This window comes from Pseudonaja textilis, chromosome 4 (assembly GCF_049901715.1).
Source record: "Pseudonaja textilis isolate UNSWEBS1 chromosome 4, rPseTex1.2, whole genome shotgun sequence".
NCBI lineage: Eukaryota > Metazoa > Chordata > Lepidosauria > Squamata > Elapidae > Pseudonaja > Pseudonaja textilis.
In genome coordinates this window covers 48186754-48445619 of record NC_141993.1, presented here as the reverse complement: position 1 = coordinate 48445619, position 258866 = coordinate 48186754, and the positions used below count along the sequence as shown (strand labels likewise).

Sequence of the window (258866 nt, the reverse complement as noted above, 5' to 3'; positions counted from 1 at the left end):
AGATAAGTTACATCCAAATTAAAACAGACACACCTGTGGACTTGACCAGCAAGTGGCATCCTTTATTGTGAGACAATTGGCTTATGCCCACAACTACACGGTCAGCACTACCTGGGTCCCAGCACAAATAGTACAAATTACAGGTCCCCGATCTTACCAGGTAGAGTTAAAGAACAGGAAGATCTGGAGTAGGCACATAGACCAACTCTGAGGACATTTGAGCCACCCCCAACCTGGGCAGGCCAACACAGAATCAGGAACCCGACACAAAAACAGAACCATCCCTGACAATAATAAACAATGAAAACCAGCACAAAGACCATCCAGTAGTAGTCTCAAATCTGAACGATTGTCACAATAACTTATCTGTAGACACTGGAGTCCTGCAAAGAACTTCTGGGGCTTCCAACCCTGCAGAGCCAGCCACGCCTGGGAAAGCCTTTGAGGCATTTCCAAGGGTGGGCTCTGGAGCAGCAGCAGACCTTACTGGCCAGGCCGCCGCTGTGGAAACAAGTGAGTTGCACAGGTCAGGTCGCAACCACTGTAGTCCCCCTTATTTGCATGACTACACACTGAACACTCAATCTGATTGATTAGCGTCTGTCCAGGAAGGGAGGGGTGTTGAATTCAGGAAGGGAGTACATTCTGATGTCAGAATCCACTCATTGGAGCAATTTCTCCCGTGGGAAATTTAAGCTTTATCAGTGGCTGAAAGATCCAACAGCTCCTGGCTTAAAAGCAAGGAGCTGATGGCAACTCAGCTGCGCCTATTGGGATCTTCTATAAAGATTACTTTTACTGTTTCTGAATACTGTTCCTCTTCAGTCGACCCTGACTTAACAGCTTCTGTATGTTTTAATTGTTTTTATTATAGTTTGCCACCCAGAGTTTCTAGTTTGTGATGGGCAACTATAGAGAATGAATGAATGCAAAATCCATATCAAATGAGGATTCCTTTGACATTTTTCTTTCTCACAGAAATCAAGAGTCTTCCCATCATAGCTGAGATGATTCAGAGCAAAATTAGAAACTACACTGTCTCAAATCTCCATACATGTACACACCAGCAGAAATGCAAGCAAAATGGAGTTTTATCAATATTTTGTTAAGTGTACAATAAAAGTAGCCACCCACACAGTAGTTCTATTGAGAAAATTCTTTTCAAGAACAGATGACTCAGAAAAATTAGTGACAATAGACTACAACTTTTAGCTAAAGCAATTTTCTTTTTTTAAAAAAAGTTTTTTTTATTGGTTTTTAAGACAAACATAGACAAACAAAACATAAAAACATCAAGCCATCTTCCATATATATACATACAGTGTGTCAGTTGGTTTACAAATTGTTTTGTGCTTCCATTTCGTAGTCTTCAATTACAATTACATTGTATATATTCTCATATTTTCAATCAAATATTAAATACATTAATATCATTGTTAATCATTTGACTATACTTTTATTCATTTATGTTTTATGAAATAATCCATATTTTACTTAAAGCCTATGTCCAGGAATTAAATCAACACAATGTCAACTCGCAAAGCATCCCTGGCCTGCTCTCGAGTTGCCATAGGCAAGGGAACACTGACACACAACTGATGGGTGCTAGTTTGGGAAAGGGTGTATCAGACTTTAGTGTAAGGTGTATTATCGGCAGATAAAGATTTTCATGGACTGGCCAAAACATATCTTCCACTAGGTTTGCATCCCAGTTGATGTCAGGGTAGTTAAAGTATTATAAAATATAATACATTTTTCTAAAAACTTGCAAAAGTTTTAGAACATCATGCAGAGACCATTTTCACATAATCTTGATCTGACCAAGAGAAAAGTCCACTGGGAAAAAGTTCAATTTCTCTCTTCCTAGTGTCAATGGTTCTTGTTCCCTTGTGATTAACTGTTAAAAGAAATTTTGTGACATGGTTGAAGCCCCAACTTCCTTTGTCAGGATCTTCTCAAGCTGTTTTATCACTCCCTGAGGCCAGACTGGCCACGGCACCAGGCAGTCTGAGCCCCAACATGTATCTCAGAGGTCTGGAACATGTTTGTTTTGGTGTGAGACTTGGCTTAATTGGGGCTCAAAGGGAAACAACTCCTGAGGGTGGAGGGGAGGAGGGAGAAGAAGAAATTCAGCAGTGATGGACATATCCCTGAAGGCAAACATGCAGGCTGTCCTTGTCCAGAAGTATATGGCTACAAAGCAACTTTGGGTTGATGGGTCTTAGAAATGCAAAAACTCTTTGACCTAAAATTGGCAATCATCTGGTGTCTTTGTTAAACTGGTGCTTCTGATATGGAGTTCATGACCAAGGCTTCTTCAGCAACAGTAGACAAAGGTCCCACATTCTAGATAGTTAGACATTATTATGAAATATGGGTTAACATTCTGTATAGTATATGGAGGATAACAGTGGATTCCCCAGGAGTTGTCTTAGTAGGAGAAAAATAAATAGGTACTTTTAATGATTTGGTTTTGAGAGGCTGGGCAAATGAGCAAAGACAGATTTTGAAGCAATATGGTGCATATTTTGGGTGAATTGTTCTATTTATAATAATTTCCAAGCCCGCTTCTTCTTTTTTCTTATTGCTCTGCTTTTGTGGCTGGGTTGTGTCTTTAATACCGTGGCATGCACTTGTAATTTTTTGCAATTAGTTAAAATAAAGATGATAAACTAGAAAAAAAGAATAGAAAGACATCTGGAACATAACAGAATAGAGCAGGATAGGCATAATGGAAGTGCTTTTTCACCCCGCTCAACTCCTTTTCTCCATAGCTCTGTGAATTATTTATGTACAAGGCAAAGGAGACAATAAATCAGCGACTGTGCTTAACATGAGTTACTTCGTAAGCAAGAATGCCACAAGATTGCAGTTTGGTCTCCCAGAACACAAAAAATTCAGTTATACATTTACACACTCTGATGCAGTCTTGTACAAAAAAAATGTTTCAAGCAACTGGAAAGACCAATAACTAGGGAGCTCTTCTGTCATCAGATTAACAGATTTACAGTAAATTATCTTCACTGAGAGTAAAAGATGCAAAGCAAGTGAAAGAAATGGCACAGTGGAGTTAGATGATACACGTTTTCACTTGTGGGCTGCAGGGAAGAATATAGGTAGCCACTACATTAGACAGCCTAGTTTGCATAAAATGGGATGAATATGCTTGCTCTAAAATGCTTTCTTGCCTACAGCACAATCCTCAAAATATACCCCAAAATGAATGGTAGTGTCCTCACTATTAGCAGAAAATGTTGCCACACTCCTCTACTCTCCCCTCCGCTCCTCTCCCCTTTGTGACAAAAACATAATGGAGGTGCTCAGTATCAATATCCGTGGATCTACAAAGTGAAAGGGCTAAATCATTCGTTGGATCATGTGAATTGGTACCAGATAATTTGTGGTGAAAAGTAAGGAAGGTTTTACAGCAGGTTTTCCCAATCCTTGAGGTTCTTGAGAGACGCAGACAGCCCAGGAGAAACTTATAGTTGTACATTGTTACAGCAAATCCATATTTCCCAAATGTCATTGTATTGTTTTTTATTCATTAGTGTTCTTTTTGGTGTTTGGATTTTAAGGGAAATTACGATTACACTGAAGTTGGAATGTGATGTCAAAAAAATTATGAACCCTTGGTATAAAAGGAATATAAATGAATAGTGTTGGTACAATCTAGCTTTATTTCCTTATGTCATGCCTTTAATTTCTTTATCAAATATTGTATTTTTAACTTCCTTTCTGTGCCTTGTAAATTGTTCTTTACCCCAAAAGAAAATAAGTAAGTAAGTATGCTTGCATGTATATTTCCAAAAGAAGCAATAAACAATAATTTGCTTGTTTTACTTTTAGAAAGTTTTAGGACAATTCAAGGTAGATATCTGCATTGTGCCTAGTACTGTTTCTCCCCAAAGGGGAGAATCTTGATATTATCTTCTAAGAGGTTTATTATTGTGTTGTCTGCAGGTTTGGTAATATTTTTAACTTGGCACCTATAGTATGGTATTTTCAATTTTGTGTAGAACTGTTCATGTACACTAATTGGGTGTGACTGTTCAACCAGTTCTGCATCCATCATTTGGTACGTTTGGTACATTTTCTGCCAACCTCTCTACTAAAATCTCATGGGAAAGGGTGGTGAATACTTTGCTAAAAAGCACTGTTATGTCTGCTGCATTCCTGTGGTCAGTAAGCCACTCAGTCTATTGAAAATGAAGTTTAGACTGGTTTTATACAATGTTATTGATAAACCCATGCTTGACTCCTACAAGCAATGTATTCTTTTCTAAATGCTTGCATGAAAGTTTATTCATCAAGTAATAAAGGCCTACCGCTGACCTATTATGTATTTGCTGTGAATTGCATTGCATCATTCACCACAGGAAGACAGAATAACTTGCTAAATAATTGGAGATTGAACATAATGAAATGCATGATAATACAAAGCTTGCACAATATTCCAATATGGGCAGACCTGAGGGGGCAGAGAAGCAAATGTCCAGGATCTGTTTCCAAGATACCCAAGGACTGGCTGTGCAACCTATCTGGATCAATCCTAAAGGAGTTAACTGATTGTAGCTGAGCATCATTCAGAAGTTCTCCAACTTGGAACTCAAGAAAAGTGTGAGACTTGTGCAGTAGTGGGATCCTACCTTAGTCGCTACAGGTTCGGTGGGTGATCGTGCATGCGTGCATGCGCACCCCTAATACACTACAAACCAATCAGCTGAGAGGATGAAGAAACGAAAAGCGAGGAGTGACGCCCCCTCCCATGTGCTTTTCAGTCTTTTATCCTCTCAGCTGATTGCCAGAAGCTTTTTTCCTCCTCTCAGCTGATCGGAGGCTTTTTTTTACTACCAGTTCCAGTAGTGATTTTTACTACTGGTTCATGTGAACCGGGCCAAACCGGTAGCATACCATAATTGGACTTGTGGTCCTCTACATCAAGATGTTCTTTTTTATTTTTTTTAATGCATTTTGTTCAAACATAGGGCATGCTTAAAAAAGGAATATCACATTAATATTTCCAAATGGGCACCACCTTAGTTCACTGTAGCAAAAGCACCACCAACAAAAAAAAAATGTTCTAAGATACTGTAAAGTTTTTAATTGTTAGTCTAGGAATGATAATAAAAGTAGCATGAAAAAAATGTAATAAAGCATTACTAGAGGCCTAAGATATATTGCTTGTAAAATCTAGAGCAAGATACTTTTTGTGTTAGTTCCCTTCCTGCCAGAAACAATAGAACAAAGAGTGATTTATTTCCTTAACATCATTTGCACACCGAAACATTTATTTAATGTGCAGTTGAAGTAAACATCTTTTGGCAGCAACAAAATATTTGGCCTGTGGACTATGAGATTGTCTGAAGTAAAAAAGTGAGATTGAGCTGCCTATTGCTGTGATTCCTAGGGAGAATCCTGCATGGCATAAGAATATATGGAGAATATATATTTTCCCCAGGAATAACTTGTAAAGGAGAAACATTGGTTAAAAAAGGACAAGCAGCAACACTTATTGGAAAAAAAAATTAAGAAACAGGAAATAGGAGGGGAATTCAGTGTAAACTTTCTTCCCTTATTTCAAATGATTCAGAGCCCGGTGTCACCTCAAGGTTGTTGAAGTGCGCAAGTTCCCATGAGACCTAGAAATCCATCTCCATTCAGAGCTATCTAAAAGCTTCCTACTGCTGAAAGGGCCACTGAACTGTTCAAGCTACTCCTCCACCCTTACCCACGCATATTTTGTGCAAGGGAAACAGCTGTTTTATGTTTTGGGTCTTGTGGTGCAGCATCAGGTTAATGTTTGGGTGAAAATGTGATTGCTACCTATGTTTAAAATAATTTTACTATTACTCACAGTCACGGATAAATAAAACCTCCTAAGTGTACATTCATTTCACCAAGATTCGAAATCCTCTTTCTTTTTGTTTCGTGAGCTATTTTGCAAGAAGTGAATTGGATTAACAGCAGCTGCAGACAAATTGTGTTATGCCTCTCTTATTACTATTCTTGTACAGCTCTTTGGAGGGTTGGGACCATGTAGAATGAATATTTTTAATGGTAACATTTGTTCTCATTTCGACTTTATAAAGGTTAGGGAGCATGAATTATACTTGATATTTTTAAAATTAAGATCATGGGTCTATATTGGAAGTTATTTGAATGTAATGGGTGGTTTTGCTAGAGCTGGCACCAAGAAATAACACACAAATATTCTACACCTTTTTAACTCACATCCACACTTAATACAGGAATTTCTCCCAAGGATCATTTTACTCATATTTCCACGTAGGATAAATTGCAATCACACAGTCAACTGCAGCACAGCAATCATTATTGCTATTATCCTATTATTCTAAATGGCATTAGGGAAGAAGGATCAATCTCATACTTGAGCAGAAGCAGATGGCTTTGGACCAATTAATCATATTGGGCCAATTAAACTATTTAGAGGGCTACTCCTATTTAATTTCTTTCATATACAGGTGGCCCTGGTTATCCACAATTCCATCACAGCTGTTTTTTTTTTTTTTTGCATATTCCCACCAAAAAGATATTAGATGTTGGTAGTCATGTGAAAAAGTTTATCCCAGAAAATGCAGAAGCAAGGTGCCGAACACGTAGAGGAAATAAGCAGCCATTTATCCAATGATCCTTGGGTCCCAAAGTTACAGGAAAAAAGAATAGAGAACAATAAAAAAAGTACTGTGAGATCTTTAACAAGAATTAAAGGGAAATTCTAGGGCTGCAATTACCTGTTGGGCTTATGAAACCATATTGGGAAGACTGGTTATGTTTGATGGTGTAAGGAGAGCTTATTTATGGTTAAGGAAAACTGTTTTTAGGAGGTAATACGGGTAGTTCTCGACTTATGGCCGCAACTGAGCCCAGAATTTATGTTGCTAAGTGAGAAATATGGTGTGAATTTCATCTCATTTTAGGACTTTTCTTGCCACATTTGTTAAGTGAATCACTGCAGTTGTTAAATTAGTAGCACAGTTGTTAAGTGAATCTGGATTCATTCCCCCTTGTCAGGTTGCAAAAGATGGTCACATGACCCCAGGACAGTGCGACCAGCTTAAATATGAACCAGTTGTCAAGCATCCAAATGTAAATTATGTGACCATGGGGATGCTGCAACGGTCATGAGTGTGAAAAATGGTCAATGCTGTTGTTACTGAATGACTACTTTAACGAACTGTTGTAAGTCAAAGACTACCTGTAGCAGTGCTTGTCTTTAATTGGCCAGAGGAGAAACATTGATGAGATTAAGCCCCATCACCTAGTGACTTTGAACCATAGACCGGTAATATCAGGTCTGCATTACTCAATGGCAGGGGCTAGCTCTCTGCTGCCTCAAGTCATTTCATTCTGCCTTTGTCAATAGTATGTGTGTGTACGTGTGTACATATGTATTTATGTATCCTAAATCATTTTTGCTATTTTTAAAAAAAAAGATTCCATCAAATAACAGAATAGATTAACAAGTCTCCAACTCAAAATCTATGAAATGTATTCTTTGAATAAAACTCTCTGTACCTTTCTCTATGAAACTGATCAGGTTTGCTTCTATAGAAGAAATCATTGCATCTGTCATGCCCTGGTGGAGACTGACTCTGAGGGAGAGGAGGAACAGCCGACAGGGAGTGGAAGGGTGGCTCCAGAGGTGGTGGAGGAGGCTGGGGAAGGGCAGAGGCCAGCTGAGCAGTCAGAGGAGGACCCAGGCCTGTTCCCTATCCATCCTAGGACATGCAGGGAGACGGCCTTGATCCTCTTCATGGGCTGCAGGTATGACAACTGAATAAGAGTTTGGACCTGCGTACTGGCAAATGCTGGAAACAAATCGTGTAAATATCTCTAGTTTGTAGTTCTCTCTGAGTTTGGTGTCCTTCCCAGTGTGTGTTATCTGTGGACATCCTCTAGCCCTTGCCTGGTTTGTGTTGCTTTCTTTGTGTAACTGTATGGGAGGTTTTTTTTGTCTTCCGTCAAAGATATTTGGATCTTGGAAGCAAACTGAAGGAATAAAATGGGCTTCACCTGTTTTCTGTGACTGTGTTTGCTTTGCATCCCACCCTGGGTCATCACAGCATCTAGTAGTTTAGTCTTATTCTGGCTAATGCCAAAATAATATATAGACAATGTTGAACAAAAGTAAGGGAATACCAGCTCCCCTGTACCTGTTTCTCAGAAACTGTTTAGACTTCATCTCTCTGGAAAGGCCACTTTTGATTTCAATTTTAATTTCTCACTGTTCATAAATTTAAAGCCTTGCACATAATTTTTTTGGTTATTTCCTGTGCCTTTCCATTAAGAACATTCATTCATTTCCAAATGTTACTTTAAATTTAGAGATAAAATTAAATAGAATTTTTTTTTTAAGTTTACATGGTCTTCTTAATTGGAAAACTAAAACCACAGGGAGATCAGGAGTAAAAATCTAATATGATTAGTTATATATAAAATAAAAACTGTTGCTTTCCTGTCCTAAAATTTCTTCAGATCACAACTACTCAAAATTTTGAGAAGTAATACAAATACAAATATATTAGATTAATATATTCTTATAGATAAACAATCCAAAAAATGAATGGGAAAGGAAAAGGGCAATAAACCACACTCTGAACAAACTTGGGACAAGTTAAATTAGGGTTGATTTTATGGCCTTTGACTCAAGAGCTATATTTCAGTTATATTCTTATTTTTGTAGTAGATCCCATGATACATGATTTTATAATATATTTCCCTCCTCTTTTTCTAATCTTCACATGCTATTTTGGCACTTAAAAAAGTCCACTTAAACCCTGTGTTTTTTTTAAAGAAAGATAAACCAAAAAATATTATATTATATAATGTACCTGATAGTTTAGTCTACCAGTTTCCATCCACAAGACAAGTAACACATGTATGAAATCCATCAACTAAAGGCCCAAGATTGACTGCAAATGTAATGGGCTAGGATTTAAAATTTTAGTACATTCTAAGTTGCAGCCGGTTCTCCTAGAGCACAGATACAAAGAGATAATTTTCCATTTTTTGGAACCAGTTTCCAGGAGCTCTCGTGGAATGGTTACAATACATAAGAATGTGTTGTTAGACATCAACGTGGAAATGCTGTAGTGCAGGGATATCAAACTTGCGATGACACGTCATCACGTAATGTATCACAACTTTTTTCTGTTCGCCCAAACAGATGGGCGTGGCCAGCATATGAAACATCTGGTCTGAAGTTTAACACCCCTGCTGTAGTGCAATAGGTAAAAAAATCAAACAATGACCTGAATGTTCCTATTTCGAATAGATGCAAGTTGATACTGAATGCCTACTAAGAGAGCACTCCATGCCCTTTACATTTGGATTTAAATATCCAAAAATCCTAGCTTCTGGAACTGAACTGAAGTCTAGAATATCTGACAGGTATATGATGGCCTAAAGATACAAACTCTTCTAAATGCTCTTATTTGTAATATTGAGATAATATTGAAATATATTTAATTATGCCTGGAAGAATGAAAGAGAAGGGTGTGAAACTTTAGATAAAGCACTATTTAGCATACATAAAAAGCAAATGCATCAGGTATAATAATGCTTTCAGAGTTATAACTTAAAATATAATTCTTCAATTCTTTTCTTCCCAACCATTCCAAATTGCTTCTAGTGTTCTGTTTTGTTTCTCTTGCTCTGCAAGAATGCACGGGAATATAGCTAGATGATGAAAATGGACACTTCATTTGATAATTCTAGGTATTACTGTCAAGTTATATAGTTTTTCTGGAAAAAATTGGAGCCTAAATATTCTTCTTTTATAAAGCAGCCAGTACAGTTTGCTATGCATTTATAGTGAATGCCATAAAACACAGTTCATAAATGTATTGCATGTCTCTATTTTGTTCTGATAGTATAACCTCAGGCTCACATGACAAACCAAGAAAGGATTAAGAGTTGTAGACAGTAAGGCAGTTACTCATCCCCTTAATTCTTTGGTTGCTTTGTTTATTTAAGACATCTCCTTCAAAACCCCATTAAGAAACCCTATTATCCTGCCAATATCAAAACACATTAACCCTTTCCCTGCAAGCTTTTCCTTGTAGAGTACACAGTTTTAGTTAGTCTGAGATGAGTTGCCCAAACATTGGGGCTTTCTATGCTAATGCAAACTAGACACAGATTATATGGGTGAGTGGGATGAAGGATTGGTACAAGTTTGGTTAGCTAATGCCTTGGAATGTATTAAGTGGTGCCTGTCCGGGCACTGATTCCTCTATTCGGAAATCACTTTTAATTCCATAGCAAAGCCTTTAAGATCCTTGCAGAATTGTACCCTGTTCTCATATTTTGCCAGGTACATGGTCCAAATGACTGCCAGCTTGTTACTTGTTGAGCCTTCGGTTCAGCTTTTCCCAGGCAGAAGACTTTAATTTTAGCAACCATGGCTGTTGGTTAGCTTGATGTTTTCCTTTCTCTTCATTTTATTTTTACGTCTTCCCATTTTGGTATTGACATGCTATAACGCGTCATACGTTGCATTTGTGTGTTTCATTGAGTAAATTAAATTCCTTCTCAACGTACTAAGCAAGAAAAGCATGTAATGGGTTATGAATTTGAGAATGGTAAAAAGTAATACATTTACATGGAACCAACTTAAGGAAAGAGTGTCAACTCAAAATGTGATGGATTCATCTGCCAGCAGGTATTTGGATGTTTAGAATGTGTTGCTATAGTTAAAAAAATAAAGTCTGTTGAATGAGGTATCATCTGATTTCATTGTTTATGCATATTTCCAATTCTTTCTTACCCAAGAAATTAAATCTAGACAATGCTTCCCCACACCCAACTTTATCACCATAACAGTAACATGAAATAAGAAATACATAATGCTATGGCCTTTAAAAAGATCATACAAAGGACACAAAGGGGGATGTCTCCTTACATGCTCCTCCTTCTACCTGAAATTGCAAGACTCCCAATATGTGGTGATCTCATAGGATTTTGGAACTTCATTATACAAGATTCTAAAGGCCTGTGTAATTCCCTCACCCACCCACCCCCAGTTAGGAAGATATAGGTATGCACAAAAGACCCCCCATAAGTCCTACTGGTCTATCAGGAGGCTGCAGAGATGTGAAATGGGTTACAGGTATATTGAACTGAACTTTCTTACAGTGTTCCTGATCAGCAAGAGTTCTTGATTTTGCAGCTCTGCAAGTGAGTGGAATTGATTGGGGTTAACAGATCTTGGAGCTTTAGCAGCCTCCAAGGAGTCACAGTTTTAACTTCTTTAAATGTATGAACAGAAGCCAACAATTCAATTCTGTAAGGTATTATGTGATATAAATATCAGTATTAGTAACATAGTTGAACTGAGGAAAGGAACATTGGAATATGCAATTTTAGAAAATCAGTGGGTTCAAATGGTTAAAAATGTGAAATATTATTTAAAATGACATTAATTCATCAGAAAATATTATTTAGTCCTCAGTTGGTTCTCTTGAATAATGTTTAAAAATGGGATAGATATGTTACGTTAGTAATGTACAAAATTTCAATATATTTTTAACTTTCATGATTTGGTTCCATTCTATTATAGATTCGCTTTGGCTTCAAATTTCCATGTATGACAATATAATTTTGGGAAGAAATAGAATTAAAAATCTATATATATTTAATTATAAATCAGAAACATGGGCTATATTTCACAAGGAGCTTTATCACCATCTCTACAGAGCCTGAGATATAGCAACAAGGATCATTTTACATAATTCAAAATAACATTATTTTCCTGATTTTAAGGATCCAGGATATGAGCTTATTATTTTTTTCTTTTAGTCACTTTTAAAGATGATGATACAGAGAAGATGGGGAAAGAATCTGCTAAATAATCTAAATTTTATTGACAAGTTTAATGGTTGGATTGATTAATATGCATATTTTATGGACCTTTTTTCTATTGGTTTTTGTTGTTGTCTTTAGTTTGTTTTAATCACATTTACTTTTTTTCATATTGTATAATCCCAATTTAGCGTCTCTTTTTTGGTAAAGTGGACTTTTAAAATTTCATAATTTTAAAAAAGCTTTAAGTTACAGAATCATTTTCAGATCTCTGCACTGAATAGATGAAGCTGAAAGCCAAATGCAAAGGGATCTTGGAGACAATTTCACTATGTTTTCTAGCTCTGTTGTATCAAAGTGCAAAGAAACCCAGATGGTAGATCCTAAAGCTACACCAGGAAGTTGCCCTGTATTTCAGAAGTCTGCCTTTGAGTTGAAAATATGGTCAAAGAAGGAAAGGCAATGAGCCAAACTCAGATAAGGATGGGGGTTTCCCAGCACTTCAGCCACTGATGGGAAATCAGAATAATTTTCTAAAAACATCTTCAGATATTGGCTCCTCAAGCAGGAGGCATGATGCATATTATAATAATCTGATAAATCCTTAAGTTTACAAATATATGCACATAAATTCCCAAACTATGCATTTAAAAAATTATTTGCATGGTTTTGGTAAGTTATTCTTCATACTGCTTTTTATTTTCAATATTTGATTAGTAGAGTTTTTCCTTTTTTTAATGAATGAATCTGATAACTTACTATATTAATTTGAAAGGGGATGATATCTTTTCCCCAAACAATCCACCTTTAAAATGGGATGGCTTTCATAGACTTGTTGTGAGTAAAGTTTAGGAGGAAGATAAACATCTCTTCTAAAGGTGCACACAAGGAATAACAACTTTAAAATAAGTATTAGCTAAACTCCAAAATCAGTATTAAAACATGCCAGTTTTACAACAGCTTTAACAGTTTTAAAACAAAAACTGGAATAATTATTTAAATATATATAGACACAGTAGCTTATAAGCCAAAAAGCCTATCGACATAAAAATACCTTTGCTTTTACCTTTAATACATCAGCAGCAATAGAATTTTTTTACCAATAATTCCCTTGACAGCAAGTGCTCAATCTTTGCCTATACAGTAGGGTAGGTAGAGAATCAGGTGTTTAGATAATGTTTAGAACATGTAGGATAACGATTGTAGCTGTTGAAATCTTGCATGTTATCCAGCTTTTTAAAAGGCCGAGAACTTTTGCCTGATTTATTGGTAAACACGCTGCCGCTCACAACTTTGATCTGGCCCAGCTTTCATTCACACGTCTAATGACTGGCCCAAGCTGGACAGATCATTGTGTTTGCTCTCTGCCTTTCTTCTGCCTTGCTGCAATCAGCTCCCCAGTGGTTTCATTTATCAGAAGCTGAAATCCTTGTTTTCTTAGTTGCTTGTACTAGTAGTTCTATCAGCATTAACCCCTGACCTAGGAATGTAGCTCTTCCCTAGTCTTCCCACAATTATGTTTACTGAGCATTTTTTTTCTTTAGCAGAGAGATTACTTGTAAGTCGTATATACCAAAGGTCCATTCGCTCTGCAACTGAGCTGACACCTATAGGGACCATTAGAACCTTCTGGGGAAATGTTAAACTTATTTAATAAAGGCTAAATAAGTCAAGTTCGTATCTGCAATTGGCATGATTGAAATTCAGATAAATCATAAGGAGTCACTTAGGAGTCATATCTGCATGGATAAGCAGAGAAAAGACTAACAGATTGTTTGGTATGCACTAGAAACAAATGGCTGATTTTATATTCTTCAAAAACAAATGTCTAAATAGAAAGGAATTGGAAAAATGTTATTGAAAGCACACATTGAATGGACTGATGATATTGGAGGGGGCAGTTTTCCATTTTTTATAAATGCAAAAATCCTACGCTATTTTTAGAAACTAGGAGAAATAGAAAGATATGCCCATTAAAATATTAGGGTTCATACATAATTATCACACCAGGTATTATTCTAGATCAGTGGTTCCCAAAGTGGGCGGTACCGCCCCCTGGGGGGGTTGGGATGCCTTAAGGGGGAGGTAAGAGGCAAGGGGGTCAGCAGGGGGCGCTAAGATGTGTCAGGGGGGTGTTCGAGGTGCCGGCCCCGCAGGCTCACTGACTGCCAGCCATGCAGCCCATTGACTGTTTCATCGCTTTGTAGCCGGCACCTCGAATGCGGAACCCACGCAATGAGCCTTGCCAAGCCTGGGGAGGAAGAGGTGGGAGGTGGTGGAAAGAGGGCGCCTTAAGCTTGGAGGCTGCCCTCTCCGGTGGAAGTGGCAGAGGCATGCCAGAAGGCCCGAAAGCAAAACCCTCCCAAGGCACACAGTGAAAGGGGTGGGTGGTCCAGCATTAGGGCCCCCTTCCCCGGCCTCCGCCTCTCCAGCCAACTGAGCTTGCACGCAGGATGCGGATGGGTGCAGCTGTGGCTCTCCAAGGCACATGGTTCGTTTCGGTTTAGCTCTACGTAGCCGTCCGGACCTAGAACCTAGCCTCCCTCTGCAGCCCGGCTCTTCTGACTGAGCCCTGCGCTTGCTTGCTTGCTTGCATGCTTGGTTTCCAAGCGATCGTTCCCTCCACCTCTGCTGGTCTGGGCTGCTTCTGCATGCCTTCCTCCTCCTGGGCGGAGCATAAAGATGGGCGGAATGCTTCTCTGAAGTTGGAAGTCTCTGAGCGTGTGCAGAGTACCTCCCCTTGCTTGGCCCGATGGAAGTGGACCTTGGGTTGAAGCAAAGAGGGTGTGGTCGGCTGCATCCCTGCCCCGGGGAGGTTGGAATTGCAAAAGTGGATGCCAAATGGGGCTAGAGAAGGGGGAGAGGGGCAGCTTCAGGGGGCTGCAGAAGGGGCAGAGGGGCAGCTGCATTAAGGAGCAGGAAGATCTTAGCCATGGTTTATTCATTGACTAAGCCGGAATCAAACAGCATGCTAAACCCTAACCAGAATGGCTGGGTTGATATATTCAGCCCATGTTTCTCAACCTTGGCAACTTGTGTGGACTTCAATTCCCACTCTGGCTTTGCTCGACTTTCTCAAAGTGCCACTGCTTTCACATTCTTTCTTTCTGTCCATCCGTCCATCCATACATCCAAAAGGTCTGCCTGTCTGTCTGCCTGCCTTTCTGTCTGTGTATCTATCTATCTATCTATCTATCTATCTATCTATCTATCTATCTATCTATCTATCTATCTATCATCGTCTGTCTGTCTATCTATCTATCTACCAATATAGATCTAGCTGTCTGTCTATCTATCCATACATCCATCCAAAATGTCTGTCTATCTGCCTGCCCTCCTGCCTGCCTACCTACCTGCTTGCCTACCTGTCTTTCTGTCTACCTACCTACCTACCAACATAGATCTACCTACCTACTTATCTACCATCTACTTAGCTACCTACCTACCCATACATTCACCCAAAAGGTCTGGCTGCCTGCCTGCCTATCTACCTATCTATCTACCAATCTACCTGCCTACCTATCTCTCTCTGTCTGTCTGTCTGTCTGTCTATCCATCCATCCATCCATCTGTCCATGTTCAAAGCGCCAGCCCCGCAGGCACATTGGGAAGTAGAGCAAAGCCAGTCTGGGAGAGAGAGAGAGAGAGAGAGAGAGAGAGAGAGAGACCTGATGAATTTGATTGAAATGAGGCCTAGTTTAGACTGAGGCCCTTTTCCACATTGAAACCTCTTTGTCAGCATATTGAAACCTCTTTGGCTTCTATTAAAGGTTTTTATCAGGAAAGTCTCACATTTTGTTGAGGCTTTAAACAGGATCCATTGGACCAGATCTCCACCCTAAAAATTACTTTTCCCCATTGTATTACAGTGCCAATTCTGAAGAAGGCAAAACCAAAATGTACTGGTAAATTACAAGGTGATTGGACTAGAATAGATATCTCATTATCTTTCTTCTCCCTCCCTCCCTCCTTCTTTATTTCTTTTTCTTTCTGTCCCTTCCTTCTATCCCCCCTCTTTTTTGTCCCCTTTTCTTTCTTTACCTTTTCTCTTTCTTTTCTTCCTTCTCTCTCTCTCTCTCTCTCTCTTCTTTCTCTCTCTTTCCCTCTCTCAGGCTCACCCCATTGACTTGACTTGCTTGGGCAGGTCCCTCCAATGCAGTGGGCTCAATGGGGTGGACCTGTGGGGCCGGCACCTAGAACGCGGCAATGTTGGCATGTTTGAAAAGTAGAGCAAAGCCAGAGGTCAGTAATTTTTGCTGCAAAGAATCACAAAAGCTCCTGGGTTGTGCACAAGAAGGGACACACATGTCAATGCAATTCAGCAACATAAAATAAAGAGATTCAAATAAGACAAATCAACAAGAATCGGCAAAGCATCTCTGATTAGATTTTATTCACTGCTAGAATCTAATCAGAGATGCTTTGCAGATTCTAGTGCAATGACCTGCTCCAGCAGGGTTAGAAGGGAGTGTGTCATGTGTATGTGTGTGCATGGCTGTCAAAACTCCAAAAACGGCTCAAGTATCTCTGGGGAGGCCAGTCATAAATTAGAACACCTGCTAAACAACCAGCCATTAAGTGAGGACCACTTGTATTTGGTTTGCCAATCACCTGGCCACACCCACCCAGTCACATGACCACCAAATCACACCTACCTCATCATGTGACCAGCAAACCACACCCACCCAGTCATGTGACCAGTAAGCCACACCCTCAAATTAGGCCACACCCACTGAAATTTGAATCCCACCCATGGGTGGGGGGCACCGAGGATGAGTTTGTAGCACCAAGGGGGCGGTGGACTAAAAAATTTTGGGAACCACTGTTCTAGATTGTAAGTATTTCTCACAGGAAAACATAACAGAAGGTACCTCAATAAAGGCAGAAAAATAATTTAAGATGGGTATTTTAAATGTATAGAATAGATTAATATGTATAAATCAACAAGATCCACAAAAATAGAACACATTCCACAATGAATTTTAGACAGAGTTTCTTATTTGCCTAAAGTTTCCATTTTGAAATTGGACCTCTTGTAAAAAAACATAAAATGAGGTTACTTATTTGGTGTAGCATTCTCTCCTTTGACCAGCAACTGATGTCTAAAAGGAAAGGCTGGGAGAAGCTTTCCAGTCATTTGAATGGCTCCATTCAATAGAAGATGCCAGGGAAGGTAAGTGCCCCTGACCTAGAAGGTCCATCCTAAGGAAGGCGCAGGTATTGACAAGAGGACATGTAACTGCCACATACAATATGCACAAAGATGGAAAATTACATTATAACTTTACAGTATAAAAGATTGAAAAATTTATGGACATTTTCCAGAAAATGGATGAAAATGAACAGATGATTTGTGGGTTTGCTAATTAATAGAGATTGAATATAGGAAGAAGGAAGCTATATAATGTAGTTCTAAAGAGGGAGAAATAATAAAAAATATTTGTAACTGTTGGAAAGAAGATTGGAAGCTGCTTCTTCAAAGTTTTTTTTCTTTCTTTTCCTCCTAGCACTTTTATCTTTTCCACTTTTATAGATTTGTTTTTGTTTATCTTTTAATTATGCAAAAACTTTCAATAATATCGTAAGGTCTATAGGACCTGTGTGTTACTACTATAAACATGACATTAAAGGATGTCAGGTTTATAGTAGTAACACACAGGTCCTTGGGAGAAAGACCACGGCAAATCTAAACATTAAAGTGCAAGAGGGAGCCCACTAATCACAAATGTATGTCTTGCCAAGGGCATGGTTTTCCCAGTTGTAACCTATGGCTATGAAAGCTGAATCATCAGAAAGGCTGAATGAATACAAATTGATGCCTTTGAATTGAGAGAATTCTAGAGAACTTGACAATACCTCAGACCATAAAAAGAGGAGACACTCAATTCCAGATGAAATATAACCAAATTAGTCACTGGAAGATCTACAGTAATCATGAAGCTAAGCTAGGAAAAATGTAAGACTATTCCAAAAGAGATTGACAAAAGAAAAGGTCCTTTCATACTATCACTGATGACCAAGTCCACTGATGTTTGGTGGCCAATAAATTGAAATAAATAATTCAGTGAGCTCACAAGAATTTAAAGAAGCAATTCCTGATAAACAGCCCAGGCAAAAAAGAGGTTCATGGGTCACAAAGAGCTAAAAGCAACATCAAAAGTTAAGACAATTTATGCTCACAAGTAACTGTGATGAAAACAATAGCAAAATACTTTAATGCCATTGTGGAAAATTGTTTAGGATAATGATAATCCAATTCAACCATTAGTATCCAGAAGTTTGATATGTCTTTATATCAACTATATATAAAACATAATGAGCTTTGACAGAAGCCTACTTTGTGAGATGTGTGAAGTAATTTGGAAACAATTATATCTCTTAACATTCATATCTTTCACTCTTCTTAACAGTCCACATCATAAGAATTTTCATCATTGCTTCATGTTCCTCTGAAATAATCTTACTGTAGCTAACACAAGAAAAATAGACATTCTCTGATACTAAAAAGTGTGAAGATTCATAGAAAATGGTGTTGTAGATACTCATTTGATAGTATCTTGAAGATAATGATAACTATCTATAGTGGAGAAAAGGGCTAGAAATTAATCAGAAAATGTGCTGGCAGCTCCAAAATATACTGGAGTATAATCAAGCACTATACAATTGGCACTTCTTTCCTAAAAATTTTACATCAGCAGTTCTTGGCTTTGGAAAACAGAATAACTACAATATAATGCAGTTTGGAAAAACAGGTGTTTGATGAGTTATAGAATAGTTACAACGAATTCAATCATTAATCAAAAATGGCATTTAATGATAAATGGGAAAAGCAGAGAACTTTTCTTTTATTAATTGGCTGGAACTTACCTCTGTGGAGTCATTAAAATATTTTATAATATGACCAGGACAAAGATGCAAAATATATAAATTCATTTACATTAGACAGGTAAATTTCCTTATTTTTTAAAACATATATTCACAATCATTTGTTGACATTTAACTACCTTCTCATTTTTACCATCAGGATGATCAAAGAATAGCAAAACTCTGTTCTTTTGTCTAAGGACTCAAATATCTGATCACAAATTAATATGGTCATTCCAGATTAATATCTGGTGTGATTGTGTGTGTTTACATGCAGTCTTCTTTTGCCCTTAAGAAAAGAGAATACCTGAATAGTTAAAGCTCTCAAGCTCCCTCTAGTGATAGTTAATAGGTTAGACAGAGATATGCAGGAACTTGACCTCTCTTTAGAGGTTGATCATGTACACTGAAACACAAAACCATAGAGCTGGAAGCAACCTTGGAGGCCTTCTAGTCCAACCCCTGTCCAAGCCAGGAAACCTTATTCCTCCTGGGCAAATGGATGTCCATTTTTTCTTGAAAACCTCCCGTGATGGAGCACCCACAACCATGGGAGGCTAGCTTTGCGCTGATTAATTGTTCCCACTCTCAGAAAATTTCTCCTTAGTTCCAGGTTGGATTTCTCTTTAGAAGAGAGCTTCCACCCATCACTTATTCTCCTATCCTCGGGTGTTTTTGGAGAATAAGTAAATCTCTTCTTCTCTTCCCTTGTCTCTCAAGTACTGGAAGACAGCATTCATATCACCCCAATCCTTCTCTTTGTTGGGTTAGACATACCTAGTTCCCTTCACCATTCAGTGTTCATTTTTAGCAACTATTATTAAATCAAACATAGAATGCTTCCCAGATGAAGTGCTAGGTATTATACAGTTTGTAGTTGATGAATTGTAAACTGTAAAAATGAGTATATACTAAATGTAGTTAGATTTTCTTTCCTTTTTCCTGTCTTCAATTTATTTTGCTTACTACTTATTCTTTTCCTGTGCTTGAATAACATTAACCCAAGAATGCATAGCGTGATAGCTGTATATACAATATGGATACACCGGGGGGTTTGACTTCTAGGCAACTAATTAATTCTAAAGAAGGATATAAGATATCTAAAGTAGGTACATTTTCATGATTATGAATATCAAGGGATATCATCATCAGACCCACCTGCCTGTGCAGACTGCATTGCCTTGCGCAATAAAGTGCCAAAGATATCATTGTTGTGCCTATACCCATTCCGTACTGTAAGTATTGCTATTGATTTTTGGCAATGGTGCTACTGCAGATGCCAATAACCGCAAGTGGATGTGATCCAAAGCATCGGTATTTGCATGGACAGAAAGAGCAGACAGATTAGATTTCACATAATAGAGTGTCTGGAGCATCCAAAGTAGCTACATTGTATGATCTAAAGCAATGTTTCTCAACCTTAGCAACTTTAAAAAGTCTGGACTTCAACTCCCAGAATTCCCCAGCCAACATGCTCTACTATGAGAATGTTGCAGAGTTCTAGTCACTTACATATTGTATATACACCTATCACTCTGTGCCTTTTTAGGGTAATGAATGCTGTTCAAGCACTGAAAAAGAATAAGTATTAAGCAAAGTAAATTGAAGGCAGGAAAAAGAAAAGAAAAATCTAACTAAATTAAGTGTATACTCATGCATCTATTTTATTCTTTCAAACCATTCTTGCTTCCATTATGACCATATGCTTGTTTATATACTGACTTGCTTTTTAAACATCTCAGTGTTGTTTTTGCCAAGAATCCCACCAATTTCATTCAACCAAATTTTCTCAATCATTTATCTTCATCCTTTCATTCTAGCTTTGTATTTTGTTTTTGACACACATACACACACAAACATTCACTTTTTCTCTTTATACGATTGAACACTACCTATATTGTACTACTTCTTTAGTGCTGATTACTCACTTCTGCATTAAATATGCATTCATTTATCACCTATCCATTTTTATTTTGCTTCTTCTTATTTTACCAGACTTAAGTAACTCATTCTCACTGAATTCACTTACTTTTATGTTTTTCCCTATAGAATCAACTCTTTCATATAGCAAAGTGCTCAGCAATAATCTCTTATATATAGCCATTTTTGCAAGCATTCTTTGCCAATTGAATACATAGTACCACTACACTTCTATGAGTATTTTTATATCTTAATTTCCTTCACCCATTTTTCATCTTTACAAAATACTATAGCAAATTCATCCACTTTCTCTAACTATTTGCCATTTATGTAAATTTGGCATTTGTTCACTCTGTTTTCCCCATCATACACAACCGTGACAAATTAATGTTCAAATCCATACTCTTTATTGCATCCTACACTCTTGTAACACTCGTTGCAGATAATCTAGGACTAGGTTCTAAGCCAACAACATGGCATCGTTTGCTGTAAATGGTAAGGGAGGACAGAAAAATCCAAAATCCATTACCATAACAATGAGGGTTGAAACATTATTTAACATAAAACATTATTTAACATATAACATAAATCCTGGGAAACAAGGAAATACTTGGAATGGCTCAGGAAAACACCTTCCTGATTCACTGGTGTATAAGAAGGAGGGAAGATGCAGTGGATTCAATTAGAGCCAATATCAGTAATGGGGATTTCTTCTTTTCCTAAACTGTTGATTACAGAATCAACCGGTCTGGTCTGATCTACTAATGGGACTGATATACACCCACAAGAGTACACATGCATTCATGTACCAAAACAACAAATATCAAACATCACTGCAAGTGTTCCTATGGCATCTATCCATATATTATTAAACAATCAAAGGAACATCACACATCCTTGTCATACTTTTTGCTCATTATTCACTGAACATCTATTACTGAACATCCATTAATTGTCAGACAGCTTTTACTTGCATACATACATTTTTAATCACATGTAACAACTCACCTTAAGTTCTATATTTGCACAAAGGTTCCACAGTTCAAGTCTACTGTGTGCTTTCTCGGAATCAACAAACGTACAGTAAACATTCTTTGTCATATTCCTACAGAGCTGCTAAAGAACAAAGATCTGTTTTCCATGCTCTCTATTATAAACCACAATGTACTTCCTAAAAGTTGCCAGCATACAAATAATACTGTCAAGTAGAAACAAACTAAAAAGCAATCAAATTATCAAGAGGAATCTATATATATCCCCAATGAGGAAACATTACAACACTTTTGAGTTCTAGCTTTCAAAAATGTGAATTAGGAATGGTGGCGGCAGGATATTACCCAGCTCTATGTAACTATAGATACGTATGTATAAAAAAATTGATAGGGGGCTCCTAGAATAAAAAGTCATTCAAAAAATACTGAATCATGCAAAATTCAAGACAGATAAAATGAATTTCCTTTTTATGTAGCATTAATTAAACTTTGCTATTATAAATGAATTGATAGCCATCGAGTTAATAATATTTAAAATGGAATGAGAAATACTGATGGAGGATAAGGTTATGACATTTATATATGAATTCCAACATTTGATGCAGAATCAATGTGAATTGTGGGGTATCCTGAATGTGAAGCTTGCTATTATCTGTATGTAGATTTCCTAGAGCACTTAATCGCTACCATGGGAACAGAATGCTGGAATTATCTTTGGATCTCACACCCAGAATTCTCTTAGAAGTTTGGAATGACTTTTTCTGAAGCTTTTGATTGATAAGGTATTCCAAAAACTGTGAATCCATTTTCTCTGTAGAAAGAAGACAGATAATCTGTAGACTATAGCCTCCTTTTTTTATCCTTGGATGATTTCCAGATCATACTGTACGTTTAGCAGAAACATAACCAATGTTTAGGAGTGCTTACACTTCACTATCCTTTTTTATGGATTTGGGGAAAAAAGGTACATGGTGGAAGGGAGTGAAGCTATGTTTTAAAAACAAGACACTTTTAAGGGGGAATAAAACAAAAATACTACTGACCTTTACCCTGCTATTTTATGCCCTAATAAAAAATATCAACTGGACAAATGTTTCAGTAATAGAATGCTGGATTGGCACATTTATTATCCACACCTCATTTACAATTTTGCTGCTTTAGAGCTGTGAAAGTTTCTGGAAACTGCCTACTCTACAAAGCTCCTCTGTTCTCAATAACCACACATTGCAATTCACTTGTCTATCCTCCCTGTAACTATTGTAACTAGGGCAAAAATGCAAAGGACACTCAGAAATGGTCTTATAACTGCATTAACCTTTTTTTCTTAGTTGATCGTTGTATGTTTGGAAAGGAAAAAAAGAAGCAGTGATCTTTTTTTTCTTTCTTTGCTAATTGTTTTGTAATTCTGTTCTTTTACAACATGACTTTTTATTTAGCTTTTCCACTCTTAAATCACCACTCTATACAGCTTGAAAGTTATAGCTAGTTGAAAATAAGTGACCCAAGCAGGAATGGGTGCATCCAAATATACTCAGGCAACCCCAATGATTTGAGAGCTGGATTGGTTGCCAGTTGAGTTCTGGGAATGATTCAAAATGATAGTTATATCCTTTAAGACTCCACATAATTCTGGACTGGGTTATCAGATAAATCATCTTCTCACACATTCATTTTCCTGTTCACATTGAACAGAATCAACTCCCTCCACATCCTATCTACATTGTCATCTGATGGGGCCTCAAGTGGGCATTTTTAGTCACCATTCCCATACTTTGGAATTCTCTTCCCATGGACAGCCAGTCTGCATCTTCCCTCCTAGGCTTTAGGAGAGCTGTAACAACCTGATTGTTCCATCTAATGCAAGAAAAAAGCATTTGTGGAGTAAAGATTAGAATTTGGCAGGCTCATGAAATTGAACAGTTTCTATTTATTATTTTGGTGTCAGTTTTGTTTGTTTTGTTAACAGTGGATTTATTTATTATTTTTGAGAGGCTTGCTTTTTATGTTATGCTGATCTTCACTGCTGGCTGCCTAGAGCTTTTGGGAAAGGGTGGCTTACAAATGCAGTAATAAAGTAATAAATAATAATAATAATAGGGATGGGGAAGATCATGTGACCAACGGGCCACAGGTTGTCACTGTATTAAAGGGTAACCTGCAGCAAGAAATGCAAATTGGGTCAATATTTGAAATAGAAATTGGCCGAAGGTGAACAGGCTGGGAATCTTACTCCATCTCCATCTCCAATACTTCTAATTATATTTTTAAAAGAAGTCAGAAGAAAATTATATAACATTAAGTGCTTTGCCCTAATAAAACCCCAATATGAAATCTGAATGCCAAGCAAATGGTGTGGAGAAGAATAGGAACAGAAGAGAAGGATGCACGATAGTGAATGGTACAGAGTATCTACAATCTATACAATCTATATTTATAATTTAGCTATAAATAGATGTATGGACAGCAGTTCCTAGTGATGCTGAGTCCCATAGCTCCTGCCAATTCAATACCTTTGCCTGAGTCAGCATTGTACAATTCATTAATTATTAATTCCTCATTAACCTTTGTGTCACAAGAACAATCCATTCCCAGGCCTTGGCAATAAACCCCTGTCTCTGGATCCATCTTACATTTGTACCAGATTAATCAACCTGGGTTTCCCTGTTCGGTATTTATAAATCAAATCAGGTGCCATGTTCCACCTATAAGCATAAGTTAGATCAGCAGAAAAGAGTCCTTCAATGGCTATTATTTCACCATCTAGAATTTGAGAATTAAATGGTGACATGGCCCATCCACTTGAAATGACTACGGATAGGCAATCTGCTGGGCAAGAGGCCAGAGAATAAATAGTAAGATGCATCCCCCCTGTCTCCACGGACTCACATGCATCTGGTCTCCAGGGCAAAAATTGCCCCTGAGGAAAAGAGTAGTCAGATAACACTGAACTGGACAGAGTATATAAAAAGCAGCTCATCAAAGCCTCCCCACCTTGACACCACCAACACAACTTGATAAGAGAAGGGGGGGGAGCAGGATTTGTCAGTGAGAAGAGAATTAAAGAGGCCTGCGTTTCAGCAAGTCCTGCCAGGTTAATACCACTGCCTATCTCCCTGACAGCTCCAAGATTGATTACCAGCCTCAGCACTCTTTATAACTTGATCAGGCGAATTAATCTCTGGCTGTGGGCCCATCTGATGCTTGGCATCGCAAATTTAATTTGGAAATGTAGCAGCTCTTTTACTATTCTCCCCTTCTTTTTGCTGCCCTCCTCCCCATATGCATGTAGCAAGGATGGTGTTGCCGTAACAACAAGGCCTAGAAATGGCTTCTAACTTGAGGCCTGAGCTGTCAGGGCTTCAATTGTCTCAAGGGAGGTGTTTCATCAGGTATGGAGAAAAAAAAGAGTCTTAACAGACACTAAGTAAGACATATTAATGTACTAAAGACTTAATGAAGTTTGGAGGGTGGGGGTGTAGAGGGGAAAGTGCTTACTTTATTAGTTTATGGCCGATTAATGGGGATGGTCATTACAATGATGGTGATGGATTACTCCCATCAAAGTGTTTCTGCCATCCCTACTCAAATCATAGGGCTGCCTGATAGGAAGCTTCATCTTGGTCAGCCTCTGAGATCTCTAGTTTTTGAGTATTCCTGAAAGCGAGTGTTTATACGAAGAGATAAGCGCCAGTGAAGGATCTATATATCTCTATAAGTTATATTTCAATAACATTGATATGTGTGTGGGTGTTTGTGAGTTGATGCACACACCTGTGTGAAAGTGCATGCGCAATGATGAATAGGAGAATTGTAACTAGTGGTTAGAGCACATGCACATTGATAAGCCACACCTGCAAATCAACAGCAATTCTACCTTCTCCATGCCCATCCACACTCATGACCAGCCCATGAAACACCTCTTTAGGGAATTTTCCAATTTCATAAAGGGTCACACAGGCTCTTGGAAAATAGAGGACACATTTGTGTTCCCTTCCTGTCACTTTTGCCAAGAGGCTGGAAGACTTTGGCTGACTATAGACATAAGTGTGCTTATGTGTGGCCTTTCTTATCATAATATGTGTGATGAATTCTCTATTTGTAGGAGTACAACCTTTTTCATACTGGCTGGGAAATTCTGGGAGTTGAGGTGCACACATCTTACAGTTACCAAGGTTGAGAAAAATTTTCATAGAGGGAATAATAAGTAGTGGATGACAGTTGGAATGTGTATTGTCTTGATCATGAGGCACAACAGATGTTTCTGAGGAGATGAAAGAAAAAATAGTAGTACAATCATAATCTTCAGTTAGTGCTCATGCCTCTCTTATAAAAAAAGGCCTCACTAGGAAGGCTTAAATCAAAGTAATTATTGCATAAGAGCCACAAACTCTTAATGTCCTATAGTGCTTGTCCAGATTTTTGGAAACTCAAGTTTACCAGCCACTAAGTATTTATTTATTTTGATTTTTATTGAAACATTGTGAATGGAATGCTCATTGCCCTGTCCTGTGTATCTTAGCTATGATCCTACAAGGTAAATATTTGACCAGACCTGAAAATAGTTTGAGTGGCATCTTGCACCTTGACAAAGAGTCCCTACCTGCATGTGATTCCTTTTGAGAATAGATGATAGGCAGGAGACTGTATTAAGTGTAAAAAGTGTGAGGAGAGTCCAAGTTTTGTTTGAAAAATTTTCCTTGCTTTTTGTTTGTTTCTTTTTCCTTGCTCCTTGTAAGGAAGTAGTCTGCCCTTGGATTATGAATTATATTATGGCCGGGCATATGACTGGATCTCTACAGCAACCATCAGGATTTTAGACTATATATAGTCTATAAGATTTTAGACTATCAATAGCTCTAGCAATCTTCTTGCATTCCAAACTCTAATATGAAATTACATTATGCTGTGCAATATTTTCTTTGTATGGATAAAATGTTCTTTCTCCATAATTTTCCACCAGAGTTGTAAAATATGAATTTTTTAAAATATAACATGATGGGTGAGTTGTGTGCTAGGGACTGAAGGAACTGGAGACTTGGAAAATTGGTAGTCTGCTGGCTTAGTTGAAAATGCTGAAAAGTGGACAGAACTCCTGGTGGTTCCTGGATGACCGCTTGTTGCACACCTTGTGAGTCACCGAGTTTGGACAAGTTATATCAGTGGTTGCCAACCAGTGGGCTGGGGACCATTGGTGGTCTGCGAGAAAATTTTGGTGGTCCTCAGAGAAATGTTCCCCTCCCCAAAGCAATTAATCCAGGCTGCATGGGAACACAAGGCTGCACCAGCCACATGTCCCACCCACCCACTGGCCCCCACCCTTCAGCCGGGTGCAAACCTTGCGCTGAGTAGAGCCACGCGTGCTGAAACTGGAAAGTAAGACTAATGGCAGGGGAGGGAAATCTGCCCCGGGGTGGCTTGCTGATGTTGGTGGGAAAGTCAGTCCCATATTCCAGAGCTGCAGCAGTCACAGGACTGGCTCTTTGGTCATCCCGGAGCAGCTCCTCCAGTCCATGGCAGGCCGGTGCACCCAGGTGAAGAAGCAGATACTCCAGGATGACCAAAGGTCTAGTCCTGTGACTACTGCAGCTCTGGAATATGGGACTGACTTTCCCACCAACGTCAGCAAGCCACCATCAGTCAAAATTCATATATGTGGTCTGTGGGATTTAAAATTATGAGTTTGGTGGTCCCTGAGGTCCAAAAGGTTGGCAACCCCTGAGTTATATCTTAGAGAATATCAATCTGATATTCAAGAAAATATCTATTTATCAGATTTCTAAGGAAATATTTCTTACTAATGAGAACATCTGATTAATGAATCAGAGGGCTACATTTTATCAGCTAAATAAAATGACAAATATTACTGTAACTGATCACTGGGTTTCTATAGAAATCCAACTGAAATGTATTTGTGCTTCACTTGATAAAGTTCCCATTGCTGGGTTAGACGTTACGTTAATCTACAACCTTTTGTCAATCACTGAGTAAATTAGATCCTTCGTAGTGAAGTGACTAAAATTAGATTAGCCAGCAGCACCCATGTGCTCAGAATGGGCTTGATTAAACTCCCATCTGTGCATTCTTGACATTTGAAGAGTTGATTTTAACTAGTGTTATGAAACTGGGTCTGGAAGAATAAAGAAGGAAAGATCATAATGGAGTCCCTTTATTAATACATTCAACTTATTAATGTCTCCTAAAGGCAATATGTTATTTATAATTGTCAAAGCAAATCTGGTGCTAACTACTTTTCAGTATTATTTTAAAAACTAAGATTACAATCTCAGAACTTTTGACCATGTGGACAGTTTATAATTTTATTGACTTTTTTCTTGTTTATTGAATCTTTATTGGGAATTAGGATGGTAGATTTGCTCAGTGAATTATGGCATTAATAGAGTCTAAATAAATATCAATTATATTCATTGCTGATTGGTGATTTATTAAAGCTGATATTAAACTTTGTTAAATTGTGGAAATACTAATACTTTTTAAAAAGAAGCAGGATAGTTATACTAAACTTTAGAAACAAATAAAAACAAAAACATTTTATTGTTCAAATTATCAAATTATTAATCAGATACATATGTTTGGGGAGAAAAGAGATAATTTGATAATGACTGTAAACATCTGTGATGTAAAGGAGAAGCTATCTTTATATTCTATGTCTTGTTTATTTGGAGAATGAGCTGTTCATAAACAATTAAAGCTTCAGCAATAAACTTGCATGAAGAATTTGTATGAAGCAAGTATATTTCTGTTTAAAGGCACAACATACAGAAGCCTCTATTTTATTTAAGAAATAATAGTTATTATAGAGAGCCACCAATGTTTTTATTTCATGTGTTTTTTTAAATTTGCAAATTGTTTATCCTCTTTCTTCTAAGTCCTCTCTAAGTTTCCTTTATCTTTTCCTTACAAGGAAGGTCAATCAAGTCTTTATTTATCTTGGTAGATTTCAAATAAATAATCATTTCATCTTTCTTTTTTGTCTACAATTGCTTGAAAGAATCTGTCTATTACTGAACTACCTTGCAAGTATCAATGAGAGTTGTCCATGGACAGTCTAGGGTACCTGTGGCAGAGTTGGGTGTGTGTGTGTGTGCTGAAGGAAACAGCTGGATTCATGTTTTAGCACCACGGAGAGCTACTGCATTTGCTTTGCTTCTAGTAGGACAGTAAGTGTAGGTAAATAATTTTCCTTGACTAATACTTTTAAAATTGTACTAAGTGTTATGCAAAGGTTGATTGGGTTCTCAGCTTTTACAAAGCTGTAACAAAGACATATTTTGAAACTGCTTCAGTCTGAGGTGTTTGTATATATTCTGCGCATATGCAGAAGACTCCTCCCAAGCATATTCGCAAGAATTCAGAAGGATATAAAGTGCTCCAATAAAACAAAATACATCATTGTTTCATCTCATTGAAGAGAATTGTGTCATTAACATGACACAAAGCATTTCAAGTTAAAGCCCAGCAGTCTTGTACAAGCCTCATATCCATTTTCAGATTTCACAGAATTATTCGTGGACAGAATTCTTGAAGTAGAAATGCTAATTGGATAATAGATCCAAGAAAAGAGGTAATATTTATTAGGCCGGTGTGAAGTGCTTATAATTTGTCTCAGCCATATGTTTTGTGCCACAAGGGTATTGCTATTCACCTTGTCAAATCACAACAGTGAAAGTATGTGCCTTGTCAAGGTGTTTTGAATTGCTTCAGCAACTTCCTCTGGCTCATCCGTTCAATGCAAGAAAAGACTGTTGGAGTGATGCAAAGTAACCCAATGCAGCAACCCAATCACATTAATCTTAAAAATGATGGTGGTGAGGTTGTATTCCATTGAAAAAGCAGCTTTAAAGGTGCTTTGTTTAAAGGTTAATCATTCTTCAAAGTTTGTACAGTCCTAATATCTATGCTATTTATTAAAGATTATTAAGTATAACATTATTTTACATAAAAGTTATTCCCATTTCTGATGTTTTTCATCCAATATCAAAAGGCAGTTTATGTGACAATCTCCATTTTTAACAAGAAGTAGATTAAGTAGAAAGAGAGTAATTAATCCAAAATGATCTAGTGGGTTTCTGTGACTGAGAATTTGTATGAATTTGACTTCCACAATCCCCATTCAATAACTTAATCACTGTTCCATTGGTTTTTCCTTATCTTAGATGCAAATAATTCATGTAAAACAAAGAATAATTCCAAACTATCACTGAAGTTTCATCTCATTCCTTCCACCTGCTTTGAATCTGATTTTTATTCCATGAAACACAGTGCAAATTCTCCCTCTCCTCCTCTTCCATTTTCAATAGAATCAATATTTCAAAACTGGTGTTGCACCAATCATACTGCAATTTCTATAACCCCTACCCCAAATTAAAATATAGTAATGTTTTCTGTGATCCTTGTCTTGATGTGTAAACTGAAAAGATTAAAGTTCCATAAAATTACTCATAAACTCAAGGTCTTTCTTTACTTGGCCCTATGTATGGCAGATAATTATTTTGGTATCTTTTTTCTGCAATCTCCCCGTGATCTTGCCCCCATCTCATCCCCAGTTTATGACTGAGTCAGTGAATTCCCTCAGTGAATTCAGTGGAACTTATTCCCATTTAAGAACCTGAACAGGAAGACATCCTTATTTTCTGTGGCCTTTCCAATAGTTAGAAATAGAAAAATCATTTGGTCTATGCTTCTTTGCTTTTTTAGTTCATCTGTACTTTTTTCTACATTCTAGTCCCTGTAAAACGATTTACAAGCTCCCCTTCCCTTCCTGCTCTTTTTTTGCAAATGAAATACTTTATGCAGAAATATATATATATATATATATTTGTTTTCTGAGGTTCTCGCGGGTATTTATATGTGGATCTTTGGTTGTTCGGGTTTTCTCCGCGTAAGATTCGAAGTATCTAGGCAACGTTTCGATGAAGTCTCATTCATCATCTTCAGGCTTCTGTCTCCGGCTCTGTGCTTCTCAGAGTAATGGAGATTGCAGCTGCTTCCTTCTTTTAACTGCCAGTGGGGTGGGACTTGATTGGGTGGGGGCTTGGCTGTGTTCTGATTGGGTGGGGTTGTGTTCTCATTGGTAGGGGTTTGGCTATGTTCTGATTGGTTGGGGGTTGGTCGCTCCAACCAATCAGAACACGACCAACCCCCAACCAATCAGAACATAGCCAAACCCCTACCAATGAGAACACAACCCCACCCAATCAGAACACAGCCAAGCCCCCACCCAATCAAGTCCCACCCCCACTGGCAGTTAAAAGAAGGAAGCAGCTGCAATCTCCATTACTCTGAGATGCACAGAGCCGGAGACAGAAGCCTGAAGATGATGAATGAGACTTCATCGAAACGCTGCCTAGATACTTCGAATCTTACGCGGAGAAAACCCAACAACCAAAGATCCACATATATATATATATATATATATATATATATATATATATATATATACATACATACATATACATATACGTATACATACACACACACACACACACACACACACACACACACATATATATATATATATATATAAAAGTGAAATACCACTCATGCATCATCACAAAATCTCCAGAACCGTAAAGCCTACAAACTTGAAATTTGGCACATACATTCCTCTTGGCTTCTAGGTGCTCACTAAGAAAGGATTTTTCAAAATGACCATCAGAGCATTAGTATTAACACGCTCTGATGCTAAGGAGTTCTGCTCCCCCTCCCCACCTGAAAAGAAATCTGCTCCAAAATGCAAAACACAAGCAGAGGAGAGGAGTTTCAGTTTCAGTTTCACAGTACAGAACAGTTGAGCTAAGCCATGCCCAGGCTCCTTGCTGTCTCCTTCTTGCTCACACAACAAATACTGTTTTCAGTTTCCATGTTTCAGTTTTCGAACAGTTTTCATCTCTCTCACACACTGACAGGGCGCTAGCCAGATGAATACCGATGGATGCTGGTAGGCAGAGGTACAATTTCTTCCCTTATTTTCCTCCCCCAAAACTAAGCCCTATCACATAGTTTTCGTAGTGAGATATATGACTTCTCCTGGATGGGCTTGGCCAGTAGGGGCGGGAACCTATTAACCTAATCATTCTTATAAGAGCATGTTCAATTGCACTATCATAGAATTTTGGAATGTTTGGAATTCTGAATCATTCCAGTCAATGGCAAGGCATTTTTTTAACCCTGTTAAAAATCTTTCACAGCTCAGGTAGCATCACCATTCCCACAGAATCCTCTCCTACATACAGGATGAATAGGGACAGCCAGGCAGCAATAAAAGTGTTATGGTTGTCTCCTCGGCATCATTGGGTTACATACAGTATTTCAGGAGAGCAAACAGCAGAGAGGCTAATTATTGCTTCTCTCCACCCTGACTCGCTCCCAATTTAAGATGGATCTGACTGTCACTAGAGGTGACAGATGAAGACAAAGCACAGGTACAGCTCCCATGAACTCTAGGCCTGGCTGCAGCATTTCAGGGGAGCTCAGAGCACTGGAGAATGGAGGAGGTTCTATAGAAACTTTAACTCTTCTGATTCTGGAATGCATGCAGACGAGGGAATTAATAAGCATGAAACTTCTATCTTCTTGTTAAGCAACTCTTTTCTATATATGTATATGAATATCTGCTTATCCGATAAATCTTTTACATTGTGGAAGCAGCAGTCCCACATAATCACCATCAAATGTGCTCAGAAGTACTTGGCTGCCATGCAGCATATGGGCTACAATGGCATAATAAAAACCTCTCCCAGTCTGACACCCACCAGGTGTTTGGGACTTCATTTGTTTTCAGTAGCTGTGATGGATGGAGCTGATGCAGTCCAAAACACCTGGAAAGCACCGTAGCGATAACCCTATAACTTCCTCTACAATTAAGATTTCCAGCACTAAAGTTTTATATTCTGGAGATTTATCAAATCTGGTCATTTTTGAACAGAATTGGATGTAGAAAAATTTATATAGAAATAGAAATACGGATACAGATCTTAAGTAAAGAAGCCAGGATCACATTTGTAAATTATTAAAGTATTTCTTGTAGATTTCTTTGGATATTTCTAAGAAAAGCACTACATTTAAATTCAGCCAGTGTGAAATTCAGCCAGTTTATTGTGTCCTCTTTCTGAAAACCACACAAGCTGTCATCTTATATAAAGCTCTTCAGAATTGCCACCGTGTATAAAGCTCTTTAGAATTTAATTAAACAAAAACATTTTCTATTTGCAAGCCGTAGGATGCAGTCATGGGGGAGTTGGCATTGTGAAATGATTTTTCTCTTTCTCTTGCCTTGAAGGACTCCTCTCTCTTTCCCACCAACGAATTCCCATAAGGCTCCGGTTCGAGACACGAGTCTTTTCTACAGCAGCGCTCAAGGCTATTTCATTTTTATCCCCCCAAAGCCTTGGTGTGAAGGATAAACTATATCCGACTACCTTTACTTTTATATTTTGCCACAAAAGTAAAAGGAATGAAGCCAGATGCTTTTTTCAGCAGATTAGTGCTCCAATCATAATATGACAGAATAAATAAAAATACTAATTAACAGATCAGTTTGATTTATTGGAATGGTTAATAAATGTGTTATACCAGAATTATTTATAAATTGATTGGTGTTATTGTTTTATATTGACTATCTGAAAATATCATATCTTTATTGAATTGACTTTAAGCACCTCGACTGAGATTTTAGGGTATCAGAAATCCTTCTTGATTATTCCATATTATGAATAAAACATATTGCTTTCTTAGCCTGATTATATTTTAGGTAGGAGGCTAGCATATTGTAGCATGCATTGTAATTGTTTGTTTCTAAGGAGCCATAAAATTGCTGATGTAGTTTTTCAGGGTTTTTTTAAAATCAGTTTTTAAGGTTTGGATACCTACATGCACGTTGTTGGAGTGCTGTAATGAATTGACTGTATCTCTCTCTGAAGTTTCCAAAGGCTACAAAGGCAGACACAATATGGTATTTCTGCAGCTCCTATTAGACTAAGAAGCAGGATCCCAAAAGTGTAAGTTACTTGGATTTATTTGCCTGACTTGGCCACTGCTCATCCCCATCAGAAGAATATAGTCATGACTAATTTCCGCCCAGTGTTGGCTCTGTTTTTCGTCAACTGCTAACAAAAGGAAGCGGCTGAATTTTCCTTCTTTTCACAGTTTGCAGATTTAAAAAAAGCTTAATTAATGGTAGCAGGGACCAGATTATGAAGAACTGTCTCGGGAGTTTTATTGGCTGTAACTGCTATCTGGTATACCAAGACCTTCTCCAACCACGCTGATAAAACTCATCTCCTTCTGATTTTGATTCAGTAATAACAACCTAAATATTATTCAGAAATAAAAACTTGCACAAAAAAACAGAAAGAAAGCTCTTATGCTCAAACTGAGCCTTCCGCAACCAATTAATCGGAGCTGCTGTAGGAAGGCCTAGGCTGAGGCAGCTGCTTCGGTTGTAAAACTATTTCAGATGCAAATTACCAGATTAGGTCATCATCATCTTCATCATCGTCATCTTTTAAGTTCTAAAATGTAATTTGACAATGACTAGAATAGTTATTAGGTGTTATTTCAAATTGATATGATAACAACAATATTTTTTAAAATCTGTATTTTTCAATAGGCAAGAATTGTAAGTGTATTCATAATGGAGTAATGAATTTTTTTGTAATACATGAAGATTTGGAGGATTCAAAACTGCCCTAGTCCAAATCCCGCAGAAAGAAAAGTTAAATATTTATTAATTCCAAACAGTACCTAAATAGATGTATTTTTTTACTTAAAATACTACTGGTATTAAATATATCAATTCTATTCTTTCTTTTCTGGTTTCTCAATTTTTGCTCAGATGCAACAATTTCATATGGAATGGAAATTAAATTGTTTCTCACTATATTCCATTCACATATCACCTGCTTTGAATTTAATTATGCTTTATTACATAGTTCAAAGCAGAGGAGAAACAAAAAATAATGGCTAATCTCACCAAAGTGACAGACTGGCTAGTGGTAACTTCGGTCCAGAGCAGTGCCAGATAGTAATGGCAAGTATGGAAATGAATGTGTAGAAAGACAACAAGCAGCTAAGCAGATTCCCGATAAGGGCTTTCTCCACAAAACAGCACATTACTCAAGTAGATAACCTAGGGCTGAGTGTCAAAAAGTGACTAAAACCAGAACTAAAATTGGTTTTATGAATGGAAGCACTCTTAACTGATTCTTAGGCTAAACCATGTGCTTCTTTAATTTCTACATTGACATTTTATTGCCCTACATCATATTGTCACTTTTAGTTTTTTCACAACCACTTCCATCCTTGAGTTAAAATAAAAATTCTCTCTGCAGCATTGATTCCAGTAGAACTGAAGAGAAGATAACACAGAAGCTAGCAAATATTTCTGTATGCGTGGCTAAGCTAGCTGGGGATGGTAATTAACAGAATGGACAAAACTGTTCTATATGATACTATATATAATTTACAGCATATCACCTCTATCAGTGAAAAATAAGATATTTTCACAAGTGACATGAAAGCATACTTGATGGCTGCTCCTTGTTTAAGACTATTTCCATCCCCATGTAGCTATGATTTCACAAGGATTTCATCACAAGATATATGTTTAGACCAGCTTTCTCTAGCTTGATGTCAGTCCTTTGAGGTAAACTAGACTAGGAAACCAAGTTATATACTCTAATGCTAATTTTATTATCAAGTTACAGTAACCGTATTTTACAGGTTTGAATGTACTTCCCTCCCGCTCTCTATCTTACCTGAAGGCTAGACAAGAAATAATGGGTGGAAACTGATCAAGGAAAGATTCAATCTAGAAATAAGGAGAACTTTTCTGATAATGAGAACAATCAAGCAATGGAACAGCTTGCCTTCAGAAGTTGTGGGAGCTTCATCACTGGAAGCTTTTAAGACAGCCATCTGTCAGAAATGGTTTCCTGCTTGAGCAGGGGCGTGGACTAGATGACCATCAAGTTCCAACTCTTGGGTTATTCTAAATCTAAAATCTTCATGAGAACGAGGGAGGATCAAGCTTAAAGCATTTCCTCAAATTACTTTTATGCCTTGCACTCAAATTTCTTTTATCTGACCATTGTCTTGGTTGTAACTCTTTCTTCTGCTCCTCAAATTATCCTTTTGGTACATTACATCTGGATAATTCAATTCCCATAATTCTAAGTAATAGCTATTTTGCTTGAGAAATTCTGGGACTGGCAATCCACATATCCAGAGGGAACCAACATTAGGAACGACTGGCTTAAAATGGAAAACAACTCATTATATATTAAACATATTACTTTTAAATGCAGAATTCAGATATGTGGAGCATAGCCCTCATTAAGTGCATAGTTCTCTGCTTTTTTTCTTATTCACTTATTTGTGAATGATTCATTCACAAACAATTTTGTGAAAGAATCCCTTCCTCATTTTCGATACTCTTAAGTAATCAGCCATACAGGGCCCCAGATTCTTCCTGAGAGATAATGGAGGAAAATGTACAAAGTCCCTGCTGTAATCCAAAACCTTGCATTTTTTGGCTCTGGCCCTATCTCACAACTTGTTTTTCGGGATTACCTAAATACTGAATAGGATGTCTTAAGCAATTGGTGGGCTGGTAGCAGTCCCACTAATTGCTTTGAGTCTTAATTCCTTGTTGATGTGTTTACTTAGTAAAGGCCATATCTAATGTCAGTGGAGCAGTTGTTTTGAACTGACATCCTCTCTGTTGCTGGAGCTGACAGTAAGTATGGTTTGAAACACACACTTCAAACGAGCAGGACAGAAGTAGTAGTCCTCTCATCCCTGCCACCACCGAACTCTTGCCTTTCCCCTGCATGTATCAGGGGACCAACTTAGATATTATTCATTAAAAACCTCAGCCAAATCTGCAGCCTTCATCCATTTGCCATGACTAATATCAGGCATTTGAACATTTTTATTAAACTCTGCCGTTTCCTCTCCTTTTTAAAATTTAATAATAAATTGGATGTCACATTATAGCTGCATTTATTAAAACCCACCAGAGCTTGCTCACTCAGTATGCTGCAGTCGTGTGAATTATTAAAGTCACCCTCAAACTCCCCTCTCACCGGGCCTTTGCTGAAACTGCACAAGGTGTACCTCCCTTCCCCATTTTATTTGCCAGACAGAATAAGTGCCAGCAGGAGACAGAGGTAAAACAGGCTACACTTTTAACTGAAATTAGAAAATAAACATTCAAGTAAAAGACGAACATGGCACCACAGCTATAGAACAGAGGCTGCTCTTAAAGGAAATAGGCAATGTTAAGAAAAGTATTTCAGAAAAAATGCAAGTAGAAAATCCCAATTTCTATTATATGTTGTGGCAATGAAGCTAATTGTCAGGTATAATGGTTGTAAGGAGGTATCTGAACAGGAAAAGGAGGAGAAAGAGGATGAAATGTATAGACTGGGTAACTTGCACGATGATGTTCTTGTAACCGAGCAATAACGATAATGTTAGTACTCAGGGTTGCCTGGACTGCTTTGAAGAGCTAGCAAGTCTGAAAGTACACATATCCCCCTCCCATGTTTACAGTCCAAGAAATCAGGGACGGTCCCTGCTGAAACATCTGCTAAACCAACATTCCTTCTGTGGGATAAGCTGCCTTTACCTCAGTGTTTCCTAGTCTGCAGCTCCTCCTCTTGTTTCTCAAGGAGTCTCACAGACAACTAAAGTGGGGCATCTTCCACAGGCTAAGTAGCACTGGATACATTAAAAAATGTATCTGAACAATTCTTCATTAAGCCAGCTAAATGTCATAAACTTTTGAGTTCCCCATAACTTTTTATTATATGAGATATTGAAAAAGCAGAGAAATGGATAAGGAAAAATGCTGGTTGATTAATGCTGTTTGATTAAGTCATGGGTTCTGCATTTAATCATGTAAAAGATGTTTACATAATACACAACACATTGCTCTATGTCTGAAAAGATGACACATCAGCCTAAGCAACAGGAATGGAAGATATCAGTATGAAGGAAACATTTGCCAGCAGGTGGCACTATTTAGTGGTCAAAGATCGAACAACAGGTAGGAAGAGGAAAAATCTAGTTTATAAACAATAAAAAGGAAAAGGAAAGGGGCAGGCAATCACATAGTCAAACTTTATTTTTGAATGTTAAAAATATTGGTGGGGTGTTTTTTTTTGTTATTTTGGCAAAATAAAAAAAAAAGCTTAGATTGCTAAAGACTTTTAATTTACCAGGTTGGATAATTCTTCTCTCTTGATTTTCCTGCTTGATGTTTTATCACACCTGTTGTCATATACATTCTAGGACAAGAAGCAAATTTCTCCAGAGTACTGTACTTGTTCTGAGGACAATAAGGAAGCTCCGGGTTCAGTCAGCAGGATTCAGACTCAAGAGAATACCTTTCTGATAATTCCGTGAATGGCATTCTGTACTATACTTAGCAAACAAAACTGTTTTTTCTTATGTATAGCTATTCATATGATATTTTAAACAGGCAGGAATGTGCCTGTATATGTTAATCTTTTTCCCTGCTTATATACACATTTTGCTTATACAGATGGTCATATGCAAACCCAAAGTGATATTTTTCTTAAATGTCAAAGTCTGTACAACATCCTGGTTTTAAGGACCCAGTTTTTTCTTTTTTTCTTTTTCTTGAGCATGGGCATGACCTGTGCTTGGATCCAGTTAGCTGAAGCCTTTTCAGTATGAGTCTGGGGCTATGCACATCCCATTTTGGACTATTTAAAAGGTGTTTCTTCTGTCCACACTCTAAACGCCATAAGAGAGGACTACTCCTAAAGACCTGATAGAGGCACTGAAACCCACACTGTTTCTTGTAACCAACAACAGAACCACATTTTGATCTTCCTAGCTAGCATTTTTTAATTTATGGAGTAAGAGACAACAATGACAAATGATGATATGAATATATCTAATCTGGGTTAATTGTCCATTTTGATAGTTTGACCTTCGCCAGAAAGACTCTTGTAATGTGAAGAAAACCAGGAACTATTCTTTGGGTTCTGTTTATAGAGCAAGGGCACCAATTGCTTTGTTTCCTTCTTCTTTCTTTGACTTGACACTGAGACGATGAATCCTTTCTCCCTGATCTATATTTCTTTCTTTTTTGACAAATGGATTGTGTAGTGGATACATGATGAAACCCAGACCAAAGAACCATGATATTTCAGAGCAAGGCAAGAGCCTCAGAAAGTTCTCCGCTGCACAAACACTAAATTATGTGGTTTTTCTTTTTTAATGAAATGGTTTGCCAATGCCTGTATCATAGGCTTGGAATTCTTTTTCTTCTTCTTTTTCTCCTCTCCCTTCTCTCCTGCTGCAGTTACTATTGTTAAATATTAGTAATGAACAAAATATACTAAAGCCTTGGTTTAGTTTGAGCAACACTTTTTCTTAAAACATTATTAGGATAGTGAGCCTCTCTTGGGTATTATTAAAACTTTGCAGGCTTCTCTAAGAGTAACTAAGACAAAACAGTTATTATGGCAATGCTTGCTTTGGTCCATCGCCCAGAGGAAAGCTAATTTAAATGAAGATGAAGGAACAAAGTTTTCCCTGGTTCATCCTGGCCTGTGCGGTGGCCAGCATAGCAGAGGGATAATGATAAAGTTGAATGCAAGAAGTAGAGGCATTTTCCAGTTGGTGCCCAGGGCTGACTGGCTATCCCAAGTAACCCACAGCTATCATATCTTGGTAGGAGAACAGCCAGAGAAAGGAAACACTCAGTAGCCACTCTTTTTTCTGGCAGGACTTCTGTGTCTTTCAAACCAAAATAAATTCAACAGATGACGCTTTCTTCCAGACAGAATTGCAATGACACAAAGTGTTCATTCTATTTTATTTTTTCTTATCACTTAAAGTCTTTTTGCCAAAAACAAAACAAAACAAAAGTGTGATGAACTTTTTGGAAACAGTGGGGACATGGGTCGATACAGGAAGTTCAGGCTCAGCAGGGTTAATTGAAGATACTGAGGAATCTCTTGGAGATCCGCAATGCCCCAGCAGGAACGCCGAACCAGCATATTTTAAGGTAACAACAAATAACTTTAATTAACTTCTGTGGCAGTGACAGATTCCAAACAATTAACCTTAGGTCTGGAGCTGAGGAGGAGGTGATTTTCTTCTTTTAATTTTTAAGTGGTGTTGAAACAAGAAAGAGTTGGTCCCCTTGAGACTCCTGCTGCAGCAGAAGAACAGGCAGCCCAGTGTAACTGCAGTCTGAATTAAGTCCGCAGTTGACAGATTGGATGATGGGAAGGAATCAAAGTCGACTTTCTGTACCTGAGCTACTACTCCAACTGGTACAACAGGAAACAAAGCATAGGATTATTATTTTTGTTATCTGGACAGCTTGTCAGTGGCAAATATTAGTTGCCAACATGGATATCACATGGTTAAATAAACTGTGATGATATCCAGTGCAGGAAAAATCTAAAACAGTCACATGTCACTGAAAGATGAATCAAGTGTAATAACACAACAGGGGTATAGACTAGTTTCTCAACAATGGCAATTTTAGGATAAGCGTGGGTTTCAATTCTCAGATTTCACCAGCCAGTATGGGGAATGGCTGTGGAATTCTGGGAATTAATGTCTACACATTTTCAAAAAACACTAGTCTAGATACTTCATGAAGCTTATGATCTTATTAGAAACCCTTTAAATCATGAATGACTGACAAGGTCCACATGTGGCCCTTGGCCACAAAAAAAAATGTGGCCTATTATGTTGCTGGATTACTTATTCCCGGGGTGAAGGAGAAACAGAGTGCTGGTTCTTTGCTGTTAATGTCAGAAAATCAAATAATTTGAAAGAGCATTTCTGAGACAGAGTGTAAAATGTGTGGCTCCCATCTACGCTCCAGCGTTTCAAATTGCTGGGTCACTGGATAAAAACAACAAAACTGATGAACTTAAGTGGTGAAAAGTTGTATATATAGCATTTGCACATGTGCTGTCCATACAGGCATATTCATGATTGCAGGGCTGAAATAAATAGCATCCATTCACACCCTTCAATGTATTATCATGTAGCTTCTATCTCATACAAACAGTCAGATATATGGTATGTACATAAAATGTTGTGTATAACTGTAATCCCCATCAGATGGCTGTTTAAGTCTTTTGCATTTATGTTCTGCTCACTGGGCATAAATGGTTTTTATGTGTCAGAAACCCCATTTATAACATGATTAATTTCTCCCAGACTTGTAAACAACCAATTTCCAAGAATCAAAGGAATCCATATGGATCCTATCAAGAGACAATGTTGTTCTTCTATTGTTTGGTTCCCCAACAGACTAGCCACCAGATTTTCTTAACTAAGTAAGATGTTCAATTTAAGGAACCCAGAAACTGTAGCTTTTTCTAAAGATTTCTAAGTTGTGACAATCAGAAAAGAAGTGCACTTAGCCTTTGGAATGCTTTCATAATTTTTTTCTTTTCTTTTTTGTAGACCTGAGAAAAACTTTGAAAGTTAAAAGCAGTCTAGGAAAGTTTTAAAATGCTATCTTTTGATTAACCAGGATTGTTTACCAATGTTTCAGAAAATACAATTTGTTCTATTTTGTAACAACACTAATATTTTCAATTCGGCTGGACAATTAAAAAAAGAAATGCAAGTTAGGTCAGAGAAGTGCTAGCTAAAACTCTGCAATGGTAAGGACTAAAGATAGAAGATGGGTGTAGTCTGCAAAAAGGCACGGAGAAACTAGTGTGTATCAACACACATTTCCTGTTATGCTGTGAGTTTAAAAAATCTCTAGACCAAAATTATAATGTGAGTATCAAGCTAATTCTTGAACCTACATCTCATCGCTGAGCTATATTCTAGAGGAGATACAGAATAGATTTGGATACTATCAACAAAGCTGGTATGGAATTATTTAAACCTCTTGACTGATACCTAAACAACACAGTGTAGATGATTTCTGGTGGCCATATTGTGCCTGCTTTGAAAATTATTCCAAAGAATAACAGAATAATAAAATAACAGAGTTGGAAAGGATTGGGAGGTCTTCTAGTCCAGGGGTCGCCAACCTTTTGGACCTCAGGGACCCCCAAACTCATAATTTTAAATCCCACAGACCACTAATATGAATCCAGAATGCTGCTCGCTGAAGCACTGGACTCCCACTGACAGGATAGAGTCCTTCGGGCACTTAGCTTGGCTGCCTGTTTCTGCAAACTTAAATACTCAAAGAGTCATTTGGACCCATTTCCCACAGAAAACAAAACACCAGGATCTCTCATCTCTCTTTCTCTTTCCCTCCCCCCTCTCTTTCTCCCTTTCTTTTTCTCTCTCTCTCTTTTTCCCTTTCTCCTTCCCCCCCCCCTCTCTTTCTGCCTTTCTCCCTCTTTCTGATGTCCGGAGGCCAACAAGCCATGTGCTGAAGACCAGATGGCGGGAAGGTGGGGCAACAGGGGTGATACGGGCAGTGGATGGACTCATACATGTGGCAGATTGTGGCCTGTGAGAAGGTGGGGACAGGGGGAAAGGAACCTCAGAACTGGTGTCACCTCCTGCCTCCACGTATCGAGGAGGTTGAGCGGCTGCCAGCAATCCCCTCAAGTGAAGATGTTGCGAGGGGGAGGCTCAAACCCCTCCCCTTAGGAGCTTTGCTTCCTCCTTGCCAGAAGCGCTCACACGCAAAGCGCTCACCGCCCCTCTGGCACCTGACAAGCCTCCTCCTTCCCGCTGGGTGTGTGAGCTTCTGGCGAGGAGGAAGAGGGTGTCGAGCCTCCCCCTCATCTTCACCTGAGGGCACTGCTGGCAGCTGCTTCCTGAGTCTCAGGAGGTCCACACTCTTCCTGCTGCTGCTTGGCCTCCTCGATGGGCTGAGCCAGGAGGCAGCAGCCACGACATGGATTTGCTAGGGAGACTGCAGGATCGCCCCACCTCCCCGCCAGCCATCTGGTCTTCAGCACACTGTGGCCCATCAAAATTTTCTCACGGACCACCAGTGGGCCACAGCCCACTGGTTGGTGATCACTGTTCTAGTTCAACCGCCTGCTCAAGCAGGAGACCCCTTAATCACTTTTGTTGCTGTTCTCTGCACTCTTTCTAGAGCCTCAACATCTTTTTTTATATCATGGTGACCAAAAGTAGACGCAATATTCTAAATGTGGTCTTATGAAGGCATAATAAAGTAATATTAGCACATCACGTGATTTTTATTCCATCCCTCTGTTAATGCAGCCTAGGATTGCATTGGCCTTTTTGGGAGCTGCAGCACACTGGTGGCTCATATTTAAGCAGTTGTCCACTAGAACTACTAGATCCCTGTTGCAGTTACTGCAATTGAGCCAAGTACCACCTATTCTGTACCTGTTTCATCATGTTTCATCATGTGCAGCAGCATGAATGAAGTTCTTTATTAAGTCTTCTTGCATGAAGAATGAGAACATAGCTTCCAGGATTAAAAAGAAGGTACAGTGTTCTGACCTCAGAAGGTCTTAGACAAATACCTCATATTCTTTTTTGGTGACTGTACTTTTAAACATGAGTACTGTTATCCAGTCCCATATGGAATGTGAAGTGCAATGGTATTGTATTGTTGTACAGCTATTATACTTCACTGTCTACTCATGATGTCTACTTAATTTCAAATTTATTGAAAAGTCCACAACTGACTGGGTTTGTATTGTATGCTAAATCATAAATCATGATTCACAAATAACAATTACTGAATTTATACAACACAGAAGTGGTACTTTCATTTTAAAATGGTCAGAATTGCTCAGGATGGATGGATGGATCTTATGTCAGGAGTCAAGCAGAGTCCAGGGACCATAGAACAAAAATAATGGAATAAAAAACAAAGCTGGCAGGCCAACCCATTATCCTTTATATGCACATAGAACAGATAAATGTATCCAAACACTTATTCTAAACATAGTGCACACTAACCAGTTCTTCTATACAGACAGCCATTTTCATGCATAGCACATGTTTTCTCACCGACACAGGCAGTATAACAAAAGATGTATAAGTCAAGAACAGGCCAGAGTTTCTCACTCCTGATTTTGGGCAAGTGCAGGATCATTGGTGCTGAGGTGGAGGCTAAGAGTAGAATCACATTGAGAAAATAGTTTAAGAAACCATATATTGTACCTAAGAAAATTAAAAAGGAGAAATAGATGTTCAAACCCTGCTGCTCCACAGGTATGAAGTTAAGAGGATATACTATGATAACAAGAATGGCAAAGCATGCTTATTTTTCCATATTTATTATGTCTGCACATTTATCAACTCATGCCCAACTTTCTTCTGGAAAAGGAGGCAGGGAACATCTTCCAATAGGACACAGATTTATGAGCTTTTTTACAGATAAAATTTCTTGGATTTGGATATCTCTTGGGCAGAATTTAGTGAGATGACTCAGATGACAATTTGGAAGACTATCTGGGGATTATTTTGAGTTTATGGAGAAGGAGGATGTAACCTAGGTTCTCTGTGGCATACAGTATATCTTCGTGCCTGTAGATAGGATCCGTGCTTACCAGATTGATAATTATCTATCACAGTTTGCCAGATTGGGGATTGGAAGCACTGTTTCACAGTATTTCTGTTCCTTCCTTAGTGGACGATCTCCATTTCTGTGCATAGGGATATAACTACCATACCTGTACTTGTTCCAATGTGAGGTGTCTGGATTCTGTTCTCCTCATGTACTATTTAACATCTATATTAATCAATGGGGGCTTTGAATCCGTTTATGTGAAATATAATGTTTGTGCTAATGATACTGAACAATAATTGCATGTCCAGGCTATTTCGGTTGCAATCAAAATCCTGGTCTGATGCCTGGAGGCTATAATAATGTGAATGAGCCAAAATTCAAAATAAATCCTAGAAAGACAGAGTTGCTGTTTTCAATAATTAACCTACGTAGCTCAATTCTTGTTTTACCATTGGCTGTCAATAAGATTGCACCTCTCTTGAAGAAGCAGGTTCCTAGATATAGAGGCAGGTGTTCTGGAATTCAAGGCTCTTGCTAGAGGAACAGATAGACGCTATGGCCAAGGATGCTTTTGCCCAATTTCAGCTGGTATAACAATTGCAGTTCTTTCTAGTCTGAGCGCCTGTCATCACTGCAGAGCTAGATCACTGCAATGCACTCTATATGAAACCACTGTGCAGAAAATTCAAAAGCTACTATTGGTCCAGAACGTTATGGTACATCTGCTAAAAAGTATTAAGGGATTTAGCAGGGATACACCAATTCTAGCATTACTTTATGTATTTTAGCCATTCTAAAAGTAATATATAATCTTAAGGCAAGGTAATTGGTTGTCCACACACCATGCTTGTTTTAATTCTGCCAGCAACACAATAAATAAGGTAGGTCAGACAGAATAACTAGCTCAATGGTACCTACTTATTTTTATAGCTGAACAGATCAATGCAGCTCTCATAGCTTAAATCCCATGGCTCAAATGCTACGTTCACTGCTTCACCATTTCTAGCTTTGTGTGGGTCATCATGATCAGATATATTTAGCTCCTGATCGAAATCAAGCCATTCATGCTGATTTCAGTTTAGGTTTTTCTGAATGTCTTTCCAGGTTTCCGATCTGAAAGAAACTGCCTTGAGACAGGGTTTGGGTTTTTTTTTTCCATACATGGTATTTAAATATAGACTTTCAGGCTTTGAAAGAAAATAAAAATTTGAAAAACAAAGGTGGCATATACTATAAATTCCAGTTAGCAGTGAAGCTGAAGAATAGTTAAATTCACAATAGAGACACTGACCAGTATTGCTATTTTTGGAGGAGTTCAATTGTGGTCTCTTTGATCATCACTTTTTAATTGATATTCATTCTTCTTTCTGCAACGAGGAAACCCAAAGCTGTGACAACATAGGCCTCGCCAAATAATATCCTGCACGCCTCATCCAGTTTATATACAGTATATGTTTTGGCACACTTTGAAATCTGGTTTCCATTTTAAAAGCTGTTCCAAAACTTGTTTAGCAGTTTCCTTCCCTGCTGATCTAATCTTTCCTCCTTTAAAATCTTTAAAGATTTTACTGAAAGTTAAACTGAATGTTGCTAGATATTTTAGTTCTTAGGCTGGACTCTTAGGCTTCCCATTAAAAGAAAAAAGGCTTCTTTTTTCTTCAAGGTTTCTGTTACTTGAATTATATGCATCAATGTAGTCTAATCTCTGAACACTTAGAAAAGATAATTGTGAGCGTGATACATCAAATCAATGAAATTATACTCCCCCAGAAGCTAATCAAAGTCCTTTTTAATGTCCATTTGATTTGTATCAGTTAAATACAATAACTTCTTCTCTTCTACCTACTTTGATGTACTTGTCATCCAGGGATTGGTCATACAATTAAGTATATTGATTTTGTTTACCCAGAATTAACTTATACTAAAGTTCTTCATAGAAAAATTTCCTTTGGCTTCTTTAAATTCACCCTAGAGTTTCCATATTCATTATTATTCTAGGGAACTGGGGCACCAATTGATGATGAAATAAATGTTCAAATGGGAAAGAATACAAATGACCCTGCATTATGAATCCTATATATGTCCTTCTCAGTAATAATCATACAATTCATCACTCTCCCAGTCATCATTTGATCCCAGGTTGGGTCCCTTGGGCAGAGCCAGTGAGGTTAAATTCAATTGATCTGCAAATATAGGACACAAAGCATATGGTTACTATCTGAAATGAGTTACTGTCCACCTTTATCTACTGCTAAGAATTGTTGGCTAAAATAATTACATTTCCAAATAATAATGTATAATAAGTCATGTAAACTGGATAATGAGTCCTGCCTATGAGTTTTACAATCTATCAGCATAGTTGTAACTGTCAAACAATTTGTCAGGCAATTAGCATATTGTAGATGTTTCAGACAATTTGTAGTGACCAAGCTAGTGGATTTGATAGTAGCTGAACTCCAAAACATCTGGAGGAAGTCATCTATCCTTTTGCTAACAATGGGACAAAGGCTGCTATTTTGATGGCAATGCCATGCATTTATAAAGTGCTGTTTGAAATGCAAGGAAGAAACACAGCTCCCTTTCTTTACAAAACAATATTTATATTTTTATAGCAACAGCATTTTATGGAGCTTGGAACATAAATAATTTACTTGATGAAACTGGAGAGGGATTTCCATATTTCCATATTTCTAAATTCTATCTCTATGCTTTCACAAGATATATAAAATAGGAACTAATGGCTAGGTAGACATTATCAGCTTAGGGAATATAGAAGATATGTATGGGTACTGGTGGACATAAGAGAAAACCAACTATTGAGACAAACAGGTTGGCTAAAGGAATGACTTAAGGATAGTTTTTACTTACCAGGAGTGAGGACCATAAGGCTGGCAGGAGCTGCCACTTGCCCAACACTGTTTCTTGCGTAGCAATGATACGTTCCTTCATCAGTCAGTCGCACAGCTTGGATCTGAAGCCAGCTGCTTACCTCATACTTCTGAGGACCTCCCCTAAACTACAGCCAATTACATAAGACATATTTCAAATCTCTCTATATATATCTATATCTATATATATTTCCATTGGGGAAAATCCTTGTTAAAAACTTTACTCTGGGGTTTATTGATAACTCACCTGCCATTTTTATCAATGACTATAACAAAATTTTGACAGATAGGTTAGGCTGAGAGAAACTAGGCTTAAGTCACCCACTGAGCTTCCATGGGTAAAATGGCTACAACTACTCTGCATTACTCTGGTATAAAAGATATTTACCTTAATAAATACATTACAATAATTACAATAAATATCATACAGTTTCAATGTTCAAACAACACATTAAAGCTTCACTATGCAGAATCATATTTATTCATTTTCCCATAGTCAGTATAAAATGTAGAAATATCTTCCATCTTGGATTTGAAGTTGGATGCACAAGAATCCTTCACCACTCTTAAACTCTGCCCATGCATGAAAAATCCAAACTCCCCATTTTGTTTCAGAATGTACAGTAATTCATATTCAACATCTTTTACTCATTTCTTTTCTGAGCACTCTATTTAACAAATAACAGATAACAGATAATCAGAATTGGAAGGGACCTTGTAGGTCATCTAGTCCAACCCCCTGCCCAAGCGGGAGACCCTACACCATTTCTGACAAATGGCAGTCCATTTTATAAACCTTAAAGCAACACAGTGATACTGTAGAGCAGGCCCAAAACATAATTCTAACATACAGACATTAAAAACCATCCTTACTATACATCTTCTGAGGGATCCAGTATATTTAAGAAGTATTTTGTTGAATTAACTCCATTTGGCTTAGGATATGGATATTTGTGAAACCCTCTGCTCTGGGTTGAATTTGCTCAACTGATGAGATTACAAAGCAAAGGCTTGCTGAAAATCCTTCCTCCAGTGCCGCCTCCCTTTGTCAAAAATTTTCAATGATAGCCTTTCTCTTCTAGAACAGCCTACACCAGATATTAGACCACTCCCTCTTGATTACCTATGAAGAGTTATAAAAAGACACCCCTTCTGGGGCGGTTTGATGAAAGATTATCCAATTTGCAGATCCACTGGGCTGGGTGTTATTAGCTGTATTGAGTTTCTTTCTATTGCTTTTATCCTATTTTGTATTTGGAGATTATAAACCAAAGTTTCAAAGTTGGTGAATTGGAGTGACACATACATGCCAAAAAACAAAGTAATAAATACAAATTGCTTGCCACTTGTCCAGATATAAATTCATATAACTTCAATTTGGAGTTTAAACATAATTTAACTTTAAGATAAGTTAAATGTTTTCCTTTATTTTTTTCCATACTTTAATTTTTGGTTCATCTTCTTTTGTTTCTTTGTAACATTATTGTGCTTTATGTTATTCTTTTGCTACACATGAAAAAGGAATTTTGTATATGTAAATTTTCATGAAAGCTATATAGTCCACATGTAAAGTTTATTGCTTAATATTCCAAAATATAATATAATGTATAATTAAGTGCTGGCTTCAGCACAGCTCCCTGAATCATATTGTTTGACACAATCACATCTACACATTCATGCAAATACATGCTTTTAATCAATATATCTAAAAAAATACATTTGGCATTTTTCTCAGTTCAAAAAGTTGCAAACCTATATTGAACATGTTATGTGTCTTTTGGCAGGACTATTATGCTGAGCATTTTATCTGAGAAAGTCTCCATCATACTACACATCATTTAAGAAGATTTATATAGTCATAACTTTGTATAACTGCAACTTTGTTTAGTGTACATCAAATAAAAATCTCCAAATATTATTAATTTTTTAAAAAATCTTATATCAACAAAAGAATTTGATTACCAACACATCAGATAACATATTGCACCTATCATATATACTGGTACTCCACCTTCCAGAAGATGGATTCATCTATCATTTTAGACTAAACCTGGAGTAAAAGCCAAGATTTAAAGTTTTCCTCCAAACTAAGTGAATTGGGACCATCTGAATCTCAGGGGCAGATTGGTGCAAAGGCAGGCATCACATTAGAAAAATATGTTTAACTATTAAATTCATGGATATATATATTTAGCATTGCACTTTGAAATTTGTCTTTTTACAGTTTTCAGCTCTGCTCCCTTTTCGTATTCCCACTGGTTAGGGAAAACAGTTCATCCCATCATCTCCATATATATTTGGAAAGTGTTGGATTCCATCCTATTTTTGACTTTCTTTAGCCTGATTCCAAAGTACATTGTGGGTGTGTGATTACATATACATAATGCATATGGTTTTTCAAAAAACTCATGCATTTAATCCTATATGCACAAAATATGCATATGCATTTTGTACTTGGGCATGTGCTAGACATTTCAGACTGATGTAAAATACCAATGAATGTTGCTGTTCTTTCCATAATGGAAAATAATCTAAATTATTTACAGATGGAAGTAGCAGCCGTATATGTTCTCTTTCTTCTTTTAAAGCCTAAATGAGGAAGTTTAGAAGTTGCCCACATACTGTCTTCATTTCTTAGTCTTCTCTGTAAACAGGATACATGGAATTCATGTCTCTATGTGAATGCCTACATCCAGATTTTTTCCTTCACTGTCAGAACAGTGAACTTCACAAAAAAAAAAGGATGTTGCATAATCAATGGACAGATTTTTTAAAAAAAACTCCCTTGGAATAACCATTTAGTTATCTAACCGTATTGCAAAATTGAGACAATTCTAAAATGTGTCATGTATTGGCAGGGGCTGAACCAGAAGGGAAAGTGGAGAGGGATTATAGAGTCAGGAGGAAAAAGAGCACATAAATAGCTATGTATACCCAAAGTTTGATAATTGCACTCCAAATCGATAGAAATCTCATGTATCTCTTAATATTTTGGAGATATATTATATTGCAGTGTAATAGACTGCACCAGACAGTTCAAAATTTATATTTTATTTGATGGACTTATTTCCCACATTTTCTGAAGGGATTCAGTCTATCACTGTATAATCTCTATAGCAACATTCCTGTAAAACAAACCTCTTTAAAATGGTGTGACTGGACCAAATTCAGCCATTGGAAGTAGACTCAAAAGCATGGATTTGGAAAAGGGCAACTAGGCCTTTATCTCATCCAGTGCTTAGGGCAAAAATCCAAATTAAAGCAGCCTTGATGAATGGCTAGTAAATTTTGGTTTGACCACTAAGAATGATGGGGAGCCAACTTCACTGGGTAATTAATTTGACTGTGTATGTATGTATGTATGTATGTATGTATGTATGTATGTATGTATGGTATTCAGCTCTGTTTGGGTATTTTCCCACGTCAATATAGTTGTGCTTTTAAAGTTGTAGCGACATTTCGGCAGAATCTCATCTGCCATCATCAGGCTTGTGTATTGTGTTCGTCTGTGAGTCAGGCTTTCACAGCCGTTTCTGTTTTAAATTTGGTGCTAGCCTACTGTTGTGTTAGAATGGTTAGAATGGAAACCTAGCTTCCTAATAAATGATAGCTGTCCGTTTACTCGAAGCCATGCCGCACTAAAAGCCTTCAATACAGGAAACACAATGTTACCAACCAATCAAGACAAAAAAAATGCTACAAAACAGACAGAAGATATTAGAAACACCAATCAAGCAGAACACAGCAAACTTCAAGACCAATAAACGCAGACCAAGACTTCCAACCAATCAGAATGAAGAAAAAACCATTCTAACATAGCAGTAGGCTAGCACCAAATTTAAAACAGAAACGGCTGCAAAAGCCTGACTCACAGACGAACACAATACACAAGCCTGATGATGGCAGATGAGATTCTGCTGAAACATTGCTGCAAATTTAAAAGCACAACTATATTGATGTGGGAAAATACCCAAACAAAGCTGAATACCATACATATAAATACCTGCGAAAACTTAAGAAAACATATTTTTAAGAATTCAGTTGGAATCTATTTTTCTCTAAAATAAATTCATTATTCTGGGTATTGAAGCAATAAAGAAAAGGCATTTCCCTTTTCAGTGTGATTTCCTATCAGATATTTAAAGAGTGTATCCCCCAATTCATTTTATCTTCTAATACTTAGCACCTTCAATCTCATTTCGTAGGCTTTAGTTTATAATATCCTAATCGTCCTCATTACCTTTCTAAGTTAATTCCTGTTTCTCCGAATCCTCCTTAAAGTGTGATGCCCACATCTGGACACAGTACAAAATGAAATATGATCAAAACACAATAAAATGGAACCAAACTGCATTTTTCTTGTTGATTCATATTCAGTTTTCCACAATATTTTCCTACCATGAAATACTAATATGTTGGATTCCAGTCTTGGTTTCCCTTAAAATCAAGAACTCCAGCAATGCACGATCACTTTCTAAAAATGCCATTTCATGCTATAATCCATATTCATGTAATTAACACAGACCATGGTTCCAGAAACCAACTCCTGTCAACACATTTTGGGTAGCCAGTGACTGATCTGTAAGAAACTATGTTTGGTCCATTTGCATGGATGATGGATGAGAATACTGTCTGAGGACCCAAAGTTTTGACCTTTTTCTAAGATTGTTAAAGCCTATGGTGTTTTGTCCTACACCATAGGGGGACCAGTAATTGTGAGGTCTGATATGCTTAGGATGTTTTGCTGTATCCTTAAGGATTGCTCCTAGCAATCAGTAACCTCACAAGCTAATGTGTCTGGTAAAGATACACACGTTTCGTTTCATCATAATGGAGAATAACCAATTACCATGGCTCTTCTTTGTCACAGTGGCATCTCCCTCTGCCTTTTAGGGATTTATTGTTTTCCATCCTGCAGCATCTCTTCTTCTGAATTATCTCAGCCCATTTCAGCCACAAAAGCCTAACACTTATTTCTGAGTACATGGTGCACAATAGCTTTATGTACCTTTGTCTCTTGATTCTGGTTATTTTCATTCCCTAGACTTATTCCTATAGAGGCCTCACAAATGGCTATGTCTATCTGCTTCAATAGCAATAAATATGTCAGGCTTATCTCAAGGTAGTTAATCCAGTCCAAAACTATACATGTGAAGGCTATCTTACAGGCAAACTATGCACTAGGGGAAAAACAACAGGAAAGTTATGAATCCAAACTAAACGAAGTCAAATTTCCAGGGAAAAAACCCTGATAGTGAGGAGACTGCAGTAGGAATTTCATGGAGCCTTCACAGAATGGTGTTATTCTGTGATACAAGTCTATGATGATCCTTAGATAACAGCTGCTTCTGATCCTGCTTGAGCACAGCTGGCTCTCAGCAAATTTGGTTTCCCCTAGCAGATTTCTCCTGAGTAATCTTGCAAAGTCTTGCTGTCTCTTTGTGAAGTTGAGCACTCCTATTCTCTCTGCCCATTGTTTACTTTTCAACTGTTGGCCTACTTGAGGCTAGATGGAGGAAGTTTCAGGTTTGGGTCAAAATTGTAGTGTTCGTTTTAAGAAAGTCAGGGTCAGTGCAGTGGTGGGATTCAAATTTCTTTACTACCGGTTCTGTGGGTGTGGCTTGGTGGGAGTGGCAGGGGAAGGATACTGTAAAATCTCCAGTCAGAGGTGGTATTTGCCGATTCTCCAAACTACTCAAAATTTCTGCTATGGGTTTTCCAGAACTGGTCAGAACCTGCTGAATACCACCACTGGGTCAGTGGTAACTCTGGTTCTATGGTACCTGGCAACATAGATTTCTGGAAATGATTCATCAAACAATTCATGAGGAGGAATCTTGAAACCATGCTATATGACAGCTTCTTCGTTTGAGTTTCTTTCTTATAGAGTGTTGATTCTATTATCAGTTTACATTGTAGTGCCTCTTTACTATGATCTGATAAATTCTTTCTCATCAGCTGAAGTACCTCCTTATTGCTCCCATCTTCACTTTTTCTTCAAGAAGTACACAAACTTGGACCTGCTGTGAATATAGGTCAAGATTCTCTCAGGTAGGTACACAAACATGCCACAAGAGCTCCAAGTCATAACTACAGATTTCTATCCATTTATCTTTGGGAGGGTAGGGGTTGTAGGGGGAGCAGCACTAGGAGAAAGGCTTGTATTTCCACCTGTTTCTGGTTCTCAGATTAGCTGAAGTACAGACTTTCAATCTCCAGAGAAAATTTGTTAGAAACTCTTCTGTCAAATTCGACCAAATTCCTGTTAGCAAAAGTCAACGTCTTTGACTTGCTGAAGAGTCAGATTTAACATTAAAATATGAATCAATAAAATGGCATGATCAGTCTTTTTTCATGGCAGCTATACAAAATCTGGCTCTTATGTGGATAATAAGACATTTCGTCTCATAAAGTAACAGCCTGACATAAAACCCATCCATTCTGCCTGGGTATTGGCATGGCATACTATTCCATGGCATATTTTTATGGAGATCCCTATAAAAAGGGATGCAGGTATGTTGTACTGTTTTAGTGTCCAGTTCAAATGGGCACACACACTCAACTAAAGGAATTTTAGAATATCTGCCCTACAAAAATACAAGACAGAGGACAGTGTGCCCCACGTGATCCATACCCAACATTTTAATTACTTCATCACATTAGTAAAACAATCTTTATCCTCACATAACAGCAGCTCCAAGTCACTCTGTCCCTTGACATTGCTCATACATCTTTAGCTTCTCCCACTCTCTGTTGGATTAACATCTCTAGGTGAGGAAATTTATGTGTACAATTGCAGGTGTGAAGATTTATATACATGCACAAAAAGTATGCAAGTATGCAAAAAAATTGCACGAGGACAATGATAAATACATAATGATAGTATAGAATTGTTTGTATATGAAAGTCAAATCTTTTGTAAAAGCTGGAGGGTCCATATGCCTGTACAACTGTTCTTTTCCTTACACTTCACTTAAGATAAATGTACGCAGGATTATATTTTTAGAATTCCACTCTCTAAATAGGTGTCCAAATATCCATGCTGCATCCAGAATTAGCAGTGCATTAGGACCTTGGTACTCTTGCTCAGTATCTATTCTTCTACTAAACATTTCTGATGCAACATATTCTATGGCATTACACCCAGACTATTTTTAATTAACTCATAGCAGCAAACATTCTCTCTGGAGATTTTCCCATTGTTTTAGTTTTTTCCTTGCAATTCCTGGTTCCAGTTTAATTTGTTTAGTTGTATTTTCCTCATCTGTTTTTCTTGGACTAGTATGATTGTGCTTATGTCAAAGGGGTAGTTGAAGTTTGATACAACAATGCCAGGAACAAAAATGTCTCTAAATGATAGATACTATCACAAACATTATCCCACCATTTCTCTTGACTTAACATGGAACTATCCCAGCAGCCCCCTAACCAGATTGTGACTTGACATATGCTTTTACCCCACCCAAACATTCCACATAATAGTAGAAATTTTAGTTTCCATAAATGATTCCTAGGATTTCCTCACATACCTTCTAAATGGAAGGGTGTAGCACTAAGTACTTTGCAGCCTTTTAAGTTCTATTTTAGGCTGGCTTCCCAAGCTTGTTAACCTCTGTGAAGATCCATGTTAGAAACATTCACAGATCACAACAATATTTCCAATTGCTAATGTAAATGTGTGTAATTGTGCCCAGCAAGAGAACACACAGTAAAAATGGAATGGTAATTAAAGCTTGCAGTAAGAAAAACAAAAGAAAAATGAGGAACAGGTTCATGGGTTAACTGTACTTTTAGCAGTGCCAAAAAACAAAGCAAAGCAAAGCAACCCCACAGAAGGTTATTTGAAGAAATCTGCGCATGTCCAAAGCTGGCTGTCATATGTTAAGTAAGTCCATCTTTTTGTTAAGCAAGCAGAAGTTGTAAATCAGCAATGTATAGGATGGAAGACCTGAAGAATTTTCAGAGCCAATTAGATGTTATTATTAAAGTTCTCACCTAGGAGATTCAGGTTCCTCAACAAAAAGAAGAAGTCAATATTACATATGCCATATTGAGCTTCTAGGGGGGAAGTGGGAATAAATCCAGGGGTGGGATTCTACCAATTCACACCTATTCGCTAGAACCGGTTGTTAACATTCTAAGCAGTTCGGAGAACTGGTTGTTAGAAGAAATTACTGGCCTAATCCTGTAAGGAAGGCAGGAAGGAAACACTCTGGGGTTGCTTACAGAAATTGCCTCTCCATTAACCCTAATTACATTCTTGGCAGGACTAGACTTCCTGTCTCAGAAACTTCTCTGGAGTTTTTTCCCCCTCCTTTGCTGGTACTTTGCTTGTGTAGAGTGACCATTCAAAGTTACAATGGCACTGAAAAAAGTGACTTATGACCATTTTTCACACTTACGACTGTTGCAGCATCCCCACAGTCATGAGAGGCCAGGTGAGGAGATGTGTGCCTCGATGTGAGTGATATTGAGTTGGCTACGCCCAGCCAATAACATGACCACCAAGCCATGTCCACCCAGTCCCATGACCCCCAAGCCACACCCACCACCTAACCCATGCCCACAGAACCGGTTGTTAAAAAATTTGAATCCCACCCCTGAATAAATCTAATAAAATAATTAACTATGAATAGTGACACTTTAGGACAGAGGTCTTCAAACTTAGCAACTTTAAGACTTGTGGGCTTCAACTCCCAGAATTCTAGGAGTTGAAGTCCACAAGTCTTAAAGTTGCCAGGTTTGAGGGCCCCTGCTTTAGGACCATATACAAAGAGCTAAAGGGAGGACCATATTGCCCATATACACAAATAACCACTGTCTGAGGGCAGACCAGATTTTCGGGGTTACCTGAACTGAAATGTGGGGGTCATCTCCAGGAAGCAGCATATCCAGACCCGCTTTCCTCCATTCAATAGATGCCATGGGAAATGCAAAGACCTCACAGCCAAAGATCACATCTTGCCCAGTGATGTTCCAGATATCATAAGGAGGAGATACAATACGGGGCTCTAAGAAAGGCCAAAAAAAGATCTTAGAAGCCAAGAATCTCTAGATTATTTGTCCGTTATAATATTATCATTTCTGTTCCATTTTAGAGATGATGATTCCTACAAGTTACCATTTAGTACATATTTCAAGAGGTCCTTTAATACTTATCTTTTGATAGTAAGCATGTAGTCAAGGCCTGTCTTATTTTATTTTATTTCAATTGTGTTGTGGTTCAGCGGCAGCCTTGCAGACGGGCAGCGGAATCAGACAGTGGGGAAGAACAGGGACCAGTCCAGGAGTCTGGAGAGGACTCGGACGAGGGTCTTGCATCCAATGCAGAGATGAGGCCAGGATCATCTGGGAGTGGGGTGCTGATTCCGGAGCCTCCGGAGCCTGGCAGTAGTGAGGCTGAGGAACAAGGGGAGCCTGTTCCCAGTGCGTGCGTGTGCAGAGCTGCTAGAAGGCAAAAGCAGCTAAGACAAAAGGGGTGACTCCAAGCCTTACTTGGAGGTGATTGCCCCTCCGATAATGTATAAAGGACAGGCAAAGGTGATGAAACTTTTGTAGGAAGCAAAGTTGTTTATTCTGTTCGGATTAATCCTTGAAGCTCTGTGTGGATTTTGTACTTCGGTTGTTTTTTTATAATTATTTGGCACTCTAGTTGTTGGCAGCAATTCAAAGGAAAGAAAGCTAGGTGCTTATCTCGAAGGGACTGTTTGGGACTCATTACCCAGCTGGGAATGAAAATAATTCCCAGCGTTGAAATAAAACAAGAGTTGTTTTAACTAAGCATGTGTTTAATTACAGTCTTGGGAAGAACAATTTGTAACATCTAAACTTTTCATAATGGCATGGGCATGGGACCAGGTTACTTTCAGAACTGCCTCTCCTCATCTGTCCAACAGGAAAGGCATGTTCTAGGTCCCATCAACTAGGGAAAGTCACCGGGTGGGTCCATAGATGAAAGCCTTTTCTATTGTAATACATCATTCTTCTGCAGATTAGGCTTTGCCCCAACCCTAGAGGCAGGGGTGGGCTGCTGAGGATTTGCAGGGATTCAGGAGATTCTGTGCAGTTTGAAGAATCCCCAAATCCCACTCCTGGCTGGGGAGGGTGAAAAATGAGCCTCCCGGAAGTTTGGGAAGGCTGGAAATGGGCCTGTTTCCAGCTTCCAGAGAGCCTCCGGAGCCCGGGGAGGCCATTTTTGCCCTCCTGGGGACCCAAGGAAAGCCTCCGGAGCCCAGGGAGGGCAAAAATGCCCAGCCTGCCATGGTGCAGGAGGCCGACTAGGCCACACCCACCCAGCAACCCGGCAGAGGACCCCTTGCTAAAATTTTTGAAGCCCACCCCGGCCTAGAGGCTTTCAAGAAGGCCTTAAAAACCTAGCTTGGAACAAGCTGGGGCTCAAGCTGTGTGGGTTAAGCCTATTATATTGATGATGTATGTTGTGGTTTTATTTAATCTCAGTGCCTATATTTGTTTTTTATTGTCTTTATGGTATTTTATCTTTTACTTTTTGATCGCCTCCTAGAGTCATATGTTTGAGATGGATGGTCATATAAATAGAATAAATAAATGAACCTTTGCACTGGACTCTCAGTTTCCTTTCAGCGGAAAACCTTTTATGATTGAGCTAAATAGTGCTGCTTTGCCAGGCCATCAGCAGCTGTTATAAAGAATGTATTTGCATCATCATGGCACATCTGTGAACAAGGGCCCTTGGCCCCTAAACGGTGGTCCGGTGCTTTGTCGCAGTCGTTTAAATGAAATGCTTTCTAGGGATGTTGCAGCTGCCTCCTGTTGCTGGGGAAACATGACAGCTTTGTGGCAGCTGCTAATCAGCTTGCTTTATTGTCAAATGCTTGGATTTGACTTAAGCTTTCCAGCTAACTCACTTTTCCTCTTGTTTTAAGGTTTGATGCCTGGGGAGAGACGGTAGCTGGCTGGTAGGTAGAGTACAAGTTCTGCATACAGAATGACTTTTATTCAAGCTCTGGAACCTCCAGAGTCTAGTTCTGGTTTTTACAAAGATCAATAGCAATGAGATAGATTTTTACCTCAGCTTGCCCTGCCAGTTAAATATTAGATGCCAGGCTAGATGAATAATGGATGCTTTATTAGAAAGCAGCTTCTAATCTTTCAGAGTTTTTTTTAATAACATGTATCTTTATGAGTCTAAATATTAGAAACATTCACTTCTTCCAGTATCACAATCCTATATCTCCACATTCTTTTCTGTTTCTCCACAACCAACCTAAATTTGCTTTTTGTTACTGTATCACCAACAACATGGAATCTTAGTTTATTCTTCTGTTTCAGGCTATCTCCTTTCCTTGTGATAAGGAGATCAAATTAGAGATAGTTCCTTCAGCATTTGCAGTTGTTTATTACCTGTTTATTACCAGTTTGTAATAGTGTCATCTCAATATCTCATGAAATTTTGTACATACTTTGTATCATTGGCAACCTTATATTTGGTAGGAAGAAATGGGATACTAAGTCACAAACTTAGCTTGTAGCAGTCATTGCAGTTATTACAGAAGAGACATGTAATATGTAAAAGCTGTTTTAGTAGCAGATATATTCTATCTAGAACAATATCCAGTCTGGTTTGATTTACCAAATTCTGCTATAATATGAATTTCTGGAATAGTATATTAGTGCAGACCAACGTGTACACCAGATGACACTTGATATCCTGAATATATAATGTTTGTTACACATGGAATATTTCTAGCAATTACCTTAACTCTAGAGATTATTTTTATATATCATTGCTTGGGGTGGTCTAGCTCTAGAAAGTAACAGTCTGTCATTGTGGAATTCCAGATATTCAGATTCATCTTAATGCTGAGGACTGTTATACCTTGGTGAATTCATCAATAGGCATTGATTCCTTATCCTCAATTATTTAATTCTTTTAAAAATTGCAACACTCCATGGAAACAATAGATACACACTGACTGTGTACTATTAAGAAATATGTCCAGTCCTTATAGAGAAAGATGGTAGATAAATGGCAGTGCATGCAGAAAAACCCTGATTCAATCTTTGGTATCTTTGGACTAGATAGCAGATTTGGGGGGGCGGGGTGTATTCTGAGAACCGCAAAATTATTGAAACCAGGTTGTTTTTGACAATCTCTCTTATCCAATTTAAAACCATCAGATTATTTACTTCACTAGACATTTTTTTTATTTGAAAATGTAAGAGCGTAGAATCGTTGCTTCCCATTTATTTTATTTTCAAAACATTTAAGACCAGTCCTTTCTGGACTCACCCAGGCCATGGGGAAGAGGGACTTACAGTGGACCTTACCTGATTCACAAGGTCCTTCATGAGCTACAGTGAGATTAGCCTCAGGGTTGGAATTAAACACCTCTTGGAATTTGCAAATCTGAGCATATGTTTTGCCATCAGAGCCACAAAGAGCTTGGCTAGATAAACAAGTGCACTGGGGCTCAGGCACCTCGCCATGTTGTAGGTCTTCCGAATCAAGATGGCACTCTAAATGATCCCCACATTTGCCATAGAAGTGATTGGTATGGTCCAGGTCACAGATCTGTCCCTCTAGATTTGCACATTCCCAACAACAGTCACAGGCGTCCAGGACTACTCCAGCCAGGCAACCACGAGGGGTGGGGCATTCTTCCAACCTACATTCCACGCAACTCTCCCCTTCCTCAAGAAGCCTCTGCCAGCCACGTTGCAAATAATCAGGACCAAGGGGCACTGCCAAAACGAGTGCATCCCAGCAGAGAAATAGCATAAGAAAGGTGGCGTGTAAAGAAGCTAGGGTAGCAGGTTGAGACATTCTCACAAGTTCACTGCAAGTCGGCACCCATTTGTCACCCTTGCTTGTCCCCATCCCTGGGGCGATGGAAGAGCATTCACTACCAGCTCCTTTTCAAAACCACGAAGGCATCACTGCCTGCAAAAAAAAAAAAAGGGGGGGGAGGAATTCAGATGCAGCAATTATTTCGCCTTTCAGTTACTGTACATGAATACTTGAATTGGAACATTTTGAGAACAATCTTTCCATGCCTCTCATTGATGATCTAAACCAGTGGTGTTATGCTACCGGTTCGGCTAAACGGGTCAGAACCGGTAGCATGTTCTGACCTGTTTAGCCAAACCAGTAGTAAAAAAAAAGCCTCCTAGGATCAGCTGAGAGGAGGGGAAAAAAAGCCTCCACAATCAGCTGAGCAGAGAAAGAAGAGAAAAGCGCAGGATCAGCCCTCCCAGCCGCCCCTGCGCTTTTCTGTTTTTTATCCTCTCAGCTGATTGGCGCTGCAGGCCTCAGCTGGTGTGGGGAAAGCTGCACATACGTGTGTGAGGTGTACACCATACGTTAGGTGCACATGCACATGTGCACGATTACCAAACCGGTAGTGGAACAGGTAGGATCCCACTGCTGATCTAAACCCCGTATTGTGGTTTTTCTGGAGCAGGATAAAGAGCTGACTCTTCTCAATGTAAATAGCTCTCGGGCAAATTATACTATCAAGAGAGCATTCTAGTCTTTAGGTCAGCCAGTGAGGGAGGCAGGTTCATCTCCTATCCAGGTTGTTGAAAAATGATTGGGGCACAACAGCAAAAGACATTTTATTCACTTATGTCTGAGAGGCATAACAGGTTCTTGAGCAGGGTCACAGGGGCTCCAGTTTCATATCAATATCAGCACATGAATGACAAGAACTGTCTGTGATCATTTTGGTTCTACTTATTTCATCATTTTTATTCTACTTTATTTTGTATGGCTGGTACCATATTAAATTCAAGTTGACAGTCAGTAACAGGTCCATAGGTAGAGATTCAATTAAGGTAATCTAAAACATGGCATAAAATCATTGCAGAACTCTCAGAACTTAAACACAGAATCACACTTACATAGGGATACAGTTTTTATTGTATTACTTCTAAGCACATTGTTGTGTAAAATATGGCTAGCATGTTTTTATTTATATCTCTTCAAGTAAGTGAAAGAATTCAAGGTTTATTGCTTCAATGATAGCTGGTCAGTGAGGAAGTCAAATTCCTAGAGCTCCTCTTTTCTCTCTGGTACTAAATGATTGAACCTTTCAGGTTCAAAACTTATTAACCAACTTTTTATATTGTCATTGTGCAGCTGATGTGGAGTTGAACATGGTGCTTTTTTATAGTTCTCCTAATATGGGCTTTTAAAAAGTCAATTATATTGTTTTGTGGCCCTTACCTCCCCCCCGCCCCCCGCTTATCAGTGAGTTGTGCAAATTCAATTTAATGGTTTTAAAGCAGGGGGCTGAGGTTGTGCCATAAGCAAATGATGAAAAAGACTTATTTTTGAAAGTATGCTTTTGAATCAGCTACCCAAAAGCAGTTAAATTTAAAACAATTCTTTTAATATGATAATATGTATCCACATATAAATATGGAAAAATAATATAAAGAACAAATGTCATACACAGGGCATGCAATAGAAGGGCCTCTTGAAAGTTTTCAAACTGCACATTAATTGCAAAAAAGCAAATTTGCATTTTGCAAGTCTTTTTTCTGGAACAAAATGTTTCTCTCCTTCAGTGTCTTGGATTAATTACATTTGATGTAACTGTTTCTGCCAATGATGTCCCATTTTTAAAATAGGTTTTTATTAGAAAATTTAGAGGACTTCTTTAATTTTTTATTATGCAGTGTGACTGGTCGAAGATGTGTGTTCCTAATGGAAAAGCAGTTATTGCTATGATCACTTGCTCTTCTAATGAAGTACAAAATTGTCTTCAGAGATTTAATATAACTGCCTTTTTTTAAAAAAAAAAAAAAGCAGCATTGCTATTTCCCATTACCCAATTATATAATGTTCAATGTCTGAGCTTAGTCATTTAAGGTTAAATGTATAGGCCTGACTCCAAAAATGCCTTTTCAAGAATGGAAAGATTTTTCCCCCAGCATTAGGATAAGATTAGTTTGGGATATTGCATAATCGGTTACTCAAGATGCATGCTTAACTCAGTGTTGTCTTTGTCAAAATTCTACATTTCTATGATAATTTTTTTCAATAATACCACTGTCAGAATGTCTTGAATATCTTTGGATTTAATTTAGTAGTTTATGTAAAAGGAACCTGTTTATTTATCTACCCTTCAGTGTGGGTAACTTACTGATGAATTAAACTAAAGCCGCAGAAAGCACATATAGGAATTTGGGGAGGAGATAGAACCAAGCAAACAAACAATAAAAAGCCTTCAAAACTAGTGAAATTGTAAAGCTGTTGGCAACTTCACAGTAAAAATAAAACAATGCCATCCAGATGTTGTCCAGAGCATAAGCACTGATACATGTTTAGTGCAACTGTCTTTGGGGTATTTTAGTCCTAGCCTACTGACCGTACTGTTAATAGTTTGAATTGGCCATAGAAATAAATTAGTATTCAATATAGCTGGAATAGTATAAGAATAATACGTTCACCATAGGAAATGTTTGTTAAATCCCCACCCCCCTTTTTTTTTAACTGAACAGTTTTTCAGCTGAGAACTGAACAAAGACAGTCCCAGTGAGACTCTTGCCATAGTTCAGGCTAGATGTTATTACTGCGTAAGTATAGCCAAGTCTGCCTTCATCCCAGCTGGCATGCCAGCTTAAGCTGGGGAGAAACACCCCTATTGTGGCCTTCTCAACATCCAGAAATGTCAAGCTCAGGAAACCTTCAACCAGCCTGATTTATTTCTGGAGACAGAGAGCACCCATATACAGAAGAAGCTGTACGTACTTTGCTGGATCAGTCAATTCCCCAAAGCAACAGTACAGCATCTTGGATTACATTTCAATTTCTTAACTCTCATCTCATTTATTACTCATTTCACCAGTCCAGAGCCTCAATTACTCCCCAAAAATGTAAAGGAAAGGAAGACAGAGCTGCTTGATTTCCTGTAAATGTCTAGCAATTTTTGTCAGTGTGATAATTTTCCAGGATCTTAAATGGAAGTGATAGCTGCATGAGAGAAATAAGGTCAGATGAGCTAGAAGGCCAGAAACAAATAGCCCATGGGTGCACCTTTGAAGTACAGAGAGAAACCTAAGGGAGGAAATTCCAAAAACCCAGTCTCCTCTGAATTATTATGTAACGTGCTCCATATGCTGGAATTATTAGCAGAACTATCTGGGCAGAAAGTACAAGGAAAGAGACAAGTACAGTATTCAGAAATATTTGAAATGGAAAGGATACATAGAATATAATAGTTGGCAATAAAAGTTGACAAATAATTATAAAACAGTCTTGTTATTTCATGGTAAGGCATTCCATTTTTATCAGTTTCAATAACCATAATATTAGTCAGTGAAAAATAGTACAAGACAGAGCAGATTCTTTATAGGAATAGTTAACGTAAAATAAAAATTGACAAATCACATCAGAGTTGGATATATGTGCGGTTAAGAGTTGTGCTTAGGTCAGCTATTTTACATTATCCAGAAATTTAAGAAGACTGCTCCTAATATTTATTTAATTTTTTAAAGCACCTCTTACATAGCAACTGAATTAAACATTCCCCCCAGTGGCCCAGATTATTCCTGAATGATACAAAACAATTTTTGAGAAACAGCTTGTGAAACAATCTTCTCAATACTCTTCAATCAAACCTATATGGTTTTACAGAAGTTTATGCATATAAGTGCTAAGCTTTACATCATCTTACTTCAAATTGATATAATTCTTCCTTTAGGATTAGAGAAAAGTAGAACCCTTTTGTTCATAATTCTTCCAAAATCAATGAGTCCATCTAGTACCTTTTCAATAGTCCTAATTTTTCAACCCCCAACCTTTTCAATTTAAAATTAAATTTTGTCAGTTTGAAGCAACCTCTTTATGCTCCTTTTTCTCACAGGTCACAAGCTTATTTCCATAACAAAGGGGTCAGTCTAGTTTTTCCAAACTTTCAAACTGTTTCAAAATTTCAAACTTTTCCACTTTAAGATGTATGGACTTCAACTACTGGAATTCCCCACTCGGCATACAATAAATGCTCCTTGTGCACATCAACTCACTGCCATAAATAATTATTATGAAACCATAGGTGAGGGGGAGAGGGAGAGGTGGGGAGAGAGAGGAGAGAGAGAGAAAAAAAATACCACATGCTCATTGGTGACATTTGTAATGCTATTTAGACTTAAATCTGGTTTAAACCTAATCCTGATCTAAATATTTTCCACATTATTTGAATACTAATTTTCTTAAGGTAACAATTATTTATTGGTAATCAGTGGTTTGCGCACTGGAAATACAAAGAATAAGTTTTATAGAAGCTATGTTAAGAGTGGTGGAACTGGAGAACTTTGGAATTCAAATAACTGGTTTGGATAGGTAGATATAAAAAATCCTCAAAGACATGCAGTAGAGTACAATTTATTACAGGACTCTTTAATTGACAAAATTAAGTATTGGTTATATCTCAAGGACTGTATGCAAAGCAAGAACGACACCGAAATAGGTAATTATTAAGCGGGGGAAGGGGATCATGTTGATTCCTGGTAAATGCCTAGACTAGTCCTTCTAGATTTCTTGGTAAGAATATCAGAAATGGTTTGCCATTACTTTTTCCCTAGAGCTGTGGGGAAGAAACAGCCCAAGATCACCCAGTTAGTTTTATGCCTAAAGCAAGGCTACAACTCACAATCTCCCGATTCCTAGTCTAATGCTTTTAATTACTACACCAAACTGACTTTCAATTAAGCAGGTAGTTAGGGACTGTTGCTGAAACCAGCGAGGAATGCAAGCTTGTACAATATTTAAATCAATGCTATTTCTCCGCCATAGAGTAAAACTGTTAATCCCCAGGATTGCCATTCACATTTATTGCACAGGACTAGTCATGCTGGGGAAAACATTCATCCAGTGCTCCATTATCCTGATTCATGATCATTTTCCTCAGCTAGTTCATTCAGGATCTTAAAGGCTGTTTTGCCAGAGAATATGCAATAATCACACCTCTTGTGCTACATCAGAGAGCTAAGTGTTGTTCCTAAACATCTAGTCCTTGGATAATAGCAGTGTGTATCTAACTACTATTTTTAGGTCACCAGCAGTCTGCCTATAAGGAACTTTTCCCTTCCTTTCTCCAATATGCTAGCATCTCCAATGGCATCCATCCCTCTTTTGCCTGGGTTATCAAAATGTGAATGATATGTGAATGATATGTTACTAATTACACATTAGTAACCATTTTTGTTCAAAATACTTGGTGGGTGGCTTGGGTTGATCATCATTTATTTGTTTGTAGCATTTATGTCCCATCACAGTCCCTAAGGATTCTCAATGATTTCACTAAAATATAAATGTTAAAAATATTGACAGTGCCACAGTGCCACAGTGCCACATGCATACAAACAACAACAACAAAAATCAAGAAGAATTCAGAAAGACAGTCCAAAATATTTCAGGCATCATGCCTCAAATGCCCTCTAGAAGAACAGTTTCTTCAACTGCATCTGGCAGATAGCTAAAACCAGGACTAATTTAACCCCATTAAGAAATTACAATAGCTTATAGTCATCCATCCAGTCACCAGTGTCTCAAAATAACAGTAATGGAGTCTAGATTCTCCCCTGCCCTGCCTCGCCCCCCACTTAATGGTAGTTGGGTGACTCTACAACAGTATTGATATAACCTCAGCAACTTTAAGATGAGTGGACTTCAACTCCCAGAATTGCCCAGCCAGCATCTCAAAGTCATAAAGGTTGAGAAACACTGTCCTAGAGATGCTATAATAAGGCTCCTGCTTATATTTGAGGTCATTATGAATGTTTCCCAACCACTGTAATTAGCTGTCAACTTTAATTCTTCCTTGATGCTTGACATCCTCACCTGAAGTGTTTGAAGATTTTCCTTTGATCTTAAGTCTATATGCCTCCTTTTCTGTAGCACAATAATGTTATCAAGATGGATACATCTTTCTAATTTATAGCAAATTTTGGCTCAGAATGTTTTTCTTTTACAGATTGGAGTTTTATTATTTAATTGCTGATATGTAACTCTGCTATATAACAATGGTTCTTTGTTTTCTTCTTCAAAAGTAATTCTCTTTTTGGAGTTACAAAGAAAACTCATTGCTTTCTCTGTCAGATCTTCTGTCATATATCTATTTCATAATGCTTTCCTGGAAGTTGGGAGAGGAGTCTGTATCCCAGGTTTACCTTCCTATTTGGGCTTTGTAGACAAATAGACTTTTACAGGTCTGTAAGACTCTAAATCCAGTCCTTCCAGGTTGCTCTGTATCACTTATATATCAGTTCTAAGGATAGACTTTAGTGTTTCAGTATCTCTTTGTAGTATCTCTAACTCCCCAAATTTCTTTAATTAACAGCTCATCTTGGAAATTTATCATTCTTGTCTTACCTATCAAATTATAACCTAACTATAGAAAAACACTGAATTACAAATCAGCCATTGAATTTCAGATCAAACTAATCCATAGATCAGTTCGGCTGTTTTCTGGAAAAGCATGTTACACAAAATTCTGGACATTGGGGCAAAATTGGTTTGACAGCCTAGCCTTCATATAACTCCTTTTTTTCTCCTAATCACGAATACACTTAACAGATAACAGATAATCAGAGTTGGAAGGGACCTTGTAGGTCATCTAATCCAACCCCCTGCCCACGTGGGAGACCCTACACCATTTCTGACAAATGGCAGTCCAATCTCTTCTTGAAAGTCTCAAGTGATGATGCTCCCACAACTTCTGAGGGCAAGCTGTTCCATTGGTTGGTTGTTCTCACTGTCATAAAATTTTTCCTTGTTTCCAGGTTAAATCTCTTCTTGTTCAGTTTCCATCCATTACTCTTTGTCTGGCCTACAGGTGCTTTAGAAAATAGCTTGACCCCTTTCTCTCTGTGGCAGCCTCTCAAATATTGGAAGACTGCTATCATGTCTCCCCTGGTCTTTCTCTTCACTAGACTAGCCATGCCCACTTCCTGTAACCATTCTTCATATGTTTTAGTATCCATTCCCCTAATCATTCTGGTTGCTCTTCTCTGTACTTTTTCTAGAGTCTCAATATCTTTTTTACAGTGTGATGACCAAAACTGGATGCAGTACTCTAGGTGTGGTCTAACTAAGGCTTTATAGAGTGGTATTAGTACCTCACTTGATCTTGATTGTATCCCTCTGTTAATGCAATTTAGGATTGCATTAACTTGTATCAAACTTTTTGACAGACAGTCGCTAATATTGGTAAACAAGGAACAATATCAGTAATATGACAGAACTGAATTGATCATGCTATATAATGGACTGTGGTTAACACCTTAGCTTTAAAAAAAGAGTTTAAGAAGGTACATTTGTCGCAAAGTTAAATCACAGAAGAAAGCTAAGTGCAGATCAGAATAAATGGGATACATTTTCTGTATTCCAAACAGATTTTTGACCAAACCTCTTGATCAACATTATTCTCAACTACTCATTCAAGTTTGATTAGAATAATCCAATTTTTATTAATCCAGCTATCCAGGAAACTACTATGAAAGGACCTTATACTTTGCAGGAACTTCAGATGCCAATAGCTTCGCCCATAAAGAGAATTCTTTGGAATAATCCAGATGTTTATCCCATTTATATTTAATGAATTCCAAGGATTCTTTATCTAATTTAAGTGACAATGTGAAGTCAGATCTGAAATACTTATTTTTCCAAAAGTTCAAATGCTTCAGAAATGTAAAGGAACATCATTTCAGGAACTCTCAAGGAATGGAGCAGTTATTGCAGACTACAAGGAACATGAAGGAAAAGTTTCTGGGTTTAAAAAGTAATTATCATATAATTCTCTGGGGATACTTCATCATTATAAGACTTATATCTGATGTACATAGACGGAAACTGAGGAGAGGCAGAGTAACTCTTATGATGGATGTCTCCTTCTTTTAAGAGCTTTCTTGGCCCTCAGCATAATACACACAATAAGCACAACAGTTACAAAACACCCATAGTTTAAATCTGGCAACAACTCTACTCTCTAGGCTTTGATGGAAGTTAGAGACACCTACCTCATGTCAGTCAGGGCAAAGCTCATTCAAAATCCACTGCTCAGTTGCTTCCAGTGTTCTGAGTATCTCTTTCAGCTTAGGTTGTGCTAGATGGTGTTTGCCTTTTCCAAAGGATTAGTCTTCTGTTTCACTGCTTAAACGAGGACCAATGACGTCACAATGAAATGTGATCCCCTGGACCCAGCCTTTATGGAACTCCCCCCACATATGCACATCAACAATGATGAAAACTTGCCTGATTAGCCACTAAATTTGCTTGTATGCTGAACAGCCAGAAGTAAACCCCAGCAGCAGCCTCCCTCTCAACTCCACTGAGCAACTACAGTTGTAACTTTGCTCACTGCTTGTTTTAGAAATAACTGCCTGGAGGGAAAAAAAACAAACAAACCAATTTCTATAGTATAAAGTGGAATTCAGCTCTAAAAATATATCTTGGGAGATAGGTTTGCCTAATCTGCCAAAGCAAGAAGTACCCAGAAACTTCTGATGTGCCTATCCAGAACTGTGGGAGGAAAGCTCATATTTATAGAAATAATAGCAAGATAAAACAATGTTAGATGGTTGATAAGAGTGGTATTATTCCCAAACATTATTCTATTATTGCCTTAGTTTATCTTCATTTGCACACTACCTTTATAAATACAATCCATCTTATGAAAGCAAAAGATTTTGGAAAATTAATGTTCAAAACCCTGCATATAAAAAACAATACATGCAAAAACAAGCATGCCCTGCATCACCTTTTTTTTAACCTAAGCAGCAGAAAACAAAACAAAAATTGTACTCTACAAATACGAGAACAAGAGAGAAGTCCACAATTGACTCTTTATGCATTTTGAGGATTCTAAAAAGAATAAAGGCAGCTGTGTTACCATGATTAACAACAAATCAAAACCATAAATTTGCTAAATAAATACATACATACATAAAAATCCATATTAAACCAATACCTTTAGGAGGCTGACAAAAGGTTTAGAAAATAGCATGCAAGCTTTTGATTTTTCCAAAATCATGGGGGGCGGGAGAGAGAATGAGACCGTCTAGTCAATTCTTGCCTGTATTAAGCTATATTCCTAGGTGGACGAATGGAATAATCTGGTAGGGTGTTTATATTCACTTTGGATAAAAATGTCTTAGAAGAAGAAATAAGGAAATTATTGTTGACACCCTTTTAAAAATATATTTGCCTATAAATAACTAGTGCGCTGATTCTTTTTGAGATAAGCAATGTAATATACAGAAAGAGCGAAGGGTATAAAAACATTAAGCAAAAATATATATATTAAAAGCATGAGATTAAAAAAAAGTAAGCATGTCTAAATTATATGAGGACTATTCCTCTCCATACTTTTCTATCCTTGCAAATGTCTTTGCTTTCATCACCTCTATGCAACATACACTGCCTTTTGTTCTTCGAATTTCTCACCTCTGTGTCTCAGAGGATCTCATGAACTGCATGATTTTCTCAAGCCTCTCATTCTTCTTGAGCTGTTCGCTCTTCTTTCATATATTTGTTTTGTAATTCAATCCTAATAGTTCTTTCTATATAAGCAAACCATCTTAATGTACTTACTTCTTAAGTACAGTAGTGATCATTGATTCAAGTTTGCATTCAAACACATTCCTTTAAGAAACTATTCATTCATGGCCCTGTTGGTTTTACCCCCATACATTTCCCTCTGCCTTCAATTTAATTTTATGTTTCTCCTGACATATTGAACTTTGACCTATAACTTATTTTGTAAGTTTTGTAGATGTGTGTATCACCTTCTACTTTTTCATTAGCATTCACACATCTCACACTTTCTCTACAATGTCCACGATGAGAAGGGGCTCAAAATTAGGAATTCATGATTCCAGCCCCATTCTTTGTGAATGTGTATTATCACACATAAGTTTGAAAGAATAATGCTTACATGACAAAGTTTTGTCTTCCATCTTACAGGTTCCCCCTTGCAAATGCTGCTATCTCCATCCATTTGCCTATTGCTGGTGTCTTTTCTGGCTTTTCAAATGATCCCAAGTTGCATATACTAAAATCAAAACAGCATCATTCAATAGTGTTTGGGAGCAGATGCAGTAGAGGCAGCACAGGGATCAACAATTTAAAATTTAAAAATGCATACCAGTATTATTCTCTGCCAACCCGAGGATGAGTGAATATCACATTAAGCTAACAGAAGGGGGAAAAATCCAGAGTGTCCCTATGTGATAAATTGCTTGCTTTAACTATTTTTTTTCCAGTAATAAACTTCTGAAGATTTTAGGCTCAACCTAGTGATCCGGTTGCCAAAACGCGAAGGTGCATTTATCTTTTGGTAAGTAAATGAGGATGTTCATTCATTCGGTTGTTTGTTTATGGATGCCTGAAGGTTAATTCCTCTGGATTTTGGAAATGAAAGTGGTAGGATAGTACCCATACCCAAGTATTTATATTAGTCTAATTTGATTACCAGAGTTAAGGGCTGAATCATCATCCATCTAAGTATAAATATTAAGTTAACATCAGCTCTACTACTGTTTCCTGTAGTATAGGTAGTTCAACCCTAGCATTTTCAGCATTATTACCATCACTAAAGTGGTTGGATTTTCTTTCACCTACCTCCAGCAACAAAATTTATGATGGGATACTAATATTGGGTAAAGACACCAAGGAAATAAATTGAAATATCGCAGAAGCATAAAGGATGCTGAAATATTTCCCTAAATCTTGTAGTATCCCCATTCTTCAGTATAGAAGAATGTTTAGAGAATAATAATTTTCTCAGTTCCTACATATGGAGGGAAAGCCATCTAAAGAATAATCAGATGGAGTTGTACTCTTTATTCAAGATAGCACAGTTAACAGTTGCAACATAATCCCATATGTTATTTTGATATTTGTGATTAATCAACATAGCCTTATTTACTGACATCTCAAAACCAAATCTGTTCTTTATTTATCGCTGTTGTCATAGTTCAAACTAACCTTTAGTTCAAAATAGCCTATAGTGGCAAGCCATTTTGAAGAAGGGAATCTCTCCCTGCCTGAACATTTAAATTCATAGTGGAATTATGAAATATAGACCAGAAACTTTTATTATAATTTCAAGTATAACCAGAGAAAAAGCCAGAAAAAGTCCAAGCCCCAAGAAAATTCAAATGTCAGGAAGGAAAGAAGATGATTTCTCCCACTGAATAGAGAGAAGGAAAAAGAAAGAATGGAATTTTAGAACAGTATGGATAACTAATACATGCACCCAAAAAATACTTATGGGCCAACAAAGAAGATAGAGAAACAACGATGATAAAACTTTGTGAAGGAAAATAAAAGTCTTAAGTTGCATCCATTTCCAGATCAAACTATGCCTAGTACTTAAACTTGGGCAGAGACATTGTAATTAAATGTTCATGATTGCCTCTGTTTGGTGTTTCTTGCAGTGTTTCTCTTGTGAACCTTGGAAGAAGAATTCACCTCTTATGCTGTTCTTTCCTTTAAACTCTTAAGGCATTTTATCTTTTGACTCATAGACACCAAAGAGGAAATTCAAAGAGGTGTTTGTATTTTGTTGTTTTTTCCACTCTAGGTCGTCATCAGAGTCTTGGATAGCGGATGAGTTTTGTGGAGACTGCAGTAATTAGGGAGGCCAGCAGCTCAATTTATTTGAAAAGAAATTACTCTGGGGGAATGATTGGAACAAGAGGCTGCCTACAGAGTATGTGTTCTATCCTTCATGAAGTCTGGTATCATGTCTAAACTATTCTGGGCTGTCACATATATGTGCTATAATCATGTCCCTTTGGTTTTGATGGAAACTATTTTTGCACATTGATGCTATATAAATAATCAAGAATAATCTTAAACATAAGACAAAGGTAGATGAAACCCAATAAATGCTACTTTGTTCCACCAATGTCTTGATTATTATTTCCAAGTGTATATATGCTTTTATCTATGGGCTATCCCAATGTTAGACTCTTGAGTCATTTGCATAATACAATAAATATGCAATAAAACCACAGAAAAGTGGTTTCCAAAGAAAGTCCAGCTAAATTTTAAGGGCTTGTTTAAACAGAGTCAGGGTGTGGGCCAAGTAAATTTTGGGTGGGATTAAATTTTACAATACACTAGCCCTGTGCCAAAACAATACATAACTAAGTCAGTGGAAATACTGTGTCATAGAAACATCACAAAGGGTCAGTTGACCAGTTGGCTAAGTGTCAGAAAGATAAAAAAATAATCAAAAATAAATTCAGTCTTATATAGGGTAAAATTATCCCATCAGGTGAATTGTGGGGAAAATAGTTCATTATTCAGTTTTGTCTATTAGTCACCCAAGAAAAGTTGTTGGAGTGAAAGTGTGCTTAAAAAAACCCAGATTGACATTTTGCAATGGCAGAGGAATTTCGGGCATTCATGAGGAATTTAGTTCTAATAAAAGGTTTACCTTTAACCAAAAAGACGTCATTATTATGATGTAAAGTTAGCTGAAACAGATAAATAGCTGTCAGGCTTACACAGGTGCAAGGGGGTAGTTTGGGTACAGTGGAAACGCACATTATGCCATGAAAATGTAATATAGAATCCTATTGCTATGAGAATATACTATTAAATGCATGTGCAAAGGCAAATTGTGGGGAAGAGGATTTTCCACTGGTTACAAATGTGTAAGTGACCAAATGTCAATTAGCCAATGAAATGGAACCATTTGAAATGCCATATATGAAATTGATTACATAAGCTGGCTTGTATGTGTACTTGGAAAGCCAGTTTAGTGTAGAAGGCTAGAAAGATGGTGAATTCCAGTCCTGCCTTAGACACAATTGGGTGACTTTGGGCCAGATACTCTCCCACACTCCTAGAAAGCAGGCAATGGCAAATCACGTTTGAAATCTTTCTAAGAAAACTGCAGGGACTAGTCCTCCCTCCCTTTTTTGCTTCATTTCCTGTTTAGTTCCCTAATTCTAATATCTATTCTAAAAACTTCATTTCCTATTGAAACATCCCCCTCAGTCAGAATATATTTAAATTTTAGGCACACTTTCCTCCTGCTTGGTCAATCCTGGGAGGAGAACATGAAGGCAGCAAGTTTACCTATTTCCTCCTTCTGAGTAAATGGACTTGATTTGGAAGAAAGGAACGTGGCTGCATTTACAGGTCTGGTCTGATGTATGAGTTGGGATGACACAGGAACGTAGGTGAAGGATTTAGAGCCGGTTTGTCAAACTTGATTTCATTGAGGGTCACATCAGGGTTGTGTTTGACCGCGAGGGGCTGGGGTGGGTATGGCCAGGGTGGGTGTCGGGGGTTCCTGTGGTGGCCTGAGTGCTCTGCCAGCAAAATGGACTCCTAAGCTCCTTTTTTAGCTGCAACAGCCTCCTGTAACCCTCGGCCAGCAAAAATGGAGCTCAGGAGGGCCACATCTGGAGCTCAAGATGGCCGCATGCTCCGAACTCCAATTTTGCTGGCAGAGACACTGCAGGCGGGTCCTTTGTTGTTTCCACGGTGGTCTCACAGGCCAGATCTAAGCACCCATGGAACAGATCCAGCCCACGGGCCTTGAATTTGACACCCCTGATCTAGAGAGTCCTTCCACATCCTTCTTTAGGTGGACATGCAAGTATGCTCCACAATATCAACAAAACATAATCAGAGACTAGTAGATACTTCTACTCTCATTCCTGTAGTCCAATCTATAATACAGCAGCTCTTCATAAAAACATTCTTAATTCTCACACATACCATTCATTGTCTGCTTCCCCCTCCCATAAGAGGCTTTATTGTTCAATGCATGTCTATTCTTTCTAATTCCCTCTTAATCAGTTCCAGGAACTATAAAGCATCTTTGACACCGTCTATATTCAGTATCACTAATGAATCTTGGATTTTAGGAAAACATGTAGGAAAATATATACTGCAACATTTTTCTCCTCTTAATAGCCCAGCCATGTGTTTAGCAGATTGATTTCAAAAATACACTTAGACAGCATTATCAGAATAAAGGCTAAATTTACAAATTCCCCCAGCACATATAGTCACAAATATGTACAAACATTCATTCCAGCCAATTCACGGATGATTTTATCTTTCCTTAATTTTGCAGCTGCTTCTTCCTCCTCCTCCTTCCTCCAGTACATTTTTAAAGAATGTCTTTGGATCCAGCCTCATTTTGACGATATTTTAATCAATGAAGGGAATTAATGAGTATCAGGCAGCATTTTTCTCACTCAAACTTTTCCTTCTATCTTCTACTTTTCCCTTGAACTACTACTTCTTGAGAAGAAGAGAACACCAATAATAAAAACATATAATTTGCAATTAATCCGGAAGACTTTGGCAAGGACTTTGTAAATGTCATTATAATAACAAATTTTATGCACATTGCCTGCTTTAGACTTCAATAATCTTTCCCAACTGGTGGCTACCAGATGTCTTTGGCTGAAGCTGCCATATCCCCAACGGTACAAGTTTTGTCTTTTCCAACTCAGAATCCCACCATTTGTTTTCTCAAACAACAATAGGAAAATGGGAGATTAAATAATTAGTCTACTGTACAATTTTGCTATTGTTGTACTGAATGGGATATCAAACTTACAGAGCTCTATGTTATCAATTTGAAAGGTAGCTTTGTGGTGCTTATCCTGAGTTTAAATGCTAGTTTTCTTCAATATAGGCGTTAGAACGTCACAAAGGGCGATTACATGACTCCTGGACACTGCAACTGTCATAAATGTGAGTCAGTTGTCAAGCATTCAAATGTAAATCGTATGACCATGGGGATGCTAAAAGGGTTGTAAGTGTGAAAAATGGTCGTAAGCCACTTTTTTCAGTGTTGTAACTTTGAACAGTCACTAAATGAACTGTTGTAAGTCGAGGACTATCTGTATATAGAAAAAGGAAGAAGTGGAGAAGAGAAAGAGAAACAAATGTCTGAAAGCTCCAATTTCCATGGATGTATTTACCCCTCAGGTACGTGAAAAACATGTTAGTCTTTTCTAAAATAGGCAGCTGCAGTAAAAGAAGTGTTGGGACATTTCCCTTGGACCTTGCTAGATTCCAACACAGAAGTACAGATGCTCCACAATTCTTAGGGCAACCCACAGGAAACAAATGAAACCTGTAAAAATCTATAGGTTAAGCCTATAACATAGGCACATTGAAGCCAGGCTCTCCACAGTCCCTTCTGCTCCAAAACCATTTCTTGCTCTTGCCAAGTTGAACTTGCTCAGGCCGAGAAAGTCTTTCCCCATCTGCATTAACTGCAGGAGGGATAAGTAAGGGGACTCTGGCCTGTTGGCTTATCCCGGGCATATTCTGGGCTGTCTTCCTGGTAGAAAATTCCCCCTCAGCAAATTCTTCTAGAAACCATTTTGCATGCTGTGGCCAACCACACTATTTTCCCAGAGTTCTTTTCAGAGCTAACACTCACAGGCTACTAAAGATTGGCCAGCCCTGTTTCTAAACGATTCCATCCTTTTCCTTTTGGAAATGCTTTCTATACACCTTTCCCTTTCTAGGCCAGTGCTGGATTTTCCACTGGCCCGTATATTTCTCTCCACAATTTAGTAATTGGCACATTTTAAAAAGGCCATCAAATAGCGTTGGCAAAGGATTTGGTGTTTAGCTTTCCTATACAGTATGTTCAAAAGGCCCCTACACCATGGGAACCTTGTTTTGTTTCCCAAACCTTTTATGAGCGTGAGATTAACTGAGGCTACAGTCCATGTGAAGCTTAGCCAGAAACTCCACTGAATGTGTTGTCTGCCAAACCATCACATCCTGTTAAGAGAGACTCTCACAGCACTTACCTCGGCCTGTGCTCAGCCTGTGTGATGTTGTTGGGATCGTTTCTGTTTTGGTCTGGTGCACAGTGTAGGAAAAAGATAAGGAAGGATTTTGTATGTGCAGGTGATTCTGTGGCAGAACCATATGAAAATGGTTATATTGAACTCCATATTGGGATCCAGCATATTTCAACTGTCATTTCTCTGACGATCCAAAAGCCTCTCCTAGTTACGAATTCTCCTCTTCCCTAAGATATACACAATTTTGTTCTTCCTGCTGACTAACATGGACAGAGCTATTATGGCACTATGGTGTCTCAGTGGTTAGAATGCAGCACTGCATGCTACTTCTGCTGATCACCAGCTGCCAGCAGTTTGGCAGTTCGATCCTGACCGGCTCAAGGTTGACTCAGCCTTCAATCCTTCCAAGGTGGGTAAAATGAGAACCCAGATTGTTGACTCTGTAAACCGCTTAGAGAGGGCTGTAAAAGCACTATGAAGCAGTATATAAGTCTAAGTGCTATTACTATTGCTATTGCTACTATATAATTGGTGGCATTTTGTAATGCGATAAATTATTTTTCTATGATTCAGTGATATACTGTACTATATGTTTGTTTGAGTGTACAATATATAATATATATGTTGGATGTTTATTTTTCCCATTGATTGTTCTGGGATATTCTGTTCGGTGTTGGATCTAACTTGCAACTTTCCTTCTTCATTCCTGCTTTAATTGGTCACGTGCCAGTTAAGCTATTCCAAAACAGTCTTGGTTATATTGGAGGGCACAGTCTACAACTCTGTCCCCAAGCTGCATAGGTTGCGAGTTAGAACCTGGGTGCAATTCAAATGCTGGTTTTGATCTTTAAACCCTATATGGCGTGGGACCAGATTATTTGAGGGAACTGTCCAATTACATTTACCCATTCACCAGATCAAGCATGAGAGGTATGCTCTGGGTCCCATCTCCAAAAGAGCTCTGGTAAGGTAGCATGCTTTCACTGTTGTGGCCTCTGCCCTCTGGAAGATCATTCCCCCTGAGGAAAGGCCAGCTCTACCTCTGTTAGTCTTCCAGAAGGCCTTAAAATATGGGTTTTCTCTTTGTGGATCCAAGGGACAACCTTTTTGAAACCAATAATTAGCCTGTAATATTCTTCTAGCTGTTGTCTGAAGTCATTGGGAAACTCCAAGGAAACTTTTCAAAATTACCAAATCCCTGTTGAAAAGTGACAACTCATGGGTCATTCCACATATTAACAATTATTTGCATTTTATTGATAGAGAATTGTTATTAATATAGTCGTGGTTTTCCCAAGACTGCTCACCAGGAAAAGTAAAGCGTTTGCCTGGCTACATGTTTAGAACTTTGATAACATATGGTAGGTGTAAAATTGTTGCCATGATGGGCACCAGAAGTTACACAACCCATTTACAAGAAGAAAATTGATTTCAAGGATCTTCTCTATTGTTCCAGTAGGAATTTTATGGGGCTCAGATAAATAAGATGCTGGAGGTGATAATTTGTTTTGTTAATTTTTGCATTCATTTTTTTAACAATTTAAAATAATTAATATTATAAAAGAAAATCAGATGTATATAGCATGCCACATCATAAGAGAAGTGACTGGGACATAGTGGAGTTGTTGGATACAGTGTTACCCTGCAATGACCAGGTTTAACTCCTACTTATGTACATAACCTACATACATACCCTACCATATGTATCCATGATCCTATACTTACCCATGATTCTACCCAGCATACCTTTTTTATCCCCTACTAAAACTGACAAGCTACTTTCTAGGAATCTTGCACTGTCCTTTCTCAAAGTTAAACTCAGGAAAATAGAGTTTAATTTCCAGACTAAAGAAGGCAGCACCTGGTAGATGAATGATTTCCCCCCGCCCCACCCAACCTCCAAGGTTCCCTGGGGCATCCAGTTGCAATACATGTTTTCTCCATTACAAATATGTGAGTATTACTCTGTTTCCCCCCCCTCCCCCAAACAAAGAAGTTATAAAAGGAATGGATCAAGATCGGCTTCATTTAGTATCTAGACAAGGCAGCCTGCCATTAACTGTAAGTGCTACAAACAGCTGAGGCGTTTCTAGCATGCAAAGACATATTTAAAATGCAAGGATCCCATCAGGAATTACTTCTGAGGTTGGAAAAACCTGAAACATATTTGCTATATATTTCTGCTGTTGTGGCTAAATCTCAGTTTAGCAAGCCGACTAGGAGGACTGCAGTAAGATGTGGTTAAATTACACTTCTACACTTCCACTTAATTAAGAGATTAAGGCCCTGAGCATTTTTCTTTATTGCAAAATAAAGTAGAATGAAACAAGAATAGAGTTAAAATGACTGGTTGAGATATGAAGCCTACAATAGCAATTAGACCATTAATAAATCAATTTACAAGAATTGAAACTTACAAATTCATTGACATTGTCCCACTACTGTCAGTATCCAGTTTAATATCCTGAGGTCCTTCAGCTATAGTGGATTATTTCCATCAGTGCTAGCTACAAAGCTAATGACATGAGATTATGACTCTTGTTGTCCAAAACATCTGGAGAACATCAGGTTGCTTTTTTCAATTTCAAGCTGGTATGGTGATACCTTTTGCAGGCAGCTCCCTGAAAATTTGAAATACTCAAATATACATTGGAATGAAGCATTGTTGTTTCTCTAAAGTAGAGGTACTTGAGGAATTTGGACATTCTGGATCTGGAGGTTGGATGAACCTGTTAATGTGATTTTTTTAATATGGTGATTACTGTTTTGATTGTCCTTAAGCACTGTTATGTCCAAACCAAGACTGTTTTGGAATTATTTTGTTATTGTTTGTTGTTCTTGTTTGTTATTGGTTTTAAACTTAGACTTAAACTCACCGAATTGCAATTAGCAGAGATATGCAGTTATATAAATCAATATAATAAGTAAAATATTAAATAACTTGATTGAATAAATTATGGTGAATTTTGATAGGATCTGACTTGATCTGTGTGGTATTTTTTTTTGCCTCCCTGTATCAACCAGAATTCTGCTTTCATTAAGATTTCATATTGTGTTGCAAAGTATTTTGACTTAATTAATTGCCAAAACTAAAATATATTTAAAAAGAGGTGTCAAAAAGTTATATTTAAAGATTATGCTTTTTTAAAAAAAATCTAGTTCCCAGTGCAATACTTAGATGGAATAATTGAATTAATGAACATGATTGAAGATGATAGGTTTAGGAAATAGGAGGACCCAACTATCATTTTGCTAAATTGAGTGAAAAGAGGACAAGTCTAACTGAAGGAAACGTATTAATATTAGTGTGTGAGGTAGCAGCTTGATACAGCCCTCCAAGTTGCAGCCCACAAGACTGGCAATTGCATTCATTTTCCTAATCCCATCATGTTCTACATATTATATTTCATCCATACATTAAATAGAATTTATAACACCCTATAGTTATATATTTCTGTTCACTTTCTTGATCCTGGGAGAAAAGATCACGTAAATATTCTGTTATTCGTGATGCAGTGGATTTTCTGGATAACTCGAGGATGAGTAACCTGCATTCCATCAGAGGTATCTTTCAGGTTATGGTGAAAAAATCAAGATGACAACCACAATGGTATGATCAGAGCTCTTCCCATTTTTAAATAAGCATTGCATATTGCTTCATTTTGGTTGCCATCTTGACTTTTCACTATAGAAAAAATCTCATAGAACTAGAAGTGACTCCAGTTTTTTTGTTCCATGCTGTTAGATTCTAGTAACATTTAGCGATTGTAGTTAGGTGGCAAATAATCAACATTTAGCAGTATTTTTGAGCATTCACCGGAGTGTTTTTGAGCATTTATATAAAAGGGGGCAGGAGACCCAAAGTACATGAGCTGAGCTTCTGAGAGCTTTTTTGTTTTCCTTCAAAGAAAGAAAAGGAACACCGAAAAGAGAGTGGTGAATAGCCTCCTCTAATAATATCATCACATCATTGCTATGCATATGCAAAGCAATGGGGAAAGAACCCATTTAAAGGCATGGTCACCTGAAGGAAAAATCACTTAGTCTTAATTAAGGTGTACTGGAATCATGAAATGCAACTCTTCTGGGATGGATTCCTAGCATCAAGCAGCCCTAGAATAAGTAAATTACTCCTTCAGACTTTTTTTTGCTTTTTGCTCTACAGTATAACCCCTGCTTCCCCCTCAAACGTGCATCATTTCACATTGCAATGAAAGCCAAGCCAGACTTCTGGGCAGAATGACTGAAATCTGTTCCATTTCTGAAATGACAGGATAGAACTTTGTGTTTTTAATGCAACTTCTTCCTCTCCTCTCCTTATCCTCTTCTCCCTGAAGGAGGAATGGAGATGGAGACAGCAAAACCATTGGGACAGCATTAATGCATCCAATGCAGTCGTGCAGAGCAGGAAAACCATTGAAACATGACAAGCTCACAGTAGTGTTTGCAGACTTTTTTTACACATTGCTGAAAGAAACAAGTGCCCGTTTTTTGGGCAAAGTCTAGACAAAAAGTCTGGGTAGTTAGAAGCCTAAGTTAATTACATAGCTTTTGCCAACTGGCTGGCTGGCTTATGAGTCTGCTAAATCCATGCATACATCATATAATTAATGCATGTGAAATAATTTTGTTCAGTCTGTGAGCTGGCAATTACTTATCTTCATCCTTACTAAGTAGTAGTCCTATCAAAACCATTTGCTTCATTTTCCTTCTTCATAATAAATACCTCCCATTTTCAGTGGCTTGCAACTTTCATTCTGAATGTTTTTTCATTGTTCCTTTTCCTTCATATTGCCTTCATAGTCCACTATATACCGTATATAGCCTTCATAGTGTACTATATAGTCCCTGACCACCCTATCATTTTATCTTATTGACTGTGATGACCAGTTGGCTTGTTGATGAAGTCATGATTGTACTTCAGATGTGAAGACTTCATAACATTTGTTAATCAACTCATGATGGTAATTTGTAGGTTTAAAACAAAACTGGAGCAAAGTTGGTTTAGGGATTCTGAGAAACAAAGCAAGATCAGGAAGAAACAGAAGCTACGTGAATAACAGAAAAATAATACATGGTGTTGTGAAGGGGTTGCAGATTTATCCTTTTTGACAGCTCTGAATATTATGCTCTAAATAACTATTATAAAATGCTGTCCTCATTAAATTGGGTTGGGAAAATCCAACTAAATACAAAGTCCTTACTTTGAGGCATGACATTGTTTGGAGTGCTTTTCTCTCCTTTCAGTGTTTATTTTATTATGAAACACTTAAGTCACTCTGAACATATGGATGGTGAGAATCATCTCCAACCAGGCAGGGAGGAGGACTCAAGTGGGGAATTAGCCTTGAATTGTTGTGTATCCACAAAAGATCCAGGACTGGCCCTCCCCTCCCAAGTTCTATGGAACCTTATCTATCTATTCCCAAGGGGAAGCAAACAACCTGGGAAGATTCCTGTATTATAGGCAGAAAACAATAAAATAGTCAACTTTGACTCTACACATGAGGATCTGGTCGTTTGTGCCTGACAATACCCATGTAGAGGTAACCTAAGCAAACATGTGTGGGTCTTAGCATTTTTGATGGATATATTTTGTCTTTGCTGTGTAAAAACAGTTCTACATGAATAGGATAACTAAAAACCTGTGAGCTAGATAGCAAAATTGTTGAATTTCAGGCTAAATTGCCTCTTCTTTTTTTTTTACTAAATTTTCTGTAAGCCAAAGAATTCTAGAGTTAAGGGGCTTCGTTGTTTCCAGCTGTTTGACAGAGGGAACCATGTTTTTCAGGGCCATGACTCCAGAGCTTTCATTCACTTATTATATTTCAGCTCTGATCCATTCTTCCTGCTTGAGAAAGGACGAGGTGCCAAAGAAGTATCCGTTTTACTGTATAAGGAATATTTGCTCTTTTCTAAAGTAAGTTGTTTCTTTTGATGCTCAGAGCTGCAGGGGTTTCTCATGAATGAAAAAGAAAACTAGTATGGTAAATTCTGAATTATACTTCTTACTGTTTTCAAAAAGACACTTCTATTTTTAGTTGATTTTGTGTGCCAGTTTTAACTCTGGTTCCCAAATTCCTGTGGAGAAATCTCACTCTATCATTATGGCAAGTAGTTTATTCCTGAAATAATTCTTTTGTTAGGAAAGCAAAATCCTCATTCCCTCCTTTATTTGTACAAAGTGTTGCTGAATTTTTAGTGTAATGCTTCAAGATTTTTTCACTGTGTGGAATTCCCAGTGTAGAGGCAGAGCTTTTGACAAAGAAGAGGATCCTTCAAGACCAAGATCAGGTTTAAACTATGACCTGGGTTGGCCAAACTCAAACTAACAAATACAGCTGGTCCTCAATTTACAACACTTCATTTAGTGACTGTTCGAAGTTAGAACAGCGCTGAAAAAAGTGACATGATCGTTTTTCACACTTATGACCATTGCAGCATGATCACATTGGATGCTCGGCAACTTGTTCATATTTATGACAGTTACAGAGCCCAGGGTCATATGATCACCTTTTGCAACCTTCTGACAAGCAAATTTAATGGGGAAATCACTTAACAACTGTTATGTCCCTGGAACTTGCCAAAGTCCCCACCCAGGTCCGTTCATGCTGCAGGGGCATTTGCTGCCCCTCATTGGCTGGCCTCCCTCGACAGCCGGCTATAAAAGCCAGCTGCAGGGTCCGGCCAGCCGCTGATCGCTGGAAGCCTGCTCCAGGCAGGGCTAACACGTTCAGTCCTTTATTGTTCCAATAAAGTCTTGTTGCACCCGAGCCCTGGTCTAGCCTCTCATTGCTCAACTACAACATTGGCGACGAGGATGGGATGGCTACCAGAGGCAATTCGCAACAGCTGAAATCACTAAAAAACCGCTGAGCCGCAGCCGCGCCGCCGGAGAGCTCGGTCAGCAAGAGCGAAAGTAATAGCGTCTGTAGCCGCTTGTTAGCAAGCTACAGAGGAAAGTGAAGCGCTGCAAGCCGCAGCCGCTCAACACAAAAAGAGCGCGAAATTCAAACGGCTGTCGTTTGGATTTCTAGCCGGAATACAGCGCGGTGCTGTTATTCCGAGCTACTGACACTCACGCAGGCGCGAACTCCAAAGCGCTATCAGAGGCGGCAAGCCATCACCGCCTACGCTCTCCAGGAGCGCGAATTTCAAAACGCTGCCAACAGTCATTGCAGCTTAACCAATTGTAGCCCAGAGAGAGAGCAGAGAGGTCTATGAAGCCTCTCCAGAGCTGAAGTCACTAGCCTGACTAGAGCCCAAGTGCCATTTGTGTCCCAGAGAGATTTCTCAACAGCATATCACGCAGGAGTCCTCATCATGAACTCCAACCCAGCCTTCCCACCGTTCAAACCGGAAGAAGAAAAATGGGAGTCATACAAGAATCGTTTTAACCACTACATCAACGCTATCGGTCTGGCTGATGCTGGGGAGCACAGAAAAAAGTCATTTTTCCTCAGCTATTGCGGAGCCATCGTTTTTGATACCGCCACAGCACTCGTTGCTCCACGTGAGTTAAAGAATATCCCCTGGACAGAATTGCTAGAAATTCTCACCAACCATTACGCCCCCAGGCCCTCACAAATCGCGAGGCGCTTCACCTTCCGGATGAGGAAGCAAGCAGAAAAGGAAACCGTCAATCAATATATGGCCGCCTTGAGGACTGCAGCCCTCCACTGCGGTTTCGGGAACTATCTTGATGACATGCTCCTCGACCAGCTCGTCTGCGGGGTCAAAGACCTTTATCTCCAGAGGCGACTACTCGCCAGGAAGGACCTCAACTTATCCCAGGCCGTCGAGGAAGCCTTGGCAGCGGAGCTGGCAACCCAGTCTGCCACTGAAATTCAAGGCCCCGTTCCCAAACAAAGCTGCGCCACCGTTCATTCAGAAGAGGTAGTCAACGAAGACGACTCTAACGAGCAAACAGACATCCACCGCCTCACCCATGCCAAACAACCGCAGGCAGGAGCCAGGCTAGAAACCAACAGCGCACCCAAACACATCATCCTATGCCTATCCTGTGGCGGACCTCACTCGAGAGCTACGTGCAAATTTAAGGGTGCCATCTGTAACCATTGCCACAAAAAAGGCCACATCGCTAGAGTCTGCCAGGCCGCGCACAACTCAGCTCAAAAGGTTCCTTCCTTTTCCCATTCTGGGCCTCAAAGGCAAGTACTCAATTGTCACACTTGCTACCATGCTAACCACACCTGTCACTCTATTAGTAAAATAACACTTTCCGTTCTATTAGAAGGTAAACCTTGTCGTATGGAGGTTGACACGGGGTCAGCGCTCTCAATCATCTCTTGGAGCACCCTCAAGAAAATCCAGCCCAGACTATCCAGAAACCAGCTCCAGAAGTGCCAGATCTCCTTGAGGGATTACCAGGGAAAGGACATTCCAGTGCTCGGCAAAGGCAAGTTCCTTGTTAATTTTAAAGCTTTTAAAGGCCACCTGCCTCTAGTGGTAGTTAACGGCAACCTCCCCAGTCTTCTGGGGCTTGATTGGTTCCCCTACCTTGGCCTAGGGTTAACAGGAGTCCATGCTGTCTCAGCTTCTGACACTGACTCCTTATTCACTGACTACTCAGACGTATTCAGCAATGAGTTGGGGTGTTATAATGGTACCCCCATCTCATTTACGGTTGACCCCCAAGCGGTTCCAGTCCGGCTGAAACCGCGTGAGAGTCCCATTCACCATTCGGCCTAAACTGGACGCAGAGCTCGATAAATTATTAAAGCAAGGGGTCATTGAGCCGACAGACTTCACCAAATGGGAGACGCCAATTGTCACACCCCTTTAAAAAGATGGCAGTCTGAGAATTTGTTCTGATTACAAAACAACAATCAACCGCTTTCTACAAGTTAGCGCGTACCCAGTCCCGGTCATTCAACATTTACTGCATACCTTTGAGCCTGGCAACATTTTTGCCAAATTGGACATGTCACAAGCGTATCAGCAGTTCCCCGTTGACAACCAAACGGCCGAACTGCAGACCATTGTGACCCACAGGGGTGCCTTCCGGTGCAAGCGTCTCCAGTTTGGCGTAAGTGTTGCCCCGGGCATTTTCCAATCCCTCATGGAGCGTATACTACAGGGCCTCCCTGGCGTAGTACCCTACTTCGACGACATATTGGTCTCGGCCAGGGACAGACCCCAACTCTTCCAGAGAGTCAGAGCAGTGTTAGACAGGTTCAGACAGCATGGCCTCAAATTAAAAAAGGAAAAATGTGCCATAGCCACTAGACAGGTGGACTTTCTGGGCTATAAGATTGACGCCTCAGGCATCCACCCCCCTAGAGTCCAAGGTCAAGGCAATTCATGAGGCACCCACGCCAACCACTAAAGCCAAGCTACAAGCCTTTTGGGGATTATTGAACTTTTATGCATCATTTCTACCTCACAAAGCATCAGTAGCAGAGCCTCTACACAGGCTTTTAGATAAAAAAGCACCTTGGCAATGGGGACACAAGGAAGACACCGCTTTTTGTGCAGTCAAATCACTGCTCACATCCGATGCGGTCCTTATTCAATTTGACCCACACCTTCCACTGGTACTAACCGCGGATGCTTCCCCTTTTGGGATTGGCGCTGTATTAAGCCATAGACTATCCAACGGCTCTGAGGCACCTATTGCCTTCTTTTCCAGAACGCTCTCAGCAACAGAGCGTAACTATAGTCAGATTGACAAGGAGGCTTTAGCCGCAGTGGCCGCGGTTAAGAAATTTCATGAATTCCTGTTTGGCCACAACTTTGAGCTAATCACGGACCACAAGCCTTTCCTGGGTCTTCTTTCCGGGGACAAGCAGACTCCCCAAGTGTTGTCTCCCAGAATGACGAGGTGGACTCTGTTCCTGGCGGCCTATTCGTACAAGCTCATCCACCGCCCAGGAAAAACGTTAAGTCACGCAGACGCCCTCAGCCGCTGCCCCCTGCCAGCTCCAGCAGAAGACCCGGCCCCGGTCCACGCCATCTTCGATGTCATCGAGCTCGACCTCCCTGTCACCGCTCTCGACATCTCCACCAAATCCAAGACGGACAAAACCATCGCCCAGGTACTGGACTGGGTGAGGAGGGGGTGGCCGGGCTCAAACCTCTCAGTCGAATTCACACCTTTTAAGACCCGTCAACAGGAGCTGTCTAGCATACAGGGCTGCCTGCTGTGGGGCACCCGGGTGGTCATTCCGGCCTCACTTCGCACACCGGTCTTAGAGGCACTACATGAGGGCCACCCGGGCATCGTCCGGATGAAGGCGTTGGCACGAAGCTACGTCTGGTGGCCGGGCCTGGACGACGACATTGTCAAGTGGGTAAGCTCATGCCAACCCTGCCAGGAATCCAGACCATCCCCTCCAGTCACCACCCCACAAAGTGGGAGAGCACCAACGCGCCTTGGTCAAGGCTACACATTGACTTAGCGGGTCCAATACATGGCAAAACCTTCCTGGTGGTCGTTGATTCATACTCTAAATGGATCGATGTGGCCCAACTATCCACGACCACCACGCTTGCAGTTACCAAGGCTCTAACTCGCCTATTCGTAACACACGGGTTACCAGACACCATTGTTTCGGATAACGGCCCCCAGTTTGCCTCAACTGAATTTAGCCGTTTTGCCACAAATCTTGGCATCTGACATATCTTCACGGCTCCCTTCCATCCTGCCAGCAACGGATTGGCAGAACGAGCTGTTAGATCCACAAAAGAAGCATTAGCCAGATTCAGCAAAGAAGATTGGCATCACAGGCTCTCCCGTTTCTTGCTGAGCCAACACTCGACCCCTTGCATGGTCACCAACAAATCCCCTGCAGAACTTCTGATGGGTAGGCACCTAAGAACTGTGTTGGATAGGCTCCACCCTCACTATTGTCCTGACACCCCTCTCGCTTCAATGACGGGGGTCCGAGATTTTGTCTTGCAGGAACATGTATTTGCGAGGAACTATGCCGGAGACCCGCTGTGGATTCCAGGATTGATAGTAGCCATCACCGGCCCCCGGTCGTACGGAGTCCAGCTGGAAGACGGCCGCATCTGGAGAAGACACCTGGATCAGCTAAGGAAGCGACAGGGTACCTTCGCCAGTGTCGGATCGTGGGCTCAGGTCGACCCCCAGGTGCCACACCAAGCTCCCATCGAAGACCATGCCAGGGCCTCTACACCACATCCACCCGGACCAGGAGAGTTGGCAGTAGACTGGGACTGCCCGATGGGTCCGCCCCCGGCACCAGTAGACGGGATCGCAACATCGCCAACCGGAAGCACCACACCGGTGCCAGTGCAAACCCCTGAGCGAGGCTGCGCCCCATCACCAACCCAACCGGGTTCCTTGGACTCTGAGACACTTGGTAACTCACTGGAGTTACGATGCTCGGGCGCCAGCACAGACCGCCCGCTTATTTAAGTGACTATGCGTGTTCGCATCTGGGGGAAGGGTGTTATGTCCCTGGAACTTGCCAAAGTCCCCACCCAGGTCCGTTCATGCTGCGGGGCGTTTGCTGCCCTCATTGGCTGGCCTCCTCGACAGCCGGCTATAAAAGCCAGCTGCAGGGTCCGGCCAGCCGCTGATCGCTGGAAGCCTGCTCCAGGCAGGGCTAACACGTTCAGTCCTTTATTGTTCCAATAAAGTCTTGTTGCACCCGAGCCCTGGTCTAGCCTCTCATTGCTCAACTACAACAACAACCATGTTGCTAATTTAACAACTGTAGTGATTCACTTAACAAATGTGGCAAAATAAATCATAAACTGGACAAAACTCACTTAGCAAATTTCTCACTTAACAACATAAATTTTGGGTTCAATTGTGGTTGTAAATAGAGGACTACTTGTACAGAGAACTGGGTTTGCAGTTTAGAAAGAAAACATTTCCCAAATTCTTTCAGTAATTTAAATATAATTCTAAGAAGATACAAAACCCAGTGATAAACAGCCTGTCAAAAGTGTATGGTTATCTCATACAGATTGTCAAATATTCCTAATTTCAAACTACTCCAAAATGTTCATCATCCCAGTGGAAGAAGAAAGACAACATTACTTAATGCTCCAAAGAAGCCCTTTGATTGCTTGCAAGATATACTGAGTTGGAGAAAGCAGCCAAAGGCCATCAATGCCTTTTAGTCATTTATACTAGAGCTGATAGATACATGTTGACTGGTTCTCTATCCTTTCTCTATAGATCATTAAGAATGATTTCAGTCTCCCTGCATGTTCAGACTCCATCACAGTTTCTGTGGCTACTTTGTCAATAAGATTCAGCAAAGTGTACTAGCTTGGCTATAACGCCCCTACCTTATTAGCAAAATATTTCAAAATATTCCATTAGTGGCAGCTAGGGATTTAGGAAAGTTTTGTCCTTTAATTCCTTAGCAAGTTATCACTCCCCTCAGAGAGATGTCATTTAGAACATATAGATATAGATGGATAGATGGGGAAAGGTATTGTCCTTGGAGAAACACAATAATCTCCAAAATGGGATTATTAGACTAAAGAAAAGTTTTTTAAAAAGTCAACTTGAAAAAACATATGACAAGTAGCCCCCTTTATGTGCAAGTCATTTACATTTATGAAGATCTTTGTTAATTCATTTTAAAAACCTTTTTTTGGAAAATATTATTGTAAAGCATTGCTGTACAAAAATATTATCTAAAACTACCGTTCAGGACTGAGTGAACTACAAATTGAAAGGTGAAATCCTATCCTTACCTACTTGAAATAAATTCCATTTAGCTGTTTAAGATTTTTAAAATGTTATTATAAATATATAAATTCGTATATTTTTCATGCATCACACATAATTACCCTGTTTAACACGCATCATCACTTAGTTACTTACCATAGGATCTATACACTTTTCAGATTGTTTTAAAAATATTTGATGTGATTAATACAATCTTGCAGATGCAGAGTAGCAATAGTTGTTGGCAAGAGCACAACTTTGACAATGTGAAATGAGCAGCATATAAATAGACAGATGATAGACAAATAAATTGAGATAGAGAGATGAGAGAGAGAGATGAGACAGACAGACAGACAGATTTTCATTCTTAGGTCCATTGTGGCATCTGCAATGTTGCTTCTGTTAAAACCACCATCACCAGCCAGGAAGGGGCCAGTTATGAGAGCTGCCAACTGAATCCCTCACATATTTCTAGCTTTTCCTCTTCTTTCAAGGCAAATTACAGAAAATAAGCCTATTGTTCTCCTGCAAAGAAATGTTTCTTATTTACTTAAATCAGGAAAATTCCTGAAGGTAATGCAGAGAAAAAACAGAACTCCACCAAATAAAGGACACTGTTATGGTCCATAAAAGGTTGGTGATGAAGGTGGGGGGCATTTTAAGGATGGCCTGTTGATAATCTTCTTTTTATTTTCATCTGTATAATACACAGATAGAGCTGCAATCCTCTGGGCAATCCTCTCCATTGTGATTAAAACATTAAATCAGCCTTTCTCAACCAAGTTCCAACCAAATTTGCTCAGCTAAAACCATAAGACTGTTTAGCTAGTATACTTCTTAGCTTGAAACCTGAGAATTATTGGAGTTGTAGTAGTCCAGGACCATCAGAAGTTTGAAATTTGGGGAAAGGCCATCATAAAGAACTTGTAGATGAGCAAAACACATAATAAATTCTAAAATAAGTTATTTGACTACCGTACTGCTCTTTTATACCACCTAATGTTTGATGGCCTGTCAAAGAACAGAATTCTGACCTGACCTGTCTAAGGGTAACTTCCAGTTTAAGGATAAAGAAGCATATTAAGAAGGCAGGAGGTTAAAGTAACCCATCAACAGCTAATTTTTGTCAGGGGAAAGCATGGCTGAGACCATACATTGGTTATGCTCATGAGATCAGTGGGCCCATCCCATGTTTATATAAAGACATCACCATTATATCATTTTTATGCAGCACACAGAAAAATGTAAAAATCCTATAAAGAATCTTAATCTTCATGTGGAACCATAACGTTGAAATCCACTCCTCACCCAATATAGCAGCTATGCTATGCTGGCTGAGGAATTCTGGGAGTTGAAGTCTTAAAGTTGCCAAGTTTTGAGACCTTTGCAATATAGGAATCCAAACTGAAGCATCTACAACAGATGGTTGTGCAATCTTTATTTGGATTCAGGCAGTGAAGGAGAACCCAGACACCTTTCTGGTTCTAGTGCCAAGCTTTTTTATTGCTAGGAAATGCATTCTGACATTCAACTGGAATCTGCCCTCCTGTAACTTAACTCTATTACCCCGTGCCTTCCCTTTGGGATGACAGAGAACAAGTCTTCTGGGATATGTGGCTGCATTATGATTTGTGCTTTTCGAGGCAGTTCAGCAGTGAGTGAGAAGAAGCCAAGAGCAATAAACACAATCCTGTGAGGTCCTCCATTCTCACACAGCTGGAGAACTTGAATCCTTGGAAAACTGTAAGTGTCTCTTCAGTTTTGCTCAGTTTGGGGTCTAAGTGATCATGAAGTAATTACTTTGAGACGGCTAACAAAGTGTGTTTGCAGCATCGTCTAGAAGTAAAAGACAATTCTGTAATTGTCTATAGTAAGCAATTATTACAGACAATTCTATAATAAATAGTAATTTTTAGTTAATCGAACTTTCTATTATCACATGCTGCCTTAATTGCAAAGTAGACCAAGTGCAAAAGTAGAGTTTTTCTTTTACTTAGAAAAAAAGCCAGAGGCACGGTATTGCATATATGAAAGTGAGTCAAATGTTGCCCATTGCCTATTTCTAAACTTGTATTAAAAAGTGGGAAAAGACCTATAAAAAGACATGTAAATCAGATTTTTGGTTTGTTTCTTTTAAAAACTCAGTAGTAATCCTAATCCTAGGAACTGATCACCGATTGCCCCAGACATTTATTTCCCTGTCATCGAACCCAAACAGCTCATTGCTTAACCAGATAAATTAAGCCAAAATCAGCCAGAAAAAGACATTAAAATTGGCCCACTTCCCAACATCTGGCAGAATAGTCTGCTTGCCTCTCAGGGACTCCTGCTACAGGGTTTCTGATAATCAGACATCTGGTTTCCAAATAAGAAATGGAAAGCAAAGCCCTTTATGTAGCGTAGCAGAGAAAAACAAAGGGAGAGGGTTGTTTTGTTTTAGTCATTTCTGTTGTTAATTATCTCCCTGTAATATTAGTTGCACTGACTTAGAAACAGACCACAAAGAGGCTAAGGGGTGGACTACATCTGGATGTCAGCATTCCATCATGCCCAAAGGTGAAGGAAGATAACAAAAGCAATTCAGCAGCATTCAAACCAGAAGAATGGTCTAGGTAGTCGATTATATATAATCTGAAGGAGGTATCTCAAATTAGGTCAAATTCCTTATTTTTGCAGCTACTGTTTCCCAATAACACAATTCTGGGATTCTCTCCCACTGTGAAATCCATTTAAAATCCAATTAATTGTAACCAGGATAATTTACCATGGAATGTGTGATTCTCTAATGAAATTCACTTGATTGATTTTGCAGAATATCTTCTGCTATAAGGAAGGATTGTACTGTAACATATGGTCTGCTGCCTTTAAAAACGTGGCAACACTCACTTTTCACAAAAAAAGCCAATACAAAGAAATCCCAAGTCTCCAAAAAGATGTGAGATTTCTTTTTGTTGGCATTTTTGTCCTGTCACCAGGCACACTGACACATTCCCTGCAGCTACAGCAAAACACTGTTCTGCTAACTGTTGTTTGAGAACCAGTCTGCTTGATGCAGGCTTCCTCTTGTCCCCACCCATAGTTGAGGCCAGTTAACTTTGGGTTTTTCTCATTGTTGGAGAAGTAGTATTTTCCATCCTCTCCTAACCCAAGCCTTACTATATAATGGTGATGTGGCAGGGGCTGACATTTGTTCAGTTTCCAGTGGCTATCTTCAGCTGCTGTGGAAATAAATCCTCTTCTGCAATTGCTGCCAACTACTCTCCATGGCTATATAACGCTGCTGCTTTGACATGTCAGAGGAGAAGGAGGAGAAAGAGGAAGAGGAGCAGGACCAGCAGCAGCAGGACTGACAGACTAAGACCTGCCCAGAAGACCCATAAAGAAACCAGTGGCCCAGCTCATAGTTTGTCCTGACAGAACCCCACAACCTGTCACTTGTTTTTCCATGAATCTGAAACAGTGGTCCTTTTCCATTTTCTTTAGGTACTGCTGGTAGACTAGGCCTGGGACCAAGACCTCTATGGTAGATTTCACCAAGATTGCTAAAGCAGCACTTGATTTAAAAATTCTGATCAATGGCTACATTTGCCAGTCTAGCTCTGGCACATGGGCACATAGACTTCTAGTGGTACAAGGGATTAATCAATTGTGGCCACTTTCTAACACCAGGGCTGGGGAACTATAGCCCCATTATGATATCTGGACTTTAACTCCCAGAATTCCTGAGCCAACCATGCTCAGGAATTCTGGGAGTTGAAGTCCATAGGTTATAAAGGGACCATAGTTCCTCAGCCCTGTTCTAACCCAATGTTTTTCAAACTTGGTGACTTTAAGATATGTGATCTGGCATTTCCATAATTCCCCAACCAGTGTGCTGGGAGTTCACACTTCTTAAAGTTGCCAAGTTTGAAAAACACTGTTCTATCCTAGTAGGAGTCTCTAGAATTTTCTTTTGTTACAGGTTCCTGTTACAATTAAGGATAAGAATAATTGTCGCAGAAATCTTTGGTTGAAGAAACATATGTTTACAATTTTATGTCAAGCACTACTTTTTTCGCACAAACATAAGCTATATTTTTAAATGCCTTTGGGTATTTAAAGGACTAGGGAATACAATTTTGGTTGTGCCCCTTTATATAACAGGAAGACAATCCATTACACTGCAAACTAAGCTTTATTTTATCAAGCCTGAGGCTGAAGTATACATTCACCTAACTGGAAATGCTCATAATGATTGTCTGCCTAACAAAGCAAGTATACAGGTGAAACTCAAAAAATTAGAATATCATGCAAAAGTTCATTTATTTCAGTAATGCAACTTAAAAGGGGAATCTAATATATGAGATAAACTCATTATATGCAAAGCAAGATAGTTCAAGCCATGATGTGTCATAATTGAGATGATTATGGCTTACAGCTCATGAAAACCCCAAATCCACAATCTCAGAAAATTAGAATATTGTGAAAAGGTTCAATATTCTAGGCTCAAAGTGTCCCACTCTAATCAGCTAATGAAGCCATAACACCTGCAAAGGGTTCCTGAGCCTTTAAATGGTCTCTCAGTCTGGTTCAATAGGAATCACAATCATGGGAAAGACTGCTGACTTGACAGTTGTGCAGAAAACTATCATTGACACCCTCCATAAGGAGGGAAAGCCTCAAAAGATAATTGCAAAAGAAGTTGGATGTTCCCAAAGTGCTGTATCAAAGCACATTAATAGAAAGTTATGTGGAAGGGAAAAGTGTGGAAGAAAAAGGTGAACAAGCAGCAGGGATGACCGCAGCCTGGAGAGGATTGTCATGAAAAGGCCATTCAAAAATGTTGGGGACTTTCACAAGGAGTGGATTGAGGCTGGAGTCAGTGCATCAAGAGCCACCACACACATATATCGTATTCCTCTTGTCAAGCCGCTCCTGAACAACAAACAATGTCAGAAGTGTCTTACTTGGGCTAAAGAAAAACAGAACTGGTCTGTTGCTCAGTGGTCCAAAGTCCTCTTTTCTGATGAGAGCAACTTTTGCATCTCATTTAGAAACCAAGGATGCAGAGTCTGGAGGAAGAATGGAGAGGCACACACTGCAAGATGCTTGAAGTCCAGTGTGAAGTTTCCAGAGTCTGTGTTGAATTGGGGAGCCATGCTATCTGCTGGTGTTGATCCACTGTGCTTCATTAAGTCCAGGGTCAACGCAGCCGTCTACCAGAAGATCTTGGAGCATTTCATGCTTCCTTCTGCAGACGAGCTTTATGGGGATGCTGACTTCATTTTCCAGCAGGACTTGACACCTGCCCACACTGCCAAAAGCACCAAAACCTGGTTCAATGACCGTGGGATTACTGTGCTTGATTAGCCAGCAAACTTGCCTGACCTGAACCCCATAGAGAATTTATGGAGCATTGCCAAGAGAAAGATGAGAGACATGAGACCGAATAATGAAGAAGAGCTGAAGGCTGCTATTAAAGCTTCCTGGTCTTCCATAACACCTCAGCAGTGCCACAGGCTGATAGCTTCCATGCCATGCCGCATTGAGGCAGTAATTGCTGCAAAAGGGTCCCAAACCAAGTACTGAGTACATATGCATACTTATACAGTACTTTTCAGAGGTCCAATATTGTTCTATGTACAATCCTTGTTTTATTGATTGCATATAATATTCTAATTTTCTAAGATTGTGGATTTGGGGTTTTCATGAGCTGTAAGCCATCATCATCACAATTATGACAAATCGCGGCTTGAGTTATCTTGCTTTGCATGTAATGATTCTATCTCATATATTAGTTTCACCTTTTAAGTTGCATTACTGAAATAAATGAACTTTTGCATGATATTCTAATTTTTCGAGTTTCATCTGTAACTGTGCCAGTAGAAGAGAATATACAGTGTATTCAAAAAATCCACTTTTGTCAATTTTGTTATATTGCAACCTGATTCTACAGTTGTTGACATTCATTTTTTCCTCATTAATCTACATTCAGTACCCCAAAATGACAAAGTGAAAATTTCCCAGTACATGGACAGACTTAACTATGGAGCTAGCTGGGAAGCTGTGAGCATGTGAGACTAAATTTTAAAAAATGCTAGAGAATCCTTGGAAGCTTGGCACTCAGACAAATCAGCATCAGTAGGCACATAGAAATATATCACATCGATTTCAACACCCAGATAAACAGGGGCTAAAACCAGGGGCAACATCAGAAAGCAATCAAACAATAAACAACAGCCCAGAGGTGGTATTCAGCAGGTTCCAACCCAGAGGTGGTATTCAGCAGGTTCTAACCAGTTCTAGAGAACTGGTAGTAGAAATTTTGAGTAGTTCGGAGAACCAGCAAATACCTCCTCTGACTGGAAATTCTAAAGTGTCCTTCCCCTGTGATGGCCACCAAGCCACGCCCACAGAACCAGTAGCAAAAAAATTTGAATCCCACCACTGTTCTGACCAGTTCTGGAGAACCAGTAGTGGAAATTTTGAGTAGTTTGGAGAACTGGCAAATACCACCTCTGACTGGCCCCATCTATTCTCTGCCTCCCAAATCCCAGCTGATCAGCTGGGACTTCTTTTGTTGCCCTCCACAGGAGAACGGAGCTGGAAAGCAGATTAGTGGGGTGGGGTGGGAATGGGGATTTTACAGTATCCTTCCCCTGCCATGCCCACAGAACTAGTAGTAAAAGAATTTGAATCCCAACACTGCAACAGCCTAATGAAAAAACTACCAAGAGAAAATACCTGCCTCCCAACATTGTCAGGGCAAACTATTGTATATAAATAGAGAACAAACCCCATTTTTTTCTGGCACTGAAAACGTAACTTAGCTGGGTAATGAAAAATCAGCGTAAAAACAACAAAGCTCAGAGAACACCAAGAATTCCTCTTAATTTTTCTGAAAGTTTGTTTTAGTGATTCTATTCAGTGCAAATAATATACAATAGTATCCTGAGCATCAGGGATTCAGGCAAATGTAGGGACTTGGATCATTTGATAGCCATTGTCCTTTATGTTTTAGGTTTCTCACCTATGGGACACTCTTAACTGTATTTTCCATTAACTGCATCAAATCTACTTTGTGAAATCCAAACAGGAACAAAAAGGAAGAAACTTGGCAAGCAATTTTCCTTTGCTATAAGGAGAAGCAAGAAAACAAATCTCTAGAACAGAAAGGAACAATTCAAATAGCCCTGAAATCTGTTTCAGTCAGTACGTATTTCCTGAGGACCCTTCTATAAAGAACAAAGGAATACTGGGCCAAATTCTGGTCATAGTTTTCTAACTGGGGATTACTCCAGATTTGTTTAATTGTTCATTTCTCTTTGTGGAATTATGATCTTCACTTATCACAGGCAGCGACAGATGGTTTTAACAAGAGTTAGCAAAGTAGTTATTTACAAATACACTGATCTTCCTCCAGTTCAGAATGATCTCTGTTCCATATTGTAAATACAGCGCCCTCTGCTGCCAACTAAAGGACACATACTAGTGGTCTGCACAGATCACAAAGCTGTCAGCATCCATCTCATCTTGTACAAGCTGATTGATAATTAAATTATGAGATGGCTATAAAGGAGTAATTTTTTATTTGGTCACCCTGAATAAACTCACTCACTGAAAACTTATTCCGTTTGGTCCATTTTAAGTGATTTAAATTACAATTTTTGTAAGTCTGAGTTGCAGCAGATGTATTCCAATAAATCTTTAAAGAGTACAAAGAAAATTAATCCATTTGATTATCATTTGTGATATTTTTTCAATATAACTCTTCACTGAATGCTGAATGACCATCTATCAAAGATATGGTAATTCATCTTCCATAGCAAATAGACATTGAGCAAGGGTTAGAAATCAATAACCTTCAGCTTGCTTTCCAATTCTACATTATTCTTTTGCTAGTGCGGTTAGAGTTTCATAAGAAGTGCATGCCCACAAACGAACATATAGAGTCTTGAGAAAATAAAATGTTTATCACAAAACATAATGTAGTCGAAGTATTACATCCGGTGTGGAGCAGTGGGAAATCAGGAAAAGAGCTCTCCTCTTGCTATTGCATTAATATTTGGTTGTTCGTGAGATCAGTGTTACTATCACAATGTCAACAGGGAATTAAAGTTGTGCCTATCATACACAATAATAACTGCAACATCACTTATCTCCCAGCCCATAATAATTATCATCTTAAGCACCAGGCAGATACAATGTCTGATGTAAATAGTGATGACACGAACTTTTCCTATGTTTCAGTCATTTGTCAAATGCATCTTTTTAAAGGTTTACATTTGAAGATTGTCTTTCTACTGAATAAACTCATGTCCTAGAATGCTGTCTAGAAAGACATGATTTTAAAAACAACTGAGCTAGTTCTCTTCACAATTCCCAAAATAGGCAGAAGTACTTGTTGAATCAGAGCAGTGTTTCACAACCTCACCAATTTTACGATGTGTAGAATTCAACTCCTAGAATTTTGGGAGTTGAAGTCTACATAAGTCACTAGGGTTCTCACTGAATTAGAGAAATGGGATCATGTGGCCTAAAAGCTAGGCCAGCCCCACCTAAAATATGAATTGACAGCAGTGCATGAAATAAACTAATTTCAAGCTTTGATTTAATGTCCAAATTGCCTTCAGCTCAACAAAAAAGTACGCCCGCTGCCAATCACTAAGGCAGATAAAAAGCAATACCAGTTGGAAAGTGATCATAGCAGGGATAGGACAATTTACTATTCTCCTATGACGATCTTATCCTGAACTATATCTCCACCCCCACCCTGTGCACTCACAGGAGACTGGCCATTATCAGGCGTCATTAAAGAGCAATTAGATGGAAATTAAGCTGAGAACAAGTATTGATTAGCTCATTAAGGATGGGGAGCCGACTCTGTCGATAGGAATTACCAGCCCTAACCCCATTATCTGCAAGGTTAAAGTCTGCGGTTGGGGCCTCCTCATTAAATATCCTTGAGATTAATCGATTCCTGTTCCTCCCCTGCCTTGCCCATGGCTCATTCTATAATTGCTCAGAAATGTTGCAATGGCTCCCTGTTTTCTTTCTATTGGGTAGTTAAACCAGGATTGGACTGAGCAAGAAACTAGAAGCATCATTGAGGGTTTTATATCTGCTATGGGAAGAAATTCTGTAAGCTGCCACTGGGAATGTTTTCAGCTAGTTTGGATTCTGACTGAGCCCTGGTTTGAAGTTACACAGGACGACAGATGCCCTAGTATTCCAGCACTGCCAACTGACCAAATCAATATATGTTTCAATTTAATCCATAAATTTGATGCATACTTACGATGGAAATACAGTTCTGCTCCTATTATACCTGAGTTAAACAAAACTTATATTTTTGCTGTGATTGTTATTTTATGGATTTTTGTACCTACAGTAAAGTTGAAAGTTGATATACATTTTTTAAAACACCTTTTTAAATCTTTAGCTCAGACTAGTTGTTGTGGATTTTATGCATTTGGACTAGGAAAACATCTGTACAAAAATTACATTCAATAATAAATACACTAGCTCCAAAACTGTTTTGAAAGTGCATGTGTAAACTTTCTACAGTTTCCTGCATTAGATATTAACATAAGGCAATCTCCTACAGACTGGTGGCCTTCTAATATTTCAATCTAGGTTGAAAATGGGCAATTTTCTTAAAGCCAGATTTTGAGGGGTGTGGGGATGGAGGTACAAGGACACTTATGGTAGATCTTTTCACCTCCCAGGTCTGGAAGGGGAACAACTACTCAAGTCATGATGTTCCTGGAGTGCATGGAGCCAAATTTTGGGGATCTTGGGGCTTAAGGAGAAAAATATTATATCAAACATGGCAAACCCATGGAAATCACCTGATCTGGGGTAGAAATGAGGTTTTAGCATTTGAATGCTTTAAACATGAAGTACCCCTAAAAGCCCTATGGGACTGGAGGATGCTTTTTAAGAGTAACCAGTAACAATATTTATGGAAAGCTACCAAAAAACACAAAAGGGGAACTAGTTTAAGTGCAGCCCAGAGAGACTATAGACTACTTGCCTATGAGCTGTCTACTCTGTCCACATCTATAATAGCCATTGCAAATCAACACAGACGGAGGGAACTGACTGGGGAAAGGCTATGTGAATGTTCTCATAAAAAGTGCTGAAGATGCTATCCCCTGGCTTATTCTTCTAGTAATTATTTTATACAAATCTTTGTTTTTCATTTCCATTTCCTTGTTGTTGCTGATTTTTTATTTTCCTCTTTTTGTAAAACTTTCCTGTGGGATGGGGGATGCATACATGGCAATGATTTAAGATGAACCACTGATCGAAAGTTCCACCTTGTATGACCATCTTAGTAGGACTGTTTCTATAGGACCTTCTGAAGATCATTCTACATCAACTCTCCTTTCTGTTGCATGGAGCCTAGATCTAGGGATTCAGAAACATCTATTGCAATATTGATGGCACAGGTCGTTTGGGTCGAAGGATGCATTTCTCTTCAGAGTAGAAATGCCAGGTGCTGGGACAAAAGAAATGAGTTTGAATTAGGTTAGGATTGGGGTTCAGGACAAAAATACATTTGATTTCAATTTACATACAATTAAAATCAATGTAAACTAATTATTATATTGTAATAAAAACCAGTGAGGTGGGTGGCATAGATAAAAATAAATAAAATTTATTTGTCAAATTTATATCCTGCCACAATAAAACCAAATTATATAATAAATACTTTAAAACTTCCAGAAAACAATACTTGGCATCAGACACCAAAAACCTCCAGAACAGCCGTTTTCAACTTGTTCCAGAACCCCTAGATAAACTGAAGGCTACTGAATCTCCAGCAAGAAGCCATTCCAAAACAAAAAGCAAAAAAACAAAATAGGCCACATGGAAAAAAAATACTTTCAGGCTTCAGCCCCACTAATTTCTAGAAAATGGGAGACAACTAGCTGCCTCTCCCAAGACATTTAAAATGACTGGGCCAACTCTACTGGGAAGTAGTTCCGCAGATAACCTGTCACCAAATCTTGTGAAATGTAATTATCTCATTTATTTTCAAATGATTACTCAGCATCCACTTGTGGACATGCTCTGGGGATTACATCCAGAGCTCAGTGGCGCTGTAGTGCACAGTTCTTGCAATAATGTAGAATAGTAGTATTTCTACTACTATCTACAATGGCATTAAAGTATATCATCATTATTCCTCTGTGTCTCTGCAGTCTTTTCCAAAATGAAAGCTTGGTAGTGTATCAATTATCCATCTATCTTACTGTTCATAGAAGTCTTCACACATCTCCAGAGAATTTATTTCCTTGCTGGTTTTATTTTTTATCTTCAATATTCATCTCCCATAAATTGGCAACTGCTTTTGCCTTTACCAAATGGATTCTAGCTTGTCGAATTGGCATCCCCTGCCTGTCTTGGAAGGAACGGGCCTCTATGCCAACCACACCTCTGCCAGTTGCAAGTTGCCTTTCCCAGTATTCATTTATCCTGTCCTGAAGCAACGCAACTATTAATCTTGGTTGACATTTTCCAAAATACTAATTGAGAAGAAAAAGAGCAAACAATCCAGCCCTAAAGGTAAAATAATACCCCACTTAATGGCCTGCTTAATCATAACCCAGCACAGGGATCCCTGGGGGAGGCAAAGAGAAAGGTAATAGATGACAGCAGGTGAGAACAAGAACCTAATGAGGCTAGAAAGAGGGAAAGAAAAAATGGTTATACGTGTATTGGGGGACAGGTAGTGGTATGACTGCTAAGGAACTAATACCACAACCACCATAGATGAAGTTAGATGAGTTGCATACAAGAAGAAATTAGGGAGGGTTCCTACAGCTTCTAAACATTTCTCTCCAAAACAAAGAAATACTTTGAGGTTTTTGTTTTCGTTGCCATGTATGTTGAGAGCCAGGAAAGTCTGCAGAATAATAAACAAATAAACAAACAAACTTTGAGGTTTAAGGAACATTGTCTTCAAATACCTTATCTTACAAGGAAAAGATGTGTGCCTGCATTGTCTCATCTAACTTCATCCATGGTGGTTTGAATAAGAGACAAAATGGGTGATTCCCTATTTTTATTCCAAGATGAGCTTACGAGTTGGCTTAAGATGATATTGACAAATCATATTGGGTTGTCTTTAATTCTCAGCCTGTTTTTGCATGGTGGTTTATTCTTTTCACTTTGCATCGCTCTCTGCAATGATATAATATTAAATAAGTGAAAAATTTCCCCTCTTCAAACTTTCTATTCTACCTTTATGTAACTATTTAAATCAAGAAAAGGGCTGCTATTCAAAAAAAAAGGATGTCTTTGCTCCATTTCTTAGTGGAATTATTGTGATAGTGGCACAGGAAATCCACAATATATTTGCCCAATGGACTTATATATGTGATATGTCCTAGGATTCTGTTCCCACATTATTTATTGCCAGGGATGACTAAAATTCAGCCTGAATCCCAGGAAGCCCTGGCAGTAATTAATTCTGTCTATGTGTAACATTCATACTACTGTAAAGTCATGGAATCAATTATTAACCAATCCATTATCCTCCACTTAGAGACAAACAACCTAATCTCTAATAAACAATTTGGTTTCAGAAAAAAACTATCCTTAAATCTGCAACTCTTACACTGCAAAAACATATGGACTACACAACTCGATCAGGGCAAAGCAATAGACACTATCTACATAGACTTCTATAAAGCCTTTGATTCTGTGGTACACAACAAACTACTACTAAAACTAAAATCTTATGGTATCTCTGGACACCTACATAACTGGTAGAGTATTTCAGACACTGACCACTCTGTTGCTGAAGTTGTATTTCCTGCAATCAAGTTTGGTGTGGTTTACCTTGAGTTTGTATCTATTGTGTGCTCTTGTATTGTTATGGTTGAAGCTGAAGTATTCATTGACAAGTAGGACATTACAATATATAATTTTATATACCATACTTAGATCAGACCGAAGACGGCGTAATTCAAGGTTTTCTAGGTCTAGAATTTCAAGTCTGGTGGCATAAGGTATTCTGTAATGAGTAGAGGAGTGGAGAACTCTTCTTGTGAAATGTTTCTGGACTTTCTCAACTGTATTAATATTAGATACGTAATGCGGGTTCCAGACTGATGAGCTGTATTCAAGTATTAGTCTAGCAAATGTTTTGTATGCTCTTGTTAGTAGTGTGATGTTACCACAGAAAAAGCTATGCAGGATTAGGTTAACAACTCTTAATGCCTTTTTGGCTATGTAGTTACACTTAGATCACTAGAGATGAGTACTCCAAGGTCCTTGACAGAGTTTGGATCATCAACAAGGTCTTGACTATTTAGCTTGTATTTTATTTTCTGATTTTTTTCTGCCAATATGTAAGACAGAGCATTTATTTGTTGAGATTTGAAGTTGCCATTTGTTTGACCGTTCTGATACATAGTTGAGGCCTTTTTGAAAGGTAGCAGTATTTTTCTATAAAAATTTTATTTGGGTTTTCACAAAACATAATACAAGTAAAATGTCTTTTTTTGAGAATAGCATGGTCCCAGGTTATCACTTCTCCATACAGACACAAATTCAATTTCATATTCATCTTTGTGTTCTATTCCATATCTTATTACTATTTTAACATTTTCTCAATAATTTTGCCCTTCCCTTAGTTTTCTCAATCTTACTTTGAATTATCTCATTCCTTTCTAAATTCAATTATATATATCTTTTTCTAAGTTTCAATATCTTTCTAATCATTATATTTATACTTTTGTCTGTCCTGTTTCAATTTCATATTTTCTTTTCTCATTAAACAAAATTTTCCCCTGCAGTTAATGATTGGAGTATGACACCTTTACATCTTTTAATTTTTTTCCATTCAACTCTATTTAAACTTCAATTTATGCTCTTATTTAAACATTCAATATAACACATAACTTCCAGTTGAATTCTGCTTGGTACATTCTTAAAATATGCACTAAGTTCTTAAAGAGAAAGTATATATATAACAATAATAAATAAAATACTTATTCTATTCCAATTCGGCTCTATCATTAATGTTAGTTATAATCTTTAACATCTTTAACATTTCTTTTCAATAGGATATCATACTTCTAGGAACACTTATATTTCCATAATTTTTTCATATTTCTTTCATATTCCTCTTCACTTAAATTTTTATAACACATTAATAATAATTAAAATGTTCCCCTCCTTTCCTAATTTCATTCTTTCATTCTCTTTATTTCATTTATTTATTGAACATTCCATTACAATGAGTATTTTATCTATCATTTCAATCACACTTGCTTCCTATTTTCAAAGTTCATTTCTATTTCTAATATAACAATACTATCTTATGTACCCTTGCAGAATCCCCTTTCAATTAAATTTTAGCCCATCATCTCTGTGTCTTCTAAATAGGCTTATACCCTTAATCCTTGTACATTTTCCCTGTTTCTCTATGAGCTGTTTCTGTCCTTTATAATTTCTTTTCCTTTCCCTCTTTCCCCTCTTCTTCTCCCTTCCCCTTTTGACCCCTTCTCTGTCTAATTCTGATTCTCTCTTCTGTAATCCTCTCTTCTGTTTCTTCCTAATATTGTAATTACTTTTCAAACTATTCCTTTTTGGGGTTGTCTTTTCAAATCTTAAATTTTTCACTCTCTTTCCCCACTTTCCTTTCTTTTCCCCCCACATAGAAATATTTGATCATTGAAGATGGCTTCTTCTTTGTCCCGCCCTTCTTGTTCTACGGACATTTCTTGTTGTTTCTCATAGTTTGGGATCTCCATTTCTAAAAATTGAAATACAAAGCCAAAAGAACCTCTTCCTTCTTGTGCAGCTTCTTTCTTTAAGTTCCATTCTCAATTCTTCCAAGAGTGATAACCATTTAAAAAACTTTTAAACAACCATCCAATTAATTTTAGTCCTTTAAATCCAATAGCCAAAAATCCAAAAATCACCAAGTAATCCAAATTATCCAAAGCTGTTTCTTCCTGGTTCTTTTTTCCACTTTCTCTTCCTGGGGTTCTATTATCTTGTTACAAAGTTTCAGTTAAAATGTATCTTTTAGGAATCTTGTTAAAGTTTCACTGTTTCACTTCCAGGTGGTCTCCTCCATTTTTCCAGATCCCACCCTTTTGTTTTTTTTTCCTTTTTTAAAAAGTTTTTGAGAATCCAGAAACCTTTATTATCCCTTTGACATTTTATTTTCAGCTTACATACCCATTAATGTCAAAGTGGATTTTTGCCATTTCTTGCTTAGTTGTCAATATATAGGGAAGAAAAAAAACCTAAATCATTTCCCTTCCCTCTCTCATTCGCCGCTTTAAAGTCTTCCTTGGGAGCAATGTTATTCTTTATAATTCAAATTCCAGGGTATCTTATATTGTTGCTTTTTCAGTTCGACCCGGTCAACCAAAACTTTCCCTTCTTATCTTCCTCCTGCACATTCTTTTCTGGTCGAATTCTTCTTCGAGGTGGCCATTTCTGACCACCGCTGCAACTGCCTTCGGGAAAGGGAGTAATGGCCACCTGGGGAGGAGAGATGCGACTCTCCTTGACCCTGCTGGCAGTCTCCCTCCTCTTCACCACCTCTACGGGGTGGCTTAGCCCTGAAACCACCTGGCTCGGGGCGCTCCAGTGGCGAGCACCGATCGAAACCGCGCACGATCGCAGATTTCGGTCTTTTGCCAAAGAAGCTCAAATCGGAAGACGAAGGGTAGCCGTATTGTTGGTGGTGTTGAATAGCTTTACATCATCAGTGAAAAGAACATTCAACATCATTTGGGAAGGAAGAAGGCTCCTTTCATTCAACTATATTGGTAACTTATTGTATTCTCTTTTAATACTGTTCTTTCAAGCATAGTAAAACAGATAATAAAAATGTAATTCATTTTTTCCAGCGATTCCATCTCACAACAGCTTGGCAACCTATTAAAATTTTGTCTTCATTTTTTTTGGCAAGAGCCTTGTACCTTTTCATCTTTAATTTATGAGTGCAGCATTATAAGCGACATGTCTTATTGCACCAGACTCCTACATTATTTATCAACCATTGATTGATAGCTCATGCCCACAACCCTCCATGCAATATGCTCATCTAGAGTTGGTGGGAGGAGGGAATAGGACAGGAAACTTAAATGGCCAGCAGCTGGGGATACGCACAAGCAGGAAGCATCTGCTCCTCTTCCCCAGCTTAGGGCTCAGTTCTTTCCTCAGACATGGCATGCCAATTTATGGGATGGCTGTGTCATAGGTGGGAGGCTTTTTGTAGATGTTAAGGGCTCACTAGAAATTTCAAGTCCCCAGTTCAGTGGCAGGAATTGCTTTTTTGGAGATCATGAAAATTCAATCAGATCTGATGGCCAGGTTTGTTGGGGATGATGGAGAGTGTGGCCTTACACATCTGGAAGATACACAGTTAAAAAAGACTGCTGAATCTCTTACATTGTGGGTTGGGCTAAATGAATCTTGGGGAGGGTGAAATGTTAGCCTTTAGATTAATCCTGAAGAGACACATGACTTAAACCAGGAGAAAAGACAGAGTTTTGTTTAACCCCTTTTTAAAACAAAGTAAACAGAACTTATAGTTCATCGAGTAGAAACAACAACCATATGTACATGTGTTCTATCAGTCCAAGACAGCAACAGTGTCGTATTCAAGAGATAGAAATTCTATTCTTTATTTGGAAGCAATTGCCTTAGTTAAAGCTGCACAATAGACATGATGATATGGAATACATGTGGATTGTTGCACATAATCGTTAGTTTGATAAAATAAAATTCCACCATAACCTGGCATATAAAGAGAAAACGCACCGATATAATATTACAATATCTTTTTGAATTTTTTATAAGATTACATTCCAGAAAATGTAGACAAAAGGTTTCATTAAGAGTAAACATAATAAAGAGCATATGGCAACCTCTGACTGAACTTCCGAGCCTCCAACATCAGTGACATTTATAAGGAACCAAAGGTAGGCAATTTTACTCAGATTAAAATAAGTGATTCGCTCTAGAGATGAAAAGAACAGAAAACTGGATTAAGCACTGACCTTCAACACCTTTTGGAAAGGCAGTTCTGGCATCAGTTTCAGTGAAGCTGCTTATGCATTGTGGTGCCTAAATTAAATTCTTTGGCCCTTCTGCTAAAGGGCAAAAAGAACTTTTGATTAAAACTGCAAGTGATATTTGATACCAGATTCACACAGTATACCATCGAAGAACTGTCCACGATTATCAGCTTTTGATTGTTTTCTCTAGAAATACTTCAGTAAAGAGAATTCTGAAGTTTCAGCCACCCATTTTGCATAGGTTTTTCAAAATATTTGAGAGGTGCTATGTGACACCTTCACCCCAAGTTTCTTTTAGGATGTGGATATACTGATTTAGTGCATTTGATCACTGTGTGCAAATTGACCGATCTTTGCATTGATCTGTTATGTCTACATGGCAGACAGAAGGAAGTGCCATAATTGGCCATGGAAATGCTTGCATCCAACCATTCATACAAAATTACAAATGTTTTGTGCAGACTGGATTAAAGCCATAATTCCAGGATCACTGACTCAGTTCAAGCACATATATGCCTGCATTCTATGAATAATAGTTATACATTCCATTATGCACCAAAGATTGTCATTTATGTTCTTAAAGCAACTCAAACAAATATTCACTATGAGTAAGAAGAGTTGTGCTCTAAACTGGGCATTATGAAGATGGGTGAAGAAAAAAATAAGTAAGGTCACTCTTATTTTGGGAAAGATTACCACAGTGTACAGGGAGTCCTTGACTTACAACCATTTGTTTAGTGACCATTCAAAGTTACAACAGCACTCAAAAATGTGACTTATGACTGTTTTTCAACTTATGACCATTGCAGCATCTCCATGGTCACATGATCAAAATTCAGACACACGACTCATATTTATAATTGTTGCAATGTCCTGGGATCATGTGATCATCTTTTGCAACCTTCCGACAAAGTCAATAGAGAAGCCAGATTCACTTAACCACTTAACAAATGTGGCAAGAGAGGTTGTAAAATGGGGCAAAATTCACATAACAAATGTCTCAGCAACAAAAAATTGGGGCTCAATTATGGTTGTAAGTCAAGGATTACCTGTACTATACTTTAGGCCCAGGATACAGATGTCATAATATATGCTTAACCAAATGAAGTAGAAAACAGAGCATGCAATATGATGAGCTGAAAGAATCAACCTTCAGCTTGAATGCCATCTGTGTTTTATTGTCCTTTGAGTTTATTCTTGGCTAATGTATTATTCTAATATGTAATTGTGAATATAGTTATTAAAAATACTACTATGAGCAAAAGATCAGCAATGATCCCTCTTCAAAAACAATCTAGCAAATGTCTGCATCAGAGTTTTCTACATGGCTTCGTGATATATACAGATTCAAATATTAAATAGAAGCACATGTTTAATCCCATAGAGTCAGTCCACGTTTAGCAATTGCATTGACAGTAACTTTATGATTTACTGAAATAATAACTTTATGATCAATCCTCACATTTATGACTTTTTCAGGTTTGAAAGGCAAAGGAATGCTGAACTGTTAGCAACTGTTTCATTAAATGACGTTTTCTAAAAAGGACAACCTGTAGAACTCTTAACAGAGAATCTTCCATCTTGCAATAATACTCACATATGCTTTCACTCTGATCAAACAGTATGTTACCATGAAACCCCAATATTTTCTGATACTCCTAGTTCACTAATGATGATAATCTACCTCATGGGGTTTTTAACAGTAGGGCTGCATATCTTGCCATCTTAGCAACTGAATGCTTCATTGGTTTCAAAAATAGTAAATAGCAAGAGGATGCAAAGATGATTATTTATGCAGTCGTTTTTGATTGTAAAAACAGATGGTTTGGAGCAAAGCCTTTTTACAATCCCAGGACTATAGGCAGCTCACAAACACGTGCAAGCCCTTCGTGAAACCATGATGTTTTTATTAGGTGCTGAATAAGAAAGAACTCAGTTGAAGCGAAGGGCAGGTTGCTTTTCCATTGAACTTGATTCCTGTAGGATTTAAAGTACTCAGTGGAGTTCCTCTCCTGAGAACGATCTCAGTTTCATGATTCTTAAATATTACTTCACAAGGATTACATGTGTAGACAAACATTCTTTCTTTCACACACAACACTCTACACATTACAGCAGAACTATGCATAGTAGAAGAACTGGTTTTGCTTAAAAATTGTCAGCAGTTCTGATGCTGACATCAAGCGGAGTCAAGGCTGGAATGATTCTGTTTGGATCACAGCAAAAGTACATTGCCAGTTTATAATCTTTTCCTGAACGCAGGAAGGGTATTTCGCGCATATAGGACCGCCAAGATTTGACAGCCATTAAGAAAGCAGCATGTAAAAGGGATTATATTATTACAAAATGTAACTTTCTCCTTTAGAGTGCTGGTTCACAGGTTCCTCACTGACTTCTTTCAGATGCACACCAGCTTAGTATGTGGCATCATTTCTTAAAGTCCCTTATTAAAATAGACAAGCTCAATATCAGAATTCTTCTCTCTGATCAAATTCTGGACTTCTGGTTCCAGGCGATTCATCCGCATTGAACTGCAAAAGGAAATATTACACTGTTTATTTGAAAGTACATCTGCTGTGGATGTGGCACCAATAACTTAGAAGAATTATGGTCACTGAAACATGTTTTAGAAAATTAGGGTTCTACAGACTTTGACAGACTTTATTTAATATGCCTTCTCAAGTGTTGGATCACAGGTTCTATAATCTCCAATCAGCAAAGCCCCTTTTTAAAGACCTTAAGCTGGGAAAACTGGTTGAGCCATATATTCAACTTTGTGGCCTTTGGGGAAAAAAATTCTTTCTGTAAGAAAGGGTAAGAGGGCAAGTAAAATCAAAGTGTCCTACATTAATCATTTGACTGCATTATTTCAAATATCATTCAATCTCCATTTATTTAGTTCATAAACCAGATGGTCTGACTACAATGGAAAAGACAAAATAAGCAGGTTCAATACAAAACTGCATGAATTCTATACTTTTATGACCACCCAACAGAAATGTGAAATTCGTTATTTGGTATGGAATTGTCCATCAGGATGTGTAAATTTCTAGTTTTAAAAAAAGCTCTTAAAGAAGGTAACTCTGGAAATATGTATGTTGGATTGAAAGTATGAAATGTCAAGAACTAACGGCTGCCACTGAGGAGAAAATGTGCTTTTTGCCTTCAACCTTCTCTAAGTGACAGTGGCTGTTCTTATCCCTTACTGCTTAGCAAATCCTTCCAGCCTGAAATATCAAGGAATAAATCTGGGGTCTTCTCAATGCAAAGTTCTGTTGCTGAACTTTATATCCCAGTTCCCAAATTCTTTAGCACAATTTTTGGGGAAATACTCCAGAACACATTTTCCTGAGAAATATTGAGGAAACAAATATTGCACCTAACTGAAAGCAACAGTAATTTGCAAGAATATGTAAGAGTGTTTCTTACCTCTTCTGTGGGAAGAATGCGCAGCAAAGAGGTGTGGCAAACACCAAACTACAGAAAGAAAGACAAGAATGGAAGTAGTAGTTTTGGTTGCCATTTTGTCATCATGTACTTGACTCATGAGGAAAAATAACTATCACCAGCTACTTGAGTATCATCAATCATAACTGTCTACCATATGTAATCAATTTATGTAACTCAATTTTCCAATATCTGATTAGAAAGCTGAGGGAAAACAATACATATAACACAATCCTATACTTTAGTTCGCTTGCTTCCCAATCAGTGTTTCCCTCTAGTATCCAGGGCCATTTCAGGTGCCAACCAAGAACACTGTAACATTCTTTTAATTAGATTTTTAAGAGGAAAGACTGAATGTTAATCCTTGTTCCGCTTCCCTAATCAGTGCATAAGATTTGGACTATAGTTGCAAGGTCCAGCTACAATGGACAATAGTGCAGGTTAATGACAATCGTTGTCCAGAATATGGATGGCACCACATTGGGGAGACTCCAGGTTCATCATCTAGTGGTGCTAAAGGATTGCACAAAGATTTTGAACTGATAGTACAAGTTAGCTACTCAGAACAGAATAATCAAGACCACCAAACTATGATCATAATCTTCCCCAAAGGTTCACAAACATATGGGAACTCCCCTGTTAAATATTGGTGAAAGTCCTCATTAGTCAACAAGTCAAGTCACGTTACTCAGTATAGAAGAGACAGAATTCCTGGATATCTGTTCCTGGATAATTCTATTTGCATCGAAGAAATATATCACTTACGTCAGGCCCACAAGTCCAATCTGCAGAGGAGCATTCATCCAGGGGTACCGCTGATGGAAATTGAAAAGGAATTGTTTACACACAATACTTATATAGTTTTCTAAAGCAAAAGTTCTTATTTATTTACAGTTTACAGCGGTGAAATGTTTTATGGAGCAATCATAGCCGTACATTTCTTGAGATGATAACAGACCCTTTTTGAGCCTGATACACAGAATATATAAGCAGGGGCAAAATGTCATGTTGCCACCATTCAACAGGTGTGTCGAAGTACATTAAGTACACCTTCTGCCTTTGCCATAGCCATCCTTCTGAAGTATCTTCAGTGTTACAAATATGTCATTCTTCCTTGGAAGTCATTATACACTTCAGCACTTGGTTTTTGAATAGGGTTAAATGGCTGCTATGAATATTTCTATTTTGGTTGAAACCCAGAAACTGATTTAACATACTGAAACCCTGGATAAAGTGGGGGGGGGGGGAGCAAAATCAGCAAACCTGCAGATCATCACAATGCAACTCCCACTTCTTTTGAACATGTGTACAATGATGGGTGGGGCCAGCCAGGACTGGGATTTGGGGGTTCTCCGAACTATGCAGAATCTTGGCTAGAGGATCTCCCGAACCCCTGCGAACCCCCAGCAGCCCAGCCCTGGAGCTAAACATGGCATAAGAGAATTTCTTTGTATGCTAATCTCATATTTGCAAGAAAAGAAGAATCTGTTTCCCTTCAGGTTTCTGGGACTTTAACTTCTAGCCAGCATAGTCACTACTTCCAATTATAAAATTGACACATCTGGAGAGGACCGAATTGGAGAAAGCTGGTTTAATTAAAATGTATATAATTTTCATGTTCTTCATCCATTCATTCAACCCTGATTCCAACATAACTAACGTATCTGAAAAGAAAAGTAAATTTCCTTTCCCTGTCTTGCAGCTGCCATTTGCATAGGGTCAAGGCTAGGCAAAAATTAGGATTAAGCTTTGTCAACTTCTCTCATATTCTTGTGCTAGAAGGGAACCTGACAAAAAAAAGGGGAATCACATCCTTCTAGGCATAAAGCTATGGAGCAACGTCAAACTGGTGGCCTGTGGGCTGGATGTGTCACATGCAGGCCTCACCCATCCCAGTTCCGCGAAAGGAAAAAACATAGCAATATGTCACATGATGGCAATGTGATGTTGCGAGTTTAACACCATGCTATAGAGAAACAGGAATTTGATCAAGAATTTTAAAAACTCGTACCTTCATAAATGCTCTTTTCTCTAAGGCATTCATGATCACAGGAGGAATGGCTGTGGGGAAGAAGTGGAAGAAGAGTCAGACAGCATAAAAATCAACTAGATGTCTCCTCAAGAAAGGGATAGAGATAACCTGCACATACTGGAGTTGCTGGGATATTTTTTCACTAGAAACCTTTTTCCTACCTTCAAGGTGCATTCCTCTCGGGATCCTTTGGATTACAATTCCATCAGTCTCAGCAATAATTGAAGGTGATATGTTAGAGAAGGTTATTCCAAGCACCAGTTATATATACTGAGATTTATGCTACAAGAAATACTTCTTCTCATATCTCTAGCTCTCCCAAATGCCCCAACTGGGAAGGACTAACATGTTTTCTTAATAGCATAATTCTTGATATTCTTCTAAAACAGAAGCAAGTTCCACTGAATTCAGAAGTTTCAATAACTAAATAGACATCTATTACATTATATTATTATATTTTTCAAACTCTATCTTCAGCTCTATTTTAATTTGACTTCAAAATTTGTCATTAAAATCAGATGGACAAAGAGAGAATATTCCCTGACATTCAAATATTTGTTAAGGTGGCAACAACCAGTGGTGGAATTCTACCGGTTCGGCTCGGTTCCACTGAGCCGGTAGCACCAATGAGCAGCAGAGACTGAACTGGTTCTCTCCAATGCTCTGTTGTTGGGCCCCCCTGCCCGCTCATGCTCCCATGCTAACCTTTACGTCCCGCTTTTGAAGTGCAGCTGCTTTGCGCAGCACAGCAGATTGCCATGAGGCAGCTGCTGAAGCGACAGGGAAAGTGCAGGATTGCAGGAGGTGAGTCAAAATGCCTCTGTGTCTGCACAAATGTGTGCGTGCACTCAAAGTGCGCTCACCAAGCCACGCCCATAGAACCGGTGGTAAAAAAAATTTTGAAACGCACCACTGGCAACAACATACCCATTGCTGGTGCAGCCATGCCAATGCGTGAAATCACCACTTGCACAATGGCTTGCCGGGCTGCCTTCTTTGATTCACCCAGCCGATTTCCATGTTCATCCATAATGGGGATACCAAACTTTAGCTCCCTGTAGAAATGGTTAAGAGGGAAACATAAACTGTCTCTTCTTCATTCTGTCTTTTCTCTGCATTTCATTGTTTTTTCCTCATCTGTTGTACAATACTGATGGTTATGGCAATAATATTCAATATTCTCCTCTATATAGGCCCCCACATTATCAAAGAAAGCTTTTGAGCACTACGATAGAAGCCAGTCATTACAGCATGTGCTCCCACCCAGTGGGCATTTGTATATTCCCAGAATTAAATCTATCTAAATCTCTTGACCATATATATGTCCTCACCAGGATCCACCTGCAGTACTTTCACAGTCTATGGCCCACAGGCTGTACATTGTAAACCTCTTGCATATGAAATACAGGAAGTACGTGGTTGATGTTTTAGATGCCCCGATGATTTCATTTTTGCAGGAAACAGCTCAGGAGAACTGACTAGTATATACCTCAACTGTCCCCAGTGCTAATTTCCAGTGGGACCCCAATGAAGTGTTCTAAATTTTTGATCTGTGTTTGCTACTGCATCTGTATTTTCAAAGAATAAATGAGAAGGGAAGAAAGTTGCTGCATGAAGGAAAGAGTTGAATGGAGGAAAGGATTTCAGCATCCTATTCCTATTTTAGAAAACTGACTCAACTTACAATCAATATTAGCATACAAATCTTACATAACAATCAAATCTTTACCATGGTCAGAAACCTTACAAGTTATCTTGAAGATCTATTCCACGAATTTGAATATATTATTACAGCTATACATACTCCATGCTTTTAGTGTTATAAGATAAGATAGCCAATGTTACAGGTGTTCAGAATATGCAACCTATATGGAATTAACAGGAATTGGACTTCCCATAGCAGTTCTCTCATTACATTTCCATCCAACACACTCTTACCTTTGTCTTGTTAATGGAATATTAATGCAGTTTGCAGCTGCCACAGCTGCAAAAGGCACATAGCGTCCAATGATTGAGGGCAAATGCTATCAAGATGGGAGGGTTGAAATAAGAGAAGGAAGAGACCTGTGTTACAGATTAAATTAATAACATGATGAACATAATTATATTTTACAACATAAACAGGGTCACTGATACAGTCAGGAACTGTCATCAATTCCTTTGAGAATTCACTCAATAATGAAATTTCAGAACTTGTTTTTTCTACTACATCAGATTCAGTGTATACTATTTTGTTCATGCATTGGATTATGCAAAGCAACTCTCTAGTTCACTGGGCAAATCTTTCAGATAGGTCTCCAAGTGGTGAGAGAGCTCAGGCTTAAAACATACTAACAAAACAATCTCAACTGCTACCTCTATGCCCTACCTGTGTTCAGTTTGGTTTTCCTTTTTGGGCTAGTGTAAGAATTTGAGTCTCTTATCAGCTTGATATATAATCTAAAATAATATTACAATGCACTTTGGAAATTTCTTGACCTTTATATAGAATAATACTGATGAAACACTTTTCATATGGTTGCAGTATTTTCTTCTTGTAACTTTAATATCATTTTCTGTTTCCTTTTGTAATTGATATGTCAACCATTTCCTTCATTTACCTTCACTTTGCATAATTCATCGTTATTTTCATCTCTCTCACTAGTAACATAATTGCCTGTGTAGGTGATGACAGCTGTTTTGACAACTAATATTCAAGCAATGGGAAAACAATTTTATTTAAATTAGTATGGCAAAGGGAAAAAACTATGAGTTGGATATAAAGCATTCCAATTATAAATTTTTTGTTGAAATTTGAAACAGGTAGAATGGGTTACAGAATGTATGATAAAGGGTGTTAAGAATTTTGGTTTAGATGGATCAATGGAAAATAGATGGATAAAAGGGTTGAAATTTACATTATGTTGTGATCTTAAAAAGATACTTTTTAATAAAATGATATATTGTTGGTACATGATGCCAGACAAATTATCTAGATTATATGAAGACATTTCATATTTATGTTGGGACTGTGAACAACATGAAGAGATATTTTATCATGCTCAATACAATGTAAAAAAGCTAAGAAATGGAATGAAATGTATAAATTGATACAGAGGATTTTAAACATTAATATTATATTGAAACTGGAACTTTTCCTTTTAGGATTGATTGATAAACAGTTAGAAAAAAGATGGGAGATTATTTTAACGTATGATTACAGTAGTGAAGTTACCGTATGCAAAACGATTGAAAGACTTGGCATTACCCACCATTGAGGAATGATTGGTGAAATGGAGAGAATTTGCGAAGAGAAAAATATTAGGATGTATAAGTTGCTGAAGACTGACTATCACTGCTTTTTCAATATGTCTAAGCAGCTTTGTAAAATGCAAGCTAATACAGCCCTGGCAGGCTCCCTTTTTACAGCACTCTATGGAAAATCTGATTGCAACACTGACAAACTTCTTGAAGGGGAATATACTATCCTTCCACAGGAATAGCTTCAGAAACTTTAAACTAAGACAGGTATGAGTTAGGGTAAGGTGAATATGTTGAAGACATGGCAGAAAAAAACACATTGCTGGGACGTTTGTGGTCAGCTGCAAATGAGAAACACCCTACAGTTGACTAAGATGCATAATTGAACTGAAAGGAATACTTGTTTCCTAAAACCTTTGAACTGGGAAATTCTTTAGGAATCTGGTAAAGGACAGATGAGTATTTCTATCTCATTTTCTTAGGGATTTGGGATATTATATTCAGAACTATCTTCCTTTCGGTATGCAGCAGAAGAATTATTATATTAGGAACTTCCTAATATTTGGCTTATTAATGTGAAATAAATGAAATCCATAGCTAGATTATACCAATATCCAAATGTCAACGATAAACATGAATTCTCCTGCTCCTGAAAGAAAGAGGCAGATCTTGTCGTAACCAAGGAAGAAGATAAAATCATTTCTATAAGCAAAGTAAGAGATGAGGAATTATGTCTTCAGGGTGGCTTGATCAAGCAGTGTACAGTATTCCTCTGTGATATGACAGAATCAGTGGGTCTCTTACCTTGGTGAGAGATTTGAGTCCTAATGCTGCCACCACAGCTCCAGTAGTAGCACTGACATAAGCAGTGCCCAACTGTCTGCAAAACAAGTAGACAACTTGTTGACACTAATAATAGAATAGAATAGAATAGAATAGAATAGAATAGAATAGAATAGAATAGAATAGAATAGAATAGAATAGAATAGAATAGAATAGAATAGAATTCTTTATTGGCCAAGTGTGATTGGACACACAAGGAATTTGTCTTGGTGCAAATGCTCTCTGTATACATAAAAGAAAAGATGCATTCGTCAAGAGTCAAGAATCAAAAGGTACAATGCTTAATAATAGTCATAGGCAATCAAATCATACTAGGAAACAGTCAATATAAATTGTAAGGATACAAGCGACAAAATTACAGTCATACAGTCATAAGTGGGAGGGGATGGGTGATAAGGAATGATGAGAAGATTAATAGTAATAGTAGTGCAGACTTTGTAGACAGTTTGACAGTATTGAGGGAATTCTTTGTTTAGGAGAGTGATGCCGTCTGGGAAAAAACTGTCTTTGTGTCTAGTTGTTCTGGTGTGCAATGCTCTATAGCATCATTTTGAGGGAATGAGTTGAAACACTTTATGTCCGGGATGTGAGGGGTCTGTAGATATTTTCACAGCCCTCTTTTTGACTCGTGCAATATACAGGTCCTCAATGGAAGGCAGGTTGGTAGTAATTGTTTTTTTTCTGCAGTCCTAATTATCCTCTGAAGTCTGTGTCTGTCTTGTTGGGATGCAGAACCAAACCAGACAGTTATAGAGGTGCAGATGACAGACTCAATATTTCCTCTGTATCAGCTAGAAAGAAACCCTCAGCCTTCCTGCCTGACCTTAACTTTAACCTCAGTCCCATCCCAGAAATATGGCAGGATGGATAGCAATTTTGCATATTTAAAGCAGCCTTGGGTTATCATAAGGCACATATGCCTCTGATCAGAAATACCGGTAGGCAAAATCAAAGGTTTTGGATTGTATTTGGAGCTAGTTAACAAACTAACAAGCATGATGGCATCTTACACCTTGCAGAAGCTTGAGGAGCCCTTCTTCTTTTTTAACCAGGTTGCTTTTTTTTTCCATTTTAGAGCATTTTAAGGGCAAAATGAATGACAAGTTTCTCAAAATCCTATCAAAATACAAAACATGCCAGTCCTGCCAATCAGTGGTCTCTGAGAACACAAAAATGAACCCTGGCATGCTAGGCCAACAGAGGCTTGCCTAACTTTATCATTCCTGTGACTCATTTGTGAGCTCCACTGGTTGCCAGTTGGCTTCCAGGCAAATTCAAGCTGTAGGCTGTCACCTTTTAAAGCCCTATATGGCCCAGGGATGCCTGGGACCACTCTCCTGATAGTACTTGCTAACTCCAGCAGTCTTTGTAATCTTGTTACAAGTTTGTTTCTTCTAGCATTGGATATATTTTATCTCTCTTTTTGGTAATTGATACTCCTGGTACTTATGTATGCTGATACATTTTTTATTATGTTATTCTTGTGGTCTTAATCTGATTCATTCATTATGTTGGGCATGCGTGTTGCTCATAATCAGCAACATTTGGCGCAAAAATCCATCTCATCCTGGGAACCCCTTTTTTGAACTATTACCATCTGGCAGACAGTCCAGAATAATAAAAACAAGAACAAATAGGCTGAAAAACAGCTTCTATCCCAGGGCAGTAGCTCTTTTGAATTCTGCTGTATAGTGCAGTGTTGGTGTGGTGTTGGGGGTTTCCGGTTCAATGTGTGAAGGGTGAAGGATGTATGTTTGTGTTTATTTTCATGGTCATGATGTGCACTGAAGATGGTGTTTGATTTCGTTGTACGAGGTGCAATGACAATAAAGTAAACTAAACTAAATCTGTAAGCTCAGTAAAAATAAAGTAAGTAAGCGGTAAGGTGGAAGTAACATAGAGAACAGAGATCTCCTGTTTTGCGATCCAGGTAAGCACTGAATCATGAAAATGGTACTTCCTAGAAACTGCCACAGTTTGTTGCTGGTTAGGGCCAGGCAATTCAAGCCCATTGGAAATAATTCTTGGTAGGGAAGTTGATCTTAATTTCCAGTTATTTTACTGCTTTCTTACTTGACAGTGATAGGTGCATCTCCACTCCGGTTAGTATAATTGACAATGGCATTGAATGATTGGTTCACCCACTGCCAGAAAACCATGGCAGGAGCCGTCCTGCAGGAAAAGAAACAGTCAGGACTGCCAAAAGCTACAAGAAGCCAAGACAGAAAGCTATCAGAGAAACCAAAACGCCAGGTTAACCTTCAGCATCCTAGGAACACTATGCTTGTTTATCTTAGTGTACAATAAGCACCCATTTGCACATACACTTCAAAAGGCCTGGCTGTGGTTTCACTTATTAACGAATAAGTTGGAAATATTCTTAACAAGTATCCTTGTAAAAGTTTACATTTATCTGTCCACACATGTACACAAACATTAACAGAAGCATTTGGCAGTCACATTCTTACAGATACACAAATAGTTTTATGTAAATGATCTTCACTGAAGACACTCAGGACTCTACAGAACCTGTGTTTGCATGCATGTACCCCTTTGCTAATTACATGCAATAGCTTGAATTAAAATGCTGTTGCATTTTATGTTATTTCATATGTTATACATCGGGGTGTCAAACTTACGACATCATGGCAGCATCACGTGACATATCGGGACTTTCCCCCTCTTCACTAAACCAGGACAGGAGTTTGACAGCCCTGTTATATGTTACTTATATATATAAAGTATCAAATCTTTATCTATCATGCTCATAGTTTTCCATAAAACATTATCACAGAAAACTAATTGACAATGATATACTTTAACAGTTCACAGAGTAAACTAGAGCTAAGGATAAAGATACATATACACATATAGTGTGTCGTGCAGTTAAAACAAGACTGTGGAGGCTGCAGATCTGTAGGATCTGCCTTACTTAGTATTCCAAGATCTACTAATCAGAGAGACAAAAATAAGCAAATAAGAATTAAACCATTCTAAGATCAGGAATTTGTTCAGCATATCAACAATGGATGGAGAAGGATGTTTTGGCTTGCATTTTCATGCAAAATCATTTACACCACATTTCTCAAATCAAAATGCAAATAAAAACGCTTTACTTCTTTGGAACCCTTTAAAAAAGATTCACATCTTATATGCTGAAGGTATATATGCTGAAGGGTATATATATACTACAAGACTATCATACCCACAAGTTTTTTAAAAGACTATATAAAAAGTACAAAGTAGGAAAAATCTATACTAAAATCCCTATAGTCAGTTCAACCTTTCATTTTAAACCATTGGGAAACTGAACCCAACTGAAGCTGTTAGACATGGCTTTCACTGCTTTTTATACACTTCCAGCATTAAGCATCCTATTCTCCATTCCTTTGTAGAAATTGAAAGTCAAATGTCCAGGTAGGGCTATAAATCCTAAGCATATATCCTGCAGGAGAGCAGCATCTTTTTCATTTAAGTCAGATATGTGTGGCAGGGAGCTATTAAGGTCATTTTTCCATACCGCTTCCATACCGCTTTCTTACCTTAAGCCACCTTGTCTGATACAGTGCTGAAATTTAAGACATTTATTTTGTCTTCCCTCCCATGACTAATAACAATCCATGGGACAAAAATTTATAGCATATAGTCAAGTCTAAATACTCCCCTACCCCCAGAGATTTCTAATTTTTCATAAAGTAAAATAAACGCTATTCTCTCGTTCACTCACCACACACATCTTTGGTCCTTAGTTATAGATTTCTCACTTCATACCTCTCTATATACTATTCCCACACAAGGTGCCAGACCTTAGTAGGTACACACGTGCCTGTAGAAGGTGAGCATGCATCCCGTGATGGTCATGTTCATGGGCACCTGGGCAGACATACGTCCAATCAGGATCATCTTCTCACCAGTGTCTGGATGGAAGGCAGAGTCATAGATGTATTTTGCCCGCCATAATTGGTCTTCAGTCAAGCCTGGTTGCACTTTACCCATCCTGGAAAGATCCACAAAAATGAAAAAAAAAGTGATGATAGTACATAATGTTGTGAAGGTTTCTGGAATAAATATTAATGGTAGAAGGAGATGGAGATAGTTTTAAGAACAGAGGAGCTATGTTTGTAATTCCCAGAAACACCTAAAGCAGGGCTGTCATGCCCACGCCTGGTTTAGCAAAGGGGGAAAAAGTCCCAATACGTCACATGATGATGACGTGACGATGTAAGCTTGAAACCCCTGACCTAAAGGAAAAAGAATTTCAGAAAAGACAAGCAATTAAGGTTCTTTTCTGTTCTCTTCACACAGTGACCTAAGGTTCAATATACCCTGTTGTATTAGGGTATATTTCTTGTTATGTTCCAAATCCTAATTTGGGACTGCATATAAAGACAGTGCAATGGTCTTGAGCTAACTAAAAGTCCCACCACCAAACTACCACCAGAAGAATTCAAATAAACAAAAAAAGCCTCCTTCAGAAGAACTTCAATAAGAGTCACTTTCTCAGCCCAGCTTCTCCTGTATAAATTTTCTTCCCACTGCTTTCACTGAACGTACCCTATTTATCATAGGTACTATACTGAATGTTGCAAACAATGGATAATGCCCAGAAGAATAATGGAAGACAAGGGAGAGAGAGAAGAAGGCTCTATTATCCCAGCATTTAGAAGAGAGGAGTGGAAAAGGAGGGTCACAGTTCTGTCCGATGTTTTAAACAACTTGGAACAAGTTATTAAGATTCCCTGCTGTCATTTTTAACTGCTTCCTGTCAACTCTCCAAAAGAACCTGTAATTCTGTATCACTCTTCGGGCATCTTCTAGGGCCTTGTTAGAAAGCAGAATGTTGCGGGGATCAGTCACTGTGAAGAAATGCTTTGCTCTTCCCATGAAGGTGCTCTGATCCCACCGTGGCTCATTTATGTTGATGAGCAAGGACAGTTCTGCAGACATTCTGGGCAAGAAGACAGAAAGAAAGCAAAATAACCATATCAGTGCACAATAGATATAGATACACAAGAAACTGGCACGTCCTCATTGACACCTCTCCATTCATTTACTTCCATTCTATCTTGTCCCCAGCTAAGGTTTGGAATTCAAGGGATCTGAAGATTCTCAAGAAAGTTACAAAATATTCTGACTGTTTTTGCTTTGCTCTGGAGACACTTTCCATTCTGGAAGAAATCAGGCTAAGTATCACAGTGTAGTCTGGCATGGTTCACACCCCAAGCTAAATCAAATTGTGATTTGTGTGGCTTTGGCTCAGCCACTGCAGTTTGTAAACAATGCTTTGGTCAGCCTTTTTTTGTTAACTGTCTATGGAAATCTTCAATCATCCGGGTCATCCAGGTTGTCCCAAAGGTGCTTTTCAAAAGGCAAATGGACTTACTAGTGGGTTTTTTTTTCCTTGAAAAAAAAAATCACTTCTCATCCAAGAAACTTCTTCAGTTCTAGTGAAGAGGTCTCATGGATGAGAGCAAGACATTCTTAAGGGGGAAGGGGAGAATCCTTTCATAGTGACTTCACTTTCTACTCCTGCAAGATACATATCAAAGTACTGCTGGCAATTATACCTCATCAATTGATGAAGATATTTATGTTAATTATTTCTTAGCCTTCAAAGAGAAACTAAAGTAATGCTTTAATGGAGTTTTTATTTCATTTTAAATTACTGAGGACAATAAGTATCAGCACTAGAAAAGGACACCCTCCTATCGTAATCACTGCACTTTCTAAGGAAACCTTGGTTGCTTTTTAAATCTCATTTTCCATGTCCAATTTAATTCCTAGGCAATAAGAAAACCACAACAATGATTCCATTTCCAAAGAAAAAGGTCGATCGCGGATATTCAAGGCTCTTTCTAAATGAAATAATTCTTTTGAACAAAAATCTAGATAGCCATGGTGGTTAATGGAATGCACTGTTAGAACCAATGCTCTGAGATTTTCCAGAAAACAAATGCAAGGATCCAGAGCGAAACTAATAATATTTCATGGATTTCTGTTCTCAGTAGTGAATGAAAAGGGTATCAACAATGAAATAAGAAATAGGCTATGGCTGGGATAAGGTATGACATTGGCTAAGTAGATTATCTCTCTTTTCTCAATAACGAAGATTTTCTCCATGGTTTTCCATATACAAAAGACCATTTCAATGACTGTTGTTGAGACTAAAGAAATTAAGGTGTGTGTGTGTGTAGAAATATTCAAATGCATAATTTTTAGCCTCACTTAAAAAAAATCTGAATGATAAGATTCTTATGCTTAAACTGTAGGACACCGTTCAGAACCAAAAATAAGCTCCTGGATTTTGCTACAATTTACTTCTCTAGTCTTATTAGCTGGAATTTATCTTTATCTTTCATCTTCCTAATAATCTTTAATTACAATTGCCAGAGGATAGAGTAGGCAGCACTAGTCTTCAACAATTTCATGCCAACCTGTAGGTTAGTGGGTATTAACATGAGAATAGAGTATCAGATTGGTGTCATGATTTAAGGCACTGGACTAGAAACCAGGAGACCATGCGTTCTAACCTCACCTTAGGCATGAAGCCAGATGGGTGACCTTGGGCCAGTCATATTTTTTTAGTCCTAGGAAGCAGGCAATGGCAAACCACTTCTGAAATCTTGTCAAGAAACCTGCATAGACTAGTCCTGGCAATCACCAGGGGTCAACAATGACTTGAAGACCCTTGCTTACTTGAAGGCATGTGAAAGTGATACACGCTGGAAAGGTGCTATACAAAGATCAATAAACGGAATGATTCCTAAGAAGATGAAGTAGTTCACAACTTCAGGAATATTTCTGGAGGACCATGCACTCCCTTTGAAGGAGCAGGTGACCATCTATGGATGTCTGAAGTCATCTGTCACCTAGCCCAGGTGGTTTCAGTGACCCATTTTATTTGACCAGCTGCAACTGACTCATTGACTACAATGCCTTTGGTGGAGGGGTGAGCTACCCATCTCTGTCCTGTCAGATTACAGTATTGCAATGTGCATGGAACTGCCCTTGAAGGTGGCTTGGAACTCACAGGTAGAAACAAGGGTGTCTACATATTTTATCAGAATGTTGAAACAACATTACCATATTGTACTTTAAGTCCTCCAACTTTGAGATGTGCATGAGATGCCAGAACATACATAGAAAAACAGTGAGACTTGTGTTGCAACCCCAAGATACCATGTTAATTTCTCAGACCCCTTTTGCACCTTCTCACCCATGCAGACACTGCTGGCTAGAGATGATAAAACCCTGATCCTAAGGGCAGCTATAAATGTCTACAATGAACTTTAAAATGTTCTTTAAGGGATCAGTTCTGCCAGCATGTATCTACTCAAACATTAATATCTGTGGAAGATTGCTGCTCACTGCCTCAGAAGAATCTTCTGGGAAGTTTCAGGAGAGCATCTTCTCTACTATTGTGTCCTTTCCATTTTGGAGCCCAGTCTGGACCAACACTTGCTTCAAGTGAAGAGCTGACTTTTCATTCTCATGGGCTAATAATGAGGCAAAGGGGACATTGGGAATTAGACATATTCAGTTAGCAGGGAGTCTTCACACAAGGGACAAATCCTGTAACTATTGCTGTTTTAATCTTTAGCAGGGACCCCCTATTCTTCATTTATTTTATTGTTTTATAATTTTTATAAATTACATTTTATATTGTAACTTGAACACACCTGAAATCCTTAATTTGTTTTTTTCTTTTTTCTTTACTTTCTTTGTTTTATTTTGTATTTTAACTTTGCAAATAAAATAAACGGTAATGCTTTAAGGGATTTACAGGAATAGCATATGATCTGTGGCTGCAGGAGGGGCAGGTGACTATTTCAATTTCACGCAATTTTCATAAATTTAATTGTTTTATTAAAATACATTATATGACATTGAAACAAGCACTGAAATTTGAGCACTGAGCACAAATCAGTCCTTAAATTACAGAAGGATCAGAGAAAGCTACTTGGACATTTACCTTTAAACTGATAAAACCCAGTGAGTTGACCAAACAGAGGGAACAATTCCAAGAGAGGATTTCTTTCATAAAAGCACCTCTCCCTTTTTTCAATAATTTATTGCAAGCATATAGAAAACCTGAATTCTATCAGAGGACTTCCTATTCCAATTGACAACTCAGGTTGGCAAATTAGTTTTTTTTTTTAAAAAAATAATCATTTGCTTCCTACATAATCACTTCATCATTGCAATCAACCAGGTACAGCCTCATGACATAGCAAAGTCATTCCCTGGGATATTAACTGGAGACATTGTGGTTCAAATCCCATTATGGCTGGCCACAGATCCCATAGCCATGCTGGACAGGGAAGTTGGATAAGAGAAAGCGGGCGCGATGGGTACAGTCTCGGACCATCGTAGGGCCCTGCAAGCTGAAACCCCACTAAACTATGACGGTCACAAAGCAAATTTGAGCCCATCCTGGAAATTCAACTAAACCTTTCGGTTGCGCTTAACTCTCAGCGTCGGTGCGAATCGAAAATGGGGAAGCCGCGAGCATAGAAGAACAGAAAATTTCCCCGTTGGGGGAAAAAGGAGGAAAGATCCTCTCTTACAGCCGGGACCAGACCTCCTGCCGTCGTGATCTTAGGCGGGGCTAATGTGGGATGGATGTATTTACGCCCCATCCCGGATTAGCCCGCGAAGAGCGCTCGTTCTTCACTCCCACGGGACCGGTGGGCGCAGGCGGCCGAGCTCCACCCAAAGCACTGACTCATAGGAACGGAGAGGAAAATATCCCACGGCGAGAAGGGAAATCGAAACAGGCGGCGGACAGCGCCCGCCAAGCCCTGGGTGAGCAAGCAGGAAGGGGCTGGATCCGCAAAGACGCCCGTTGAAGAAAAGGCAGAGACAAGGAGCAAACGACGGGATCGGGGGTGGGGGGGGAGGAGGAGGCACGCGACCTTTACACGCATCCACTCACTTGCCTTCCCACGAGCGGCAGCTGCAACCCGACCGACCGATCGCCCAGGAGCGGCACTGAAACTGCGGACCAGCCAGCCCCACCCTGCGGGCTGTCCTGGCTGGAGAGCCAATGATCGCCGCGGAAACCCATCGAAGGGGCCGGGCCGGAGCAAGCACGTTCCTTTGAGCTTACGGGGCGAGGATTAAGACCGGGGGAGGGGCTGCTGCCTTGACCGGCGGAGGGGAGGGAGGCCTCTCCCTGGCACGGCTCGCCTGAAATCGGATTAGGGCGGGTGGCGTGATGAACGGCGGGCCTGCAAGCAGCCGGCGCCGCTTGTTGCTTTTTGACCCGGAGGGGAGGGGCTGCCTAGAAGCAGGCAGCCCCTCTTGCCTTCCGGAGACAAGGCGCCGGCAAAGCCGGGGGCTTTTGCTGCAACCCCTTCGAAAGGATCCGCAGCGCACCCTGCAAGCGAAAGCTGTAGGTTGCCAGACGGGGTGTGGGTAGCAGGATCAAGCCTGGCGGAGATTTGATTATCATTCTCTGGAAAGGACCTTCTGAGGATGTGCAGAGTGCCTTCTAAGTAGAAACTACTGGAAAGAGGTCTAAGGCAAGATCGACCAGAACGGTTTCGGGAAAGCGATGGACTGTGCCAGAAACAAATTTCCTCGGGGCAGGTTGGGGGATTTTGACAAGCGGTAAAACACATCGTCGCTTTCTCCGGAGCATCTAAAACGCTGGGAATCTGTGGAATCAGGAACCGCACAGAAATCATAAGATCATGGAAGAAGTTTGCCCTTGAGTAATTCAAGTATCTTCGGGGATACTGTAGAATAGGAGAACGGCGTGGTGATGATGCTCCTTTCAGATAGAGATGTTGGTCGGGGACAGTGTTTGCGAAATAGTTGTAAGATTTGTTTCCCCCATATATCACTTCGATATTGTTCATCCCTGCTGTTTTGTTCAATATGAAATTCGGGAAATAATTAGGTTATGAAAATATGTTCAGCCAGATTTAATGTTTGGACAGAGAAAAATAGGCTGAAATCCCATAAACACTTTCTAGTGTGTTTAAACCCGGTGGGACTTCTAATAAACATAAATAATAAGATTGTGGTGTTAATGTTACAGTACTTGAAAAGGCATGGAGTGTTCCATGCTTTGCATTCTGTTTGATATTTTTAATATTTAATCTGAGTAAAATGATTCATTTTGTCCTAATTTATAACATGATATTAAGTGTGCTGTCATTGTGTTGAACCTTGTGATTATGGTGTTTTTAATTTGAGCGACAACAAATATAAAGTTGTATTTGTCTTGATTACAAAAAAAAATAGATGTTTGAACTGAAATACTTTGAGATTTATTTCTTCAGGCAAGTTAAAAATTATTTACTTATTATTCATCTGATTGCTGCAATTCAAACATCTTTTGGGGGCTGCTTGTGGTTTATCTACTTGTTTAAGGCATGATTTAAAAAAAACCAGCATTAGAGCCCTTGCTGTGGATACTATCAACTTGAAAGCCAGGCAGGAGCGTAGAAGGAAGGAGCAAAAACAACTGAGAAAGTCCTGATCTGCTTCAGATTATACTGGATGGTCCCAAGTTCTCCCCTCCCCCAGACCATCATCATTGGTATATTAATACCTTACCTTGACAGGTGGCAGACTTGTCTGTTGAGAGGAATGCATGCAAGAATTGTGGTCCCAGCAATAGGAGAATAACAGGTAGCTGTCTAATAAAAGGGGATTGAGGAGGGTACTCTAAAGCTGTATCTACCTCTGTTTATACAAATGCAGGGATTCCAAAATAATGGTGGTTATTCTTGGGCAAAGTCGCTGGTTTTATTTTCAGGAGTTGCAAAAAGGGGTTTCAGAACATTGTTTATGTTAGATTGCGCTGGAATCAGTAGAAAGAGTCTCCTTAGACGAGCAGTGTGTAGTCAGCACATAGTAAGTGCCTCATGTTAGTATCAGATTTCTGCTGTAAATGTCATGTTATAATTTATGCTGCTTTTGTAATTCTTACGTATTGTTCCAGAGGGTATATAACTTTTAGGGCTTGTCTGCATTCCCAGTGATTGCTGTAGTTGTGCATCTGTCTCCATACTTCCTCATCCCTTACTTACATGGGCATTTTCCCACAACAGTTGTATATAAAAAAAACTTGGGCTAAGTAGAGATTGAAGGATATAGTTGCATGTCACATCATGGGGTTGTTTCAATTAAATAGCTGGGGTGGGACAGGAGAGGGTCTGTAATGGTTTAAGCCTCTTCCTGTTTCAGTGAAGTTTGTTTTGGAATGGAAGCTGCAATTGTAGAAGCTTAATTCTGATTAAATATATTCAAACAGTTCAAATGCTTTATTTAGAAATTGTTTTTATTCACATTATATAAACATTGTAAAATACTAGAGCCCAGTAGGTTGCACTTAGGCCTCATTGTTTTAATTTAATGGAGAAATAAGAATTTTTTAAAAATGTTAATATACTGATTTGGGCTACTCAAAGGTGCTTCGACACAATTGCCAGGGATACTGAATGTACATTTTGGGTTGTTTATGTACTTCATAAACTCCTGCTAGTTTCCCCATACCATAACTATCCATCTGCAACAAATACAGAAATGATAGCCCCTCAAAAAATCTGCCATTTATGCTTGTAGGTTCATAGATACGCACTAAGTCAGCACCAATTCAATAGATATTGAATAACCACTTGTCAAAAAATCAGATTTCATACTGTATATTTTATATGTAGATTAAATTATATATACAAAAGGTAAAAACTCCTTAAAGTCGACTTCATGCTTGGTGAATATAAGGGCACATTCATATTGTTTTCTTGGTGACTATTCAGAAAACATTTGCAATAGTCTTCTAGTTGTAATTTTGTTCCTTCCCAGTCTATCCTTTGGATTTCCTGATGGTCTCCCATCCAAATAGTAATCACCCAAGACTTTGTTTAGTTTTGGGGTATTTTTTAGATTAGCCAAACTCAATAAATCAGCAATTCTGGAGGTCCCCAACAGGACATTAATGGACCTTTCTCCAAAGCTCACCTCCTAACCAACTACATGTCCAGTTTGGAGAATCAATCGAGAAACCTACCAGATTATGGAAGTGACCAATCTCTCTTCCAGAATTCAAACATCAAAGGAGAACAGAGGGGACCAAGTACCAGGAGGAAATGTCTACAAAATATTTCAGTTCTCCTTATCTTTTATAACATATCGGTGAGTTTGGTTTTGATTATATCTTACATAGCAAGTTTCCTAGATCAAATGGACTTCTAGACTGGGGTAGCCTCTTGAGAAGGCTAAGATCTACACAACACTAGAATAACGTCTTCTTGATGTCATTTTGAAAACATAATTGATCCCTTTCACAGTGGCAGGTCTTAGTTCAGGCCTACTGAAGCCCTGTGCTCTGTGGAGATAAGAATCGCTCCAATTAATTGGGCCAGGCATTGTGCACCAGCATGGAGAGATGCCATTTTTGAATGGTTAATTTATGAACAGTTATTAAATTACAACTATCAGCACATCCACTATCAAAATAAATTAGAAGCATTTCATAAATAAGATTAACTATTAAAAGAGAAAAGGAAAGGCACAGAGAATATATTAAATGCCAGCTCATGCTTAATGCTTACAAATATAGGACAGAATTAGAAACATCAAAACCTTCAATAAATTCTTCTGAACAAAGGAAAAGAGTTATTTGGCATCTAAAGGTTCTATTTTCTTGTTTTCCATCAAATTAATTCTCTTTAATTCTCTCTGATCTGAATAAGTGAAAACAATTGCCAAATCCCACAATTTGGCATCAGGTTTTCATATTCTAGGCTAAGCTTGCGGTGATTATGTAATAGCTTTATGATGGACTTCTAAGGCTAGAATTGATTCATCTGTGGCACTGTCTCGCCACAAAGGAAGGGAAAACGACGGGAGTAGTGGAGGACAGGGAAGAAAAGTAGCCAGTGGCTATTGAAAATGTGTTACTTTTATGGAGATAATTAGACATTTTCAATTAAATATCATCTACAGGAGGTCATTTTAGCTAGGCTTGTCAAATCTGAAGAGGATAAGAGCTGGAATTTTGTTTTCTTATAGCTTTTTCCCTACTGGTGAGTTTTTATAAGTAATTCTTGGTGCCTGTGTTCATAAAAAGCCAATTTGCTATATCGGTTGAGATGCTGCCTAGAAACCAGGAGACTGTGAGTTCTACTCCCACCTTAGACATGAAAACTGACTGGGTGACTTTGGGCCAATTTTTTTCTCTCAGCCCAGCTTACCTCACAGTGTAATTGTTGTGGGAGAGGAAGGTGGATGTCCCATCACCTTGAATGACTTATAAAGTAACAAAGGTGGGATAAAAGTCAAATAAATAAATTACCAACCCAGTCAGTTAAAGTCCTAACACCATAATTTGTAGCCTATGGTGCTTCACTGAGATTGAGCATCTTAAAGTGGTGCCTTGGATTCCCAAAAAAGTCTTACGTTGCAGTTTCAGGTTAATCTTTCCATATAGTGTTAAGCTTTCAAACAACAGATGAAAAAACATATATAGAAGATTGTTGTGGAATTTTTAGCCATGAAATTTGGATTAAGAGAAAATGTTCATGAATGAAAAGTAACACAATCCTCCAGAAATTTAGAACTTTAGAACAAAAGACAGAATCCCATCACTCTTTCAGGGTGAATCTTTTAAAAATATATTATATATTATGTTCATGAGATGTACATTATGTAAGTGCATGAATTAATATATAACAGCATTCAAATATACACTTGCACCAATTTTCTTTTTTGAACATATCTATTTTATATAAGTTTACTTAATATATTGAACTGCTGGCCCCAATAAGATAGACCAGCTAGAATAACAATCTAACAAGTTTGTACTCCTTTCTCCCTTTCTGTGAATAGGAAGAGGCTTTTTAGAGACATTTTCTCAAGTTATTTTCTTGGTTCTGGCTCAAGGCTTGCTTCTCTGATCAATTCTTTGGTAGCAGCTCCTCCTCCTGACCTTCAAGGCTACTTAGCCTCCAAAAACCTCAACCCTGCCACAGTCAAAATTACTCTGAGTTGCTTACATACCATAGTATAGGTAAGACGAATATGAGAACATCCACAGTCATTGAAGACCAATCACAATTATAACTATAGCGTAGATCTCATGAAAAAATCAATCCCTTTCTAAAAATAACAAAAATAAACATAGGAAATTAAAAAGTAATAGATAAGACAAAAAAGAACAACAAAATGTTATCAAATATAAACATATGAAAAATTCCTCAGAAATAATTCTGTTTTAACGATAAACACAATTACTTAGTTTTGTGAACAGCCTGACCTACCTTAAAAATCACTTTGTAAGATTTTATAGAATCATTGTCTTTAGAAGCAATCTGCTAAGGGTAGGGTAGACTAATAAAGGTGGGATGCCAGTCTCATGATTCAAATCCTGCCTCTTTCTACACACTTTGCGATGTTGCATGGCCATGTAAAAGGGGTGGAGCTGTTAGCTTCAAAGATTTCTATTTGTATCTTAAAAATATGAGGGACCTTGTCCTGATGAATGCCTATGCAAAGAGCTCCAAATTTTGGTTTATTAACCTGTCTTCTTTTCTTTGGCTAGGTGTGGATTCTGTATACCTATGGAACACACCCATACCTTGTGAGCCAGATTGAACAGTCCTTCTATGGCTTTACTCTCTGGGCCATTGTGGTCAATATTTCCCTGTCATTGGGCATATTTTATCGCATGCATTCAGTGGCCAGCCTCTTTGAAATCTACTGCAAGACCTGCTGAGAGAGAGCATACCAGCTTGAAGATAATAAATGCCTGATTGCTTCATGAGGATGATACTAAATGTGGATATGTGAAGGAAAATAGCTATTATTTCAAAAAGAGTTGCTATTATCTGATCATACCTTGTAAATCAAACACATTATAATTCCTCTCACCTTTACAGATAGAATAGTATATTACTATCATCAACACCATTGGCATATAATGTATGGAGATAGATTATCAGTTATATTTTCTGGAGAAACCAAAACTAAACTAATTGACCAAAAATGACTCAGAAACCATTTTTCATAAGTCTGTATGCTCATTTCGGAAGTCCGGACTCAAATTGGTTCCAAGTAAACCAGTTGAACAAAATAATCATAATATCAGAATTGGTCACCTTTTCTGTACAAGAGATTAGAAAGATGTTCAACGACAGAGTCTCTCCTCAAAAGCTTGTAGTCTAAGCAGAATTACAAAATATCCCTAGGTAATCCTAATGACAGAAATCATGGGATAAATTGTATGAGGAATTTCTAAAGAAACTAAATTTAAGGAAGAGTTTGCTCTGAATTGTAAAGTGATTATCTCTCTATTATTAGTCTCTAGTCAGAGTGGTGTCAAAGAAGAGACAGATTGATAAATATTTGGCTGTCAAAGTATAAGGAACAGACTATTCTCTCACAGCTGGGTCTGAAAATTGGGATAACGGAAGCAAGCAGAACTTACAACTATTCAGTTGGCTTCTTAATTGAATGTACTTATTCTATCATTCTCAGTTAAATTCCACCTAATAATTCCACCTTTCCCATTTAATTGCAAGACATCCCCTATGTTCCACCTGATAAAACCATCTTTCCCATTTAGTTGCATATGTTTTAAGGACCTTAATATAGAAGGAACAAAAAGGTGTTAATTATTTTAATGAATTTATATGACCAATGTGTCACTCGCTAAAACAATTACATTTTAATCTTTTGTAATTAACCCCTTTGCTATTGAAAGTATAAATATGATACATAGATCATCAAAGTGTTCAAGACTTATGTAGCACTTCCAGTAAGATTTAATAGTATCTAGCTATTAATAAGCAAAATCTATTTTCTATATTAAAACATATGCCTCAGTTCAAAAATTTTAAAACAATATTTTGATGATTGGTTTCAATTTCTACAGATGTTCAGGTTACTACCTAAGTGCTCCTATTTCTCTCTTAAATTCCCAGTCCCACATTTTACTCTCCACTGAGTTGGTTTTTGTCTACGAACTAATGCCATGAGGAAATACTGTGAATAACTGACAGATAATCTAACCTATGAAGGCCTTTGTTCCTAGTTGGACTAACCAATCCATGTGACATAGTGGGAGGTACCTGTTGCAAGCATTAGATCTGCAGGTATCGGTGTGTGTTTTTCCCAGGTAAGGAAGTTTGCTGAGCAATGTGGAAACAGGTAAGGCATTTTTAAAGAGTTAGATTAGACATTTTAACGGTTTATCTTTCCTTTCTGTCCCTTACTTATTTTCAAATTCTTTTGTGTTAAATAAGGATGAACTGTAGTTTTAACAAGACAAGTTTTAAAAAAGGCTTACCTGAATAAGGTAGAGCATAATTTAATCCAAGGGGTTTAGAAGTTCTGTCCAAGGTCCTGCAAATTCTTGCTCCTCTGGAGCAAAAGGAGCAGAAGAGTGTATTCTTGGAAAAATATCTACTAGTGGCCTTGTATTAGATGTAACATGCTCCGTATCTCATCTTCTCTCATAGTTGTCTGTAAGTTCCCCATCCTTATGCTGTGTCTCTAATGGAAGGATGAAATCACTTATTTATTAGGGTCAGGTCACTGAGCAAGCAGGCTGTTTCCAGATAATATGCAAGCAAAGAGGCTGTTGTGGAGGGAGGGGAGGGGAATGGGCCTAGTATATCATTCATGCTGAAGAGCCTGGAAAATCCCTTCTCTCTTTTCTATGTGAGATTACGTAGCAGAAGGAAGGGAGAACTCTCCTGGGTCTTAGACATAACAATGCCGACGATTGTGCTGCCTAGAAACAAAAGGCATGTCTTATTGAGAGTACAATAAAGCTTGTAATTAATGAAAATAAAATGTTGCACATTAAGAGCAAAATATTTTGCTGTGATATGTTTACATTCTGGTTCAAGTTCTAAGCAAGTGTTGCTTAATGAATATGGGATGATAGATGTTTCAGAGATTGCAACAGAGTCCTCATATTATCAAACAGAAGTACTGAACGAATTTTAAATTCAAATCCAGCTTGATGTCCATCTATGAAATAATCTTTCAGTGTAACTTAAAGTGAAATTTTGATCAGGCTCCCACTGTTTACTGCCTAATATCTATTTGTCTCTACCTGCACTTCACATCTTCCTGTTTTGATAACTGGTCTATGTCTGCCACTTAGATATGTAAAAAATGCCTGTTTTAGTTATTCCTACTCATTTAATTTATAATAAGTAGTGAACAAAGTGGCACATGTTTAAGTATAAGAAAGTATAAGCATACAAACAAATTTTTAATTTCTGTAATTTCATAAAACTTATCTAATTATTTGTTTTCTCTGCCTTATTTTTATTTTTGTCAGTATTGCAAATTGAAATGCTATGGTACTGAGGTTTAATCTAGATAATAGCAATAGATTCTTATGCAATTCAGTAAAAGATTTTGAAATATATTCCTAATTTCTAGTCTCTGATTACTTTCTGGAAAAAAATATCAGAATAAATTTTAAAAGAATTGTTTTTCTTTTCAAACATTTAAATTTGCACTGACCTCAGTCCCTTACTATAGAAATGTCAAGGTAGTCTGATGTAATCATGAACAAACAAAATAATTTCAGTCTAGTTCTGGTCTCAATATGAATATGGAACTATGGAAGCTCATCAGATTTGCTTGAAATTTCCAAGCCATACATCTAATGCTACATTAATAAAGTAAACAAGTATATATACTAGACTTTCATTTCCCACCCTGAGAGATGTGTATGTGCTGCAACTTTTGGAATCTTGGACAATTCCCACCGAACACATTTGGAGAATACCAGATTTTGTAAAGTTGCTTTCCGTTTAACCTCTCTATCAGACTGTGATCTTGGAAAGGAAAGAATCTGACCCCATCTTCCTTTCAGTTTTAACTTTAACCATTTTTTCTAAATCAGCTTTATTCATTTTGAAATTGTTCATTCATCATGTTGATTCCCAGTAATATGTCTGCTTCTAGGAGTATAAAATGATGCATCCACCACATTACTCCAAGGAGCAAACAGTCTAGGAATTCTGAATATGCATTAGATTTTTCTTTACTTTATGGTAACTGCTTTGCATATAACAATCAGCTGCGGGCTACTGAATTGGGTCTGCAAAACCAGTTCGACCTTCTATCTATATCATCTATCATGTGGATTTTTTACAGCAGATCTGATAGCTCTATATAATCTGATGAATGAATCAATCTATTTTCTGGATTTGGACAATATTTCATAGAAGGAATCAAATTAATTGAGTTTCTACAACATGCTAAGTCAAGAAATCAAACTAAAACTGAGTATAAAATAACAAAGTTTATATCCTGTAGAACTGCTTGGACTTTTTAACTATTTTAACCGGAGCTATTTAACTCATTGAGTGAATACAGCCATTGTGTATTACTCCCTAAGTCATATTCAGTAGTTTAATATTTGACTCACGCATTTTAATTCTTAAAGATTTTCTCAATACTGAAAATGACAAAAAGCTTTATTCTCTCCTAAAAGTTTAAAAAAGATGAAGGATGGCTTTGTCAGCTAGGCTTCCAAAATGGCATAAAATGGAGCGAAGTTATTTTAGCCTAGAAACTAAGATTTATTTTTCTGTTTCCAAAGAATGTAATTATATTTCCTCACAATTCATATCCAACATGGTTCAGTGTAATTTCTTCCAAGTTCTCCTTGTAGATAGGTTTCCTATCTTAATCTGAGATTTTTTAAGTACAGTAGTATATAAATGTCTGTGAGTGTATGCATATATGCTTATATATATGCAATTGTTTAATTACATATTTGTTGTTAATATAGTACAACTGTATGGAAGTAAGAGCAATTCACAGATCAAGCCCTCTGAGAAGCAAGGTGTTTTATCTAGATCCTCCATTTTAAATATAAAAACAGTTTTCTATATTTTTTGTATTTGTATTTTCGTACAATTTTCATCAGCAAAATGAACCCTCACGCTCAATAACAAGGTGCATTGGAATATGCTCAACAACCTTTTTCTCTGAAAAATACAATCAAAGAGGCCAAAATCTAACTCTGTCAGCCTTCATGAGGAAAACAGACTCTTCCATCACCCAAAACAAGGCGTGCTTCTCCAAAAGATCTGTAGAACCAGATGGCTTGAAAGTCTCTCCAGGAGCAACCAAAGTCTGATCTTGCCATGGCTAATATTTCTGATTCCTTCCCGGAGGAGTTTTTTTATCCTGCTCATTCTCAGGACTCCAGCAGTGAGATCAGCACAGCTAACTTCCTCTTGCTGAGCAGGCAGAATCGTCTTATGAATGGGAATAATCAAAACTTCCACCCATCATCGCCTATGGGAAGAGTTATTCTTATTAACACACCACTAGAAGGTACTTTTGGGGTGAACAGGGGAGACCACAGCACACAGATGACATTTCTCATAGCTGAAGCTCTGATTTCTGATGTAGTTTAATGAATGTTCACCAAGGATGAAAATCAAGTTTGCTAATATTATTAGCAGTTTGTCTTCAATCTTAGTATCCTTTTGAATGAATGAATGAATGAATGAATGAATGAATGAATGAATGAATGAATGAATTGGAAGGAACTTGGAGGTCTTCTAGTCCAACCCCCTGCTCAAGCAGGAGACCCTAAACTCTTTCAGATAAGTGACTTTCTAGTTTCTTCTTAAAAACATCCAATCATGTTTTTAATGGACAACAGTGAAAAGTTCTACCAGTTATGCATTAGCATAACATAGAAAACCTTTATCCACAAATACATAGCACTTGTGTATTCATAGACGTCTACTCTAATTTCCTATGTACATACATCACTAGAATCATAAAGAAATATGGCTTAAAGATTTAATTCCAGAAATCAAACATGACCATCTTCTAAATATTTTGGGGTTTTTTATATATGGTCTTCCACAACTCTTTACACCCATCCAGATATGCTGGACTATGAATTTTGTCAGCCCAAGCTAACAGGCTCAATAGATGAACTAAGAATTATCATCTTACACATCTAAAAGGTTCTTGGGGAGAAAATTTGTTCTAACGGAAAAGAAAAAATATGTATCAAGGGACAACTGCTAAGTCTCCCTAGATACCATAATAATCAAGGAATGGATCAGGACCAACGAGAGAGAGAGAGAGAGAGAGAGAGAGAGAGAGATGGATGATAATAGATGAGATAGATAGATATACAAATATATAGATACAGATATAATTATATGTAGATATATAGACAGATATATAGATATAGATAGATATAGATATAGATATAGATGAGATAGATTTAGAGAAGATGGATAAATAGAGAAAGAGAGATGATAGATAGATAGATAGATAGATAGATAGATAGATAGATAGATAGATAGATAGATAGATAGACAGATAGAGAACCAGTTTGGTCTAGTGATTAAAGCACCAGACTAGAATGTTTTATGAGTTCAAGTCCCACCTTAGCCTTGAAAACAGCTGGGTGACTTTGGGCCAGTCTCTCTCTCAGCCCAACTCACCTCATAGGGCTATTATTGGGGGGGAGGGAGAGACAGAAACATTGGATGTGTTCACCTCCTGGAGTATTTATAAAAATAATAAAGGTGGGGTATAAATAAATAGATGCAGGATTTTCTTTTTTTCCTTAAATTGAATGAGGTATTGTAATTGTAAAACTATTTTAGGATTTAAATCAATTTTTTTGTGTCTTAAAACAAAACTTATGGTACCCATGAGGAATGCTCAGGGTGTTGATCTTATTCAGCAGCCATGGAGTCTTGATTATTCACTTTTTAAGTAACTTGTCTAAAATTTATAACACAGTCTGTGGCCTTTGGCTCTAGCCTATTTCACTATTATTCTTAAAACTGGTATGTCATTGGGAAAAAAGGCTGATCTGCATCTGATGTCTAAACATTTCTCCTGGTTTTCTGTCTATGGAGTGTTTTGGATGCAAGAGTAAGCATCCGCTGGGTAGGCCAGCATACTGAGCTTTTTTGAAGCTATACCTTCATTACTGTTTTGTTTTATGTTCCCTTCATAGCTAACAGTGACGAGAGTGATGCTATCAATGCCATTACAGTGGAGAAGAGCAAAGATGGGAAGCTGGGTTTCAGTGTGCGTGGGGGCTCTGAACATGGCCTGGGTATTTTTGTCAGCAAGGTGGAGGAGGGCAGCAGTGCAGGTCAGTAAAAAGGCTTCAACGTTCCCAGACTCAAGCACAGACAACAATCTGCTTATAAACTATTAATACAAAAACATATTATGGGTTCAATGCTAGTCACTTCTACTCCAGTACATATGTCTGGATATTGTAACCAAAATGAAAAATAATGTCACTAAAAGGTCATTCATCATATATTTTTCTTTGTATATCATATTGCTAAATCTGATATTTTAGAATGTTTTTACTGATGTTCTGGAAAATATGATAATATGTCAGGATTCACATACTCGCTTTTGACTATCGTGAACAACCAGCATTTTGATAATGTAAAGACAAAAGGTTATTATACATTTCAGAATACTTGGGAAAAACCTACAGTGTGACTATATTTATCCATATAATACAAAAAGGAGATAACCCAAAACAGTTGGGTAACATGTCCCCTGCAATATACTGTAAATGAATGGATAATAGTTCAAAGTTCTAATCTATTTTGATGTAAATAAGTTGCTGTAGTTTGTCTCTTTGTTGTTTCAGTAGTTCTTTAATTTTAGTAAGCCCAGAAAAGGACAATCAATGAAACTGAACATTCTCCGCTTAATATAAACAGAACAGGCTGGACTTCGTGTTGGAGACAAAATCACAGAGGTGAACAGTGTGAGCTTGGAGAACATTACAATGGGAAGTGCCATCAAGGTTCTGACAGGGAATAACAGGCTGCGAATGGTTGTGAGACGTATGGGCAAAGTGCCAGGAATAAAGTTTTCCAAAGAAAAGACTACATGGTAAGTTGAACTGCCATTGTCAATTTATACCCATTGTTGTCAACCATGGATAATCCAAAAATCACAATTGTACTGACTCAGACAAACGTACTGGTTTCAGGAGAGCAGTGACCAAGGGTTTCCTAAGAAGCAGGGAAATGCTATGTGAACTGTGATAGGGAACCAGAGAGGGAAAGGTCAAAAGGATGTGAGGTTACTGGGCTAAACTTCATCTTCCAAAATGAATTACTTTAAAACTAAGGTTAAAAGGGGGATTCGTTTGTATAATGTGAAGGTAGGATATGAAGATTATATGTGAGGTGGAGGAGAACCACCTAATTTAATAAAAGGGAAACTGATAAAAGAGGATAGATCATAAATCTTTGAGAACTGGCTGAAAAATTGAGTCCATTGGAACTCACAGCAGCATACAAACACTGCCCAACTAATCCCCCTGTTTGGATGCTAACTTCCTTAGCTTTAGCAAGGCAGGTGTGTCCCATATCCTAGGCCCGTGCCTTGGGAATTGGTAGGCTTGGGTAAAAATTAAAACATACCTGTGATGAGAATATTGGGAAAAGGGAAGTCCAGGCCAGAACGAATTTCTTGACAACATTTTATTTAAAATAATTACTATCAATTACCATGTCTGAAAATTCTCTGCAACATGTAAACTTGAATACAATGTCCCATTTAATACCAGGTTATGGTTCAAAATGAGACATGATGTCAGTACCAGATATCAGGCAGTTAATATTTGATAGGTTTTGATAGGTAATTTGAAATGCAGTGTTATTTAATATTGGGCAATACAGACAATTGATATGCATTGCTGTATTACAGTAGTTTTGAACTTCCTGACTTCAGAGGAAACTTTGAGTCTCAATATCTATGCCACAAAACCAATAGAGTGCCCAGAACTGGCATGGAATATTCAGCTCATCCAGATCTGTGTTTTAGCCTTATCCTTTCTCAAATGTATATTAAGAATTGGCTCTGACAATGGATACATTTTTTGCCCTGATCATACTTGAATAAAATCTTGCAATAACAGCAAGTATGTAACTCATTTAATGGGTTAAAAAGGCAATGGTTTGGGATAACATGCAACTGATAAAAACAACATGTATAATAATGGGAGCCTTTGAATTCATTTATAATGTTAAAACAATTGCAGGAAAATTAGAAAATAGTCTTCAAAACACTTTTAATTCAAAACACAAAATAGTATTGAATTTTAATATTTGAAAATATTTATTTCTATTGAAGAGAGAATATTTCCAGATGAGCAATTTATCATTCATTTCAGCATTAATAATTTATATTATTATTCAGTCAGCACTGTAGAAATAAATCACTAATAGAGAGCTGGTTTATTTTGCCACAACAATTTACTACAATTCACTCATGCAGAAATGCTCTTGGCTACTGCTACTGCTCTTTATATGCTAGTACATCCTCCCCCAGTCTGGATACTGTTCAGATAAGTGACTACCTTTTACAATATGCCTGAGGAATTCTGGGAATTGAAATGGGAACTGGAGTCCATACTTTGGAAGGCACCAAGTGGGACAAAGTCTGTCTGTCATTTGGTAATGGCAACAACCAGAAAATAAACACAGGTCAGCCGAGTGGAACAAGTTTTCATTCAGCAAAACAATTTTATTTACAACATACAGGTAGTTCTTGACTTATGACTACAACTGAGTGTAATTTTTTTGTTGCTAAGCAAGGTATTTATTAAGTGAATTTTGCCCATTTTACGACCTATCTTGTCACAGTTGTTAAGTGAATCACTGTAATTGTTAAGCTAGTAACAGGGTTGTTAAGTGAATCTGGATTCCCCATTGACTTTACTTGTCAGAAGGTTGCAAAAGGGGAATCACATGACCCCAGGAAACTACAACGGTCATAAATATGAATCAGTTGCCAAGCGTCTGAATTTTGAGCACATGACTCTATAGGGATGCTGTAATGGTCATGTGAGAAAAATGGTCATAAGTCATTTTTTTCGTTGCTGTTATAACTTCAAATGGTGACTAAGTGAACTGTTATAAGTCCAGGTCTACCTGTAAGACATATTTTAAGTTATTCATTTTGTAAAGGCATTTTAGGGATTCTATTTTTCTTTAAATTTACGTTTCTTTCCCTTTCTTCCAAATTCCACTCTACCCTTTCTTCTTACCTGAAAGTTCTTATTTCTATCTGTTGCTAAATATCCCTTCACCAAGTGTTGATTTAGTTTAGGCCTATTGCTGCTCCTCTCCTGGGAAAGTTTTCTTAACTTCAGTTAGCCCGGCAAGCTGTAAGGATATTTCTTCTGTAAGGATGTGGCTGCAGTCATGCTCTGTTTCATTGCCTGCTACTTCCTCTCCCCTGCCTCATATTTGGATCCCTGCCAATATGTTGATTAGTCACATCTTCAAAGTCACGGAGAGTCATTATGCTGTATCACCATGCAAATTTTAAAAATACTGTAAATACAAATAAATAAAACTGTAGGTGTTCCCATCCTGCTCTGGCTTTATACATACAGAAGTACAGGAACAGCTCTTGCTCCCCCTGTCTCCTTTGTCTGCCATGAAGAAAGCCAGAGCCTTCAGTTACTGAATGAATGCTGTTTTGGTTTCTCCAGCTCCAGGCGATTGTTGAAAGAGCAGAATGTAAGTTTTCTTAGTGCATCACAGTATCATTAAGTACCATTATCATTATTTATTTATTTTTGTCAATTGCTTACAAGATAATAGGTATAAGTAAAAAACATAGTTATGAATACATGGATACATACAAGAAAAATAAATAAATAAAAGGAACAATAGGACAGGGACGGTAGGCACATTGGTGCACTTATGCATGCCCCCTACAGGCCTCTTAGGAAAGGGGTGAGGTCAATAGCAAACAGTCTAAGGTTAAAGTTTTTGGGGTTTGGGGAAGAAACCACAGAGTCAGGTAGAGTATTCCAGACATTGACCACTCTGTTGCTGAAGTCGTATTGCCTGCAATCAAGTTTGGTGTGATTAACCTTGAGTTTGTATCTATTGTTTGCCCTTGTGTTGTTATGGTTGAAGCTGAAGTATTCATTGACAGGTAGGACATGGCAATGTATGATTTTATATACTATACTTAGATCGGACCGAAGGCGGCATAGTTTTATGTTTTCTAGGTCTAGAATTTCAAGTCTGGTGGCATAAGGAATTCTGCAACGAGCAGAGGAGCGGAGAACTCTTCTTGTGAAATATTTCTGGACTTTCTCAACTGTGTTAATATCAGATACGTAATGTGGGTTCCAGACTGATGAGCTGTATTCGAGTTTTGGTCTAGCAAATGTTTTGTATGCTCTAGTTATTAGTGTCATATTTCCAGGGAAAAAGCTATGTAAGATTAGGTTAACAACTCTTAACGCCTTTTTAGCTATGTAGTTACAGTGGGCTCTAGCACTTAGATCATTAGAGATGAGTACTCCAAGATCCTTGACAGAGTTTGGATCATCAACAAGGTCTTGAATATTCAGCCTGTATTTTATTTTCTGATTTATTTTTTTTTTGCCAATATGTAGGACAGAGCATTTATTTGTTGAGATTTGAAGTTGCCATTTGTTTGACCATTCTGATACAAAGTCAAGGTCTTTTTGAAGGGTTAGCAGTATTGTCTGTGGTATTGAACAGCTTTACATCATCAGCGAAGAGAACGCAGTTGCTCTTAATATGATCACAGAGGTCATTTATGTAGAGTATGGAAAGAGTTGGTTCTAGAACACTGCCTTGGAGGACACCACTGTTGATAGATACAGAATTCGATAGGACGCTCCCAATTTGATGAGGACACTGACCATTTGTGGTCTGTTTGACAGGAATGCTTCTATCCAGTTATGCAGGTGTCCAGAGATACCGCAAGATTTTAATTTTAGGAGTAATTTGTCATGTACCACTGAATCAAAGGCTTTACAGAAGTGTATGTAGAATGCGTTTATTGTTTTGCCCTGATTGAGTTGTATAGTCCATATGTTTTTACAGTGTAAGAGTTGCAGATTACGTGATAGTTTTTTCCTGAAACCAAATTGTTTATTAGAGAGTAGGCTGTTTGTTTCTAAGTGGAGGAGGATGGATTGGTTATTAATTGATTCCATGACTTTACAGGTGACGCAGCATAAAGAGATTGGTCTGTAATTTTCAACTAGGCTGGGGTTTCCCTTTTTGAAGATGGGGATGACTATCAGTCATCCAGTGGATAGCTTTTTTAAGAAGTAGGCACATATTCCGTCCAGTCCAGTAGATAGAGATGGTTTTAGATTGTGTAGTGCTTTTTCAACATTGTCTTCTGTAAAATCCATATGTATTAGATCATTGTAGTTGTCTGTGGTTCGACTAGGAAATACTGGGCATGATCCATTGCTGTTTACAAATACTGAGCCAAAGAATGTGTTAAAGAGGTTGGCTTTAACAGTGTCATCGTTGCAGTCTTTACCACTAGGTCCTTTCAGGGATGGGATGGACCTTGAGTCTTTTAGTTCGTTGTTTACAAAATTGTAGAAAGCATGGATGGAATTGGTGCATAGAAGGTTTTCTTCTTGTTTAATGTGATAATTGGTGCATTCAGTCTTTATCTGGTGGCATAAATTTTTGTATCAGCTTTTGAAGTTGGCAACATGACCAGATTTGTTTTTCCGCCAAAGTGATTTCTTTTTGGATTGAAGCTTCCTTATTATTATGGGTAATTTATTTTTTCTAGTTTTGGGAGTTATTATTGGTACATATAGTTTGATGACTCTTTTGACTTCAAGTAAAAATATGTTGTAATGGTCTTCTACAGTATTGCATCCAGTGAATAGAAATTGCCAATCAAGTGATGAGATATCGTTGTTTATAAGATCATAGTTGCCTTTTTTGAAGTTATAATTGGGGATTCTGTTATTCTGATGATTTTTGTGTGGACGTATGTTGAGACAAAAGTCAATCATGTTGTGGTCACTGTTGGAAAAGGGTTCTTTAATTTGTATTCTGTAAATTTAATTCAAACTATTGCAGAGGATGAGATCGAGGCAGTTGTTAAGTAGTGTTGTTGGTTACTAGTTGTTTTCATCCCAGATTTGTTACTGCATTGTAGAAGGTTCCATTTGTGGGTTCAGTTGTACATTTGTTAAGGGTCCAGTTAATATGAGGTAGATTGAAGTCACCAAGAAAGATAAAAGCATGTGGGCAGGATGCTACCCATGTTAGTAGTATATTTAGCTTGTTTGCATGTTCGATGTCATAATCAGGGGCTCTGTAACATAGTAAGAACTGAAATGTTATATTTAAGGACAGTTCACAGATGATCGTCTCAGGAATAGCAAGCTCCTGGGTAACTTGGATGTTTTTTAGATGAAGGGACTTTTTATAGAAGATAGCAACACCATCTCCTCTATGGATTTCACAATCTGATCGGTAAACATGATAGTCTATTATTGTGGTAATGGAGTCAGGGAGAGATGCATTGAGCCATGTTTCACAGACAAATATAATGTCGAATTTAGCTGTATTTAGTAAGAGGAGAAATTCAGGTATTTTATTTACAAGGCTTCTTGCATTAAGTAGCTTGCATTTAAGGCCAATTGTGGTTGGAATAGAGATAGTTAGGAGTGTGCGTGCCTAGTTTTGAGTGATGTTGGATTGGATGGGGTGGGGTTGCATGCGGAGTTGCAGGTTGTGTGACTTTCTTTTGATGCAATCAGCGCAGTAGTCAATGTATAGATCCTTTTCTCCATTGTCTAGGCAGTTTTTGAGTTCTGCGCGGAGTTCACGGGAGTGGATTTTTTGCAGTATGGATAAGTCTGGTCTTGAGCGAAGTTTTGGGTGGTTTTGCAATGGCGTTTATTTATGTACTTTATTAATGTAATAGGGAGAAGCTGATTTTTGAGATCAGCTTCTTCTGGAATTCTAGAAAGTTGAAGGTGCAAAGACATTTGGAAAACAGACACTCTCTTGAAAAGTGCAAATCCAGATGTGTTGAGGGGTGCTGATTATATAAATAGGAGGGAGGGAGTCACATATGCTGAAGGGGGGCCATTTCTAAATTTTGAGGGCCACAGCTGTTAGGAATATAAATCACCTAACAGTTATTTGGGTTGGAAATATATAAACCAGGATAGACATTTTAATACTGCCTCTTTAAGGGAATGTTAAAAGTGTAATTGGGTGTGGTTTCTCAAACGGCCATAAGACGGAGCCAGAAACCTGGGTTGTTTAGTCTTAGTCTCAGAAGAGAGTGTGTCTCAGTGAGTCTCTGTTTCCTTCTGTTGAAAAGTATTGCCGTTTTTCCTAATTGACTGATATTCCTGGATTTGATGTAAGTCTGATACTGAACTGTTTTTTGACACTGGACTTTGTTATTGGATTATCTCTGGACTGAAAATTGACTGTCTTACCTGTGAATGACTTTGGACTGCTTATTTTGAACTTTGTTTAAAAGTTTCTGGAAGTAAAAACCTACATTTACTGTACAGTGTATCTGTGTGCTGTGTGTGTATTATTCAAACACTTCTCTCAAATACCTCTCCCTGTATGCGCTCATTCTCCTAATGGGGAATTACCTCAACAACAGCCATGCTCATGCATTCTGATCAGCTTGATTGAAAATAATATCCACAAGCTGGAATGAGCTATCTATCAAAGTGGTGAAAGGAGAATTTGCAGGCCTTTTCAAAGACTTCAGCTGCTTAGGATAAATTATTTCTTCATTCTTTACCTCTTGTAGGGTTGATGTGGTAAACAGGCGCTTGGTTGTGGAGAGGAGTGGCTCAAGTCCCTCTAATACCAGCTCTGAAATAGGAAGGCGACACATCGTCCATCTCTACACCACATCTGATGATTATTGCTTGGGTTTCAATATCCGTGGAGGGAAGGAGTATGGCCTTGGCATCTATGTCTCCAAGTGAGTCTTGCTCTTCCTAGAGCCTTCTGCTGTTGAGTATTTTAGATCAAGATAACATCTGGACTTAGATTCAAATTTCACTTTAACTGTGAAGTTTCCTTTTCAGGGAAGTGAATTGCCTATTGCAAAATAGCAGTCCCAAGATCTAAATCGGTTAATTAGAGGTTGATAGACACCCCCACAACTTCAGACTCTGTTTAGATTCAATGGGAGATGCTCAGACTTTGCAAATAGTAAGCATGCTGGGGGATGATCCAAACTGGGACTTCAGAGGGAACAAAACATTGAAAACATGATCATGACTGCCATTGCAATTACAGATTTGGGTTAAGGCTCCGCCCCTTATAATTAATTTAGAATATAAAAATCACCCTTTAGGGGAGGGTAGAAAAGTTAGATAGATATTACGATGATCAGTATAATCGCTTAATCCATAATAATAATATATCTACAGCATTAGCACAGGCCACCCCTAACCCCATAAAGCTTTATCCTTTGGTTTTCTTTCAGCCCAATTTCTTCAAGAGGAACTGTATGTTCTTTTGGCTTCCTAATCACATCCTTGTGGCCAGGGATGGGAAGACACATCTATAAGCACATAGCTCATAGTCTGATACAATTTGGAATCTAATGATATTCTGCACTGTATGAGCTTGAATTTTATTTATCCAAATCTTCTATCATTAACTTAAAGCATGTCATTTTCTGCACAATAAAATTTTGAATATTAGGACATTTATCAGAAATAAATATTTACTGCCTCCCACACTGATGGTTGGAAAAAATGTGCAGGCTGTGATGTAGCCTTATGTATGCTCACCAGATGTGTTGCATTACAACTCACATTATTCCTAATTATTTACAGTGGGAGATTTCAGTCATTGTCCAATATATCTGGAGAATACAAGACTGAAAAATAATTTTATTCATTGAATACTGACACCAAGATTGGTGGAATGCTGTGAGAAAGCCAGAAGAAAACCTGACCTAGTGGAATTTGCCTTCCCATTTTTACCGTAGACATTTTATTTCTTTCCAACTTTGTTGCTCTCTGTTCCATTCTCAAAATGTGCCATTTTCTTCTGCTCCTACCTTGTTTGCTCAGGAAAAGCCTGATCTTTCTTTCAAATGCCCCCCTTGTGCTTGTTCGATGTTGTATCATTCCCAGAGTGGATCCTGGCGGGCTGGCTGAGCAACATGGGATCAAAGTTGGTGACCAAGTCCTTGCAGCCAATGGAGTCAAGTTTGATAATATCAGCCATAGCAGGGCAGTGGAAGTGCTAAAGGGGCAGACCCACATCATGTTGACCATTAAGGTGAGGCTGATGTCTTTCCATGTATTAGTCAAAAAAAGTTATAGTAAGGGGTATTAATAATAGAAGGACTAAGATTATCCAAATTATATCCCACCCTCAAGACTGCCAATGTTATTAACGAAATGATAGTTGCTAGGAGGAGATACAACTTCCTCAGTTTTGGGTAGGTGCAGACCAACCATCTCACCCAGCTAAGCTTTCTAGTATGCCATTCTGACCCCAAATTTCCCGGAATTTCTTTTGCCAAGTAATTCCCTCCTTAAGTTGCTCTGGGACTTAGAATTTCAAACATAGCAGATCCAATTTCTTACAGAAAAGGACCTAGCCATGGGGCAAGCATTTATCAACCACTGGGATTGTTTCTTAAGCTTTCACATGTTGTTTCTCAGGCAGCAAATGATCCCATGACCTATTGCATCTCTTCTATCCGTCCCTTCTAGGAAACAGGGAGATTCCCAGCATACAAGGAAATGGTGGCTGAGTACTGCTGGCTCAACAGATGTAAGGCATCTTTTCTTGAGAGGGTATTGTTTTGTTAAGGAAGACTAAGGAATGCAAATCAACTTCATTCTTGGAATTTCAGAAAACATTCTTTTGCTCTCCTACCCTTGTACATAAATTGTGCCACTTTAAGAATACACATGAACCCAAGAACAGGTGCTGTGTTGCACAGACAGATATTTATGGTGGCCAGCTATCACATCCCATTAGGTTCTTTAACCTAAAGACATCCTTGCAATATTAACGATCAGTATATCAGTGGGTATCAGTGTATATTTATATTTTTATGTTATAGTTTTTATCCTAATATCTAAAACTGCCTCTGTGATTGAGGTAATATACAAACTGATGAGAGATCGATAGGTAGAGATAGAGATAATAGATACTGAGAAATATAAATACATAGATTAGATACCTATATGATAGTTATTAAAATCAAAATATTCTACAATACCATGTAGATATTAATGGTACTCACATAGCATCCTGAATGCGTCAGTAGTAATAGCAATACTTGCATTATCTGGGGAAATATTTTTTTCCTCATGCAAAATATAACACCTTGAGTGCTGGGAAATTAATGAAATACATGAAATATGTATACAATGTGCAACAATATACAAAATGTATGTTGTATATTGAAGTCCTCCTAACAGCTAATTTCTTCTTCTTCTTTTTTTGCAGTGACCAATGGCCAATTGCAGCAGCTGTCCCAAACCTCTGAATCAAGCTCATCCATGTCATCCTATTCCTCAGGGACCCCCTTAAGCTCCATGAATGGACTATTTATGGCCCCAATTCCCAGCTTAGCTGAAAGTTGCATGATTGATGTTGGCATCTCCACAGAGTTGCCAGTTCAGGGCCCTTTGTCACAGAGGGCAGAGACCGCTATGCAGACAGAACCATTGCCTGATGGGGCCTTCTTTTCAGGGAGCCTGATCTCGGAGACCCAGAGGATTGTGCAGCCCATGAAAATCCTAAAAGACACGGCCATTCGCACGGAAAGTCTCAAAGAGCCTTTCCACCTAAGGAAGCATCAGCCATTTGTTAGCAAGGAAATCACAGAGCCATCCCCCAAAATGGCTCTCCTTCTAGCACTCAGCCATCCCCGTCAGCCCATTAAGCGATCACAGAGCTATCTGACCATCTGTGGTATGTGTCACTAAGCCATTATGTCTACCTCCATTTTATATTTACAATGATAGATTATTTGTAAGGCAATACCACATAAGCATTCAATTACTATTTGGCTCTATTACTAATTTATTATTCTCTCTTTCCCTCTCTCACTCCCTCCCTACCCCCCCCCCTCATAAACACACACATGCACACACACAGACCAATTTTTCTGAAAACCTTTCAAAATGGTAGCTATAATAGTTTGTTGAAATGATAGTGCCCTGAGGGCTTTGACAGCAAGGCCCAGATTTCATGTTCTTCCTATACTTGTGATCATCTGACTTGATTTCCTGCATTTTTTTTTCCACAGAGGAAAAGCATCAAAGAAAGAAAGGGAAGCTGGTATCATCAGAGAAGAAAGTCACTCTCCAGCGGTCCAAAACCCTGATGAACCTATTCTTTAAGAGCACCCGACTAGGGAGGCCAAGCTCAACAACTGGATCCCTGGAATCACAGAGGAATTCCAAATTACCTGCCCAGTCTGAAGGAGAGAAAGGTAATAAAGAGCAAGCTTTCTAAACAAATAGCCAAGAACAGGGAGTTTTTCATGTCATAGACTGTACGAACCCCGGAGGGTTTTCAGGGTTCAGTTTTCAAATTTTGTAAAGAGCTAAAGTAAGCATTGGAGGCTTTGGATCAATAGGTCTTGGTATACAAATAAACTGTTAATCGTGTCTGGAGAAAGGTACTAAAATCCCATTCAAATATTTTTCATTTAACTCATGCAAACATGAGAGAAGATATATTGATAAATCGGACTCTGCTTTCCATAGTAGCACTGCTTTCCTTGTACTTCTGATGCAATTGGTGGCAGTAAAAAAATTCAGACTTACAAGCATCATTTGCAAAAAGAATGCAAAATGAGAGGCAAATATCACATTTGCCCCGAGTAGCATTTCTCAACCTTAGCAACTTGAAGAGGGAGAATTCTGGGAGATGAGGTATACACCTCTTCAAGTTCAACCATAACAATACAAGAGCAAACAATAGATACAAACTCAAGGTTAATCGCACCAAACTTCATTGCAGGAAATACAACTTCAGCAACAGAGTGGTCAATGTCTGGAATACTCTACCTGATTCTGTGGTTTCTTCCCCAAACCCCATAAAACTTTAACCTTAGACTGCCTACTATTGACCTCACCCCTTTCCTAAGAGGTCTGTAGGGGGCGTGCATAAGCGCACCAACGTGCCTACCGTCCCTGTCCTATTGTTTCTTTTATTTTTCTTATATGTATCCACGTATTCATAACTATGCTTTTACTTATACCTATTATCTTATAAGCAATTGACAAACCAAATAAAATAAAATAAATAAATACAATAAATAAGTTGCCAAGGTTGAGATTCTCTGTTCTAGAAGCTAGCTCAGAATTAACTGCACTCCAGGGGCTATTAGATCTGAGCTGCAAAAATCTGGACAACCAGATTTCTCCAAGGATTCAGAAAACACTATTGGCTATATATTTTTCATGGAGCTATGATATATATAGTACAGTATAGTAGCTCTATGCCAGTCTCTGCTCTTCCACTTTCTTCATTAGATTCATAACCCCTTTGCTGTTGGTCTTTGTCCCACTACCCTTAACCTGCAGTTAACATTATCCAGCAACTTGTGAACCGGACTCTGAAACGGGGTAAATGAGCAGAAGTGCAGCATGTACTTTGCATGGTATTCATATGTGTGCTTGACAATATGGGATGCTAGGTGCAAATTCAACATTTGTTATTTACTTTCTTAGACATTGCCTTTCCATAATCATTGAGGGAAGGGCAGAGTATAAATTAAAATAATCTGTACACCAAAGCATATGCTATCAATTTATTATAATGTAAGAATTAGGTGATCCAAGGTCACACTTGTTATAATTTCATTAGTTTGCAAACCATATATGTTCATCTTCCATGACAAGACTTGTCACTGTTGTTTTTTTCTGCAATAGACAAATACAGCTTTCCTCTGGTAGCCAAATCATTATAAGTAACCCTTACTTGAGGATAATTCCGGAAGGGCTTCACAATTTAGATGAGCTTCACAATTGTCCTGAATCCTTCACACAATTTTGTAAGGGCACAGGCAGTACATTAGGATCCTGGTTTTTTTTTCATGCTGGCTTGCAAAACTGAAATGGCATCATTCCATCCCATATCAGTAGCCATATCCTGTGCTCCAATAATCTTTCACGAGACGATTTCTTGTGAGAAGGTTATTGGAAATTGCATGCAGAAATCTGGCAGCTTAGTCGGACATGCATGTGACTTGTAGCTGTGGGCTTCTGAGTTTGAGCAGGGCCAATGTGTTTTGTTCAGTATTGATAAAATGTACATTCCTTGACGTTCTTTGGTCACCCTCTCCAGAAAAAGGCCAGTCCTTCACGTCTCTGAGCTCCAAGGCATTTGACAAATACAGTGGCGGTGAGCCCAGCAAAACTATCGACAGCCACCTGCTGCTCATTGAGGACATGGCCAGGAAGCTGCTGATGGAAGATGAAGTGGCAGCTGTATTGCGACATTGCACCCGAGTAAGGAGCATCCCTCATGCATGCCAAGGGGTTTTGATTTGAATATCATGCAGTGGCTTTCAGCAGCCTTCCAAGTACTGTCCTCTAATTGTGCTGAACTACCACCGTTGTAAAAGTTTAACTGAATGTTCTATTTTTTACATTTTCTTGTAGAACAGTATCACTTGGCTTGCTTTCTTGTACTTGAGATAATTCACCCTGAGCCCCTTGTTTTATAAATATAGTATAAACATCTACGCACATACATACTTGCATAGTGTGAGGATGCCTTAGGTCAGAATGCCTTAAATTGGCAAAACTTTTTTAAAATTATTTTTTTAATTTAAATTAAGTAGTAAAAGAACAAGAGCAAGACAATTATGGTGCAAATACATGCATTCTCAAGAAAAAAGGCAACACATAAAAAGTGTTTTTTAAAAAGTGAAAAAGAAACAAAATATATTGCTTTAATAATTAACATACTTACCAAATATAAATATTATTCAAATATATATATATTTATTTATAATACATTTACATAACTATCTCCTTTTAACTTGTTATATTTTGTATAAATGAGTTTCATGTTTCATTATACCTGTACAAAGTCTGTCTATAGGCAATCCACTTATAGGTGGCAAGTGTAATCTGTTTTTCCATTCCCTGAATAAATGAGGGCACATTTTTATTTCCAAAGCTGTGATATTAGTCTTTTGGCCATAGTTAAGGCATGGATAACCCATTTATGTTGTCTAATTGTCAAAATCCATGTAATAGGTGTGTAATGAAAGCGAATATTCTTCTCTGAAAATTTTAGGTTTTGTTCAGATTAGCAACTCTGCCAATCAAATGGCAGTATTGATTTCCACCAGGATAAACTAGCTTTTCACAACCTTGTTCCCTCCAGGGAAGATTCCAGAATTCCCATCCTAATTTGGCCCTTAAGCAAATACATGGGGTGAGGATCAAGTTAGAGAAATTTCATTTAAACTACTGACATCTCCCATTTCTCATCATCTATAGAACAGCCATTAGAGGGAGCTTTGAACCAATGCACAGTAGAAATTTATGTGCAGAGTGCCGGTAGGAAGTTATTGGAAAACACTAGTTTTCAAAATTCATAAAACATGAAAGAGAATGAAGGGAAAAGACAACTACGCAATTCTATATTTAATGCTTTAATTGGTCTCTAATAATAGAGTTAATGTTTTCCCCTTAAAATGCCTATGGGGATTCTATATTCCCTGAATTCTTGAAGTTGAACTATTACATGGGGAGCATAAGTGACACAGGTGGCCATCACATGAATGATAGGGCAACAGAAATGGTTGTGGAGTGGGGAGTAGGCTGTTCACACAATTCCCAAACCAGAATCACCAAATTAAGGATCGATTCTAAATTTGATGTTGATCATTTTTCCCTCGAAAAGTACATCCAAGAAGGTGGAGTAGAAGACCTGGTGAGGCCACTGCTGGCAATTCTTGATCGCCCTGAGAAGTTGCTGCTTCTCCGAGATATCAGGTAAGAATAAAGTCAGGGATCCAGAGCAGTTTAGCAGTTTTGGAATGGCTCAGAGACCCAGGTTGAGATCCAGTCCAGCCACAGAGCTCACAAGGTAACTTTGGGGGAGCTGTTCCTTCTCAGCTAAATATAACTCACCAGAATGGTTGCCCTGAGAGTAAAATGAGAGAAAGCCCTGCTTTGAATGTATGAATAGTGTGTGTGTGTGTGGTGTGTGTGTGTGTGTGTGTGTGAATAAATTACACACACACACACACACACAGCATTAAAGGACATGTTTAGGATACAACTATTGCTGTGATTCTTTCAGCAATTTAATATTCTTCCCCAAACAGCTACGTTCTTAATGTGTTGGACTACGATGCCTGCAGACCTTACCTTAGGTAACATGACCCTTAGCAGCTGTAGGTTATGGAATATGTACTCTTACGATTATGAAACTATAATTGCAGAGGTCTCCAAACTTGGCAACTTTAAGATTTGTGGACTTCAACTTTGCTGGCTGAGGAATTCTGGGAGTTGAAGTCCACAAGTCTTAAAGTTGCCAAGTTTGAGGACCCTTGCTATAATGGAATGATGTTATATATGGGCTCCTTAAAATTGTGGTTATGTTTGCCCTTAGAAACACCTCTATTTGTACTCATGATCTGCATTACGGATCAATGATCTGGGATTTTCTTCTTCTTTTCCAGAAATGTGATTGCCTCTACAGATCTTGGCCGCTTTGACAGTATGGTTGTGCCCCTGGAAATGGAAGCCTATGATGCACTCAAGAGCAGAACAGGCAAAGGAGTTTGTAAGAATTGCATTCATCGTCTCCCAGGGTTTACTTATATTGTGGATTGACTGTATTTCAGGATTATCTACTTTAGGATATATGGCTTTTTTAAAAGTTGATATCTTATAAAAAAATTCTCTGGGTGGATGGCAATACTTAAAACAAATTGAAAACAGCCAAATAAAACACATCCATCAAAGATAGCACAAAAATAAAATAAAATAAAATGGATGGATATACATGGTAGAAAAGATTCCTTCACATGTCTGGATTGGCAGTGCAGCCACAAGCCTTTTGCCTACATGAGGCAAATAAGTAAACAGTGTCCATCTCCTTCTCCCTTTCAGTCAAATTAACACCAAATCTTTCTTCAACAGTTTCACAGCACAGCTAAAGGAGGAGATGGCAGTATATGGGGCACACAGCTCCCTCTCCTTTTAACACTTTGCCCTTCGGGATCTGTATCTACTGCGTTTCCCTCCTTCATCTTTGAAACATGGGAACATGCTTCTTCTTCTTTTTTCTTCCTTGCAATTGTGATTCCCTTTAGGATAAACCATTGTAATATCAAACCAAGTCTATATAGAATGGTGATCAAAGACAGGGAAAGTTAAATATCAATTCTTCAACCACTGCCATAGTTGGAACTTGCAAGGCTTTAGTACTGGATCTACATAATATTGAATGGGGAGCATCTATAAGCACATTTTGAAATGCTTAACGCTCTTTTTTTATCTGTGTCTACAGTGAGATCGCCTGCCCTCCGCCCAGCACAGCATGAAACACCCCCAAAGAGGCATCTTATCACTCCAGTGCCTGGTGAGTTTTTCTGTTACTTCCTTTTTACCTTCCTGTCCTTCAAGCCGGTTAACCTATAATTGTAACACGAGAGTTTGAATTCTAGATTTGAAGAAAATTATACAGATGTAATATATGTCTACAACTTTAAATGTGTACACTTCATCTCAGATGCTGCATTTGTATGTATGCAGGGTAATGCACTGCTCAAAAAATGAAGGGAACACTAAAATAAGACATCCTAGATCTGAATGAATGAAATATTCTTATTAAATACTTTGTTCATTACATAGTTGAATGTGCTGACAACAAAATCACACAAAATTTGTCAATGGAAATCAAATTTAGCAACCCACAGAGGTCTGGATTTGGAGTTACACTCAAAATTAAAGTGGAAGAAAACACTACAGGCTGATCCAACTTTGATGTAATGTCCTTAAAACAAGTCAAAATGAGGCTCAGTAGTGTGTGTGGCCTCCATGTGCCTGTATGACCTCCCTGCAATGCCTGGGCATGCTCCTGATGAGGTGGCGGATGGTCTCCTGAGGGATCTCCTCCCACACCTGGACTAAAGCATCCCCCAACTCCTGGACAGTCTGTGGTGCAACGTGGCGTTGGTGGATGGAGCAAGACATGATATCCCAGATGTGCTCAATTGGATTCAGGTCTGGGGAACGGGCGGGCCAGTCCATAGCATCAATGTCTTCGTCTTGCAGGAACTGCTGACACACTCCAGCCACATGAGGCCTAGCACTATTGTGCATTAGGAGGAACCCAGGGCCAACCGCACCAGCATATGGTCTCATAAGGGATCTGAGGATCTCATCTCAGTACCTAATGGCAGTCAGGCTACCTCTGGCGAGCACATGGAGGTCTGTGCGGCCCTCTAAAGAAATGCCACCCCACACCATTACTGACCCACTGCCAAACTGGTCAAGCTGGAGGATGCTGCAGGCAGCAGAACATTCTCCATGGTGTCTCCAGACCCTGTCATGTCTGTCACATGAACCTGCTTTCATCTGTGAAGAGCACAGGGCTTGTGGCAAATTTGCCAATCTTGGTGCTCTCTGGCAAATGCCAAATGTCCCCCCACCTGTGGACGTCGGGCCCTCATACGACTCTCATGGAGTCTGTTTCTGACTGTTTGAGCAGCCACATGTACATTTGTGGCCCGCTGGAGGTCATTTTGCAGGGCTCTGTCAGTGCTCCTCCTGTCCCTCCTTGCACATAGGCAGAGGTATCGATCCTGATGCTGGGTTGTTGCCCTCCTATGGCCTCCTCCACCTCTCCTGATGTACTAGCCTGTCTCCTGGTAGCGCCTCCATGCTCTGGACACTACGCTGACAGACACAGCAAACCTTCTTTCCACAGCTCACATTGATGTGCCATCCTAGATGAGCTGCACTACCTGAGCCACTTGTGTGGGTTGTAGACTCCATCTCATGCTACCACTAGAGTGAAAGCACTGCCAGCATTCAAAAGTGACCAAACCATCAGCCAGAAAGCATAGGAACTGAGAAGTGGTCTGTGGTCTTGCTAACTGCCTATGCTTTCCACCTGTTGTCTATTCCGTTTGCACAACAGCAAGTGAAATTGATTGTCAATCAGTGTTGCTACCTAAGTGGACAGTTTGATTTCACAGAAGTGTGATTGACTTGTGTTGTTTAAGTGTTCCCTTTATTTGTTTGAGCAGGTTTTTTTTAATAACTGATTTATAAAATAAAAAGATGGGAGATCTGAACAATGTGACTCTGCCACTTAAAAATAATTCAAAGAACAATTAATATGACAGAAATACTGTTGAATTGACGTACTTTTGGCAATATTGGGTATAAGCTGGCAGTACTACCTACCAAATAAGTTACGAGGGAGGTGATCTGAATTTGATTAGTTAGGGGAAAACTAACACGCACACACACATACGGCAACATGCTTATATGTCCAATACCTGTAGCCAAATTTTCATTCCAAGACTTACACAACTGAAGCACTCATTTCAAGCAGCAGATACTGGACAAGTTTCCCTCTGTAATTTTCATAATATTGAGAGAAAAAGGAAATGATAATTATTTTATCTTGTGAATCTGGTTACAGATTTCAGGGGTAGTTTTCTTCTGAAACCAGTGATGACCAATAAGGCAAATGGGGAGGAGGAACACGAGATACTGAAGGATGCCATGGAAAGGCTGCAGCTCTCTCCCAGACGTGGACAGACTCAACCTCAAAGCTATACTCCTCTTGCTGATGTGCCAGTGGATTCCTATATTCCCAACAGGGTTTCTTCCTCAGTGAGCAGTGGCAAAGAACCCCATTGGAGTCTAACTAAACCTACAAAATCCTCAATGAGCTCCCTACACACTGTATCCTCTCAGGTACAATCCCCACAGCATGGAGATGGACAACCTGGCAGAGAGAGGCCTCCTTCTTCAAAATCGAGCCATAGACAGGCTGTAGCATGGGGACCACATGGGGAAATCATGCCTGCCAGTGATACCCTCTATTCTGTTATTAATCGACCACGGAGAGCTAGGCCCCTACTCTCACAGCTCTTCAAGGAAACCTCAGCTACTGGCCAGGTAATGCAAGCAGAAATGGGAGATGAGATCCCAGCGAACCTGCTCCAAAATGGCCCCAGTGACAAGGAAGCGGAGGAATATGAACTGGTGACTGTCAGCCTATCCAAGAACAAGCAATCTCTGGGTAAGAAGAGCTCTCTAAATTGAAATGGAGAGAAACAGACCTATTGCTAGGCAGAGTGATGAGCCTCAGCAAATCACACTTAGTGTCATGAATGGGTAGCAAATTGTGAGCTATTACACTGGTAACAATTGCATTTGTTTTTACTTTTCAGGGACTTCTTTGCTTTTCTGCCTCATGTGCCAAAATAACTTGAGCAGTACTTCTTTAGTAGTCAAAGGTGGATTATGGGGAAAAATGAACAGGGAAGAAAAGGAAAGAATGAAAGTAGAGTGAAAGTAAAACAGCTTCAGGGAGAGAAAGTGTGACTCTTCTGATGAGAAAGTATGAGAAGATACAAACACATGGGAAGTGGATGTATGGAAAAGCAATGTGGAGATTGCTGGGACAAAGCGTAAAAAAGTTTACAAAATGATAACAGAGGCATGTGGAATTTTGTATCAGGAATACTGGGCAGCCTAGTAACCCCATTGAGCCATCCTGTGATAAAAAGGAAGTGCAGTAACCAGAAGAAACATTAAATATTATTTTACTCTAATACTGGATGGTATCATGATCATGTAAGAAGTGTATATGTCATAAATAGAAAAATATAAAAATAAATCAATAGAAAAATAATTGTAGTGCAAATGAACTTTAATAATAAATCCATATTTATTTACCTAATCAGATAAACAGAATAACTAGGGGTGAGGGACGGGACAGTGGGATTGTGCAATGCTTATAGAGAGAAAAAGATAGTAAGAATGTAATTGAAGAGAGCAAGTAATGCTTAAGACTAAACAAAATAGTGCAGGGAATCCCCAATCTCTGGGCTTTGTCCAGTTTGGAACTGGGCTATGCAAGAGGCAAGTGAACACACAAAGTGCCCACAGCTCCATTTGCACAAGTGGCAGGTGCTCATGCAGGAAGCTCCTATTTATGTGAGCAGCAGGTGCTAACATGTGAAGCTCCATTTGTGCAAGTAGAGGGCTTGCACACCTGCCACTTGCAAATGGAGTTGCACGTATAAGTACATGCACCTGCTGCTTGTGTGGAATCCTCCCCCTCCACCCCCCCCCCCACCAGTCCACAAAACCAGAAAACTTAGAGACCCCTGAACTAGAGAGCATGTAAAGCTATTTTGCCTGAACTTTTCTAAAAACCTTCAGAATCGGCTGAAAATGAGTGAATAGAATTAAGAATAAAAGTGATAAAATGATTGGGGTAGAAGTTGGTACTGGGAATGCTAGAAGAATCATTTTGGAGACTGTGAGACTATTTTAGAGTATGGGATTGGGATATGCTGAAGAATGCAATTGAAATAAATACTATAAAGGTTGGTCTTTAAAAAGTGACAAGTAATACCGAAATTATAGGGAGCATGTTTTAAAAAATGTAAGGCTGCAAATGTCAAAATATGGATGGAGCCTGGTTATAGAAAGTCTGTGTGGTTTGTTTAATATATGTTTGAAGCTTGCATCCAAGTAAGAGGAATGCTGTTCCCTTATAGAAAAAAAAGGGTTAAAAAATAAATGTAAAAATGATACCAGGATTATTTTTTTTTAAGTGTATCTGGGGAGAATTGGTAAATTCTACTCAAAAGAGTTTGAAAGGTAACAATAAAATTTGTGTTAGGCAAGGGGTGTGCAGGCCAGATTTATGGTCTTCAGCCATTGACTGGAAAATATATGTATGAGATAATACATATATTAGTATTAGAAAATATAATATGAGCTATTATTGCATAATAAGAATGTTTTGATAATGTCTTAAGTTCTGAAAGGGAAGGAAGGAATGGAATTGAAGAATGACTGTGGACAGTGGTGAATGCATTATGATAGAAATAAAATAAAGTAAATGTGTACCTTTCTGTGTAGACTTGATGTTGTGTGGATTGATAATCCAAAAGATTTGCAGAAAATTACAGTATGAAGCAATGAGTACTATAGAACTGAAAATGAATGTATAACAGATCAGCTAGTCTAAAACGAACAACTGCAAGCTATGCACGAAGATGAAAAATTAGAACAAGTAGATAAAGTATGATGATGCATACTGTATGTAAGGGTGCTTGGGCCTATTTGCAGAAATAAAGAGTTGAGCATGTCAGAAAAAACAAAACTGGAACACAGTGAATATGGGTTACTGAACAAGTGTGAAGGATAGGGCCAAAAATAAATGGGTGACTTAATGATTGTGGACTTAATACAAAAGTGAGACTTGAGTATAAAAGAACTTTGAGTTGGTCTTATAAAGGGAATGAATGAGGATTGATTTGGGAAAAATGTATAATGAGTGAATAAGATAAGAGCAAGTAGAAGATTGAAGAAGCATAATTGGATGGAGCTAATGAGATCATGAAGAAGAGAGAGAGGTATGAAACTATGTATAGAATATAGTAAAAGTAAGTTTATCAGAGTAAAAGTTTATGGAGAAATATACTAAATGGTGTAGTGTCAATTAGATTGCACTTGTCAAACCGGTTGGAAGAAATTAGATTGCTGATTAGTACAGAACCCTTTAAACTACACATTACTCTGACCTTGACAGCTGTCTCATAAGGAAACAGAGTCTGACCTGAGTAGTATTTGTTTGAGAGACTACCAGGAAATCCCAGATCAGAATATGTTAAAAAAACATCCTGGAAGAAGACAGTGACAAACTATTTCCATATTGTTGCAAAAAATAAATAAATCTATGCAGGCTTGTTGGTGAAGTCATCAGTAGCCAAGTTTGATGTGCAGGGTGCTTTCTTTTAAGACTGGTGTAATTCTATTTTTAAGATGGATTTGCGCAAGCTTAAACATGGCACCATTTCCTAAATACTAACAGCACTGTCTTGTTTTCCAGGCATCAGCATTTCAGGAGGAATAGAATCCAGACTGCAGCCAATGGTGAAGATTGAGAAGATATTTCCTGGGGGAGCAGCATCCCTGAGTGGAGAACTGGAGGTAGCTAAAGCAGTAAGGAGGGGGAAATGGGGATCTCTCACTGCTACTAGATGGACAAATAGGAGGTCCAGATGCCCCTTGTTTGTTTCTTCAGCAACTTAATCAAATGCTCTAAGACCATGATCAACATCCCATTGCAACAGCCATTCATTTTTATATAGGACTTAAACCCATCACTCAGGTTTAAGTCTTGCACATAATTTAGTAATTATATTTTTAATCACCTGCTTGCAAACTTACGGTAAAAGACTTGAGTTTCTCCAAGTGTTGCATAGTTCATTTCCTTTCAAAATAATTTTAATCAATAAATGAATAATAGTATTATGCAATAATTAATTGCATAAATCAATTGCTTCAGAAACTCTGTTTCTGAAGCAATTGATTTCTGAGGGATCAATTTAGTAGAGTTTAGAGCAGGAGTGTCAAACTCGCGGTATCACAGCAGCATCACATGACGTATCAGGACTTTCTTCTCCTTTGCTAAATGGGGCGTGGGCAGGGCCAGCACGTGATGCATTCGGCATGTGGGCCATGAGTTTGACAACCCTGGTTTAAAGTGACTCTACAACTTGCCATCTTTATTTTGATTATTCAGTGTGAGATAATTTCCATACTGTAATCACAACAAATATGGGCTATCTAGACTATCCAGAGACCTGAAGAATGAGGATGAAGATGATCACAATATGAACAAAGCTTTATGCAGATTCAGATCTGAAGGACTAAAGAGGACAATTGACCATCTTCCCTCCTTCTTCTCACCGCATTGAAGACTTTGCCATTCTTTCATACCACAGCCTGGCCCACTTTGTTCATTTAAACTGATTCCTACCCTACACGAAACAAACCTCATTGTGCTTTGTAGCTAAAGGCCTAGCAACATACACATCCCATTGTGCCATTCAGGGTCCCTCATAGTTCAAGGCACTGTGCAACATTTCCCAAGACCTCTGTAATGAAGCAGGGGTTGACAAAGAACCATTGTGGGCTTTGGCTGGCCAGCCCGCCCACCAGGCTGCTCTAATTATATTTGCCTCTGTTTGGGGGCCTCTTTCCTTTAGGGGTTACAGGTTTGGTTTAATGCTGATTTGTATTAAAGCTCCAAATGGTCTTAGGTTGCTAGGGCAGATAAGAATGGGAGTGACTAGTAAAAACACAGGTGAAACCCCTTTGCGGTTCAAAAATTTCACTAGAAACCCAGAGTTTCTAACTTATTAACAGGAACTGGCCAATATGGTCATGTAATGTTAGTGTTTTAAAGACTTTACAGGTATCCAGTCTATTCCTGAACCCAGTTTCAAGCCTTGCCACCCTTTTTTCAAGCCTCAAGCATCTGTGAGCAGATTCCTCCTTCTGTTCTCAGCAGTACAGAAAACGGCTGCAGGCACTTCTTGCAGCTTTCCTCTTGCTTCAGACTGTAAATGCTTATGCAATTATTCCGTGAATTCAGACTTGCAGCTGAATGGAAACATCAGGGTTTGAGTTAATGAAGGCCTGTACCTAACAGGATTTCGCCAATTTCCATGAATCCTTAACCCTGTTGTCTTCTCTGCTTGCTCCGGAAATAATATATCTATAAAGAAATTTATGGAAATTAAGACTAAGAAAACCCTTAATTTCCTATCCCAAAGGTGCTTTTTTAAAGAGGGCGACTGGACTTTTTGGTTTTTCTTTTAAGATGTTTCTCTTCTCATCCAGATAAGAGCGAAACATCTGCATGAGAAGCAAGACATCATCAAAGAAAAACCAAAAAGTCCAGTTGCCTCTTGAAAAAACACCTTTGGGACAACCATGACCTGGATGACTGAGAAGCTCCATAGACCAGGGATGTGACACATCAGGACCTTTTTCCTTTGCTAAACCAGGTGTGGGCATGGCAGCGCATCATGCATCCGGCCCATGGGCCGGAAGTTTGACAGCCCTGCCATTAATTTCCTACTTATTTACCTGCGGTTGAAGTGAGAGTATGGATTAGGAGTTGAGAACAGGTTAGAAGATCCAATTTGGGATCTTAGTGACCCAGCAATGCCAATATATCTTGATCTAATTTAAGAGTCTGCTGGACCCATTTCTACATCATTGAAATATTTAAAATATTTTTCTGCCATTCAATTATATTGGGAGGGATTTTTAAAAATCCCTTATGAAAGATGTAGTGTTCCAGTTGGGAATGTAAAACAACCCAACAACATTGGAGGGTAATCCATCCATTATGAAAATGACATGCAGAACAGTTACGATCTATGACCTACTTAAAATATTGCAGAAACTCAGGATAATGGGGAGCCTTCAAAGGTTTACTGAGAATAAGTGTCTATGTGCAAAAGTTATGTCTCTCTTTGAATTGCTATACAAATACTGGAAGGTTCAGCAATGCTATCAGTATTATTGAACTGTTCACTAATATTAGAGCTTCAAAATTCCCATGTGCATATCTAATATATACACTTATGACCACCAAGTCCAAAATTTTGGTTGCTAAGCAAGGCGATTGAGTGAGTTGTACCCCATTTTACAACCCAATTTTTTTTTTTGCCATGGTTGTTAAACAAATCACTTGCAGTGAATCATGCGGTCATTTAAGCGAATTTGGCTTCCCCATTTACTTTGCTTGTCAGAAACCAACGGGGAAAGTTACAAATGGCAATCACATGACCCCAGGATGGTGCAACCGTCATACATACAAGCCAATTGCCATGCGCCTAAATTTTGATCACATGAGCGTGAGGATGCTACAATAGTCATAAGTGTGAAAACTGGTTGTAAGTCACTTTTTCAGTGCTGCTCTACTTCAAAGATCACTAAATAAATGGTTGTAAGTCGAGGACTAGCTGTAATCAGTGATGACGCATCACATCTGAAAAGAGTAGAATTGCAATTTGCAGTGCTTTTGCCATTTTTCATTTCTGTCCCATGCTTCTTTTCTTTGTTTTTGCTAGGCTGGCTATGAGCTGGTTGCAATAGAGGGGGAAAGTCTACAGAATGTAACACACCAGCGAGCTGTGGACATAATCCGCCAAGCCTACCGCAACAAAGCTAAGGAGCCCATGGAGATTGTGGTGAAGGTGCCGAAGAAAATCAAATAAACGTTGCAAATCAAGCAGTCAATGCTGAAGAATGTAGTCAGCTCAACAATCAGAGCACTGCAATGCGATTGTTAATGAAGAATCTGTTTAACTATACCTGCTTATTGTTCAGAAAGATATGGTTCCCGGGAAACCAATTGCTAGCAGAGTTACTGAAGTATCTGCCCCTCAGCAAGCTTTCAGGCTTAATGGAGCAAGCAATAATTTCCCAGTTCTGGAGAGGCCTGCTTGGAACAGGACCAAGCAAGATCAAAGATCATATTGCCCAAGTCAAGCAACATGTATTGTTTCCAAAACTAGTTAGTTGCAAGTGGACAGCTGTCATTATGAGCAATTGTTTTGAAATGAGTTGGCACCTCAATGAAGGAAATACTGTTTTTGACAATCCGACTCACCCCAGTTGACACTCCTAGATGATAGGGCCAGTTCTGGCTAATTGGAGCCAGAAGGAAAGGACTACAAAGAAAGGACAATATTAATCACTGGAGGGATATTTGTTAATTCAGGTTCAGTAATGGACCATAGCATTAAATTTAATAAATTTACCTACACTCATGCATTTGTAAGTGAACCATAAAGTTTGAAAGACAATAATCCAGAATCTCAGATTGTAAATTCAAGACTCTGGATATAATATTCTCACTTGAATCTCCTTAAGTCCATTGTTGAGAGAATAACAAACTGGCAGTGATCCCAAAAAGAACACCCAGGAAAACAAAGAGGTAGTCACTGTTTTGCATCCAGCCTCAAAGCCACTCTCAGTGATTGCAATGATAAAAGTCAGCAAGGAATATAGAAGGCAAAAAATCAAATTACTGCTTTTGTGGTCTTCTCTAAAAGCCAGATCAGACAGTCAGATCTTCAAGATTGTGTTGGTTATCACCTAATTAAGAAGATTAACTAAAGTATATTGTTATCGTTTTCTTACTTCTGAGCTAAAGTAACTATTGGGATCAACACTGGCTGGTTTCCAGGTCAATCTTTCTCACATGGAACAATTGTCAGCTATTTACAAAATGCCACCACCAGCCAGAGTGGAAGTTAAAAATGCAATACTGGTGAAGTTCATTTAGACCCAGTTTTTGTTTTTAGACCCAAGGACAAGAGCACGGATGAGAAATTACTAAGCGTACTCTGTGTTATAAATGTTCATCTCTGCCTTTGTCCATCATTAGGACAATTCCACCCTCTGCTCATCCTTCCACGTTTCACTGTCCCATCCATCAAATTTACATGTGACTTTTTCTTAAAAGAAAACAGACAATTTCTTAGGTTTTTTTTTATTTCACACTTTTGTTTTGGTTTGTACAAGAAATTTACACCACCTGGAAAATATACAATTTCAGAAATAAAGTAAAAGAAAAATATACAGTGGTGCTTAAAGTGGGTTAAGCGAGAGGTATAGGTTGCTAATAGTTATAGAACTGACATGCACCAAGCTTTTCCTTTGGTCTAATGGTGTTGTATCAACACACCCATTTTGCAAGCTCTCGTAACAGTGGGCAAAAGGGAACAATGTCCAGAAGTGAACTCAGATTGCCTCTTCTCTTGGAATGCACAGAATTTTCAGAGTGTAGCTAAATGCCATCATCCTCTTGCAAATAGTCCCAAACTCTAGCTGGGCTACACCCTTCACAAATTTTTCTATCTGTTCATTTTTGCGTGAAGAAGAACAAGAGGACCTGAAGCAAAAGTTACATGAAGCTAGCAGAAAGCAGCTGCTCTCTATTCTAGCAATATGGTAACTCTTCCCGGAATGGCCTAAATAGGATGACAAAACTACAGTATGCTGCACTTGGGCTGTTTCCCAGCCAAAGCACCAATTCTGGGCAGTTTCCTTTTTTATAGCCATAGGAAAAAGGTTAACAAAATCTAACCAAGCTGACCTAGTGAGCATGCCTGGCACTGTCTGGTTTGATTCTCATGGGTTGGAACCAAAATATAAAACCTGTTGTGAGGGCCCTTTATTCAACCCATTGATCCAAATCTCTGCAGCCTCTTTAACCCCAAGGAAGTTTGTTTACTTAGCCTGAAAAGAGGTCTCATGTCTCTTCAGGAAAGAGAGCACTGGCTATTTTGTCAGCCCAATTCCTTTGGGAATGGCTTTTCTGCGGTCCTCAATTCTGATTTACCCTGTTTCACTGACCATTTTTCTCTTGAACGTACACTGGAAGACAAAGAGAGGACGTCAATTAACAATCTACTAGCCCCTACATTTTTCTTTGTAGAAGTCTGGGTGGGTCCACATTACCCTCTGCAAACAGAACTCCTTTTCTTTGAAAGGAGCTCCTTGCAGTCGTCACTGGCCTATGAGGGTAGGAAATCAACAGTAGGTCTGGACTGAGTTACCCACTGAAGTTATTCTATCCAAATGCAATCAATAAACTTGATTTGAGTACAGATGCATGGACAGCTTTAAAGGAGAGGCAGCTGCACAGACTAGGAACCATACTCTGGTATGCAATTAGTCCTGAACAGATTACAAAAGTAGACAAGTAGTTACTGTACCCCAACAGGATGGACTGTCCTGCAAACATTTGTAGGACTTCACAATGATCATGGTTCAGACTAGACCAGATCTTGCAAAAATGATGGGAAGGGAATTTGGATGCCTGGGAAACTGAGCTTCCGGAAATAGAGAGGATATTGTAGACGGAAACAAGACTATCAGGGAAATGCAGGAGATTTAAACTCAGCCATCTTTGATCCTCAAATAAACAGGACATGGATGTTGTTGGCCAAACAGGTAGAGGCTGGATGAAGGGGACTGGCGAGAGAGACATATCCAGGCAGTCAGGGTCATGAGAAAGACACTCTGAGTAGCATTCCAACCAAGGACAGAAAAGATAAATTAGAGAAAGTAATCCCCTCACAGCAAATAAGTTTGCTCTACTTAAGGTTTGTTTTAAAACTCACCCTTCAAGAAGGGGGATGATGGCAGTGATGATAAAGTAATGGGAACAGAAAGAGTGGAGGCAAAATATTTGGTATAGAGCTGGCTTGGGGGGTTGAGGGGAAGAGATATTCTGGATTTATTTTTAAAAAAAAGTAAAATAAGCGCACAAAATCTAGTGACACTGAATTCAACATTTTATCTGCCAAATTTTGGTGCCATAATCTAGAGATAGGCTCCTGGGATAGCCAAATGGATCCTGAGTCTGTTTTAAGTATCTTTGGCTTTTATAATACACTCTTATACATGCCTATCGAGAAGCAAGTCCCACTGAGTTGAACAGTCTTACTCTCAGGTAAGTCTATAATATAGATGCAGCAATATGTTTGGGGGAAAGGAGAGAGAGAGAGAGAGAGAGAGAGAGAGAGAGAGAGAGAGACTAGGTCTCTGTTTCTATAGCACTGGAGTCAATATCCTTTCCCTTTAAAAAGAAATTTAGCATAGGGTCTTCCTACAAAGCTTTATGTGGGAGAAACCGAAGGACTACATATATTCCGCAATTCTTTCTTGGCTTTTAAAAATAACAGAATTTAGAATCCTGAGAATCAGCTTTGAACCTAGTACACTTTATTAGTATTTTTATCCTATAAAAAGAAATAAGCTTGGACTAATGCCCAGATCCCCAATTCTTTGGCCCACATCATCTATTGGCCAAACAATTGCCTACAAAGGTCCTTGCCTTCATAACTACAGGATGCATGTGCAAAAAAAGGAAATAAATGCAAATGTATTTCATCTGTACAGTAACAGGGTCCATAGTACAGGTTTTGATTGTATGCATTTATGTGTTTGGCTTTAAAAAAAGATATACTTCACATAAGAGCAGAAAAGTGGACTAAAAATCCAAGAAAAGCCTTCTATAGGCAAAGCTTCCTCAGCCAGCCTAAAACCGGCATCTAACTGGATTAGCAGCTAATTAGCTGTTGAACAGCCAAATCTCTCCAAATTCAGCAAATGGTGGCTGACTGTCCCATTGGGTCATTACATAAAAGTAACAGAGGAGCAGAGTAGAGGCAAAAGTGCTCTACACAATCCTGGCACTCCCATCCATGCTACTCTCATCTCCAACCAGCCCAAAGAGCAAGAGGCAAGCGGTGATTCCCAAGGTCGTTATGGAAAGCCAATTAACACTGGGACTTGAAAAGCAGCAGCATTTAACAGCCTCTTCCAAAAGCAAAGGCTATTCCTGCTTCATTTCCAGTGAAATTCTGGAATAAAGGCTGCTGCTGCTGCTTTCAAAGGAAGGATTTGGATTCTCCTCCTCCTAGATTGGCCAGGAAATCTTTAACCAGGTCTTCCTATACCTCCTAGAGTTAAGACAAGCTGCCTGGCTTCACACACTATTCTATTTTTAATAGCCTTTAAACTACTGACTTACTGAGAGTTCATGACCAAGTTTAAGTGATGGAACAAGTTCTATCACTGGGATTTATGACTGGAAAGGTATCTCTTTCCACTACTGAACTGAGGCTCACTGTATTCTCAGTTGCTCAGTCAGACAAAATCCCAGAGAAACATACTCCAGCCTGGCCAGTATCCCTTTGTGGCAGTGTGGCCCATTTACTATGGCTTCCACAGGCATGTTCAGATCTCAGTAGCTGCTATCTCTTCCAAGCAGATGCCTTCACTTCCATGCAGCTCATATTCATCCATGTCCCGGGCCTCAAGTTCAAGACTGAGATGGCGTAATTGGCACTCTAGGTCGCGATTGTGCCGATACATCTGGATGTAATTATGCTGCAGTTGCTTCTGGTAGCGGATGACCCTGTCCTTCTCACTTTGCCAAGTGATACGCTCAGCCTGGAAAACTTCCCGTTGCTCCTCCCCACGGCGTCGCTCACACAATAGCTCTGTGCGCAGCCGTTCAGTTTGTGCACGCAAACCCTGCAGGGTATCCGCAGCTTGTCGCTGAGCTTTTACCTCATCACATTCAGCCAACAGGGGGCAGAGTTCTCCACTAGTGCTGCGCAAGGCATCTAATTCGTGCTCCAACCGCCCTACCTTCTCACGTAGCAGCTCAGCTTCACTCTTGCGCCTGGCCAATTCATTGTCACATACTTCTAACTCCATTGCCTTGGTACGGGCCATCTCCTGCAAACTCAAGGCCTGTTCTTCACTCGTCTGCAGCTCAGCCCGTGCTTCTCTCAGTTGGGCCCTTAGTAACACTAGCTCATTACCCCGCTGCACGACCTCTGCCTGAGACTCCTTCAGCTGTTGCTTCAGTAATGAGATCTCACCTGACTTCTGGCAAACCTGGTGGGAAGGAAAAGAGATATAAGATGACGGGGAACATGCCACAATGTTCCATTTCAAGTTCAGCAGAGCTAAGATCTGATTCTATGAATGATGAGAGCACCTTTCAGTTCAGGAATAATAATTAAAAAAGGCTGAGGCAGATCACAACTCAAAGTTGCCTTCATGTTAGCAGAGAATGAGATTGAAAAGACTTCAAGCAACCCAATAATGTCAATGGGATGAACGTTCCCCTGTTCTTCTCCAGAGCAAAGAAGGTAACAAAATATTTCTTTTCTCATTATTTCCCCTGTTCTTCTGTCCTTCCCACATAATTTCCAAGACCATTATCAGAATACTATAAAAAATTGTGTGTTTATCTGGCATTCATATTAACCCATCTTATTTAATTACAATTTTTTTCTTTTTACAACTTTAGTTCAGGGTAGAGTTGGGATGGAGCTTGAGCATTTACTGGCCCTTCCTTACACCTATATGGAACAGATTTTTTTTTCCCTTTTTGCTCTAGGAGAGAAATGTCTGTCACTACCTAGGATTGAACTTTCAACCTTCTGAGTGGGAGGTCAACGTCTTCAGCACTAGGCCACCATGCTGCTCATTTAATCCCAATTAACTGAGTAAAATACAGTTGGCTGGGTCCTTATGATACACTGAATTATAAGCCAGAGATAAAAATCTATACAAAATAGAACCATATTTTATGACTTATTATAATGTGTGAATTGTGTGTAAGAGTATGAGAACGTCTATGGAATACTAGTTTTGACCGATTTGCAAAAACGCTTAAAATGGTGGTTTAGTATAATTCTATGGTGCACCTGGAAAAGTAAACTCAATCTCTCTAACCTGTCATTGTCTGGCTGGAGGGAGGATGAGAATCCCCATTCCTACGTTCAGTTCCACGACCTTCAAAAACTATGGAAGAACATCCCTCCCACTTACCTCCCACTTGGTCTCTTCCAAGCGGGGGCCCAACTCGGTGTGTTCCCGCTCAAAGGTGGCACAGCGTTGCTCCAGCAGCTCACGCTCAGCCAGCAGCTGCACAAAATCCTCCTGGAGTTTCTTCTTCTCCTGCTGCAGCTGGTAAATCTGTAGTTGCAACACCTGCTGACTACGCTGAGCCTTCTGGGTCGATTGCTGCAGCTTAGCACTGAAGCCCTGCCGGAGCTCCTCCATCTCCTCTTCGCAGCGCCTCTGCTTTTCCTCATATACCTGGAAGGAAGATGGCGGAAACCAATGTTAGAAACTAGCACTGACATATAACCAACTCCTTAGATTCTTAAGTTCACCACAGAATACAGGCCATCCTCAACTCACAACAGTTCATTTAGTGAGCCTTCCAAGTTACAACAGCACTGATAAAAGAGACTTTATGACCATTTTTCACACTTATGACTGTTGCAGCGTTCCCATGGTCACATGATCAAAATTTGGATGCTTGACAACTGGTTCATATTTATGACGGTTGCAGTGTCCTGGGGTCACGCAATCACCTTTTGCAACCTTCTGACAAGCAAAGTCAATGGAGAAGCCGGGTTCACTTAAAGACCTTGTTATCAATTTAACAACTGCAGTGATTCACTTAACAAATGTAGCAAGAAAATTAACAACATAAACTCTGGACTCAATTGTGGTCGTAAGTTGAGAACCACCTGTAGTCCCTTGGTATCCTGGGCTTTCTATAACTGTGATCTTCCTTCTCAAAAGTTGCCTCAAACAAGGAGGTCAATGTTACTTCTTTTCATACCTGAAGCTCTTTTAAGTTCTAAGGAAGATAGTAAGTTGTGGGAAGCCTGTTAAGGAAGACCCTGGACTATAAATATTAAAGGAGGACATAATTTTACATCTAAGAGTGCCACAGTGGTTATTCAAGACAGGAAGAGAACAAAGTTTGAGAAAGAAATCAAAACAGAGATGAAAATAGTGCAAAAAAAACCCCAACAATACCCAACCACCAGCCACATGATCCAGAGGGTGAAACCAATTCTTTATAAAAAAGACAAAATTACAACATTGAGATCTATTTGGCCATTTTAAAAATAAAAGCAAGAAAGACAGAGATATATATACAATTCTGTATGGTGAAGAAATTGGAAAGGAAAACTGGTTTTACATCTTTTCTAACACCGCTCTGAGATTAACCAGTGAAGCTGAACAATGGAAAATTCAGGAACCAATATTTATTTGCACAGCACCTAGCTAAACTGAATTTTATTACAAAATGAAGTGATGACAGCTACCAACTGGCATGACTTTAAAAGGGAATTACACAAATTCACGAAGCACTTCACTATTAGTCACGATGGCAATATGTCACCTCCAAGAACAGAAGCAGCATTCTTTGCATACTGAGTTATTCAGCACATAACAAAGCTATAACACTGACCTCTAGCTGACCACACTAAAACATAAGATTTTAGACTAGGGAACATTTTATATGGCCCAACAGCGGTCTTCTTAACAACAGGTTATTGGCAAGAAGATTTTGTATGTAGGTACATGCAACCATTCTCAGGTCACATTAGATCTCAGCAGAAATACTCCAAAATTACCCACCTATATCATAAACAATAATAAAATTATAAGATATATTCCAGGAATTATTTATATGGAGGAAAAACCATAGGAATAAAAGTTGAAGCAGCTAATAATGGAGGAACCAATCACAGTAATGAAAATTACATTATATTAATCCTTACAGAGGATTGATTGTTTTCCAGCAGTATTCCACTCGGTGCTGTAAACACCCACCCTTTTTCTCCACTGAAGCTGCCAAAAATAAGGGAAAAACAAATCTGGCACTTGGCCTACCTGACCCTTAAGGAAGCTCATATTTCCTGCATGCTATTGAATATAATCCAACCGGTTCCAGCCCTAAACCAGCTGCTACATGGAAGTTGCCTACCAGTCACTGATAAGGGCAGCTTTCCTGCAGGAGCAGTTTTTAGAAAATGAACATTCCCTCCCACCCCTGTAAATTAGAAAGAGCAATAAGATACCTTCATTCCCATCCCCAGCTTACCTGGCAAATGGCCACCTCATTCTCATCCAGACTCTCTCTTAAATGCTGCAGCTCAGCTTCACGCTCCTTCAGCTTCTCTTCAAGTTCATGGACAAGAAGGGCTTCATCCGTGCCATTGTGCATAGGGGACCGCCCCCCACAGGAGCCACTGTCAGAGGAAGGATGCCCACGGCCGCTCAGGGATCCCGTGCTCTTGCTTGAGGATGACCGCCCACTGTCTGAATTTGATGGGCCGGTAAGACCGCGTGAACTGCCGCTGCCGTGGCTGTCAAGATTAGCATGGCCTATGGAGATACTGACTGGCTCTATTTGCTGGCTGCCCCCAGTGCTGTAGGTGGGAAGGCTGGAGAGGGAATTACGCCCAGAGTCTGACATTGTCCCGGAGTGGGAGCTGGTACGGCAGCTCAAAGAACTGAGCTTCTCAGTAGTGCTTACAGCATTGGCACCAAAGAGCTGGGCTAGGCTGGATTGGCTCTCAGAGAGCACCGAAGTCCCAGGACGCAGAACCAAGTGGCTCTGCAGTGGGAGGTTGCGATTCTTGGGCATAACTGGCTTGAAGGCTGTGGGGCGAATTAGCGTCTTTTCTATATTCTGAGAAATAGCAAAAAAGCAGAATTTAATGAAGGAAGGACAAATGAACTAAAACCCTCTCCCCTTAACACGCTTTCAATAAGCCTCAAGCAGAAATGCCACATTTCATCAGGGAAAAGATGGCTCCTATTTATCCTCGTACAAGGTTGGTGGAGGTTTGTTTCAGATAGTGTGTCATTTTCTTTATCTGGCTAGGAACAGTTCCCAGCCTAGGAAGGCTATCACAATTGGCCACTTACAGCCAACAGAGATAGAAACAACTCACAACATTCTTTAATCAGTGTGGACTGGATGGCAGATCTTCCTTACTCCAATGTTGCTAGAGAAGCAGAGGATACAAAAAACACTCTTATATGTTTTCTCAAAAGGTGAACCACCTGCTTTCACTACAAAATTACAGTGAAGGAAAAGTTTGGCAGGTCCACTGGTGGAAGAAGGAGCATTATGATTTTTTTTAACTGTTCAGTTTGTATTCATTGTCATATAGATCAGAAATTAGCAAGCTGTAGCCCTCAAAGGTTTTTTTTGGGGGGGGGAGGGGCAGTCCCCCCAAACATTCAGGATCATGTCACAAAGATTCTTAGAACATATATTGAATAAGAATGACATAGTTTTCCTCCACTACTTTATAGAAGTCAAGTGAAATAAATACGTCTGCCAAAAACTGAACCTATCCATTTCATTTGTGTGGGAAGAACTAAGCCTCAAAAATAATTAAATGGCCCCAAATTCCAACTCTAGCTCTATGGTGAAATCATCTCCCTTGGCTACCACCAAAAAAATAATAATAATCAAATCAAGCATAGGTTCTCAGAGCCTAGTCATCAAGATAGCCTATCTCTGATCTAGAGTAGACTGAAAGATCTAATGGTCATTGCCTTTTCTTACCTTCTCAAGTTTCCCTGAAACAGGGACCAATTTGGGAGGTGGTCCACGGAGGATGCTACTCCGTGGCTTGTCATCCTGCAGGTCTTCTGCATCACTACAGGGGCTGATGGGGGATACAGCTTCAGCCCAATCTTCTTCATTGCCATAAGCATAGCTGCTCTTCTTGGTAGGGAGTCCATGGCACAGAAGCTCTTGGGAGCCAGCATTTCCACGCAGGGGGAAAGCACCAAACTCAGATGTGGCCTTATGGCAAGGCCGGCCTGAAATAAGGCTACTGACACTTCCCATGTCTGCAGGGGATGAGCTGGCACTAGCACACAGTTGGGAAGCGCCTTCAGTGGCAGATTCAATGGAGAAAGGCAAGGTCTGCACTGTGGCCATGATGGTCACAGTAGAGCCTTTGCAGGTGATCTTAAAGAAAGAAAATATATATATAAACTGAGGACAGGCACTAAAAACAGATTACTTTGTGTTTTGGCTATTTTAATGAAATGCATAAAAATCTGAATTTCTGTAAATCTGGACTGAGACTTACGTTCTGGGAGGATGGGTTCATATAATAAAAATTATGCCTAAAGAAATACTTTACCTGAATGTGTTGACCTGGATCATACAACATATTAACAAATGACCCAACCCCATTTCTTTCTTAGTCTAGTATGCTGTCTGATTCCCAGCTACTTTTAAACTATATCGAAGGCAGTTGTTTGGAATTATGATTCTGTTTATGACTTGGATGATTGGCAAAAATATTTATTTTCTGTTACCTAAGTAATTAAAAGTTTAAAGAGCTATCAAATTGCAAGGGAACATAATATACTAACTGTAGCTGAAGTCAAGACCCTCACTTTTCTTGTCCCACTTCAATGTAATGTATTATTGTCAGTCATATTTAGAGGCTGATCTTAATGGAAAAAAACTTGGGCAAAAAAAAATACCAGTAACTGATGGATATACAGATTTATTGAAGAACTGTACTGCCAGTTTCTGCCTCCTACCATGCTAAAATAAATCAGTTGAATAACATTTCTCAATATTATTACTATACTGTAGTCTTAAGTCATAGAAATTTGGTTCTTCAAAAGGAAACAAAGGACAAGAGATTTGAGAGGAACATTCTTTCACCAATTGCCACTGGACAACTGTAGGCAATGCAACTTCTACCTTCCTTCCCCTTCACACACACACACACACACACACACACACACACATGCACGCACGCAGGGAGGGAGAGGGGGAGAGAACACAGGAGCCTGACTAACCCTCCCAACATTAATTCAATTTCCCATATATAAAACAGTGCATGTCTTTCCTCTGTCCTTGCCACATAAGCATGTGTTTTATGGAAATGAAAATGATATCAGCAGAAGAGATACCAAAGAGATTCACGCTCCTGCTGTGTCAAGAGAGGTGGGGGACAGAGCTCAATCTTCTGACTCAGGGTCCAATTCCCAGACCTATCCTCTGTTAAGGACAACACAAGTCAGGCCTTGGACTCCATAAAGTTGTTTATTAGTTTCCAGCTCCAAGCTCTACCAGACTACGGGTCATTGGAAAGGTCTGTTAAAAAGGCTAAATGGACGAAGATGAAAGCAGCAGCTTTGGGAGAATGGAAAACCTCAACAACAAGTGGAAAGAAAAGCAAAGCAAAGAATAAGATAAAGAACAGACGACTTTGCATAGTTTACATCTCATTCACACAGGAGACATTAGTGATCCATCTATTTGATTCAACTGTTATGCAGAGGCTGGTGTCACTCACAGAAAGCTAGGAGACTTTGGGCCAGTCTAACTACTGCACAATGTTGTTTGGAAAGGGGAACTGGACAACAGAGTGTTATGTATGGACTGTCCTTAACTTTTGGAGAAAAAGTAGGATAAAAAAAAATAAACATTCTAAATTAGACTAAACCAAGATTGGGTAATTTATGGTTCAGCACATTATAAGATGTGCCTTTACTGGCATTTTGTGGTCATAAGGGTATCTACAACTCAGTTATAATAGTTATGATAGCCCTAATTAAACCATAATATGGATTGCTTATTTGGACGTACCAACTTAGCATACTATGCCAATACAACAACTGTACTTTGTTATATTAAGTTTAGCATGTTACATGAATCCAGCCAAAAAAACATCAAAGGGCAGATTAAGGGGGCCAGGAAATGATATTAAAGCCTACTTTCCATGGATGGCAATGGTAGGATAGGTTTTTTTCCCCTTCTTCCTTTGATTCAGGCAGACTTGCTAAATAAAGCATCAGATCTTAAGAGACTCTGTTGTTTGCAAAATTTCCCATACTTCTCATGCCCTGGAGTTTTTACGCAGATGCTGTGTTTATATGAAAACTCAATTTTACTGGGATAAGGTGTTTGAGTGGGAGGAGTGGGTGGTTTTGTTTTGTTTTGCTGAAAATGCCTCAAGTCTAATTTCGTTTCTATTCAGCGCTGTCCTAAACAGATGCTGAACATGAGTTTCTATGTAAGTGTGCGTACGTGCATGCACAACATCTAAATTGGAAAGATTCGGCATAATTAATCTAATGTTTCATTGCCGACTTCACAATTATTCAGCCACAGTGAAGCTTCTATTCATGCGTCACAGCACATACGCACATCTACACACACAAATCATTCAGACGCAGAGACCTTTTGCACACATACCCAAGTGGCAGGAATAGAATAAGATCAGCTATCATTTGCAGAGCGTTTTAAACCTGCTTCTTTCTAGACATCTTGGGAGGAGGGGGCAGGGGTTTCCTCCCTCAGACTTTTATTTCAGAGGAGCATAATGTCACCTACCAGGGGAAATAGCAATAGCCCAAAATATGCTCATCTGGAAAAAAAGATCAGCCTCTCCTGGTCGTTCAAGCTCTGGGGGTTAATGTGGATGACCTCTACCTACACGGAGATGGTTTATTCCAGCTGCCTCTCCTAAATATAAAGGCTGGTAGGGGGAATTGTAATAATAGATTTGTATGCCTCCAAGAAAATCTGAGCGTCTGTTGTCCACCTGCTTTGGCGCTGTGAAGTGTTTACAAGCATTTTTCCTTCTGCAGTTGTTCAAGTCTCACAGGGATCAGAAGCATTTCCACTTAACCCAAAAAAATAAAAATAAAATCATGGACCAAAAACGTTACATAAAACGGTTTTTGTAAATCCATCCCAGAATACCACTTGTGCTTTCTGCAAGAGCCTTCTCCCTTAATGTGAAGCACTTTAGGAGGCACTTTATCCATTCAGGACCTGCAAAATTACTTGTCTGGGGTGATAAATCCGAGGAGGATTCCAGGAGGGTTTTCCATGCTTTGCCAGCAACAAAGGAGAGTTGGGGGGGGGAGTGGGGGGAGTCCAAGCAGCAACAACAGGAGCAGCTCCCCCCTCTCCGTTTCTGCCAACTTGGCCTCCGCCTCCCTTTGCTGCTGCCTACAAAACAGATTTCCTTTTTATAACCTGCCCTCCGTGCTGTGCTTTAAATAGAAAACGCCCGTCTCTCCTGCTCCTGCTGGCAGTTCAGGATCATGAAGTGGAACTAACTCGCATTTATTTTAACCTTAGGCACTAGACCAGCCCTTGCTCAGTTCCATTTTGGGCAGAGCTGGATGCCACTAGCACTGCAAAAACAACACATCTGCAAAGGGAGGCTGAAGAGAGGAAGAAACGATGACCTCTGATTTAATATTTTGTCTATGCTTCTCTCTCTTTCCTCCTCCAAACATTTGCTTCTCTGCTCTCTAATGAAAGACAGGCTCCTCCAATTATCCCCAGGGTAAAAGGGCTTAAGAGTTCATTGCAGTTTGACTGGGAGGATTAAAGTGAAAACTCTTGTTCTTGATTTTAAAGCAAGGAGAAGGACTATCTATACTTTAGACTAAGGCCGTGGATGGCGAACCTATGGCATGCGTGCTAGAAGTGGCATGCAGAGCCGTCTCTGTCGGCACACGAGCCGTTGCCCCAGAGCAGGTCCATGGCTCAGACACGTGTGCCACCCACCCACCAGCTGATCGTTGGGTAGCTGCCGTGCATGTGCGGGGGGTGGGGCATGTGCAGGAGATGCACACGCATAAACACACATGGGGGGGTCACACGGACATGCACAGAAATGCTCATGCGAGGATGGAAAGGGTAGCCATCACTGGACTAAGGCAACCATCAATTCTGGAGGGAACAAAAAGTGAACAGTTTGTATTTCTGATACAGTAATCCTCCCCAAATATGGTTAGAAACTTGACAAGACATGAATACTGGACACAAATTACAGAAGAGAAGGAATAATGGCCACACTGCTACTGATCCTCAAGCAAAAACTAATGTGTGATACAGAGTCACGTTACACAAGCTTTAATATCACAAATGCAAGGACAATATGTAAAATCAGATTAAATTAGGTCCTGAATGCATCAATGATCCATGATTCCAATAGGGAGTCCCACTCAATATTGTGAATTATTATTTCTGACCATTCCCAACCATGTTGACTGATGCTGCTGGATAAGAAAAAATAAATTTAAAAAACCCAATTCATTCAATTATCACTATTTCTCACAGATCAAACACAGACCAAGTTTTCTTCTTGTACTACAATTATTCGGTTCACCAATCCTAGACGTTTGCTTCATCATTGAGCCTCAGTGGCACAGTAGTTAAGAGTGCAGTACTACTTCTGCTGACTGCCAGCTACCTGCAATTTGGCCGTTCAAATCTCACCAGGCTCAAGGTTGACTCAGCCTTTCATCCTTCTGAGGTGGGTAAAATGAGCAGATTGTTGGGGCAATATGCTGACTCTGTAAACGGCTTAGAGAGGCACTGTAAAGCACTGTAAAGAAGTATATAAGTCTAAGTGCTATTGCTATTAGCAATTATTTCTATATTATTCCCCTTTTCTGTATCATCTCTCCTTTCCTTATTCCTTTCTGCCCTCGCCCTCATCCTCACCCACAGCTGTGAGTACATTTCTATCTTCTGCTATTAACTATGCAGAAGATAAAGTGGGCTGTGATCCATCAAAAGCTTATGCCATAACAAACTACTTTGCCCAGTACATGATATAAGCATGTTTTGATATTTCTGCCACCAAAACCCAAGTATAGCTCTTCCTCTAGAAACATTAGGAGGGAATCCTCCTGGACTGTAATCTCATACTATCAGGATATTCTGGGCTGTAGCTCACATAATTCCTAGCTAGCACAGTCACTTCTTAGGCTAGATCTACAAGTTGCCTGAAGTTGAATAATTCTGTTCTGTTCAGTATTTTTTGTACTCACTGGCAGCAACTTCATGTTTTCCAATTCTACTCGTAGATGTACCTGATGATACTACTTAGTAGACCCAGAATATTAACAGAATAACGAAATAAGGGAGTCGGAGGTCTTCGTCCAAGTCCCTCCTCAAGCAGGAAACCTTATACCTTTTCAGTCAAATGGTTGTCTCTTCTTAAAAATTTCCAGTGATGGAACACCTACAATATAGGTGTCAAACTTGCTGTGTCACATTGCCGTCATGCAACCTTTCAAGACGTTTTTCCCATTCACAGAGCTGGGGTGGGCGTGGCCTGTGTGTGACACATTCAGCCTGCACGCTCCGGTTTGAGACCCCTGACCTACAACTTCTGGAGGCACGTTGTTCCACTGATTAATTGTTCTAACTCTCAAGAAATTTCTCCTTCGTTCTAAATTGGTTCTCTCCTTGATTAGTTTCCATCCACTGCTTCTTGTCCTGCCTTCAGGTACTCTGGAGCAGGGGTCCCCAATCCCCAGGCCCTGGCCCACTAGCCAGCTCTGGCTGGTTCAGAACTGGGCCATGCGAACGGCGAGCACTTGCAAGTGGAGCTTCGCAAGAACCTGCCACTCACACAAATGGAGCTGTGTGCATGAATAGTGGGCACTTGCACTCACACACACAGCTCCACTTGTGTGAGTGGTGGGAACTGATGCTTGTGCAAATGGAGCTGTGCACGTGCGCATGGCCAGGCCTGCCACTCACACAGAACTATCCTCCCTTCCCCCATCTTGCATCAGGCTGCCAAGCCAGAAAGATTGGGACTACTGCTCTCTTCTTGTGGCAGCCCCTTAGATATTGGAACACTGCTATCATGTTATTTTCTTATTTTTCTTATTTTCATTAAACTAGACATACCCAATTCCAGCAACAGCTCTTTATATGTTTTAGCCCCCAGTCCCCTAATCATCTTTATTGCTCTTCTCAGCAATCTTTCTAGAGTCTCAACATCTTTTTTACATTTTGGTGACCAAAACTGGATGCAGTATTCCAAGTGTGGCCTGACCAAGGCATTTTAAAGTGGTAGTAACACTTCGCTATCAGCATTGACAGAATACCAGCTTCTCCTTTTTAAATTTATTTTTAATGTTTAAAGTATTACCAAATAGAGTGAGGCAAAGAGTGGTATTTGTAGGCACATTGGTACCCCAGGCACTACACTAGAGATCTCACAAAAAGACCCATGGACAGTCAATTTTGACAAAGCGAATACATGATTGGATCAAAGCTTTGAGCTGGTGGAAATAAAGGTCCAAATGCAATTTGTCCAGGTTCACAGATGTCTGTAGGCAGAAATGATACCATGTGCATCATGATGTCATCATTCAAATGAGGTGAAGTATATATTATGCATCAATTGCACCTCAAAGTAATTCATGTGAGTCAAATAATCTATGTCATTTGCATAATAACATCATAATGTACATGATATCACGGTGGCTTAAGTTTGAAATCAGTAATGTGAAATCAGAAGAATTCAAAATTGAAAAGTCAGAGGAAACAATCTAGCGTGACCATAAGTAGAGAGGTAGGGGGGAGAGAGGAAGCAAAAACAGAGAGAGAACTGCACTTAAATCAGTTAAATTAGACTGCAAAAACTCAGCAGAAGAGTAATTTTTCTGTTCTGGGCACTATCAGAAAGACGTCAACAATAAACAACTGAATTTGAGGAGGTGTACATTTTTACAGAGTAGCAAATTGAGTATTCAGGACAGAACAGATTTTTTATCAGTGAGTCTCAACCAAATGAAAGATTTTGTTCTTACATATCGCAAAACAATCTATAACTATTAAGTGGGCAGAACTTAAGATCTGAGCAATGAGATAGAAAGCCTGGTGATGTGATCTCTTTTAGAGAGGGACTGCTTCTTTAAAAATATAATTGGGATCATAAGAGATTATCCAATTCTATTATTCAATTTACCAATTGACTTATCACGCTTTAAAATAATTCCCTTTGTCTATCACAAATTCATTACTTTTCTAAAGGGAAAAGGGATCTGTAGCAGCTCTAAGATTGACACATCCAGCTGCAAAGTCCAAGATGGCAGAAAAGGAAGTTGTTTTTATTTGTTACTTTTAGTTATTGTCCAGATTTTAGAAGTCCAGAGACTTGCTACACACCAAGCAATGGTGACTGAGAAAGTAGGCCAATGTACTTACCAATCAGCATTAGACAGTGATAACAAAGTGGCAACTTCATATATGTAGAAACCTTACAGGGAGGTCATCCACAGGAGTTGGGATATAACTTTGTATTTGTAGATAATGGTAGGCTTGATTCTTTATTGTTTGGTGAATAGGAGGGTACAATTATAACAGAACTGAAGAGAATTATCTTAAAGTCTTATTTCAATGAACAGAACAAACTGATGATTATGCATAAGTGCACCATCCTACCTCCCGTCCCTGTCCTCTTGTCCTCATTCATTTGTACCTATTTCTTGTATTTTCACTCATGTTTATACTTATATCTATTGTCTTGTAAGTGATTGACAAATCAAATAAATAAATAAAATAAAAAAATACATACTGAAGGATGACAAGGAGCTAATCTATCTAATCTGAACTAATCAGGGCCAAAGTCACTCTCTCACAATTACTTGATTTAATTTTAAAATACAGTAGTCCTTTACTTACAACAGTTCATTTAGTGACTGTTCAAAGTTACAACAGTACTGAAAAAAGTGACTTATGGCTGTTTTCACATTTATGACCTGCAGTCATATGATCAAGTCAGATGTGTGGCCATTGTTACATATTTATGACAGCTGCAGTGTCCTGGGGTCATGCGATCACCTTTTGCAATCCTCTGACAAGCAAAGTCAAGGGGGAGCCAGACTCACTTAACAACCGTGTTGCTAACTTAACAACGGCAGACTGTGGCACTTAACTGTGGCAAGAAAGGTAGCAAAATGGGGCAAAATTCACTGAGCAAATGTCTCACTTAGCAACATAAATTTGGGGCTCAATTCTAGTTGTAAGTTAAGGACTACTTGTATACTAGTTATATCTTGGTTACACAGAAAAAAACACACTATTAAAGCATAAAAGCAGTATGTACTGTCTCGGGAGGGTCTTCTTATGTTCAAATACCAAAGCATCTCATGTCCAAGTGGCTGGATATGCAGTTTTATAGATCTGAGGTTCTTCATAGGATCAGTACCTAAGGGAGGGGTCCTACTTCCTTACCCCAAGAACTACCTTGTGGTAAGATGGGCAGCCAATAAATTTTATAAACAAATAAATATGACTTAAGAAAAGTCACATTGAGCGTGCCACATAAGGATTAAGCCATTCAGTCTGGCCAAATAAACAGCTAAATTAAAATCAACCCCCCCCCCCCAAGAAAAAGATGAGAAAGCAGTTTTCTGCTTTATCATCACCCACAGCAAATTGTTCACTCACACATGAAAATCAAGAAAAAACTGATCAAGTCCTCATCATTCATTTGGGGTATGCTGAGAACTGAGGAATAGTTTTGGGGGTGCTGAGATTAGAAACAGAGAAACCAAAAATGTAACCACTATCTTAGTCCATATATTTTATTCTAAAGGTTGAGAAGAGAAACTCAGGTGTACTTAATTCTAATTAGCTTTCCTGATTAAATTTGTCATACTGCGACTGCACGTGAAGAACTGGAATACAGGGCAGAGGGCTTGTCCATCTGGCCAAGCTCTGTCTACTCTGATCACTAGCAGCTCCCCAGGGTTTCAGACAATGACCTTTCTATCAACCGCTATGTCATCCTTTTAACTAGAAATGTCAGCGAATGAACCTAAGACCTTTTGTGCGCAGTAGCCTATCAAGGAGGAAAATGTCTCACACTTAATATGTACACCAATTCACATACATGTATTCCACATTCATTAATCTGGTACAACCAATAATTTCTGTTCTCAGTCTGATGCAGCATAATAACTTTCTAGTTCCTATAAGCATGCTTTGAAAAGGACAGCACTGCTGCCAACGTTTTCCTTTGGTTGTGGCTAAATCCCCTTGGAAAAACAGCTCAGTCACAAACCAGATGGTATAAACAATACGGTCTGAAACTCTGAACTTAGAATAGGCCCTCAGAAAACTACCCAAGGCAGATCACAATCTGATAGCCTGAATGGGTGACCACAGGGGCACCAGATCTTGAAAAGAAGATCAGGATTACATAATATTACCTTAGTTATCTGTGGAGCCTTCGTCTCCCAATAAACAACTGCCTACAGTTGGCACAAATCGGTTAATCTTACTCAATGGCCTTCAAGGGAGTGAATCAGACTACAGCTCCATCATCCCTAATCAGCATGGCATTAGTTAAGACTGGATTTTATTTTTTTAAAAGCCACAATTTTTCTCAAAACTTTTTCTATGGCAACTGTTGTATGTAATTAGGAAATACTCAAGAGGCAGTAATAATATAAACATAATAATATCACAAAAGTAATCCAGAAAAGCTGCAGAAGTATAAAAAATGTGAGGCTACCCACAATGACCACATATCAAAGCTATTGCAAAATCCTTCTGCTAGAAGCATAGCCAAAAAACTAAATTTAATTTCATGCATATACATAACTGACATAAACTGATAAAAAAATACAGAAATCTTGATGGGCTTTCTGGCTGCATAATAGTATATTCCCTGCTACAGGAAACAGTAAATATTAATGGTTTTGAAAAGATTCTACCACCGACAAGCATTCTTCCTGTTGTGTTAACTATCGTTTCTAGATTTAAAAGCAAACCCAAATGAAACATGTTATAATAATCTAATCTGGATAAAACTGAATTTACAACTGAGAAAAAAAACATTTATTGGTAAATTTCAGAGAAACATTTTCCACATTTATGTTTTGAAGGAAACCTGGCCTCTCCATCTCACACTTGCTACTCCTCCTCATCCAGAGTAGACATCTGTCCCAAATTTAGATCTGTATTGCAAGGGGTTTGACACAGCCTCCTGCTGCTTTAGACCCTGTTTGATGTCAGGATCCTCTTGTTTGTGGCATAATCAACATCACCCAGCAACCACAGAGCTAAGGGATTATGGGTGAAATAATCCACCAACAGCAGTAAAGGCAGAAGCTGAAGTAGGAAACAAAGCTGCTGTTTTCATGCAAATATGGCTTGAATCAATGAACCTGGAACTCCAGGGAGGTCCTGAATTTGACTTCACAGCAGGGTCATTCCCAGAGACAACAGCCTAAGAAACTTGCACACTGTGCTACTCAGGCCTAGCACCTGGGAAACCCATTATCCAAGACAAGAGAGCTGAATAAGGTCAGTTCAGGGGAGACTGTTTTTGAAAATAGAAATAAAGATATAGAGACTCAAATATCAGAAGAAAACATAACTACTTTTTTAAATAAGCATAACTAGTTTTTTAATAAGCAAATCCCCCACAAGGATGTGAAATCCTAAAATTGAGAAAGTAGAACTGACGAGTTCTTAGTTATGGAATGCATCTGATGCCGAGGATCAGCAACTGTATAATAAATAATAGTTTAATGGAATTTCATAGCCCCCCCCCCATAAGTAAAACAGCTGAGGCGCAGAAATCCACTGTGCTGCGCAAATCAGCTGAACTGAAAAACACGGAAATATAGGACAGGGTAGGGCAGGGGTAAGTGGGCTGATCATCAAAGACTCTGGTTCGCTAGAACCTGTCCGAACCAGCAGTATCCCACCACTGATTGTAGCTTAACCAATGAGATCTTAGAGACTGTTCTTAAGTGTGATCAGTATTTGAGTGGACACAAGGATTGCCTCCAGTAGTCTCTATTTATTAAGGATGGTCTACCACCTCTACTATGAATCATGATCAGATAGCACATGAAACCAAGGTTTGCTTAACTACATTTTGCTGAATGAACCTGAATGGATTGAGTTCACAGTACTCACTAAGACCGCATCAATCACATTACAACCTAGTGGAGTATGTAAACCTACCTCTTACTAGTAGAATTATAACTATAGAATTATTTTAATTTTACTTTTTATTTTCTTTAAGGGAAAGCATGATGAAATAAAGAGCATTTTATTATTTCAGTTCTTTAATATCACAAGTCCAAAATCTTCTTCCAGATCAAGTATTAAATACATACATAAAAATTAAGTCTGGGAGAACGCACATTTCTGATTGTCAAAAATGTAATATGGTATATATATATAGAAAGCTGGATATCCTTCTACTCCTATATGTAAGAGGTTACAAAACAAATAATACAAGAAAGCAGGGGGAAAGCATTCAGAACAACGATTCTTACTAGATTCAAGGAAGGTAATAAAGGCATTTTCTAACTGATACTGAATAGGTTTCAATGGACGTGTATGACTGTGGTTGGCAGCCTGTTTTATGGGTTCTGCATTGTTAGAACTAATTTTAAATGGCTAATCAGAAGTAATTTTAAAGGCCATTAGTGTGTTCCACCACAGTCTTTTCCAGCCAGAAGCCATCCAGTTAGATTGGACATACAAAGATACCAGAATGGATTAATAAGCTGAGATAGTGGGATCAAACACCAATGCCATCGCTGTTTTGACTCCAAGGAGCTCACATTTACAGCCTGTGACTCAAATCTTATCTTAAATATTCAGTGGACAGATTTTATTTATGTCCAGAATCTGATCAATTGCAAAATTTTACAAAATGCAAAAATAATGTTTTCTTCTCTAGTTAAACTTATATAGCCCCTTGCAATTTGTTATCATCTTTTCTACAACACAGCCACCATTTTGTGCTTTTAAGTACCAAAGATACAGCAAATTTTTCCACACTAAATTTATTAAGCATTAGCCATCTCAACACAAAGATACTGACACTGGCACAGTTAGATGCTCTGTGAAGAAAAATAAGGCAGAGGTTACACAAAAGGCATACATAATGGGATAAAATGGCATGGAGAATCTACAAAAACACATTCAATCTCAGACTAAAAACAAGCTGCAGGAATGGAATAAATCCCTTGAAGAGCGGTTCCTCATCAGGACAGGTTTGTAATAGCTGCATATATAACAGAGCTAATGAATTATGATTACTATGAGTCAGTGAATGCTGGCTAGATGTGAACCAGCAGCCCACCCAGAAAAGCATCTACTGTATGCCAATCAGGGACATAATTCAAAAGGGGCATAATTAAGTTAACTTGGCAGGGAATCTCCACATGTATTTGAGCTAAGGTAATGAAAACAATAATTTTCCTCCTTTCATTGAATGGTCCATATTTATATGTATGTAGCAGGGGAGGATGGGATTTTAAGTACTGCCATGATTTCCAATAGCATAGGAAAGCAACTTCTGCTTCCAGGCAGATGATTTTACAAGACTCTGCCCCCTTTATTTCATTCCATTCTGCCCCAATGGTGTCTAATCCAAAGTGAACAGGGATGATTTTATCCACAAAAATATGTCACAGGGAATGCAGAAAATCAGAAGCCTGGTAGCCTCTTTTCTACCATTAAAATGTATAAAATTTCTTAGTCAGAAAAGAGGCTACCAGATGCCTTCTGATTTTTTGCTACCATAGACTAACAGGTTCTTCTAATGTGGCAGGAGAGTTATATGAGATTCTGTAAATACACACAAAAAAAGTGAAGAAGAATAAGCCCAAATGTGTTTGATCGTATTAGTGTTTTTTCTGTAACTTCATATCCCACAACTCTTCAGTAAATCAGGGAGCACGCTAGGATTAATACACAGAAAGAAACTACTTGGAACGGTGGTCTCACTTTCTTCACATTCCAGGACTCAACAAGGCCACATATCTCTGGAGAAAACCCCAAGCACCGGTTGAAAAGCACTAGGATAAATTCGGTGCCTGGTAGAGATTATTCTAATTGCTCCTCCACCAAACAGATAGGGGACATGATTGAGATTATAAATTATGCATGGTGTGGATAGAGTGGACAGTAAGAAGCTGCCTTCCCCTTCCCAGAATACTCAGAGGTCACCCAGTGAAATTGAATTCTGGCAGCCTCAGCACAGACAAATAGAAATACTGTTTTTACATAACACGTAATTAAACTCTAAAATTCGCTACCACAATATGTGGTGTTGCCTACCAGCTTGGCTGGCTTCCCAAAAAAGTTTGGACCAATTAACAGTAGTCATGGGGATGGCTATTAGCCTTGATGGCCGTGTGACTGCCTCTGAAGGCCATCTCCCGATAGACCAGCAGGCCTTTTGTGCCATTGTTGGAACAGACTGCTGGATCAGATGGGTCAGGGGTGTTTTGATCTAGCAACACACTGTTTCTGCTCTTGTATACCATCAGCCTTGTGATGAATTCAGATCCATTCAGGCAGCAGAGTAGGAAGCATTTGCACAGTTGCTAATTTGTATCTGCAGCCCATTTTCCATGGAGCTGCTACGAGCGTCCAGATTGGGAGGTGCTTCAGTCTCGGCTCCTACAGGCTGAGCTTGAAATTGAGGAACGCCTCTTGCCATCACGTGGTCCTCCGGCGTCCCAGTTTTTAGCTCAGCCTCGTGGCAGTCAGGCTGTTCGCTCCTTAGCTCCTTGGCTGATCGTTTTTTCTACTCATTCTACTCATTTTATTGGACCCTCTCTTCAACCAGCGCAGGAAAATTGAGGTTTGGACTCTCAAGGGAGTACCCTGATACAAGGGGGAGAATTTTATCGCGTATTTCAGGGGCAGAGGCTAGCCTTCTGAACGCCCCCCACCCCCCACCCTCCTTCGCTGGTCGTTCCTTCGCTCCGGTGAAAACGCATCGTTTCTTGCCTGCCTTGACTTTCTCTTCTCACTGTTTCCCCCCACGCGCCTTTAGCTCAGGGGAAACCGCTCCCTGCCTCTTCCTTCATTAGGAGAGTTCCGCCGCTGGGTTTAGCTCAAATTGTTTGCGGCCGCCATTTTGGGGCTCCGCATGGCGTCCGCCATTTTGAATGTGGCCTCAGCATGGCGTCCGCCATTTTGAATGTGGCCTCACCACATGGCGTCCGCCATTTTGAATGTGGCTTCAGCCAGCGACGCCATCTTGAATGTGGCCTCACCACATGACGTCCGCCATTTTGAATGTGGCTTTAGACAGCGCGCCATTTTGAATGTGGCCTCACCGCATGGCGTCGGCCATTTTGAATGTGGCTTCAGACAGCGACACCATTTTGAATGTGGCTTTCTGGCCTACCTTTCTTGTCTGAGGCACTCCGTTACAGGCTGCAGGTGGTGAGACTCTAGGCAGCCCCCGGGACTACCTAGACTACCGCTCGTTTTTCCCAGGCCTCTCACAAGGCTTACAGAGCTTCAAGGGTCCGCTGGCTTCGCAGCCTACCCAGCAGGCGAGGTAGCAGCATAGTAATCCCCACACCCGGTCCGTCCGGAGAGGGTAGCTGCTTGGGCGTTCACCTTTTTGGCTGATTGGTTTCAGGGGCCAGGCCCTCAACTCGATAGCAGTTCACCCAAAAATTTTTTTTGATCAAAGGGGCGTGAAACAGTTGCTAGGATTCCTGGCCTTCCGTGAGGCCACATCCAGACGTGCCAACCGTCTAATACTAACCCAAAATTCCTTTTTTTGCTCCTTCAGATGGCAGATGACAAAACACCTCGTGGCCCTTCCTTGAAGGCCAAATCAAAGACTCATCACCTGCGTAAACAGACCCAGGAAGCCTCTAAAACCTCCCAGAGAGATGCCCTCAGGCGACACAGGGCACTTGAGAAGGAGATCGAGCAGGCGGTCCAGAGAGTTAGGCTCCGTGCCTCTGGCTCCTTCCGCCCCTACTCCCTCAACTTCCACCCAACCCCCCTCCCCTCCTCCCGGCACCCTCCTCTCACTCTCAGCCTAGACAGGCCCCTGAGGCCACATTTACTCCCACCGCTGCAGGTCTACGCCCAGAGGAGCCTCACCCACCTCCCGTGCTGGAAATCCCGGAGAATCTCAGGCAGTGGATGGAGTTGGCCATCCGACAAAGCATAACGCAAGAGCTCCAGCATATAGCCAGCCCGGCTCCACGGCCCGCGACCTCTGAAGCGCAGGCACCTTCCGTTCGCTCATTCTCTGGATCCGAGGCCTGCACGGGCAGGTAGCATCCCACGGAATTTCCCCTGTCTTTGGAGGAGGAGGTAGAAACTCAGGAGCTCGGGATCCTACCCAATTTGGGGAAGGCGAGGACCTAGACTTGGGGTCCATTTCTGGCAGTGAGCCCTTCTGGGGAGCAGACCCACTGGAGGGGACATGTCGGAGGACGAGGCCTCACTCCGGACCAACCCGCCTTCGTGGGCTTGTTCAAGCCGCACCTGTTTAGGTCCATTCTATTTAAGGCCAAGAATACCTCCGGCCTGACCTCCCCACTCCTTCCCAACCAGCGGCGGGGAACCCCTCGACTCCATCTTTTCCCAGCCCAGGGTGGAGACCGATGTGGTCCCGTCCCACCTATCTTCTCGGACATGGTCTCCAGGCAGCTAGCCTCCTCAGGACCTCCCCCTCCCTCTGCCCAGGATAAACGCTTCTTTAATCTTGACCCGCAGTTCACTCTTTTGCTAGATCCCCCCTGTGGACGAGCCCATTGTAGGACTAGCTTCCCGGTCTACCCCTAGCGATGCTCTCGAGGCCCTCAAGCCCGAGGACAAACGAGCCGAGCTGGCCCTACGCCGCGCTCATCATTCCGATGCCTGGGCAGTCAGGGCATCCACTGCTGCTTCTTTCTTCATTAGGTCCTCGATTAAATGGCTCCAACAACTCAAACAACATGTCCCTGCGGCCAACCTCAGAGCCCAACAGGACATCGCCAAACTTATGGCCGCGGCTGAATTCTCGGCGGATGCCACCTTTCAAGCCGCCAAGTTCTCCACCAAGGCCATTTCCTCCCAAGTCACTGCCCGCCGCTTGCTCTGGCTCCGCCACTGGCAAGCGGATGTCAAAAACAAGGCCAAGCTGGCCTCAGCCCCCATCTCTGGGGGAAACTTTTGGACCGGCCTCGATCCCTTTCTGGCCGAGACTCGGAACAAACGCACGTACCTCCCCTCTCTTTTTCGGAGGCCCGACCCCAGAGGCCCCTCCCCTCCCCTCGTCGAGGCTCCTTCGTCCCTCCAGATTCTCCCAACCTCCCTACAGAACCCCCTCCTCGCAGGTCCGGTCAGACTCGTCTGACAGGTCCAGACGAGGTTCCTTCAAGAGGCCTTTCCGGGATCCGGAAACCGACCTTTCCGTCGATCTCGCTAGGGCAAACCTTCCCATAGGCGGCCGCCTCAAGCATTTTGCTCACCAATGGGAGGCCATCACTACTGACGCATGGGTCAGAGATACGGTTCGTCTCGGACTGGCACTCGAGTTCCACTCCTCCCCCAATTCTTTATGTCTTCCCCCCTTCCAGGAACCCTGCAAACGGGCCCTCATGGAGGCCGCCATTCACCACCTCCTAGATATAAGGGCCATCCAGCCCGTTCCCTCCTCTGAGCAGGCGAGGCTTCTACTCCCACCTGTTTGTAGTGCCCAAGAGCTCGGGGTTGGAGGCGATCCTAGACCTTAAAAGACTAAATCGCTACATTGCCCCCGCAAATTTAAGATGCACACTTTGCAGTCGATACTTATGGGAACCCGTCGAGGGGACTGGCTATCCTCAATTGACCTTTCCGAGGCATACTTGCACATTGCTATTCGTCCCTCCCACCACAGGTTTCTACGTTTTGCCTATAATAGACAACATTTCCAGTACGTCGCGCTTCCCTTTGGTCTGTCCTCCGCTCCCAGGGTGTTCACGAAGGTTTTGGCGGCCCTTGCCGCCCACCTGCGTTCCTTCCCGTCCGACTTCACTGTTATCTGGACGATATCCTCATCCTCTCATCCTCTAGAGCTCTCGCCTTAAGAGATACCAAACTCACCCTTAATACCCTGCAAAACCATGGGTTCATTATCAACTGGAGGAAAAGTCACCTTTCCCCTCTACCCAACTTACTCACCTGGGGGCAGTGATTGACTCCAACCGGGAACTAGTTTTCCTGTCCCCAGACAGGTGGCTTAGCATCCAACAGTCAATTAAGGAGGTCAGGAGGGCAAGAACAGTTTCTCTCTTAGAACTGTCTAAGTTGCTGGGGAAGCTTATTTCATGCATATCTATCATTCCTGGGCCCGTTTCCATTCCAGGTCTCTACAATGGTTCCTGCTGCCGTATCAACGTTCCGGAAGGAGCAACTCCCGACTTCGGGTCAGAGTTCCTCCGAGAGTTCTTACGTCCCTCCTTTGGTGGACCAGGCCGGCCATAAACAAAGGTCATTACTTCAAAGAGCCCGACAGGCTATCCGTCACCACGGACGCGAGCCTACTCGGTTGGGGAGCTCACGTCCTCTCCATATCGTCACAGGGCAAATGGTCACCAACAGAGCAATTCTGCTCCATAAACTGGCTGGAGCTTCACGCTGTCCTCCTGGCGCTTCGCAGCTTCCTACCCCAGTGCGCGGTCGTCATATCCTGGTCCTCACGGACAACATCACCGCAAAGGCCCACATCAACAGGCAGGGGGCACTCAGTCAGCAAGCCTCATGAGAGAAGCCGAGCGCCTTTGCAGGTGGGCGGAATCAAACCTGGCCTCCATCAGGGCAGATCACATATCCGGGGTCCTAAACATTCAAGCGGACTGGCTCAGCAGAGCCACCCTAGACCAAGCGGAATGGCGCCTCCACCCTTCTCTGTTCAGGGAAGCAGCCTCCATCTTCGGGCCCCCTTGGTGGATCTCTTCGCTTCCCCTCTGAACGCTCAACTTCCGAGGTTCATTTCAAGGTACCCCTCTCCCGGGCAGAGAACCACAATGCCCTCCGCTGCCCTTGGCCCCCAGGGCTCCTTTATGCCTTTCCCCCTATCCATCATCCCCAGGGTGATCCACAAGTTGATCCTGGAGCAGGCAGAGATCCTCCTAGTAGCTCCCTTTTGGCCCAGACGCCCTTGGTTTGCGGACCTCCGCAACCTCTCGGTGGCCCCTCCCTGGAGGATCCCCCAGACAGGATCTCCCTGTCTCAGGGCCCCCTACTTCATCCCAAACCCCAATGGCTCCAGTTAGCCGTTTGGAGGTTGAGCGGAGCCGTCTAAGGGCTCAGGGAATTTCTAACCAGGCTATACACACCATCCTGGCAGCCAGACGATCCTCGACCAACCGCATATACAATGCCACATGGGCTGCTTTTCGTTCTTGGGCCCTCAGACGTCAAATTAATCCTCTTTCTCCTTCCATACCCCAAATCCTTGACTTCCTCCAGGTGGGTCTCGACAAGGGTCTTTCTACCAATACCCTAAGACGCCAGGTTGCTGCCCTCGCAACCGTTGTCCCCTCAGACACTGGGGTTCCATCTCCCACCACCCCCTTGTCAAGACCTTTCTTAGGGGAGCTGCCAACCTCCGCCCCCAACCATACACCGTTTTCCGACCTGGGACCTCAACAAGGTTCTGGTCGCCCTCACCAAGTCCCCTTTGAACCCATAAGGGAGATTCCCTTACAGCTCCTCACCTTCAAGACCGTCTTTCTCGTGGCCATCACATCCGCCCGCCGGATCTCGGAGTTGGCGGCCCTCTCTATTAGACAGGATCTTTGTACTTTTCACTCTGACAGAGTCATCCTCCGTCCCGACCCCACCTTCCTCCCTAAAGTGAACTCGGCATTTCACAGAAATCAGGAGCTCATACTTCCTGATTTCTGCCCCAATCCTTCTCACGAGAAAGAGAGGCAGTGGCACTTCCTTGATGTAAGACGCGCCTTGAGGATGTATATCACACGCACCCAGCCCTTTCGCAAGTCAGAGGCCTTATTTGTGTCTTTCCATCCTGCTTCTCTCGGTCGCAAGGTGACGCCCTCAACTGTGGGCCGCTGGATTAGGGCCGCTATCGCCAAATCCTACCAGGCTCAGTCACTTTCGCTCCAGTGGGCATCACCGCCCACTCCACCAGAAGTGCGGCTACTTCTGCCGCATGGGCCACGCAAGCCTCGATACTTGACATCTGTAGGGCTGCCACCTGGACATCCCCTCTCCCTTCATCAAGCACTATAAGATTGATATATTTGCATCCGCTGAGGCTTCCTTTGGCAGGCGTGTCCTTCAGCGTGTTATCGAAGTTCCAGAGGAGGTTCCACCCCAGACGGGAACCCACCCGGAGGACTAGCCAAGCTTTGGTATGTCCCAATCTGGACGCTCGTAGCAGCTCCATGGAAAAGGGCGTTGGTTCTTACCTGATACGCTTCTTTTCATGGGGCTGCGGAGCGTCCAGCCCACCCATTAAGCCGTCTGGTGGGGAACCTCATCGTTCAGCCAAGCACATTAACGTTCTTTAGTTAGCATGAGTACAGGGCCTGCCTTCTCGTCTTCGCAAAACTGGGACGCCGGAGGACCACGTGATGGCAAGAGGCGTTCCTCAATTTCAAGCTCAGCCTGTAGGAGCCGAGACTGAAGCACCTCCCAATCTGGACGCTCTCCGCAGCCCCATGAAAAGAAGCGTATCAGGTAAGAACCAACGCCCCATTTCTAATGCAAGCAAGTATAATAAGTCAAGTGAGGAGCAGGACAGCAGCTCATAGTTAAAAGTGTCACACAAGATCATCACCATACCCCCAAATCCCAAAACCTGAACTTGCATGGCTTGAAGCTTAAAGAAAAGCAAATCTAGGACATTCCCATTCCTGCCAGCCACATTTTTGTAATGCATGCCAAGTCTGCAAATTCATGTACCACTTTCTTTTTGGGTAAATACAATATGCAAATATTTTCAAGAGAGAAATATGTTTTGTACTTTTTTGTATAAATGTCCCAAAGCCAGCTTAACAGCTTAACTCATGAGCTGGACATTATTATCAACCTTCCAAATTTGTTTGTGTATATCTATCTATCTATCTATCTATCTATCTATCTATCTATCTATCTATCTATCTATCTATCTATCTATCTATCTTTGTGTGTGTGTGTGTGTGTGTGTGTGTGTGTGTGTGTGTGTGTGTGTATATTAAAATAAAGAAGATATATTAACCATTAAAATGAGAAAATATTATCCTGCAGAATAATTAGATGCATCTGATACTGCTTAGTATAGGATAAATTGTGAGCACGATTTTTAAAAATTTGTTAACAACAATAGCTTAAGCCATCCCTGCTCAGCACTATATGGTACACGTTTACATAATATTTAATCTGACAACTCAAAAAACTGTACAGAGCTATAATCCTTACCAGCCAAAACAGAGTAAGAAAATTAGCATTTATATAAAAGTTTAGAATGCTTCAAATGCTGCACACTTATTATTTCTGGAATGGTGATGCACGGAATAGGGAACCTTACACAAGGAACTTGAGCAAGTAATGGCATGCCTGAAATTGTTATGGGGATCTGGTCACAGGAAACATTGAAATTGGGGACATTTCCAAGTCAACAAGGTAGACATATTTTACTCCATATTCTTGAACAACCTCTGGATAACTAAGGAACCCCAAATCTTCACACCCAAGCAGCCTATAGTATCAGGTCACCAATTACATTTTAACTGGACCATATTTAGACATTTAAGAGCCAATGAAGTGTAGCAGTGAAGGTATTCCACAAAGAGACCCAGGTTCAAGCCCATCCTTAGTCCTGGAAGTTCACGGTCGACTTGGGGCTAGTCACACTCATCCCAATTTGGCTCACAAAGTTGTTGTTGTGGAGAACATTTGTGCATTGAACTCCTGTACAAAGGCTAGCATATAAATTTAAAAACAAGAAATAAAAAAGATTCCTTGGCATTGGAGATACAGACACAGCTGCAAAGACACATTGCAACACATAAAAAAAGTTATGATCCCAGAGAACAAATGGAAATCTGCCAGCTATCTTTGTCTTATAGGGATCTAGCAATCTGCAGCAGAAAGCAGAGATCTCCACATAAAAAAAAAAAATTATGCTCCACTGGAAAAATCAAGGAAAGGAATCTTCCTAGTAGTTGAGTCACCACTTGCAGTTTTAGGACCTGCATATTTCCAAGCCTCAATCCACATCATCCCCAGAAATCCGCTCTGTCTGTTACACATCAGTGCCCATGCCCGGAGCACTTTTGTCATCCTGTTTTGAAATCAAATATACCACCTACATGGCAAATAAAGGCTGAACAAAACCATCAAAAGAGCTTCATACTTCTGCTCTGAAGCATCAACTCTGTGCTACTGGGTGAACAAGGCACTGCAGGGAAGAGGAGGAGGAGGAGGGATCAAGGGGTTATACCCACCCTTCCCCCATCAGTTTCAGTTCAAAGCACGGAGAGCAGGGAGGCATCTGCTGAAGCCATCATGCTCATCCAGACGAAAGCTGGGAAACAAAGAACATGATCAGAGCAGGCAGCCCCTTCGTGAACTTCTACAATCCTCTCAGATATGCTGGATGAGCCTTCCCAAGAAGAGTCTGCTTTATTCTTTGCATGCACGGATGACCCAATTGTCAACAAGATTCCCTTACATGCATGCTACCCTGGAGCACTGCACAGACTTCAGAGCTCCTCAGTACTTTTACCACTGTTTTCAACTGGCCAGCAAATAGAGTGGGAGAAAATTACTAATAGCACAGCTTTCCCGGTTACCGCCAATCCCCATGGGACCACTTGTGCCTGTGCCAAAATGTCTTAGCAATATTAGCAGCTTCTTTGGAGAACGAAGCAGTGATTCACAAACATATTCCCAAAAGAAGGAAATTGGCCACAGCAGCAGAATTTTACCAAGTAATTCTAAGGTTGGGGCAGGTCTTCAAAGAGCAGTAAACTCTCACACAAAAACAATCAAGCATCCAATTGTATGAGATACAATGCCTGCTTACTGGGATGTTTCCAGTCCAAGGGCTCCTTGCATTAACAACTGAAAGGAATGAATAGATACTGCTTTTTATCCGAAAAGATATGTTTTACCCACCCAAAAGTGGTGGGAAAGTTTCCATCATATGGAGCAAGGCTACATTTTGATAAAGGGAACCTTGCACAGTAAAATCCATTGTCTCTAGAAGCGGTTTCTTCTCACTCCTCCTAATTATTTCTCTCAGAGGGTACAGAAGGGCCCCTTGTTCCTTCTCATCTACTAAGCAGGGGACAACAGACTAACACAATGTGTGTTTCTAGACAAGATGAAGATATTCCTGCTCACTGATGTTGTTTACAAGATACAAGTCATTATCAGTTAGTGTAACTTATTTGAGTTGTCACATAAACAAAATGTGGAGGTGAACCCATGTACACATCATGAGGTTTTGTTTTGTTTTTTCATGAAAAGATAAGACATCCCACATTCTGACAAATACCTTCCTTCCAGAGCTAAACATAGCAAAGAAAATAGCATTAGATATAGAACTCGTGAATAAAGATATGCATATGAAGCCTGAGACAACCAATGCTACACACATTCCAAAACAAATAATATAAACACATTAAATAACTCCAGTTGCCTTCAGACTACAGTCTTTATTAGAGGTTTCCATTCCAGCCTTTTTAAGGGCCTCCCAGTTCAGTTCATTAGAATCAGTGACTTCACTTTAGACTGTCTACCCAAGTATCACTTTTGCACAGAAAACTTTCTCATTAACCTCTCCCATGTGTGTTTATCTACTACCTCTTTTGCCAGAAGCAGCACACACCATTTATCCATCCTGCATTTCTCGTTCTCAGGTATTTTGCACAATTACATATTGTAGTCTAACAAATCTCGTTGGGAAGTTTAATCTACAGAATCCTGGTATCAAGAGGCCCCTGGACCAGCCACTCTGGTGATTAATACCACTCCAAGGGACCTGCAAGTGGTCCCAATGTCCTTCCAGGTACTCAAAGGAGCAACAGACCGACTCTGACTGGCACCAAGCCCATCTCAGCCCACTTTAGTTCACAAAAGCCCAGGGCAGAGGACTGGAGAGATGCTAGGAGAGTTTCCTGCCACAGCCTGTTGGCAATCATTAATTATTGTTGCTGCTGGTACACATTCGAAGCAACTATGAGGTGAGGGTTAGCAGGCCATGTCTTGCTAAGTGAAGATAAGGAGAGAGGCAGAGAAGTCCGGTAGGCCCCTTTCAAGAGGCCGTTTGGCAAAACGTTGTTGGAGATCAGCAAAGGGGAACGCGGCACCTTCCCCCACACCACAAGCTAGATGGGAAAGCACCTCCTCTGCCAAGGTAGTAAAGGAAGCAAAGCCCCCGAAGACAAAGGTAAGTATCCCCTTCTTTCTTTTTCCACCAGGAAGCCTGGTCTTCGATGGCAACGGGAGTTTCAAACCCGAGCAACGTCCGCGCTCATCACCCCGGGGCCAGAAAAGAGCAAAAATCACGCAGAAACCTCGGCGGGGCAAAGCACTGAACCGGACGGACCGGGACAGGAGAGGAACCGGGGATGCAAAACCGACTCTGAACAAGCCACCCAGGAGAGGCTGCAAACGCAAGAAGTCTCCCAACAAGTCTCCAATCGCAACTCCGCACCCGGGGCAAGTCTTGGCACCCGGATCGCCCGAGCTATTTAAAGCGGGGGGAGGGAAGGGGAGAAGGTCGGCGCGCGCTCTGCTTCTACTGAGCTTCCCCCTCCCTTTCCGAAAGCGGATCGTCTCCTCAGCGACCCCTGCCCTTCTCTCCCCCACCCAGCCCACCCCACACGGGCTCCCAGCCCCACACCTCGCGGGGCCTCCTCCATGGTGCCGGTCCACAGCTCCGCCGCTCAGAACACAGTTCCAGCCGGATCAGTCCCGCGGCTTCTCGACAAGTTTGAACAGGCTCCGCCCCTCGTCCGCCCGGGACTCCTGGTGCCTGGATTTCCCCTCCCCTTCGCTGGTCCGGCCCCGCTTTCCTTCGCCTCCTCTTCCTCTTCCTTCCCCCCTCCCCGCCCCGCCGCCTCCCCCCCCCCGCCCCCCAACCAGCAGGCATCCAAATCTTATGGCGCAGCGACTCAAGCGCAGCGTCGGGCGCCATTCGTGGGCTGCTTTGGCAAGAGCCCGCTTTGTATCCAGACCTCATGAATGGGCGGCCTACTGAAAATGTACTATCTTGGGAGCTCCCCTTGAGACTTAATAACACCCAGCATCCTGGCAGACAATCTATATAGGCCCTGCACCGAAACCCTCCATCGCTATTCCTTCTAATTTCACCAGCTCTTGCTTTGATAACGATGATCAGATCAAGTCCTACAGGTTTCCTGGTGTCATGCTAGGATCAGCCACAGGTATATCTTTGTCAGTATTTTTTTAATATTTCCGTCTGGCAAGAATATCCATGCCCAAGTACGCCTTCAAGCAAGCCTTGGCAAAGGCAGCTTCAAGTTTGTTTCCAGACACATGCATCAACATCCTCTTTTCGGTGCAATTGTTAATCATTTTAAGGAATTATCATCATCATCGCTGCCACTACCATAGCAACAAGTTAGAATTACGATAGACCCAGATAGAAACGTTGGGCATAGTTCTGAAAGTACTGATGGAGATGACCAAAGGCTATTCTCTGCATTTTGCTGAGGAAGAACTTGACATATGATATAAAGAGGGTAATATTCTGGTATATTTCATGGATTACAGCCCCCACCCACTTCCTATTGTACAAACAATAAACAATAAAGGTTTGGGCTAATAATGCCACACAAAAGAATCACATCTTTATTCTGTCTGCCTTTTTTCAGGAAAGAAGGATAAACGCTCCTCTCTCAAATATTGCTTTGCTAATTGGGGTCCCTTGCATAAAATTTATTTTGAAGTTAGTTAAGATCTATTGTTCTTTATTAGATGTATCAGCCTTATAACCAACTGGAACTTTATCTGCCTTCCCATATATCACCAATTTAAAAAAAGTTTAATTCACATTGAATAAAACAAAGTAAAAAATATTTTAATTTCCTTGATCTTTTTATGGCTTAATTTCAGAACACAGATCTCATCATGATGCTGAAAGTATACATCAACACTTTTATGTTACCTCTATTTCACACTGCATACTATCTTTTCCAAATCATTTGCTGTATTTAAAATCAAATAATTAGTTATGACTTTTAATTTTTTTCACTAAATATGTTTATTCTTTTTTTATTATTGCTGGTTTTGTGCCTTCAAGTCAGAGTTGGCTCCTGACAAGTGCCTGGACTAGTCCCTGCAATTTTCTTGGGAAGATATTTGAAGTTTTTTTTTTATTGATGCTGTAGGAAGTTAGCACTTGGAACTGAGCCCAGAAGAATAATTCTTCCAACACTGCCTTTTTCTAGGGCTGAGAGAGAGTGATTGGCCCAAAGTCACCTAACTGGCTTTGTGCCTTAGGTATGACTAGAACTCATGGTGTCCTGGTTCGTAAGTTGGTGTCTTAATCATAACATCAAACTGGCTTTCTTATTCTGCCTTTCAGTCCAATGATTTACAGGAAGAAAATACATATAATATTAATGTAATACATAAAGACTGACACAATGCAATGAACAAGTGGCACTGAGGAAATCCAAGAGGGAATTAATTTAATCTGACTGCAGAGTTCTGGAAAAATCAGAGCATTTTAAATCAGGAGAAATCATTCCACGTTGTTAAAAGTAAAGGAAATGCACTACCCCCAGAAAAAAACAAAACATTAATTTCTCATGCATGCTGAAAAATACTTTCTAGAGTAAAATTTCATCTGTTTTTTTCATATAATAATGGTGGACAACCTTTTGTAGCAGGAAATTGAATTATTTTTGAAAAATTAAAATAATTTTTCAACAGCAAAATGCTGCTGTGAGCACTACGATGATGAAACTGGAAGGAATTGTGTCATTTTTTTCCCTCTCCCATTGCAGTGGTGTGTGTGTGTGTGTGTGTGTGTTTAAAAAGTAAATTACATTTAACCTATTGAAAACTTCTTTGATAAAAAAGACAGGAAATTGTTTCACTTTTATTTAGCAGTTTTCTGCTGAATTTTAAGCTACAAATAATGAGTTGCAGTAACTGTCACTAAAAAAATTGCAATAAAATATATTGTAAAATACCAGCTGTCTAGATTCTGCAAAAAAATGAATTTTGTTACAATCTTTAGATTAATCTTTAGACTATCAACAGAAAGCATCTGTTGATAGCTTCCCTTCAGTTTAATGATCTGTAAAGGAGAGCTCCAATATATTTGTGGAACATTCCCCAGGAACAGCCTCCTACTAATTTCAATTATGTGAGGCAGTTTGTGTTTAGACATTTACAAAGCATATATTAACATCCTCCATGGGACTACTTAAGCATGCACATTAAACATGCACACAACACGAAACATAAGCAGAAACTTGGGGTTCAATCAACATACAGCTTGCTGTCTCTCACACAGTCTCATTTCTCCATAAATAAAATTTAGTGCCAGTATTAGACTTCACAAGACTTTTGCAGAAAATTAATGAGTTCTAAGATCCCAAATGGTAAAAATATTTTAAAAACTTCCTATGTGTGTGTCTTATTTTGGTTTGTTAAATATTTTAAAAGCTCACTGATTTTAAGAAGACCCCAATTCTCTCCTCTTGCTTCGGTTTTAGAAGAAAAATCAATCATGGTGTGCATAGTTTATTCTTGAAACTTAAAAATGTGGTTGTTTGGTGGGGGTGGAGGGAGAAAGAAAGCAGGAGGAGGAAGTTTTCAATAATTGTTATTATCACAAGAAACTCAGAAGAAACTGCTATTAAAAGAAAACATCTCCAGCTCACACAGTTCATGATCTTACATCTGATCATTCCATTTCATCCCATCTAAGTCATTGCCATATCCTGTCTTATCCAGCCACAAGCTCTCCCCAGCTTTTATATCTTTCTCTATCACAGGCAGTTTGTTCCATTTGTGCCAGGCTTTTAAGCAGTGCCTGATCTCATTTATACAATTGTAATAGCAGCACTGGTTGTCACAAAACAGAGACCCATATGCAAGAAGGTACCTGCTCTTGTATTGACATTCGCAGGCTATCATCTCTGCAGATGGTAAATGTCCCATTCCTCAAGTTTTGCTGAATCCTTCCGTATACAGTACAGATTTACCTTAACTTCAAAGAATCTTTTAAAATTCCAACAGCTTTTTCTCTTTTAACCACAAGAGGGCAGCATTAAATTGCATTAAATTTTCATAGGTATGTGTGTGAATTTATACACACTTCCTAGTCAGTGTGATCACACAAGATTATTTAATTTGTTCCAAACTTTGGCACTTTAAGTCAAATAATATTCAAACGCACATCTCTAATATTTTAGAAATGACAACAGACAGTAGGAATCTTGTGGGTAAAGCATTTTTCCCATTGGAACGTTTTTGTTTAAGTATATCTTTGACATACAAGAACTCTGAATGAACAGTCTAAATGGGACATAGCCTGGTCTAATCTGGCTAATAATTAGGCTGGCTAATCTCAAAAAATAGGCAGGATTGTATCTGGTTAATACTTAAGTGGGAGAGTAAAGGGAAAAAAACCTGGGGCTATAACCTAGACTGAGAAGTTAAAAATCAACCTAGAAAAAGGCAATGAAAAAACACTCTCACACTGCTGCTAAGAAAACAGATTCAGATATTCTTTGGAAATCAAGTTCAACACAAAGTTATTATTAAGCCCTTGAAGGTATGAGCTTAATTTTTAAGTCAATATTTGCTGGCGATACATTTTTTTTAACCATCTCCAAGTTAAACAACTGCACAAATTAGTTTTTTCTTGTTTATGACCTAAATCCTTGTCACATGGCTTAGCCTGGTTCCCATGAATGAAAATGGTTCCTTCTGTCATTTCTGATATCTATTTAAATGTCTGGCAACTGCCAACACTTCCTTTGTTCCATTCCCTTGAGCTAAAATAATCATTTCCTCTTACTGTATGAGATTGGTCCTCCATATCTTTTGTCTTGTTGGAACTTTTTTCTAAACCCTTTACAGTTTTTCAATATATATATATATTTAATTGCAAGAAGTTAAAGCATTTAGGAGTTTGGAAATCTTTGGAACCAAACTAAGCATGTAGCAGTTCCTTGTTGACTGTACATAAAGAGCTGCATCAAACATGATTTTAATTAATATGCAAAAGTCTGACTCCCACGCTTCCCCAAGTTTATGACCTCTGGATGTGCTGTATTACAGGTTGCCATAATTTCCTGGCAGCATCACTGACTAGGCTGATAAGAATTCAGAGAGTTGCCACCCGAAGCATTGGGGGAGGGGGGGGCATCATTCTGATATGGTAGCTTTAGGCGTTACCTTCTTCATCCACTACAGGCAGGCAAGAAGAGTCCACTGGCCTTCAGTGATGTGAAAAGGAGAGCCTCCTGCAAATAAGAGAGAGAGCAAATCACAGTTAAACACTCTTTAGAGCATTCTGGTTTTGCATGCAATACATGGTTTGTTACAGAAGGTTACAGATATTGTAATACTATTTTCTAAAATGGTAGGAGAACAAGTAGATGTCAGGAGATTTATTGGTAGCAATATATTTAAGAAGTGATTTTTCAAATAATTTTGCCACTTTACTGCCTTCCAGAAATGTTGGATTATAGTTTCCAACATTCCCAATCCAAGTAGTAACTAATTACATGCGACAATTTTTAATTGTTCTGAGCTTACTAATAATTGATTTCATCAAGTGGAAGTGATGGTAAAAAAAAGGAAGGAACAAAACCTCTTTAATTCTGTTTTTGTCTTTGCTTCATCACCGACTTTTTGGAATGCAGCTCTATCCCTTACCGACTTGCCATTTGAAGGCGTTATTAATTTTTGTGCCTCTGTGGTAGATTAATTTACAAAATGATTTGATGAAAACAACATTCCTGGTTTAAATCAGAGTTCCCGCTTTACTCATCAATATATGCTGAAAGCACAAGGAAAAGGCAGATCTTTCACAGCTCTCTAAGTTGCTTGATTGCAAGAATGAAAAGACACTGAAAGAATTTTAAATCAATTGGCATGAACTGGAACTGAGTTTGCATCCTGTAACATTATGTTAATCTCTGCCTCCTCTTAGGAAGCAGGCATGTGTCTCTCTCTTTTGCTTAAACCTGGAATCTGGGAAAGAAGGAAGGAAGCAAATTAGGCATGAAGAAAGGTGTTTTTTTTCTAGATCTACTAATTCACGGCGCTGGTGATTACATGAGATCCAGTTACTTGAGTGAAAACCTTTTTCCAAGAACATCTGCCTGCCCCACACTCTCTCACAGGGAGGACATGCTCCAGGTGCCTTCTTTTAAATCTTGTCATCTTTTGGGAGTTAGGATGTTTGTCTTCTCTGTGGTTCTCCCTGCACTCTGGAATTATCTTTCCCCACCCCCATATACAACAGGCCCGAATTCTTCTCACTTCCAGGAAAGCTCTGAAGACTTAGCTTTGTTTATAATGGACTGTGAAAATAACCTTGAGAAACAGAAGAGGCCATCAGAGGGGAAGATAAGCTCCTCTTGTTCCTCAAGATTATTCTCACAGGCACTGGGGTCAGTTATGCGGGAGTGTCCCTTGTGGGTGTTGTACTGTGTGCTTGGTCGCCATTTTACATTTTGTATATTATACGTAGTTTGCTTGTTGTTAAATAACTTGGGTTTTTTTCCCCTTTGGGATTTATTGCATGTAAACAATTCTAAGTCACACTTCCTGACTTGGCCAACCTTATAAATCGTGAAATAAATGAAAGATAAAATAAATACTGAGGAAGTTTATCTTGATACCACAATAGCTGCAAGTGGATGCTAAGACGTGCGAGCAGGCAAGGAAAGGACTCTGAGTTAATGGGCGATTCACGTTTGCCAGAGCTGCCTAAACTGAGATTGAAAGTCACTAGAAGATCAACAGCTCTTTAGGTTTTTAATGTCTCTGAGTCCCTTGGAGCTGTTGCTCATCATCTGCTCAAGAAAGATAGATGGTTTTTTAAGACTGGCTTACGGAGAAAGTAAGATATGTCCACAGTTCAGCCTTTTTATGGCTTTTTATGGCTAATGGCTTTAATAAAGTTGAAATCAAAACCTGCTGGTCCTCTAAGAAAGCAAGCCTACCTGCCTGCCCATCATGCTTCAGACTTTGGCATTTATGTCAACTTTTGGTGTTTGCTGTTTATAAATAAGCCCAGCCCTTCAACCCCTTCTGTGTCTGGAGCAGCAATGTGATTGGCCCAGCAGGGTGCCTGGAAATTCACTGAACAATCTTGCTCCACGATAGATATTTTGGGGTGGGTGGGAAGACAGAAAGTGAGCAAGAAACAAGGAGGAGGCCATTCTTGAAAAGCAGAAACAGCCTTCAATGAATGTAAGTGGAATTCATTTACTTGGGCCTCTCCAAATCTTGCTAAATATCTCACATACTCAGGAGGCAAAAAGAACTGACAAATTTCAGCCGGGTCAATTTCATAGGGCTGGTGAAAGCATCAAATATAAAATACTTTATACTCTGAAAAGATCATAGGAATTACGAAGATTCTCCAAACACTTTAGCACTTCTTAATTCAGATTTTTCAATTCTACTAGGAAAAAATACCATCTCTCTCTTCTTCTTATTCCATTTCCATTTTGTTTACATTTTTTTTGTAGTAAACCATAGAATAATCTGAAGGGCTAAGGCTTGTCTTTTAGCTTATGTGGGTGTCTGCATGTGATCTTTCTTAGCCTGAGGGCCAGTTTTATTTACACAACACATATTTTACTACTTTAAAACAGGAGTTTCCAACTTGGCAACTTTAAGATTTATGGACTTAAACTCCCAGAATTCTGGGTTTTGAGACAAGAAGTCTTAAAAAGTCTTAAAGCTGCCCAGTTTGGAGATCCCTACCTTAAAACATTCAGACACATCTCAAAAAGCAATCCGATCTGATCATTTTGTTCCAGCCACTTTGGGGGCTCTGAGGGAAACCAACAAGCCCAGGAACTACCTATCTGAGCATTTGTCTAACATCTACCCTACAAGCTATAATATTTTAAAAGATTTTAAAGGAGCAAGTCACAAAAAAACCATCTTTGGACATATATCAAGCAGACAAACTTTTTATTAGCTTGCAGACTAGTGCAGCAAAGTGATATAATACAGTTTTGGAGCATTTTGAGTTTTTAAAGTCACCTTTCTGAAATATTTAAAACACATTTATTGGAACTTAGGCATCATCTAAATGCAGGTCTAGACTGATCTTAAATAAAAATACTTTAGCTGACCACAAAAGAGTTCCTTATTATTTATAAATAGGAGATTCTGCTTTCAGACGGCCCAATCACATGCTCATGTAATCAGAAATTTCAAATTTCTACAGCCCCAAATTCATGACAGACTCCAAACAATTGCTTAGTTTGCCAAAAGAGGAAATACTTTGTTGAGCTGAAGTACTGCTGTCAGCTCATACGTGTTTCTGCCTATTTCTAACAAATGTTCAACCGAAAGTCCACTTTTGAAAGTCTGCCTTAGAAGAACTTCTCCCCCTCACATTTTAATTAAACTTAAAAATGTGACTGTATGCTGTCTTGCACCAACATACAAAATTTCATATTTGTAAATTCAGCCTTTCTCAGTCTCGAGCTGATGGTTGAATACATTTTACAACATCTGAGTTGTATTAATATTTTTATTGTTCTAGTTGTAATGAATTAACTCCCTATTACTGTTAATCTTCTCATCACTCCTTATCACCCATCCCCTCCCACTTGTGCCTGTATGACTGTAACTTTGTTGTTTGTATACTTACGATTTATTTTGACTATTTCCTAGTATGATTTGATTGCTTATTGTACCCTATGACTATCATTAAGTGTCGTACCTTATGATTCTCAACTCTTGACAAATGTATCTTTTCTTTTATGTATACTGAGAGTATTTACACCAAGACAAATTCTTTGTGAGTCCAATCACACTTGGCCAATAAAGTATTCTACATTCTATATTAATATATACCTCCACAATACTATATTTCTCCTTAACATCCCACAATAACCCTTCTTTTAGTCAAAATGGGGAAGACAAAATGCAGCCATACTGTAAAGTTGACATGGTATCTATAGCTGGAACTTTTAGTAACTACCAGGTACAGCAGGCTCCAAATTATTTACTTGCATTCATTTTCCATGTATATTTTCATTCAATTTTTAATTAAATCAGACTGTCCGTCCCCAAAGACTAAAAGAAGACAGAAAATTTAAAGGCTCAGTACCCTAAAAACTGAAATAAAATAATACAACAGATACTTTTAAGACAGAGACAGCAGGTCAGTTAAGCACTAGTCCTCCAACTCTTTAGTCAAGAACTTCTCACAAGATAATGTTCAACTACTGTGTTTCTCACAAAATAAGGCCGGGCCTTATTTTTTTTTGACCCCCGAAAAAACGGCTAGGCCGTCTTTTCGGGAGTGACTTAATTCCCCCCCCTTGCATCCTCAGGTGGGCGGGCAGCGACAGCTTGGATGTTGACCTCAGCATTGGTGGGGCACTTCGAATCGGGAGACCTTCCGCCACCGTTGCTTTCCCTTCTCCCTTGCTGCCGTGGTGTTTAGAGCAACGCCGTGGCGTTTGGTGCAGCCCCGTGCGGCCTGCCAGGGCTCCTCCCTTCAACCGGAGCCTGGCGGAGACACTCGGCTTCAGGCACTCCTGTCACCGCCTTCCCTTTGCCTTTGAAGGTAAAGCCAATTATTTTAAAAACGACGCACTACTACAACAAAGACTCCCCTGCCCGAGAGGGCAGCCCAACCCCACGTGGGGAGGCGAATCTCCCGGGGTCACAGCACAGGATTGGCCCACCTCGGGAGAAGCGCCCAGCCGCCATCCCTGCCTGACACCGCGCAGAGCATGAAGAGTTTCGCCTGGGGTGCCCAGCACAGCTGACAGGTGGGCCCTCCTGCCCCGCAGCAGAACTCTCGCCAAGGCAGCGAGCGCCTCCCATCAGGGCCATGCCAGAGCTGTGCAGGCTGGGCAGAGCTGGGAAAGTGAGCTGCGGGTGCGCGCCCACCTGCCAAGCAAAAGAGCCAGGCCAACCCGAGCTTGGCTTCCTTCCCAAGTCCCTCCAGCGCGAACCCGAAGGGGCCACTGGGAAAGGCTGCCCAAGGCAGTAATAGGGCCCACCCGTCCACGGACAGGGAGGCAAGGTTCCAAATGCTGCAGCAGAACAGGCATCAGGCAGAGGCACTGACTCAGCGGGGCCAGCTCGGAGAAGGATGCAGCGCAGGCCATCGCCTTGTCTCCCTGTCCACGGATGGGTGAGCGCTATCACTGCCTCGGGCGGCCTCTCGCGCTGGCCCCTTTGGGTTCAGGCTGGAGGGACTTGGGAAGGAAGCCAAGCTTGGGTTGGCCAGGCTCTTTCTCTTGGCAGGCGGGTGCACACCCGTGGCTTGCTTTCCCGGCTTTGCCCAGTCCGCACGGCTCTGGCGCGGCCCTGACGGGATGAGCAGAGGGTCCAGCAGGGAGGCTCTCGCTGCCTTGGCAAGAGCTCCACCGCTGGGCAGGAGGACCCACCTGTCAGCTGCGCTGGGCGCCCCAGGTGAAGCTCTTCGCACTCTGCCCGGCGCCAGGCAAGGATGGCGGCTGGGTGCTTCTCCCGGTGTGGGCCGATCCTGCGCTGTGGCCCTGGGAGATTCACCTTCCCACGTGGGGTTGGGCTGCCCTCTCGGGCAGGGGAGGCTTTTTTGTACCGGTTGTAGGGCATCATTTTTAAAAGAATTGGCTTTGCTTTTGAAGGTGAAGGGAAGGCGGCGACAGGAGCACCTGAAGCTGAGCGTCTCCGCCGGGCTCCGGTTGCAGGTAGAAGCCCTGGCTGGCTGTGCATGGCTGTGCCAAACGCTGTGGCGTTGCTCTAAACGCCGCGGCAGTAAGGGAGGAGGGAAAGCAACAATGGAGGAAGGTCTCCTAATACGAAGTGCCCTGCGAACGCCAAAGTCAATGCAGGTAGCACCATATCCGGGTATGCAACAAAAGTACTTCCTAACGGCAAGCCCCCCCGCCATTCCCCCCATTTCACATGTTTAAATATAGGCCTTAATTTGGGGGAGGGGCTTAATTTGATTTTAGCGATAAAACATGCTGGGCCTTACTATTGGTGGAGGCCGTATTGTTGGAGAAACACGGTATATATCTACTCTCAAGTTGGCACGTAAATGAAATACAAAGTATTGATGGCATCTTAAGTTTCGGAGAAGAAATATGATACAACTGCCTCAATAACTATTCTAGAAATAACAAATGAATAGTAAAATAATCCAAACTTTTTAACTGAACAACTTTCCTGTGGATTTTGTTTCTGAGCAAGCTTTAGAAAACTGAGTTCCACAGAACTCATGCACTGATTACTTTGTATTTTAGCTCCATGATGCATTCAATTCCAGCTCTTCACTGAAGGTTATATAAACCTAAAATAACTCAAAACGGGAGAGGTCAGCTAGTGATTTCCCGGCCTCTCTTTCTAACTAAATATTCCAAATCATTTCATACAGCTATTCATATACACCGTCTGGCCAATGATCAAGGCAGTTTATAATAGATATAATGTACATGCATTAAGACCATCCTCAAATAGATAGTCAAAACCAAATAAAGTGAGTCTTATCCGAAAACAAATCCTATCCACTATCCACCAAACGTGTGACAGAACAGGATAGTCTCACAGCCTTCAAGAAGGTTGGGTCTTTTTACAAGCCTTAAGCATGATGCTATTCACACATTCACTTCATGGGGGAGGGGGGGTATGCTTGAACATCTCCTCTTGGGAAGATTGGAAAAGGTCAAACCTAATGAGGAGACATAAACTTGTAGGAACCGGTGAGCTGAGCTAAGCAATGTGGCACTTATAAGTCAACCACAGCACTTGTAATTACGCTTAGAAACTAACCGGCAATCAATGCAGCAAATGGAGCACTGATGCTACACAGGTAATCCCCATTGAACAACAATCGGGACCAGCAACTTCATTGCTAAGCAACATAATTGTTAAGTGAGACATCAGGTGACAGACTTACAACCTTACTTCTCCTGCGGTCATTAAGCAATCCATCATGTGACTGCAGACTTACAAGCCCACTTTCTCCACGGTTGTTAAGCAAAATGGCTCCGAGTTGCAATTTTATTACTGGCTTCTCCATTGAGTCTGCTTATTAGAAGCCTGCTGTGAAGCTTGTGAATGTTCGTGTGATTACAGAGATGTTACTACTGTCCGTTGTGCTGTCAAAAACAGGTTGTAAAACTACTTTTTCTGTATCACCGTCTAAGTTCAAACAGCTGCTTTAACAAGGACTACCTGTATGATAATTACGATATTATCATAATCAGGGCTTTCCAATGCAGAAAGGCATCCAACTAGCACACTGGCTGAAACTGAGCAAAAGCTTCCCTGGCCAGGGCCTTCATCTGCAGCTCCAACAGAAGGCAGGGGAAGGGGAAGAAACAAGTTATAGACCTGCTATTCATTTAAGAGAAAAGTGACCACAACCAAAGCCAAATTCAGTATTAACTACATAAATTACCAAGAAGGAATTTCTCTGTCTTGCTAGGTTTTAATCATAATTAATCTATAATTATGGATTTTTATCAAGGCATTGTGATGTTGGCAGTGTTATTTTTAATGTATTCATTAGAAAAGATAATAAAAGTAAAACTACAAACATTATCTCCAACACTGAATTTGTCTTGTATAGAGCAGCCATGTGCTTATTCTTCTGTGTAATTAATGTTACTTTTAATATGGGTTTTTATCACATTATCCCAGAACAAATGTTAAATTAACCAGCTTCTAATTTCCTAGAGCCTCTTATGAGCCCCTTAAAATGTTGATGTTACACTAGCTGTTTTCTTTTTTAAAAAATAGTAATTTTATTAAAAATTACAATTGCAAAGATAAAAACTAATACAGATCAAAAAGAAGGAAAAAATAGAAAAAGACACATGTATATATAAATAAAACAAGTGTAAACCAATTTTAATATATTGTCACATTCTCTTAAGATACAAGAAATGATCATTTCTTCCCATATCCAATTTCTTATCTATAAACAAATCCTTAAAACTTCATCATTTCAGCCCTGATCAGCAGAAGTCCAATAAGGGTTATCAGACAAAAATGTTTTTTCTAAGTATATCATTTGAAGGATATTTTGTTATCTTGCTGAAATATCCAACCTATTTTCAGTTTCAATTTCTTTCCTATCTGTAGAATATTGGCTCGACAACCAAGAAAACTCTGTACCAGAACTGCTCCGATAGCTGATCACTTCTGAACAATACAACCAACAGATTACTGCTAGTTGAAAAGTTTAGCTGACATTGGAGCAGTTGTCCACAGGTGCACAGTATAGCAATGTTTATATACAATAGTGAAATGCATGGTAGAGCTGTAAAACAGAAATCTTTTCTCTGACTTCATCGCAGCAGTTCTGATCTCATATACAAAGAAAATCTTGATAAGTCTGAAACATTTTGGAGCACATGACCTAGAAAACAAAAATCGAACTGTTCAACCACAACTACCCAAGATACATTTGGAGAAAACAGGATGAAGCTTTGAAGAAAACGCTTGCCAGCTATTAAGCATGGGGGTGGTTCTATTATGCTTTAAGGTTGTGTGGCAGCCAGTGGCACAGGAAATATTCTGTGGGTGATTAAAAGAAAGGGTTTAACTAAATATCAAGATATCCTAGAAGCTAATGTCCCAGTCACTAAATAAATGGAAGCTATTTAATCAACAGAAGAAGGAAGGAAGGAAGGAAGGAAGGAGGGCCTGCTAAATGACCATTATGTGCATGGTAAAAAGGGGCATGTAGTAATGCCTTCTCATGTTGAAGCTGGTGACAATAACTGTGGATGCTTCATCGAAGATCTCAAAGATGTAATGCTCACAAACAGTCATAAGAATATTTCTAAGCTAGAATAGTTCTGCAAGGAAGAGTAGGGAAAAGATTCCAAAAGCAAGATTAGAAGGACTCTTAGGGTATAGGAAATGCTTGAAAGCTATTACTTCTGCCAAAGAAGGTGTTAAAGGATGTATCTGCTATATTTTTTCCTTTATTTTGACTCTTAAATAACTGTATTTTGTAAGCAGCAATCTTAGCATATGTTCACCCTTAGTTTTGTTTTAGTTTTATCGTTGTGGGTTTTTTTTTCAAAATAATAGTTTATTTTTGTATTTTGGCTTTTTATGTTTACTTTAATCATATATACTACATTAATCTGCTGCTAATGGGACAGGCTATGTTGTGAAATGTGTGTGTGTGTGCGTGTATTAAAATTTGTAGAGAGATTTAACTACATGCCCTGTAGAGACTGTATCACCTTCTATTCACTTTGAAATTTATTAAGTATACAAGTTTGATCAAGGTGCCTAAACTCTGGAAAAGAACTATACTGTATATGCAAAAACTGGAATGCTGTAAATCTTTCATAGCAATCCTTCTTTGTTTAAGATTTTACCTGGAAAGTTAAAATTTTCACTATTACCTGAGGTACTGTTTTTCTGCTGTTGCTACATTCTCCAGTTTAATTCATTTGTAACTCTTTATCAGATGGATAAATATATTTCCTCTGCTGATGTTCTCCTTATGATCATAATACAGTAGTAGGTTTTTGGACACACCTCTTAAATTTCCCTCCCAGACTTCTGTGGAATCCACTTTGGATCGAAGTCCCCTGGGCAAATAATCACAGATTCCATTTTATTCATAATGATAATGAACACACAATACTGCAGAAGCTGATATAAAAGACGGTGAGCCTCAAAAGAAACCCAATTCTCTTTTTCAAAGCTATTAATGGAAACTGCCTAAATTCTTAAAAAATAACAAGCAAAGATAAGACCTCTTAATTTCACATTGTTTCAATAAGCCAAGTTAAAAAAAAAAAGTCAAATAAATCGACAACTTTCTTTCCATCTCCTTCAGCTATATTGGGACAAGCTCAAGAATTCTCAGCTAGCAAAAAATTGAGGAAGGATGATTTATACCAGGGGTGTCAAACTCAAGGCCCGGGGGTGGCCTGCAGGGTGCTTAGATCTGGCCCGCGGGGCTACCCTAGGAACAGCAAAGGACCAGACCAGTGTGGTGCCTCTGTCAGCAAAAATAGAGGGTTGCAGGAGGGCATCTCAGCTGTAAATGGAGCAAGGGCCACAGGCGGCCCCCCTGAGCTCCATTTTCGCTGGCAGGGGGTTGCAGGAAGCTGTCGTAACCAAAAACAGAGCTCAGGAGCCTGTTTTTGCTGGTAGAATACTTGGGCTACCACAGGCGCCCCCAACATGAGTGACATCAAACTGGCCATGCCTACACTGGTTATGCCCACCCTGGACCCACGAGGTCAAACACAACCCTGATACAGCCCTCAATGAAATTGAGTTTGACACCCCGATTTACACAATTTTTAGGCAAAGCATGGAAGAGCAAGTTGTACTATTCCTGTAATACAAGTTGTATTATTCCTGTATAATATGGGTAGTCCTTGACTTATGACCACACTTGAGTCCAAAATATCTGGGTTGTTGTAGCTTTTAACGGTCAGTAAATGTAACTGCTGTATGTCAAGGACTACCTGTAATCTGAGAATATTTTAGGGCAGTGGTTCTCAACCTTTTGGGTTATGGATCCCCGGTGGGCCACAATGTCATAACAGAGGGTATACAAAAGCTTGAAGAAATGTTATGATTGAAATCTTGAGTTAAGTCTTGGGCATCTCTGGCCATGGTCCATGGGTACAAAAGATATTTAAAGGAGGTCCATGGTGAAAAAAAGGTTGAGAATCACTGCTTTGGGGGTGGGGAGGTGAAAATCCTTCTCATTCAGAATGTAGGCATTTCAGAGGGGAAAAAATATGAAGTTATTTCCTCTTAACAGTTTTCCTTTAAATGTAAAAGTTAACTATTAGAATAATGATGACATATAGTTTATATAATATCAGCATCTCTGACTGCATCATGATTTCTATGCCAAATATTAGGTAATTATATGAGGTTCCCATATTGAAGTTTATAGCTGGATAGTATGCATTATTTTAGCATCTGTTTTGATTTTAGCATTTCAGTATCTTATAAATATATTCTACTTTTCCTACTTCTCTACTGTACTTCATCCTATTAATCTTTTAAAACACTGGTTATGTTCTATTAAGTTGAATCAGATAAATCTTAACAATGTTCTGTTATTATGATATTATGTTGCTTGCCTATTGCCTTTATACTCCACAGTCATTATTTATCAGGAAAATGTCCATTTTAAAATTCCAACTCAAACCAGCTCAACACTGACAAGGGTGCTGGTATTTACCTCCTGTGATTGCTTTGGCATTTTTTTAAGATGTAGTATTACTTTGATGGTAAAGTTGAAATATTTGAAAGATGCTTTAAACTCATTTATTTGTGGGGGAGGGTAAATGGCCAATGCTATTCTCAGCCAGGCCTTCCAGCAGGCTAAATGGTTTGCCTGCATCAGATAAGTGAAGAGTTAATTTTCCCATGCTTTAGCCATATGACTGGCACATGATAGACTCCATTCTGTCATGTGAAGCTTGATGTGTTCTGAGTGGGGTGTTCTACATCCGGAGTTCATTTAAATTGTTTGAATTCTTTTTGGAGCGAAGGACAGTGCTGAATAAACAAAGGGCTGAAGCTAATTGCTTAGGCAGGACTTAATAGCAATGGTGCCCTGACAAAAACTTGCTAAGGTTCTCCATACCCAAGGAAATACCAAGATCCATCTTCATAAAGAATTATTTGTATAGTAGATAAAAGAAAAAGATGATTTTAATACTCAAAACTGCTTATTTGATTAGTATGTTTGATTATTTTTATTTATTTATTTTTGTCAATTGCTTACAAGATAATAGATATAAGTAAAAACATAGTTATGAATACATGGATACATATAAAAAAAAAAGAAAGAAACAATAGGACAGGGCTGGTAGGCACGTTGGTGCACTTATGCACACCCCCTACAGACCTCTTAGGAAAGGGGTGAGGTCAATAGTAGACAGTCTAAGGTTAAAGTTTTTGGGGTTTGGGGAAGAAACCACAGAGTCAGGTAGAGTATTCCAGACATTGACCATTCTGTTGCTGAAATCATATTTCCTGCAATCAAGTTTGGTGCAGTTAACCTTGAGTTTGTATCTATTGTTTGCTCTTGTGTAGTTATGGTTGAAGCTGAAATATTCATTTACAGGTAGGACATTGCATATATGATTTTATATACTATACTTAGATCGGACCGAAGGCGGCGTAGTTCTAGGTTGTCTAGGTCTAGAATTTCAAGTCTGGTAGCATAAGGAATTCTGCAACGAGTAGAGGAGTGGAGAACTCTTCTTGTGAAATATTTCTGGACTTTCTCAACTGTGTTAATATCAGATACGTAATGTGGGTTCCAGACTGATGAGCTATATTTGAGTATTGGTCTAGCAAATGTTTTGTATGCTCTAGTTATTAGTGTCATATTACCAGAGAAAAAGCTATGTAAGATTAGGTTAACAACTCTTAACGCCTTTTTGGCTATGTAGTTACAGTGGACTCTAGCACTTAGATCATTAGAGATGAGTAATCCAAGATCCTTGACCCGAGTTTGGATTGTCAACAAGGTCTTGACTATTCAGCCTGTATTTTATTTTCTGATATTTTTTTTTGCCAATATGTAGGACAGAGTATTTATTTGTTGAGATTTGAAGTTGCCATTTGTTTGACCATTCTGATACATAGTCAAGTTCTGTTTGAAGGGTAGCAGTATTGTCTGTGGTGTTGAATAGCTTTACATCATCAGCGAAGAGAACGCAGTTGCTCTTGATATGATCACAGAGGTCATTTATGAAGAGTATGAAAAGGTTAGTATCCCTGCTCACAATTTCATTTCTGTCTTGCAATGCTTTTCCTATTGTCCTTGTGCTTGACTTACATCCATTCATTTAGTGACTATTCAAAGCTACAACAGCATTGAAAAATGTCACTAATGGTCATTTTTCACACTTAAAACCATTGCAGGATCTCCTGGTCATGTGACCAAAATTCGGCCGCTTGGCAACTGGCATGTACTTATGATGGTTGAAGGCTCCCGGGGCCATGGGATCATCTTTTGTGAACTTCTGACAAGCAAAGTCAGATTCACTTACAACAACTGTGTTACTAACTTAACAACTGCAGTGATTCACTTAAGAACTGTGCCAAGAAAAGCCATAAAATGGGGCAAAAGTCACTTTAAAAATGCTTCACTTAACAACAGAAAATTTGGGCTCAACTATGGCTGTAAGTCGAGGACTGTCTGTATCCCTGCATTGCAAAGCTTTGTAACATGCTGTACATGCGTTAAGAAATATTTTAATACAATAGTGAAATTGGCATGTATAGCTAAAAATCAAAAGCAATTTCCAAGAGAGTTTATATATCAAACTAAAGTTCAACTGAAATATACGTCCCATTCCCCAAATTAGAAAGGCATGGCTGCAGTTAATATTTTCCCAGCCAGGTGCCTCTCAAGGTTTGTTGGGCTATGCTGTAATACTGTCTGGAAGATAATGGGAGTTTATAATTATAGCAGATTATGTGGTGTTATAGAAGACATTAGACTAGGAAAAGCCAAGATAAACCATGGTGTCATGCGGCTCTTCACATGGCTGCAGTGATTTAGGCCATGCTATCAAAATCTCTTGAAAAAGAAATATAATTCTTTTTTAATTGCTGCAATTACGTAAGCAAGCCAGAGTCCCCACACAGTCACATAACCATGACTGTGGCTACCTTCAGAAGATGATTCAAACCTAAATTCTTTTGTTGGGCAATCTCTGCAAACTGAAGTTTTATGTTGCAGCCCCTGCATTAAATAAACTGCAACAAAGCAAGTGGAACAAAACTAAAGCTACTTTCACAGTACAAAAATAGGGGGGAGGCTTGGAATTAAAGCAGAGCAGAGCTTCTGTTGGGACATGCTCAGAGTCCATGGAAGGGCAAGATTGTTTCCATGACAAAAATGCGTGATACAGCCAAGTTCTCTACAGGAGCCAGAGTGTTTCTTCCCAGAGCACATTCCCAGAGAATATTCTTCCTTTCTGTTCCCTTTTCTTTCTTTTTAAATCTTTTTTTTTGTCCTTTTACAACACAACAATGCAGATGATAAAAAAATAAAGGCAATTGCTCACAAGTATCCTCAATAAATGGGATGGTGGAAATGTTCGTCCAGCATTTCAAAAGAAACTAAATTGTATCATACCACAGGTGAGGTCAAATTGCATTTACAAAAACTATAGTGAAAAAAATGCAGATAAGTCAGATAAAGAACTAAAACAGGACAAGAAAAATGAATGTGGTTTTGGTGCATTTATATTCTGTTCTAATTTTCCATTCTTTTTTAAACAACCATAAGCCTTCTCAGTTTTGTATTTATTTGCATACCATAGTTTTTTAGTGCATTTTTTTTCTTTTACCAGAAGAGCCTACTATCTTCTGGTGTTTGAGAGTGATTTACAGTAAAACAGACATAAGAAGATTCAAGCATGCTGAATCTTTTGTGCAAATTCCTAGAACAAAGATATCCATAATGCAAACCAGTTCAAATACTGGTTTGAACTGTGGGCCAACTGTGGGGTGAGGATGGGGGTGGGGTGAAGGAGCCAATTAGTTATTTCCTGTGAGCCATACAACAATGGGGAAATCTAAATCTAACCACAGCAATACTTCTAAACTGTTTTATTTAAGTGAGAAAAAGCAGATCTGAAATTGCTAAACAAGTTGTAGACCAAGCCTTACCAATCTACCGCTGATCTTCCAGTCCTGAATAAAAGATTTCAATCTAGGTTTAGCCCATTCCATCTCAACACAATGCTTCCAGCCTCCTGCATCATGGAGATAAGCAGTCAGTTGCAGACTCCGACTTGAAGTTCAGCATGCCCCAGCTCACTACTGTGGTTTCTTCTTCCCAAGTATCAACCCTCCTGTCCCAATGACAAGGAAACACCCCATGCAAAACAACAAATGATAGGAAGGCCTCTGTTCAACGGGCCTCCCACATGTGCACCAGTTGGGCCGGTTCTGGAAAAAATTCAGCCTGCAAGGAAAGCACGCCCTTCTCTCACCGCATCGATCTGAAGAGCACCAAGTAACTGGTAATATCATCTCAGTGTAGGAATGACGTAGATGTCCTTTATGACCACAGCCAGCAACCAGCAGCGATTTTCCCCTGAGGAGAATTTGGAGCAGAGGAAAATTCTGTAGACTTGTTGCTTCCAGGAAGGCGCATTCTTCTACTTCAAGTTCTGAGCCTGGAATTTTTTTTTTTAAATAAAACAGAGATGCGGAAACAAGCCCTTTTGGCAGGCAAACACACTGCCAGATGGAGTGGGAGGAGATGGAACATTTCTGCACAAGTCCTAGCCCTTTGCCAGTAGGCCAGCAAGATTTAGAATCTTAGATCTCAATACCTCTACTAGCAAGTGCTAAACATCAAAAGCAGCTCCGTATGTTACCTGATACTTAGTGTAATATTTTCTTTCCCTCAAAATGGACATTCCCTCAAAGAAGAAATGCCACCTGACTCCTAAAAGCCTGAATCAATAAGAAAAGCAACCTTCACTGCCCTGGCAAAATAAAAATAAGGCACGTGCACCAGCAGTTGGTATGCACAACATGTAAAGATCAGTCGGGAGGTCCCATACTCTCTATCTAGGGCTTTGCCAAAAAAGGGGGAGAGTTTAATACAATTATCTCTTAACTGCAATGCTCTTCACTCTTAAAATAAAATTTAGGGCAACTCCGTGGAATCCATTCTCTGTGTGAAGATGATACTGTAGACCTGAAATATTTCTGTTACAAATATACAGGAAACAAGCAGAAATGTGAGTGCCACTAAAATTCAAAACAGCAGCAAACCTGCCCTCCAAGACCATAAAATTTGGTTTCTGCCAGCCAGAATAGCTACAGTAACCAGCCCAATTCAAATATTATCTATCTAGCACTTTTCTCATCATTCCTATTGTAACTTACAATACAAATACTAGACAAAGATCCTGTGAACTTGCCTCCTCTACTTTGACTCAGAAGAACCACAAACAGCTTAACTGCTCAGTTGTCATATTAAAAAAAGAAAGATATTACAGTAGACCATGTACTCTAGGAAGACCATGTATTCTAGAACAGGGGTCTCCAACCTTAGCAACTTTAAGATTTGTGGACTTGAACTCCCAGAATTCCTCAGCCAGCAAAGCTGGCAAGGAATTCTGGGAGTTGAAGTCCACAAGACTTAAAGTTGCCAAGGTTGGAGACCTCTGCTCTAGAAAACCTTCCACATAATCTCCTAGGTGAAGTGGTGAATAGTGCCTATTCAATAGCAAAGAAACATAAATTTTCTACCTTCTCAGAAGCATCAACTAAATTCATTATATAATCACATTTGCCAAATCTCAGCATGGAATGTTTCTTGGGTTAAATCTTCAGTATGGATTTGCCAAATTTTCCTAGGATATGTTTTATATCATTGTTTATCCCAAGCTGGTGTCCTCCAAATGTATAAATCTTTAGTATCCAAAGGCCAGGTTGGCTAGGAGTTCTGGGAACTGAACTCCCAACACATCTGGATGCCATCAGATTGAGGAATGCTATTTAAACGTTTAAGTAAAACTAAAAGCCTTGGAATCTGAACTCAGAGCTTCATATGCTTGCCAGCTGAAAATTGGGAAAAAATGTTCTTTATTGCTTTCTTTATTACAACCATTGTATAATTGTTAGCATCTCATCCTATACTACACCACAAAGTTAGATGCCAAAAAGCTTCTTAAACTTCTGCTTATATCTTTCTTATACAGGGACATTTTTATGCTGTACTGAAAGTGGCTTCTGAGGGTCCCTTAAGATGCCACTCTGATTTTTTCTATTCTATTTTTACATGATATGACGTGACATGACATGACATACCATCGATGCAAATGGCATTAAGTAACAGGAGACAGCCTCCCTGCAGAAAGGAACTTATAATCTAAAAGTCAACAAGACCTCAACAAAGGAACAGGAGAGACCCGGAGACAGCAAGAATCAAATGGATGGTGATGCCAGACGAATGGCTCCCACCGTTACCAATTGTACAGTAGTTTCATCATTTTCTCTTCCATAGACTTTTAGAAAAATGAAAAGGGATTAAAGCAGTGGTAGGAGAAAAGAGTTAAATGAGAAACAGTGTCATCAGGAGGCCTTTCATATGTTTACAAATGAAGGACAACAGTAGGGTTCTTGGGGCTCTATCAGCGTGGTTCTTTGCTTGCAGAGGAGACGTTTTATTACCTAACTAGGTAACATGTGCTACAACCATGTTTGGGTTATAGTTGACAAGCTTCCCCCGCCCCCCTTGAGTTCTCTGTACTTTATACTAAAAGTTGTATAAATATAATTCCTCTTCAAGCAACATTGGAGGGAATCCCTATCATGTCTGTTGTTGATTTCAACATCCTGGATGCTTTTAATACTTGGAATATTCTTCATTTTTTTCTTGCAGCATGAAGCCTTGCAAAGCATGCCTGGTTTACTATTAATAATTCCACTTAGCAGGGGAAAAGAATACTGCTAGGAAATAAGACTTGTCTTCTGAAGAGACAGCCCACTGGGCCTGGTTTGCACTTTTTAGACCACCACATTGGCAGTTAGATGTTCCTAAGTGCACGCATACACGCACGCACACAGACACACACACATTCAGTAAAAGCATTTTTCCTTATTTATAGACTATCTAGTTAAGCTTTTTCTTTGCCATATTGGATTTTGACGCTGAGGAATTTCTTTTTTCTTTTTATGAAGTTTTAAATAAATGAGCATCTACCTGCCAGCTGAGCTAATAAAACCCAGACATAGCTTCTACATCTTAGATGTTAAGCCAGAGAATGATAATAATTCTAGGTGGGGGCTGTTGATCTCTTCAAGGATAATGCAACATATGGAAATATATGATTGCCTTGAAGGTAGCAAACCTGGGAGGAAACCAATTATGACCAGAAAGGCTCACTCCAAAGTATGTAAAAAATATTGCTTACTTTGCATTCAACTCTTGCTCAACTGAAAAATTAGCATAAAGATACCAATTTCACCAAATTGGATTTAACACTTAAAATGAGCAACTGAGTAACATAACCTAAAATGTGATCAAAATATAAACTGAAAGCATACATGATGAAATACAAAAGACAAAGAGAATGTTGTTCCTCTGAAATGGAGTTGTCAAATTTTAACTGGAAGCAACAAAATTTAGCAAGACTACATGAATACTGAACTCTTAAGGATACAAACATATATATACTGTATGTTTATATCACATCTTAATTACTTGATCTGTATTTGATTTTGTAAGGAAAGCCAGGCTAGTTCATCTATTCATTAAGTAGTAGAGTAACCTTCCCTACTTCTGTTTCCTGATCTAACCATTACATTATCATTTGGATGGAGTTATATCATTGCTTATGTAATTCTTAATTTAGTATGAGAGTCTCAAAATAAATATGCAGCAAGCATTCTGACATTTGCACTTTTCCCTAATCCACAGCCTCTTTCATTTCATTATTCCATCAAGCATCATTTTTCATTCTTCCTCTTGTAAAATTCCACCTGCATACTTTTTCATAGAAGATGCAAAATTATTCTCCCTGGAGTTGTTCTATTTTCTTTCTGGTTTCCCTACCCACCCGCTTTCTTTTTTTCTCCATGCGCATCCATATTTCTTTTCCGCTGCAAAGATCCCTTTCCCACTGCAGAATATTTGAACCAGTGTCCCTCTGGCATTTATTTTCTCCATTTCTGAATGTAGCATTTTGCAATAGTTGAAATGTCCATAGGAATTTCAAGCAGTCCTAAACAGAGTAGATTATATAATCTATGTCTCAAAAAAAAAATGAGGAACAGGGAACAAGTCAATCTCATTATTTCCTACAAATGAGAAAACTCCAGACAGATACAAGCATGGCAGAAGAATATGTCTTTGAACTTACAACCAGGCAAAATGAACACCCCACCCCAAGGAAATAGATAACTGCCCGTTCTCAGTACATTACAGAAATTGTGCTAGGCTTTACATTACAGAAATGAGCTATGCTCATTAGATTTGGATCTAACCTTCTTCCATGAGAAAAATCACATGCTCTGTGTTTACTTCTCACTTCTCCTTATATCTTGACACCCCATTATTCGGTCAAAGTAAAATACACCGGAAAGCTCCCCCCTTGGCCAGATGGCATTTTAAATGAAAGAGTCTTGCATATTATTTATTTCCTTACATATAGTTCCATGATTTTTATGCTCTATTCAACTACTTACAATTTTTTAAATAAATAGCTCAATTTCTGATATTTGATTGAAATGAATGATAGAGAAACCTCAGCAAGATGTGTTGGTTTTGCCACAGCAGCTTTAACTCAGAGGCTAACATATAAAATAAGGAGTACAAATGATTCCCAGGGGATGTGTCCTTCCAGTAATCCATCCATTTTCAAGAGGAATGTGGCATGGTAATAGAAAGCAAAGGAAACTGCTTCATATTTAGTCAAATACAAACTTTAATACTATCAACATTGACGAGTACTGACTCTAAGCTTTCTAGCAGTGAATTTTTAGCTCTGTCTGGAATTGTTCAATAATTAACCTGCAACCTGTGTTCAGTGATGTCACAAGACCCCACTTCAATGAGATGTTAGTACAGTTACCATTCCATAGCTTTCATCAGATTTTGTCTTTCACAAAATTCCACAATAAACTTTGTCATCCTGCAGGCTTTTTTGCAATCAATCATCCAATTACAATGGAACCATATTAATCTTTGCATGAATCTTTCCAGGAAGCAGCCAAAAGATCTGCTGCTGTTAGTGACCAATCAGAAGGCATGGTGCCTGCCACTAGATTCTCTGGTGATCAAGGAATCACTAAGGAATCCAAATCTCGCCCTCGCTTAGATGGAAATGTTTCTCGGCTTTCATAAATCTAGTTTTCTACCACTCAGGAAAAGAATGTTTGTTCTCTCCCCTATATGGGCTGCAAAGATCCAAAAGCTGCTGGATCACCAAAGAGAAGTAGGAAAAAATGCACCATCTCATTCTTGCTCCACAAAAGCAGTTTAAAAAAAGAGTGCAGAAACAGGCCACAAAGTAAGCAAACTTACGTGACTGGACCCTCTAATCAGAGCCCAGGAAAGCAGTTGAGCCTGTTCCTGCCCAGCAGATGAAAGAGTTCGGTCTTGTCTGGCTCTGTCTGGAGTTTTATACAGACCACGTGCACGTTTGGGCTTGCATTAAAACAGCTACAGACTCAGAGGAAAACAAACTTCATTTAAAGGGGAAAGTAGCAACATTGTCCACAGTGTTATATGTATAAGTACAATGCCACAAGGTTCCTTTTAGCTAAAGACTTGAGACAATGTAAGCAGATAACTAGGAGCAGGAGCAGGACATCAAAAACAAAAATTCCAAGCCAAAGGAAGCCATTTTAAGCACTTCCTTTACAAAGGCAACAGCATCAAATAACTACAGTACTGAACGTTTCCTGAAACTTATTTGTGACAGTTTCATTACATATCTGAACAATTTATTTTCTAAAGAGATTTTTCCCAAAATGACTAGAAGCCCAGGATTCCATTATTCAGTTCAGTCTCAAAACTACCCATATAGCATGGGAACCAACATCATTCAAGTGGACACTTGTAAGTTTTCAGAATAAATCTGGTTATGATGCATTGACAAATCTTTAACTTTCTGGATAAAAAACCTAGGCACCATCAATTGTATTCCAATAAATAACGTAAGATGAAATTCAGGAAAAACCCAATTCTGTCCTGCTTAATTTTAATAGAAGGAGAGCAATGTGGCACTCACAGCAACGTACCTCTGTGTATATACTTTAGTACTAGACAATCTTCAAAATGGATATCTAAGCATATTACCAAACAGAGCACCAAAATAGCTGTCAGGGTTCCGACGGATGCCCTAATTAATTCATGAGCCATAATACCACACAGAGGCATTGCCAAAATTTGAGCCTGCTACATTGCTTTTGAAATACGAATGTTTCATGACTGGCCATGCCCACTATGGCAGCTATTTTATGAACATAAGCACTACCCGGTTCAAAATTCCAAATAGGTAGCTGGCAAACAGAGTGGTCAGCAAACGAAAATATTTAAATTTGAAATCAATTGTCTTTCTCTCACTGCCTCTCACTCTTTCCTTTGTCTCCCCCCCATTTTTTTTTCTTTTGCATACATAAATCTGCATAGCTTGTCCTACATGCACAAAAGTGGGTATATCTAATCAGATATTTGTAAAGCAATTTCTGCACTGGAGATCAGAAAAAAATGAAAAAATTATCTTATGGTGGAGGAGAGATAGCTGATTGGTGGATTACCAATTCTCTTTTGTCACATAATCCTTGCCACATTGACAGGATTAGAGCTATATCTAAAGTAAACCTTGCAGCCCCATTGCAATGCAGATAAAGGTACAGATCTGTCAAGGTCCTATTGGTTTTTAAAAAGTGTTATCTACAGACTGACCCCAACAATACAGTTTTCATGCTCAGAAGCTAGTAATTTTAAATGAATGTTACTTTTTGCCTTGCCACACACATTTCAGAAATGAACTCTGATTGTTTACCACCATGTGCCTCCAACCTCTGGCTTGTTTTGTTCATTGCTATCTCTGCCATCAAATATGTTACCTATTTTGGATAGAAGCTACTGATTGCACTCTACTCTGTTCTCATTCTTCATATTTTGTCAAGTTAAGTGCCATTGTTACAGACATCAGATCTATCTAATTTAAATATATCAAGATTGTGAAATCAGCAGTGGAAAAGCAGGATGAGATGGAGTGGAGTCTAGCTATGGTTTCCAACACATGCAGTTTTTAAATATAGCACTGCAAATTGCTAACCACAAATTTGGAAGGCTTTACTACAAGTTCATGGAGGATTCATCACACTGTAAACTAGCAGTTTCTTCCTTACCTTACCAAGAAGTTAAAAAATAAATTGAAAGACTTAGAAAGAAGCAGTTATGTGTCTACTAAAATTGAGTTCTTAAAAATGTGACTACTCACATTAACTAACAAAAGTTTAAGTGACTCTTAAAATCTTTTAGGGCAGATTAAGGCAGCATAATATCGAATGCCAAAATGTATCACAAATGACAGCCAGCAAGTCTAGGCTTCTTGTATCCCTTTGAGCAAAACTGGGATTTTTGAAGGAAAAGGCCCTTACATCCAAAACCCCGATACCCTCCCCCACATAAGGTAACTATTAGTTACAGACAATTTTCCCCAGGCACAGTAACCTAAGACACAAGCTCCAGTGATCTATTGCTGAGAATGGCAGGGCACATTGACTAACCACTGAACCACTTTAAAGCAAGGAAATTCCAACAAAAGCAGCAGAAACAGGCTGACCTAGATCCATTTAAGAAGGAGTGGAGGAATTGTTCCGGGACATGAAAAGGAGTTCGGCCTTGGCTTACCATACAGATGGTTCTTCCTATTTCTGCACTCAAATCAGCCATGCCGAAACTCTGGCCAACCACCTGGAAGCAAGCACACCATGCTGTTAGGCCTATCAGGGTCACCAGTCCTGCAGAGCAGTTCTTCTTTCTCCTGCTATTTCCTGAACTAAAATGACACGCTCTTTTTAGTTCAGTTATCTTTGTACTGTGCTATCTGTGCATCCCACAAAAACAGCATTTTCCTTAGGAGCTGTGACCACTTCTTCTTGCTTTCAGGGATTCTATTGAGATATAATTCCCCCACCCCCTGACAAAATATAATTTCATACCAAGTGAGAGACCAATATAGTACTTTCTGCAAACCCATGAAACAATAACACTATAGTACTAAGGCTTCATATTCAAAATAGGAAGACAAAATTAAAATACTGCATGTGTAGCTGTGGAATAGAAAAAAAATATACCAATGTACTACATGTCTGTTGTTCATATACAAGCCTGCCCTGATATAAGGATAGTCCCAATTAATCAATGTTTATTCTTTTCTATATAGACTCTTGGAAACTTGATGACTTTGGGCATGTTACTCTCTCTCTTTTAGCCCAAATCAACCTCACAGGGTGGTTGTTATAAGGAAAAATAGGAAGAGGAAATATTAGGTATATTTACTACCTTAACTTATTTGTAAAAACAAAACAAAATGGTATAAAAAATAAAACAAAGTATCTTAGTATACATATTTGAATCAATTTTCTACTGAGTTGCCTACAGGAGGAATTACAAAGTATGTGAAACTAGATCTATTTTCATTCACAGGTCTGATGCTAATGTGCTCTAAAGTAAACAGGAAGTTTCAATATAAGAAGAGCAAAATCCCATTTTGCCATTTTTTTTTCTTCCGTTCAGTCATGCTGATTGATTCCCAGAGACTGCCTGGACAAGTCCTTGCAGTTTTCTTGGCAAAATCTTTCAGAAGTAGTTTGCCATTGCCTCCTTCCTAGGGCTAGCAGAATGTGACAGGCTTTGTGCCCAAGATGGGATCAAACTCACAATCTCCCAATTTCTAGCCTGGTGCCTTAACTATTACACCAAACTGGCTCAACAAAATACATCCAATTGCCTCATTTTACATGACATTCCTCCCAATCCCTCCCCTCACTCTTCTGGAAGTTTACTTATTTACTTTTTTTTCTTTTTGAAAGATAGCTGGCAGAGAACACAAATAACTTTTAATATACAGCGTGAGGTTTATACCAAGTGACATTATTGTTCTGTTGATATCACGCACTGCAGAGGCTACAGTGTGTTTGGAGTTTTGTTTTCTTTTGTTTCTCAATCTTATCTGCAGATGCTCCAGACTAAACTTGGAATAGTTTACAGCCAAATTCCTCCCTGCTCTTGAGCTATGGCCCTTCTACTTTTTCACTACAGGAAGTCCCCAACTTACAACCAATCATTTAGCAACCCCTTTGAAGTTATAACACTTAAAAAAAAATGACTCACAGCCAGTCCCCACACTTAAAACCGCCATAGCATCTCCACAGTCACATGATCAAAATTTCAATGCTTTTGGAGACTAGCATGCATTTTCAGGATCCCTGAAATGTGATCACTATTTGTAACTTCCCCAAACAGCAAGCCAGTGGAGGAAACCAGATTCTCTTAATGATCATGTGTCTCACTTAACAATTGCAGTGATTTGCTTAACAATGGTGGCAAAAAAGGTCATAAAATTGGGCAGGACTCATTTAACAGCTGCCTGTCTTAGCAATGAGAATTCTGATCCCAACTCTGATTGTAAATTGAGGACTACCTACAATTCTTCAAAACAGTGTTTTGGGTCCTTCACCAAGCTCTGTATATTGAGGAGGTAAGGAGGGGGCTTTGATCATGAGGAACATTTTCCTGTGATCCAGGAATTTGTCCCTGATACTAATATTTGAGTGCCTTGCGATCCTGACTGATGAACCGTTGCTGTCTAGCAGGATCTCTCCCCAAGCTCGTGGAGTTGATTTCTGAGAGATTTTAACCCTCATGGGGATCAGTTTGCCTCAAGTGATTTTGGGCCTGAAATACATTAAATGGTCATACATAGTTTATTTCTGTCTCAGAGCTGATATTATAGGAGCTGGAGATAGAAGGGATTTCCATCACCCTGTTAGTATGGTCAGATCAGTCTGATCCAAATATAATTGGCAGCTGTTTATGACTTCCACAGGCTAGGGAAACCAATTTGAATGATCCAGCACAAACACCTAATGGATCTAAATGATTCCCAGAAAGCATTTGTCCCCATAACTGTCCCCTTCCCTCACATCAAAGATTACAAGTTGGTAAAATTATAAAAGAATTTTGCAAAGAACTATACCACACCAAAACTAGCAGGGCAAGCTGTTGTATATAAACAGGAAGCAAAGGCCACACTTACCACATTGATGTTGTTACCTAGTTGGGTAATGAAACGTCTGCAAACAAACAAGCTCAAAGAGCACTAAGCATTCCACAGCTGCACCCTGAGCTACACATGTTCTCTTCTATTAAAAATATTGAAGTCACATTTCAAAACACAACAGGTGCAAACAAAGAATCACTCTTGTTGAACTAGAGACATGTAACAGAAGCAGAAGTGGAGTAAACGATAGTGTTATTACACAAGGCAGTAAGAGACTGCAAAGACAGTCCCAAGGCTGTAAAAAGTATGTAAAAAGCTTCAAAATAGCCTGACATTAATTTCCCTGAAGTTCGTCACAGCGGCCAACTGCCTTGAAACAGAATAGAAGGTTATATGGTTTGATGGGTGCTTTTTCTCAGCCATTCGGTGGCTTTCACACAGAGAAAGCCTTGTTGTAACTCCATCATTCACTTCCCTTGGATAATCAGAACAACTATCCCAGTTTTTTTTTCCTTTGTTTTGTGGCAAGGAAAGAAGTGTCATACAAAATTAAGCAGGCAGTATAAAATCTCCATTTTGGCAGCCAGAGGGCAAAATGAAGAAGAAAAAAAGGCTTTAAGTTTTTGGTAAGATAGCAAGCAAGCACAGGATATACTGTTCACTCATTTAAAAAGATGACCTGATTCATGACATAAGGCAGCATAAAGATAATAAGGACAGAGGGTTTTTAATTTAGCAAATTGCTAGTCCTAAATGTAACACTGAGGTGAAGCATTTTCCATGTTGCTAAACGCATCATTTTTAAGGAGGATGTTTGCAAGTATATTTCCAGTGATTGCCTAAATGAAGCCTCTGTCAAATCAGTGCTGTGGAAAGCTGCTGAAGTAAAACTCCCATTATTCCCATTCCAGCATGGCCATAAGCCCCTCCCCCCTTTTTTTTCTGGGGATGACTGCTGTAATATTCCATACATTTGCTGAACAATAGCTTGGAGGAGGCTTTTTTACATACACACACAATTATCCACAGACCATCAAACAGAAATCACCCCCAGATCCCTCTCCAAGTCAGCCATCTGCCTTTCAGCAAATACAAATACTGTACAAGGAATATGAAGGATAAGAGGAAAAAAATACAGAAGAAAAGAGGGAAGGAAGCCTGTTTTACAAAATGTGGGTTTTCATTTTTTTAAAAAAAAATCTGCATTCTTCTCTCAATCAAATCTACTGTCCTTTGGACTAATTGTAAAGAGTTCCTAAGCTACAGGAGGAACAAAACACTTACCCTTTCAGCCAAACGAGAGAGCTGTTTTAAACTAATCAAATCAAGGACAGAATCATCAAAATAATTCCATTCAACCTGGAACACAAATCCCATGTTCAGAAATCCAGTGAATACAATCTTGTAATCTTTACTCAGAAATCTCTTTTTTGTCTTAGTTCTTGAAAGTGAACTATGCACCCTGTTTCTGACTTTCTCCTAAAACAGCAAGAAAAAAAAAACTTAGAAGCTCCAGCAAAACATCAATGCAACTCTTTTGCCTGTGGATCCTGTGATAAACCTAAAGTGTCATCTTAGCAGGATTTTGTAATAAGCTATCAATTCTATATTGCTCTACATTCCCTATCCAGTTGCCAAATGAAAGCTAAGTAGCATCATAATAAGCAAAATATAAATAACTCCTGCTCAAAATTCATCAACCTTTCCTTCTTTCTACCAGTGCAATTTAGATACCAAAATAATTTTTAGTTATTGGTATAAGATTTTTCTCTCTCTGCTATCAATCTTAACATTCTTCCACTCTATAATTACGTGCACTCTAAATCTGGCTGCTCCACTGTAGAATCTTCTACCCGGAAAGCTAGTTTGGGCACCCAAGTTAAAAGCACAAGCAATTAATTTTAAGAGCAGCCTAATGGAATGTGTTTTCTCTTCTGAAACATATCTGAGACTCCTTCCCTCTAGGCAACATTAAGATCCAAATTGTGCCTAGAAAATTGAGTTCTATCATCACTACTACATTTTGCATCTCATACCACATGCTTGGCAAGCAGGCAGGCAGGGAAGATGTACAAAACAGAATCAATTTGACCTTAATGGACAACCACCAAAGATTTTTGTCCTTGCAGGAAAAGGAGAGAGGCCACATTCTTCTAGAGTTAAAACTACTTGTAGTTTCAAGGCGAACTCTCTTGCTGTCCTCCACGCTGGCATTTCAAGTCCCCCTTCAACAAAACAAAACCCTTCTAGTCAGAATCATAGCCAAACATTCATCATCTGCAGTTAATCAGAGAACACCAGGGGAAGATTCCTGTTTCTTCACATTTCTTTTACGCAGACAACTAGGTTTGTGTATATCCAAGCTTCACAAGTTCTTCCCCTGTTTGCATGCAATTCACTTCTGGTTCTCTACAGCAGTTTCAAGGTAGAACATAAAGGCCACTGAAATCCATGACCATGAGTCCCACAACTTAGGATAGCCTAGCACAGGGATGTCAAACTCACATCGTCACGGTGGTGTCATGTGATGTAGCAGGGCTTTCTCCCCCTTTGCTAAACCAGGCGTGGGCATAACCAGCACGTGACACATCTGGCCAATGGGCCGGTAGCTTGACAGCCCTGGCCTAGCACAAAGCTTTTCAACAATGTGAAGACATGTGGACTTCAACTCCCAGAATTCCCCAGCCAGCATTCACTGGCCTAACAGACAGAATTGTGCACAAGAGATTATACACAGCACAAAATGCAGAAAAACTCCTGGATTTTTGCCAAGAAAAAGCTCACAAGTTTATTCTCTCTTCAGCTGAATCACACACAGTTTAGGAGCTTCTATTCCCTTACCTCTTTCCCACCCTTAAATTCCTACAGGCTTTCAAGTCTTAAGTATTATATTACAGAAATATCCAATCATACTCCAAATACTCAGAGGAAATCACTGAGCAGCTGCTGTCAGTCTAGAATCTGCCACTGGCTTCTAAACAGTTTCAGTTACAAGCTCTGAAGAAAAACATTACAATCCTCTGAAATGTTGCATATGGTATATTTGTTAACAAGACTGTATCCAATAAAAATGCCATCTTGGCCATTTCTTTTTTTTTCAGACTTTTGTTATATATAGAGCCAGGTTTGGAAAAACAAACAGAAATACAACTATCTTCACTTCCAAAAATCTAGGCACAAGAAATACCATTTTAAAAATTACTTTTTCAAGTACTTTGAATTTTGCCATTTTAGTTGTAAACTGGAAAAGTAAACTTTTTTTTTCAAAAGCTAGAGAACAAATGTAAACACATTCATTCCTTATGAGAATATGCTGAGGAGTTTTTTTCCATTAACACATTATGTGCTATCAAGCCAATGTAAACTCTTAACAACCATATAAATAAATTTCCTCCAGAATAATCTGTTCCCAGCTCAAGTCTTCCAGTGGTGCATTCATTGCCATTATAACTGAGTTCATCCATATTGCTGCCTCATCTTGTTGTCATCTTCTTTCCTTCCATCTTTCCTAGCGTTAGAACTTTTTCCAGAGAGACGGATCTTTGCATAACATGTTCATGTTATGATCATTTGAGCCTGGTTATTTGTACATCAAGTGACAACTCTGGATTGATTTGTTTGATGATCCATTTGTTAATTATCTTGGCAATCCATGCTATTCTCAGGAGTTTTCTCCCACAACAAATATTAAAAGCATCAATACCTTTCCTGTACTGCTTTTTCAAACTCCAACTTGTATTTCCCTAGAATATCATAGGAAAAAAACAATTGCCTGCACATTTCTGATCCTTGTAGATAGGAAAGAATCAGATGCTGTGATGTGTCACCAAGAACTTCAGACCAACTGCAGAATAGTTTTTGACTGCAGTTTCTTTACTATTGACAGTCAACCCTAAAAGGCAAAAGCTGTCCACAAATTCAGTATCTTCACTATCAACTCTCAGGCAATTTCTCTACTTGTTATTAATTTGGCCTTCTTTATATTTAAACTTTTTTTACTTATTGACTTTCATTACTAGAATTTTGCAAATCATTTGCAGTTCAGCTGGTGTCATCAACACATTGCATGTTATTAATGTTTCTTCCTTTAATTTTAAACCACATTCATCTTTTTCCAATCCAGCATAACTGAATACAGTATACAGTATATTCAATATATTAGCCAAATAAATAAGGAGAGAATATATAGCCTTGTCTTACTGCTTTGCCAACCTTGAGGCAGTCTGTGTTCTGTCCTGATCAGCTTCCCTTACATGACCTTTAACAGGAGGCTATGCTATTTCCATTTTTCACAGGTTGACATGATAGACATAGTCAAAGGCCTTTCTATAATCAATGAAACACTCACTGATTTTGCCTTTTTCAACTGTTCAGCATGCCTCAGCTTTTCAAATAAGGTATCTCTCTCATCTCTCTTTCCATGTAGGGCTTCATTCTACACTGAATGATCCTAAGCATTATTAGAATGTGAAATGAAAGATTTTGTTTGATAGTTTGTACACTCTGCAAAGCGTGCACAGCCTTGGTATTGGTATGTGGACTGACCTCTTCCAATCTGTGAAACACTGTGCCATTCTCCAGGTTTGCTGGCAGAGCTTGGTTAGGATCCTTACTGGTTCTTTTTCTGTTGTTTCCCATATTTCTTTATATTCCATGAATTCCTGTAGCCTCCCAATTTGGCAATGACTGGAATGTTGATCTAACTTCATCTTCTAGCACTGTATAGTCTTGCAAGTAGAGAATGTTGGGCATCAGCTTCTGAATTGCATAGAATGTCAGTATCTATCTTTCATCTTCTTTCAAATAACTACAAACTGGCATCCTATGGCATCCTTCAACAAACCAATTTGAAGTTGGAATCTCCTGAGTTTAGAAATATTTTGGAGGCCTTTTGTTTTTCCATGTATGTTCCTATCTTCAGTGTCTTTACATATATAATTTTAGTACTTTTTCTTAACTCTTCTAATTCCTCCTTGGAATTCTTTGTTCCCTCCTGAAATCCCTGTCTCTCTTGGCTTTGATTTCTCTTTTTGACAATTGTTCAAATATCCAGTTTCCTTTGTTTCTTAGTTTTTGACAGTTTCCTTCTACAGTACATATATCTTTAACAATGTGTTTGATTTCATTACATTGTTTCTCTGCCTCTGTATCAGTGAAATCCAGGAGTTCAGAATGATTCCTGATCTTCTTGAAAATGATGGTGATTGAAGTTCATATCCAAATTAGCTGGCTTTCTTCTTTTGCTTTAACTCAGTGTGGAATTTGCACATGAACAATTTATCTCTTCCACAGTATGTCCCTGCCTATGGCTTTGCTATCATAACTGGTCTCTTTTCTCTTTGTGCCAAAAATATAGTCAATTTGATTTCTATATATTTCATGGGGCATTGCACAGTCATTTTAGCTATTGGAAGACTATGTCAGCAATGAAGAAATCTTTAGGTGGAAAAAAATTGATCATCTTCTCCTGCTATGTTTTCTTCCTTTATATTTTCCAACCACAAACAGCATATCTTGCTTGCCTATTCTATCCATTTCAGACTGAATTTGACCATAAATCTCCTAAAACTTCCCTACTGCATCATCTGTTGGCTCATAAACTTGGGTAGGTGTCACATCACAGAGTTGCCCATAGTGTCTATTTTATATTACTTAGTCATTGAGTGCAGTGTACCAAGTATTGTCCTTGCTGTATTCTTCCTGATTATGAATCAATTCCTTCTTTGTTTTTCATGTCCTGAATAATAAATAATAACTCTTCTGACTGAACATGTCCAATTCTGGATAATTTCAGTTTGGTGATGCCTCAGATATCAAGTGAATGGTTCATTTTATCTTTAACTGTGTTGAATTTTCCCATGTTCATGGGTCTTATGTTCCATCACCTACTGTAACTCTGTCTTTGCAACTTTGGATTATTTTCCTGCATGGCAACTATACTTCCCAAAAGCTTTAATCTTACTATGTCATAAATATAATTAGTACTCTGCGATATTCCCTGATCTTTCTCAGTAGCCTATCAGTGCCATCCAATCTAAAGGGCTATCATCCAGCACTATACCATCAATCATGTTATATTGGCTACCCATTGTTTTTTGTAAACCACAGGAATAGTTTATTATTGCCTTCTCCAGCACAGTATGAAATTATGCTTTTGCCGCTGTCACTAAAATGATTATCTGCCTCCAGCATTTTCATATAAGTGTCTGGCTGCTTTAGCCAGGCAGTTGAGATGACCTTCACATCTAAGGTGACTCTGCCGGGATTGTGTACTTTTAGCATGTACTTCTAATGTTCTTCCTTCATCTAATCCATGGAGCCCCTACCCCACCTGAGCCAGCAGAGTAGAACTTAGTGGGCTTAGAAACCATACATACAACCAATAAAACTCTGTTTTAAAGTTGTAGTCCCATATGTATTTATTTGGGATAAAATAAAGCCCAATTAGGAGAAATTACTGTTGAATAAACAAGTATAGAACTAGAAATAATAATGAACAGTTTGACTCCATTTTATAGATGAGAAACCTCTACTTCAAATTACATACTCTGCTCTCAAATAAATGAAAAAAAAAATCCCACTTATTCTCAATTACATTTTTCACTGTTAACTGCATCCTTGGTTGAAAACTGATACCCAGAAAGTATGGACTGAGTGCCCCAAACAGAGATATCTTAAACAGGGGCCTAGTGCTAATTCAGACAGCATAAGACTAACCAGAAACGTTGGCAAAAAAAAAAGCAGAAATAGATGTATTATAGCACAAGGGGGGCGGAATCTAGACTTTCATTTGATCAGAAGTATTGCTCTGTATTTGATTTCAAGACAGCCAATTTTTTCTTAAGTGGCTGTGAGGCAGGGGAAAAAAATATTTTGAAAGGAAAAGGAAAGATTGCAGGAGAAGCAGAGAACTCTATGTATTCAAAAGAAGCTTCACAGAAAAACTTGTGCTAGAGGAATCCTTAGATGTGGAAGAGCAGGCTCTACTACAACACCAAATATCTTCTTCATCTGCCAGGCAAACCTTCTTAAAGTGGCAGTAATATCAGATTCAGACAATTATCAATCAGATCCTTGAGCCCCAAGGCTCATTCCTGTCCTTTCAGATCCCCTCGCACAGACCCAATATATATTAGCTTTTCCATTTGCCTGCTTTTCTGGCCACTGTCCATCCTCACATCTCATCCTGCCTAGTCTTTCAGTTTTTTTTTCTGAATCCCTAACAACTCCACCAAGTTGAGTATGCACTGCAAGCTCTGTCTCTCTCCAGAACCACAGACTTCTGCAACACAGCCTTTTCCTACAGTAAGTACTGTATCTCATATCCTCTACAGCAGCTTTCCCTAACTTGGCCTCTTCCAGATGTGCTTAAACTCCAACTCTTAGGAGTTTTGGCCTAACATATCTGCAGAGTGCCCAGGAGACATTCAGTCCCTAAATGTGAGTTATTTCTCCACTTCGTTATTTAGGTATTTATTGGCTATGTTATACTCAATTCCGCCTTCATTCCCGGATGTTCAACAAACAGTTCTAAAGTACAAGATAAAGCACAATAAAACTAACCTAAACACAAACGTGAAACTGGAAAATTGTATCAGTTTCCCCACTGACCTCCACGTATAAATATACATACTTAAGATGCAGGGCACCACACATTCAGGACATATGGCTTCTCGCTTGGCTTCCTACTTCTGTTGGAAACAGCCTTTGGTGCATTCACACAAGATGTTTGAAGGAATCACAACTTAGTCAAGTCAGTATTGTAAGTTCACACGACATGCTAAACTACAGATAACCAACCACAAGCGGTGAAGTTCCTTTAACACGCTTAGCTAGAAAGTGGTTGGCTAATGTACTCTAAATGTTCGAACCCAGCAAATACAAAATACAAATACAAAAACAACTCTTGCACTCTCTCTTCCGCAGATACCACCGAGGTCCTGCCTTCAACAACCACAACCCTTTTTTTCTTCGTTTTCGGACCCACCTTCCTTCCATTCAGGCAGCTGCTCACTCACCCTCGCGAATATGAGCGTCAGGACAGGCGATTCCAGTCTCCGGCTCTCGTCGCCCACCCTATTCGACTGCCGCCCCAACTTCTCTCCATGTTCCGCTTCAGATTCAGGCTCCGCCCGGCTGCCACCCCCTAAAGCCTCCCCAGAAAGGCAGCCAGTCGAGCGAACGGACAGAGGCAAAGGGCCGGGTTCGGGGGACTCTCGACAGCCGGCGACCGGCCTCGGAAGAGCCAAAGTTGAGGGAAGGAGGGGACATTTAATGACGGCGCTGAGAAGGCGCTGGAAGTCATGAGTGGGGAAATGGGCTTACATAAACAAGACGCAGTACAATAAGGATCCTTATTCAACGTTCACTTTCTTTCTCTCTTAATATCCCGACTGGCTATGAACAATTAAGGAACATTCAAAAGTTGGCCCGTTGTCCGTTGCTTTAATAATGAACCAAAATGGTCCGCATGATTTCTGTAAGTGTGATACATTTTTTAAAAACAACAAACTAAAGCACTCTCCTTAACGACCATTATATCAAATGCCAAAGCACCAGAAACAAAAATTCTACAATAATAATAAGAAATCAGTAAAATATGAATGGCACAAATGCCTAACCCAAATTAAAATTCTTAATATATTAACCCACCGTACATATTCTAATAAACAGATATTGAACGTCCATTGCATTCAAGAGGCTGCTCATCTTGATCAGCGGTTACAGGTCTTCATAAAATTTATTGGTACATTTTGTATTATAATAAATCACCTGTTTAATCCTGTACTCTGTTTCAAAGTAGTAATTTGATGCTTGCATTGATTATCTTGTACAAACTGTAGCTTTGCTCCCAACCTAACCTGGAAAATATGGTAGCATTTGAAGGGGGGGATATTATTGAGCCCTGGTATCATTTGAAGTTCTGTAAAACTACAGCATTCTGAAAAAGGAGAGTTCTTGTCAACTCAATGATGAGCTGGGAATAAAAAAAACAGATGACTCTGAAAGCATTAAATTAGCACATTTATTCTCTCAAGACTTGTTATAGATCACTATTTATTCGGGTATATTAATTGTAGTTCTGTGAGAAGAGTGGTCTCTACTCTTCTTTATTACTTCTATGTACGTAGTAATAAAACGGGGAGGGATCCACTGCAAAAGACTGGTGTCTCTGGAAACTAGGAAAAAAGGGACATTTGGCAAAACGTATGTAGAAACAAGGAAGTAAACACAGTATTCTGAAAACCACACACATGATAATCCCTGTGTAGGAAGTTAGCACCCACACGTCTCCTAGAAAATTGAAATATCCTAGGAAATATTAAAAGACAGAATATTTCCCCTAAAAGAGTAGAAACTCAGAAGCAGAAACTCACCCCCACCATTGTTAATGGGTGGGCCATTAAGGCCTGGGCCAGAATACTATACATAACAAAGATCTCCAGGTAAAGCTATAGCAATTGCCAAAAGCCCTTTTCAGTGCATCATCATCCAGCAAGGCTCAACCAAGCCTGGAATTCAGGACAGCCTACAGACTTGCCCCTGCATGGCCCCATGGGAGTCTGACAACCAATTAGAAACAAGCTTCAGTTCAAATCCCAAAAAAGGTTATAAAACCCAGGCATTCTCAGCATATCAGCCCCTTTTCTTGATCTCTTCCTTCACCTTGAGGCATGTGATCGTCCTTCCTTTTCACTCTGGAGCTCCAGGCCATGTGGTCCTGTCCACCATTAAACCTTCCAAACAGCCTCCGTGTTTCCAATGTCTTTTTCCCCACTTGGAATTGAACCCAGAAGGATTTTTCTTCCAACAACTGAATTTTAAAGCTTCTTCAGGAAGACACATAGCTGTAAGATGATGCATAATTAGTTAAATATTATTTCCAGTGGAATGACTTTATAAGATTTGTCATGGAGCATAATTTTTTTGTCATTAGCTATGTAGGCATCTCAAGCCAGTTTCCAGTGTTGCCTGCAAGACAGGAGTTAACTTCCTTTGCTAGGGAATGAGCAGAAGCCTGTTTTTCTACTCCATTCGACTCTTTTGAAGAGAACATACTTCCATTAAATAATGTCTATTTTCACCTTTTACACACAAAAAATTGCACACTTATTTCAAAAGTGTAGAGATGCAGAATCATAAAAAAAACCACCATGATTTCTCAGCAAAGTGGAAGCAAGTTCCCAGTCTCTTCTGTAAGAAGTGGGGCTGAGATCCTTGCTTGCTTTGCCCATTTCTGAAAAAGCACATAAATCAGACAACCTCACAGGCTGCATTGGAGTCGTGAAGTCAGTGTGTGTTTATGTGTGAACAACACATGGACAACTGTCTTCCTGTTTCCCTGACACAGCTGAGATTAATTCTTTTTTTATTTTTTCTTCTACCAGGCACCAGTTGGTTAATTGTATTTTTAAAAACCCACTAGCATTCACCTATTTACTTATTCTTTCAGGTGTCTCAGTCTTCCCAGCAATGCACACATATGTGCAAAGTAGTCATAATTATCAAGCTTTTTGCTGCCTGATTTTTAATTACTCAATAACTATCAGTTTGACAACTTCATGTCATAGCCAAACCTCCCACCCACCTTTCTGGTAGTAAAACCAATGTTACAATGATATTTTCTTTTTTCTTCCAATATAAACCTGCTATCTATATGCTATTAAAACTTATATTGTATTTTATCTGTTTTTTTGTATTTGTACTCTCAGGTTAGCCCAAACAATGCATTATACTGCAACCATTTTTGAGTCTAGGTACCTCAAATTTGCTAATTAAAAATGCATAAAAAGCTGGGACCCATTAAAATTGAAATTTCTGTGATGTCCAGAATAGTTTTATTTACAAATTTATGAAAGGTTGCAGCATCCTTGCAATCACATGAACATGATTTCCATATTCCCTGCTAACTTCCCACAAGCAAAGTCAGTGGGGAAGCCATCAGGAAGTCAGATGCTGATCCCTCTCTGACTGCTATCTTGCCTATCTGTAGTCTGTTTATCAGTTTAGGTAAGTAAATATTGTGGTCCTTGACTTGCAACCACAATTCAGTCCAAAATTTCTGTTGTGAAGTGAGACTTTGTTGAGTGAGTTTTGCCCCATTTTAACAAAGGCAGCAAGAAAGGTTGCAAGTGAATCACTGCAGTTGATAATGGTCATAAGTGATTTTTTTTAATGCCATTGTAACTTTGAATGGTGACTAAATGAACTGTGAACAAAATGCGCTAAACTAGCTGTACAGTATTAGCATATACAGGTAGCATCTCTATCTATTTGATTTGCAATATTCCCAAAGGATAATTTCCTTTTAAGTTGTTAATGCAAAAACTGCCTTTTCCTCCTCTGTTTTAGAGTTGCTAATCCTGTAGGAAGAACACTTCTTAGAAGGGTGATTTTAATGCAAAAGTGCCATGATCTCAATTCTGAAATGGAGTCCAAATTCTTGGTTGAATTCTGTCATTCCAAACAATCTATGGCTCCCATCTTCCCAGCCACAAACCTGTTACCCGCTGAATTTTAATGCAACATGTGTGAAAAAAATATTTGATTAAGGGGATCTAATGTGCTTTATTTCTACCATTTCTGCTGAGAATCAATTGGTTTGGAGACCATTGGGAGGAGGACAAAATTGCTAGGAAAGAAAATGATCAATTGATTTATCTGTGATTGTCAGCTCTTATTGACATCATAGATAGATTTTCTCCATCATGATCTGATCTAATCTGGTCTTTCAGCTCTACCGATGATAAACCCACTTGGCTGCTGGTTGTCTTCTTTCTTTTGCATCCAGGAGAAGAGGCATTATAAGCCTTCTTGAAAGAAAAGCAAAAGGTCAGCATCTCCCTTCTCTTACCAATTCTCACCTAAAAATCCACACAGACAATCCCCTTGACATTACTCAACAATCATAGGCTAAGGTTGCTTTATTTTCTTTTGTAACATATTATTTTGCCCTTAATCTCCTGTGTTTATAGCACAGTTTAACCCAATTAAGTCTTTTCACTTAAAAGATCTTTTAGAGACATTAGAGGAAAATAAATAAACTACATCTTCAAGATAACAGATCTCTAATATGGATTTCAGCAAGGTTGTGTCCTCGTGAGTACACTTCATAAGGACAAGCAGTTTCAAGAGTGGCATCCTGTTATCACTCTCTGTAGGATTTTTTTTTTTTAAACTGCTTGGAAGTTACATACTTCTTTACCAATATGTGCTTCCAAGCATTCTAAAATAAACTGATTAATGTACACAAAATTAGATGGTCTTGAACAGACAACCCTCACAATAGGCATTACTTTAACAACTTTCTAAATTTTCATTTTTTGTGATGTCATAGTGTGTTTCGAGCCATCCTAACACCATTCTTTTTGAATCCTATGATACTTATTATATTCTGGAAACAACTGGGTACACCTCAAGAGGGACGGGAGCAGAGTCAAGCAAAACTTCTCCTCCAAACTGAAGGAAAAAAAACTGTACTGGTTTATGTTATAGTGGTAGGTAGGATAATAGGATAACATGCCAAAGATCACGTACAGAAGAAATCTAAAGAGAAGGCCCATGAACATTGTCCAATTGTGAATTGACTACAGAATACTATGTCCTTGGTGAGGATGTAGAACAGAGGTGTCAAACTCGATTTCATTCAGGGCCGCATAAGGGTTGTGTTTGACTTTAAGGGGGTGGGGGAGGCATGGCCATCTCAACATCATTCATGTTGGGGGAACCTGTGGTGGCCCAAGTGCTATGGTTGTGACAGCCTCCTGCAACCCTCTGCTAGCAAAATCAGAGCTCAGGAGGGCCACCTGCCGCCCTCCCAGCTCTGTTTTCACAGAGGCACCATGGGCCAGTCCTTCACTGTTTCCAGGGCAGGCCCCAGGCCTGGATTTTGACACCCCGATATAGAAACAACACACATTGGTGCACTATTAAATTTTTCATGTGATCACATTTAATGTTGCAAGTAAGCCATGCCACTAATAGCTCCAATTAGAAATTACCAAGTAATATTAGTATATTAGATTTCACTACTGTTCTTTAGTTATATATAGAATACTTTGGAAAATTACTAACAAAAAGTATAGTTTTCATATTGGAGATTATGATCATTGTGTGGAAATGAAAACCACACAAGTTTGAAATTGGAGAACATAGTTCAAAGGTTATCTGCTCAAGGATCATATGCATAAAAACTACTTTACAAAAATTCAACTTTTACACAGGAAATCTATGCAAAAAGAAAAGATGCTTCCATTGCCCCCACAGCAATTTTGCACAATTGAAAGATTTTAATGAATTTTTACTTTGAAATGTTCCACAACACTTTTTTTAATTTACCAGGAATTTTATTTTGGTTGTTTTTTTCAAAATCATGAGGAACAGATGTTTGACTTATTTAAAGGATGTTTAACACTGGTCTTCTAGCCCAAAGAGTAAAGATATGCTTCTGCTTTGCAAAAATGAAAACATTCAGCAAGTTTTCCCAAGAAAGAATACTGTTGGGGGTTTTAAGGCAATCAATCTGTTTTGGCTTATTAGGATTTAAAAGGAGAGGAGCTCAGAAAAAATCAAGTTAATGAAATAATTCTCAAATGTATCAAGACCAGGTTTACAAAATCACAAACAACAAAAACATCTACAAAACCATTTTCTGTTGGTACTATTCTGGAAAAATTTCAGACACAATTGATGTTAGAACAGTGCAAACAATTGTCAAAGCAAAATGCATAATTGCAGCTCTGATTAAGTGACACTATACATTATTAGTTAGAGAAAACAGCAGGAAAACATTTGGTTCAACTCCAAAGCTGATTGTGTTGAAGATTGAGTGTGGTGCTTTTAGCTAGTGTAGCAACTGTACAAAGAGTTCATGAGTCAGCAGAGGTTTTACTTTGGGAGCCCTTAAGCTACAAAATGAACATTTGTGTCACTTATATAAAATCAAATAGTACATGTACTTGAAAAATAAGTTTAAAAGAGACTGCAAACTCTGATCTGGGAATTACAAGCTGACCCAGGAAAATATTATTGCAGGTTTATAAACATGTAATGAATACTGCATTTTTAAAAATGTATGATTTAACAAAAAAAAATCATTATGCTTATATATAACCTGTTTGTCATCTTGCTTTCTTTAATCTGGCACTGGTGCATTGGTAGAAAGTTGTTGAACCTTAACTGGATTGAATGGAAACATGATTTTATTATAATCTAATATGAATATTACTAAAAGGGGGGCCATAGAGCTACAATATAACCACATTAAACCTAATTAAAAGAGTGGTATAGCAGGGGTGTCAAACTCAATTTCATTGTGGGCTGCATCAGGATTGTGTTTAACCTCGGTGGCCGGGGTGGGCATGGCCATCATGACATCACTTGTGGTGGCACCTGTGGTGGCACTCTTATCAACAAAAACGGGCTCTTGAGCTCTGCTTTCGGCTGGGATGGCCTCCTGCAACCCTCTGCCATGAAAACGGAGTCGGGCGGTTATACGCAGCCCTTATGAGCTCCGTTTTTGCTGACAGAGGCATCGCGGGTTAGTCCTTTGCTATTTCCAGGGCAGACCCGTGGGCCAGATCTAAGCACCCTGTGGGCCGGTTCTGGCCCCTGGGCTTTGAGTTTGACAACTCTGCAGTAAAGTAATTTAGTATAAGAGAAAAGCTCCCCCGAGATTTAGTGGTAGGGTATTGTTTCATTCCATACTTTAGTTTTGAGAACTTGAAGAAAGATCTCTGGATGTCCCCAGAACAAGTTAAAATATTAAATGCCGTCCAGGACATTTTTAAAAAAAAACTATTAAGTGGAGATACTCTGGGGGTATTTTCCTGGTGAGACTCTTGATCTGGTGCCACCTGCAAGTGATTCTATGTCAATGCCAAAATTGGGTAGATGATGCAATTTCTTCTAGCTCAATGATACAGCTCAAATCACACAAGTTTTATTTTACAATTGCCAACAGGGATGTCTCACAATGGTAGAGGCAAGGTAGACTAATTTCCCATTATTAATGTCTCCTACCAATCCCCACTCTCCTAGTTTTCCTTCTCTCTCCTGAGCTGCTAGTATGGAGATCTTGTACTGGGTTTCAGAGCAGCCTTGCATTTAAAGCAAAAAAAAAAGAACAAACAGAAGAAAAGTCATTTAAGCTTGTGCTTTCTTTTGGGGCAAAAATTCTCTCTATAATAACCACAGGTTCTTTTTTAAAAGGAACTCTAACTTCTTAAACACTTTGCAACAGTTTTGAATTTCAGTTATACAAGCTAAATGTTTCCTAATTTGAAAACAATGGATTAAAGAGCTAAGGTTTTCTAATGTGTTTCATCAGTAATGGTTTCATCACAGGATACTCATAAACTTCATCTTCACAAAAAACATATATGCCTTGAGATGGAATGTGTTGATTGTCTCATTAGAACATTATATAAAGGTCAATGTCATTATAATTTTAGGACAGCCTAGTTGATTGGTTGCACGCACAACAGAGGGGCATCAGAGGAAATGGGGAAAAACAATGTATGACAGCTGCAAGGGCATGTCAGTATCAATAGTGAGTGATTATGATTACGGGCAACATTTGATTCAGTCCCTTTCCTCGGTTGCACTTCTGACCGGTCACTCGGATGAGATGAGGAAATACCATTGCTATTGTCAATTTCAGTCCAACTTCCACATATCTCAGATTTTTAATGCTGCAAAAGAATGGCAATAACTAACACATCCAGAAGAAATCCATGGGATATGAACACAAATGACTTGTCAATTACAAGTAATAATAAGGAGAAAGTATAGAAATCATTTCTTGGCAGAAGCAGCAGAAAGACCACATCATGCTCATTCAGTCATTACACTGGCAGAAGCATCTTCAGAAACTAGATATTTGTCATGCCACCAGAACAGGCCAAAATAGCCATCTAGGGCAGTGCCTAGTGACAGGAGAAGAGGGAACCTACCTGAAGCAAGCAAAGGTCAATAAGAACCGGACAGTTCCTGGTTGAATTACCTTGACAAAGCAAGGGTTTCAGATTGTTCATACAGCAAAATTTGTGTCTTGGAAGAAAATGAAGAACACTAAAACTGAAACAGCCAAGCAACTTCAAGCTGCTTCCCTGACTGGCTGAGAAGAAGTTGGAGGCAATGTCATGATATGTCCTCTAAAAATTGTTATCAAAGCATTTTTTGCTACCATTAGCAGGACATAAAAGCTCTACAGCTATAATAATAAGTGAAGATTCAAATATCACACGACTTTGAAGCACTAGATCCATAGAATCAAAGGTCTACCACACTGGACTGGACTTGAGGTGCAGATTGTACAGGAAAATCTCAGAGATAACCTAACACATAGAGCAGGATGTAAGATGCAAGCAGGAACATGTGCACCGATTGTCAGAACCAAGTAACTGGCAATTTGTATAGGAACATCTGCACAGTATATGGTCTACCCCCCCCCCCCCCAGGTCCAAATGGGAGATTCCACAGAAGATCGTGGAGAATAACAGCAATAAAATCCTGGGGAACTTCCAAATCCAGATATGCATGTACTGGCCGTACGTACTAGACATTGTGGTAATAGACAAGGACCAGAATATACTGGTGCTACCTGACAACAATATTAGGAAGAGGCATGATAAGCCGGAGAAGTACCGGGACCTGTACAAAGAACTTAAACAATGTAGAAAGTAAAGGCCAAAGTGGTCCCAGTGGTGGTAGGAGCGCACAGGACTGTGATTCCTAAGCTGGGAGAGTAGTTCCAACAGATGCCAGGAAGAACATTAGAGTTCTCTGTCCACAAGAGTCCAGTGCTAGCAGCAGCTAAGATATTGCACTGAAGCCTCAAACTCCCAGGCCCTTGGTAGGGGATCTGAGATTGAGGAAGACACATACCACCCACTATTTGCTTGTTTGTTTGTTTGTTTGTTTATTTAATTTATATGGCTGCCCACTCACTTTCAGTGACTCTGGGTGGCTTACAAACAATAAACACACAAACACACTCCTTTAAAGAAAGAAACAGGATTTAAATCCAATAGGTGAGTGGATGGTTTCTTGGCTTGTCCTTTGAACAAATAAAAATGAATATTTAAAATAAAACTTTCCATGTGGCATGTCTTTAAAAAGTGTTTTCCATGTGGAATTGATCCCTCCGCCCTCAATATAGGGTTGTTTGTGTTAGAGACAGACAATGCCATCAAGACATCTGGCACAATGCCCTGTCTCCACTTTCACTCTGTCCAGCCTAGCACTGATTGTGGAGGAGTCAGAATGTTTAATATTTCAACCAAGATGCTTAATATTTAAACAGAGTGCTGCTTTAGGAGAGAATGCTGAGGCAGCACCAGAATAGAGAGGGGCGTGTGGTTAGGCTCACTTTCCCAAAGTGTTAGGCAATTCTCTCTGAATCAATAATACAAAACTCCACTTAGGCATGGCAAACTGATCAGCTGTGAATATGTCTGCAGTTAATAAGACAAGAAAGGCAATTGGGCCTAACCCCAAGCTATATGTCTGTGGCAGATGAAGGAGTCTCTCAAAATTACCATTGAAAAGTGTTTTTCTCATTTCTATTGAAATGAACAGAGCAGACATTCAGGTTTACAATGTTTTCATGTCGTATCTGCATCGCGACCTTCCTCTGAGTGGGTGTCCACAGGGGAATGAGGGAGGACAAGTGGTTTGTGCCAGATGCCTTTTACAATCAGAACAATGTAGATGAAGATATTCCATTTCATTCTCATAACAATCTGGCGGACAAGGCCATTTGTACTTCAAAAAATGTTTAAATAGAAGGAAATGCCTAGAGTAATGTAGCAAAGGACAAAAAGTCAAGATGACTTCTGAGGTTAGAACCTACACCATCTAAGAAAGAGGACTGAAGCATCAATACTGCTCTGCACACATCTTGCTGTAAAATTCTGCCCATCCACCTTATTTAATGTGACTCATTCCCCCTTGGAGACTACTGGATTGCAAAACCCTGCAATGGACAGAGTGCCAGGCATTTTGCTGACAAAATCACTCATATTCAAGCAGAGTTGGACGATGGGTATATATGTTCTCATGAGAGGACCAGAGGTAATGCCTTGCAGTTGCAATGTCATCTGGGATTCTTTCAAATTGTGACATTTGAAGAAGCAGACAAGAGTCCTCTGTGAAACAAGTAATACCACCTATTGTTCTGAGTTCTTCTTGCCTTTTATCTGCAGCCAGAAGGGAATGATGAGGTTGGTATGGAAAATGGGAAATGTGCCCTACAGAGACCAGCCATTGAAGGAGGTGATTGCAGAGTATCTCCCCAAGAAGCAATGACCTAACCCTGCCATTTTAATCACCATCCTGTTGTCAGCCTTTTCTTTTTAAGCAGGGAAGAGGTAGGGGAACAACTACACATGGCTGTGGATGAAGCAAGTTGTCCAGATCCCTTCCAGTTGAGGCCAGGTCTAAGCTTGGGGTATAAACTGCATTAATTACTCTTATGGGTGGCCTAAGGCGAAGCCTGAATAGATCTCTCCTACAAATTCTTAGTGACATTTGTACCATTGACCATAGCATCTCCTTGGATTGCCCCTGAGGGTTGAGAATTGAGAGCATTGTTTAGTTATAGTTCTGTTCCTTTCTGAATGGGCAGTTTCATTTACTGTAGTACTGCAGTGGGAAGAATGGTAAAGCCCAGGGTTTGGCTCTCACCCCTGTTCTGTAATATTTATGTGAAGCCACTATAAGAGATCATCCATTGGTGTGAGGTGAGATATCATCCAGTTACATATTTTCATCCCAGGCCCAGCCAGAGATGCGGCAAGAATCCTAACAGAGTGATTGGAGGCAACTGAAACAGACTGAGACTGCATCTCAGCAAGATGGACTTGGTGTTGCTACAGAGACCATCAGGTATCATGGATGTTCCATATGTCATTCTTGATGGTGTTGTACATCACTTGAAGGAGCAAGTGCGCAATTTAGGCTCTTCCTAGATTCATGGCTCCTGTTAAAGAAGTGCCTCTGCCAGAAGCAATATTTCCAAGAAACTGGTGGTGATGCTGAAGAATCATGTCCTTGTCATCTCCTAGTTAGAATACTGCACTTTTTTTTCTTTGAAGATACCTAGGAAAGTAGAACTGTCACAGAATGCTGTTCCTCAGCTGTTGGTCCATGCTAATTGGCTTAGCAAAGTAAAGACTTTGCTGCAGAGCTGCACAATTGGTGAACCCAATTCATGGTGCTTGTCTAACTTATAACACCCTTGCCTTAAAGTGGCAAGTAGCCATTATACAGGTAGTCCTCGACTTACAACAATTTGCTTACTGACTGTTCGAAGTTACAATGGCACTGAAAAAAGGAACTTATAACCATTTTTCACACTTATAACCATTGCAGCATCCCCATGGTCATGTGATTTACATTCGGATGCTTGACAACTGACTCACATTTATGACAGTTGCAGTGTCCCAGGGTCACGTAATCCCCTTTGGCAACCTTCTGACAATCAAACTTAACGGGGAAACCAGATTCATTTAACAACTGTGTTACTAATTTAACAACTGCAGAAGTCCACTTAATAAATGTGGTGAGAAAAGACGTAAAATGGAGCAAAACTCACATAACTCACTTAGCAGCATACCCTATGGGCTCAATTGTGGTCATAAGTTGAGGACTACCAGTACTTTTTTTTTACCTACCATTTGAGAAGAAGGAGATGGCCTGCAAAATAGCAACCCTCTCACTTTGTACTAGCTATAGCATCCTGAAGTCAAAATGGTCCTCAACCTGTTAACATTTAGGAAAGCTGTAAAAGCAATTTTCTTTCTTAGGGACTTCAGTATGAAAAAATCATTATGGAAACAAGTATTGATGGCATTGCAATTTTATGTTTAGAGCTGATTATAATTACAAAAACATAAGAATAGGCTGGTTGCCGTGTGTTGCAATCAGGTAACATGCAAATGACAATACAAATAAATCAGTAACTAAACTACACAATAGCATTAAAATCTAAAAGCTTCCGAAGAACTTTTTGATTTTCAATAAAGGTTTTAAAAATAGCTTGCATCCTCCCCTGGGCAGAGGGCATAAAAACTAGAGCAGGATCAAGTTCAGTAGATTTATGGATAGCTTTAATAGACCTCAGCTTCCAACTGCTTAATAGCAGCAGTAATGCTCCTTTCCCCATTTTAATATTGTCCTTAAGTTTTAAAAAGCATAAAAGGAAAATAAATCTAGATTTTTTGTGTAAAAAAATAGTTCTTCCATTAAACAAATTCTTGGTCTCTGTTATCTAAATAACTGATTCTACAACGTGTATTTGCTCTAAGCTACAATCCTGCATTTCACCTTAGTTGGTATTTTCTAAAATGCCTGTAAAAAGAACTTTGCATAAGAGTAGAGGAAGGACATCTACATATATTTGAGCTGTGCCGATAAAGGACTTTGCAGACTTGGATGCTTCCTTTGCATGCTCAACACACAAACATTTGGGATGACTTCGGAATGGAGTTGCTGAATGCTGCTTATAGTTAAGGAAATTGCTTTAACCAGTTTTCCCATCCTGGGAGTTCTGTAAATATTTTCAGCCAAATGCACTCACCAAACCTTTTGCAAATCTTGAAAATGAGGAGATCTAGAGAAGAGCCAAACATGTTACAAGGCATAATTTTTATCTTCCTTATTTTAGCACATTTTTTCTCACTTTAGCACTAATGAGACAAGCTCATGCATAAAACTAAAGCAGCTTTTAAAAGTGCAGAATCTTACCTTCATTCTAGTGAGAAATACACATACACGCTGGTTGCTAACTTGTAATAGAGCCAGTTTTGTCTAGAGGTTAAGGCACCAGGCTAAAATTCAGGAAATAGTTAATTTTAGTCCTGTTTAGGCATGAAAGCCAGTTGGGGAAAATGCTAGGAAAAAACAGGAAAAAAAAAACTCTTACTAACTTGTAACAATTTATCTTTGTTGGAGCAAAGATAAAACCAAGGGCATTTTCTTCCCTCCATCTTTCTGCAACACTCTAAACAGGATTAATATTCTTCACAGGTTGATGCAGGCATGCCTCTCCATTCAGCTCATCTGCTGCCATCCTGCTACCATCTACCTAAAGAAGTGTGCTGAGCCAAGGGTTCCTCAGTACTCTGTAATGGTGCTCAGCTACTTAGCCAGCAGCAGTCTGAATACTTTATGACTCTAACCAATTCAGTGCAAGACTGCAATAATGAAATAGTGAGGTACTTATATAGATTTTAAAAACACCGGACACTCAACTACTCTAGGGGAGTGGTGCAACCTCCCACCCCATTGCTTCCCCCAAAGAGCATCAAGAATTAATATAAGAGAAGGGGCCAAGGAAGATGTCAGAGGGCTTAACCCAGTTCATGCTGAGGCAGCAAAACTAGCAAGTGCTTTTCCAGGCTGGAAAGGGGGGAATGGGGTAGCAAACTTGTCCTTTTGACTGTACACAATCCACAGACAAACTCAACTCAGCATCATCTGACCACAATTCAGAACAAACACAAGTCAACGATAGAGCAGTAATTTTCATGCTGGTATGGTTTTCAACCACTATCTCAAGATGGCGGTGGGTGGGGTGGATGGCATTTTACCTCAGTAGTAGGGAAAACCTGAAAGTCCTACTGAATTCAGTAAAATTGCCTCTATGTGAAATCAGATAACCTACAAACTATAAGTGTTACATATGGCTGACCTTTCCATTATCCACTAAGCATCTCTACCTTGTAAAAGTAATTATAATTATGCCCTAATCAATTGTTAATTTTTATTCTGATTTTTAGCAACTAAACCAATCACCAATCTCACTGAAATAGACATACATTTTGTAGAACAGATTGATAGTATTATATAGGTAGTAGTCCTTAACTTATGATCACAGTTGAGCCCAAAATTTCCATTGATAAGAAAGGCGGTTGTGATAACCACTTGTAAAATGGGGCCAAAACCACATTGCTTAGCAATGGAAATTTTGGGCTCAGTTGTGATCATAAGTCAAGAACTAACTGGAACAGTGCAACTTCATAAATACATGCCGGTTGCTTTTTTTTTTTTCCAAAAAGTTTTTATTTTTTACACATCTCTTCATGTGAGCAATGTGGTTCCAGATTACAACATTTATACATAGTCATACTTAGAATTCCATCTATCTTATATCACCTGTCATGATCCATCCACTCGTCTTTAAATACATTTCCATTTCATATCTCAATTCATTAATTCAATATTATTTCATCCACACATAAATTTTCAGTTCTTTCCCCCTATTATTTCCATTTTCAGTTTACCACCTATTTTATTTTGCATTGTACACCATTATTAATTTTATCCCATTTCAGTGACTGTCCAGTCTCTTCTTAAAAACCTCCAGTGATGAATCACCCGCATCAGAAGGCAAGCTGTTCCTCAAGTTGTTTTCACTGTTAGGAAGTTTATCCTTAATTTCAGGGGGCTTCTTTCCTTGATCACTTTCCATCGTTTCTTGTCCTGGCTCTCTGGTGCTTTTGAAAATAAATTGACCCCCTTCTCTTTGTGGCAACACCTCAAATACTGGAATACTGTCCCCACTAGTCCTTCTTTTCTCTATTTTCACCTTTGTGGCACACACATAAGACCCGACCTTAACACATTGTGTCATAACTGGAGCTGGTGGTTCCAGATCAAATGCTATAGGTTCTCAGCTTTCAATAATGTGGTTTCTTTTGGTTTCATCTTTGTGATGATATGATGAATCTATTTTGTGATTGGTAAAAATTAGTTTGAGTGAAGTAAGCCATAATACTTTATTCAACAGCGGGCAACTTGAAAACGTAGCCTCAGTGTTTCAAATAGGTTTTCTTGGGACCCTCTAAGTGTCACTGAACTGCAGTTCCCAATATATCTTTCAATTGGCCATCTTGGCTGAAATTCCTGGGAATATAGTTTCCCGTTGTGATGCAGGTGATAAAGATGTCATTTAAATAATGAGCAAAAGAGCTGAAGAGGGGGCGATGCTACAGACCTTGTAGAACACAACGGGATGTGCTGGGATTGCAAAAAGTAAAGCAAAGCTGCCTCTTTGTTGCTGGCCTTTTTCACACTTGGCAATTTGATGTTGCTGGCTGAGTTTCTTGCCCAGAACAGTAAACATTTTTTCCTGGTGCCTCCGCCATCTATGTGCAGGCATTTTCCTCTACTGGCTAGCATTCCTTCTTCCCCTAACTTGTTCTTGGGTTTGGTGCAAGAAATCCTTTTGTAACCGGTCTTAAGGAAGAGTGAGGAAACTGTTGGATTCCGTTTTAAGAATCAATTTGCCAGTTAGGTAAAACTTTCAGATAGTTATTGTAGGCCTGGGAGGAGGAACACTAGGAGGGAGAATTAGAGATAAAAAGAGAAAGGCAAATCTAGCAGCTAGGAATTTGATCCTCTAAGTTAGCCCTCCTCCTCCTCCTCCTCCTTTTACTGCTGCCTGAAGCTGAACTGCATCCAACTGAGAAAACTCCCCATGTCTGCGGTTAGGACAACAGAGCCAAGAGGCAGCTGCAGACTTCCCCAGCACCCTTTTTTCTCCTCAGTCTGTAGCTCTCTTAGAGTTTTCTCAGGATCATGAGGGGTCAGAAACATGTTTGGTTTTTCTTTTGCCAGAAAGATTGCTGATGCTCTTACTGATTTATTTGATTATATTTATATAGCCTCGTGTTTCATATATGACTCCAGATGGTGCATATACAATTAAAAGAAACAACACTATCAAAACAAAAAGTCAAAATGGTTAAAATATAAAAGTTAAACATCTACACATAGAACAAAAATACCATGGGACAGTGCATTTCAAACCTATGAATCTTGTAACTATTTTGCAGGCTCTATAATTCCATGGGATCCCCAGGTCCCATGACAAAACCAAGTTTTAAGGACCTTCTGGTAGGGTCAATGTGATGGTGGGGTAAAATATTCTAAGGGTGGGTGCCATGGCAGAAAATCTCTCCTCCTGGGTCCTGTCAAATGAAGCTCTTTAGTTTACAGTATCCACAACATGCCCCTCCTGCCACACCTAAGGAGATGGATGGGTGGAAGTAACCAGGAAGAGATGGTCCCACAAATAACCTGGTACCCTAATATGTAGGGCTTTAAATGTCATAACCAACACATTGAATTGAACCTTGAAAATTTATATCTGGCCTTTCACCATTTAGATAAATTTAAACAATTTTAAAAATCAGTAACATTTTTTTTTTAAAAAAAGTTGACATGCCACATGGCAAATTGTAATGTGGCTGCTGAATTTCAGTATAGCATGTTTTATGAATTGAAACTTTATGGCTGGTAAGCCATGGCTTGCAATTCAATATGGCACATAAAGCCCCCAGCTATGACTTACTCAACAAACTATGTCTATGCTAATTATGGTCATCAAGGGACCTACATATATATTTGAAGGCCAAGTTTGTACCCAACTCTAAGCTTTGAAATGCTCTACAGACCTAACCCTCAGTAGATTATAGAATACACTATGGTTAGGCAAACCTTGACTTGATCTATGATTTCTAAATAAAGTCAAATACTGACCAAAATGTTATAGGTTAAACTAATTTTGCCAGATTTGGTACAGAAAGGCTTTGCTTGAGGGATGCAGATCATTAATGAGAAGAGCTCCGGTTAATTAAAGGACCACTTCTAAACCAGTACAGCCAGCCCAGACAAGATGGTTAGGAACTGGTAGAAACCAGGACCTCCTGCTACCTGATTCTGTCTTGAAGGACAGGAATATGGTCTCTGAAACATTCCTATAAAACGTACAGTGGTAATTTACTTTACAACCAAGTGATTTTATGTACAGTATTATATGCATGAACATGCTTGTTGTAATACTGTAGGACCCTTGTTAATTTTCCATCTTCTAGAAAAGCTGGCTCTTTATGCTGCCTGTTTAAGGAAGGGAAAGGTAAGAAAATACCTGAAATTCCCTGTGTACTAGAAAATAAGCTTTAGGAACTCCACACAATGTGTTTTAGACATTATATTTCTTTTCTTATAACTCTAATAATCAAACTTCATCTCAGTGATAACAGAACCATTTAACACAAGCAGCAGAGGCATAATCCAATACCCAATTCTTAAAGAGTGAACAGATGCAACACACATTTCATAAAACCATCTATTTTATAGAGCTGTAGGGTAATGAATTACATGCAAATAAGATATGGATAAACATGTTCTGAAATAGAAAATCCAGAAAAATTTTAAAGTGTGAAACATCCAAACTGTAATTCTGTGTGGTTTGAAAGCCTTTGGGGAACAATTGGTTTTGAACTCTGGGAAGAATCATCTCTCACTTTTCTGACTGCTTGTGGACAGATGCTTGTAGGCCATAACTGAGTGGTCAGGAGAATTTCAAATCATCTGGATTTCCACATAATTATTAAACCACAGCAGAAAGTTGATTGTTGCTTGATGTCATGTGTCAGCTCAACTATTGCACTCTGTAAACAATAGTTATTAAGTAATGTGTAAACCCAGCATATTCTGACATTCAAAATGATGAAAACATAGTTTATCATGATGCATGAACTAAGAAGTTATATATCAGCCTAACTTATCTCACAAGACATTTGTGAAGATGACAGTGTGAGAGAAAAATGGACATTTCTGTTATAAATGACAGTAATTTTCCATAGGTGGCATTAAACTAGATAGTTGGACTTCCCCACCACCATAAAACCTGTAAATCTTAAATCTAAGATGCACAGCAGCTCTTCCCACCTTACAGGGTTGTTGTTTTGGGAAAATAGGGAATACAAATACCCCTTGATTTGCCACAGTTCATTTAGTGATTATTCAAAGTTACAACGGCACCAAAATAAGTGACTTATGATCACTTTTCACATTTACAACTGTTGCAGTATCCCCATGGTCACATAATCAGAATTCAGATGCTTGATAATTGCTCGTATTTATGATATTTGCAATGCCTCGGGATCATTTGATCACGTTTTGTGACTTTCTAAGGAGCAAAGTCAATGGGGAAGCCAGATTCACTTAACTGTGTCACTAGCAACTGCAGTGATTGACTTAACTGTGGCAAGAAAGGTCATAAAATGGGATAAAGTTCACTTAGGAAATGTTGGGTTCAATTGTAGTTGTAAGTTGTATTAGTTATGTATAATAGGTACCTCCTCAGTGGAAGGGGAAGGTACCAGAGTTCCATGCATCTTTGGCATATGAGCATGGACCAGAGGTGGTATTTAGCAGGTTCTGACCAGTTCTGGAGAACCGGTAGCGGAAATTTTGAGTAGTTCAGAAAACTGGCGAATACTACCTCTGGCTGGAGATTTTACAGTATCCTTCCCCTGCCACGCCCACCAAGCCACGCCCACAGAACCGGTAGTAAAATAAAATTGAATTCCACCACTGCCATGGACCACATTTGGCTACATGACCACGCAAGTGTCTTCAGACAATGCTGGCTCCCTTGGCTAAGAAATGGAGATGAGCACTGCGCCCTAGTGTCGGACACAACTGGACAGAAAAGCCTTCATCTTTTTTATAATAAAGGCAGGATAACGATTTAATAAACATTGCCAATCTTGAAGGGAATGATTCAGTTTGAAAAAGAAATTCAATCTTTTGTTGGTACCATCTCTCCTCGTGATGCAAGAAGGATAAATTAAAACAGGGAATGGTCATAGTGACTATATTTTCTCAGAATAGTGTGTAAAACAGAAACCAAGTCATTTGTAGCAATCAGCTATAACTTTACAAAACAAAAACTCCTTAAAGAATTTGCAGGGTGGATTTTCAGAATATTGAGCTATGGATTTGGTGTGAAATACGTTATTGGACCAAGGTTTAGTTTTATATTCCAAAGAAAGTATCTGTAGCTCAGGGTTGTGGAGTTCTTGATGCTGAGTTTGGTTTGTGTCCAATGATGTTACCTATCTGAGTTATGAAACATCTGCAAGCAAACAACCAAGTCAAAGAGCACCGAAAGAGACATACAGTATCACAGAAGTGAGCACACCCCTTCACATTTTGTAAATATTTAAGTATATCTTTTCATGCGACAACCCTGAAGAAATGACACTTGGCTACAATGTAAAGTAGTAAGTATACAGCTTGTATAACAGTGTAAATGTGCTGTCCCCTCAAACTAACACAACACACAGCCATTAATGTCTAAACTGCAGGTAACAAATTGAGTACACCCCTAAGTGATGTCCAAATTGGGCCCAAGTAGCCATTTTCCCTCCCTGGTGTCATGTGACTTATTAGTGTTACAAGGTCTCAGGTGTGAAGGGGGAGCAGATGTGTTAAATTTGGTGTTATCGCTCTCACTCTCATACTGGTCACTAGAAGTTCAACATGGCACCTCACAGCAATGAACTCTCTGAGGATCTAAAAAAAATGAATTGTTGCTCTACATAAAGATGTCCTGGGCTATAAGAAGATTGCCAAGACCCTGAAACTGAGCTGCAGGATGGTGGCCAAGACCATACAGTGGTTTAACAGCTCCACTCAGAATAGGCCTTGCCATGTTCGACCAAAGAAGTTGAGTGTCCATGCTCAACGTCATATCCAGAGGTTGGCTTTGGGAAATAGATGTATGAGTGCTGCAGAGGTTGAAGGGGTGGGGGAGTCAGCCTGTCAGTGCTCAGACCATACGCTGCACGCTGCATCAAATTGGTCTGCAGGGCTGTAGTCCCAGAAGGAAGTCTCTTCTAAAGATGATGCACAAGAAAGCCCACAAATGGTTTGTTGCAGGCAAGCAGACTAAGGACATGGATTTCTGGAACCATGTCCTGTGGTCCACTGAGACCAAGATAAATTTATTTGGTTCAGATGGTGTCAAGGGTGTGTGGCAACAACTAGGTGAGGAGTACAAAGACAAGTGTGTCTTGCCGACAGTCAAGCATGATGGTGGGAATGTCATGGTCCGGGGCTGCATGAATGCTGCCAGCACTGGGGAGCTACAGTTCATTGAGGGAACCATGAATGCCAACATGTACTGTGACATACTGAAGCAGAGCATGATCTCCTCCTTCGGAGACTGGGCCAGAGCAGTATTCCAACATGATAACAACTCCAAACATACCTCCAAAATGACCACTGCCTTGCTAAAAAATGCTGAGGGTAAAGAACTGGCCAAGCATGTCTCCAGACCTAAACCTTATTTAGCATCTGTGGGGCATCCTGAAATGGAAGGTGGAAGTGTGCAAGGTCTCTAACACCCACCAACTACGTGACATCGTCATAGAGGGGTGGAAGAGGATTCCAGTGGCAACCTGTGAAGCTCTGGTGAACTCTGAGCCCAAGAGGGTCAAGGCAGTGCTGGAAAATAATGGTGGCCACACAGAATAATGACATTTGGGGCCCAATTTGGACATTATCACTTTGGGATGTACTCACCTTTGTTGCCAAGGGTTTAGACATTAATGGCTGTGTGTTGCGTTAGTTTGAGGGGACAGCAAATTTAAACTGCTATACAACTATAGACTCACCACTTTATATTGTAGCCAAGTGTCATTTCTTCAGTGTTGTCACATGAAAAGATATACTTAAATATTTACAAAATGTGAGGGGGTGTACTCACTTCTGTGAGATCCTGTATCTATTTATGTCTTGTTCCTGCCCACTTGGAGCTAAAAATCCAATTTAACTCAAAGGATTATTGCTGCAGGGAGAACTTGGTGGGTTAAAATTAGTAAGAACAGCAGAAGCAAGAGATGTGATATTAAGCAAGAAACCCTTGAAAATGTAAAAAAAATATTTTCTGGAAGATTATTCTTGCAGCTGAAAGGATTACAGAGATAAATTCAGTATTTACTAGTATAAAGAATCTTATCTCTATTGCAAGCAGTGCTAAAAAAATTATCACTGTCTTCAATTTTTGAGGGCATAGAAATGAACCTATGTGTTAGCATGGAAATCAGAAGAAATGCCTTAAGTTTGAACAGACAAGTGAAAACCAAAGTCAAGCTGACCTCTGGTGGAGAACAGAAAGAATATCAGACCTGCAAATGTTTAAAGTGAAATAAATGATGCATTAAACAGCACATTTGAAAAATATTTACAGCAAACCCAACTTTGTGGTTTTGCACTTCTAGTACTGGAGTGAACCAGACTAAGAAAGAATGACATAACCTAAAGATGTCATAACAAGCCTCAGTCTACAATGAGTAAGACATCCTCCCCAGAATCTCACAAATACTAAATCTAAACTTGATAGAATAAAACTCTTTATTTTCCTATCAAAGTCTTTTACCATGCTCATTTATCATTTTAAAAACAATGTTTTCCTTTTTCTTGTACAATGGAAACAAAACACCCATAAGTTTCCCTTTCAATACAAGTTTTCCTAAGCTGGAAATAAAATCAGTGTAAATTTCCTATAGTGAACCGTTGAAACTGGAAGTCCAGGTCACAAAATAAAGCCAGGAGAACCAATATAAAATGTTAAAATCAATGTGGAAACCATAAAAGTATAGCAATGCTTTTAAAATAAAACTACATTACTTTTTGTAATGGTTTCTCCATTGCCCCGTTACAGGTACATAGGTAGAAAAGCCCTTTTAAGCTTTCTAATTTTATCACTCAGTTCTCCAGATGGGGAGGAGTTTCTATGGTAAATTTTAATTTTCCCATCCATTATTGTGTATAAGTACATGGGGATTCAATCAGCATTTGTTACTCCACACCATGATTTATCACACTAGATTGCAGGGAACTTTGACTGTATCCCCATGTATATACAGCACATGCAGGAGTCACCATTTGTGTTCCCTGCAGCTGTAACTATTCATCCCTTGTTGCAAGTAGACGTTATGTATCTCTAACACAAACACAACTCCTTCCTTGCATATACCCCACTGTATATGCAGCTGAGCCTTTCTGCTGCACGTACTAGATCTGCTCTCTATTCTGAATGGCATGGGGAAGTAATCCAAGTTTCTTTTCAGATTATTTCTTAACAGTAAACAGTGCTATAAACCCTGCTACCATTCACAGACCTCTCCTGCAACTGGTTCCAGCGAAAGAGAGCTGCAACAGAGCAAGAAGAACTTGACTAATGCCTATATGGTTGGACTGATTATTCCTATAATCAAACGAACCATAGTGATTCTGCTGGCTGCGAATCCTTTCTGAATAAAGTTCAATTCCTCATGGCTTGTTGGATCCATCGGGTGATACATTTAAGGCAGGTTTGTGCTCTTACTGGATTGTTTCTGGGATCGCTGTTTCTTTGGAACTTCCCCAGCAGCTGCTACAGATTTTTGGACTGGCTCCTCAGTATCCTCTTTTACCTTCTTTACCCTAGTTTTGCTTTTGACAGGGTTAGAGAACGTAAGGCAAGTTTTGCTGAATTCCAGGGGAAATATTCCCACATCTCCATCAAAGCGATTCTTGGAGACCTGTAAGTAGCGCCTGCCTGGTCCTGTCGTTAATTTCCTATCTTGCAGGATCAACACATTGTCAGCCTCCTGGCTGGCCTGCAACAGACAGACATAAAAATAACAGTATGATTAGAACAGGGCAGACAGAAAGATCAATTGACTGGATGGGTGGGTATTTGTCTAGTTCCTTGAGAAAAACTTTTACCAAGAAGGATTTACCTTTGCAGACCCAAAAATGGAAGATGTTTGCAACTCTCTTTCTTCATCTTCTTTGCGGGGATGAATGATCAGGGTTACATGGCAATTGTTGTCTGTAGCAAATTTTCGGAAAGTACCCACAATGTAGTCTTGGAGGGCAAGCCTAGGCAGCAACAAATAATATACTTTGCTGTAAAAGCTCATGAATATCTGAACAAAATGTGGTGTTTTTTTTTTGGTGAACAAATAGCACTAAATTGACAAGAGGGTACAAAGCAGATATTTTAACACTGTTTAGTACACACCCTGAAACGTTATGGCATTAAAGGCTACATCAATTTAAGTCAGAACAGGCATAATGATCCTGAGCAAATGTTTAACTATGAATAAGCAACTGGAAACAGGATCATGGGATTTGCACATGCTCTTCTCGTATCTCTCAATGCAGCTTGCAAAATGTGGTGGACAGAGCAAAAGCAAAGGAACAATGTTATAAACTGATTCTATGCTAAGGCAACATGAAAGTAGAGGATTACCTGTCTACACTGAGTTGCTCCTGGCCCATCATAAACTGGAGATTATCAATGACAACATGGGTAATGTCATACATGTACACAGCATGGAGCATGGTATCAATTACTGTCCTGCATGAAAAAATTATCAAGGTTACACACATGTAGAGGTTAATTTACTCTGCCATTCCTACCTAGTTCAAATAAGGAGTTTTTAAACAGAAAAATTTCCTGCAGATTAAAACATGTCTGCAGTCTCAATTAATTTAGAGTAACAAATACATTTATAAAGTTAATGACTAAATAAGGTATCTTAAAACCCTCAGAATCCCAGGAAAAATTAATTCCATTAGTAGCAACCAGAACAAAGAATGAAGAGCTGAAGAATTTATCTGAAACATTCATTTACACATTGTAATATACAATTTGTATTCTGCAGTAAAGGAAACCACATGATATTGCATATTTAAGAAGAACCAATTGCCTTAACGTAAAATAGTGTACTCACTGTATAATTTGAGACCAATCTCAATATTTGCTAGGCAAATAGTGCTTTGTAACACACCGACCCCTCAACCTGTGCTAGAATATCTTTGGATTTTCTATCATATTGTCTTATCCAAAAGGATGACATAATGGTGGCTTAGCAAAGTAATGGGATGCAATTCCCAGACTAACATTACATAGAGCTAGTTAATTTAGTCTTACTTTGGCCTTACTACTAAATGTTACATTTTTTTCAACGATACTTATACTACTGCTTTAATACTCAACTGCTTCAAAACTCATCAAATTTGGTATTCTATAAATTTGATGCGAAAATATTGTCTAAGTACTCATTGCTTGGAACTCAACATGCTGTGATAGGAAAAGTGGGGATGGCTGTGGAGAATGGACAGAAAGTTGGCTATGCCGAGCAGTCACTGACATAGGAAAATGGACAGCCAGAAAGTCCTTCCAGGCCGAAACAAAGGGTTGGTCACAAGGTAAGTCATGTGGTTTGCTTGGCTCTCATTTTTAGTACTGGTTGAGCCTCTGAGAACCAATTAACAATGAATACTGAGGTACCATTGTATTTCTTTCTGAATTATATCTATTTGCTGCTAATTAAATAGAACTAAGATTGCAAACTCAGCATTACATTAATTATAGCACTGTTTCACTTCTACTGACTCGTAAAAAAGCAATAATCCATGATATACAAAGTAGGAAGCTGCTACCCCAAATTTTACTTGATGTTCTGTTGTCCATAGAAGGTCATGAAATGAAGTGGAAGATCCTCAAACTTGTCTGCCCATTCATCATATTTTTCCAGTTGCTCATCCAGTTTTTCCATGGCAAATTGAGTAAGCATGATCTTGGCCAAACGCACATTATGGATCTCAAAGCTGCCCCATAATGTATTAACCCCTTGCATGCAGAGATCCAGAGCATATTCACTTATGAAAGTGGTCTTCCCACTGCCTGTTGGACCTGATTCAGAAAGACAAAGGCACAATTAGTAAGAAAGGCAGTTTGATCCAAATTATGTAGAATCTGGTTTCACCGGGAACAAACTGACACGCCCTTTCCTTTTATGGGAAGCTACATTGGCTACTCCGCAGGTTCTCTGTGGATAAGAAATGCAAATAGGGAACTATGTCACAACACAATATTTTCCCCATTGATTGTAACATTCCACTCACCCATTACAATAGTACTTCTAGAATGGTTTGACCACTATTTAGTAATGTAATAAAAATCATGCTTGGAATAGTATATCAAATCTCCCACAGACACTTCTGCATACTGCAGTGCATACGGCATCATAGAATTGCAGTAAGTCAGAATTCCATTTACTTTCATCTTCCCTTTTGCCAGAATTGGAAACATGCACAATTTAACTTAATAGCAGCACAGAAAATAAGTTAAATTTATTTTAGAACTCTCCAATGTCTCTTTCTTTTTCTTTCTAATGATCATTACTTCTATTAAGTAAATTGTCCTTCTCCAGACAAAAATATCATATGGAAGCAGAAAATCATGGGAAGCTTGTGGGAAACTGGTTTTCAAATCATAAGCTATACGACAAGTAAGCCAAAATCTGACAAACAGCTGAAGAAAATTGCAGCAAATATTTTAATGATTACATATGCTGATGAAGGATGAAAGGGAAACCACAATATATTGCTGCCTTGACTTATTTATAAAAATAATAAAAGCAGGATATACATAAATGTTGTGGCTCCGATTCCTGAGCCTGCGGAAGAGGACTTGGAAGATGAGGACTCGGAGGAATTGGGAATGCCTTCCTCCCCAGGACCTTCCTCTTCGGCAATTCCTTCCTCCCTGATAATACTTCAGGTTTCAGCAGATAACCAAGAGGGACAGGAGGACCAATCAGGAGGAGGAGAGCATATCAGAACAGCCTCTGACAGGGAATCAAGTAGATGAAGGTTGGCTTGATCCGAGGCAGCGTCGCAGGAAGAAGTGTGAGCTGCAACGCAGGAGGCGTGGGCGAATCAGAGTGTGAGATGAGTTATTGAGACACACCCCACAGGGGATAAAAGTGGGTGTGTTTTCTCTGAAAACTCTGTATGGGACAAAGTGTTACTTTCTGACATGCTCCGGTGTGTTTTGTGGTCTGCGTTGGAAACTTTAGTGATTAATCATTCTGGTTATCTTGTCGGACTTGGCAGGAAGCATTGGTTATAATGCCAAGAACATTGTCTATATAAAGGAATTAACCCTGTAAATACTGAATCTTCTTGCCTGCCTATATTTGTCGGATTTTGGGACTCTTCATCTTGCTTGGAAAGGTGAGGCAGAACACATAAATGTATAAGTAAATAAAATATATACTCACCTGTGAAAACAGTGAGCTCTCCTTTGCGGTGGCCTTTGAGAAGTTTGCTCAGTTCTGGGAAACGAGCCCATTTGACTCCAGCCACCTGATCTACATTGACCAATTCCCCATACACCTCTTCCCGCAGTTGACAAAAGGAAATTATAGATTTGTGACCAGCTGGCAGAGCTGAGCGTAGAATCTTGGTAAGGTTCATACCACTGCTAAACGCTTCTAAAGGTCGGAGCTGTTGATCACTTGGTCGCACCAAGTAACAACGCTTAGGATTCAGCTTACGTGCAAAATGTTTAGCAGATTCCCAGGACCGGAGATCCTCTCCTAACCATAAAGTGATCCTTTTGAACTGTTCTAAGTAGGGAAGTAAGGCTGGGGGAAGGCAAGAAATCCCACGAGGCAGTGCCAAGGTGGGTAAACCAGTCACCTGATGCAACACCAGAGCATCCAACTCTCGGCCAGTCAACACCACTTCTGTATCACGCCGACTGATCAGAGGCAAACCAAAGAGATTGTGATAGGCATTGGGACGAGGCAACATATTCTCCACATGGTGTACTCTGTCCCCTTGGTGCTCAACTCGGAGGAGCTTCAAGCCCTTCAAGCTGGTGCCAGAAGGACTGAACCATGGGAAGACCAATGCTTGACCAGTCCGAAGAAAACGCACCCCAAAATGTTTGAGAGTGGTATTCGACACGCTGGAAATGCCAAACCTAGCCTTGACGTCTTTGGTCTCCTGCTCATCCAGCAATTGCCAGAGAGGCAAGGCTCGGTCCCATATGTGCTTGGCGTCCTCCCCAGTTTGGTTGTTTTGCTCATTAATACTGTGCCTGTCGCTTAACGTTAGTCCTTTATCCTGCAGCTCTACGTTGGCCTGGAAATCTTGCCAATTACCTTCGACCAGCGTGGCCGTGCAGATGAACTGGCCCGTCGTCTTATCAATAAAGAGGCTGTAAGTATGCCGGAGCTGCTGTTTATCCGCCACAAAAATACTGGGCACGTGAATGCAACTGTAGCCATCGTGAAAGGGGATTTTCTGCATTTTGAGGTACTGCCGGATCTCTGTGACGGAGGCCGGAGGAATCGGCTCCTGCACCGGTGGAAGCTTTTCCTGTTTGTAGTGCTTACAAGGAGAGCTCCCAACGAGCATCCATCTACCTGGAAGGCGCCGGGGACGCCAA

General features: G+C 39.4%; 5 protein-coding genes across 18 annotated transcripts in view; 1 reads left to right on the top strand and 4 right to left on the bottom strand.

Moving 5' to 3' along the window:
- Positions 1 to 43459: 43459 nt before the first annotated feature.
- On the bottom strand, positions 43460 to 68330 carry KAZALD1 (Kazal type serine peptidase inhibitor domain 1). Its single transcript, XM_026704667.2, has 5 exons — positions 67989 to 68330; positions 59295 to 59907; positions 55836 to 55996; positions 46966 to 47113; positions 43460 to 46280 (listed from the first exon to the last, which is right to left on the bottom strand). Exons 2-5 carry the CDS (start codon positions 59842 to 59844, stop codon positions 46186 to 46188), a joined length of 954 nt encoding a protein of 317 aa, XP_026560452.1. The 5' UTR covers positions 59845 to 59907; positions 67989 to 68330; the 3' UTR covers positions 43460 to 46185.
- Positions 68331 to 105067: 36737 nt separating this feature from the next.
- Positions 105068 to 124082, bottom strand: SFXN3 (sideroflexin 3). Of its 3 annotated transcripts, none has more exons than XM_026704665.2 (11): positions 123983 to 124082; positions 119831 to 119995; positions 118874 to 119044; positions 117121 to 117219; positions 115009 to 115084; positions 112903 to 112988; positions 111892 to 112019; positions 110944 to 110993; positions 109698 to 109747; positions 108915 to 108962; positions 105068 to 108016 (listed from the first exon to the last, which is right to left on the bottom strand). In XM_026704665.2, the coding sequence occupies exons 2-11, from the start codon at positions 119992 to 119994 to the stop codon at positions 107920 to 107922; spliced, it is 969 nt and encodes a 322-aa protein (XP_026560450.1). In that variant the 5' UTR covers position 119995; positions 123983 to 124082; the 3' UTR covers positions 105068 to 107919. The 3 variants fall into 3 exon arrangements, with proteins under 3 accessions (XP_026560450.1, XP_087788961.1, XP_087788962.1); XM_087932835.1 differs by having other exon boundaries at positions 123987 to 124078; XM_087932836.1 differs by lacking the exons at positions 119831 to 119995; positions 123983 to 124082 and adding an exon at positions 119602 to 119737.
- Positions 124083 to 131129: 7047 nt separating this feature from the next.
- Positions 131130 to 162503, top strand: PDZD7 (PDZ domain containing 7). 3 transcript variants are annotated; one of them, XM_087932823.1, is made up of 16 exons: positions 131130 to 131208; positions 133820 to 134370; positions 136031 to 136171; positions 136764 to 136938; positions 143650 to 143826; positions 144995 to 145142; positions 145583 to 145643; positions 146328 to 146795; positions 147133 to 147318; positions 149181 to 149344; positions 150753 to 150844; positions 151537 to 151640; positions 152370 to 152441; positions 154515 to 155120; positions 157950 to 158050; positions 160990 to 162503. In XM_087932823.1, exons 2-16 carry the CDS (start codon positions 134178 to 134180, stop codon positions 161134 to 161136), a joined length of 2835 nt encoding a protein of 944 aa, XP_087788949.1. In that variant the 5' UTR covers positions 131130 to 131208; positions 133820 to 134177; the 3' UTR covers positions 161137 to 162503. The 3 variants fall into 3 exon arrangements, with proteins under 3 accessions (XP_087788949.1, XP_087788948.1, XP_087788947.1); XM_087932822.1 differs by having other exon boundaries at positions 131132 to 131208; positions 133958 to 134370; XM_087932821.1 differs by having other exon boundaries at positions 131132 to 131208; positions 133958 to 134370; positions 144932 to 145142.
- A 1676-nt stretch (positions 162504 to 164179) lies between these two features.
- Positions 164180 to 231933, bottom strand: LZTS2 (leucine zipper tumor suppressor 2). 10 transcript variants are annotated; one of them, XM_087932828.1, is made up of 7 exons: positions 231787 to 231906; positions 221395 to 221457; positions 199239 to 199306; positions 170844 to 171254; positions 169365 to 169955; positions 167285 to 167554; positions 164180 to 166342 (listed from the first exon to the last, which is right to left on the bottom strand). In XM_087932828.1, exons 3-7 carry the CDS (start codon positions 199245 to 199247, stop codon positions 165674 to 165676), a joined length of 1950 nt encoding a protein of 649 aa, XP_087788954.1. In that variant the 5' UTR covers positions 199248 to 199306; positions 221395 to 221457; positions 231787 to 231906; the 3' UTR covers positions 164180 to 165673. The 10 variants fall into 10 exon arrangements, with proteins under 10 accessions (XP_087788954.1, XP_087788953.1, XP_026560454.2 ...); XM_087932827.1 differs by having other exon boundaries at positions 231756 to 231891; XM_026704669.2 differs by lacking the exon at positions 221395 to 221457 and having other exon boundaries at positions 231756 to 231933.
- A 21839-nt stretch (positions 231934 to 253772) lies between these two features.
- Positions 253773 to 258866, bottom strand: part of TWNK (twinkle mtDNA helicase) — a 5210-nt gene continuing 116 nt past the window's right edge. The window contains 6 exon segments of the mRNA XM_026704672.2: positions 253773 to 253950; positions 253953 to 254232; positions 254356 to 254497; positions 254871 to 254978; positions 256079 to 256319; positions 257692 to 258866. The exon segment at positions 257692 to 258866 is cut by the window's right edge and continues 116 nt beyond it. Coding sequence (XP_026560457.2) covers positions 253904 to 253950; positions 253953 to 254232; positions 254356 to 254497; positions 254871 to 254978; positions 256079 to 256319; positions 257692 to 258866 — 1993 coding nt within the window. The 3' untranslated portion in view covers positions 253773 to 253903.

Excerpts from the sequence above, each read along its gene's own strand:
- KAZALD1 (XM_026704667.2), bottom strand. The coding sequence starts at position 59,844 with ATGGGGACAAGCAAGGGTGACAAATGGGTGCCGACTTGCAGTGAACTT. Across the intron at positions 47,114-55,835 it reads ACCCCCACATTTCAGTTCAG|TTTAGGGGAGGTCCTCAGAA; the intron begins GTAACCCCGAAA and ends AATTGGCTGTAG. Across the intron at positions 46,281-46,965 it reads CCTTATGGTCCTCACTCCTG|ATCAATTGAATTTAACCTCA; the intron begins GTAAGTAAAAAC and ends CTATATTTGCAG.
- SFXN3 (XM_026704665.2), bottom strand. The coding sequence starts at position 119,994 with ATGTCTGCAGAACTGTCCTTGCTCATCAACATAAATGAGCCACGGTGG. Across the intron at positions 119,045-119,830 it reads AGAGTGATACAGAATTACAG|GATGGGTAAAGTGCAACCAG; the intron begins GTTCTTTTGGAG and ends GGATCTTTCCAG. Across the intron at positions 109,748-110,943 it reads AGAAAAGAGCATTTATGAAG|CGGTACCCCTGGATGAATGC; the intron begins GTACGAGTTTTT and ends AATTTCCATCAG.
- PDZD7 (XM_087932821.1), top strand. The coding sequence starts at position 134,178 with ATGGCTAATATTTCTGATTCCTTCCCGGAGGAGTTTTTTTATCCTGCT. Across the intron at positions 136,172-136,763 it reads GGAGGAGGGCAGCAGTGCAG|AACAGGCTGGACTTCGTGTT; the intron begins GTCAGTAAAAAG and ends TAATATAAACAG. Across the intron at positions 150,845-151,536 it reads CTGCTTCTCCGAGATATCAG|AAATGTGATTGCCTCTACAG; the intron begins GTAAGAATAAAG and ends CTTCTTTTCCAG.
- LZTS2 (XM_026704669.2), bottom strand. Across the intron at positions 169,956-170,843 it reads TTTCAGGGAAACTTGAGAAG|AATATAGAAAAGACGCTAAT; the intron begins GTAAGAAAAGGC and ends GCTATTTCTCAG. Across the intron at positions 167,555-169,364 it reads ATGAGGTGGCCATTTGCCAG|GTATATGAGGAAAAGCAGAG; the intron begins GTAAGCTGGGGA and ends TCTTCCTTCCAG.